This window comes from Phyllostomus discolor, chromosome 4 (assembly GCF_004126475.2).
Source record: "Phyllostomus discolor isolate MPI-MPIP mPhyDis1 chromosome 4, mPhyDis1.pri.v3, whole genome shotgun sequence".
Taxonomy (NCBI): Eukaryota; Metazoa; Chordata; class Mammalia; order Chiroptera; family Phyllostomidae; genus Phyllostomus; species Phyllostomus discolor.
The window spans coordinates 14,060,094-14,303,886 of NC_040906.2; the positions used below are offsets into that span (position 1 = coordinate 14,060,094).

A 243,793-nucleotide genomic window follows, 5' to 3' on the forward strand; every position below is an offset into this window, starting at 1 on the left:
TGAAATATAAGCTGGTTTGATTTTGATTCCTGAAAGGTGCTTGAGTGATTAAAAAAAAAAAAAAACAACTAAAGGGGCCCTGGTTGGCGTAGCTCAGTGGATTGAGTGCGGGCTGTGAACCAAAGCATCGCAGGTTCGATTCCCAGTCAGGGCACATGCCTGGATTGCAGACCACGGCCCCCAGCAACCATACATTGATGTTCCTCTCTCTCTTTCTCCCTCCCTTCCTTCTCTAAAAATAAATAAATAAAATCTTAAAAAAAACTAAAAGGAAAATATACTTAGAAATACATTCATCATATGCTTCCCTAACGACACAATCCATTGAAATAATGCAAGTTTTGTAACCGTTTCTTTTATTGTTCCTTCCCCCTAAAGTTACTTGCAAAGCTTCTGAGAATAGAAGTCGAGGGAGAGGAGGTTCCAAGAAGTTGGGTAGGTTAAGTAGTTCATCAGCCTGGTGTGTTCCACGCACTGAGAGCCCCCAACCCCCTAGGACCCCTGACTCTCTCTTCTCCAACCAGCAAGAGCCCAGAGTGCAGGTCAGAACTTCGGCTCCGGGTCCTGAATCACAGGTGCAATCGGAGGCAGAATGCTCAAGGAAAACCCACTGAAAAGCTGAGCTCGCAGGGGAAGGATGCCCGCTCTCACACTGTAACGTAACAGTGATGTAGGAGAATGAAACTCACAAACACAAATCAGAAAAATGACCATTCTGCGTGGCTGGTTTTGACTCTTCCCCTGGAAAATCAAAGAGAACCAAGTTGCTTTTTTTAAAAAAGAGCTGTTAAAATTAATAGGAGAATCCAATAAGGTGGATTAAAATTTATATATGAAAATCAATAGTTGGCTACATATACAACTAATATGAAAATAGAATGAAAGAAAGAAATCCTAGTTTAAAAGAAGCAACCAAAAAAGTTCAAACAAAACAAAAATTGCTAAGGATAAACCTCCTAAGGAATGTGAAAATTTATATGAAAAAACTGTAAGATTCTAATGAAGTTCTTCCATAAATTTTTAAAAGCTGTGAAGATGATAAGTCCGAGTGGAAGAACACATGTATGGTGCCGGAGAACAGAGACCTCGGAGACACCAGATCAAAGAGACAATGGAAGCAGGGGTGGGAAGGCAGAGCCTGGACTTGTTCTTGGCCAGTGACAATAGGGTTGCTGGTGCTTTACTGGGGTGCCCGTGGCTCTGGGGAAGAGCCAATCTGCATGCCCACCACCTGTCTCCAAGTCACCACTCCTTTCCTGGGTACATGCTGCAGTCCAGGCCCCCAAGATTTAGGGGCAGACCTGGGGACAGAACAAGCTAGCAAAGGTGGACATTGAGTAGCAGAAGCACTGCCACTAGCAAAAGTGATATCATATCCCAGCTGAATGAAAATAAGGCCTTCTGTTTCACAATATAGATTTTATTGTCATTCAGGAATGGTGAGGCTAACAGATCAGGAGTCGGCCAGCATCATTTCAACAAACAGTCCTGGAAGAACTTAACATCCACACGCAAAAAAATCTTTTTAAAAATGAATCTAGGCACAGAGCTTACACCCCTCACAAAACAATTAACTCAAAATGGATCACAAAACTATAAAACTGTTATCCAAGAAGATAGCATAGAAGAAAATCTAGATGACCTTGAATATGGTGATAACTTTTTAGCAACACCAAAAGCATGATCCATGCTTTTGGTGTTGCTAAACACCAAAAGATCAATAAGCTGGACTTCATTAAAATTATAAACTTCTACCCTTAGAAACAAAATGTCAAGAAAATGAGAAGATAAGCTACATAGTGGGAAAAACTATTTGCAAAAAAAACACACCTGATAAAGGACGGTTACTCCAAATACACAAAGAACTCTTAAAACTCAACAATGTAAGAAATAGCCTAATTTTTTTAATGGGCCAAAGACCTTAACAGATACCTCCCCAAAGGAGATATATGCAAATAAGCATATGAAAAGTTGCTCCACATCATGTCATCAGGGACATGTAAATTAAAACAATGAGATACTACTACACACCAATTAGAATGACCAAAACCCAGAATGCTGACAACACCAAAAGCTGGCGAGCATGTGGAGCAACTGAAACTCTCATTCACTGCTCTTGGGAATGCCAAAGGACACAGCAACTTCAGAAGATAGTTTGGTGTTTCTTACAAAACTAAACATACTTTTACTGTATGATCCAGAAATCACTATCCTTGGCATTTACCCAAAGGAGCTGAAAACTTATGTCCACACAAAAACCTGCACACGGATTTCTATAGTAGCTTTTTTTTTCAGAGACTTCTATTTTCATTTATTTTCAGAGAGGGAAGGGAGGGAGACAGAGAGAGAGAGAAAGAGAGAGAGAGAGAGAGAGAGAGAGAAACATCAATGTGCGGTTGCTGGGGGCTCTGGCCCGCAACCCAGCAACGTACCCTGGCTGGGAATCGAACCTGGGACACTTTGGTTCCCAGCCCGAGCTCAATCCACTGAGTTACGCCAGCCAGGGCGGATTTCTATAGTAGCTTTACTCTCAATTGCCAAAACTTGGAAGTGACCGAGATGTTCATTCCAAGATGTTCATTCAGTAGGTGGATGGAGAAATACACTGGACTACATCTAGACAATGGAGTATTATTTTGTACTAAGAAGAACTGATCAATCAAGCCATGAAAAGACAGGAAAGAACCTTTAATGCATATCACCAAGTGAAAGGAGCCGATCTGAAAAGGCTACATACTATACAATTTCAACCCTATGACATTCTGGAAAAGGTAAAACTACTAGGACAACAAAAAGAGCATGGTCACCAAGAGTTGGCAGTGAGTGCACAGACTGAGCACAGGGCATTTTTAGTGAAAACAGTCTGTATGATACCGTAATGATGGATGCATTTGTCCAAACCCATAGAATGCACAATGCCAAGGGTGAACAGTGACGTGAACGGTAAACTTGGACTGATCATGATGTGTCCATGTAGGTTTGGCAACTGGAAAACGTTTACCTCTCTGGGGGGCTTGTTGACAATGAGGGGGGCTATGAATGTTGGGGGAAAGAGGGACACAGAAAATCTCTGTACCTTCCCCTCTATTTTGCTGTGGACTTTAAACCCCTCTTTTAAAAAGCCTTAATTTTTAAATATGATTAATTAATTAATTATTTAATTAATTTTTTTAAGATAGCTTGTACTAATAAGTGCCAAGGGGGCGTGGCATGCCACTGAGGGCCATCCAGGGAAGCACCCGGGTCAGCCAGGAGGCAGAGGGCGAGAGGGCAGAATGGGAGCAAGAGCCTTCACCGTGGTTTCTGCATGAAGAAACAGGTGAGGCAGGGTCAGGTCTAGCATTAGCTAATCCGAATCATTTCACTGGGCCTACGGGACACAGGGCCTGTCCCCAGTAGTCTGGTCCCTGGCCCTGGAGTGGTTAGGGCAGAAGAACAGTGGTCCAGGGTATAAGAATTGACAAAGGAGGTGGGGGGCAGGTATGGACTCTGGGTTGGTGGGTTTGCAGGCAAGTTGTTTACTGTCCGCAGGGATTAGCTAAACCTGGAAGGGGCAGTGTCTCCAGGGTCAACAAGTCCCCAAGGTTTCAAAGCACCAAAAGTACAGAATAAGAAGACACCGTAAGTGTACCTTCCACTTCACATCTCCAAGTCTGCAGAGTATTTTCACTTTTTTAAAAATATTTTATTTATTTATTTTTGAGAGGGAAGGGGAGAGAGAGAGACATCAATGTGCGGTTGCTGGGGGTCATGGCCTGCAACCCAGGCATGTACCCTGGCTGGGAATCGAACCTACGACACTTTGGTTCACAGCCCGAGCTCAATCCACTGAGCTACGCCAGCCAGGGTCATATTTTCACTTTTATGAGCCCACATCTTCTTCACTGCTTCCTGAAGCTCAACTTAGATAAGCCAACTACCCAAGGGTCACCCATGGCTCTGTAGTGGCAGGTTTGGGACAAGAATTTGGCTCTTCCAACCACCAGACCCAGGCAGTTAATGTTTCCTCTACAGCATGCAGTAGACAACTTCACAGATACACACCTACTTGTTGATAGAAAAGATGGGGAGAGGGTACAAGGAACCCCCTCCCATCCTCATCCAGTTGCCTGAAAACCCCTGCCTTAGCAACGAACTAAGGGTTAAAGGCATTAAAGCTCTCTTTTCAAATGCACATATTATCTAGGAAAGTTGACACAAAAGCGACTGCCTTTCATTAATCCCCCAGCCCGGAGCAGTTCATCAGCCACTAATGTTTGTCCACGCCCCTCGAGGAACACACCTTGGGGTGTGGCTGGACCACACACTGAACTGGGTGGGGACAACATCTGGCAGGGCACCTATGCTCTGGCCTCTGTGTGTCCACCCATCAAAACAAGGTGGGCTGGATTCGATTCTAAAATCCTGAGGTCAAGGCCACATTTTCATCAGAAAGTCAACTCTGCCCACATCTTGGGAATCCTGGCCCGACCCACAGTGTCTCCCCCGCCAGCTTCGTCTCTGTGTGGCTTTTTAATCTCAATCTCTCTGTTCTGTTAGGCAGCTGTTTCAGGCATTTTATTCATTTAATAAGTAGATCTTTTTGAAGTTCTCGTTTAAAATAATTTGATATTCCAGTAGTATGTGTGTGGTTGAAAGTCATAAAATTATTCATTTGAAAGACTTCTCCTTTTCTCTCGGATACCAATTGAAGTGTGCTGTACTTCCCCCAAGCAAAGCTCGCTGCCTGGAGAGCCTTTAGCACAATGCTTTGCCACCGTCGCTAAATTGAGTTATTTCAACAGCCTTTGATGCGCTGGGGTTTTTTTTTTTTTCCTAAGTGTGTCTATGAAACCTGAACAGCAACATAATTTAATTCTCCAAGATTTATTTTTTAATCACCGGGATGGTTCTTCTGGGGGACAGAGAGTTGACCCCATTTTCTCAAGTTGAAATTGATTTAGGTCACACAATTCTTGGAATCACAATGAGATATTTTTCTCCTTATCAGCATGAACGTCAAGCTTCATTTTCCAGCGGCTGGGAACATCTCTGCCACCTGTGAATCACAGGCGATTGGAGGGAACCGAAGGTGGGCAAAGAAGGTATTCACAACCCACCGAATTCTCTCAGCAAAATTCTTCCTGACGATCTGAATTGGTGTCAAGGAACAATTGTGCTAGGTGTCTGAATTCCTTTTACAAGGGAAAATGAGACAATTACCAGGGACTCAGAATATAATCAAAATAACACGACCATTTTTACTGGTGAATAAGAAACCTTTCTATAAACACTGTGGCATATGGTTCTGGAATAACAAATATGCGCCATGAGAGAATTCTATTGAAAAGCGTGTCGTGGAAAGGTAAGGGCTGTCTTTCTCTAAACGCTAATGGGCACCTTCGGTATTAAGGTCTGATTATGTATTCAGTGAGCAAGAGGCAGATTTATCTGTGTATAATAAAGCACCCCCTTGCATCAACAAGCTGTTCCTCCACACTGGGCTTGAGTTTGACTCCATATTATTTCTATACCGTCTGTCAATTGCCCTTAGTAATAAAAATAGTAACTAGGTTCCCCCAGCGAAAAAGGATTCTCTGAAACCGAGTAAAGGATGCAAGCAGGCGGTAGCTTAACTGAAAGATCAAGGACCTAGGGCACAGCACGTCTGGTGACGCCCCGCATGGCTACAATGGCCCTTGGCTGCCTGCACATTCATAAGTTCATTTCGTTGACTGGGCACCCACTGAATTAGACTCCGTGGTGTCCAGCCGTCTTCCCATACTCCCAGGTTAGGCTTTTGTAGGGGTACAGAGAAGTGCAGGATCCCCAGAGCTGATCGCTAGGAGTGTGGCAGGAATAGTGAGAAGCTAGGACAATTCTTGGGCCAGGGGAACAAGGAAACTGAGACAAGAAAATTAAACAAGGCCAAACAATCTGAACAACGTATAGCCAGCCAGTGAATTTCAAGACCTTATCAACCCTAACCAAGGACACTTAAGAGCAAATGGTTTATACCTCTCCTCCTTTGCCAGAGAATACATAGCTTAAATCACCCTGGTCTGGGGAAATAGAAACTAGGGAACCAATTAATGCCATCAGTGCCAGCCAAACCCAAGGGACAGATGAAGTCAGAGGAGCAAATAACAGAAACCTCATGAGAGCCAGACAGTAGAGAAGTCAAACGGTAGAGAAGCCCAAGGGTCATCCCAAACCACCCCCACATGCTCATTTTGATGCATCAGCACATTAAAAACACACCTGGAAAGCTAATGAATATCTGCCAAGACCCTCCCTGAAGATTCTCACCCGCAGAAGGGAGATAAAAACCCTCAGGACAAAGACTGGGTGTGAGCTCGCCCATGTCCCTTCTCGGGGCATAAACTTTTCACTTCCTCCTAAACTCTAAGGGTCCCCACAAGACCTGCACCAGAGGACCAGCAGGCAGCAGCAGCTCTCCCAGCTTCCCCCCACCACCCTGTCTCCAAGGCCCCCTGCACCTCTGACTTCCCAGTGAGCCAGCCAAAAGCAGCCCGCTTTGGCTCGCTTCTCTCACTGTGACCATCGCTTCCCAGGACGCTGACAGCAGCCCCACCCCGGCACACTTTTTTCCTGTAACGTTTCCAGGGGGCCAGAGCAAGGCACAGCCGAGGCTCTCTCCTGTGGCTTCTTCAACCCTAAGTTCTTTCTTTGTTTCTCTGTCCCCAGCCTTCATAAGTGTGCTCTCCAAGTCACCTGGACTTGTGCTGTGGAATCCTTCCTACACGAAGTCAAGAACACACACACATCACTGGCGGGCTCAAGGCAGACCCCATCCAGTAACAGGAGCATGTCAGCTTCAGAGACATCTTAAGGATTCAGACTGGCCCAGGGTCTCATGAGAGTTTTCTCTCCCCACAGCAGAATGCAACAGAAACATCCCCAGCAGGAGAGAAAAGACTGAGACATTCTTAGATCAACTCAAAGTACCTCTTGAGCCCCAATCATGTGCCAGGCATTGTGACCAGGGAGTCAGACATAAGATGACACAGGTCATATTCCAGCACACTTGGTATTTATTAAATCAAGAATCAGCCTGGCTGGTGTAGTTCAGTGGATTGAGCGCAGGCCACAAACCAAAGAATCGCTTGTTCGATTCCCAGTCAGGGCACATGCCTGGGTTGCAGGCCAGGTCCCCAATAGGGGATGTATGAGAGGCAACCACACATTGATGTTTGTCTTCCTCTCCTTCCCTTCTCCTTTCTCTAAAAAATAAATAAATAAAGTCTTTTTTTTAAATCTTCATTAAAAAAAAGAATCAGCTGAAGAAGATGGCAGTGTGAACAGGAAGAATGAACAGAAAGACACTGCGCTTGTATAATTGGTTGGAAAAGTTTGAGGAGCTAATGACTAGGTAGACGGAGAAGTGAACAAGAAGGGAAATTGAACTATGACCACAGAGGTTTCAAACCTTGGGCCCCATACAATAGGAATACCATGGAGGCGAACAGGAGCTCTGGAAGAAAGAAGACAAGGAGAATTTAGCTTACAGCAATAGCAGGACATTCTGGTAGAACAGGCACCCGGCCTCTGTTCGTGCAGGACGGGTCCAGAGCAGGCACAGGCTGCCCTAGGATGAGTCCCCAAGGCAGCCCAAGGGGAGGATTCTGCAAGTCCAAGGCACAGCGTTATGGAAACAGAAATTCTCACCGTGGGAAGTTTCATTAAAGCCCTTTATTTCAACCACCCCTATCATCTATTAATTATGACATAAGTTACCCAGATTGTCTTTATATGATCTCCAGATCTGCCTGTCTATAATGACTCAGTTAGGTGATGTCATTTCCTGAATTTTGTGTTGCCATCTTTTTTAACCTAGTTTTGTCGAAAAACACATGCTCTTCAGTTCTTGCTGCCTTGACCCATTTTTGCCCGGCCTCCTCCTCCAGTGGTAACAGCTGCAGGTCACTGCTCATTCCCTTTGCTTTCCCGAGACCTGGACACGCTGCCCTTCCTCATTCAGGAGCAAGGAGTCTGATGTCTGGAAAGGGAAGCCGTGGGCCCAGGCTTAACCAAACCGTATCAGTTGTTCACAATTCCACTCCCCAGTATAGTTGCACACGTGCACACAGACAGTGTGCCCTGCACTGATGACCAGTCTGCCCGTTTTCCCTGGGAGCCTCCCTCCCCGTGGCCAGAGGGGGCAGAACTCTGGGGCGTGAGTGGGCACAGGATGGGGCAGTCCCTGGACTGGCCCAGGGACTCATCTCTGTCACCGTTCACAAACGGAAGGGCAAAAGGAAGCCGGAAAGAAGCTAGGAGGAAGCCAGAGGAAGCTTCCTGCTGAAGCACCCTCTCCTAAATGTAAAAATGCCCAAATGTGTCATCGATATCGACGTTTTCGTGCTAGAATTCTTTCAGACAGGATTGCCCGGTCTACTGCTCCTTGTGGTCATGGCCCGCCCTTGTTGCTTTTGTCTTCTTCACTTTCGTCTTGCATCGGCTATTTTCTAAACATTTTTGTTTACATCAACTTGCATTTGTTGTAAAGGAAGTTACTCTTTTAAAAATGCATGCCGCTGTTATAAAGAGAAAATCAGTTTCACTTGCCATGAAAAATGCAGCAACCATAAGAATATGAAAACCAGTGTGATTCTACCCAGGCTAACCCTGAACCTGAGCCCTGCTCTGCTGCAGGGAGATTAGCGAGTGCGAGTGCCGAGAGCGGCTGTGAAAGACCTATCAGCACCACACTGAGACCTTCCGGGACCTAATCAGAGGTATTGGGAACGAATTCATCATCACAGCAGTGAACGCTTCCACAGCATTCTGCGCCGGGCACAGTTCCCCTGGCAGCCCCAAAAGGCAGGCGTCCGCCTTACTCCTGGAGAAATGTGGAAACTGAGGCAGAGAGATTAAGTAACTTGCCCGAGGTCGTTCACCTAGTGAATGGTAAAGTCAAGGTGTGGCTCTAACCAGCAGCGCTCTCTCTGAGGTTGTTAATGTTGCACACGCAGCACCTGAAATCCCCACCCTGTAGCAACCACGGATCGAGACCAGCTGGAAGCAGAACGGGGAACATGCCAGCCCAAGTTCACACATTTAGAGTCAGTATTAGTCTTCACTACGTGGTGACCTTGATAAAAACACATCCTGCTTTCAAGGTCAACCTGCCTTACTTACTTGTTACCTTCAGCAAGAGTTTCGGTTACAACACACTCAACCGCTCGCTTTCCAGGTGAATCTGCCTGTTGCTCTGCTTCTTGCTCAGATAACATAGCCCTTGAACGGAATGGCACGTTTGAAGACGCTCAGACATTTAGCACGTAATTCTCAGTTTCACCACCTGCAGGCTTTGACATTTAACACACGATTCCTGGAGGGAAAAGAACAGGAGAAACACCCCACCCAGGCCCCTACAGTCCTTTCAGGGGCAACACGAAGGAGGCAGGAAAAAGGGAGACACCCAGCCTCCCCCAGCTTGGAACCTGATTAAAGGGGCAGCAGCAATGCCAACGATTTTAGAATTAGTGACTGACCGGTGCCTTTGGTAGTGGCTAACGCCGCTGCTGGCAACTTAATAAACTTGTGTGTGGATTAGTTAATAGTTCGGTTCCGAGAGGTTACAATTGTAAATCCCAGGACTGCTGGCTTAGCTCTAACTCACAGCTCAGCACTGTCTGCGAAGTTGCCATTTACAGCCAGTTTTCTCAGACGGAGAAGAAAATGAAAAGAGAGAATGTTTGAATATCAAGTGGGTGCTTCCCGTGGCCTAGATTAGTCCCCGGAGAACCGCAGTGCAGTCGGCGGGGCACACGCTGAGAGCACACGTCACCCCCTTTGGAGCGGCGCGTTTGTTCTTTTGAACCTAGCGGGTCACGATTATGGAAAACACACGAGCTCGATCCCCGCTCCCAACGCACGACTCCCCCGCCTCGTCCCTCATCCTTCACCTCCCGGCCCTTTCCCCAGCCCCAGCTTCTCTCTGCCTCTCCTGTCTTGAAACCTGTTCAGAGCTCTCCATCAGCGCTCCTAAGGCCACCACGGTCATGTCCCTGTTTTAAGACCAGGCCAGAACCGGTTTCTGGCATGGCCTTTCCTGCCCAAATGGGGCCTGGAAAAAGAGCTGTTTATAGAAGCTGCAAATCTAGCTTTGCTACCTACTCTATTACTTAAATATAAGTCGTATCTAGGGGCTTGCTGACGCTACAGCCTGCCTAGACTGAATTTACAAAACGCATGCCGAAATAGGCTAAAATAAGAGCGAAGCCAGCAGAAAGGAAGGGTTTGGGGGTCATTTGCTGCATCCATGGGGGCCTGTGCCGGGGAACCTCGCCAGGACCTTGCCAGCTCCTTTTCTGGCAAGCAGTCCACAGGGAAAAGTTTACAGTAGTGGGGTCCTGACTTCACTGCAGAACCCTCTACCTGCTGCCTTATGCTGTAATAAACCCCTGTTCTCCTAAATAAGCCCCTAAACTCCCAATCAGAGTGGAGTTGTCTTGCTCTTTCCTAAGCTGGGATGATAAAGCGTTGCCCCAAGACTTCGGGAAGGTGAGAAAAAAAGATTCCTGGAGAATGTTCACGCACCTGACTTTGCTCTAAGAGCAGCTCAGTATTAGCAAGAGAAAGGTGCTCGTCTTGTAGACCTTCCAGTTGGGGGGGCGGGGGGCCCTCAGAGCCCGTCCTGGACCCAGAGGCAAATCTTCTAAGAAGCTGATCCGGCCGCATCGGAGGCCGAGCGAGAGGCGAGGGCTGGCCATGGACAAACAAGGTCCATGGTTTTGTGAAATTCATGAAAGGCAAACATTTTTGTATTATCTCTTTTTTAAAAGAAGGCCCCCAAAATACTGTAAACTTCAAGCCTCATACAGTCCAATGCTACTCCTGCGCAGACCTGGGGACATGCCCACAGCTTCCACCTTCTTCTTGCAGAACGTGAAGCTAATGCACTGGCACGTGGGCCACGGAAACCGGAGCCTGGAGGAGGAAAGACTGGGACCCACGGACAGGGCTGGGGGTGGGGGGAGGAGAAAGGAGCCAGGAAGGAGGGACATCCGGAAGAGCTCGCCCTCCCCGTAAGAGGGCCTCCAAGAGGACCAGTGAGCAGTAGGGCAGAGAAGGTGCCCCCACATTCCTTTGGACTCCAGAGATAGTCAAGGCAAGACAGTGTGGTGGAACCAGAATGGCGTGGTTCAGTAACAGGCTCCACCTCTTACTGGCTGGGTGATCTGGGGCACGTGATTCGACTTCTCTGTGTCCCAGCCCCCTCATTGGTTGAATAATACGAGTGGCTGCCTCCTTGAACTGGGAGGATCGAAGGGGCGTATGCCTGTACAATGCTGAGAACAGTGTGTGGCACCTGGAAAACACTAGATGGTGACGGTACCTTCCAGCTTTTCGAAACGTTCAATGTATGGCTCAGGAATTCTGCAAGTCAGCCCAGTGCCACTGCACATTCTGTCACTCTAATCACTTTGCAAATGGCAACATGGCCTTCCTAAAAGCATCCAAAGACCAGCTTCCCTCTCTACACCAGCCGGAGAGACCTGTCACCCTTCCAGCGTCGTCTCCGCCTCCTCGAATACAATCTGCCCCTTCGATTGGGGGCCCCCACTCTCTGCAGTGATCAAGCCTTGCTCCTCTCGGCCTCCAACCTCTGCTTTCTACCATGCCCCCACCCAGGAATGCCTTTCACCCAGCTCCCTCAGTCTAAATCTCTGAATTCCTATGACACTCAGGTATTTTCCTCTCTTTCATTCTTCCCCTTAATGAGTGCCCTCTGGCTCAGTAAATAAGAAAGCCTCACTGTATATTCCATGCTAATCACCATCTGAGCTTCTGTCAAAGAAGGAGAACAGGCACAGTGGTAATTGTTACACTTATTGCCCCATTCATTCACTCATTCATTCATTCATTCATTCATTCTTGCATTCATTCAGATGACGCTTATCAGGTACCCACCTATGCTTAGATTCTACAGAGGGCACAATGTTGCAGAACAGTGAGCGTCAGTATTGCCTGAAAAACTTGTTAAAACACAAATTCCCAAGTCTGGGGTTGACCCCACGCATTTGCATTTCTAACTTGTCAGTTTAAGACCATACTTTGAGTAGCACACCCAGAGAGGCAGCCCTCACTCAGCAGCCGATCTGTGCTGGTTCATAACTCACACTCATCTCCCGGGCACTATGCACTCACGCGTGTTTGCATCCCTGCCCTCGTCAGGGCCCCTGCACATGCTCTTCCCTCTGACATACTCTTCAACCCTGCCCTGCAACCCCTCTCTCCCTCCACCCTTCCTCACATAGCTGGTGTGACCTCATGGAAAAGCGTCCCCACCCCAACACACACATAGACACACATGATATTCTCTGTTTCTGCTCCTTATTTGTCTCTTTCGTAGAACTTTCAGAATTTGCATTGGCATCGGTTTGCTTGTGTCTCTCACTAGAACAGAAACTCCAGGGCTGCAGGAACAGTGTCTATTTGATTGTTCTGCGTCACCCCAGTGCCTAGCACAGGGCCTGGAACACAGCAGGCGCTCTGCAAACACGTCAATCCATCAGCTGATTCCTTTGACAAATAGTTCCTGAGTCCTAGCTCTGTGCCAAACACTGTCCTAAACGCTAGGGATACAACAGCAGACAAAACTAGCCAAAACTCCTGTCCTTGGAGTGTACTGTCCTTGGAGGGAAACTGTCTATAATCAATGAGCAAAATAAATAACTAACTTAATAACCTATAAGCTGTTAAGTGCTATAGAAAGTGGAGAAGACTGAGGGGAGCAGGACCAACCAGAGGGGGGGCTGAGTTGTAAGCTGAGATTTTTAAATCAGGTTGGGCTTCTTGGAGAAGGTGACATTTGAGTCAAGACTTGGGGTCTGAGAGTTTGCCACGTGGCTACGTGTGGACAGAGCTTTCCAGCCCGTGTCAAGTCCCGAAAGCAGCACTGCCCAGGAGAACTCTCGATGATGACGGGAATGTCCTCTGTGTGCCCTATCCAATACGACAGTCACTGACTGCATGGGCCAGTGGGAGCGGAACCAGCAGCACAGCCCTCAAGCATGAACGTGTGGAGTGCCCGTACGGTGGGAGGGGTGGGGGGCAAGGAGGAGCAGGTGAGCTCAGAAAGGTAGGGCAGGATCAGGTAGGACCTTGCCGGTCAGCGCTGTGACTCCAGCTTTACTCCAACCGAGAGAAAGCCATCGAGGGTTCTAAGAAGAGCAGTGATATGATTATAAATCATGTTTTAAAAGACTCCTCTGGCTGCTTTGCCGAGAACAAATGGCAGGGAGACAGACAACTGAGGGAGGGAGGCTGCTGGAAGCGGGGAGGTCAAAGATGGTGGCGGATCAGAGCAGGACCGTGGCGCTCAAGAAGGTGCTAAGTGTCAGGATCTAGATATATTCTGAAGACGGAGCCCAAAGGATTTCCTGACAGGTGCTGATTAAAACATATATTAAGCTTCTAATATATGCCAGGCACTAGCTCTGAACTCCATCTAAGCCAGATTTGCCAAAGAAATGTCAGCCAGGCTCTGACCGCTCCCAGCTTTCCCTAAGACAGATAGCACTGTGGGGCATTGCTCATGTCCCGTGCCCCACAGTTTGATCTTTGAACATTGCGTCTTCAGATCAGAGCCCACACAGCCTGCTGGCACCGTGAAATGTGTTGTTATTATTCACCCCGCGCCACTCAATGGTATGTACATTAAGAGAATCGATGACTCAAGTCCTACATAAATCCTTCATTCTCCTATTTTATTCCCCTGTCCATCACCTCCTCATTTATTCTTAATATTCAGGCTTGGCATTCAAGGCCAGGTCAGGTCCCTGGAGGACTTCCATCTTCCTCCTCTCGCCTCCGCCCGGTTCTCCTCCAAAGACTCCCACAGCCTGAGGATGGGAGATTGAGTCATTGGTCTCCTGTAACCATATGGATAAGATGCAGTCATTACCATTGTTGGCATTGTTGTGCTTCGGAAGCTAATTAAGACAATTAGCTATTAAACAGCAAAAACAGCTAAGCTCATCGAAATCAACCATATGCGGCTTACATCCTTGCGCGCACACGTGGCTAGACAGTGGTGCTGTGGCCAAGCCGGTGCCCAGATAAATCAGGGAGTGCGGGGCCAGAGACAGAGGTGTGTCTTGGCACCCAGTCAGCTTCGACCATAAAATCTTTCTCAGAAACATTTGGCTTCATCTGGGGTGGTTTCTTCTATATTGAAAAAAGAAGTGCATTCCTGCCCATATGTGTCTTTCAGGCCATCACACAGCAGAAGCACGCAGTCCTGCCGCCTCTGCCTCAACTCCACGGCTGGCTGCAGTATCCGAAGAACTCCAAGGGCAGAAGCAGCCTGCTCAGGGGACCTCTGAAGATGACCTGTCGGTTAACCAGATCTGTGGGCTGGAAGGGGGTTCCCTTGGGTTTAGGCTGTGTTGGGCAGTTTTAGACAGCACATGTAAACTCCAAATAGAGGGGCGAAGGATCGAGAGCCAGAGGATGGAAGAGAAGCAAGCCGTGGAGACCACGGGAGACTCTATATGGGATGTGTGTTTATCTGGAAATTTTTTGCTACATGTGCCAAAAAAAAAAAAACCAGCTAGAATGTGCTCAAGCCAAAAATGGAATTTTGCTGGGAAGGACAAGCTACGGGGAACGGGGCCTCAGGGGTTCCCAGGGACTCGGCCCAGACGAGACTCGAGACTTGTATCTGTCTGCCGGTTTCTCTCATCCCTGCCCAGCTCTGTGTGGGCCACATTCTGGCTGCACAGAGGTCTCCTCTTTGTGGGAGGGAGCGTGGATGCTACCCGTCCCAATTTAGCATAATGAAGAGCACTCCTTATACCCACTGTCTGTGCACGGCAGCGGACCAATCTCCATAGCTGTTACATGGGATAGGATGGTTGACCAGGCCCCCGCCCAGCTCACCCCACTCCCATCCCCACTATGGCCAAACAGAGAAGCATGGGAGGAAAAGTTGCTGGAGAAGCAAAACCAATGGTTTTTACACCAGGGCCCTGAAGAAAGCACCAGAATTGAAGGGAGAGAGAGTAGAGAGGACATGGCTTAGGGGGAAAAACACAGAAATCTGAGCATTCATAAGGCCCTATTTCTTGTAGTGCCACCATTCTGCCATTTGTCTGCTGGATATTCAACAACCGAGATTATCAGCAGCCAGGATTCCTTTTCCCAGCATCCACTTGACCCACAGTGCACAGTGGCCAGGTGTAAGATTAGAACAGTGATCAAGTAAAGCGGAAACAGCCTGAAGAAGAGCCCAGCCTCTCCCTCTTCTCAGAACTGATCTGCATCACTATCTGTTTTGTAATGGACACTTGTTATTTGGTTGGGTGTGAGGACCTACTTCTAAACCTACTTCTTATGTTTGGGAAATCCCTTATCTTATGAGCAGTCGTGTCCTGGTGAAGGTTTAACCTGCTGTGAAGGGAAGGCAGACCTCATTTGCAGTGTTTGCTCATTTCTGTGGCATAGATACTCCCACGGTGGCCGATTTCCAGCTATCGGCTTGATGCCACTAAATGTGTTGTTGGGGAGAGAGGCACAGTAGCCCATCATTCTAGAACATGTCCACTGTACAGAGAGAGCTGGCATAAATAACTTGAAGAGCACAGGTAATAGTAAAAGTATTACAATAATAGGAAATGATACATTTTGAGTATGGAACGCTGCTGTTTTTAATAGACTATATTTAACTGAGTTTATATAACTTACTTCTTTAAATTAAGCTTTCTCTTCTGAGATCAATATCACAACAAGAGTGTTGACCTTGACCCAGCCAAGACACAGAGCATTGGCATCACATCACTGACCCTTTGTGCCACTTTTCCAGGGCCACCCACGTCCCTCCTGCCCACGTCCCCTCCTTAACTCCTGGAAACGACCAACCTGTTCTCCAGTTCTACAATTTGCCACTTTAAAAACGTTATATATATAAATGGACTCATACGGTGTGTGACCTTTGGGAACTGGCTTTTCTCGCTCCGCATTATTTTCTGGAGATCCACCCAGCTTGTTGCATGTACCAAAAGTCCGTTCCTTTTCATGGCTGATATTCCAGTTTGTTTATTATTCACCCACTGAAGGACACCTGGGTTGTTTCCAGCTTGGGGCCATTGTGAAGAAAGCTGCTGTATGCATTTGTGTACACGTTTTTGTGGGATCGTAAGTCTTCGTTTCTCTGGAAGAAATGCCCAGGAGAGCAACTGCTGGGTCGTATCGCACTTGCATGTTGAGGTTTTTAAGAAGCTGCCAAACTGTCTTGCAGAGTGGCTGTCCCATTGTACTTCCCACCAGAAAGGTGTGAGTGATCCCGTTTCTCCATTCCCTCCTCAGCCTTCGGTGCTGTCTCTATTTTTTATTTAGCTGTCTCTATTTTTCTCTATTAATAGCTGTCTCTATTTTTCTGATAAGAGTGTAGTGATATCTCTTTCCAATTTAAATGTGCATTTCCCTAATGGCTAATAAGGTTGAACAGCTTTTCCTGTGCTTATTGCCTTCTGCCTATCCTCTCCAGTGAAATGTTTCTTTGAGTGTTTTGCCTATTTTTATAACTGGATCGTATTTTTTGCTATTAAGTTTTGGGAATTCTCTATAGAGCCTGGATGCTAGTTCTTTGTTAGATATGTGGTTTGCTAATATTTTCGCCTCCCCTGTAACTTATTTTTATCCTTTTGACAGGTCTTTTGCAGAGCAAAATTTTTTAATTTTGATGAAGTCTAACTTATCAGTTTTTCCTATTATGAGTCATGCTTTTGTTTTCAAGTCTAAGAACTCCGCCTAGCCTTAGAGCCCAAAGATTTTCTCCTACTTTTTTCTAAAATTTTTATAGTATTAAGTTTTACATTTAAATCTGTGGTCTATTTTGAGTTAATTTGCATATAAGACTTAAGTCTGGGTTCATCTCTTTACCTATGAATGTCCAATTACTCCAGCACCATTTGTTGGAAAGACTATCTTTCCTTCATTGATTTATTTTTTGCATTTGCATTGATTTGCACTTTTTGTCAAAAATCCATCAGGCATATTTGTGTGGATCTGTATCTGAGGTCTCTATTTTGTTCCATTAACCCATGCATCTCTTCTCCACCAATATCACATAGTCTTTATTACTATAGCTATATTATAAGTCTTTAAATCAGGTAAATTAATTCATGCCACTTTATTCTTCTTTTCCAAAGTTGTTTTAGCTATTAGCTACTAGGCCTTTCCGTATAAATTTTAGAAAGACAACCTTGCCTGTATTTACAAAAAAAAACCTTGCTCAGATTTTAATTAAAACTACATTAAAGTCATCTATCATTTTAGGAGGAATCGATATATTTATGATGTTGAGTTTTCCAATGCGTGAATACAGTATGTCTTTCCATTTACGTGGATATTCCTCGATTTCATTCATCAGCTATACACAGATTTCAGTATACAGACCCTCTACATTTTTGTTCAATTTATATCTAAGTATTTCTCTCTTTTTTAGTACCTATAGATGGTACTGTATTTTTAATTTTGGTGTCCACTTGTTTATTGCTAGTATATACAAATGCAACTGATTTCTGTCTGTTTACCTTGTATCCTGTGGCCTTGTCAGACTCACTTATTATTTCTAGTTTTGTTTTGTTTTGTTCTGTTTCTATAGATTCCTTAAGGTTTTCTATGTAGACAGCTATGTCATCTGCAAAGGGGACAATTACATTTCTTCCTTTCTGCTCTCCTGCCTTTTCTTTTTTTCTTCTTGTCCACTGCACTAGCTAGACCCCCAGCACTGTGTTGAATAAGAGCGGTGAGAGAGGACATCCTTCCCTTGTTCCCGATCTCAGTGGGAGCACAGTCAGTCTCTCCCTGGTAAGTATAATGTTAGCTGTAGGTTTTTTTATAGGTGCCCTTTATTGCATTGAGGAAATTCCCCTCTGTTTCTCTTTTTATGAGAGTTTTGATCATGAATGGACCTTGATATAGTCCAATGCTTTTTTTCTTTTTATTATTTTTTTAATATTTTACTTATTTATTTTTAGAGAGAGGGGAAGGGAGAGAAAAACATCAATCAGTTGCTTCTTGCACACCCCCAACTGGGTACCCAGCCCACAACCCAGGCATGTTCCCTGACCAGGGGTCGAACCTGTGACCTTTCAGTTTGCAGGATGACACCCAACCCGCTTAGCCACACCAGTCAGGGCTCAAATGCTTTTTTCTGTATCCATTGATATGAGATACAGTGTTAACATGGTGATTTCACTGACTGATTTTTGAATATTGAAATAAACGCGCATCTCTGGAATGAACGCCCCACAGGTCATGATATATACTTCTTTTTATATATTGCTGAGTTACATTTGCTAATAAAAAAGATTTCTAGCATCTTTATTCATGAGAGATACTGGTCTTTAGATTTCCTTTTTCATATTATCTTTTTTTGGTCTTGGTATCAGGGTAATACTAGCTTCATAAGAGGAATTTTTAAATGTTTTATCCTCTTCTGTTTTCTAGAAGAGATTGTATAAAAATAGTATAATTGGGGTTTTTTTCATATTTATTAGAATTTTCCAGTAAAACTATCTGGGTCTGGAGATTTCTTTTATGAAAATTTTAAAATTAAGAATTCTATTTCCTTAATTGCCATAAGGCTATTCCAAATAGCTCTTTTCTATTGAGTTGGGATAGTTTGTGTTTTTTGAGGAATGATCCATTTCATCTAAGTTGGCAAGTTTATATGCACAGACTCGCTCATACTAGTCCCTTCTTAGTCTTTTGCTGTCTGCAGGGTAGGCAGCGATATCGCACTCCATTCCTAATGGTGGCAATTTGTGTCTTCTCTCTCTTTTTCCTTTGTCAGTCTTACTAGGAGTTTGTTGTGTTGACTTTTTCAAGAACCAGCTCTTTGTTTCATTGATTTGCCATACCATTTGTCCATTTTCAGTCACTGGTTTCTGCACTTTACTACTGGTATCTTTACTACTTCCTTCCTTCCACTTGCTTTGGGTCGAGTTTGCCCAGCTTAACTCTAGATACTTGAGAGACAAGCGAAGCTTATTGATTTGAGACATCCCCTCTTTTCTAGTGTATGCATGTAGTACTGTTTCCCTCTCTGCACTGCTTTAACTGTGTCCCTCAAATTTCGATACTGTATTTTAATTTTACTCAATTCAATAATTTTGTTTATTTCCCTTAAGACTACTTTTTTGATTCATGGATTATATAAAAGTGTATTATTTAGTTTCTGAATGTTTGGAGGTTTTCCTGGTATTGATATTCCAGTTTGATTCCATTGTGGTCAGAAAACAGACTGTATAAATTTGATTTTTAAAAATTTCAATTTATTGCCCAGAATATGGTCTATCTTGGTATATGTTCCATGAGCAATAGACAAGAATGTGTATTCTGACATTAAGTTATTCTTTTATAAATGGCTATTTGATCCTATTGGTTAATGATGATGTTGGGTTCTTCTATATCCTTGCTGACTTTCTCTCAATTGTGCTATCAGTTGTGGAGAGAGGGATGTTGATGTCCCCAGCTGTAATTGTGATTTTTGTGTTTCTCCTTTCAATTCAGTCTTTGCTTGGTCTGTGTTACTGCCCTGTTGTTCGGCATGTACGCATTTAGTACTCCTAAGTCTTCTTGGTGAGTTGACCCTTTTAACATTATATAATATTCCTCTCTGTCTCCGATTGCTGGGCAATGGTGAAAGTTTAAACTTTGCACGAGGCCTCCTCTGAGGCCATGCAGGAGGGAGGGGGAGGGCTGCCTCATCACTGCTACATGAGTGTATAAGTCCAGGCCTCCTGCTTGGTCTTCTGTGACACCACTGCCACCCAAATGTTGAGGTACCTCGTCACAGTCTCTCAAGGTTAGCAGTCTAACTTAGACTTAGCCACTGAATTGTCTGCCTTTGGCACAAGGGCCGGAGGGGAAGCCATTGTTCCTTCACTGAGCCCCCACCCTCAGGCACAGGCAGGTGCCTCATCTGAGTCTCCATCAACCTGGCTAACCCTGTTTAACCTGCCCTGGTGACTCCCTGAGACCCTGTCCCACCCAACTCAAGGGCCTATCCAAGCCATTTCCAGATAGAGTTCAGAACGATGGTTATAAGGGTACTAAAGGAACTTAGTGAGAACTTGAACAGTGTAAAAAATGACATAGAAGCCATAAAAAATAGCTAATCAGAAATAAATAATACAATAAATGAAATGAAGAACATACTAGAAGGAATCAATAGCAGATTAGATGAAGCAGAAGATCAAACTGGCAATCTGTCAGACAAGGTAGCAGAAAACACCCAAGCAGAGCAGCAAGGAGACAAAAAGAATTTTAAAATGAGGATAGCTGAAGGGACCTCTGGGACACCGAGTGTAACAACATTCTTATCACTGGAGTACCAGAAGGAAGAGAGAGAGCAAAGGATTGAGAACCTATCTGAAGAAATAATAACTGTGAATTTCCCTAACCTGGTGAAGAAAAAAAGATATGCAAGCCCAGGAAGCAACAGAGATGGCCAAGGTTAAAGACAAAGAGAGAATCTTAAAAGCAGCAAAAGAAAAGCAGTTAGTTACCTACAATGGAGCCGTCATAATACTGTCAGTTGATTTCTCAACAAAAACTTTGCAGACCAGAAGGAATTGACAAGAAATATTCAAAGTGATGGAAAGCAAGAACCTACAACAAAGATTACTCTACCCAACAAAGCTATCATTTAGAATTGAAGGATAAAGAGCTTCCCAAACAAGAAAAAACTGGAGGTCATTAACACCAAACCAGTATTACAAAAAGTATTAAAGAATCTTTAAAAAGAAGAAGGAAAAAAGATCAATATATGACTAACAAAGTGACAATAAATATATATCTATCGACAATTACTCTAAATTCAAATAGATTAAATGTTCCAATCAAAAGACATAGGGTGACTGAATGCATAAGAAAACAAATCCCTTATATATGCTGTTTGCATGAGACTCACTTCAGATTGAAATACACTAACTGAAAGTAAAGGAATGGAAAAAGATATGTCAGGAAAACAGGAAAATAAAAGTTAGGGTAACAATACTTATACTAGATGAAATAGACTTTAAAACAAAGGCTATATAACAAGAGACAAAGACGGACCCAGCAATTCCGCTCCTGGGTATTTACCCAAAGAAACCCAAAACACTAATTTGAAAAGACATATGCATCCATATGTTTGCTGCAGCATTATTTACAACAGCCAAGATGTGGAAGCAACTTAAGTGCCCATCAATAGATGAGTAGGTGAAGAAGAAATGGTGCATATATTCAATGGAATACGTCTCAGTCATTAAAAAAAGGAAGAAATCTTACCATCTGTAACCACATGGATGGCCCTAGAGGGTGTTGTGCTGAGTGAAATAAGTCAGACAGAAAAATAAATGCTATATGATTTAGATTCACTTACATGTGAAATCTAAAAAATAAATGCTATATGATTTAGATTCACTTACATGTGAAATCTAAAAAACAAAATAAATGTACAAGTAAAATAGAAACAGACTCATAGATACGAGAACATTTTGATGGTTGCCAGATGGAAAGATGGAGCAAAAAAGGTGAAGGGATTCAGAAGTACAAATTGGTAGTTACAGAATAGTCACCGGGATATATAGTACAACATAAGGAATACAGTTAGTAATATTGTAATAACTACAGTTGGTGTCAAATGGGTACTAGATTTATCACAGTGATCACTTTATACATAAGTTATATAAATGTCTAATCATAGGGTTGTATACCTGTATAAATGTAATACTGTATGTCAACTATAATTAAAAAATAAAAAATTGCCCTGGCTGGTGTAGCTCAGTGGATTGAGTGCGGGCTGTGAACCAAAGGGTCGCAGGTTCGATTCCCAGTCAGGGCACATGCCTGGGTCGCAGGCCATGACCCCCAGCAACCTTACATTGATGTTTCTCTCTCTCTTTCTCCCTCCCTTCCCTCTCTAAAAATAAATAAATAAAATCTTTTTTAAAAAATAAATAAAAATTATTTTAAAAAAGAAAGAAAGAAATCTCAAAGAACTCATGATGCATTATTCTTCAGGTCCCAAGGTCCCAAGGTCCCTAGCTGGTCTGCCTTCTTCTCTCCCTATTTCAGAGTCTTCTTGTGTTTCTTATGTAACGTCCAGGGCTTTTGGTTGTACTTTGTAGGAGGTAGGGGAGAAAGTACGCCTAGTATAAGTTGCAGTTTAATAATGGTTGACCCGAGTCTCTGAAATTTTAACAACAGGCTCTCATAAGCTGGCTCCAATACACCGTTGCTATGAGTCTCAAAACGAGTCAAAGCCCAGCTCCCATCACAGAAGCTTAAATGCCACATACTCTCTCCCAGCCTTCCCTGCACCTTGGGCACAGGTGCATGAGATACCCCATCAGGCACATGCATCTGAGGTCTGGACCAGGTGCTAGCAATGCTGAGAAGCAGGATAGTGGGGAGCCTTTCTGGTGGCCATCTCAGGGGCAGCATAGCAGCACAACTCACATGAGCACCCACCACCAGGGGACCAAACTGTGTCATCTCACGTTCTGGGTGGGAGCAGTGTTCTCTCCAGACGTTTTCTGTGCCATGACTCTGTGCTTCTGCCCAGTATCACTCCTGAACTGGATTTCCCCACTGGTTCTGTGAGTGGCTCTTCAACAGCTGTTTCTGCTTAAATTGGCCAGAGCTGCCTTCTGTTGGATGCAAGTAAGAAGTCTGGCTCTCGGATCCCTCAGGGAGACAAAAACCTCAGGCTATATGTACCACAGAACGTCCTTATTTTTGCCCAGGTGAAACGATTTGAGGAATAACTTACAGAAGACAGAAGAGTGGAATTCCAACTAGAAGGGCTTGCTAAGAGGGGCTGCTGGAAGCCCGAAACCATCACAGCGCAACCTGCTATCTCAGTTGCCAAATGCCCTGGAATCAGCTACTCTGAACCACCCCACCCCCAACCCTGTGAGCATAGGCTTAATTACAGCCTCTCCCCATGACATGAGCAGTTTTGCACTGGGCAGAATACACTACTGGCCTGACACTGGGAAGGACACAATCCCAATGACACTGAAATCGTATTTTCCCCTCTCAGTTCCCCGCCCCCACGCCCTCCTCCCTCCTGCACCACTGGAGGCCCACTCACTGATTGGAGGGAAAGTTCTTATGTCCTCAAGGGTGGCTTTTGTGTGCAGAAGAGACCACTCGTGGCTTTATTTGGGTCTTGAAAATTAGTATTTGATTTATTAAATGTAGAGTTTCGGAAATTCATGGCTCTTCCTTAAGCTCTTAAAATCAGCTTAGGAGTCTTATTATCCTACGTATAGGCCTAGAAAATATTAACAATCACTTTGAGAGGGCTTTTGATTAATGTTCAGTCTCATTTAAACACTTAGTTAATTAAACCTTTTCAACATTTTAAGCAGCATTTATAAATTTAATATATTCAATTCCTTTGGAAGTACTTCATCTAACTAAGAAACTTTCCCAAGTCGTAAAGTGACTCTTGTAGATTTAAAAAAAATTAACCACACAGAAAAAAAAATAGTGAAGCTTAAATTCTGTTAAATTTCCAACCTGTATGCAAACTTAGAAAGATTTCAACTTAAAAATCACAAATCTCAATCAATTATTCAAGTACAAACATAAAAGTATGGTGTTAAGCGTGGTCTATTATTCTAATAGCCAAATTTGGTTTAATATTGCATGTATATATAATGCATCATTGGCACGTACTAAATATTTGTCCCTACCCACACACATACACACTGTAACCCCCCAATGCGTTGGTAATTAAGAGCTGGAGCCTTTGGAAGGTAATTAGGTCAGGAGGGTGGAAACCCCATGAATACAATTAGTGCCCTTATGAAAGAGGCCCCAGAGAGCTCCCTTGTCCCTTTCACCATGAGGACACAGTGAGTAGACAGATGGCTGTCTATGAATGAGGACAAGGTCCTCAGCAGACACCGAATCTGCAGCGCTTCGATCCTGGACTTCTCGGCTTCAGGAACTTTGAGAAACAGTCTTCTGTTGTTTCTAAGGCACCCGGTCTGTGGCATTTTGTCACAGCAACCCAAACAGGCTAAGACAATAGTATGTGCACAGATTCTTTTAACTTGAAAATGCAGATGCCCCTCGACTTACCACGCGGTCAAATCCCTATAAACCCGATGCAAGTTGAAAATGTTGCAAGTCAAAGTGCATTGGATGCTACACTGTAGACTCCCAGTCGTTCGCCCTTGTGATGCCTGCCTGACTGGGGGCTGCGGCTCGCTGCCTCCACCCAGCATCGCGAGAATATCATACCACACACCCACTAGCCCAGGAACAGATCAAAATCCAGAGTATGGTTCCCACTGAGTGCATATCACTTTTGTACCATTGTAAAGTCAAGAAACTTGAAGTTGAACTACAGTAAGTTGGGGACTGTCGGTTCACCATAAAACATTTGTGATTGAAAAAAGCTAGCCCTGGCTGGTGTAGCTCAGTGGATTGAGTGTGGGCTGTGAACCAAAGTGTCGCAGGTTCGATTCCCAGTCAGGGTACATGCCTGGGTTGCAGGCTATGACCCCCAGCAGCCACACATTGCTGTTTCTCTCTCTCTCTCTCTTTCTCCCTTCCTTCCCTGTCTAAAAAATAAATAAATAAAATCTTAAAAAAAAAAAAGAAAAAAGCTAAAGTTAGGATTCTCTTAAACATCTGTATGCTCAATTTTAAATTTTCCCTGCGCCACTAAAATGTCTACCCACAAGGGAGATAATGTTTTTCTCTCTAACTGAGGCTGCTAATCAATGAGAAATTTCACAGGGGGTCGACTAGATCCTCATTTGTGACTCTGTAGACCAGCCAGCCTCTAGCTCTTGTCTCCAACATCCTAACGTAAAGGTGGAGGTGGCCAAGGAGATTGATTACTAGTCATTGATGACTAGTTTTCGAATCAGGAGTCCATAACTCCTGCCCAGGCCCCAACCATGATTTTGCATTTACTTGACCCTTAAGCTATATAATTACATATTTTTCCACCTAATTCTAAAGAATCTTGCATTCTTTTTATACGCTCCTTATTTCTTGGGGCTGCACAGTTCTCATGGACACTAAACTTCTATCTAACTGAATTCTGGTGATCTCTCAGAGCTTTGTCTGATCATTCAGTCAAGCCTCCCAGAGTCATCCTCCAAGGTCACTGCCCAGCTCCACCCCCTCACCCTGCTTCACGCGCAGTGGTCCCTGAGCTCCCAGTTTTCCTGGGAAAGGAAAAGTAGCCTCCCCCAAGGTCTATGCACCTAAGGAAGAAGCTCTAAAGCCTAGTAACTGCCCCCAGGGGGTGTTTGGCACCACGGCTTCCTGCTTTCCGCCCTTTCAGGGGCAGCTGCTGCCGTGGTCAGGTCTGTTGGAAGGGCAGGTTCCAGGTAAGAGGTACTGGAGCCGAACCCCTAATCTCCCAGAGGTTGAGGAGTCATAGCCAAAGTCACCAGCTAGAGCTGGAACCCAGGACTCCAACCCCCAGGCTGTGTTCTGACCACTCAACCATAAGGCCCTCGATGAGGGACCAATCAGCAGAGCCAGAAAGCAGCTCACCGGTCACAGCCCCAACCAACCAGTCCACACAGCAGAACAGGCTGTGCACAGCCCCTCAGTTGCTTGGGAAACAGAACGGAAACAGGCCTAGGTCCTGGCCTTTCTAAAATAAATATACATACCCTGTGTTTGTATTTCCATGCTCAGGAGGAGTGATCGTGATAAATAACTGTCAGCTACAGTGGGAATGGGGGGGAGCGGGACTGGGTCCCAAACATCAGAGGCTGGAGGAGAGAAAATGGGGACGAAGGGAGGCCTCAGGAGTCCTGTCTTAGGGGAAAGTTCTTACCAAAAAAAGCCCTGCACACACCGGGCCCTCCAAAAGCCAGGAGGAAGAAGCTGCTCTGGTCCCTCTGTCACCAGCACGGGGAAGAACACTGGTGGAACGGGGATGGACGGCCACGATGCAGCACGAGGCTCCCTGCTGGCTCGAGTCCCAGCGCCCTCTCTCGGGCTCCCATCGATCCCCATCTCGCCTCCTGCGGCTCCCGAGACCTCTGACAGCACCTCGTTTTCCCCACCTGCCATGGTCCACCCAGCAGCCCAGTACGCAGGATCGCCGACACCGCTCCCCCCAGCTGGCCCAGAAGGAAACACACAATGCCTGTTTGGGTTTGGGGGTGTTCTTACTAGCAGACACGGGGAGGGGGGCAGTTGTAATGGAAACTACCAAACATGACCGTCAAAACATTTCCAGAATTCTGTAAAAGTCCTACTGGGGTCACCCTTGGCTGCGGCTGGGTCCTAAATGGGGCAGCATCCTGGACCTATCGGCCCTTCCTTCTCTGCCACCGGCTCACCCCTATGCCCTCCGTGCCCTGCTCTGGCCAAGCCCTGGTGGTTTGGGTTAGGGATGCAAAAGAGGCTCAGGCTGGGTCTCTGCCCATCCTATGGCCTAGAAGGAGGACGAACACGCACAAGTCACGGGAGTGTGGGGCCAGAGGGGCCCAGGCCAGCTCGCTGAAGGATCCCCAAACCCAAGTCTTGCCTTGCATGCTCCTCGGTGCCCTCTCTCCCCCCCACCCCAACCCTGTCCTCCCAGCAGCTCTAGCCCCTGTGCAAACCTGCCCACCCCCTCTTGTCCCTCAGCTCCCAAGGTCCTGGGGGGCCTGCCACAGGAGCTCCCTGCTCCCCCTCCAGGCGCCGAGCTCCAAGCCGGCCTCACCCACCCCCCAGAGGACACCTCGACGGCCGCGTGTTCAGTCAGCACTTGATAAAGAAGTTGTTCAACGAAAAGAAGTATTTCCTACGAAAGGAAAAATCATCCCATCAGAGGTCTCCAAGATTAAATCTTCCTTCAGGAGCAGAAACCCTACCAACACTGCGTTAGCGTCTGCGCTCTGTGCAGGGTGGAGTCACAGGAGCCCTCAGCCTCTCTCTCAGTCGGATAATTGATCTGGGAACCAGGGGCCTCCCACTTGCCACACTGGGTTCAGTCCCCCGTTCAGTGTTTGCCCAGAACCCGTGTTATTGCTGTTTTCAAATCGGCCTCAGCGCCAGCTGCAAGGGCAGCGCTTGGAGCGAGTGCCCTTGAGCTCCGTGGCCCTGCTGCTGCTGCTGCTGCTGCTGCTCCGAACTCCCTCTGAGAGCACTAGGTGTCAACAGGCATGATCATTATTGGAGTCACCTGATATCATACAAGAAGCGATGTCACACAGGCTGCCCAACGGGACACATCGCTGCCAGGGTCTGTGCCCTAACGGAGGGGCCCAGGGCAACCCCAGCAGATGGTCTGTGAGCGTGACCACCAGGAGCTTTCAGGAGGGCATCGGACATCTCAGGTGAGCTAAATGCTCAGCGTGGAACAAGGAATGCCAGCCGCCCACTTCGCTCAAAGTGGAAGAAAGAATTAGCACTTCTTGGGGCCTGGAATGGGCTTGAACTTGTCCAAGGATAATGAAAGCTGTGGGCAGCAGCCCAAGATGTGGCCTTGACCCCACTCAGAAAGCCGCAAGGGGAGGGGTAAGGTGGCAATGGACCCGCTGTCGTCCTCACTGGAAGGGGGCCGTGCCACCTTGCACATGCTCGCTTCTTGAGTTGCTCCCAGTCTAAAGGAGACTGCCATGGGGCCTGACAGCCAAAACCCCCCTGGCCTCTAACCCACCGCCTGGCACACCAGGGCCAGACGAGGTTTCTCTCTGATGATCCCCCTCTACACCTGGAATAAGACGACCAGCCCCCCAGGAGGAGAGGGCTGGAAGGTGAGTGAAGAGCAAGTCAGAGGAAGCACAGGGGCTACAATGACTCTAGGACAAAATCCGAATGTCCCCAAATAAAATGACCTCTCACTGCTCAGGCCTAGGCCAGGCCAGCCGGTCACCTGTCTGTGGGTCCATCACAGTCTCATTACCCCTTGTCTTTCTCCCTCAGATGCCCAGCCTGGCCCCGCTGACACCCTCCCACACACACACACACCTCAAGGCACCCATCCCCTGTAAGCTTTGGGGTTGCTGCAGCTTCCTGAGTGCTGGAGGGCCTCCCCAGGCCCCGGCCCTGGAGGAGGAAGCATCCCCCCAAGCAGGCCCCCCAAGCAACACGGGATGTGCTTCCGCCAAATCTGGCCTCAGGCACTTAACTATGCTGCAGCTGCTTCCCCTTGCGGTTGGGGGGGTCCAGGCAAGTGGGAATGGTGGTGACCTTCAAAGCTCCAGACTCCCAGGCCTTATCCACATACTTCATACTGGGGAGATATTCACAAGACAGAGGTTATGCCTGGTTCCACCCTTCACAGAAAATGTTTCACATATGGTTCTGAGGCCTCAGGGCCTCGTTATAATAGAGGCCACCCTGACGGAGGCTCATGCTCTCTTTCAAAAGCCTCCCCCTTCTTACTTATTTTCCTGTTGAGGAACGCCCGCAGTTCTCAGCTGTTTGCCAAGCAGAGATGACTGACACAACCCGTGTCCAATAAAGAGCCAAGCCTTCCTGGTGCACGTCTCTTGGTCTCAGAGGCACAGGAAGAAATGTCTCCTTCCTGGGGGGGGGCAGGTCTTGGCATTCCCCAGAACAAACAGGGGAGCCCGGGGCCCACCGAGGCCCCCAGGGGAACCAGGCAGCCTAAGATAGGGCTGGAGAAAGGCACGAAGCCCTGCATGCAAAGCCACTCGGCCGTGCCTCTGAGCGTGGCCCCTGCCACCGATGTTTGGGTCCTGCTGTGTACCCATGTGCGTTGTAGGCTCTTTGTGTTTGCCTTTGCTTTGCTCCCTAGCAAAGTTCCTCTGAAACCCCACCTGGTCCTGGCCGATCTCAGGGAAAAGGGGTTTTGCCCTTAGGCCCCTAGGCGAGGGGAGCCTGTCAGAGGCCAGATGCTCTTAGTTAGAAGCCGTCACAGGGCCAGGGACCAGGGGAGCCAGGGCGACTAGAATGAAATGCTTAAGCCTGAGTGACAATCCCAGACCCCTGGAAGGGCACGGCGTTCCCTCACGAAGACAACAAACAGCCTCGCAGGAGTCTGTCCCTTCCGACCAGCTCCAGGACGCCGCTGTTGGCCTGAACACCTGGAAGGAAGCTGGGAGGAGGATAAGGAAGAAGCAGGGCCGGCTCCAGCGGAACGGGCTGATGGGGATGCGGGATCCTGGCCTCGGGCTGGGGAACCCCACGAACGTCTCTGCCCGCGCCCCCTCATCTCCCAAGGAGGAACTGAAGGTGCTCGCTCGTCTGGGATCTTGGACCACAACGGGTTCACCAGGTAACAGGGCAACTCCTGCCTGACGGAGCAGTCTGCAGTGTGAGAGAGCGGCCACCAGATGGCGACGCAGAGACAAGCGACTCCACCACGCTGCCGGTTGCCAAGCAACTGTGACGCAAAGGGCTCTGAGTTCACACCCGCAGGGCCCCCAGGTTATTTCTAGCGTAACAGACTGTGGCACAGGGAGTGGCCTCAGGAATCCCAGAACTGCCTCTCTTTTAAACCTGGAGAATCCAAAACGGTCCAGGGATCCCAAATCCACCACCACCACCCTGGCGTCTAGGGGATTGGGCTACCTTCCCTGCTCTTCTGAAGGCCGAGCATCAGGAAGAGAAGATGAACGTTTACATTCCCCTCTGCAGTTCCACAGCCACTGGGCAAGCAGGGAGTTCCCTGGAGGCTAAAGTGAGCAACCACCTCCTTCTCCCCTCCCCCACTCACCCTCCTAAACAAGGGCTGGATTAAAGGCATGCGACCTTGAGCCAGACCCTGAGTCGGTCCTCGAGCCCCCAGCTCCTCTGCTGCACTTGAGGGGCTCCAGGGGGTGACAAGGCCTAGCTCTGACCTTCTGTGGTCTTGACTCTCCCTTTCCCCCAAGAGTTCTGTCCTTGCCTCCACCCTCTCCTCGGGTTCTGATGACCCTGAAAATAGAATTCTTGCAATTCCAGATAGATAAACACGGCCTAAGAAACCAGACAAGGAACCAAGCAAGTGAGGCAGACACAAGACAAGGGGTGTGGTTATAATGAGCTCAAAGCCTGTGTCAGTCTGGTCTGAGAAAGGACCTGGACGAGACAGGGTCAGAGCCTCGGACACAGTCCGAGGGCCCGAGGGCCTGAGGGCCGCGGCATCATTGCGGTCCCAGGCACGCCTTTGGGTCACGAGGGGCCCACTGGCCCTGGAGCTGGGCTCCAATGGGGCCCGGGCATCAGTCACTAAGGGGCTGGGGCCTCCGAGGGGCACCATGCCGGAGGATCACACAGGCATGTGCAGCTCGTTGTACTCGTCCCGGCCATCCTCGTCGAAGTTTGGTTCGGAGTCTTCCGAGTCCAGCTGCCGGAGGAGCACAGGGTCAGCAGGGGCAGGGACGCCGACGCAGCCCCGCCGTTCCCCAGCTCCTCCCCTGGCCGGCAGCCCTCCCGGCTCCCAGACCTTCCCAGGCCTCGCTGTCTGAAGGCACTGCCACCCCAGACTGAAGCACTTCCCTTGGGCCAAAACCTCACCCTCCCCACCACCTGCAGTGGCAGCGCCTTCGTAACAAGACTAATGATACCACATGACCAGTGCTTTCTTGGGGCCACCCCTAGCTCTTGTGGTAACCTCTGCAGGCCACGTTTGGGTGGGTGATTTGCCGAGAGACGTCCCTTCCTCTAGATGACAACGATATACCTCAGATGGGTTTCAGCACCGCCCCACCACACCTGCCCCTCAGCTGTGCGCTTCTGCTCGACGTGCAGCCTGCACGGACGTCTGCAGCAGCCTCTGCTCACTCACACCGGACCCATCACGCTCGGGGCTCTACCCGGATTAGTGTCTGAGTCTCACAGCAACCCCACTTGCCCCACTACACAGAGCAAGTAAGATTTCAGAAGGTCAGGTGACGTGTGGACCGTCAGACAACCAGCAGGCGGCGCAGCAGAGGCCGGAACCCAGGGCTCCCTGACTCCAGGCCCCAACCACCCTGACGCTGCCCCTAGCTCAACCCCGTACCGCCTGCAGCTCTCTGTTCTGGAAAAGCCGGGGCAGAAGGCAACGCCTCAGAGGCACCGTGAGCAGCAACACGAAGGGAAAGGCGAGCGAAGCCACTGTGGACTTGACCACCCAGAGCAGTGCGATGCATCCCACCTGGATGCAGGTGAACAGGTGCATCCGCCACGTCTTCACCTGGGAACAGGCATCAGGTCTCACCACGCCGCCACTCACACCTCTGGGGACTGGGCTCCCCGAGTCCCAACTCATCTTCATCATCACCCTGTCCGGGGCTGGCCCAGGGACGCCTCGGACCCTCTCCCCGCCGCCCATCTCCTCACCTCCACGCTTCCGGGCTATACCTTGGTCACATAGGGCTCCTCGGGATGGTGTTTTGCTGGCATGAGGATGAGCAACAGACGCCGGGACAGCTGGATGCCAGACAGCGACGTGACTCCCATGTACAGGAAAATCCCGAAGAGCACGGCTAACGGGATCTGGCGCAGCACGGCCCCCATGACGATGGACAGGCCTGCAGGAGGTGACACAGACCTACCTGACCCCTCGGACAGTCCTGTGCGGACAGACAGGCCCAGTGGGGAGGGGATGTGGACCAGCTAACTGATGAGCCGGGCGGGCCTCATCACCATTGACAAGAGCAGATGGAGCAGGACAGGACAGAGAACCGGGGGAGGATCTGGGAAAAGGGAGCTCATGGAAGCTGGAGGAGCAGGGCTGGTGGACAGGGCAGGGGCCGGGCGGGCCCCACGTGGAGATTCAGAGGGACCTGGGCCAAGCCTGGAACAGAAAGTTGATTTTAGGCCTTGGGGGTCCCAGAAGGCGAGTCTGTGGGGCGGGGGCCAGGGCCCTGCAAGATGGACGCGCTCACCCACGAGGCAGGAGATGAGCACGCCGGTGACCCTCTGCTCCCGCACCTCCTGGATCTGGGGCTTGTCTCCGGGCGCGATGGCGGTGCGCATGACGGTCAGGGCATTGACGTGGGTGACCGAGCGGACGGTGGTGGCGCTGAGCCAGGGCAACCCAAACAGCCCGCAGAGCCCCCCCAGGGAGCCAATCAGGAGCAGGTCCAGGTGGAAGCCGGAGCCTTTGCGCAGCCTCCGAGCCTTCTGGCTGACAATGAGCCTACGGGGAGAGGGAGCTCGAGGTGGGGGCGCGTGGGGCCCGGCAGCCTGCCTGGCTCGCACAGCATGCCCGGGGCCGGCGGGGAGCACAGGCGGAGAAGAGCTCTGCCCGGGACCTGCCAGCTTCCTCTCTCAAGTTCCCAAATTAAAGTTCTCACATGTAAGCAAATCTGAGCCAAATTCCTACACTGTGGATGTCTGAAATGCCACAACAGCCGGATGCCAGGTCTCACTACGTTATCGTGGTTCGACCAAAACGAGAGAATGTGAGCATCGCTGGGCGACAGGACGGACCGCCCGAGTGTTCTGAGGACTGTCGCGTGCCACCCACCCTGCCCGTGACCCATGCCAAAGCACCCCGGGGAGACTGTCCCCCTTGCCGCCAGCCCCGCCACTCTCCGCTCGTCGCCCGGGGTCCCCCAGCCCTCTCACGCGGTGATCTGGGTCTCCATGAAGATCAGGATGAGGACCAGGAGGGCGGGCACAGCAGCTGCCACCATCATCCAGGACGGGAACGGTCGGGCACTGCCCAGGGGCGGGATGAACCACGTGCGCTTGTTCGGGGAGGTCACCGAGAGCCCCGTGGGCACTGTCAGCTTCTGCGTGGCCGGAAGGAAGGCAGGGTTCAAAGACCCCGCCCCCCATGCTAGGAGCCCGTGCAGCAGCTGCTGCCGCCAAGCTGTGTGTCCCCAGCACCAGGGCTCCAGGGAATTGGGATGTGAACAGGTTTGGGGGGGAATCAGTTCTGCAGCCTCCCTTGAAGCCGCTGTCCCTTTAAGGCTGTGGTGTAGGGCAGAGACGCGGCACACCTTCTCCCAGATCCCCAGAACTGCCGGGAAACCCACTGTGGGGGCACCTGCCGTGCTGCCCCCAGCCCCGTACCCGCTCCTCCAGGACTCTTGCCTAAGGGGTCACACACAGCCTCAGACCCCCTGGGTGGCCTGCTCGGCGGGACCACACGCCTGCTTCTGAAACCCCCAGCCCGTCCATGCCAGCGCAGCCCCAGGAGGTCACTGCCACTCCACTAGGAAAGCTGGGCTCCAGCCCTGGTCTCGGCTGCTGGGGCTGCAGTGGGGGCGTGTCACAGCCTGCCTCTCGAGGCCCCGGGGCGAGAACCAGCCAGCAGAGGGGGCCGGGGCTTGCTCACCTGCATGTAGGTGTCTGTGATGGAAGAGTTCACCAGGACCATGACCAGGATGGAGATGGGGATGCCGAAGTCCCCGATGATGCGGCGGGCCTTAGGAGAAGGGGAGCAGAGGCAGGGGCGAGGGTCAGGAGACCAACAGGGACTCATTACCCCCGAGTTCTCTTGGGCCTGAGCTGGTTCAGGAAGTTCCCCAACCTGTCCCTTCGAACCCCATGGGTGCCAGCCAGCTCAGGCTGGCATTCCTCTTCGGATTAGACTTCTCGAGGCTTCTGACGGGGATGGGGCTGCTCAGACTGCTTTGAGGTCCATGCGTCGGCCGGGAGAAGGGACGGCCCCTCTCTGGAGCAGAGCCCCGCAGTGGCAGTGGGAACCGAGGAAGTCCCACACTCCTGCCAGCCACACACCTTGCCTCCCAGGAAGCGGCTGTTCCTGAACTTGCGCAGGAAGAAGGCGATGAAGAAGGTCCCGAGCATGAGGATGAGCGACAGCAGGGCTGTGTTGGGCTGGTTCCTCGGGCCCGGCAGCCCCTCGGTGGGTGGCAGAGCACTCCCGTTCAGGTCCATCTCAGCCTCCGGCACCCCCTCAGGGGGGTAGAATGGCAGCAGTGGGTGCTCCATGAACACCTGGGTGGGTTACAGGGGTGTCTTAGTGCTCACCTGGGCAGGTGAGCCTGGTTTCGTCACCATCAGTACACCTGCAAGAGAGAAGGCTGACCCCTCGCCGACTGACCAGGCAACAGTAATACAGAGGACACCCAGCTCCAACACTCACACCCCTCTACAAAAGGGGACCGAGGCCCGCAGCCCCACGGTGCTGACACTGACCACGTCTTCACGTGCTTATGCAGATGAACCCTGGAGTTCTGACCAACACCTGCGGGTCTGACTCCTTCCCCTGCAGCTCACATCTAACCCAGCTGTCCCCGCCCCCCACCCCCGTATCCAACAGAGCCCCCCTCTTTGGGCCCTCCGCCTCTAAGGCTCCGTCCATGCTGCCCCCTCCCATGCTCTTCTCCCCAGGGTGCTGCCCACCTGCATCTACACCTGCCCTGCCCCCAAGACCTCTCTGGACCTCCACCTGGTAGATCTTGTAGAAGGTCTCGTAGATGAAAATGAGAGAGATGAGGAAGGCGAAGATCTCCTGGGTGAAAGGCGAGATGTAGCGGACCAGGAAGCTGCCCTCCGCGGCCACCAGAGCAACGACGAAGACCACCAGCCAGAGGCCGACCCACACCCGGCCGGTGAGGTACTCCAGGTCCTGGGACTGGCAGAACTGGCAGCCAGGAGGGTGGGGCGGTCACCCACAGCAGTCTGCCCTCGACATCGGGGCCCCATGGGGTGGGAGGGGAGGGAATGTCAACTCCAAGGGGGAGTGCAGGAGACAGCAGGGACCTGGACTGGGAAAGGAGGGGGAGACACAGGGGAGGGGCGGGTGGTCCCTGGGGAGGAGCAGGGCAGGGCTGTCACCTTGAAGAAGGCTTCTTCAAAGACCAGCAGTGGCCCTGAGAAGCCAACCACCAGCAGCGGCTGGGCCCCCAGCAGGGAGAAGAGGATGCCCAGCACAGCCGTGGACACGATCAGCTCGGACACGCCCATCAGCCCTTCGGTCTTCTCCCCTGGGGAAGGCAGGGGTCAGCAAGCGGCAGGGCCCTGGCCTGGCTTCTACCTGGCCTCTCTTCCTCACCTAGCCTACCCTAACCCGGGGACCCAGAAGGGAGCAGTCCCCCAGAGCAGTGCACAGGGCCCTCACCCCTGCCCCCCACCAAGGTGACCATGGCATCCTCCACCTCTTCTCACTCGACAGCCCCCAAAAGTGACCCTGGACTCCCCTGCCCCAGCAGCTCAGGGCGGTCACACTGGACACTATATCCCCTCGCACCCATAAGCCCGTAAAGCGAGCTCTGGGACACCCGGACCCAGGAGCCTGCAGGTGACACCGAGCCCTTGACCTCTCGGCCCCTCCCCTCACCTAGCAGCCCCCCGAAGGTGATGGCAGGGCTGAGGGCAGCGAAGTAGATAAAGAGCACAGCGGCCACGCACTGGGAGTGCAGGGCATCCCGCAGGTCACTGGGGTAGTGCGGGTACCGGCGCATCACGTCCCGGATGAGCCCCCCAAACACCACGCCAGTCCGTCGCAGGGGGTCGTCTTCAGGGATCACCTCGGGGCCCCCCAGTTCCACCGACAGCTCTGGGAAACAAGGGGCTGCTGCAACACAGACCACCTTCTCCCACTTGGAGGCCCCGATCCTCCCCAGCCAGGCCCAGGGGGCAGGGGTCTGGGGTCAGGGACGTAGGGTCAGGGACCGGACACAGAACTCTGGGAGCCCAGATGGGGCTGAAGTCATGGCCTCAGGAGCTGTGTCCGGGAGCCGGGCGGGGGTGGGGGCGGGGGTGGGGGCATGGCTCTGGGCCCCAAAGGGTCTAACCTTTCCCAGGGGCCACGTAGCCTCCCAGGGAGCTCATCCGCTTCTTCAGCAGCTCACGCTGGTAGGCAGCCACGGAGTGCAGCAGCTCACGGCGGCCCTCCACCTCGGACGGCGGGATCACGATGCTGCCGTCCAGGAACTCGCTGATGGCGCTCAGGAGGTCCTGCCGGTCGTCGGCCTGGTAGGCCGCCTCGTGAAACAGCTGGGGGCGGGGAAGCAGGGGCTGAGCCCACCCAGGGAGCCCCGGAGAGGGGGCTTCTGGGAAGGGGGTGTGAGGACCTTCAGCCACACACACACACAGGTCAAGTCCAATGTCAAAATCCTGACTCAGGGGCCCTCCTTGTGGGCTGGCAGCTACAGCCTGAGCACTGCTCCTCCGAGCGCCTGCCCTCTATTCCCCCGGGAGCCCCCAGACTTTCCCACAACACCACCACGGCAGGGCTCAGCCCCGGCCGCGCAGAGGCCTCCAAGGGCCTCGCGGAACGGAGAGCAGCCACCTCCTGCTGGCTGGCGAGCACAGGGTCCGGCAGAAGTAACGCCTGCTTGAGTGTGGTTGGTGGGGTAACACCGTGGGTGTAATCATCTTAAGGTTTTCATTTGAACATCTCACCTAAAATGTCATGTGCTGTGCCTGGGTGGGATAGTGTTACGTTACAGAAGTACTGGCTTATGATTGCATAATAAACCAGGGGCGTTGTCTGTGCCGGTCCCCGTGTTCCAAACAGCACACTCCTGTCCGAGCCCAGGAGAAGCCACAGCAGAGACCCGCGCATCAGCCGGTTCGAGTCTCACATCACACCCAAATCCTGGAGGTCCGGGCTGCGTCTCCCCTGCTGCCACCTCCCTCCCCCACAGCCCCAGCCTCCCCGCACCCCAAAGCACTGCCTCCACCCAGGAGGGCCTCCAGCAGCCTGGCACCCATGGGCGCCCTGGGCACAGTGAGAGAGACAGGGAGTGAGGGGGACCCCGGGGGGGGGGGGGCAAGCCTCAAGCGCCCGGCCCAGGGGCTGCAGGACCAACCTTATCAGACATGAGGGTGGCGATGGAGCGCCCGAGCTCGTGGTAGTCGGTGGTGGTGTGGCTGGGCCCCAGCATCACGAAGAGGAAGCGAACCGGCACGGGGACCTCGAGCACGGACTCCAGGAGTACGGCCTCGTGCAGCCGCACAAAGGCCGCCGCTGGCTGCTCCAAGAAGGGCACACAGCCTGGGGGAGAGCAAGGCACAGGGTGCTGGGCGCAGGGGAGCGGCCCGGAGGGGAGGGGGCCCCCAGAGGGGAAGTCTTAGCCAGCGCGTACAAACATACAAACAGCGGGGCAGGGTGCGCTCTGCACAAAGACACCCCATCCGAAAGGAGACCTGTTCTCCCCATTTATACGTTCGTGTGCCTACCACAACGATCAACAGACGGAAGTGAAGGGTCGTCGGGAAGGGGTGCTGGTTTCTGATTCTCACAAAGGCACTGCGTGGATTAGCAGCTGCCCCAGAGAGCCGACAGGGGGCAGGGAAGCAGGCAGAGGACCGGGGGGGGGGGGGGGGGGGGGGGGGGGGTTGTGCAGGGGGCAGGGAGGAAGAGGCAGCCTTGCAGGCCCGAGCTCAAGACCAGCAGACCCCAGCGGAGGCTGCGGAGACCCCCGTGCCCCTGCCCCCCCCCCCCCCGGGCGCCCACCCATCCTTACCCACGAGCACCACAGTAGCCTCGGCATCTTCGGGGATCTTCTCCAGCAGCTTCAGGCTTTTCCCCCGGTAGCCGTCTCCCCCGGACAGGTGGAGGGGCTTCTGAGGACGCAGAACTGGAATAGGGCTGGGACCCAGACCGGAGGCCGTGGCAGGCCCTCGCTTCCCTCGCCCCAGCCCTGGACTCAGCCCTGGACTCAGCCCTGGACTCTGCCCTCCCACCCCTGGGTCCAGGCCCTGCTTTCCCCCGCCCCCGTCAAGGCAGGGACAGCTGGTGATGGGCCCCACGTCAGGAGGGAGCCCCTTCCCCGAGCCCCCCCACAACCACCTCGGACTTATCTTGTTTCAATGGCTCCCCTGGGCCTGCTACCTCCTCCCACTTAGTCCCCTCTGTTGCTCCAGACTCAGGGCCCTTGCACATCCCCTGAAGATGCCCCCACAGGCCTAGTACGGGGCCAGGCCTCCCACCTTCCCGACCCCCTCCAGGAAGCATCAGTGGCCTCCGCTGAAACTGGAAGCCCTCCCACCCCACGCCCACCTCAGGTCAGAAAAAGGCAACTGACCTCCTTGGCATCGGAGTCGTGAGACCAGAGTACAGCCGGCTCCCCCAGGCTATCGGCCATGGTAGGCACTGCGCCGTCGGGGCCGTGACTGGGAGTGGGGTGGTGGTTCCCCAGGATCGAGTTCATGCTGGAGCTGGACATGTTTCGGGGAAAGAAGCCACCGTCCTTGTCATCGTTGGGGTGGCTGCGGAAAGGGCAAAGGTGAAGAGGCAGGTTAGGAGGAGAGGCCCTCGGTGGACTGAGGTCGTGAGGAAGTGAGACACGGAGGGTCAGGGCCTCTACCCCTCGGCCTCAGGGGAAGAAAGAACTTTCTAATGGTTGGTGCGGTCCAAAGGGGAGTCAGGAATGAGCTCCCCGTCACGTGGGGTACTCAAGCAGAGGCTGCAAAGTCACACAGGAAAGTCTGTGCTCCTGGAGGGACAGGTGAACCAGGAGACCCACCCCCCCCGCCCCCGCTGGGCACCCCGCCCGGGCACCTGTGCTTCAGCAGGAGGGTGCGCAGGACGCTGGCCCTATCCTCCGGCCGGATCTGGTCAGACACAATCATGGTCTCCACCATGAGGTGTGCGATGCCTGGCAGAGTGGTCTGCTCCAGGTCCAGGAGGGCAGCTCCTAGGGGCACAGTCAGAGGAGGGGACAGGGTCCCATCAGATAGGAAAAAAAACCAGCCCCCAGCTGCCATGCTCGCCCAGGCAGACCAACATGCACCCAGGCAGACACGCAACCCCACGTGGCCCCAGCCCAGCCAGGTTGTGAAAAGCACAGCAAGGAACGAGGGCGTGGCCTCTCTCCACCCCGGGAAGGGAGGCATCTGTTGGTTTCAGCCACACGGACTACCTGCCGTCTCCTGTGCCCCGGGTTCAGGGCCAGGTCCCGGGGCACAGCCCTGCCCCTCAGAGCTCACTGCTGGGCAGGCAGCCGGATTCCACGTCCCCCAGGCAGCAGCCAGACCTCGTCTGGGCCCCAGGACTCCAGGGAGTAGTCCCCGGGAGCCGGGCAGCCTGGCACGGGCTCGGCAGTCTGGGCAGAGGGTGTGCAGCCCCAGGGCCAGGCCCACAGGGCCCCTACCGTGGGCGATGGTCCTCCGGAGCTCCAGGAGGCTGCGGAAGGAGAGCGAGGCCACGTGCGGCTTCCCCCAGCGCTCCGTCTCTTCCTCCACGTCCTCCTCGAACTTGATCCAGCGCGCCGTCTCCCGCCAGTGGGGCTCCTGGCCACTGCGGTCCAGCATCAACTCATTCAGCTCCACAAACACCTGGGGTGGGCACCAAGGGGGAGGGCCAGGTGGGCCGTGGAGACCGGGCAAGGTGGAAAGGAAGGGAAAAGGAGGCTCTGGGGAGCAGAGGTGAGAGGAGCCACCACCCCGCCTCCCCCGGGGGCCTGCACCTCATGAGACTTCCGGTCCAGCTGCTTCTTCTTCTTCTTCTTGCGCAGGATGGGGGCCAGGCCACCGGGGCTGCCCCTCACGGCCTGCGTTCGAGACGGCTTCTTCACTAAGTGCCGCCTCATGCCAGGGTTGTCCTCCAGCCTGTGACCTGCAGAGGAGGTGGGCTTGGCAGTCCCAGGGGTCTATGTCGGGGTCTCTGGGTCATGGCCAGGCCCTCCAGCACCCCGCTCTGCCCAGCCAGTCCACAGTGACCCAGGGGCTACACCAATAGACTGCCTCCTCCCCCGATGTGGCTGTTTCACAGATAAGGAAACTGAGGCCCAGGGAGGAGGGAAGGACTAGCTCACAATCACACAGGGAACCACTAGCCAAGCCACAGTAAAAAGGCAGACCCCAACTCGGCCCACAACCCCGGCCACGGCCATTGCCTCTCACTCTGGAGTGTCATGACCCACGGCAAGTCACCAGGCCCCCAGCACTATCCCTGAGCCCTCTCTCAGCACCCATGTCCCACCCCACAGGTACAGGCTAATGCAGGCAGCTCCTCCCTGCCCACCTCCCTGCCTGCTCCTGCTCGGCCAGCAGCTGGGGAAAGGCCATCAGCCCCTTTACTCACCCGCTGGTTCCCCTGCCATGGGGCTCAGCGGGTCCCTGGCGGACTCCCACAGGTCACAGTATTCAAGGGCCAGCACAAACATCTCTAAGTCCTCTGAGGCCAGTGAGTCTCGAAGGCCGAGAGCTGGAGCCCTCCCCGGGCCCTGGCCCTCACCCTCAGCATCCGGGGGGGGCCCAGGGCTCAGGGCCCCATCGGCCATGGTGACCTCCTCCGGCGGGCTCGTCATTCCCGGACGGCAGCCAGGGCCCCAGCCCCTGCTCCCTCCCAGAGCCCCAGCTCTCCTAAGAGACGGCAGCCTGGACAGGGAAGGGGCCCTTGTCCAGCCAGAGCTGGGGGTGGCTGGGCCTCTCAACCCCGATTCCCCGAGTCCCCAGGACGGCTCCCGGCTGCTGCCAGCCCTCCCCCAGGATCTGTAAACACACCCTCCCCCGACCCCCCCCCATCCTGCCACCACCACTGCTGCCGCCATCGGATTGTTCCTGTCCCTGTCCTCAGGCCCTGGCAACTTTCCATGACGTATTGAGCTCAAGCCCTCCTTCCCACCCCCGCCCACACACTGGTTCAAGGGGGGAGGGAGGCGGGGTCGGTGATGCCTCTGGCCTGGGCACAGAGCCCCACGGGCGATGACAGGTGGCACAGAAACCAGGGCCTGATAAGATGGAAAGAATGTGCCGAGATCACAGCCAGGGCCGGCCCAGAGTGGTGGGTCAGGAGGGAGGGGGCAGGCTCCGCCGACACAGGGAGAGGCAGGGCCCGGCACGGTGGCCCGGACTCAGGGGGCTGGTTTGAAAAGAGTCCGCCCCAAGAAGACGATGGAGATATAATGGTATCTCCAAACATCAGGTGGAAGGGGGGCTCCCTTATTCCAGGGGTGGCTCAGGGGACAGAATCAGGACAGAAGGGCAGAGGTGTCGTGAAGGAAAATCTCAGCCCTGGAAACCAGAGCTGAGAGGTAGTGAGCTCCCCATCACTAGCCACATTCTAGCAGGCAGGGATACTGCAGAGGGTGGCTCAGCCCTGGGCTGGGGAGAGCACAGAGCCTCTCCAAGGTCCCTCACAGGCTCGGTGCTCCCGGGAGTGGGCCACGGGGGCTGCCCCAGGGTGTCACTCACTTTTCATGTCATCCAGGTCCGCGGAGCCCAACATCTGGGCCTCCGCCTCGTCAGTGGGCACCTGCTGCTCCGGGCCTCCCAGGCTGCCCAGGGCACTGCCTGGGCAGAGCCGCTCCCGAAGGTCATAGCTGGCCGATGGGCTCCAAGGCCGGCTCTTCTCCCCAGCGACTCGGGAGGTCCAGGCCCGGGGGCTGAGGGAGCTGAGGGAGCTGAGGAGGCAACAGACAGCCTTGGACTTGACAGGAAGCCACGGTGGAGATGGACCAGGTTAGGGAGCTCCTCTGCCTCCAGCTCAGGGCAAGGCCCCTTCCTCCCGGGGAAGAGGAGAGAGCCCACCGCCACCCTCCTGCCCCCGTCGAACTGGACCCCCTTCCTCTCCATCTCCACCCTCCTCTTCACTCCGACACCCTCTCTCCTGGAGGAGTCTTCCCCTCTTGGCCCTCTGATTCCTCCTTGCCAATCATGTGGACAGAGAGGGCCGCCGCTCCCCACCTCCTCTGCCCCCTCTCCTCGCCTCTCCTCGCCTCTCCTCTCCCCTTCTCTGGGGTCAAAGGAGGACACGTTCTCCGGGATCAGGCAGAAGCCCGGGACCTCCTCTGAGCTGGGCTGGAGGCCAGTACCTGACCGAGTGCTGGGGACTCTTGTCGGAGCGAGGAGCCCCTGAAGACAGGGGCTTGGTGAAGGCAGCCCTTCCAGAGGGGCCGGGACTGTCATCCTCGTCACTTCCAATGGAGAACTGCGGACAGACCAGATGTGTCCTGGGCTCCTGCCCCAACCCAGCCACCCGCCCTCACTGAACAGCCAGCCTGCCCTCGGGGGCAGACACACCTACCTTGGCTTTCTGGGGGGACCCTGAGGGTGGGGGCTCCACAGGCTCTGCCTCAGATTCCCCTGCCTCTTCCTCTTCCTCCTCCTCCTCCTCTTCCTCCTCCATCCCCATTCCCCCCTCCTCCTGGATGGGAGGGGTCCCCTCGGAGGGGGCCACGGAGGTCCTCTCCTTCTTCTTCCTCCTGGTCTTCCGGGCAGAGGCGGGGGGCAGTCGCCGCAGCTTGTGGGGTGGAGGCAGGTGCACCGAGAGCGGATGGTGAGTGTGGTGGGATGTGTGCCGGTGAACTGGGGGTACAGGAGGGTCAGTTGGGGCCCCCACAGCAGATGGGGACCCCTCACCACCCTAGGGACACACACCTTATTCTAGCTCAAGGCCTCCAACAAGGGCGCCCTAGCCCTTCCTCCAGAGCCAGGCTCCCCCTAACACATGTGTACATGGCCTGGTAGAGTGGGGGGACGGGAATGATGCAAAGGGGGTTCATGAAAGACGGGTGGTGGGAATGGGAAGACATGACACAGCAAAGTCGGGTCAGATTGCTCAGGAGGGGAGACAAGGAGGCAGAGAGAGGCGGGCCAGGGGCACGGCAGCCTTGGGGAAGGTGAAGGTCACGCACGGAGCGAGGCCTGGGGCCCAGGTCCCTATGTCCCCCCTGCGATGGGCGAGGGAGGCAGGATGACTTAACATGGCATGGTGGCCCCACGCAACATCCAGCACAGCGTCCAGCACAAGATGACACTGGGTGACCCAGCCAGTGGTGAGCGCGGTGATGGTGGCAATGAAGGTGATGGTGGTGAGGGTGGCCGCGCCAGGGGTCCCCAGACTACCCACACTCGAAGTCCCGCTCGCTGTAGTTGCGGCTGGGCTTCTCAGGGTCCCAGGCCGGGGGCTTGCTGATGAGGTCCCCAAACCTGCTCACAGCCAAGGTCTTGCCCAAGTCATCGTCCTCCTCCTCCATGTCAGGGCTCAGAGGGGGCTCCTCCAAGGGCACCCGGACCTGCAGGCTCAGACAGCTCTCCTAAGGACCCCTGAACGCCCCACACCCACCCCAATGCCAAGCCCTGGGGGGAAGCAGGGGAGACCAGCGGGCTCCATCTTCCACAACCCCCGTTCTTCCAGGGCCTCAGGCTGGGGTCAGCTCCCCAGGCTTGGGAAGACGGGACAACGGAACTGAAAAATACCACAAGACCCCTCTTTCTCCATACCGCCTAGCCCAGCTCCATCTTGGAGCTTGGGGGTCCCAGGGTCAGCCAGAGGACACCCCAATCCTGTTTGGGATCTCCCCCCCTCCTCATTCCCCATCCCCACTCGTCAGTCACCTGGGGTAAGGGGGAGGCGCCCCCGGGCGGCGGGGTCACTCCGTTGGCCATGACCAGTGAGGCGGCTTGGGAGGTTCTCGCTCACTGAGGGACCCGTGACCCGGGCGAGACGAAGGGGGCGCTGCGGGGACCTAGTGGGGGGTACTGGGGGAGGAAGGGAGGGTCTGGATCCTCGCAAAGCCCTCCGCTCCCCTCTCTGGAGCCCTATCCCCCGCCCGCCCAAGCGCCCAACCAAGGCCCGGCCACACCCGGGCGCCCTGGGGCCCGGCCCCGGCCCCAGCCCGCCGCGCCCCGCCCCACCCTGCCCTGCGGTACCTCGGGGCTCCGGGACTTGCGGCGCCCGGGCCGGCCTCTGTGCCCCATCTCCCTCCGACTCTCGCTCCGAAGCCTGTCGCCGGGTAGGGCCCCGAGCAGCTGGGGGGCGCCCGCGGCGGAGGGAAGCCGAGCCGGCCTGGCGGACGCAGGCGCCGGAGTCCGCAGCTCGCGGCTCCACCTCCTCGCGCTCCACTCCGCAGCTCCGCGCCGCCGCCGCTGCCGCCGCCGCCGGGCAGCAAGCACAATGGGAGCGGGCGTGCGGTGACTCACCTCGCCCCGGCCCACCCGGCCCCACGCACGGCCCCCACGCGCGGCCTCCGCAGCACCCCACCAGCCCTTTCTCTGGACGTCCCACACTTCGCTGGAGCAGATCCCTCCCTCTTCTTGCTTTTAGCCTCCCTCCCCTCAAGGGGCGCGGGGGCGACCCCTCTACAAACAGAAGCCCCTCCGACCTGAGTTCACAGCATGGGGAAGCACCCGCCAGCTCTCCCTTCAGTCCCAGCATAGCCCCAAATGCTGGGCTTCTGCCACCACCGCACCACCCAGTATTTGACCTTGGCCTCTGTTCCCCCACCTGTAGCCAACAGGGCCTGGAATAGGAGTGTTCCAAAGTTTCAGGGGGCTCTGAGGTTCTGTGGCTGTTTCCATTCCTCTCTCCCTGGTCCCCCACTCCCTGAGGTTACATCTCCTTTTCCAAGGGCAAAGGTCTTCGGACCAAACTAATGGGTTTGACCCTTTGGGGGGGGTCTCACTGAAACCGAGCACAAGGCCATGTGCATTAACCCCACAACCACATGTGTGAAGACATCCCTGAGTCCTTAGGAGGACATACAAGGAGGTCAGGGGAGAGCGGGAGATGGAGCTGATGGGCAGGGGAAGGTGGAACTGGCCAGGCCCAGGAGAGGAAACCAGCCCCTGGGAGGAGCGGGAAGGGTGCTAGCCCCGATGGAGCTCCATGAGGGGTCAAGTTCAACCCTGTGGCCTTGAACGTGTAATCTGCCGTCTCCAACCCCGGCCTTCATGTGGTTCCCAGCCCAGCCCAAAAGAAGATTGTTCTCCATTCAGAGCCACACAAGGGGCAGAGGGGACAGATGGCGAGAGTCTGTCCAGCACCCACTTCTGCTCTGGGCAGCAGCGGGGTGCCAGGCCCTCTCAGGCTCGTCTCAGCCTTCCCGCAGCGGAGGTCCGTGCAGTGGAGGCTTGTTAACCGACTGTGGGCACAGCTGGGAAGCAGGTGGCCACCAGGGCATCACTGGTGTATAGGTGACCGCCTGAGCCACTACCCCCCTCACTGACAGGGTGCTTGACCACCTCGTGTCACAGGGTCTTGAGAGGGTGAAACAAGGCAGCAGTGCGGGAGCCAGCTGGGCGCGAGCAGAGCACGCGAACTGTGCCCCAGGTCTCAGGATGTGAGACCCATCTGTTATCGGTTGAAGTGCGATCCCCCAAAACTCGTATGTTGAAGCCCTTTTATCCCGAGTACCTCCGAACGTGACCTTATTTGGAAATAGCAGAGTTGACAGACGTTAAAATAAGGGCAGGCTGGGACAGGGTGGCTCTTTGGCCAGTGTGACTGGTGCCCTTATAAAAAGGAGAGTTCGGACACAGACGCACTCAGGGAGAACGCCGGGTGATAACTGCAGCTATGCTTCCCCGAGCCAAGCACCGCCAGAGGCTGGAGGCCTGGAACAGGTCCTTCCCTGGCCTTGTGGTGGCGGCTTTGCACTCCCATACGACACCCTGACCCTTTCTCCCTCCCCCAGGCAATTGGGTTCCAAGTCTCCACCCTGAGGGTTGTTTGGGTGGAGCCTCCACTTGCTCTGGTCTTCAGTCTACCTCCTACACCTGGACATGGCCCCAGTCCGTCTCCTACCCAATCAATTCAGACAGCAGCAACTTGAACACCAGGACAGCCTGAGGTGGGTCTTGCCAGCCTGGGGCCTCATGAACTGGGCCCGGGACACCACTGCCCATGGACACCACTCGGCTGGTCCTCTGAGGCCCTGCCGCAGGTCCCGCTCTTCCTGAGACCCTCAGACTCCCCCCATGCTCCTCCCAGCTGGGGACTCCCCCAGGCCTCCTGCGGTCAGCAGCTTCAGCCTCACGCCTTGCAAGCCCTTTCCTGCATCTCCTAGCCTGTGGGATGGCGACACGCAATCTCCCGTGAAAAGATCCTATGAACTTAGGCCCCCAAGTTCATCTGTCCTTCAGGGTGGGGGTGCCGCCAGCCGCCAGGTGTGTCAGACCAGCTCCTCTGATGAGACATCAGTGTTTGCAGTGTCAGCACTGCTGGTCCCAGTGGGGTCTTCGTCCCTGAGACGAGAATGCTCCTTGTGTGCACAAAGGATGGCCGCTGTGTGCGTGTGTGTGTGTGTGTATGTGTATGCGTGTGAGAGAGAGAGAGTGTGGGCGAGCGGCTGCCCTGTCAGCTGCCAGCTCAGAGCCTGGAGATATTCAGCAGTGACAGGAAAGGTGACAGCAAAGGCAGAAGCACAGAGCATCCCTGTCGCACCGCCCTCCACTGCCCAGTCCGACTTGAACATCCTCACCGCAAGCTTCCCAGATGAGTTTCTTAAAGAGACGACACCTTTGCCGCCAAGGAGCCACAGAGGGAGGGGATTTAAGCGTGATGCCCGGAGCCAAGCCGTCTGAGTGCACAGCCTGGCTCTGCCACTCGACAACCGCATGACCTTTCCGGGCCTCACCTTCCCCATCTGCGTGAGGGGGTGACAACGGGGTTGTGGAGAGAGTGAAGTACATTCCACCCTGTAAAAAGCACCAGGACAGTGCCTGGCACACAGTAAGTGCTCAGTCAGTGCTGGCTAGCTTCACTACTACAAATCGAAGATCCGCAAGTACAGGGCTGGGGAGCCCTCGGGTACCTGGCGATGTGGAACACGATGAACACACATGCAGGAAAGAAGTGGGAGCTGACTTGCACTTACAAGGGTGCTGAGTCCTCCAGATGCCACCCATGCAAAGCCACAGTTGACACAGAAGAAGGCAGAGAGGTCAGAACCACGTTTACCTCCCCCAGGGTGGAGTCTGACGCTCCTTGGCCGACGGGCCTGCCTGCACCTTTGCAGCCCTGATGTAGCAGGCCAGAGAGCTCCTGCACGAGAGTGAGACGTGGGTTCCAGTAGCCTCAGGCTGCCACTTAGACTGACCTGGAACACCCTCGTGTCAAGAACACCTCCTCCCTCCTCTCCAGAGAGCAAGGGCCCGGTGTTGTTCGCTCTTAACCGGCCTCACGGCGAGCCCTTATTTTTACGAGAGGTAACACGGCGTTGGGAAGGAGCCCGGGCTCTGGAGTTGGAGACGCTCTACATAAAATACCAGTTCGATGCTTGGCATGCACTGAGCACTCAATAAATGCCATTCTTATGATTTACTGTTGTTGTTACTCCGCTGTGGTCAATCCTGTCGTAATCCTTGTGTCCCTCGGTATCCTTGGACCCATCTCAGGTCAGCGCCACCTGTCCCTGGAGGCTCTCACCCTGCAGAGCCCGCCTTTTAGCTCCAGAGGCACAGATCTATCTGCACTAGGGTGGCATGTTAACATATGAGGCTATGTCCTTTCTCCTCCCCCAACCCCACCCAAGCAAGTAGCCTGCTTTGAATTGTGCTGTTTTGGGGAGCGGGGAGGGAGGTTTGCAGAGGAGGAAAGAAAAAGCATTAGCAAGAGTGGATACAGTGGTCAAAGGAGCGAGCCTTTGCCATCCCCCGTGAGCAAAGCAAAGGAGGTTTCCCCGAGAAGGGGGGGATCAGAGAGGGAGTGAGTGGGGGGAGTCCTGCCAACAATCCCCCGGGATGAGGGGTTCAAATAAAAGGTTGTTTTGAAAATGTTGCAAAGTAGTATTTCATGCACGCCCAAGAGCATGAACGGAAACCTGCTCGTGCACTGCACACCAGGCATCGGGTGCACACGCATCCGTGAGAAAGCCTGACCCGGTCCCGGCCCTTGGGGAGCTTGCAGGCAACAAGCAAGCAAACTACAGAATGCGGCAAGTGCCGTGGCGGGAAATCCCAGTCACAGAGAACATGCGGGTGGCACCGTCACGGACACGTTCTCTAAGAATCGCTGTGTGATGTGGGGTGGGCTCGAGCCATGTGGGAGAGGAGGGCATCCCGGGCAGAAGGAAGGGCCTGGGAAGGGCCCCATGACGGAGGAGAACAGATCTGCACGATCCTTGGGCACTGAGGATCTGGACAGTTTTTCTGGTCGACCGGGGTACCCCTGAAACCTGGCACCACAGGGAGACAGACCGAAAAGGACTACAGGGTCAACCAGTGTGGACTACACAACAAAGTCTAGTTTCAGGGAAAACCAGAAAGGGCCCGAGTTAGAGACGCCGCATCCCCTGGGTGAGAACCACCTTTCTTAAGCCCAGGTTCAGCTTCCTCCCCTGTGAGAGATCACACTTCTCCTCCAGGGTTGTATTGGGCACGATCACGTCAGTACCATGACTAGTACGAAGACCAGCACGGGGCCGGTGCTCCAGAACAGCCATCATCATGAGATCTGCCTACTGTAACCTTCCGTGTCCTTCACGGCCCAGCCCCAAGGTGACTCGCTCCTCTCCCTCAAAGGGACCGTAAGCTCCATGAAAGCAGGAGCACGTCTGTCCGATTTGTCCTTACACACCACCCCCCACCCCGTTCCTCTCACACTGAGCCTGGCACACTTTAAGAGCTCAGCGAGCATCTGTGGAATGGAAGGCAAGTGCACAAGTAATTATAGTAACTAATAAACTGAAGAATGTTTCTGTGGAGGACAGAGAAGTCGCTCGGTCCAAGATGATCAAATGACAGGATGAGCCAAGGAAAAGCACGCCACGGCCTGCTCGCGTTCCCGGCAGCATGTGAGGCGCAGTGGAGAAACCGCCACTTGTTGACACGTGGGCGGCAAAATGCAGCTTTTCCCTCTTCTGAGAGCAAACGGCACTTCCAGGCAACAGAGCAGGTTGTAGTAACTAGCAGGCAAGCCTTTTTATTTTTAAGATTTTATTTATTTTTAGAGAGCGGGAAAGGGAGGGAGAGAAACATCAATCAGCTGGCTCACGCACGCCCCCAGCTGGGGACCTAGCCCACAACCCAAGCACGTGTCTCAGCTGGGAATCAAACCGGTGACCTTTCAGTTTGCAGGCTGGTGCTCAACCCACTGATCCCCACCAGCCAGGGCAACAGGCAGGTTTTTAAGCCAGCATTTATTTAATGCTTCAAGGTCCACATAGCATTTCCATGTACATCACCGCCCTCCACCATTCTGTGAACTGGGCAAGTTATTGATTAGCCAGCCTCGGGCCCTCACGGTGGATGCAGGCACCACGGACCAGGAGGGGCAAGTTACTCACTCGTGGTCAAACAGTGAGCTGCAAAACGAAGGCATAATCCTGAATCGTCTGCATCTAAATTCACTGCGGTTCTCCTGAATGGCCATCAGGCCCCACTGGATTCCAGGGGGAGGATGCAAACACCGCACGCACCTGGAGCCAGCAGAGCGTCACACACGCAGAGCCGTGGCTGAATTTCCAGCCGCAGCACACAGTCTGGGCAGGGCGTTCTCAGAAGCTACTGCAGGCAGCATCTGGACGAAGGGGGAGGCAGCAGGGCCTCTCTCTCACTCCACGTGAAGTGAATGACTCATCAGCAAAGAGGAACCCTCTCCCACTGCGACAGAGAGATGGGTCCTTCAGGCTGACCTGCTTGCGCCCTGCCCCCCAAATCTTAGGAATCAGTGTCAATGCCACTCAAGTTGGTATTAACTACTACTGACGCCCTAGGGGCTGACAGATATTTTTAAATATAATTTTGAATCATAATACAGTGAGTTTTAACACCTTTTAGATAACATGTAAAAACAACTCCAGATCACCCTATTCCCGCCTGCCTTGTTTTCATGGTCACCCCCCACCACCCCTTTCTGTCCATCGCTCTAGAATTTACACAAACAGAAGCAAGCGTGAATATGTATGTTATCCCCTCCCACCTTTTTTTTCCACGGAAAATACAGCATCTTGTTGTTACACACAGTTTTGGGGAGCAAATCCTTTTCCTCCACGGCCACTGCCAGCAAGCCCAAGGCCAGAGGCAGGCAACCAACGAGCACCTGTCGGAGGGGACAGCCAGCCCGGACGGACAAATCGGTCTCGGGGGACAGCCCGGGGTGTGTGAGGCAAGTCCTGCTGACCGGCACCTGTTCACACGTGTCTGTGGCGGAGCTGTCCCATCTGCTCAGAGCGCGGCGGGGCCTGAGAAAGTGCATCCTGGCACTTGTCCTAGAGGGGCGCAGGGTGCAAGGCCGCACACACCACCAGCACCTTTGTCTTCTGGGTCACCCACAAAACAGCACCCACGGGACAAAGGATGCAGAGGATACCGTTGAATGGTTAGAACAAAAACAGTCTCGGAGACCTTCAGCACAAAGAAATGGAAGAAGCAGCTCCTCTTTCAAGGAGCCCCAGCCTCACACCGCTTTGCAAATTGCCCGAAAATGGCTGGAGATCATGCGGCCCCATCTGGACCCTGACCTGAAGGGGCTTCTGGGAAATTGCTTGTAAAGGGGCCCTGCCTTCACGAAAGGCCGCCGTGGCCTGGGGGGGGGGGGGGGGGGGCAAGGCCTTCCTCAGGACCCGAGCGAGCGGGCTCTCGTCCGCAGAGGTGCAAAACCTCGGACGGGGAAGGGGGCTGTGCACGCTGCCAGGAAAGTGGACTAGTATTTTTGGGAAGTTTTAATTTGCTTCAATTAAAAATCCAGGCCAGCCCTGAGCAACACAGAAGTAGGTGAACTTCTTTTCTGAACCTCTGCAGTGCCTTTTCTGGGTGCCAGTCTGCGGGTCAGTCTCGGAGGGACCTGCACCCCAGCCGGCACCTCCCACCTGGCTGGTCTGGGGGTCACACCACTTCCTCCTCACTCTCCCGCCAGCCCAGACCAGGGCCCTGCAGGGGAGGGAGGGAGGACCAGTGGGCTCCACGGGACAGCAGAAACCCTGCGTCGGGGGTCTCTGCACTGCCTTCCCGGTCTGGGTTACGTCCATCCACGGACGGCCGTTTTCTTGAGAACACAGGCTCTGTGTCTCGTGATCAAAGGAGAGTGAGAAACGCTGGGGAAAATCAGCTGCTTTAAACAATGCTCAGCGCGTGGTAAGGGCTCCCTGAGCCCTAGCTGTTCGGCTGTGACCATCGCAGTTATTTGCAGGTGTCCCTCTCCATCTTCCCTTTCCATCTGGCCCCCAGCCGCCCTCCTGGCCGTCGTGGCCCAGGGAAGGCAGCTGCTGTTGGGGAGGTAGTCCATGAGCTGCCGGGGAGCCCCTCCTGTTCCGACACACGCTTTAATGGGCTCTGCGGCAGGACCCGTGTCCTACTGGTCTCTGTCTAGGGACGGTACAAAGAAATTCACCCATTCGGGGCACTTACGAAAGACTATGGAATGCCCACGTTCCAGGACAGGGACAATGCTGGCCCACACTGCGGGTCAGAAAAGGCAGAACTGGCCAGAGTGGGCCTAACCACCCTGGCGGCCGTCTCCCACCTGGGGCCCAGCAGCCGTTTCCCTGGGAACCCAGGGACTTCCAGTCCTTCGTGAGCCAGGCCCGAGTCTGAGCGACTGGCCGGCAGGACGCCGCCTCCTTCCCACAGGACTCCACCCTCCAGGGCTCCAGGGTTTGAGGAGAGCGGGCTGGGTCAAGGGTGGAACGGGGGGCACCAGGGGGGTTTAGGTCTTCTCCAGCCTATTGCAACCCCCCACTCTCCTCCCCGCCCCCACGCTGGGAGGCCCCAACTTGGACTTCCCCAAAACAAAGTTTGCACCGAACTAACAGAACACGTGCCGCCCCCTGGGAACCTTCAGTTGAGGGCCCGCTGAGGGGAAAATAAAAAGTGGCGGCAAAGCCCTGGCTGGTGTCGCTCAGTGGATTGAGCTCGGGCTGTGAACCAAAGTGTCGCAGGTTCGATTCCCAGTCAGGGCACATGCCTGGGTTGCAGGCCACAGCCCCCAGCAACCGCACACTGATGTTTCTCTCTCTTTCTCCCTCCTTTCCCTCTCTAAAAATAAGTAAATAAAATCTTTTAAAAAAAATCATTCCTTTAAAAAAAAAAGAGTGAGAATCTAACGGGCCCTGCTGTTCTCAAGGTGGTGAGTTCCGTGCTGCGCCACGTGGCGGGCGCTGCTGGCTGAGGTCGGTCTCGTGCCCATGGGTCAGGAGTCCTACTCCTGATCCCGTCAGTGGGGGCGAAGGAGGCCAGGACAGGGTCTCACGGTACACACAAGGCTGCCTGGGCTCCTCGCGGGGCAGGGCAGCTCCTGTTAGAAGAGGCAGAAGGACCACAGGCCCCACGAGTGACACATGTAAATACACCCGTGACATCTGGAATAGAAACAGCTTTATTGATACCTGAGAAAAAGTGCAGGGAAACATTTCCCGCTGACCACTGAGCCTGTCCCCTCAGGCCAGATCGCCCAGAGGCCTGACCACGTCTCTCCCTTCCCTTGAGCCGTGGGTCACTTGGGGCCTCACTGGCCAGCACCCGAAGGCTGGAGAGTCCACAGCCAGGGTCTGGAGACAGGGGGTCTGCAGCCACGACCCCCGAGGCCAGGGCAGGGTCAGCAGGGAGGCTGCACAGGGGGGCTTCACCGGTCAAGGTCTAGAGCCTCCTGGGTCACGGTCCGGAGTCCAATGGAAAACAGCTGCTCCCAGGGCTCCCGGATCCAGGCCAGCAGGGCCGTCAGCTGCTCCGGGCACACGACGCGCACGGCCCAGAAACTCTCCAGCCGGGACACCTGGCAGACCGAGAGTGGCCAGGTGAGCTCACGGAGGGCCCCCTGGGAGGCGGGGAGGGGAGGTCTCTCGGGGCAGGGGTGGACCCGCTGCCCCTCCTTGCACACAGCCTCTTCCCTTCCGCCAGCCTGTCAGCCCCCGCAGAAGGTGCCGACTTTTTAAACAGAACCCCACTGACACCTACGGAAGGCCCCAAGGGCTTTCACAGTTCCTGCCTTGTTTCTTCAGTCTTTCCTGTTCGTTCTGGAGTCAAGGCCAAGGGACTGCTCGGGGTTCAGCTCCTGGCGGTACCACCTGCCACCCGGGCAGGGTGGCTAAGGGAGCAAACCTCCACTTCCTGGCCTGCGGCAGGACTCATGACGGCGCCTCCTCACGCGCAGGCCGGGCAGAGCCAAGGGCCGGCGGAGGGGCCAGCGAATGCGAACCCGAGGCGGGAGCAGCAGCAGCAGCAGGGCGCTTCACTCAAGGTCACCCAGCTAACGCAAGGCTGGGCTTCAAGTTCAGGGTGTTTCCACTGCCTACAGCAGCCCGCCCCCCCCCGCTTGCTCCTGCCCAAACCGGTGAGCCTCCCAGGTCCTTGCACCCGACTTCCCTGTCCCCTCCGCTGCGACTGTCCATGGCACACGCTCCCCCATTCCTAGCCTTCTAGACCCATTTCCCACCCACGAGCCACCTCTGCCCCCATCTCTGTCTGCCTCTCTCACGCTCATGCGTGCACACACACACACCTCCTCATAGAACACCAGCCGCAGGTCCTCCGGCGCCGTGCGGTAGAGCACCACCGAGCTCAGGCTGCTGAGTGGCTGCTGCTCCCTGACTCGGAAGGAAGGGCCTGGCCCCCCCGAGAGCGGGGCCTTCTCAGAGCCTTCGGCAGACGCTGCTGCAAGAGGGGGCTCTGCCCGGGACCCCACAAGGTCCTCCTCTAACAGGTACAAGGTGGACAGAGTCAGCAACAGGGACACGGGGCACTCGGCGGGGCCTGGAGGAAAAGAGGCAGGGTGAGCCGCAGGGTGGAGGCTGAGGAGAAGCCGGGGCCCCACAGCCGAGCCCCAGCCGCTCAGGAGGAGGGGAGCGGGCCTCGCTGAGACGGCCACGGAGTGGCCGGGCCTCCGGGGCTGGGGCCCCCAGCTCCAGGGACCTCTAGCCCCCGAGACCTCTGAGACAAAGGAAGCCTGCCCTGCCACCTCACCGACTCAGAAAGGAGGGTCCACTCTCGCCTTCTCCAAAAGGCCGAGGCAGAGCAGACCCAGCCGCCCTGCTCCCCTCACAGAAGGCCCGGGCCCGAAACCAAGGGGCCTCCCGCCCTACCCAGAGAGACCAGGAACACTGAGGCAGTCGTGTGGGTGTGCCCATGAGCGACAGGAAGTCCAGATCCCCAGAACTGAGAACTGAGGACGGACAGGGCACAGAGGCCTCACCTTCAACCAGGAACACCTGCAGGTAGAAGAACCGGGGAGGCTCCAAGGAAGAGGCTCCTTCCAGCAGAGGCCTGGGGGGAAGGCGGCAGCCCCAGGAGGGAGTGGTCAGCCAGGGGTGGGTAGCACCAGGACAGGGCAGAGCGGGGAGGAAGGACCAAGCCCGTGGGCCTGAGGACAGGGACCGGGGGCTTGTGGACCGAGGGCCTGGGCTGCAGCCCTGGCCTCACCCTCCCACCGACTCACCACAACCGGTGCTCCGGGGTCACCTCCTCCTCTGTGGCACTGACGCCGCCCCGCCAGGCTGGGGGCAGGGCCTGCAGGACATCTGGGCAGAACCAACCAGAGATGGGGAGCCCTCGCGACTCCACCTCGTCTACCCCAACCTCCCTGCCTCTCAGCACCTGCCCGTTCTCCAAGCTTCTTCTAGACTGCAGGAACTTTTCTGAGGACTGAGTTTCATTACCTGTCTGTCTCAGTTGTGGGCACCAGACCCGGAATCCATGACCACATCCCCCGGCGGCCTGCCCTCCCTTGTCTCCCCCTTTCCTCTCTCACCAGTGAGCTCCTCTAGGAAGGCTCGGGAGCGCCTGGCGTCTCGGGGCAGCAGGACACAACGGCCCACCCCAGCGGCCCACTCCAGTCGCAGGCTCTGTCCCGCCAGGCCCAGCTGTAGGCGACTCAGGTCCTGCAGGGGAATGGCCAGGACCGGCTGCAGCCAGCCCACCGGAGGCCCGCTGTGGAGAGAGGAGGGCCAGAGTGGTGGGAGAGAAGAAAAAGGGTCGAGTGAAACCTCCCGGGCCACGGTCCCACTCACTCACCAGATCTCCCCTGTCACCTCCAACACGTAAAGCCTCTGGTCGGACACAACCACAAGACCAAGACACTCCCCAGGGTGGCCTGCCAGCACCACTGGCACCTGAGGGGAAGAGGAAGTTGATGAGAAACACGGAGGACTAGGGAGGCGGCGGCGGCCAGACTGAGGGCCGAGTTACTGCGACAGCACCTTCTGCCTACGCCCCCCCCCGCCCCCACCCCCACCGTGCATCCACCCCAGCTCCCCACCCACCACAGTCTCCACCCGCCTGCTCTCCACCCCACGCCCCCTGCTTGCACTGTGGTCGCAGCACGTTCTTTGCAGGCCTCCCCGCCTGCCACCTCGTCCCTCCAGTGCACCCCCCGCACTCTGCCAGCCGGATTGTTCTAAAGCACAGAACCAATCGCCACTCCCCTGCTTCCAGCCCTTCGGTGGCTCCCTGGCCCTTGGGATCCAGCCCAGACCCCGTGGCAGACACACGAGGTGTCTCCTGAACCAGCCCCTGCCTGCCCTGCTCCTCTCGGGACACTCCCCCCCAACATGCTGGCTGCCCCCCTCATGGCCGGTCTCCCCACCAGCCACCCTCTGACGCCTCCACACACACACGTGGCTTTGCTCCCCGGAACACCCCTTCCCTCCCCCTCTGTACCTCATCCTGCAGGGCCTGGCTGGGCCATCGCCTCCCCAGGAAGGGGCGGCCTCCCTGGCCCACTCGGGCTGGGCCAGATGCCCCTCCAGGGCCCTGGCCTGACTGCAGCCCTTCCACATCACAGGATCGTTGTCCGTCCCTCACACCAGAGGGTAAGACAGAGAGCGGGACTGGCTCGGTCCAGCTGCTTAGTGTCTAGCACATGCCAGGTACTCGACACCCTGCATTTACAGTAACGACAGGAGGTGCCACTGAGGCCAGGGACTGTGCCCCGCTGTTTGCAGGCACAAGCTCCCACTGACACTGCTGCACTCGGACGGGAAGTGGGACTCCCCTCACAGAGGACCAGTGACGGAGGCTCACACGTCAAGGCACCCAGCGAGTGACAACTGCCGGAGCTGACACTGGAGGCCGGGCCCGGCGGTTCAGGGCACCAGCTCTGACACCATCAGCCATGACGGACACAGGCAGGCGCCCCGTCAGGTCAGCGAGGGGCACGGACCTTGAGGCAGCACTGGAACTCCTCCTGGGCGTCAGCGAACACCTCGACATCCAGGAAGAGCCGGAGGCGGTGGTCCACGGAGCGGAGGCCACGGCGCTCAGGGGCTGGGGACAGGCGGTGGGCCATCAGTCTGCCCTGGCCGCCCGGTCCCACCCCGCCTGCCCCCATCAGCACCCCTTCCCGCCCCCAGACACCGGCCCCGCCTTGTCTGGCCCACACTCACGGGGACTGAGGCTCCACCCGTGGCGGTCGTGGGAGGCCAGTGCCTGAGATGGGGTGCTGTCAGCCCTGGCGCCGTGGTCCCCGTCGCCGGGAGGGTCACGGACGGTGCTGGGAGACTGCGAGGAAGCTGGCAGCTGCTCTTCTGGCCTCCGCTCCCCGCTGGGGACCCCCACGGACACAGCCAGGAGCACCACGTGGTCACTGCCACAGTTGGGACACACAGCGGGAGGCTCTGGAGAGAGGGAGGGGGCGCATCCCTGTAACCACTCCCCCCACACACACACAGCACCACAACCCCCAGCCCTGCTCACGGGCTCCCCGCCCACTCTCAGACCCGCCTCGGCCCACACCTCCAGCCGCACACACTCCCCACCTTTCCCTGGCCACCCGCCTCCCTCCGTGGGCCCAGCTGCTGACTGATCGCTCCTGGACCCGGGGCCCACAACTCTTCAAAATACACCCCACCGCCTCCCTCCGGGCCTTCTCAGAAAGAGCCAGGCTCCACCAGGCCCTGTGTGGTTCCCCTCCCACTGCCTAGGTCTGATCACGCACTTCGAGGCTCTACCAGCAATGCCTAAAGCCCCAGCTCGACAGAGCGGGAAGGCAAGGTGCCAGACGGGTCTGATTCCAGGCTCCAGCACTTGAAGGCTATCATCTCAGCAATGAGGACAAGTCATCCGAGCCCCCCGTGCCCAGTGCCTCGTCCATCAGAGGGATGACGCCAGTCCAATCTCACAGGGCCGTCAGGACGAGTGAACGTGATGGGGCAAGGGAGCCAGGACAGGGCCCAGCCACGGGAGGAGAAACATTCCTTGAGCAGCTCCAACAGCTGGGCTCGTGCCACAGCCTCTGACCAGAGCATCGGAACTGTCCCCCTCCCACTGGCCAACGGGGAAAGTGAAGGGCCCCAGCGACCACTGGCCGAAGTCCTCGGTTTGGAGCCCAGCCCTGTGCTTGTTGCCTCTCTGCCCCATGCAGACCTCCTACCCACACCCGGGGGCAAGTTCATTCTCCTCTCCATTTGAGCAAGGTGACCAAGGCTCACGCAGGCAGGTTCATCACCGACGCCTCCACGGAAGGGACCCCAGGGGCCACACGAACAAACCCCCCACCGTGGAGCAGAAGACAGAGTCTAGGAGGAGCTGGGGCTCTTTCTGCCACACGCACGGCCCTTCCAGGCCCCTGGGGCCCCCCGCCTCCTGGGCAGGCTCGGGGAGCGCGCTGGACAGGGGCCCGCTTTCTGAACAGAGTGTAAACCCCTGCTCTAGCTGCTGCCGAAAAGAGGAGAGTCCTAAAGATCATGCGTTTCAACCCAGGAGTTACCAATATCCGTCTTTCGGACTGGTCTGCAAGGGAAATTGTTTTTGTCTTAAAGAACAGGACGCGGAGAGATGCCACGGGGCACGACTCGACACCCAGAGGCTCCAAGGTCAGACGGACGGACAGTCGGAGCCAGCCCCGCACCCCCAGCATCCAGCCCAACAGCCGCAGTGCGCGGGCGGCCGTGCTGCACCCCGACAGTGGGCGCTGAGGGCGCATTAGGTTTTACATAGTTTCTGGAACATGAGCCCGAAAAGGGGGGAAAGCCCTCCAAGTTATGAAAAAATAATGAGTGTGTTTAAACAGTTACAGAGATTGTATTTCTGGACTTCTAGAGGGGGGAAAAAGGATGTACTTTCTGCTTTTACTTTTTTTTATACGCGTAGCGGGCAGACGGTTTTACTTCTCCTCCAAACAGAAAGTGGGCCCCCACCCCTTTCTTCCCTGCGGGTCCCCCTCCACACTCCCACCCTCAAAGCCATTTCCCCTGAAGTGGCAGGAGGTCCGTGGGCCAGGAGGTCAAGGGCAGGGCTTGTACCTGTACTCTGGAGCAGAGGCCTCGCGCCTTCCACACCGTCCAGGCCCGACCTGGTCTCCCCTGGCTTGAAATCGTGGCCACAGCGCAGACACTGGAGCCTGCCCGCCAGCTGGTCCCTCACTTCCCCACACTGATGCTGAGCCTTGGTGGCCTCTGGGGTCAACACAGCAAGCAGCTCCTGAAACAGGGCGGGCCGGAGGCGGCTGTGAGCAGGGGGACCCTGGCCCTCCACCCCCCCCCCCCGCCTTCCGCTCTCCTGGGGGCCGCCAGAACCCCACCCATCACCTGGACGACGGCGTGGGCGTCGGGCTCCAGCACCACATAGCGACGCAGGTGCCGGTTCGGGCAAATGTAGGAGAAGCGCAGAACGAGGACAGGGGCCGAGGGTGGTGGCTCTGAGCCCTGCACGGGGAGAGGGGACCAGGAAAAAACAGCAGAGGGATGGGGGTTATAGTGAGAGCACGGAGGGGGACGAGAGCTCTGGACCCCATTAAAACACTGTTGTTCCCTGTCTGGCGTAGCTCAGTGGATTGAGTGCGGGCTGCGAACCAAAGTGTCACAGGTTCGATTCCCAGTCAGGGTACATGCCTGGGTTGCAGGCCACGGCCCCCAGCAACCGCACACTGATGTTTCTCTCTCTTTCTCCCTCCCTTCCCTCTCTAAAAATAAATAAATAAAATCTTTAAAAAAAAACAAAAACAAAACACTGTTGCTAACACCCCGGCGCTGGCCCAGAAGCTCTACCCCTGGGCCCGCCTCCCAAGCGGCCTGGGGTCGCCTGTGCTCCCCCAGCCCCCTCCTCGGCGCCAGTGAGAGACCACGAGGACCCAGAGCCCGGGGCTGGGCACCCGAGATCCCGGGTCAGAGCCCCTGGGTCAGAGCCGGCTGCTGAGAAACACCCCGCGCCTTGCCCAGAAGCCACGCTCACCTCGGGCAGCAGTTCCCTCTGGGCTGGGGCCTCGAACTCGACTTCAGCTGCCTCCAGACTCTGGAGCTCCAGCCGCTCCAGGGTACGAGCTGCTTGGAGCTCCACCTCCCACAGGTGGCCCGAGGTCACCCGGAGAAAGCGCTCCTTGCCCCGCACACCCTGAGGCCCCTCCAGGGGACACACCAACAAGGGGCGATAGAGCTCCGCTGAGGAGAAAGCGAGAGAGCGACCCTGTGAGCAGCGACAAGTACCAAGACTCCGCCCTCCCATGCGCTGGCCCTTCCCCACACCCAGGTTTTCCTCCCTCTCCCAACACCCCACCATCAATCACAGCCACCAGGAGCTCACCTTCTACTTCATCCTGCTCCTGCTCCTGCTCTTCCTGCTCTTCCTCCTCTTCTCCCTGCTCCTCCGTCTCCTCTTCCTCCCGTGGCTCCAGCCCCACGTTGACCTCTTCTGTCACTTCCTGTGGGGACTCCTTCTCTGGGGGTGCTGGGCTGGGCACAGTCTCGGGGCTCAGGGTGTCCGGGTGCAGGGTGCTGAGGGCAGGGGTCTTCGAGGAAGCCAGGACAGGGATCCCGGAGGTCTCCAGGTGATTCCTATACTGTAGCCAGTCACAGCCAAACTGCTCCCGGAAGCTGTTCATAAGTTCAAGTTCCCGGTGCTGCTGCACAAACCGTCCTACACAGGTGCGAATGGGATGGGGGGGACGGCAGTATTACAGAGCTTGGCCAGCCCGTGTCCCCACCCCCCCCCCCCCCCCCCCCCCCCCGGCCCCAACCGTCCCAGCCTCTCCTGTGAACGCCCCTGGGGGCAAGGTGGGAGTCTGTGCAGCGGGGCAGAGGTGGGGGTGGGGTCAGAGACAGGCTCAAGGCTTCCCCTCAGCAGCCCCCCCCCGCCCCCGCCCCGGGGGGTGTGTTCCACACACACTCCGGGCTCACGCAGCTCACAACTGTGCGTCGTGCGCCGCTCTGGGAGACTCACAGCACACAGCAGCCCCGTTAAGGTCCTGTGGCATCCCGGGGGGGGGGGGGGGGGCAGCTGCCTGTTTAACCTCGCATCTCCCAACCCTGTCTGGCCACGGAATCCCTGTGACGCCCCACAAAACTAAGGTTCCTTGTAAAAAAAAAACCCTTTGGGAAGTGCTGCCCAGGAGCAGTCTCTCCTGCTCCCTCCAGACGGATGGGGAGAGGAACGAGGAGGAGGAGGCCCTCCACAGTGCTCCGCTCCCCCAAAACTAAAGCCCCTCCCTCCTCACTAGAGGACTGGGGAGCGCCGGAGGCTGGGGGCAGGGCTTACCGGCCGGGGAGGGGTCCTGGGTCCGGGGCTCTGGGTCCGTATCGCTGGGCTCCGAGATGCTGGCCCGCCTCACCCGAACTCGGCTCTGCGTTTGGGCAGAGGGATGATGTTCCACGCAGCCGGGCCTCCCGTCCAAGCTGCCGAAGGCATCCCACCCACAAACAAGGGCAAAGCCTTACTATTCTCGGCCCCTCGACAGCCCAGAGCCGCGGTACAGGGACCCGACCCCAGGTCCAAGGCCGCCTAGGACACTGTTTACCTTAAACTTACGAACTGGGGGTGGGGCCACAACGCCCCCGGAGGAGAGGCTGTCACTCAAGTCAGCGCCACCTGAGGTTTCCGTGGTACTCCCCACTGGCCAGGACGGAGGCGGGGCCTCTGAGGACGTGGAGGTCTGGCGTGTGAGTGTGACGACAGGAAGGAGAGAGAGGTCGGCACCTCCAGAGGAGCACCCCCACCCCCGCCCCCAAGCTCGCCGAGAGAGCCGGGACCTCCTCGCCAGCCAACCAGGCAGAGCCGAGCCCTGGGAACCCAGTTTCCCTCAGCGAGTGTCCTCCCTTCCCATCCTCCCACACCAGTCCTCGCTGCCCCAGTCCTGGCCCTCCCGCCACACCAACCTGAAAATCAGTCAGCGACAAGACTTTTCCATCCAGAAGGAACTGAACAGAGACAAGAGAGGAGGAGGGGGCAGTGTTGGGGGGGGGCACACACCCTGGGGGCTCCGAGCCGGGCTGTGAGCCCTCCAAGACCTATAAGGACCTCTGGGCTTAGCAGGAGGTACCAACATAATAAGCGAGAACAAGCAAGGGGTCCAGGGCCTGGGCCCTGCGTCTAGGGGGTGAAAATGGCAAGAAGTGCAGCGGTGGGCGTGGGACTGGGCGGGAAAGGCAAAGGAGAGCGAATGTGGGGAGTCACTCACGCCGGAAGCAGCATCCCTGGCTCGGGGGGACAAGTACTGGGCGGTGGCCACGCGGTGCGCAGGGTGGAACCACAAGGGGTTTCCCTCCAGGTAGAGCTGAGGGGCAAGGAGGAAACGAGAATGGGCCTTGAGCCTCCCTGGGGGAACACAGGCACTGACCACATCCACGTGGGGGGGGGCGGGGACAGGGGGCGGAGCTGGCTTCCAGGGCTCTGGAGCACCCCAGTCCCACCTTGCGGAGCTCAGCCAGCAGCCACAGCGGCGACAGCGCCCTGTGTTCTTCCAACAGGTTGTACGCCACGTCTAGGTGCTGCAGCTTCCTCAGCTGCTCCAGGCCTGGGGCAGAGGTGAGAGAAGAGGAAAGGCACGTGAGTGAGGAGAGGGTGGAGGGGTGGGAGCATGCCGGGGGAGGGTGCTGTGAGAAGGCAACCCTGGGCCCTCAGACCCGCCTGTGAGCACGCGTGGGGCTCTGGAGGCACGTGGTTCCCAGGCCCCTCGCCACCCTTCATCTCACCCCGCCCGACCCCTCCTACTGGCCCTCCCCTCCCCGCACTCCCCCACTCACCATGCAGACCCTGGAGCTCATTGCCTCGCAGTATCAGGGTCCCCAGAGCAGCCCCGGAGGGCCCCATTCTCGGCACGGAACACAGGTGGTTGTAGGAGATGTCCAGATGGCAGAGCTCAGACAAGTCCTGGGAGGAAGTGGGAGGTGCCCAAGATTCTGTCCTTGACAAACTCTAGCCAGGCTCCTCGGAGCCCCCCTCCCCACTGGGCCTCATCCTCGGTCTGCAGAACTGCAGCCTCTCCGCACAAACGACTGAATCTACCCCCCCACTCCCCCGCATTAAAAGACTTGAACTCGCATAGTTTCTGATGGCTCAAGCCCACGTCCTTAAGATGACAACTCCGGCCCCCTTACGTCCCTGCCTAGAAAGACACAAGGCTGCCAGAAGAACTGAGTTCGTTCTGGCCAACACCTAGAGACCAGGCCCCCCGGCGCCCATGGGAGGGCAGGAGCCTCACTCCGGCAAGAGCCGGTCAGCAAACCCAGACAGGTGGGTTTCACACAGACCAGTGTGCCCTCCCTGCTTTCTGCACGTCCCCACTTCCCTGACGGCAGGGGACCCTGACGACAGCCTGGTCAGGCGGAAAAGCTGCTCGAGCCCCGGCCGGTCCCCTCCCCACTCCCTCACTCTCACTTCAACACGACCAGCTACCTCTGTACAAACTGAACGTGAGCTCAGTTCAGTTCATGCTGATTGCGTTATTACTGAATGAAACAGTTTCACTACTGGCCCTGGCCAAGTAGTTCAGCTGATTAGAGCGTCATCCCAATACACCAAGGTTGTGCGTTCGATCCCCCGTCGGGGCAGATGCAAGCATCAATCGATGGAATGCATAAATCAGTGGAACAACAACTCCGATGTTTTTCTCTCTCTCCCTTCCTCCCCCATCTCTCTAAATATCAATAAATTTTTTTAAAAGTTTCACTGATTAAACATCACACAGTTTATTACTCAATAAGCTACAACAGTCCATTATTAAAATCTGTTCTCCCACTTTAACTAGTGTCCAGCTTTGTTCATCTCTGACAGGGAGACACGGGCGAAGGGTGCTTCCCCTGCATCGTAAGAGCTGCCCTTCTCTGGGCCAGGCACTGGGCTAAGCAGCACCACATACTCCTCATAATCACCTTAATACTATAAAAGTGAGCGCTCCTATTATTCCCACTCTACAGGTGAAGAAACCAAGAGGCTAACTAATTTGTCCCAAGTCACACAGGGGTCAGCAGCTGAGGTTTGAAAACTGGTTTGTCTTATGCTGAGCCAGAGCCCCCAAACAGCACTGCCTGCGGGGACATGGCTCCGCCCAGTGCGCAAGAGCACCCGGGAGCAAAACCGGGTCCAGAGAGGGGGTCAGAGAGGAACGATCAGAGGCCCGAGGGGCGCCGGCCCCAAGCAAGACGCTCGCACTCACCATCAGGAAGCCCTTGCAGTCCTGGAGTTGATTGCGGCTCAGGTTCAAGAAGCGCAGAGCGGACAGGAGACGCTGTGCAGGGACGGGAGGAGGAAACAGAGGATCAGACACCCCCAGGCAGCCAGCTGGCCCCCCTCCCTTGGGCCCACGCCTGTCCTTCCCCAGGCCCCGCTCCCTCCGAGGCACTCACCAGGGAGCTGTCTAAGGCGGTCAGTGCATTGCAGCTGAAGTCGGCAGAGAGAAGGGCCAGCCAGGGCAGGGCAGAGCAGAGGTCGCCACCACAGGCTGAGAGGAGCTCCTGAGACGAGGTGCTCGGTGAGCTCCACTCTCCCCTCCTCCCCACACCAAGGCCTCGCTCCATGGCCCAGCCATTCACTCGCTCTTTAAATGCTGAGCTCGGTCTGAATATGGACCTACAGAGAGCTGAGGGCCCTATCCCCAAAGCCAGGTGATCAAGAGACTACTTAATACAATGCAGCAGGTGTGGTATAAAACATGGACAGGTACAGGGTGTTGTGGGGGCACAGCAGAGGGAGCCGGGAGGCAGGGAAGGCCGCAGGGAAGGGGGAGTGTCCGAGTTTGGTCATCCACGTCCCTCAGGACAAAGCATCTGGGCCCCCACCGCCCATCCTCCTCACCTCTAACGTCCGGATGCTCCTGCTGCAAACCAGGGTCTCCAGCTGGGAATAGATGCCACGGAGGCCATGAAGGCGGTGGACGGGGACACCTCGGAGCTGTGGCAAAGGAAGGGGAGAAGAGGGAAGATGACAAGATGACGAAACCACCTGTGCTTCCAGGAAGTGTTAAATGGAAAAGAGAGTAGATGCCACATTACTGCAGAGCAATGGAGGCCCCCAAAAGAGGCCACCTCTTTTTTTCATACTCAAAAGGCTCCTCGAGCTGGGTTTTGTGCAGCAATGTGCCCCAATGCGCCATACCTCCAGCTGCCGGAGGGACTTGAAGGGAAACATCTTGATGGGCCCTGGAAGGCCAGGACCAGGGACATGAATCAGCTAAAAGAAAAGACATTCGGGTCAGTGAGGCGGGGCACACCTTTTCCCGGCATCTCTTTCTTGGCACAGCCACCCATAGCTCTCACAGCTTCTGGACCTGAGCCGTGCAGACTTCCTGCATCCATGCTACAGCCCCAGCCCCCCTCCCCACTGTTCTCCTGGGCTTCCCCGACAGCCTACCCCACTCCCACCCCAGAACCTTGAGTGAGAGCGTTTTCTGCAGCACATCGAAGAGGAACTGAAGCTGGAGGATGACAGGAGAGTCGGTGGGGTGGGAGGGCAGAGCCACAAAGCCTGTCTGGCCAGGGCCCCATGGCCCCAGGTACAGCTCAAACACGTGGTTCAGCTGCTGCAGTGTGGCGGTCAGCAGGCTCAGTGTGCTGCAGCCAGACAGGACCACATCCCCTGCAGGGAGAGGGGCAGACAGGAAGGGGGGCATCAGGAAGGGCTCTTTGCCCTTACTCTGAGACTTTGTGATCCCAGGATACACCCGCGCCGATCTCTATCGCACATCCTGCACTGCGGGTCAACCTCTGTATCTTCTCCTTACTTAACGGCCCTTAGCAGCTCCTCTATCTTCAAAAAGCGTCCTAACTCTTCAGTCTGGCATATGGACGGCTTTACTACGTGCCTCCCACTTTTCTAAATTTCCTTTTCCCTTCTGCTCAAAAGATCCTAGTCTACTCACACTGCTGGAAATCGGGTCAACTTTGTTCTCAGCTGCCTCACTTTCCGACACAGCCCCTTCCACTCTGCCCAGCTTGACAGTTCCAGACGCTTCCTCAATACACGACAACACTGCTCAATTTTTCACCGTAATCACTCATTTTATGTAAAAGTTGACTGGATGTTTCATCTTTTGTTTTTTTCAGGTTGCAAAAGCATCAAGCGCACTTACAGAAACTCTCAAACAATACTAAAACGTATGTCATAGAATAACCACTCAGGATCGCACTAAGGTGTCACTCTCTACATTAAAAGTGCTCTCTCGCCCTGGCTGGTGTAGCTCAGTGGATTGAGCGTAGGCTGTGAACCAAAGTGTCGCAGGTTCGATTCCCAGTCAGGGCACATGCCTGGGTTGCAGGCCATAACCCCCAGCAATGGCACATTGATGTTTGTTTCTCTCTCTCTTTCTCCCTCCCTTCCCTCTCTAAAAATAAATAAATAAAATCTTTTTTTAAAAAAAGTGATCTCTCTTATGAGACTGTCACCCTTCAGGGTGCCCTTTGTATTCACCACAGCACCCAAAAAAAGTGCAACTACAAGGCAGGCATGGAGAATTTTGTAACGTTTTTGAAAAACCAAGGATAAAGTCAAAGGATGTTGTAGCAGCGGTTCAAAGAGGTCCCTCTATACCCTTCACCCAGTTTCCCCCAATGGTCACATTTTATATACAATATCAAAACCAGGAAGTTGGCATTGGTGCAATGTGTATTTATAGTCCTGTGCCATTCTGTCATACGTGTAGATTCCCAAAACCAACACCACAATCAAGAAATCAAACTATTCCATTACCAAAGATCTCCTTCTTGCTACCTCTTCAGCCACCCACCCACACAAATACCATCATCCCTAACCCCTGGAGCCAAGTCAGATTTTTGCTGAATAAATTAACAAATCCCCTAGCCTTGCGTGAAGGATTTTCTATGTACCATACGCTGAGGACAGACACAGGCATGGTGACTCCTCCCACCCTGAAAGAGCCTCCCAGTCTAGAAGATGAGGTAAGCCAAGTGCACATTCATAGCACACGCCAGTTTCAAATGCTATAGAGATTTCAGATACCACCGATGGGAATGCAGTGATGGAAGGCACCTGACGTTAACTGGGTAATATGTCCCAGACAACTCTGTTACTTCATTTAAACTGTAGCAGAGTCTCCTAACGAGCACTATTAACCACCTCTGACAGATACAGAAACTGGTGCTCAGAAAAGTTAAGAATGTTGATTGAGATCATATGGCTGGTAGCGAGTTGCTACTTCTGCGAGATCTCAAAACCAAAGCTTGTCTAACACATCCAATGCCAACTGCATACTGAACAGCTACTGTGGCTCCATGTGCCCAGGCACTGAGAGAAGTTACAATGCTTCGTGTGAATGAGAATTAATCTCCACAACAAACTTGAGTTAAGTACAATCATTATGCCATTTTGCTGGTAAGAAAAACTGGCTAAAAAAAAAAGTTTGAAAATTTGGCCAAGTATAAGGGAGAGTTGGGATTCCAGCTCAGGTGGAGTCTGACTTCAAATCTCGTGCTTTTAACTTATGCTGGATTTTAGGTCCTTGCTACACCGCGATTATGACCAGTCCCTGGTCTCGAGGGGCGTATAGCCAAGTAACGATCACTTTCCGGTGAGAGTATCAGAGAACGCATGGAGGAAGCGGCAGTGAAGTTTGGCCTCGAAGGATGGGTCACGTTTACACTGTCAAAGATAAAGGACACTGTAGGCAATGGCATCAGAGAGAACAAGCCCCGGAGGAATAAAGAAATGAAATGACACTCACACCCTCGTGACCCTGAACAGCAGTGACTGCGTGACTCTTAAGGGGGCGTGCCTCTGCAAAGCAGAAAACACCCCACCTCTACCCCGCGCCAGCTAAACCGGAAGTCCACTCACCGGACTCCCGCAGCAGCCCCGCGAGCTTCCACAACAGGGAGTCCCGCGGGGCGGTCGTCATGGCCACGGGGCGCTGGGGGCGGAGCCTGTGGAAAGAGGAAGCGGAAGAGCCTCAGGTGGGTGGTAGTGCCAAAAGGCTAGGGTGTCCGTGCAAACCGAGACCTCGCGGGGACTAAAAAAGCAAGGAAGAGAGGAAGCGAATCCTCCATGGTGCCCTCTGAGGAGCATAAAGCCTGATCAGCCAGACTCACCCTCCTGTGAGATTCGCTCATCAGCTCTGCTGGCCGGCTCTTTTCAATAACAAACAGGAAGTCCCACCCCGGAAGAAAGCGAACAGAAGAGAAAAATCTGTAAGCACGCCTCCTCTGCCGGAAGCCACGCCCTAAATCGTGCAAACACGTCGGTTGGGGGCGCTGCCCGCTGGTTTGGTGGAAGCTGTCCTTCAGTCGGAACCCCAGACCCCATCCCAGAGCTTGGCCCCCTCATCACTTCCCTGCTGTGGGCCCCTCACAGCCTGGGACCCCCGCTGGGCTACCCTCAGCCCCTCCGAGCCAGTGGGGAAAAGCTGATTGGTTGTTTGCAGACAGGGCGGCGAAGCAAAGTTTGGAGAAATGGAATCGCTGTTAGTAAAAGATTCGTACAAAGCGAACAATAGTTTTCCAGTTAAAGGAGAGTGTGTTCTCCATAGCAAGGAGCTCTTTGATATGTGTGAAAAAGCTGGGGCTGGCGGAGGTGCCATTTCTGGGGTTCCTTTGCCACCTTTTCCTAAATCTCCCTCCAAACTCCGGTGTTTTTTTTTCCCTTTCAGCATTATCAGGCTCTCATTAGTGATTGGTGACTCTCCATAGGTACCGAGTCCTTTGTTTTTACTGTGCTTTGCCTCATAACACCTGCTTCTAAAAACTGCTTCACACAGGCTAGGCTACTTGTGAAGAAAGTCGCTCAATTAGTAACTGATTGCACCAAGACTGCCCAAGTTTCTTCATCCCAAAGATACTACTGCAGCTTTCACTTGGCTCCCAGTCAAACACTACCTAACCACAGTTAAAAAATAAAATAAGTCTTAAGAGAATTTCTAGTGTTCAAGGGGGTGGGAGTTGTTTGGGGTTTGTTTTGGTTTTGTTATTTGATTTTTAATGAAGTGCCCCATTTCTGATTCATTTTCAAAATGAATCATAAGCTAGTTGAGAATAGCAATAGGTTCATAATCATCTTTATACCAAGTTGCAAAATTTGAAACAGGCTATTTCTTAAAATATTTAAAACGGTAATTTATGCTCCTAAACCACCGGAATTTAGCATTTATGGCTTACTATGTGTGACCTGACTCAAAAGCCTAAAAGGTGGTTAAATGGAGTAAGTAGAAGCACATCAGTATCGAAGGCAAAACAGCAAAGCAGGATACAAAGCTAAGGTAAGAATAGGGGCTTGGTATATTTTTGTTGCATTGTTAATCCCATACCTGGTGATGATTGTCAGTCCCTGTTTATCCCATCACCTGGAGCTAGGGAGAGAAGGTTGACCCAAACTGTAACTGCCAACACTAACCCCCTTAGGCAAGAAGAGACCTATTCGTGAAGTTCCTGACATTTCAATGCTCTGAACCAGCTCCGGAGCATTCGGAGCACTCTCAAACCAGTTTCAGAGGTGCCTCCCCAGCCCACAGACTTTTTCTGAGAATCGCTCCATTCATATGGGTAACCCCTGCAGTCAGGTTTGTTCTATACCCCCTTCGCGCCCAGGAGAGTGAACGTGGGACAAAGAGCAGCAAGGAAAGTGGAACTACAGAGAGAGAAAAACAGCTCCTGAGAGAAGCAGCAACAGAAGGCCAAGCAGTGCTTTTGCCCAGCACCCCCCCACCCCCACCCGTGAGGCCCGCTCCTCTTTCTGCCCTTGACCTGCACCAAAGGCCTTGGCCATCTTCCAAAGAATCCTCCCTTTTCTTTTTCTGCCAAAGTTTAGGAATATTTCTGTAAATTGCTACCATACGAACCTTGACTAAGACAAAATCTTTTCAAAAAGTTGAAGTCTAAAATGAAAACAATTATCTCCTTCACCACAACAGGGGAAAAAAAAGTATACACCTAGAACATTTTGAGAACAGTGCCAGATCTATGAGAAAACAACCAGAGAACTTGAAGGACATTAAAAATGACTTAAGTAAATGCAAAGATAACATGATCCTGATGAGAAGATTATTCAATTTAATTCGATATTATAACGATGTCAATTTAAGGCAATTTTCGTTACGATTCCAAAAGGTAGATTTTGCAACTTGATTCTAAAATTCCTCTGGAAGACTAAACACTGGAGCACTGCCAAGAAATGTTGAAGAAGAAAAGAACAAGAAGCACTAACGGGGGCCTTGCCCTACCAGACAGCGAAGTGTCCTAGTAAGCCGCAGTAACCAAAGCAGCATGATACTGACACAAAGACAGACAAATATTGATAAAAACACAGAAAAAGCCATGATTACTTGGGATTTCTTACTATACACAATAACACTTGTTTTAATGGTATGAATAATGAGCACTTCAGTAGTTTTGGTACAAATAGCTTTCCATCTGAAAAAAACTAAGTTCTATCTCTCATACCATGCACTTTCAATTCCAGAAGGATTAAAGAGGTAACCATTGTTTCAAAATTAAACCTAAGGATTCCTTAAACTTTGAGGTTCAAATTCACTTCTTAAAGAATGATCTCAGCCCTGGCTGGTGTAGCTCAGTGGATTGAGCGCGGGCTGCGAAACAAAGTGTCGCAGGGTCGATTCCCAATCAGGGCACATGGTCCCCAGCAACCACACATTGATGTTTCTCTCTCTCTCTCTCTCTCTCTCTCTCTCTCTCTCTCTCTCCCCCTTCCCTCTCTAAAAATAAATAAAATCTTTAAAAAAAAAAAAAAAGAATGATCTCTATTTAAAAGGCATGCAATGTTGCCCTGCCCAAGTAGCTCAGTTGCTTAGAGCATTGTCCTGATATGCCAAGTTTGTGGGTTCGATCCTGGGTTGGGGCACATAGAAAAAGCAACCAATGAATGCATAAATAAGTGGAACAACAAAATAATGTTTCTCTCTTACTCACTCCCTTCTCTGCCCTCTCTCTCTATAAATGAATCAATAAATTTTTTTGAAAATTTGTCCTTGCTCTAGCTGGTGCAACTCAATGGATTGAGTGCCAGCCTGTGAACTAAAAGGTCACTGGTCCCATTCCCTGGTAGGGCACACACTGGGTTGTAGGCCAGGTCTCCAGTTGGGGGTATTCAAGAAGCAACCAATTAATGTTTCACACATCAATGTTTCTCTCCTTCTCATTCTCCCTCCCTTTCCCGCTCTCTGAAAATGAATAAATAATATCTTTTTTAAAATGTGTCCTTAGAAAGTAATGTATTGTGTATGGCCTGCTGCTGCATAATTTCATATTACCACGAATGAAATTGTGTTTCTCAGAGAACTGCTATGATAGCATGCCCTTAACATACAAACACTCTGAGTTTTATTTCCCAAGAATAACACCCCACCTAAATGTGCACCTGGACCCTTCTAAGCACAAGACTTAGACCTCCCAACAGCTCTTGTTCTCCAGAAGCTGGCAGTGTGGTGGAAGAGACAGGCACCAGCCATCACATTTCAGCATTGTATTTGTTTTCTATTGCTGCTGCAAGAATTTGCATTAAATTTAGTTGTTTAAAAAAAAACACATTTATTATCTCATCGTTCTCAAGGCCAGGAGTCCAAAATGTATCTCACTAGGCTAAAACTAAGGTGTCAGCAGGGTCACATTCTTTTCTGGAGGCTCCGGGATAGAACCTGTTCTTGTCTTTCCCAGCTGAGAGTCTGCCCACTCCCCTGACTTGTGGCACCCTTCCATCTCTACAGCCAACAATGGCCACTTGATTATGTGAACCCTAGGAAAGACACCTACTGAGCAAGGCTCCTGGTGGCTTACTGGGGTCAAATTTTAAAAGCAAAGCCTAGCAGTCATTTACACACTAGGAGCCTCTCATACAAACTGCACTTCAGGAAGAAACCTGCACTGAACTGCCAGCCTGAGCCAGCCCTTATGAAGAAGTTCCTGGAATTTTATTTTAACCAATAGGACTGAGGCTTTCCCCACCCAATCAAAACTACACTACTCTGACCAATCAGAGCAGCCCTATTCTGACCAATCAGGGCAGTACCTTTTGGACCAATCAAACTGAGATGATTTAGAGCCTTCATTTGCACGAGGACAGGTCACTCAAGGACTGGGGTGGGGATTTATGTCTATATAGGCCAGTTTCCCTCTGACTGTGAGAACACCCTTCTTTCCAGGGAAAGATAGTGTCTCCCTGGCTGAGGTGAAATGCCAGAGCTACCTGCAGGGGGTAGAGCACAGCTGTCTAGCTGGAGAGGGGCCTGGCCTCAGGGCTGCCTCATAGCCATGCTGTTTTCACAGCCATGCTGTACCACAACAATGCTGCACCAGAACTGGGCTGTTCACACCATGCTGTTTTTATAGCTGTGCTGTATTACAATTGAGCTAATTTGCACTGGATAACGTTTCCTTTTTTTTAACCATATTCTAAATTGGGGAATCCTGTTGGCATTGAATTGGCATCAACCACCATCAGCTGACCAGCCTTTTTCACGTTATACCCTCTGACAGTAGCTCTTCCGCCTCCCTCTTCCACATTTAAGGACACTTGTGATTAATGGGGCCCACCCAGATAATCCGTGATAGTCTCCCTATTTTAGGGTCCTCAGGTCAGCAACCTTAATTCCATCTGCAATCTTAGTTCTCCCCTGTGATGTAACATGACATTTTCACAGGTTCCGGGGGTTAGGAGGCAGACATCTTTGGGGAGGGGGGCCGTTATTCTGCCTAAGACAGACATAATGCATGTGATGATGGAGACAGTGCTATGAAAGGGGATTCTTGTCCAAGTGTTACCAGTAGAAATGGGGTTCTTGGAGTGTCATGAGAAAAGCATTTGGGGGACCACGCATAGGAGGATGAGGTGTAGTGGTAAGACTTACTGAAGCTGGGCCACAAAAGAAAAAAAAAAGACTGCCCCCAGGTTCCCACAGTCTGTGCCTCATGCACCATCAGGTGGTTCGGCTCTCCTGCTGTGGAAGGAGTCCAGCCTTGTCTTCATCGAGCCTAGTAGAAAGGCCAGGGTCCAGAAATTCTGTGCCGTTAGTTCAGTGCATGCCAAAGGTTAGTCCAGTTCAGTCTCTGCCCCCATCTGGCTAGCTTAGTCTCTGCTCCCTGCTATGCTCCAGCCAGTGCTGCATTTTGCCCCCGGTTCACGCTTGGAACCCGCGCTTGGACACCCGCAGCTTCTAGGCTCACGTGGCAGCTACAGAGAATGCACGTGTGCTAACTAAGAGAGACCTTTGTTAAGCTTTGATTATAGTACCTGAGGCTTTAAAAGTGACCAATCTCTTTCCCAATCCTTTGTGGGCTTGTGCTGGACCCTCCCCCAAAACAATCCATTTCCTAGATTTTCAGGGGTTCTCTGTCCCTTATGCAATCCAATCCATTTCCCTTTATGTTTGCCACCTAGGCTCCCACTGTGCAAGCCGCAGGGTAGAAGGACCTCCCTCTGTGCCATCTTGGCTTGGAGTGCGCATGCTCCCAGAAGAGGAATTTCCCCCTTTATTGTTTATTCCTACCCCCCCCCCCCATGGTTCAGGTAAATGGACTGGTTGTACCCTGGGAGGACTGGAAAGCTGGTTCCCTAAACAGGGGACAATGGAAGGGTGTTAATCCTCTTGTCAGGGATTCAACTCCCCTGGAGTGCATGAAGCTGGAGCTGTGGACCTAATTAAGTGTAGCCAGTTTTGCTCCCTTCTTTTTCAATACCTAGGAGGAAAGGAAAGCACCAACTTGCAGAAGACAAGCTGCCAAAATAGCACCTACTGGACAGTTACAATAAATGTTGACATACACCCTGACATTATCCTGAAGGGACCAAAATTCTGCCACCTTGAAGCTGCTTTGGGGGATATTCATTTTAAGCTTGTTTATTAAGAAACAAGGACTCAGAATCTTTGATCCTCCCCCACTTTGCTGCCCAAGAGATTCAAGCAGAGAAACCTACTTCAGGGAGGAGATTTTAGGATGCTACCCTCCACCCAGACTGAATTCGGTATGATAAACAGAAGGGCTTCAGGCAGGTGCCTGTTAGCTAGACATGTGCTCTGTCCGGTTGTCTCTGAGTCACCTGGCGAGGCTTTTCTTCCCCTGTGTGCTCCCTCTCACTCAACTACCTGCCAATCGCCCATTCTCACTTCTGGAATTCAATACCCCGTTCCCCTCCCCTTTTCCCTTTGTTCAAATGTCTTGTATACCCAACGTCATTTTGCTGCAGTGGGAATTTTCATGGGATTTATTGTGCCTGTGTGAATTCCCTAGGTTCATGCATTAAACTTTCGTTTTTCTCCTGTTATCCTGTCTCTGCTAATTTGGCTATTAGCCAAGCCAGGAGAATTTAGAAAGTAGGAGGGAAAGAATATTTTTCTAGGCCACACTGTTTTACACCCACCCCTTTTGCTAAAGAGTACACAGTCAGAGACGGCAAACAGTCTACAGGGAATCTCAGACAAAGACGGGCTTCCAAGCAATAATTACCAAACACTGTCAGCAAGTCAGCATCTTGAGATATTAAATCAACTAAAACTTTCATCCTGTGAAATAGCTTATATAAAACAAGAGCAGGGTGTTCGAATAATTATAACATTCTTGGATGCAAAAGGATTTCACATTTGTCTTTTTAAATCAACTAAAAACCAAAAGATGATTATGAAACAACAAAAATCCCTCCAAAAGAATGATCAAAATGTGCGCAGTAATGGATACCAAGTGACCTGAAGGACTGAGCAAATAATGTTTTTCTATCACATCGTACAAGACAAAATATAAAAAGTATTTATTAAAAGGAAAAGCTAAAATATACAGAGGACGGATCTAAAACTTTCAATATATAAATATATATTAGATGAAACACATATATGTCAGATGAAAATTTTCAATGTATATATATTAGATGAAATGTATATTTCATCTAATAAAAGTTCACAGTAGAAATTAGAAAGAATGTGAGAGGAAGTTATATTCAAATAAATAAAAGAAGAAAATGTCCCAGAATTGAAGAAAACTATGTATATTCAGTTCAAAAGTGTCCACCAAATGCCAAGGATCTCTTAGACATCAAAGGTTAGTTTCAAAACTAACGTGTAGATCTACTGTAATGGAATTTCAAGTGCCGTGGTAAGGAAGAAATCTTGAAAACTTCCAATGAGGGAAAAACAAAACAGATGAACTGCAAAGGTATGAGGACCATGTTGCCGTTCAGTCTCTCACTGAAAAACAGGATGCAAGAAGAAAAGGAGGAGACTCTCAAAATTTGGAAGAAAACCATCTTTGGATCTAGAACCACATAAACAGCCCAACTATCATTCAAGACTTTCAGCTGGAAGAGGGGTTCGGAAAGTCTATCACCTACCAACTTACTCTGAGATAAATAATAAAAGAGGATAGGTCAACACTAAGAAAAATGAATCTAGCCCTGGCTGGCGTAGCTCAGTGGATTGAGCGCGGGCTGGAACCAAAGTGTCCCAGGTTCGATTCCCAGCCAGGGTACATGCCTGGGTTGCAGACCATAACCCCCAGCAACCGCACATTGATGTTTTTCTCTCTCTCTCTCTATCTCCCTCCCTTCCCTCTCTAAAAATAAATAAATAAAATCTTAAAAAAAAGAAAAATGAATCTAAGAGGAAGATGTGAGAGACAAAAATGACGGTAAACAAAGATAGTAAATGTGTTCAAACTACAGGGTGGGACAGAATGTCCCCCCCCCACCCACCCTCCAAAAAAGGAGGAAAGAAGAAACACTCAAAGGATAAGCCCGGGGAGCTGGCAGAAGGTGGCAAGGGCGGCACCACCCCACGGAGCAGGAGAGGCCGTCAGGGCTGTGGCCCCCAAAAGCACTGGATTTGCAGAATTTAATAAGAGAGTGAAGAGCTCTCATAGAAACCTCAAAACAACCACAGTGGTGGCATAACAAGAAATAAATTGGCCTTTGCAGAATTATAGGGAGACGAAGGGAAATGAAAATCTTCCACATCCGGTAGACCTGAAGTCACAGTCTTTAAAACTTCATGAACACCAGCCACCTCAAAGTTTTCCCACTACTGGGGATATGCCCACTCCCACTCGGTTGAGGGACTGACCACCGCGTCCCCTCACTGCAAGGTGCTATTCAAGGGGACGTGAATACAGTGGACCCCATATAATTTGACTTCAAGCAATAATTGCTTGAAGTCAAGCAATTGATAATCACTTCAAAGAGGCACAGGAATATGGGACAGTCCCTGTGAACAAAGCCTCAAGACGTTCAAGTGATGACAAATCTGAGTCATTTGCAGGTAACAATACAGATCGGGCCATTCCTCTCATACGTGGTTTGAATACATTTACAGAGAAATCACCTGCGAGATGTTCATTCAGATTTTGCTTAAACTGTAGAGCAACGGTTTCCATTTGTTTTTTCCTGTCTCTGGAATTTATTGAGGTGACACTGGTTGACAAACTTATACAGGTTTCAGGTGCTCAGTCCCACAACGCATCATCTGGAGAGTTTTGTGTGTTCACCACCCCCAGCAACAGTTCCCATTTAGATGATAGATAATTGAGACCTTGCAATAACCCCATGAATACTTAATTCCTAGAGTCTGATGAGAGAAGGGTGACTGTCTTTGCATGCATGCTTCTGAAATTCAGTGACTTATAATAACAGAAAGTCTTTAAAGTGGCATTACTGCTGGGAGAAGATTTCAAAAGAGACCCCCTCTGGAGCTTTTGTGACTGCTTCACAGTGGCCAGGTGAGCATGCCCTGGAAGGGAAGGGAATGACTGCTTAGAGACTGGTGAAGGAGGCTGCTGAATTGCCCAACCAGGAATTGCTCCCTAGCCCTGACGGGTGTGTCCCAGTTGGCTGGGCATCGTCCTGCAACGTGAAAGGTCACTGGTTCGATTCCTGGTGAGGGCACATGCCTGGGGTGTGGGTTTGGTTCTGGTAAGACAATTGATCGATGTTTCTCTCTCCCTGTCTTTCTCCCTCCTGCTCCTCTCTCTAAAAATAAATACATAAAATTAAAAAAAATGAATTGCCGCCTAAAGGGCAAAATAGTGCCTATGTAGGGAGAGAGAAAGGGTTTAATGTGAGAGACAATAAGGAGAAGGAAACAACAGTGCTTTTCTCTAGCCTCTGCCCCACCTTTGTGGGGTAACTATACCCTGCTTTGGGGATGTCACCTTTTTTCACCTTTAGCCCTTGTGCTTTAGGCTCTGGGCTGCAGGGCTGGGACACATAATGTAAGTTACTAACTCATTCTGTTCCCTTGGGCACCCTTCCTGGAGAAGCACGTGACCTTAATCAGGACAAGGGAGCCACCAAGACTCTTTCCAGGTCTTCTGCACGCAAACTCCCCCCATGCTGGGTAAAACAGTGTGATGAAGGCAGCTCGGACCCGGCACGGACGGAGCTGACCCAGGAGGGCATGTTGACCCTGTAGCTGGATCCGCGCAGCATCTTCGCATCCCAGCGTCAGCCTTGCCTCGGCCAGCTGTGCTCCTGGACTTGATATAAGCCCGTGATTTTTTTTTTTTTTAGATTTTTAAAAAAGATTTTATTTGTTTACTTTTTTAGAGAGAGGGGCAGGGAAGGAGAAAAGAGAGGGAGAAAAACATCCATGTGTGCTTGCCCCTCACGTGCCCCCAAACTGGAGACCTGGCCCACAACCCAGGCCTGTGCCCTGACTGGGAATGGAACCAGGGACCCTTTGGTTCACGGGCCAGTGCTCAATCCACTGAGCTACACCAGCCAGGGCTTTTTTAGATTTTTTTTATTGTTGTTTTATTACAATGGTCCCAGTTTCCCCCACCCCCCGTGCTCTTCCCAGTCCTGTCCCTCGCCCCCACCAGTGATTTTTTTTTTTTAATCTAAGCTTGTTTGAGTTGGGTTTGCTATTCAGACTAACTCTGAGTGAAGAGCATGCACAGGGTTCCTGAGGATTATTAGCCCTGGGATCAGGGAGGATCACCGAAGTGTGCGGCTCTTAGTCTCCTGGCCGGCTCTGAGGACGAAAGTCGTCTTTAGTCATGTCTGCGTCTGCCTCTCTTAGGGCGGGGCAGCTGTACCTCCTGGATCTGCTCAGTTAGCAGAGTCTAAGGCCTAGAGACCCTGGAAGGCGTGGCCCAGACCAGTGACTCCCAGACTTCAGGATTTCACGGATTTCACAGATACGGAAATTCCATCAGCAAAATTACAAAGAAAAATCTTAGGGTCCAAATAAGAACTTCCAAGGTTTAATTTTGTCATTTATAAAAACCTTAAAACAAACAAACAAACAAAAAACCACTACCTTCTCCCATCACCTCAATACCATAAAAGAAACAACAGTTCCGCACACACGCACATGGAAATGATAACTTGAGAAGAAGGGATAGCCCTTGAAGATGAAAATGAATACCTCTGGCTTGGTTGAAAGATACCACATTGTACTCACTTTCCTCCCTTCGTCTCTGACACATGAAAACTTTTCTCCAGCAGCACCACCCTGCTAAGCGACCCAGTGCAGAACGCTGTGCCCCTCAGTACTGTCCTCAACCTTTGGACCCCATTCACGTTCCGGGGACAGGGAAAGTCTGCACAACGCAGGGTCGCAGGGTCGTAGGTGGTCCTCGTGGGAGAAAGGAGAACCCTGAGGCCGCTAGGAGGATTGAAGATCCCAGGGAAAGGCCCCACACAGGCAGGGAGGATCTGACAAGGGTAGGGGGGTAGAGTGATGTTCAAGCAGGCTTGAAGCAAATCTCCCATTCCCCCACTCTGCATGGCCGGCGGAGCTGGTGGTCTCCGCGGTCCACTGCCAGCGTAGCAATCCCTGCAACCCCGAGCACGGCCTTGCTGCTACGCTGGGTGTAGGTGAAGGTGCTGGGAGAGACTCAGAGCTACCACAGGCAGATCTCCTCTCCAGGGCAGCAGCAGCCTTCTCTTGGATTCAGTGTCCACTGAGGCTACGGCGGGACCACCGCTGAGGGCTGTTCTGGTGGACTCCTGTGCTTGGAGAAACCATGTTTCATTCAGCTCAGCTCAGCTCCGCTCAGCTCAGGTAGGGGAGGTGTTAGCCCAAGGGTGCTGGGTGGGATTCTCTCCCCTCCACATCCCCTTCCGGGTCGTGCTCACCAGCCCACCCCATCCAGCTGGGTTAGGAGGAGGGAGTCTCTGATGAGTCAGTCTGTGAGCAGAAACACACTCCGCAGTTGTGCAGTATTAGACAGTGCTCTGGAATTTCAGTCCCAGGGACCTGAGCATCCCCAACCCTCCCCTCCACCCACAGCTGCGTTAAAGGGAGACGGGGTGGAACCAGACCAGCTGGTTGAGAGCCAGAGCGGGGGTGGGGCAGGAGTATAGCAAGACCCTGAGGAGGAGAGTGAACAAAGCAGGGAGGAAGGTGTGGCGGGGGTTCCCAATGGCCAATTACCGCAGGCAGAACAAACCCAATGGGAAAAGAAAGGGGCTCTTTGCACCGTGCTCTGGACGCGGCATGTACACAAAGTGTGTACAAAGGCTCACACAAGAGCACGCGTTTTTCCAGCACAGGATCTGGCCTTCCTTGCATCCAACATTAAGGACTGAGTGGGGTAACGGAAAGGTACACAGGGTGCATCAGGGAGCTGAATGTTTCAAGAACCCAGGTCCCAGCACAACTAGGCTCACGGAGGGCTACGTCATGAGCCAGTGACAGATTCGAGGGAGTTCGAGGGCCCTCAGCAAATTAAAACCCTCAGGTCTTCGTTCTTCCACCTCCTCTCCATCCTGGCCAACTTGTGGACACTGCTTTATGTCCCACCCAAGCTCCTGAGAAATCCAAGATCTTTCCAGCTCTGAACCTCTGCCTTAGTGGGGCCCCAAGGCACGATCTCTGACCGGTCTTTCAATCACCTGACCTCCAGCTAGGTGCCCATTCGCTCGGGCAGAGAATGGCAGGGGAAGGGCCTCTGGCTCTCTCAGATGCAGGTGCTCTGCGAGCTTCGGCTGCTTTTAGGTGTGGCGGCGCAGACAACCTGACCCATGTATCAGGTCCAGCCCACACGAGGGCCAGTTCTGTCTCCAGCGTGGCTGTCAGGAGCTTCAACCAGCTTTTTGTCACCCCCAGATGTGGTAGCCTCCCACCAGACATGCATCCAAATCCAGCTCCCGAACCCCAGATCTCCAAGGTCAGGTGAGGCTAAGCGACCTGAGATCTCCCAACCCCATTCTGCCAGGGCTCAGACCTCCCCGCCCCCAACACCGCGACCGTGTCATAGAAGCCCGAGAATGCAATGCCAAGTCATATGCACCGGGTTGTTTATTGCCACGTTACCCACGGGGCAGGGGAGGAGGGGGAGGGCAGCCCTCAGGCAGAGAAGTGGAGGGAGGAGGGAAATGGAAAACACCTATTTTCCAAATTCTGCCATTGCCCCCACCAGGTGATGGCGCGGGCTCCACCGCCAGCAGGACGCCCTCAGACACAGACGCAGTGCTGCGTGAGCAGGTTGGGCACTGTCTCATACTTGAACGAGTAGCCCCCATCAGAGGTGGTGCGGACATGCAGGGACCTCATGGTCCCGGGGAGAGCGGCACAGCAGGGCTGGGCCCCTGGCACCAGAGAAGGAGGCTGAACAGGGGTTGGGGGAGGTCCCGGGACCGGCAGGGACAGGTCTGGCTGGGTGGGCAGCCCGCAGCCACCGTGGCAGTAGTAGAAGATGAAACTGGGAGGGTGTACGATCCACCGATCCCAGCCCAGCTCCTGGAAGGATATGTTGAGGGCTGCTCTGTGGCAGTGCGCATGCGCAGCGGGTTCCTCCGGCAGCCTCTGCAGCAAACGCAGGGCAGCGGGAGACCAAGGCCAAGGCAGCGGGGGAGTCGAACGTCGGGCTCTTTCCCCTCCACTTGGTGGCTTGGCCCGCGTGTGAACCACCAAGAAGGGCGTGGTCTCAGGCCGGGCTGAGCAGGAACAGAGAGGACATCGCAGCAGGAGCCCGAGGATGGGATGGGTCAGCAGGGGGAGTGCGGAGGCGGCCAGACGCAGCACAGCCCAGCGAGGGGGTGCCTCGCCCAAGGACACGGGCACGGTCATGGGACCTCCAGACGACAGGGCCAGGAGGCTTAGCAGGGGCCCAGAACTGTTGGAGGCTGCTGTGCCCTGACTGTCCAGGCCTGTGTGGAACCACAACTGGGCCAAAGTCACCTGGCGGCTGCGTGTGTGCTGGGACGGCCGGAACAGATACGTGAAGAGGCCCTCCTCGGCCTGCGGACGCGCTCTGGCAGCCGGCTGGCTCTCACAGCTGGAACCTGCAGCGGACAGAGGGTAGGAAGAGGACAGCCCTGACTGAGAACCTGGGACCCCTCCTCCTCGACAGGAGGTAAGGGGCTGCCATTCAGGAGCCTGCCAAGCTGGCCACTGAATGCTCTGCCAGACTCAGGGACGGTCCAGTCTTGGGAGAACAGACAGAGGCTCCGCATTTGTTATTTCATCATTAAAGGATGGTAAAAACACAAGACATTGCCAACTTCTCTCTCCAGTCACTTTACCACTTAATTAATATTCCCATCAGCAATGTGCAAGGGTCCCTGCCCCTTTTCCCAAAACAACTCTTGGAATTGTCACTTAGACTTAAATTTTTGTTCATCTGATGGTGTAAGAGGGCAGTTGAATGGTGTGTACACAAGCATTTGTTATATTACTCTTTACGTCTTTTTACATGTCAGAAATATTGCAGGATAAATTCTCTAAAATAAGTCCACTTTAGCCCCGGCTGGTGTAGCTCAGTGGATTGAGCTCAGGCTGCAAACCAAATGGTTGCCGGTTTGATTCCCAGTCAGGGCACATGCCTGGGTTGCAGGCTAGGTCCCCAGTAGGGGGCCACATGAGAGGCAACCACACATTGCTGTTTCTCTCCCTCTGTTTCTCCCTCCCTTCCCCCTCTCTAAAAATAAATAAATAAAATCTTTAAAAAAAAAGTAACCATAAATCCCTATTGGAAAAAAAATAAAAAATAAAATAAGTCCACTTTATAAAGGCAAGTTAACACCAAAAAGGAGGGAGAGGAAGAGCAGGAAGAGGAGAAAGGATACAGCTAAGAATAAAAGACAGTGCTTTCTAAGAAAGTGCAGTTGGCATCCTTACCCTGACAGGTACACAGGCTACACTAGACAAGCATGAACCAGGACTGGTTGAGAAAGTGGATTCTCACATTATAAACCTCACAGTTGACCCATTTTACAGATAAAGAAACTGAAGATGAGAAAGGTAAAGTAGCTTGTAGCCACTAAGTGGCCAGGCTAGGATTCTGTGCTGCATTGGGTCCTCTCTAGAAGAAAGGTGGGCCGGATTACCAGAAAGCCCACCTAGAGGAGACCCTTACGCACTGAGTTAGAGGAACATGGGGAGGTGAGAAGAGAACTCAAGAGATGGTGAACTGAGTATCCCAGAAGGGTTTCCCAGCCAATCCTTCTCCTGCATGCCTGACGTCTGCCCAAGTCTCAGCTACTTAGGGCTAAAGAAACAAGGTGGAGCGTGGAGTAAAGACAGAGAGAGGAGAAAAAGCAGCAGAAGGGGGTCCACACCCACATATCTCTGTCTCTACAGACCCTGGCCTCCCAGGCAAAAATCCCCCTAATGCCTCCTAAGGAGCCGTGCCCTCTGACATACCACCTCCCTGAATTCTGAGAGGCAGGCATTACTGCCCATTTTGTGGACGAGGAGACAGAGACTCAGGGAGGTTTAGTAACCGGCCCACTGTGGCAAAGCCAGCTGAGTGGCAGGTCTGGGATTCGAACTGAGACCTGCCTGCCTTCCAATCCCAGGCTACGGACCACACCGCTTTTCAGAGTCGCCGTTCCCCACCCTCATTACCTGGAGCTGGGAAAAGGATGGCCTGGGAGGCATCCTCCTCCTCAGCCTCAGAGCCCCTCTGCATGATGCCCCCCGCAGCATGTCTTCGGGGCAGCCGCCTGACTCCAGGGTCCCCGCCTTCACCGGTCACTGCCGGGGGCCCCAAGGCATCCAGGAACAGGGCCTTCACCTTGGCCAGGACAAGTTCCCTGTCCAGCTCCGGCCCATGGCAGCCATGGCCCCCTTGTGGGGCCCCCAGCACGAGGAGCAGCAGTGGCAGCTGGGGCAACATAGCTCACCTGTCCCCGCCAGAGGGAAGCCCACACCCTGCCCTGTGCCCTTTTGTCAGGGTCTGCCCCAGGCCTCCCCTCTGTCCCCTCCCCATCCCACCACCCGCCCTCTTCTGCCCTTCTCACCCCAGACTTCCCCGGGCCTTCCCACGCCCTGCAGTCTGAGCTGCCCCTGCCTATGGCATTGAGACCTCATCTCTGACGCAGATGTCTGTGGCCCTGAGCCTTATCTCCCACTCCCGCTAGGAATGCGGGGAGGGTGCTGGCGGAGGGTTTTCACCGCAAGTGACCTGACCCATGCCTACAACCCCTTCCCCCCACCCCTGGCGTACACACACACACACACACACACACACCGTGACTCGCACCCCAGACCCAACACAGAGGTGACATCAGGTGGGACAAGAGGCTGGGAGCGGGGTCTGCCAGCTCCTAAAAGTGTTATTTGTCAGGGAGACAATGCACCAGCCCCTAAGACCCTCTGGAGCCCCTTTCAAACAAGCAGCTGCCGGCCAGTCACAGGAGGACAGGCTGAGGCTGGAGCTCGAACTGGGGCTGGGGGGGTGGGGGGGCAGGTGGTCCCGCCTGCTCTAAACTTAGCCTCGAGGAGCCGGTCTGGGCTCTTATCCTCCAGCTGTGTCATCAGAGAATATTTTTGGGATTGGCAGCTGCAGGCGCCTCTGCCACTCAGGCCCAAGCCTGGCGGGTGGCTGGGGACCTGGCGGCTGGAGGTGGGAGGGAGGAGGGGAAGAGGCCCAGGCTGTGGGAGGGGGCTGGGAAGAGAGGAGCAGGAAGCCAGGCCGCTGGCTGGGGAGGCTGCCGGGCCCCTCGCTGTGAAGGCAAACAGGAAGGACTGCCCCCAGATCTCTGGAGTCCCGTCCCGGGAATCGCCGCCACCTCAGAGCTGCAGGTCCGGGCCGAGGGTAAGGAGGCAGGCAGGAGCGGGCGGCTCGGGGAGAGCTCCACAACCCCCACGCCGGACCCCCAGACGCACCCCGCCTCCCAGGTTCCCGCCGCTGCTCCGGGCCTCTGAGCGTCCACCGCCCGCCCTTCCTTCGAGCGCTGCAGGTCGTCTGCGGCCGCCGCGATGAAGGCGAGCGCGGGCGATCAGGGGAGCCCCCCGTGCTTTCTGCGCTTCCCGCGGCCGGTGCGGGTGGTAAGTGGCGCCGAGGCCGAGCTCAAGTGTGTGGTCCTGGGGGAACCGCCACCCAATGTCGTATGGGAGAAGGGCGGGCAGCAGCTGGCGGCCTCGGAGCGCTTTAGCTTCCCCACCGACGGTGCTGAGCACGGCCTGCTGCTGACTGGCGCGCTGCCCACCGACGCGGGGGTCTATGTGTGTCGCGCCCGCAACGCGGCGGGGGAGGCCTACGCGGCGGCCGCGATCACGGTGCTGGAGCCGCCGACCCCCGAGCCCGATCCCCAGTCCACCGAGCCCTCGCTGCTGCCGCCCGGGACCGGGGAGGGAGCCCCGGTGTTCCTAACGGGGCCCCGGTCGCAATGGGTGCTTCGGGGGACAGAGGTGGTGCTGACATGCCAGGTGGGGGGCCTCCCCGCGCCCACGCTCTACTGGGAGAAGGACGGGATGGCCCTGGACGAAGTGTGGGACAGCAGTCACTTCGTGCTGGAGCCTGGACGCGCGGAGGGGACCGCGGGCGCCAGCCTGGCGCTGCGCATCCGGGCGGCGAGGCTGCCGGATTCCGGCGTCTATGTATGCCACGCCCGCAACGCGCACGGCCACGCGCAGGCCGGCGCGCTGCTCCAGGTGCAACAGCCCCCAGAGAGCCCCCCGGAGGACTCCGACGAGGCCCCCAGGCCGGTGGTGGAGCCACTCAAGTGCGCGCCCAAGACCTTCTGGGTGAACGAGGGCAAGCACGCCAAGTTCCGCTGCTACGTGATGGGCAAGCCCGAGCCTGAGATCGAATGGCACTGGGAGGGCCGCCCGCTGCTCCCGGACCGTCGCCGCCTCATGTACCGCGACCGCGACGGCGGCTTCGTGCTCAAAGTGCTCTACTGCCAGGCCAAGGACCGCGGGCTCTACGTGTGCGCCGCGCGCAACTCGGCGGGCCAGACGCTCAGCGCCGTGCAGCTGCACGTCAAAGGTACGGCGGCGCCCCTCCCAGACCCTCCTACCTCGGACCACCCCTCGTGCCCGGCGCCGCCCTGAAGAGGTGGAGGGGAGGCGCCAAGCATTGAAATCCTGTTTCCTGACGGCCTCCCATCCCCCAGGGACTCGAATTCAGTAGGTCTCCATGGTACCCGGGAACTTATTAGCAAACTCAGGTGATTCTGAAGCAGATGGTGAAAACACCTCCCTTTCCTGTGCAAACTGAGAGGCCCCTAGAATTTTTCTTCTAGTCCACTGGCTTTTCAACCTCCCGTTATTTTACTCCTCCCCCGCCCCCACCATGGAAATCCCATTTAAAGCCCCAACATATTAGAGAGAAAAGGATCATTTGATGGCTGGAAATTGTTTGATTTTTTTTTTTTAATTTCTTGATTTGAGAGAGAGAGAATCATGGATTTGTTCCACTTGCACATGCATTGGTTGACTCTTGTCTGTGCCCCGACCGGAGATGGAGCCCGCCGCCTGGGCACACTCACACTGTGCTCCAACCGACTGAGCTACCCGGCCAGGGCTATCTATGGCTGTCAATGTTTAGGTCCAGATTTGTAACATATGCTGAGAAAGCCAATCAGTGAGAACGAGCGGGCTCTTGTATTGAATACACACATTTTTTAAAAGATTTTATTTATTTATTTTTAGAGAGGGAAGGGAGGGAGATAGAGAGAGAGAGAAAGAGAAACATCAATGTGTGGTTGCTGGGGGTCATGGCCTGCAACCCAGGCATGTGCCCTGACTGGGAATCGAACCTGCAACACTTTGGTTCGCAGCCTGTGCTCAATCCACTGAGCTACGCCAGCCAGGGCGGCTGAATACACACATTTTAAGTGGAGGTTGCATTCGTCCCGGGGTCTGGTCTGTGAGCCCTGCGGCGAAGGCTGGCGGCAGCCCTCCCCCTGGGAAACTCCCAGCTCACACGGAAGCAAATGTGGGAGAAAAACTGCCCTGTGATTTTTGAGCATCCTTTCATTCGATGGCTCTCCCCAGGTCTGCAAGAGGAGGGAGGTGAAGGAGAGGAAGTTTGTATTGCAAAGTCGAGTCACCAACAATGTTTAGTAAATGCTCAGAAAACAGAAAACAGGGGAACACCCTGTCTCACACTGGAAGTTAAAGCTCTCCATGCAAGGAATTCATCACAACTTGCAGGATTTTACCTTTATCGGTTATTTCCCAACTTTTTCCCCCCCAGAAGAAAAAAAATTGGCAAATCTCTGAGCCTGGCCTGGCACGTGTTGTAACACCTATGCCACAGCGGCGACCTCGTGGGTACACCGCCACACGCTGGCCAGGGGATGCTCAACTCTATGAATACAAAACACCCAGCAGGAAGGCAGAGCTTCCCAGAGCTGTAGGACATAAGCGTTTCTCCAGCATCCTCACCCAGGTGAACCCACCGGCTGGTGTCCAGCATCACGCTTTCTCTTTGCAAAATGCAGTTTTGAAAATGCTTAAAGTGCTTTAAAAAGGAAACTCAACTCAGACCCCAGCAGAGTCTGTGTCATGCCCCCGAGGGGCCCCAAGTGACAGTTTGAAAATCACTGATGTGGTCCAAGCCCTTCCGTCCCCTTCCCCACTTAATAGGTAAGGAAACTGAGGCCCAGGATCCCTAACATGGCCTTGCTCAAGGTGACGGGCCAGTGTCGGGGTCAGATGAGAATTTAGGCCATCCGACTTCCCTTCTGAAGCTTTCCCTTGTGCATCCACAGTGCCCGCCGGCTCTGGGAGAAGAGCAAACGGCATGGCTCATGCGGGGTTTGGCTGTGGACGATGCCAGGAGGAGTCCCTCTCCCGGTTGGACCCTCTGCAGAGCCTTCTCTGGTCTCACTCCTCTCCACAGAGCCCCGCCTCCGCTTTTCCAGGCCCCTGCAGGACGTGGAGGGCCACGAGCAGGGGATTGCCGTGCTGGAGTGCAGAGTGCCCAACTCCCGCATTCCCACGGCCTGGTTCCGCGAGGACCAGCGGCTGCTGCCCTGCCGCAAATACGAGCAGATCGAGGAGGGCACCGTCAGGCGCCTCGTCATCCACAGGCTGAAGGCGGACGACGACGGTGTCTACCTGTGCGAGATGCGGGGCCGGGTGCGCACTGTGGCCAGTGTGACAGTCAAAGGTCAGCCGGCCAGTGGGAGGAGGCCGAGGCTGAGGGGGACGGCGCCCTGACCCTGGGCTAATTAATGGGCTCTGTCCGCATCCCAGGGCCTATCCTGAAGCGGCTGCCCCGCAAGCTTGACGTCCTAGAGGGCGAGAACGCGGTGCTGCTGGTAGAGACTCGAGAGGCCGGGGTCGAGGGGCGCTGGAGCCGCAATGGGGAGGACATGCCGGCCACCTGCCAGAGCAGCTCGGGCCACATGCACGCCCTGGTCCTCCCAGGCGTCACTCGAGAAGATGCCGGCGAAGTCACCTTCAGCCTGGGCAGCTCCCGCACCACCACTCTTCTCAGAGTCAAATGTGAGGGCGCAGGAGCCTTCGGTCGGGCTCCCGAAGGGCCGGGCAGGCAGGAGGGGGCCAGAGGCCAGTGTCTGGGTTGGCAGAGTGGACCTGCAGTGGGCAGGTGGTGGGTGGCCAGAGCAGGGCCCCAGGACGAACTGTGCCTTTGTCTCAGGCATCAAGCACAAACCCCCAGGACCCCCGGTGTTGGCAGAGATGTTCAAGAGCCGAAAGAACATGGTCTTGCTGACCTGGAAGCCTCCCGAGCCGGCTCCCGAGACCCCCTTCGTCTACCGGCTGGAGCGGCAGAAGGCGGGCTCGGAAGACTGGGTCCAGTGCTTCAGCATGGAGAACTCGGGGGCCGTGGAGGTGTCGGGAGACTGCGTGCCCTCCGAGGGCGACTACCGCTTCCGCATCTGCACCGTCAGCGAGCACGGCCGCAGCCCCCACGTCGTGTTCCACGGGTCTGCTCGCCTTGGTGAGTGGGCGCCGTGCCGGGCCGGGCCTGTCAGCAGCACCGCCCCCGTCACACCCTGCAGCTCCTGGTCCCCTGGCTCCTTAACTGTCCTTCCTCCTGCAGCTCCTGGTCCCTGGCTCCTTAACTGTCCTTCCCTGCGAGCAGCTGCCCTCCGTCGGTCGCCCCTCTGGTTCTGATGGCTGCACTCTCTCCCCTTCCCAGTGCCCACAGCTCGCGTGGTGGCAGGTCTGAGGGACGTGCAGGTATACGACGGGGAGGATGCCGTCTTCTCCCTTATTCTCTCCACCGTCATCCAGGGCACCTGGTTCCTCAACGGGGTGGAACTCCGCAGCACTGAGCCGGAGGGCCAGGTGGAGCCCGGGGCTCTGCGGTACCGCATGGAGCACAACGGCCTGCAGCACCTGCTTGTCCTGCACGCCGTCACGCGCCAGGATGGCGGGGCCCTCGTTGGCTTCAGCTGCCCGGGCGTGCAGGACTCGGCTGCCCTCACCATCCAAGGTTGGTGCTGGTGGGCGCCAGGGTGGGCAGACAGGGCCGGGGCACGAGTCCCGTTGGCACAGTGGAGCCGATGCTGTTCCCACTTCTCACACCTGGGCCACGAGAGTCAGGCTTGCCGCGGTGGGCTGAGCTGGAGGACCCTGGGCCAGCAGGCAGGCTGCAGACCACGTGCCCCGTACAGGGGGCCCCTTGCTGGTTCATCAGCATCATATCCAGGCTCTCTGGGGTGCTTCGTGGTTTACGGAATTCTGTCGAGTTTGTCGTCTCAGAGACACAGGCCCTGGCCCCTAGGCCCCGAGCTTCCTGCCCTATCCTGGGATCACTGACGCTGACATAGCTACTTCCTATGTGCCAGGCACGGTCCTCATCACTTCACATGTATGAACACAAGGCTTTCAACAGCCCTGGGAGGTAGACTCTTTTGTCAACCCATTCTGCAGATGAGGAAATGGAGGCACAGAGAGGTCGAGTGGCTAGGCCAAAGAAACTCACAAAGCTAATGAGCAGTGGAGCTGGACTTCGAACCCAGGCCGTCTGGCTCCAGAGCCCCACTCTGCTGCCTGCGGAGACGGAGACAGGGAAGGAGAGGGGCCGAGGCACCCTAGGACCACAGCTGGTGGGGGTCTGAAAGTTCAGGGAGCATGCTGGCAGTTGCTGTCTCACCATTGCCGGAGATTATAAGGCCAGTCGAGAATTCCTCAGCACCCACACTCAGGGCACTGCAGTGGTCAGCTGCCAGCGTCCAGGGAAGAGGGCAAAGTAAGGATTAACTGGCAGCCACAGCCCGGGATCGCCCCCACCAGTCACCTGGAGAGCTGGGCCATCACCCAGCCTCCCCGGTCCCTGTACGACGGGGGACAGGGTGACTAGGGGTCTGCACTTGAACGGGCTCCCTAGGACTCCTGGTGCACACTGAAACCACTGCTCTTAAGAACTGGTGTGTAAGCCCAAACTTGTCTTTTTAAAACTCCAAATGCGTGAACAGCCGTTGTCTGGCCTGTTGGCCCCACACCCCGGAGTGAGCACATGCAGAGAGGTGGGGGGGGCAGTGCACACGACGGGGCCTGCGTGCGAGCGACTTGACTGTCTCCTCACAGAGAGCCCGGTGCACATCCTGAGCCCCCAGGGCAAGGTGTCCTTGACCTTCACGGCCTTGGAGCGGGCGGTGCTGACGTGTGAGCTCTCCCGGATGGACTTCCCAGCCTGCTGGTACAAGGACGGGCAGGAGGTGGAGGAGAGTGAGTCGCTGGTGGTGAAGGTGGATGGACACAAGCACTGCCTGGTCCTGCCCGCGGCCCAAGTCCGGGACAGCGGCGAGTTTGAGTGCAGAACAGAAGGGGTCTCGGCCTTCTTCAGTGTCACCGTTCAAGGTCAGGAACCATGGCGGCCCGTCTGGGGGTGGGGTCCCTTCCAGGGAGGTCCAGGTGGGCGGGGGATGTGTTTCAGATCACTGAGCACTTCTTAATCCCCCGGTGAGCAAACGCACTGGCCCACCATGCGCCCTCTGCTGCGTGAGGGTGTGGGGAACCGCGTCCCACTAGGCCGAGTGGGAGTGAATGCGTACTGGACATCTACTAGCCAGCTGCTCTGCCAGGTTCTTCGAGTACACACTGTGGTTTAATCTGCACAACTGGATGAAAGGCAGCATATCACCAGTTCACAGATGAAGACACTGAGGCTCAGAGAGGTTGTGCGATGTGCCCATTATCACACAGCTAGCAAACACCAGAGCTGGGCTTACATGCAGGACTGCCTGCCCCGCTCTCGGAGGCGGCAAGGTCAAAGGGGAGTGTTAAGTGCAGTGGTCCAGTGGTTCTCAGACGCTGGTTCGTGTCCTGGCTGACTCAGAGCTGCTGTGGGGCCTGTTATAAGTGCGGCGTATGCCCAGGCCCCCCGACTGCCGGGGCCAGAACACACAGGGCAGAGCCTGCAGAACCACTCCAGGAGGGTGGTTCGGGAACCACTCAGCCAGCTCACCTCACTCTAAGTGGAAACCTGGTTTCAACTCCATTGCCAGGAGGTCCTCTAGCCCTTGCCTGGAGGCACCCAGTGACAGGGAACTCACCGCCCGAAGGGAGCAGCTGTCCCACTGTGGCACCGCTAGGTCATTCCCACCTCCTGGTCCTGCCACAGCCCGTGACACTGACCTCCGCTCAGCCCAGACGGAGGTTCTCTGTGCCTCCCTCCTTCCATGTCCCTACCCCGTGGCCTCCGTGGGCTCCCAAAGCGTTCTTCCATCGCCAGATCTGCCAGGCCTCACGTCATTACCCCAGCGTCCCCAGCACGGCATGGCCTCCACCTTCCCAGTGTTCTCCATCATGGACTCACGTCTCCCGTGTTGGGGGGGGGGCCTGTGTGACCCCAACTCTGTTCCCCCAGAGCCCCCCGTGCACATCCTGCACCCCCGCGAGCATGTGTTTGTGCACGCCGACACCTCCGAGTGCGTCATGCTGGCCTGCGAGGTGGACCGAGAGGGCGCCCCCGTGCGGTGGTACAAGGACGGGCAGGAGGTGGAGGAGAGCGACACCACGGTGCTGGAGAAGGAAGGACCCCACCGCCGCCTGGTGCTGCCTGCGGCCCAGCCCTCCGACAGCGGCGAGTTCCAGTGCGTCGCCGGAGATGAGTGCGCCTCCTTCACCGTTACCGTCACAGGTGGGGGCCTGTGGGGTTGGGGGGGGGGGGTGCGGTGCTCCCTGCCCCGGCCTCCCTCTTCCTGCCGACCACACGCCTGCTCACGGCCTGAACCCCGAGGGTCAGTCATTGCAGGAAGTTTGTGGTCAGAAACACGCTGGTCCCCGGGAAGCCCCGCCCTCTCCGTTCGGCTGAAAGCCCTGCTAAGGCAGTGGTGCCATGAGGCAGAGTTCAGGGCAGGCCGGTGCTAGAGGGGTCAGAGTTCTGAGGCCTTTGGGAAACCCCAGCTCCATCTGGGCACCCAACCCTCCCCTTCCTCGGTCCCACCCTTCGAACCGTCCCTGTCCCAACCAGAGAATGTGGAATGTTCTATGGCTGGGGCTGGGGCGTGACCTTGATGTGCCTGGGGAGTGGTTTTGTCTGCAGCTGTCTGAGCGGCTGAGACAGGAGGCGCTCTCTGAGGGAGGGCCCGGTTCCCCGTGTGGCGCACTTTCCAGGAGTGGGGATCAGGCGCGGGTCAGGCGGGGTGGCAGGGCCCGTCGCCCTAGCCCCTGATGCCCGGCCGTGCGGTCCCCGTCCTCCAGACGTCCCCGCGTGGATTGTGTCCCCCAGTGACAAGGTGTACGTGGCCGCCGTGCACCTGGAGCGAGTGGTGCTGACCTGTGAGCTGTGCCGGCCCTGGGCCGAGGTGCGCTGGACCAAGGACGGGAAAGAGGTGGTGGAGAGCCCAGCGCTGCTCCTGCAGAAGGAGGACACCGTCCGCCGCCTGGTGCTGCCTGCCGTCCAGCTGGAGGACTCCGGCGAGTACTTGTGTGAAATCGATGATGAGTCAGCCTCCTTCACCGTCACCGTCACAGGTGTGCGCCTCCCCCAGCTGCCCGGGGTCACCAGAGGACAGTCTTGAGCCCTTGGAGGAACGGGTCACATGGCCCCTAACTAGCACACTGCGAGGGGCGAAGGCATGGTTACAGATTCCTGTATCAGGCCTCCCCGCCTGGGTGAGCAGGCGCCCAAGGCCAGGAGTAGCTACAATACACAGTCTCATTTATGGAGAACTTTCTTCGTACCGGGTGGGGCCAGGTGTGTGGGTGACTGATGCGCAAAGCAGAACCATCCCCTGTTCTCAGAGCGCTGCCAGTCTAGCTGGGGCAGCACCTGTTAACCAGGGGTCGCAAGTGGGTGGTCCCTGGGGCCCCCTGCAGCCCACACATGTGTTTTGTTTGGCCTGCAGAGTCTTACCAAACCCAGGACGGTTCAAATAACAATCCAGAGTGACGCGTCCTCTTGAAAAAGCGGGAGACCCGGCAGCTCTGGTCCCGCTTCCCCCCATGGCGTCGAACAGCTGGCGCTGAGTAGCAGCTGCCCCCATACGGGGCCGCGTGCCTGCCCCACCCGCCTGCTTCTCCCCAGATGACTTCAGCCGCTGGCCTTAAATACCTGGCCCCTGTGGGCGTCTGAGCTGGCGACCCCTGTGTTAAGTCAATGAACACAGAAATAAATGGGCAGGGACACCTCGGGGCAAGTGCTGCGGAGGATGAGCGCAATGGGGCTCAAGAGATAAGAGCAAGAGAGTCAGGCAGAAAGTCGCCACGCTTCCCCGGGCTGGGCCCCAGATACTTAATTAATCGCTGAAATGCAGACACGCCAGCTCCCCTCCAGGAGCTCGAAGGCTGGCGGGAAAGCCAGACCCTGTAGAGAGTCTTAGAGTGTGGGTTGTCAAGGGTCACCATAGGGTGTAGTGAGAGCCCAAGGCCAGGGTCTGCTAACCAGGTCAGCAGTAGGAGTTGTCTTCAAAACGGATACTTGGAGCAGGGCCGAGTTAGCTCAGTGGGGTTTGGGCTGGAGGTGGGGGAGAAAGCACAGGACAACTGTGGAAGCGGTGGTAGTTCGGTGCTGGGAGCGTTGGGGCCGCAGCCAGTCCTGGTGTGGGGGCGTGGAGGTGCTGGGGGTGCTAGGGCCTAGGCGCTGCTGGCTGCTGTGCTGGAGGGACTGTCATGCCGCCACTGGTCTTGCTGCCCCTCCCCTGCCCTGTCCTAGGAATAATGCCTCATCCTGGGCTGGGCTGCCTAGGGCCCCCCACGCCCTGGCCCCAAACAGTGCAGCTTGGCACAGACACGCCCACAAAGCTAAAGAGGCCTTTCTGTGCGTCTGTCCTGTAGTGAATCCCTTCAAGCTCTCCGGCACCTGCCCTGACCAGATACAGTGGCCTCAGCCACACCCGTGCCAGCCCACGTTGGGCCTGCACACGGAAAACCAGTTTCTTCACAGGGAAGCTCACACACCACCACCCCAGCCGTGGACCAGGGAGAATGGAGTCTGATGCCAAGCCGAGGTCCCACAGCTGTGCAGGCACCCCAGCCCCGTCACTCCACCTGGTCCTCACCCCACAGCCCCATACCCTTCCCCCACCCCCAGGCAGTCACACCGCAATCAGCCCGCCTTGCTGGGTCCCAGAGAACCAGCCCGCATCCCCTAGACTCAGAACAAGCCCAGTTAGGATGGTGGTTGGCAGAGGCAGAGGGCTGAGTGTGCTGGTGGGCAGCTCTGCCCACGCTGGGGACCCTGCACAAACTGAGACCAGGAAGCTAGCAGTTCCCCATCCCAGCCACAAGGGGGCCGAGTGTTAAAGGAGCACCAGACTGTCTCAGACAAGGTTCTGGGAGACCCCCAGGGTCCCCAGGGATGAGGACAAGCCCTGGCTCAGTGCACTGTCCCTTCCCATGGTGACAGGTTTCTTCCTATGCACTGGAGTAACTGCCATTGAGCAGCTGGAGATGAACTCCCAGAATCAGCAGTCAGTGTCCCTGGGGAGCTCTCAGACAGGTGCTGGTAACTCATACAGATGCAGCGTCCCTGAGTGCTGCTGCCCTGTGAACTGCGCCTGGCTCAGAATCCCCGCCACTGCTCCCAGAGCCTGCACCTCCCTTTAACAGGTGGCGGTTCTTCCTCCCGCCCTTCAGTAGCCGGGGCCAGCTGTGACCTTCAGGAAGTTGCTTGATCCCTCCTCGCCTCAGTTTCCTCATCTGGAAACTGGGGATAAAACAAAGCCTACCCCAGGGGCTGCTGCGGGGGCTGAATGTGTGCAGTGCTGAGGGCTGTTCCTGGAACCCGAGAAAGGGGTATACGAGTATCTGCCGTTACGGATCCGCCATCCCTCATCCACAATTCCAAAGGAGAGAAATCTCTCAAAACCAAAAGGCGTTTTTGTAAGTTAGGCATCCGCCATCGTTTCAGTAAAACCTGAGCTCAGACACGGTGAGGCTATTTGTACTCCTTAATGGCTCTGCGTGGAGTGAGTGCTCCTCTGTGTTACCCTGAGGAAATGCTACCGTGATGGATGACGCGGGTGCCCCAGTGGGCGCGGTGGGGCAGGTATGTGACATGGCAAGTGCACCGATCTGGAGCATGCTGGGTTCTGTCCGCCCTCTGGCTGCAGGGACTGGAGAGGACAGTTTGTGGGCCTACGGTCCCTTGTTATTATCCTCATCGCTCTTCTTACTGTGGGTGACAGGGGCTTGGTGCTGCCGAATGGCTCCGGGGAGGCTGGCCGTCCATCCACTTGTAACAGCCTGTGGTTGCCCCCGCTCTGCAGAGCCCCCGGTGCGCATCATCTACCCCCGGGACGAGGTGACCTTGATCGCCGTGAGCCTGGAGTGTGTGGCGCTCGTGTGTGAGCTGTCGCGGGAGGACGCGCCCGTGCGCTGGTACAAGGACGGGCTCGAGGTGGAGGAGAGCGAGTCCCTGGTGCTGGAGAGTGATGGGCCCCGCCGCTGCCTGGTGCTGCCCGCGGCCCAGCCCTCGGACGGGGGCGAGTTCGTGTGCGACGCTGGGGACGACTCCGCCTTCTTCACCGTCACCGTCACAGGCGAGCAGCCCCTGGGGCACCCTGCAGAGCGGGAAAAGCAGGGGGTTGAGGGACAGGCACCCAGATCTCCCCCTTTCTGCATCTTGGGGGCTCCCCTCCTGCCCACACAGTGCTTCCCCTCTCCACCCTCCTGTCCTCCTCCCGTCTCCTTGTTCTCAGCCACCAGAGAGCTTTGGAGATTCCAAATCAGGTCAGGACAGGGGCCAGGGGCCCGGTAAAGAAAGTGCGGCAATCGGGTGTACTCCTCCACTCATCTAGCCCACCAGTACTTACTGAGCAACCACTCCATGCTCCGCACCATTCCAGATGCTAAGGGGGATAGTAATGAACCAGTAAGAGAAACCCTCCTGTTTTCATGGAACGAGCATTCAAATGAGAGTGGACAGACAGCAAGTAAATAAAACAGATGGTTTTTTCAGGTGGTATAAGTGCACCAGAGGCCAAGCAGGGACAGGGAGTAGGAAGTGGGGGAGAGGCAGGAGGGTGTCCGCTGGGGTCAGACAGATCCGGGCCACCTCTGTCTGTCCATGTGAGCGTGGACGGGTCACCGCCCTCCAAAGAGGCCTCAGGTCCTCCTCTGTGCAGTGGAACCCGCAGCTGTACCCCTCTGGGGAGTGTCAGGAGCGGTGGAGGGAGGGGCGCTGTGTGTTTAGCACAACCCCAGGCACACAGTAGTTGCCATGGATCGTAGCTGGTGCCTTTCCCAGGAGCTGCACAGTACAGGGAGAGGGCTGAGGAGCTAGCCGGTGAGGCTGAGCCTGCCTGCACCCCTCTCTGTTCACCCACCAGCCCCTCCAGAGAGGATCGTGCGCCCCGCAGCCCGCTCCCTGGACCTGCAGTTTGGGGCTCCAGGGCGCGTGGAGCTGCGCTGCGAGGTGGCCCCTGCTGGGTCCCAGGTGCGCTGGTACAAGGATGGGCTGGAGGTGGAAGCGTCAGACACCCTGCAGCTGGGTGCTGAGGGGCCCGCCCGCACCCTGACCCTGCCCCACGCCCAGCCTGAGGATGCCGGGGAGTATGTGTGCGAGACCCGCGATGAAGCTGTCACCTTCAACGTCAGCCTGGCTGGTGGGTGCTCCCGGCCAGCCCAGGTGGGGGAGGGGGGAGCAAGCCCAAGCTGATGCCCTCCCCCCATCTCTCTCTCTCTCTCTCTCTCTCTCTCTCTCTCCAGAGCCCCCAGTCCAGTTCCTCGCCCCAGAGACAGATCCTGCCCCACTCTGTGTGGCACCCGGAGAACCGGTGATGCTGAGCTGTGAGCTGTCCCGGGCCGGGGCCCTTGTGTTCTGGAGCCACAACGGGAGGCCGGTGCGGGAGGGTGAGGGCCTGCAGCTCCGCGCTGAGGGCCCCCGCCGCATCCTCTGCATCCGGGCTGCAGAGCCGGCCCATGCAGGCCTCTACACCTGTCAGTCCGGGGAGGCCCCGGGAGCCCCCAGCCTCAGCTTCACCGTCCAGGTGGCAGGTGAGTGCAGCCTGGGCTGGAAGCCTGAGGGCTGCTCTCCGAGCTCCCCCGCCTCGCTAGCATGCCTTAGTCACTCCTCGCCCCACCCCCCTCAGAGCCTTTCCCCATCTTGCCTTCCACGGCCCTCCACGGAGCCCTCGAGCCACTTTCTCCCTGTGACCCGCAGCTCTGTCCCCACAGAGCCCCCCGTGAGGGTGGTGGCCCCCGAGGCGGCCCAGACGAGGGTCCGTGGTACCCCAGGCGGGGACCTAGAGCTGGTGGTGCACCTCTCTGGGCCCGGGGGCGCGGTGCGCTGGTACAAGGACGGGGAGCGACTGGCGAGCCAGGGGCGGGTGCAGCTGGAGCAGGCCGGGGCAAGGCAGGCGCTGCGGGTGCGGGGGGCGCAGCACGGAGACGCTGGGGAGTACCTGTGCGACGCCCCCCAGGACAGCCGCATCTTCCTCGTCCGTGTGGAAGGTAACAGCGCACCCCTCACACCCCGCGGGCCCTGGGCCCCCAAAGTCCACACGCCCCCACCACTCTGGGACCCCTTCGTTTCTCACCCCCGCCTCGCTGCCTCTAGCTACACCCAGTTCATGCACAGCCATTGCTTGGATAGGGGCCTGGGGGCCCCTTGTCCAGAAACCCTCAAATAGGAAGGGGCATCGCCCAGTGGTTAAAAGCAGGGGCTCTGGAGTGATCCCCCAGGTTCCAGTCTTGACCCCAGCAAGTTACCTAACTTCTCTTGAGTCTTTGAACGGCTCCAAGGTGGGGAGGACAGGGCTAGTTTTATCGGGCCGTTGTGACAGTTCAAGGGGGTCCATGGTAAGTGATTCATTGTCATTAGGGAGTCAGGTGGGGCGCCGGGCCAGGACGGAGAGGAGTGGGCCAGGGAAGGCAGGGAGTTGGCACCTCGTCCTCTGGGACCCCCTTGTGGCTGGCCCACAGCAGACTCAGGAAAGGCCTGTTAAATAACTGGGGGTGAGGCCTCTACCTGCTGGCAGGGGTAGAAAGGAGGGAGGGGCAGAGACCCAGGCCACCTCAGTGCCCGACCTCCCCCCACCAGAGCCGCCGCCGGCGAAGCTGGTCTCGGAGCTGACGCCGCTCACCGTGCACGAGGGCGACGATGCCACGTTCCGCTGTGAAGTCTCCCCTCCGGACGCCGACGTCACCTGGCTGCGCAACGGGGCTGCGGTGGCTCCCGGGCCCGGGCTGGAGGTGGCCCGGAATGGGCCGAGCCGAACCCTGACCGTGCGAGGGTGCCAGCTCAAGGACGCGGGGACCGTGACCGCCCAAGCAGGGGGCACAGCCACAAGCGCCCGGCTCCACGTCCGAGGTTTGATCCCCGTGGGGGTGCTGTGGTATCGTCCCCTGCACCTGTCCCCCCCAGCCCAGTCCCTCCCAGCCTCGCCCTGGTGCCCAGGGGCAGACCGATAAGGTGGAGCAGGGGGCCAGCCTCCAGGCCCCTCCAGGCTCCATGGCCCCCCTCCCGTTCCTCCCCAGAAACGGAGCTGCTGTTCCTTCGGCGGCTGCAGGACGTGCGGGTGGAGGAAGGCCAGGACGTGTGCCTGGAAGTAGAGACGGGCCGTGTGGGCACAGCGGGGGCCGTGCGCTGGGTTCGGGGCGGGGAGCCCCTGCCCCACGACGCCCGCCTGTCCGTGGCCCAGGAGGGCCACGTGCACCGCCTCCTCATCTGTGGCGTCGTGCTGGCCGATCAGGGCACCTACGGCTGTGAGAGCCACCACGACCGCACCCTGGCCAGGCTCAGCGTGAGGCGTGAGTGTCCGGTCCTCTCCTAGCACGCAGTCCACCCGTGGCACGGCCTTTCCCGGTGGCCCCGGGCCCCCAGACCCCCACCGAAGTGCCCCTTGCCGCCGAGGCAGGTCAGCCCTGGCTGACCTCCAGGAACGTGACCCAAAGTGGCCTTCCCAGAGCCAAACTTTACCTTTTTTCTAATGTTTTCTGCTCACCTTAGAAGCCCGTGTGGATGGTGCCTTCCATTTCAAATGTCCACAGTGGCTTTGCTATAAACATAAATACTACCTTCTAGAAAGACTCCTGGCATTTCTCTGTTAGTCTGATGTCCCATTTCAGGAGCAGGGAAGCCTGGCAGGTAGCACCCCGCCCCCCAGACTGGAGCCTTCTATTCCCCATGGGGCCTCCTGCAAACTACTGAACCTGTCTGGGCCAGGTCTCCTTAAAAATGTGGCTGACCCCTACTTCAAGGGTCTTGGAAGACGTTACATGAGATAACATGAAACGTGTCCACACAGAGCTTGGTAGATGGGTCTCGCTGGTGATATTTGCTCTCTTCTCATTTATTTCATTCACTTAGTCACAGTAAACCCATGTCGCACTGCTCTTTGCCTTGTGTAAGCGGGGAAACCAAGGCTCAGAGAGGTTAAGCAATTTGTCGAAGGCCTCACAGCACACAAACCCCGGGGCAGAGCTAGGGTCCAGTGTTGGCATGCCTGACTCCCAGTTCTATGCTCCTTCTGGGTGAGAGTCACAGCACCCCTCCCCCAGACTCCTCACCCTTCTAGCCACACCCCACCTCCTTTGTGTGTCCCCTCTCCTAGCCCCAATAAGCTCATCTCCCCCCCCATGTCTGGTGGGCCGTGCTCCTTTCTCCCGAACCCTGGTTCTGAGCTTCACCCAATAGGCCCTCACTAGGTTGGGTGCCAAGGGTGGGGCAGGTAGAGCCAAGGGGTGTGTGAGCCCCCCTAAATGCATGCCCAGAGCCGGAGCTCTCATCCTCCCTCTCTGCCTGTCTCCTCCCACCAGCGAGGCAGCTAAGGGTGCTGAAGCCTCTGGAGGACGTGGCCATCGTTGAGGGGGGCAGTGCTACCTTCCAGCTGGAGCTGTCCCAGGAGGGCGTGACCGGGGAATGGGCCCGGGGGGGAGTCCGGCTGCACCCGGGGCCCCAGTGCCACATCCACGCAGAGGGCCACACTCACCGCCTGGTGCTCGGTGGCTTGGGCCCGGCCGACTCAGGCTGCATCTCCTTCACCTCGGACTCCCTGCGCTGTGCGGCCAGACTCACTGTGAGAGGTGCGGCCTCGGGACCACACCGCCTGCCTGCTGACCTCCTGGGTGTGACTCCACTGACCCCTCCTCCCCGTGTGGCCCCCACTGACCATGCCTGTTCCAGTGTGCCTCTCACCGACCTCTCTGCCCAAGTGTGACTTCCCTGACCCTTGGGCCCTGAGCGGCCCCAGTGACTGCCCCACCTGCGTGTGGCTCCTCACCAGCATGATGCAGCGTGGCTCCACTGAGCCTCCCAGCCCTGCGAACCCCTGACTGTGCCACTGAGCACGCCCGCACCAGTGTGGGCCCTCCTCCTGCCTGCCTGACCATGGCCCCACTGACTGCTCTGAATGTGACCCTGCTGACCACACCTGCCTGCTGCACCCCTGTTGCCTGCCTGAGTGTGGCCTGACCACCCAAGTCCCAGTGGTCCACTGTCTGTGCCCAAGGATGAGTCCACTAGCAGCTCTGCTGGGTGTCCCCATCGCTGCTTCCAGCCCGGTGTGCTCCCCACTGGCCACACCTGTTCTAAGGTCCCCCTTGCTCCTCTGAAGCCATTGTGCCCCCTATGGTCCAAGGTCTGTCCCTCCAGCCAAATGTGGCCCCCACTGGCCATGCCTGTCTATGGGGGACTCCACTGGTATCTCTGATCTGGTCGCCGCCCTCCCCCACCGCTCCCCTCTAGCAACAGCATGTCCCACACGGGCCACCTTCAAGTGTTACTGCCAGCTGGCCACTCCTGCCCCACTGACCCCTGTACCCTCACTGACCAGCATCCCCATGGACCATTTGTCCCAGCATGTCCCCCACTCACCAGTGACCTCCACACTGATGGCCTGGCCTAAGTGTGTCTACCACTGACCCTCGTGCCCACGAGTGTTCTCGTCCCCAGGGGCCAGGTCCCCATCCTGCCCTCACCCCTGTTCCCTCTGCACTGTCTTCCTCTCTCACTCCCAGAAGCCCCAGTGACCATTGTGCAGGCACCACAGGACTTAGAGGTGACTGAGGGCGACACAGCTACGTTCGAGTGTGAGCTTTCCCAGGCCTTGGCTGACGCTACCTGGGAGAAGGTCAGAGCCCAGCCCAGCCCACCTCAGCATCCTAACAACAGGGATAGCGCCCAAACACACTAGAATACCGAGTGGGCGTGCCTGGCCCTGAGCTCAGCTTTGCTCTCCATTCAATCCTTTAAACTTTGCAACAACCCTTTGAGGTAGGTCTCCTTATCGTCATGTTACCTACAAGGAGGCTGGGGCTCTGTGGGGTGAAGTATTGCCCAGGGGGAGACAAAAGGGGCAGAGCCCATATTTGAATCCAGATTTATTTAATAAATTCCAGAATCCACCCATATGGCCAGTGTGGTTGGTACATGACCCTGGGCTTCCCGCGCCTGGGAAGACCCTTCTCAGCCCTATCTGGCTCAAAGGGTGACACCTTCCCAGTGAGGCTTTTAGCGCAGTACTCAGGCGCAGAACGGCTCCATCCCAGCCTGGGGGACACAGACAAGTTTAAACGCCCCCCGAAACCGCTTGGCATCAACAGAGGGCGCCACCGCCTCCTAGGTCTGCGGCCGCCGGCTCACCACGACCCTCTGCCACTCCCACCCCTAGGACGGGCGCCCGCTCCTCCCAAGCCCTCGGCTCAGGCTCCAGGCCCTCGGTACGCGGCGCCTTCTCCAGCTGCGGCGCTGCGGCCCCTCGGACGCCGGGACCTACAGCTGCGCGGTGGGGACGGCTCGCGCCGGCCCTGTCCGCCTGACCGTGCACGGTGGGTACTGGGTGCTTCTGGGGCCGGACACTAATGGGGGCTTGTGGGCTGCAGATCGGCCCTTCCCTGGGATGGACTCGGCAGCTTCTTGGGAGAGGGGCGGGACGGGAGTCCGCATCGGCCGTCCCGCCTCACGCCCACGGCTCCGCCCCAGAGCGGGTGGTCTCCGTGGTCTCCGAGCTCCAGTCGGTGAGAGCCCGCGAAGGCGACGGCGCCACGTTCGAGTGCACTGTGTCGGAGGTCGAGACCCCCGGGAGCTGGAAGCTCGGAGGCCGCCCCCTGAAGCCCGGAGGCCGTGTCCGCATCCGACAAGAAGGTCTGGCCGACTTTCCCCTGGTTCTGGCCCCGTGCTGCCGCGTCCGGGGTTCCCACAGACCACGCCCCACTACGACAAGTCCCACCCTCAGCCCGAATGGGCCCAGCCCCCCGGGCCAAAGAGCAGTCTCACTGTCTCTCCACTGTCCCCAGCTCTGAGCCCTCTGTCCTGGCCGGCTCCGCTTCCCCCTCGGCATCCCAATTCCGCCCTTCCAATTCTGCCCCCCTGCCCTAGCGCATAGTTAGCGCGTCCCAATCGACCCGGTAGGTGGGGACCAACTCCGGCCCCACCCGCATCTCGGATCCCGCCCCAGAGGCGGCTCCAGCCTCGCTAGCGCCCCCCTCATCCTCAGGGAAGAAACACATTCTGGTGCTGAGTGAGCTGCGCCCGGACGATGCGGGTGAGGTCCGCTTCCAGGCGGGACCCGCCCAGTCCGCAGCTGAGCTGGAGGTGGAGGGTAAGCAACTGCGGTGAGGGCTGCCTGGAGTGGGCGTCACCTTCCGTGGGGCAGGCAGGTTGGTGGCTGGTCCTAGGAAAGCTCCTTCCTCGGGGAGCTCTCTTGGGGCGGGTCACAGAGGGCAGTGCGTTTCCTGGGGAGGAGGGGACCCTGGGTTGAGGCTACAGAGTAATGGGCCTGGAGCCCAGAGATCTGAGACCAGGAGTTGAGGCCGCAGGGGGAGGGAAGATGCGTTTCTCCTTTGGGCGGGTAGGGGGTCCTGCGTCTTCTCTTCCTATTAACTTAAGACGTCGGCCTCCACCCCCAGCACTCCCTCTCCAGATGTGCCGCCGCCCGCCTCGAGAGAAGACGGTGCTGGCGGGCCGCCGGGCGGTGCTGGAGGTGACGGTGTCCCGCTCAGGGGGCCACGTGTGCTGGTTGCGGGAGGGGATCGAGCTGTGTCCGGGAGACAAGTACGAGCTGCGCAGCCATGGCCCCACCCACAGCCTGGTCATCCATGACGTGCGACCCGAGGACCAGGGCACCTATTGCTGCCAGGCTGGCGAAGACAGCGCCCACACGCGGCTGCTGGTCGAGGGTGAGTGGAGCCGACTAGGGCAGGCGGGCTGGCCAAGCAGGAGTGGTCCGAGACACGCCCACCCAGGTTTTTCAGGACTTGGGATAGCAAGATGGTTCTGGAGTGTCTTGAAGGTAGGAGGTGGGGAGGCCAGAGATCTCACCCAGGCGAAGAGAGGAGGGAGCTCTGTTCTCAGCCAGAACTACTTGGTTCAGGCAGGGCAGCTGTTCCCACCTTTCTACACCCCTTCCTGTCCAGTGTTCCCCTCACTCCCTCCCGTCCCTGGACCATGTTTGTGCTACCTGAACACCCCATTTGTACCCAAGTTCCTATCCTTCCCGATGCTTCTGCTTCATGCCCGCCACCTGTCCCTCACCCCCCCCCCCCTCCTGCTCTCTGCTGGCCTCTGCCCACCTCAGGGAGTTCAGCGTCAGCCTGGGCGGCTTCCGAGCTAGTCCCGTTTCCTTTCTTTCCCACGTAGGAGATGCCCCGCCCTCCATCCTGATCCCTGCCTGACCCTAACCAGCCCCCACTTCCCTGTCCCAAAGACAGCCTCAACACAGGCCCAGCAAGGGTGGGGCAGAGGGTGAGGGCCCCACTCTTCCCGTGTGGGTGCCCAGCCTCTGCCAGGGAGGAAGGTGGTACCCACTCTCTCCCCAGCCCCACGCGGAGTCATTCCTCTGCAGGTAGCTAGAAGGACCGAACCAGGCCAGGCGGGTGCCCTCGGACAGCTTGGAAGGCGCATGCCCTTATGCCGGGCAGGGGTGGGGAGGCAGGGGAACCAGAGGTGATGGGAGACAATAAAAGTGATGCAGCCCCTGTCCCTGGCTCTCTGTGTGACGGATGAGGGCAGAACTGGCCTGGGGACCCTGCGCAGTGAGTGACCCAGGAAAGCGAGAACTATGGTGCTTCTAGTTTGGCCCATGGACGTGCCAGCCACCAGAGACCACCACTCCCGGCAGAAGCCGCACAGTTTGGCACATTTATAAAAGATGTAAAACAGGGTGGGGCAGAGGGAGACAGAAGCATGAGGTGTCCAGGGTGGCATGACAGACACCAGACATGCATCGTGCATTTAAGCCCCCTCCCCCGAGGTCCCCTCCCCAGCCCAGCCCAAAGCAGCACCCCCCACCCCCATCCCCTGCCACTGCCCTCGGGCTAGTGGCTTTGCAGAGGACAGGGGACCAGGGTAAGGGCTGCTGCAGTGGACGAGGACAAGAAGCCTTGGATGAATCTCGTTAGGAGGCAGAGCAACGGGAGAAGAAGGCAGACCTCCTCCACTTAGACATGCGGGAGAGCGGCTCGTGGGACCCCAGCAGTGGGAGAGGAGGTGGGGCCAACCTTGCAGAAGCCCTACCAATCAGAAATCTAAGGCAAGTGTCCCAGTGTCCCCTCCAAGCCCACCCTTCCATGCACACGCACACACAGGTGACACACTCACAACCCTGAGCACACCCCAAAGGGGCTCACACCTCGAGTCCCCCAGGAGCCCCTTGGGAGCTTGGGAGGGGCCTTTCCCTCGGGCCAGGCCTGGCCTGAGACAGGTCCTCCCTTCCAGCAGCCAGGCCAGTCTTCTCCAGGGAGGGGAGAGGGACAGCCATGGGCCACAGGGCCAGGAGGGCTGGGTGGTAGACCAGCAGGCCACCCCAAGCTAACAGAGCTGGTGAGCACAGAGTCCTGGCGGGCAGGAGCAGCGGTACTGCTATACCCGCACGGGGGGCCCTACACAGGCTGTCAGTGGTCCCCGGGACCCGTATTCATAGTCCGTGTCCGTGGGCGAGGCCATGAAGGAGCTCAGTGAGCTCCCCGTCTGCCGGTCCCGGAAGCTCTGGATGTAGCTCTGTGGGAGAGGAAACAGGTGTGAGTGCAGCCGCAGACGCCTGCCCTGGGGGCCACCTCAGGCAGAATCCTCTGCCTGCAACCCACAGGCCTGTGACCCCCCCCCCAGACAGCTATAGGCCCAGGACCTCCTCACGCTCACAGTCCACAGCCCTGAGGCCCTACCCCATACCATATAGCTCATTAAAATCCTTACTCAGACACCTCTCCCCCACCCCGGAGTGGGGCCCATCAGCCTCCTGGTAGAAGGGGTTCTGATGGGTGGACAAACGCTAGGCCTTCTAAACACTGACAAGCCCCTGGGGAAAACCCAGTCCTGCTTGGACAGAGCTTACAGCACTCCCTGGTCCCCCGTTCGGACTGGAGGGGCTCGGAGTGCTCACCGGGGAGAGGACATCTCCATTGAAGCGTTTGATGGGCACTGGCCTGCGCCGATACGCAGGGTCAGGAGGTCCGGGCCTTGGAGGGGCCCGGGGGCCTCTGGAGGGAGCCCGTGGGGGTCTCTTCTTGCGCCGCTTCTCCTTGCGCTCTTCCTGCTGCCTTATCCGCATCAGCTGCACCCGGCGTCGCTGCCGGCTGATGACCACTGCGAAGGGGCGGGCAGGGAAGGGTCTCAGAGGCCCACGGGCACCATCCCCACACTTCCCAGCCCGGGGCTCCAAGCTTCCAGATTCCCCACTTTTCGCTCCTGGTCCTCACCTCCCAGATGGGACTTCCACAGATGTTCGCCTCCGAAGGTCTTTGAGGAAGACTCCTAGAGCTGTAGGTAGTCCCCCCACCCCCCCGCCCCCTGAGCTGTCGTCCCCTCCCGGACATCGCCATCTCCCGACCAGACAACCTCCTCACCGGGTTCCCTTCCACGCTTGCCTTCCCCAGTGCTTTCTACACTCAGCAGCCAGAATGAGCACCCCAAACGCTAGACTAGATCACATCCCCGCTGCTTTAAACCTCCAAGGTGCCCTATGGCCTTCCTAGTAAAATCTGGGGTCCTCACTGTGGCCCAGGGGCTGCACAATCAGCATCCCTCCCCACCAGTGCAGCCCCACTTCCTCGGCAAGACACGCCCACTTCTTCTCGCCTTGCCCCCTGCTATTCCCCCTTCTCTAGCTCTTTGCATGGCCGGTCCTTTATCCTCCAGGACTCTACCTAAATGTCACCTCTTGGACGTGCCTTCCTTGAGCACCCTGTCTGTAACAGCCTCTGGAAGGAAACTCGTATTACCCAGCGTATCTCTTGCGTATCACTCTGCACAACTGGAATTATCTTGTCTGTTTGGATGTCTATTACCTGTCTGCCTGTGCCCCCCACCCACCCCCAAACCTAACCCTGGAAGGGCCAGAGACTTTTCCTGTTTTGTCTCTGCGGTCTCTCAGGCTCTGGAACGGCTGCTGCTCCATACGGTGTTGTGGGATGAATGGCACCGCGGAGGTCCTATCTTCCCAGACCACGAGCGGGTCACCTCTCTAATCCCACTGCGGCCTTCCGCTGCTAGTGTGCACAGCTTCTTCTCCCACTCCCGAATTGCTCACCGCTGCCACCACCCCCACCCCCACCCCCATTTCTCTCATGCCCACCCGGGTCAGTGCCCTCTCACCTTCCGTGTGGGAGTCCCCCTCGGCCGTCACCCTCCACTGCACCAGAACACCCATCAGGCTGAGCAGGGGCCAAAGCGCCAGCAGGGCCCAGCTCCGCCAGCAGAGGGGAGGCACAGGGGCGGCCCGCAGCCGCTCCACGGCGTAGCGCCCCAGCAGCAGCAGCTCAGCAAAGTAGTCCGCGGCGGTGGCGATGAGCGCGGCCCCGGTCACAGCCGTGGCCAGAGTGGTGAGAGGGCGGGGCCAGCGCAGCGTGAGCAGGGCGCAGAGCAGGCCGCCCCCCAGCAGCAGCCCCAGGGGGCCCCACACGGAGCCGGGCTGGTAGTAGGGCGCGGAGCCCAGCAGGGCGGCAGCGGCGAGCAGCAGGCCGAGCAGCAGCCCCACCAGGAAGAGGCCCACGCTGCGCACCAGCATGGCCACCAGCCCGCACAGCAGCCCGATGCCCAGCGCGATGCCGGCGCTCGCCCCGGCACTCAGCTGTGTCTCCAGCACCCGCTCTCGGTAGCACAGCAGGAAGATGACCACTGAGCCAAACAGCAACCCAGTGAGGAAGAGCACTGCCTTGAAGCAGCGGTAACCTAGAGGGGAACAGGGGCTAGTGAGGGGCCAACATGAGGTCACCGGGAGGGAGGCAAGGAGTCTGAGGGGTCAGGAACACGGAATCACAGAGGAACCAGAGGCAGGGCTCTAAGATAAGAGAATCGGGGGCCACTGGGGTCCTGAGGGCACCAGTGATGGGGCTGCTGGGGTCAAGGGAAGCCAGAGAGATGGGTCACCAGGAGTCATTTGGGAAATGGAGAGACAGTCACCGAAATGAACGTCAGGTCTTTGAGGGTTAGAGGAGTCAGAGATAGGTCACTGGAGTCAAGAGTGAATCAGTGGTGGGTCACTGGGGTCTTTGGAGTCCTAGGAGTCAGACGAATGGGTCACAGGGTCAGAAGGGGAGCCGCAGTGGGGTCCTTGGGGTCTGTGAGGAGGGACTGTTCAGAGAAAGGAGGTATTTGGAAGTCAGAAAGAACTTGAGAGATGAGGGTCACAGGGGTTCAGAAAGACAAGGTCTTGGGGGGGTCACAAGGCTTCAGAGACATGACCTCATGAAAAGGTTACAAAGAGAACAGGGAATCGGGGTCATTAGGGCCTGGCTCCAAGAGATGAGGTCTTTGCCGGTTGGGGGACTGGCAGCCCGGAGTCACTGAGAGCATTAAAGGGTTTCAGAGAGAGGGTAATACTGAGACCAGAGAAATGGGATCCCTGAGATCACAGCGGGGGGAGGGCCAATCAGGCAATGAGATCCTACAAATCAGAGAGTTAGGAGAAATGGAGTCAGAAGAATAAAACTTGATGAGATAACTGGGCCGGGGGGCACTAGGGCTTACAAGGGGATCAAAGAGGATTATAGGGTGAAATAGTGGTGGTGGAGTTCCAGGAAAATGAAGTTACAGGGCCACTGGGCCCTTTAAGGGTATCTGGGAGAGTGAGGGGCTTGTAGATCCTAAACTGTTGGGAGGATGGGGGCAACGGGTCAGGGAGAGCCAAAGAGAAAGGTCAAAGGGGAGGCTCAGCTCTAAGAATGAGGGGAAGCCTCAGCATCCAGGAAGTTCTGGGGTCAGAAAGAGGAGAAGGGCATGCACCAGGGCTCAGAGTCCAAGGGCCAGGGAGCGGGAGCATTCAAGAGGGTCGAGGTGACGGGGAAGCACAGGAGAGGTAATGTCAGGATACGATGAGCAACAGCAGAGGGCGTGGGTATGGACAGGGGAGGGAGGGAGGTGACACAGCCTCTGTGGAGTCCCAGAATGCATCCTGAGCCCTTAGAGGGGCACTTTCTTCTGCCCACTCTGCAGTTGTTCCGACAAGCGTTTGGGGGTGGAAAGAAAAGGACCATCTGGCTCCCATTCCTGCCTACTACCAAGCCATTCTAGGGCGGGGTGTAGAGGCAGCAGAGCAAAAGTCTTGCCTCACCTCTGCCCAGCCTGCAACCTAGACCTGCACACTTCCTCTGCACCTCTCCCAGCCACTTACAATGTACCTCTGGAGGCTTTCCGTGGACCCCCAGCCGATGGAGCTTGCTCTCCTCTAGACCTGCACACTTCCTCTGCACCTCTCCCAGCCACTTACAATGTACCTCTGGAGGCTTTCCGTGGACCCCCAGCCGATGGAGCTTGCTCTCCTCTCTGAAGCTCTATAACTCTTGCTGTAGAGTCCCTGGGCACTTACTCCACTAGTCCACCTGGCACCTTTGTGCAAATTAGAAAAAAGTGTGCCATCCTCTAAGCAAAGCAGCCCAGTGCCAAGGCCTAGAGTTCGGCTGGATGTCAGGCCCACCTGCCCATTCAACTGAACTCCCTTGTATAGTAGCCGCCCTGTACGGCAGTTCACAGCAGCCCTGATTACTGGAGCCTCCCTTGTGGGCGACCTCCATGTGTGTGACTACCATCTAGCTGACTACTCTACAGCTGACCCTTGCACAACACAAGTTTGAACTTCACGGGGCCACTCCTGCATGGATATTTTCAGTAAATATACAGTCAGCCCTCCATATGCCCAGGTTTTAATGCACGAATTCACCTGACTGCAGGCTGAAAACTATGTGGGTCCCTGGTTGGGAATCTGCAGGTGCTGAGGACCAGCTTAAGCTATACACTGATTTTCCACTGCACCCCCAACCCTTGTGTTACTCAAGGGTCAGCTATAACATGTATCACAGGCGTGAACATTCCAGCAGTCTCTCCCCCATCTATACTTAGCATATCTAATCACCCTGCTAAATGTTTCATTTTCTAGCTAGCACCGCAACCCAAACACGTCTTCACCACAATAGCTATTATTTATTGAGTCCCTACTACTTCTCACAACAACATTATGGGAGGTAAACATTGTTGTTCCCACTGTTCAGATGAACAGACTGAGGCTCAGGCAGGTTAATATGCCCAAGACATCACGATTAGTAAGGTCAAAACCAGGTTCAGATTGAAGCATGCCTAATTCAAAAGCCTGTGTTCTCTGGGATCTAGCGTCTAAGATGATCTAGGAACATGTAGGATGAAAGAAAGTAAGAAAAGATAGTTATTCGTGCTAGCAGTGGTGGTGGTGGTGGAGGTGATGGTGGTAGTGGTGGTGGTGATGGTGGTGGTGGTGATGAAGTTCTGGAGGTTTGGGGTGCCTCAGAAAAACAACTCAGGGAAACAATGGGAAGCTCAGGTGAGGAATGAGTTAGGGGTCTCACCGAAGAAGCAGTAGACGACTCCAAACAGACAGCACATGATGCAGACGAGAGCCGGCAGTGCCTCGTACCTGCGCTCCAGGGGCTGTTCACAGGGTGCACCCCAAAAGGCATCATCTGGCTCAGGGGGCAGCAGCTGGAACCGTAGTGTCGCCACAGTGCCTGGCATAGTGCTAGGAACGAACGGGACTCACCCTCCCAGGTCAGCCTGACAGAGAGGAAGCTGGAGTCAAGGAGGAGCCCTGGGCCTCCACCAGAATGGGGCAAGAATGGGAGTGGGAGAGCTAAGCAAGGACACACCGGACAAAGGAGTGGTGCCCACAGCAGGCATCCCTAAAGTGGAGGACAAAAGACAAAGGGAACAAAAGTGCCTGGCTAGAGGGGGCCAGGATGAAGAAGTTAAAAGGGGAACTGGCTTGGGGGGAGATGAGGGCAGTGTGCTGCCAGTGAGGAGGCAGCCAGGAGACTCGTCTGTGGGCGGCTAAATCCGGGATTGTCCAAAATCTACCTGGGCTGGAGGCGACCTGAGCTTTTGAGTGAAAGAGGCTGTGCAGAGGCCGTAGGGTCCGGGGTTGAGGGGCTCCAGAGGCCCCAGATGCCTGGGGTCCGGGCAAAGTCCGTCGTGCGGGGAAGGCGGCTGCTGGGCCGAAGGGACCAGTCTCTGTGCGGCGGCGGCGCCGCCCCGCCTCCCACACCGACTGGCACTCCAGTCCCACGGCGTCCGGGGACTCGGGCTGGGCCTGGGGAAGGGGAAGGAGCGGGAGCAGGGGCTCGGGCTGCCCCAGAGCCGCGGCCCCATGCCCTGAGCCCGCCCGCGGCCTTTGGTGCTGATGGACAGCTCCGGCCTCGGCTCCTGACGTCACTCAGGCGCACTAGCCAGGCAGGGGCGGGCTGCTTCTGACGTCACCCGGGACGCACCAACCACGCCGGGGGGAGGTAGGGGACTCCGCCCCGGCGTCTCTCTCTCACTCGCTGTGGAGGGGGCACTTCCGGGGGTCCTTCCCCTTTAACCTCCCCCTACTCCTCCCTCTCCGGTAGCTGGAGTCCAAGACCCCACCCCGGGGGCGGGGCCCTCGCAGTGACACGTCGGACAGCGGCCGCAGCGGCTGAGGCTCCCGCGCCCAAAGCACGACCCTGGGCGATACAGAGCGGCGGCCGGAGGGGGTTTGGAGCGCGGAGCAGGGAATTCGGCTCGGGCCGCGGGCTCTGCTCCGCGGGGCGGGAGCGGGCCCGCCCGCTTGGCCCGGGCCCTCCGGATACGCCCCCTCCCCGGTCCCGCCCCCTCGGAGCCTCCTCTGGCTGCTCCGGGGCTGCTCCAGGGCCGGGGGCCCGCGGTCCCGGCGCCATGCGGGCATCGCTGTTGCTGTCGGTGCTGCGGCCCGCAGGGCCCGTGGCCGTGGGCATCTCCCTGGGCTTCACGCTGAGCCTGCTCAGCGTCACCTGGGTGGAGGAGCCATGCGGCCCAGGGCCACCCCAACCCGGAGATTCTGAGCTGCCGCCGCGAGGCAACACCAACGCTGCGCGCCGGCCCAACTCGGTGCAGCACGGAGCGGAGCGCGAGAGACCCGGAGCTGGCGCAGCCGCGGCGGAGAACTGGGAGCCGCGTGTCTTGCCCTACCACCCTGCACAGCCTGGCCAGGCCGCCAAAAAGGCCGTCAGGTAAGGATCAGTCCCGCCAGCTCCACCCCGTGGGCACCAACGGGGACGGGCGCTCTGGGGAGGCCGCCGGGGGCCGGGTCAAGCTCCGGAAGGAAGAGACTAGGCGGCCAGGAAGTCTTTGGGCCCAGATAACTTCCGATGGCCTTGCTTCCCGGGGAGCTGCGGAGTCCATCTGAGGCCCTGTCTGGGTCCCGTCTGGCCTGGGCCGAACTTGTCCGCCTCTGTGCTAAACCAGCTCGACTCCATGGTCCCCCAAAGATCCTCTTAGCTTCCTGACTAAGCTGCCGGGTTTAGATAAAATATTGGTATATAAAACGGGTTTAAAGAGAGAGGGAAAGAAAAAAGAGAGAACTGAGGCTTACCTGTATCTGTCGTTCCTGGGTGGGACACCCCGTGATGAGTGTGTGGGAGAGGAGTGACAGAGCCATCCCAATAATGCCACTGTCTAGTTAAAAGAATTTCTCCTAAGTAACACTGAGTTCAAATTCCAGTTCTGCAACTTACCTTCTGTGTTGTGGTCGAGAAGTTACTGGAACTCCTGAGCTCCAGTGTGTCCTTCCCCCAAACACACTCAATACACCCCCTATGTCATGTATTCCATTACATCATCTAGGTAATGTATTTGTGGTGTAATGGCATATTTACACAGAAATAAGCCCTGTATGCGTGGTGTGTAGAATACCTGTGAGCCAAGCATTTGCCCTAAGTGCTTTAGGTAAATATAATCAACCCCATTTTTCAGATGTGGCTCCTGAGGCACAGAAAGGTTACATAGTTTGCTCAAGGACACAGCTAAGTCATGAAACAGGGAATCAGACACACAATACATCTTTCATATCTGCATGAATATTGTCATCTCCCCCAAAACACTGATCTTTCACTTAATTCCGCATGACCCCTGGGAGGGAATTGTTATTCTTACCCTATTCCTGCCCACCCTGATGGTCTTTTTGATAATCTTATGCTGTCTCCTTCCCAGAACCCGCTACATCAGCACCGAGCTGGGCATCAGGCAGAGGCTGCTGGTGGCAGTGCTGACCTCACAGGCCACACTGTCCACTCTGGGCGTGGCTGTGAACCGAACGCTGGGGCACCGGCTAGAGCGTGTGGTGTTCCTGACAGGCTCTCGAGGCCGTCGGGCACCACCGGGCATGGCTGTGGTGACACTGGGCGAGGAGAGACCCATCGGCCACCTGCACCTGGCACTGCGCCACCTGCTGGACCAGCACGGGGACGACTTTGACTGGTTCTTCCTAGTCCATGATACCACCTACACCGAGGCGCACGGACTGGCGCGCCTCGTTGGCCACCTCAGCCTGGCAGCTGCTGCCCATCTGTATCTGGGCTGGCCCCAGGACTTTATCGGTGGAGATCCCGCCCCAGGCCGCTACTGCCATGGCGGCTTTGGGGTACTGTTGTCGCGTACTCTGCTGCAGCAGCTGCGCCCCCACCTGGAAGGCTGCCGCAATGACATCGTCAGTGCAAGTCCAGATGAGTGGCTGGGACGCTGCATCCTTGATGCCACAGGGGTGGGCTGCACTGGCGACCACGAGGTGAGAAGTGAAAAGATAAGCCGCCCCACGGGTGCCTCCTATCTGAGCTTGTGCACTTCCCCCGAGAAGTAAAGGGGTGGTTGGAGATAGGGGCCTGGGTTTCCATGCCAGCTCTATCCTTTTCCATCCCTATGACCTTGGGTAAATTACTGAATCTCCTGAGTGTCAGTATCTTCATGCCAATGGAAATAATTATTGCTTAGGGTTGTTACAAGGATTAGAAAAAATGAGGGAGCCTTCCACATAATGGGTGTTCAGTGTTTGGCTATTACTATTTTATTTGAGCCCCTGGACAGCTCTGAGACCGGATGCATGCCCATTTTACAGATTAGCTAGCTAGCAAAGGCTTCCCCGAGGTCACACAAGCTCATGACTGGTCAAGGTCCTTAAACTCACAGAATTCTGACTGCATGTCCACAACAGGTCCTAGGAGGGGTAGGTGAGACATGTACTATGAGGCAAGGGTAGAGGCTGTTCCATCGTTCTTCCCACTGTGGACCCTTTCCCTTCCTCTCCCTAGGGAGTCCATTATAGCTACCTGGAGCTGAGCTCTGGGGAGCCCGTGCAGGAGGGGGACCCTCGCTTCCGCAGCGCCCTGACTGCCCACCCTGTGCGTGACCCTGTGCACATGTACCAGCTGCACAAGGCTTTTGCCCGAGCTGAACTGGAACGCACGTACCAGGAGATCCAGGAGTTGCAGGTATGGTCTGGGCCGGGGTGGGGAGGCAGGTCCTGTGAGGCCTTAGAGATCCCAGGCGAGTAAACTGAGTACTAGAGCCAGAACACACCTGCCTCCTGTCCCTGTTTGTTCCTGCCCATCCTGAGAAGCCCCGCCATAAACCCCCGTGTTAACTCTCAGGCTGCCTGCATCTGGGGAAGGGATAAGTAGAGGCCCTGGGAAGGCAGAGGTTGGCAGGGGACGGGACCCATCCTGAGTGGCACCTGCCACTTGCCCCATCCCCAGGCTGTGTGCTGGCCCCTGGGGTCTGTACCTTGCTCACGGTCTGTTTCTCCAACCCAGTGGGAGATCCAGAACACCAGCCGTCTGGCAGCTGATGGGGAGCGGGCAGCCGCCTGGCCCGTGGGCATTCCAGCACCATCCCGCCCAGCCTCCCGCTTCGAGGTGCTGCGCTGGGACTATTTCACTGAGCAGCATGCTTTCTCCTGTGCTGATGGCTCACCCCGCTGCCCTCTGCGTGGGGCTGACCGGGCTGATGTGGCCGACGTTCTGGGGGCGGCCTTGGAGGAGCTCAACCGCCGCTACCACCCGGCCCTGCGGCTCCAGAAGCAGCACTTGGTTAACGGCTACCGACGCTTCGATCCCGCCCGGGGTATGGAGTACACACTGGATCTGCAGCTGGAGGCGCTGACCCCCCAGGGCGGCCGCCGGCCCCTCATTCACCGAGTGCAGCTGCTGCGGCCGCTGAGCCGCGTGGAGATCCTGCCAGTGCCCTACGTCACCGAGGCCTCACGTCTCACCGTGTTACTGCCTCTGGCTGCGGCCGAGCGTGACCTGGCCCCTGCCTTCCTGGAGGCCTTCGCCACTGCGGCTCTGGAGCCTGGCGATACCGCGGCAGCCTTGACCCTGCTGCTGCTGTATGAGCCACGGCAGGCCCAGCGGGCCGCCCACGCAGACGTCTTCGCCCCTGTCAAGGCCCACGTGGCAGAGCTAGAGCAGCGTTTCCCCGGTGCCCGGGTCCCCTGGCTCAGCGTGCAGACAGCCGCCCCCTCGCCGCTGCGCCTCATGGATCTGCTCTCCAAGAAGCACCCGCTGGACACACTGTTCTTGCTGGCCGGGCCGGACACGGTGCTCACGCCTGACTTTCTGAACCGCTGCCGCATGCACGCCATCTCTGGCTGGCAGACCTTCTTTCCCATGCACTTCCAGGCCTTCCACCCGGCGGTGGCCCCACCGCAGGGCCCAGGGCCCCCAGAGCTGGGCCGGGACACAGGCCGCTTTGACCGCCAGGCAGCCAGCGAGGCCTGCTTCTATAACTCTGACTATGTGGCAGCCCGAGGGCGGCTGGCAGCGGCCGCAGAGCAGGAGGAGGAGCTCCTGGAAAGCATGGATGTGTACGAGCTGTTCCTGCGCTTCTCCAGCCTGCACGTGCTGCGGGCGGTGGAGCCGGCGCTGCTGCAGCGCTACCGGGCCCAGACGTGCAGCGCTCGGCTCAGCGAGGACCTCTACCATCGCTGTCGCCAGAGCATGCTGGAGGGCCTGGGCTCCCGCACCCAGCTCGCCATGCTGCTCTTCGAGCAGGAGCAGGGCAACAGCACCTGACGCCACCCTGCACCCCAAAACCTTGGCCTGGCGGTGCTTCTCCCCCAGCCACCCAGGGCCACCTACCAGCCTCCCTGGACAGCCTTAGACTCCAGAACAGCCTGCTGGCCACCTCTCTCTGGCTTTGTGGGTCCTCAGGCTCAGGACAAGCCCTGTGGGAGGTGCCCTGGGAGCCACCCTTTCCCGCCCCGAATCCCGGCCCCTGACGCTGCTGATTCAAGCTGTGGCCCCAGTATTTATGTAGTGCAGTCTGTCTGACGCCAGGCCTGCCTCCGAGTCCTGGGGGCTGGGCTGTAGATGACTTGTTGGGGAAGGAGGGAGCTGAGAGAGGAGTGTGGGTGTCTCCTAGCTTCTCCCTTCTGGACCCCTGATGGAGCTCTCTGCCTTTAATAAACTGGCTGAGTGTGGACTAGTGAGTCTGAGTTTTTGAAAGCTAGGCAGGGAGCAGGGAGGGCTGGCAGTGAGGATGGAGGCCCCCTGTCCTCACTGGGCCTGGATTTCCTTTTCCCAGGGAGCACATCATGCATACACCCAGCCCTGCCCCAGCTTGGTCACACACACACACGCAGAGAATTCCTTATGCCTCTTTATTCCTAGTTTCATCAGCACTTTATAAAGCCAGACTGGAGACAGAGGCCTGAGAAGACTTTCCCACTCCCAAGCTCAGCCAGGGTCTGAAGGGCCCGCCTGCTCCCTGTGGAGGGGACTTGGGGGGGGGCAGGGATCGGGCAGGGGAACCCGAGCTGGGCCAGGCCTGCTGGGCCACCCGCTCCCCCTGCCAGATGAGGAGCTGGGCCTGCAGAGGGGCAGGGAATAGGAGAAGCCCAGCAGTCCCAGCTCCTGGGAGCCCGCCCTTCCCTGTTGACACTCTAGGGCTGGGACCCTGGCTGTCACCGAATCACCCACCCCATGGCCCCACCCACCTTCTATATCTGTACCCCCACCCCCACCCTGTCCTCCCTAAATATATACAAATGTACACAGGGTTCCACCCCTTCTGGGGCTTCTCCACCTCCCTCTCTTCTCCCCTTTCCCCTCCCTGGGGGCCCATGGCCTGCTCTCCAGCCTCCCTGGGCACCAGCCAGCCTCAGGAGGGGAGTAGGGACAAGAAGGACCCTTGTGCAAAGCAGCTGGTGCCACGGTTGGTGAGAAGAGGGGCTGAGTCTCTGTTCTCCTAGTGAGCACCACTGCCCTCTCCCCGCCACAGCCTTGGGCTGCCCCCGGGCCTTCTGTCCCAGGAGCAGGAAGATCCAGGGAGGAGTCCCAGACTCCTGAGTCCTTTCAGACACAGCATCATCCTAGCAAGCGAAGTCTTCAAAGAGGCCTCCTGGGGGGCCGTGCGGGTGGTGATGGTTGGGGAGCAGGTTGCCGGCTCCCCCACCTTCAGCCTGACCCCGGCCTGGACAGGGACTCTGCAAGGCGAAGCAGGAGACTTCAAACCACACCCCCAAGGCCCGTATAGCCAGCCTTTCCGTGTCCCTGGGGCAGAGGCTCCAAGGGGGCCAGGGACCCCCTCTCGTGGGCCAGTCCAGAAATCTCGGGAGCGCTCAGTCCTGGGAGAAGGAGCTGGCTGCTCGCCCTGCAGGCTCACCCTCACCTGCTCTTTCAGCTCCTGCAGTCCCAAGGTAGAGATGCCCCCCGTGGAGGTCCTCAGGGGGGTCTTGGGACGACGCCACACCCGCTTCAGTCGGTCCCAGGACACCTTGGGGTTCAGGGTCAGGGCATAGCTGTGGGCTCAGGAGACTTGGCAGCGGGGGGGGGCAGACTCACCAGGCTCGCGTTATAGGGCTTGCTGCCCAGCCAAGCCAACCCCCGCTAGGACCCCCGGTCCTCTCCACCCGTCCCTTTCTCCTGACTTCTCAGAGCCCTCAGGCCTCCCGGTCAGCCAGGGGAGTCGGGCAAGGGACCCAGAGCCGGACTTCCCAGCTAGACCGGCTCCACCGGGAAGCCCGCACTGCCCCTCTGCTTTTCTCAGAGCCCCTCCCGCTCCTCGCTGTGTGGGGGACCCCAAACAGGCCCCTTCCTTGCCTCATAAATGTAGTCCAGGATTTCCAACAGTGTGAGGATGCTGGCCCCGATGAAGAGGCCCATCTGTCCCCCGAGGTCTCCTGGGGAGCATGACAGCAGGGTCAGAGGGAGCAGGCCCAGCCCGCCCACACCCACAGAACCTGGGCCAGGTCTCACCCAGCAGGGCTGACAAGCCATAGGCTGCTCGCTGCTCCATGGCCTCGGAGGTCAGGGCTTCAAAAAAGACATCCAGGACGAGGAAGTTCTCCCTGCGGGGAAAGGAAGCGGGAAGTCCACGTGAGACCACCTTCCCAAGGGGGTGGCTGGCAGGCACATCCCAGGGCCAGAAGTGCCTATCTGAAGGTAACTCCCCTGCGACTCCCAAAGGCTGTGAGGGGAGTTGGTCCCAGATGCACATTAGCATCACACTCTGAAGGTTAGCAAAAAGCCTGGGAGAGAGAGAAAGAAAAAAAAAAAAAAAAAAAGCCTGGGCCTGCAGTTTCCTGCCTGCCTTCCCTAAAGCAGCAGATAGTGTTCATGTTCCTTGCCCCTGTACCTCTCTAGAACCTTCAGTGGCTCCCTATGACTAAGAGTCCACTCCAAAATTCTTCTCCCAGACTCCTGAGACTGCCCGTGATCTGTCGCATTGTTTGTGCCTTCCTATCCAAGCTGCCTTCTCATCTGCATCTCATGCCCCCCTGCCCCCCACCCCCCACTCAGGCCAGTCTCCACATCATCCCACAGCTCTCTAACTGGGATGCTTCCCCTCTCCTCCGTTCTCTTCCCCTCACAGACCTGGGGTCCTCAGAGGCTGCGCCCACACCTCCCCGGCTTCCCCTCCCCCATGCACATTCATCTCTCCCGGGGCCCGAGGAGCAGCACCGCACAGCCACAGCCACAGCCACACATGGTTTCATCCACAAACTGTGCCATGGGCTTTGTGTCGTAATCACCTCTGTCCCAACAGACAGGACCCAGCACTGGGCCTGTCGCTCGGAGGATGCCCAGCATTTGTAGATTGGCTGCAAGGTACCAGACCCAGCGCTTGGGGGGCCCCTCCTGTGGGCCACCCATTCCTCTCCCAGCCCTCCCAGTTTCTCTCCCTCACCACGGCATTCACTCAACATGCCTTCAACAGCCCAGGTTGCTGGGGCAGAAAGACACATAACAGAGGGCTCCAAAACAATAGGTACGTGCAATGACAGCGACAGGTGCAGGGTACTTAGGAGCTCAGATGAAAGGCATTTGGACCAGGGGCTTCAGTGGAGGTGGAGACAACAGATGTGACTTGGAGGATGGGTAGGGATCGATCGGAAGAAAAGGACTGTGAAAAGCATTCCTGGCAGAAGACTCCTTATTAACAAAGCTGCCCCCTGCTCCCTGTCTCCACCATGCACCAGGCCTGTTGAGGGTGGCCTCCGCCCCACACGCACGCACACGCTTACATGCACACACATACCGTATGTAGGTTTCATTGCGGTTGTACTTCCTGGCCAGGTACCGGGCTGAGCCCCTGTTGGGGATCCTGACCATGGAGATCTCTTTCCCGTAGCGGGTCAGGTTGCAAGGAGTAGGACAGAAACACGGGCCCTCGGAGCCCCCACCCAGGGAGTCTGCAACACAGAGGCACCAGCTGCAGTGGGGGCGGGCAGGGGCCTGGGTGGCCCAGAGGCCCACCAGCTGCAGAGGCTGCCCTGAGGCAGCCACTGAGGGCCTTGGCTGTCCTCTGGGCCTGGCACTGCCCAGAGGACACAGGGTGGGGGTCCCATCCTATACCAGCTCCAGACTATCCAAGACAGCAGGTGAGGCTCCCAGGCACCCTCCCGCAGGCTTGTCCCTCTGTCCCCCAGCTCCCTGGTGCAGGAGGTCCCCATGGCTCAGAGGGAGGGCCTGGCCCATCCACCAGAGCTCATCAAACACATGAGGCCTCAAACACACCAAGGGACCTGGAGTGGAGGCCAGGATGAATGGGTGAATAGGTGAGTGGTTGGATGGACGGGTAGACAGACAGACAGCCAAAAGAACAAGTGGATGGATAGGACTTGTATGCCCAGTATGCTGGGTTTTCTCTGTTGAGCCCTTCAGATCCACCCTCCATTCTCCTCCACCTTTCTCTGTGGCTAGGAGGCTGAGCTCCACCAAATATATCACCTAGACCCCCTCGTCTTCCACCTTTGGGCTGGGTTTGGCCAGTGGGAGCTCCTAGCAGGGTCAGAAGGCAAGGAGGGGAGAGATACCAGGGTGTTTCTTTTTCCCGGCTTCCTTACTGCCAGGCCGCAGCTGGCAGAGGCTTCATCCCTCCTCCCGTGCCCACAGCTCCTGTCCGTTGGCCCTCTCGGACAGCCAGTGCTCTCTCTGGGTTCCAACATGGGTCCCTTCCTGCCTGCATCCAGGCCTGGGGGAGTAAAGCCCCCCGATGTTGCTGGTTCTGAGGAGCCTCGCCACCCCTTGTGGTTCACTGGTCCCTGCTCACACATCTGTTCCTTCACTAGGCACTCTGCGATCGCCTCTTGGATTGGCACAGCTGGTTAGAACAGAAGGTCCCCATGTGAGTCCACAGCCTCGGCACCTCCTCCCACGGCTCCATCATCTGGATCATTGCACTGCTCTTCTTACCAGCCACCCTGCTTCTGGCCTCACCCCCCACCTGTCCATCCTCCACACCTAATCAGAGTCACCCTCCTAACACCAGAGAGTGCTCTTGCCATGCCTTAAACCATTGTTGGCTTCCCAGGGCCTCCTCTACTTTTCCCCTCCCCCAGGCTTCCGCTCCCCCTCCTGGGTTCCCTGCCCTCAGCACACTGATCTTGCAGTGTGCTAGACACACACTCCACCTGGCCACAGGGCCTTTAGCGTGTGCTGTTCTCACTGTCTAGAACAGGCCCCCTTTTCACCTGGGTGTCTCTGTCGCTTCTAGGAATCCTCCCTGCCAAGCCAGGTCCCCCCGCCTCGGGGCCTTGCGGGATGCCTGAGTTTCCCCTGTGCGAGGACTAACACAGTGTGTTGTCACACCTATCCACAGCCATGCCCAGCAGTGAGCTCCGCAAGAGCAGGGCTCTTGTGCCCCCTCTCACCTCCTGCACCCACACGGGCTGTAAGCGCCTGGAGAATGAATGGATGAATGGATGAATGAGTAAATGAACTGCAGGTCAGACAGGACCTGTGGACAGATGGCATCTGCCTTCCCCACACTGAGAGCCAGCAGTGCACTTTTCCTCACACCAAGAGAGCAGTCCTTTCACTTCCCCAGAAAGGCAAGCTCATTTGCTGACCCAAGACAGGAAGCCTGGATTCTCTGCAACCCCTCACCCTGCTGCCTCCACTTACCCAAATGTCCACACCCGCAAAGGTCTTCAGACCCCTGGAGGTATGGGATAAGTCTTGGCCCCCAGGAAGAGCCCCCCGGGGAAAGGCTGGGGGGAGGAGAGCCCAGGCAGTTAGGAGGAGGGCGGACAGAGAGGTGAGGAGGAGGGTGATGGAGAGGCGGAAGGGGAGCAGGCAGCACGGACCCAGGGTGTGGTCGGCACACTCAATGTAGATATTTGGTGGGCAGATGGTCTCGTTGCCTAAAAGGAGAGAAGATTATTCCTGGAGGCTAGGGTTCCATCCCCAGTCTCCACCACATTCCCAATGTGGGCACACTCGTGCTCGCACACACACATACCCCAAATGGGCATGTTTGCACATACACACGCAGGCATGGCTGTATACATGCTCATGCATGTAAACACAAAAGTGTACACCTGCAAACATATGCATATGCACGTGTTCAAACACATGCACGCAACCTCCACAAGCACACAGGTACAGAGGTACATGAGCATGTGTATGCATAAATGCATATTACTGTGCACGTGTGCATCCCACATGCACATGTTAAAGCATGCATAAAATCCCACACATATGGATGCAAACGTGCACACATGTTGCACACATGCGCATGCACATGAGCAATGCTCTGCTCCTGGAGGTTCCGGAGCCTGGCAGGGTGGCCCAGAGGGTCCGTGGGGAGGTGGGGTGCCCACCTGGCATGTGCACCATTCGGCAGTGGCAGCGCTGAAGCACGGCCTCCTTCTCACAGCGCAGCCGGCAAGCAGACACACTGTAGGCTGAGTAGCCCTGAAGCTCAGGCTCCCTGAGCCCACTCTCCGCCCGGCAGTTGCCCCAGGGCTGAGGCAGGTAGGTCAGCTGCAGAGGTGGGCATGACGGGGTAGGTCATGCCCAGGAGTCCCACCCAGCCCTCCAGTGCCCACAGCCCCAAGCAAAGTCCATGGGCAGACTGATGGGCTGTGAGCTTTGGGAAGAAGGTCTGGTCAGCATCCCCACTAAGCCCAAAGGCTCTGCCCCGTGCCCAACCCAGCGCCCAGCTGGAGGTGTTCACCCGCTGTTCCTGGCAGGACACGAAGGTCTGGAAGCCTGGGGACACGCCGAAGCCCAGCTGGTGGATGTAGGGTGGCTCCTCCTGGCTGTGGATCTGCACTCGGATGCCAGCCTCAAACGACGTCTCATCTGCACGGCAGAGATGGGGAGCTCTCAAAAGCCATCCCCGGCAGGCGGTCCAGGCCAGAGCCCCCAGGTTGGCCCTGTCCCTGCCCCACCTACGTACTTGTCTCTCTCCAGATGGGCAGGTACTCCTCCTGCTGGATGTCCAGCATGATCTCCAGGCCACTGCCCATGCCCCCCGCCCGGCTGGGAAGGGAGCTTTGTGGGTCCGCGTTGAAAGTGTAACACTTCCCATAGCGAGTATAGACCTGGCAGGGGAGGGGAGGGAGGGAGAGAGAAGAGAAGGGGAGAGGGAAGGAGAGGCTAAGACAACTCCTTATGCTTAGGGTTCCCTGTCTCCCCGCCCCCTGCCAGGGTCACCAGACCTGCCTGGGCAGCCCTGTCCCATGTTCCAGCAATCAATCTACACAGCCCAGCCTCTCACCTGAGCTCCATCTCTTCTGCTGATATCCTCCCTTAGATGATCGAAAGGCATCTCCAGCTTAACAAATCAACAGCAGACTCTGGACGTCGTCCCCAATCCCGGCCCCGCACACACACCGCTCTCCTCCTCTGCATCAGGGCCTCTGCTGTCTACGAAATCGCTCAGGCCAGAATGCCTGAAACCTCCTCTCCCTCACCAGCAGCTTTCTTGGGCAATTCTCTTCTGCAATCTGTTTAGAATTTACCCACTTTCCTTCCACATTGCGTCCCCGCTTCTGCCGTCATCTCCCACCTGGCCACGGCAGTGCGCTCCTAACCAGCTTCCCTCCCTCCACCCTCGGCTCTGCCTCCAGGCCATTCACATAGCAGCCGGGGCTCCTTCCGACCAAGCGGCTTAAAGCCCCAAAACGGCAACAACAGCTTTCCATTTCCTGCAGAATAAAGCCAGACTCCTTCCCTAGCCTGAAAGTCACCATGGAAGGCGACCCTTGCCAATCTCTCCTGCCACTCGACCCCCAGACAAATCTCTGACAAATTCAAACTCGTTCCTCGGACCTTGGCTCAGGCAGGTCCCTCTCCTGGAATGCCTCCCCTCCCGTTTTGGCGAGGCTCGCTCGCTGTTCGTCTCTCAAAGCTCAGCTGAGGTGTCCCTTCCTCATACGCACACTCATACACCACACACGTTCCCAGTTTCACCCCCCACCTGGCAATCAGCGTGTCTGTTGGCTGGCTCTAAGTGCTGGTCAAGGCCTGAGAGCAGCCCTGGCTGGTGTGGCTCAGTGGGTTGAACACCAGCCTGCAAACCCAAAGGCCACAGGTTCAATTCCCAGTCAGGGCACATGCTTGGGTTGCAGGCCACGTCCCTGGTTGGGGGCATGTGAGAGGCAGCCAACCCGTGTTTCTCTCACACATCAGTGTTTCTCTCCCTCTCTTTTTCTCCCTCCCTTCCCCTCTCTCTAAAAAATAAATACAACCTTTTAAAAATAAAAAGACCTGAAACGACATTGTTTATCTGTCTGTCTCCTAGTAGTCCAATGTTCCTCTTTCCCCCGCCAACAGAGTTTGTGCTGCACAGGACCAGTGACCCTGTGCAACTGTCTGGTGTCCCCAGCACCCGGCCCAGCGCACCGGGAACGCAAAGGACCAAATCAGCAGTTGCTGTTTCTGCCGCGCGGAACGAAGCCTGTCTTGGACCCGGCAGAGAGCTCCCCGGCATAGACACCACGAGAGGGCGCTGGCGCCTCGGGGATGGATGCCGAGGCCGGCGGGGCGCAGCTGAGGTGGGGATTTGTGGCAGCAGCTGGGTGGGAGGAGGTTGAGGGAGAGGCAGACGCCAGTGTCCCCTGCCAGGCTCGCCCCACAGAGACAAGCCCCCGTGTCAAAGCCATCACAGGCAGCACCATCCCTGGGGGCCGGGGGTCAGTGCACTCAATCACTCTCTCTCGCTCCCCCTCCCCTTTCCTTGGGAACATATTTACACTGGCAAAAACGGGGAGGAAAGGTGTGAGGCATGTTAGGGAAAAGCTACCCTAAATGCCTAGCTTCAGAGGGGCAGCGTAGAAGGCAGATGGGGCTGGACTGAGGACAGTGGGAGTGAGCCGTTCTAAGAACTGGGGGGCTGGGGGCACCCTCGTTGTAGGGTGAGGTCAGGTCCCCCGTCCTCACTAGGTTAACAACCCTGCTGAGCCTCCCCTCTCACATGGGTCTTCTAACACCCTAACACCCTGACTCGGGTTCCTAAAACGAAACACGCACCATGCGGTTTACAGAACATGGTAACATCTACCGCTGCCCCGTTTCATCCCCTCGGCAACCCTGGTGTCCGGTAGGTTGAGTTAACTGGATTATTACCCAAGGGCCACACCACTAGTCAGTGGGAGAGGCGTACATTCATCTAGACCCAAGACTCTGCTTGTTCTGGGGAGGTGCCCCCCTGCCCAAGCCCCAGCTCCTGCTCCAGCCCCACTCAGCTGTGATGTGACCCACAACCACCATCCCCTCGTCTCCTGTCCCTCCTTCCTGTCCACTCCACTCCTCTCCAGACCGTCCTCACTCTTTCTTCTCCGTGTCTGCTGCTCTCGATCCCTCACCTCCCCTCCTGTCCCTCCCTTCCTGCTTCTGCATCCTCACCCCCTTCTGGCTTCCGGTTCCTAACTCCGTTTCACCCGTGGCCAGCTCCCTGCCGTGTGTGTGTCTATGCGTGGGTCAGCAGTAGGCACCACGGACAGCCCAGCACACTCTCTCTCTGGCCCAGGCACTGCGCTAGATGCTTAACATACGCTCTCCAGTTGCACCCTCACAACCACCCCACGTCCGACTGAGGAGGAACTGAGCCTTGGGGAGGTAAGCCGATCTGCCCAGGTCTCCAAGGCCCGTGCTCTGCAGACTTTGGGTGCAGATGTGCGCACAGAGCACCTGGGGATCTTGTTAATGCAGATTCTGGGTGTGTTAAATGCACTGGGGGCGGGGGTGGGACTCAGAGTCCGCATTTCCAGCCACCTGCAGGTTGCACTTTGAGCAGAAAGGCCCTAGATGGACTGGGGAGAGTCCAGCTAGACCCGTGTTCTCCCCAGAGAGAGGGGGACCCTGAGGGAGACTGGGTGCAAGATTTCTGTGTCCCCACTGGTGCGGGAAAGGCAGAAGGGAATATGTAAGTATTTGCCTCAATTTTCAAAGCACCCACCCTCTTCCTATTCCCAGCCAAGATGTTGGAATCTGCTTTCGCTGATGCAGCCCGTTTTGAGTGAATGCTCCAGCTGAGAGGCTAAGCAAGGCATGAGCTGCAGGGGGGACCAGGGCGGTGAGCTGCTCACTCGTGTGCCCCAGCGTGCTGGATCGCGGCAGCAGAGCCCTGCCTGTCGGCAACTCCTGGCGTTTTCACAGCTCGGTCTCATCCACGGGACGGTGGACCGCCTGAGGCCAGGAGCCCCGTGTTGCCATCTCGGCACCCCCAGAGCCCAGTGCAGTTTGCAGAGGGAGGCCTGAGGCAGAGGGAAGGGGTGCAAAGTGAGCACTGCCAAACGCCCCAGCTTCGTACCAGGTCCCGCGTTACGGGCCTGTGGTCTGTGATCCCCTGTGGGCCTCTAAGACGACCACGTGAGCTAAGCAAGTAGCATGGCCTCCATCCGATGATGAAGAACCTTAGAGATGCAAAGTGACTTGGCTAAGGACACACGGCCAGTAAATGAGACTCAAACAGAATGGAGCCCGATGCCGAAACAGTGCTTCCAAGTCACCTGGCAGTGTTCCCGGAAAGAGCGGCTCGGGTGGATTCCTCACCCGCCGTGGGTTTGGGGCAGCCTCCCTGCCTGAGGTCCCCAACAGGTACATGCAGACACACACTGCACGGCACGGAGCCCAGCGCTGGGCAGGGCCCAGCCAATGGGGACGGCTTTGGCTCTCACGGCTTTGGAGGAGAGCGGTACGTGGCACCCGGGCCTTGAGGCGGCTGTGACAAAGGGGGGTGGGTGGGAGGACTTCGGGTCTGATGGGTGTAGTTGTCAGGAAATGGACAGGCCAGACTGGCGGGGCCAGGCCACCTGCACAGCCGGGGTCAGGCCCAACTGCTGGGCAGAGCAGAACGTTGCTCTGGAGACGGTCCCCGGGCCAGGCGGGCAGTGGCAGGTGGAGCCGCCAGCTCCTAAGTGGCAGAATATTTGTGGCAGCACAGCCCACAGCTTCTTCCATGGAGACGGCACGACCGCTCAGCCAGAGGGTCCCACTGGCTGGCCACTGCTCTCTCCCCATGGACTGGCCCGAAAGGAGGGTGTGTGCACAGAAGGTGAGAGTCCGAGGCTCAGCCACGCAAAGGGGCAGGTTCCGGGCCAGGATGTGCGCTGATGGGTTGAGGGGCTGTCTCCAGACCACCCACCACCAGCCCTCAGCCCCAGACCTTGTCCACACCTCAGGCCCCGCCTCCTCCTTCAGCCTGGCCCTCCCTCTTCTGTGCCCTTCCTTGCTCTCTGCCTCGGTTTCCAAGCCCACCCCCCTGGTTCCAGGCTGAGGCACATGGCCTCCCAGAGCCCTTCTGGACCTAGGCTGGACAGCTGCTTGATAAGAATCTGTCTGCGCTTCGTGAAGACCCTGGGGCCTCTCCACCGCCTTCCTTCCGGCCAGCCTCTGCCTGTCCCTCCCGGACCGGTCCCCCTTTAAGGTTAGGCTGGACCTGCTGTGGGTTGGTCTGTCTCCCAGCCTCTGTCCTCTGATCTCGGTCTCTCTCTCAAGTCCCTCATCCAGGCCTGTCTGTCCTCAGCATCCAATCAATTATCCCTCTGGTCTCTGTTTCTCTGCCTCTTGCTTTTTGTCAGCCTGTCCATTCCCCGGCCTCTGTTGTCCTGGCTCCCCACCCCACCCCATGTTCCTCTGCTGTCTGCACCCCCATCTTGTTTGCTCTCCTCTCCGTCCCTCAGTCCAGCTGTCTGGTCTCTATCTCTCGTCTTCCTCTTAGACTCTTCCCTGGCCCTGACGCTGCTCCCCCTGCCCAAGCTAGACACCCTCCCCTGGTGCCCTCCCCTCCTCGACCCTGCCGTTCCTCCAGGTCTGCCCCAGATAATGACCAGGGGGGTCGAGAGAGACCCAAACTTGTGGCTTTTCTGTCCTTTGAGTCTCATCTACCCACAGCCTCCATTTCCTCTGGCTGGCTTGCCTGCGTTGTCTCCCACCCCTCCCCGCCCCCTCCTCCTCCCTGTAGTCACAGAGCCCATGGGGTTAACAGGCAATTAGCAGGTCCAGGGCTCAAAGCTGTGAGGGAGAGGGCCCAGCCTCCAGGAGATAAGGAGCCGCCAGGAGCAGCGGAGGCTGGGCTAATCCCGGAGCTAATCTGCAGCCTGGGCTTTATCTCCACTGTGCTTCGGGCACCCTGCCTCTGCCAAGGCCCTGGCACCCCCCCCCCCTCTTCCACGGCAGCTTCATCCTCCCCTTCCAATTCCATCGGCTCTCCGCTGCTGCAGTCCAGCCACAAGCCTCCCACTTGGGCCCCGGGATCATTGCTCCGGAGCCCTGCATTCCTCCGGGGTCCAGTGGAAGGGGGTGCATCCTCGTACACCCGGGGTTGGAGCGCTCCAGGCCCAGTTCTACTCAGGGGTGGCAGAAGCATCCAGGTTCGAAGTGTCCTTCTCCGTCCTCAGGAGGGGCAGAGGCAGGAAGATGGCACCCACTCAAAAAGCCTGGGGTGTCTGAGCTGGAGGAAATTGGAAGTCACACTCAGTCCAAACCCTCACTGTACAAAAGCCAAAACAGAAGTCTGGAGATGGCAAGGTACATGTCCGAGGGTGCACCAAAAAGGGGGCCAAATTCAGAATGAGAGCCTAGTCCCCCCACCCAGTGGCCCTAGCATTCTCCACTAACCTCAGTCTCCCCCAGGGAGACCCTGGTCTCGGCTCGGGCTCCCCCACTGACAACCTATATAGACCTGGTTAGTAAAGTGATTGATTGACTTCTGGGGGCCTCAGTTTCCTCATCTGTTCAGTGAAGACAGACATTCCTGCTTGATTAATTTCATAGGGTGGTTGTCTCAAAAGAGACAACATATATGAAAGCCATTTGCAACACTGATGCCTCAGTGTGAGCAATAAGAGAGCTGTAGAGACCAGGAAGAACCACGCTGGGGCAGAGAGCACCATTGCACACGGCGCCAGAGACAGGGCCACGTAAGCTCATAATGTGGGGGGGAAGGGGCACGTATATTTCGCAGCCTGCCAAAACGGGGTTCAAATCCCGGCTTCGCCACCAACCTTGGACGAACGACCCTGGGTGCATGATTTAACCTGTCTGAGCCTCGGGCTGCGCACCTGTAGAAGAGGAATGGGGATTCCTTCTCCTGACGTTAGTCATGAGGATTAGAGATCAGCTCAAGAAAAGTGGAAGCTTATTCGAGGAACGGAGCTTCCTGCCAAGACGGTGCGGCCATTTTGGTCTTGGATTCCTACCGGGCCCGTCCTCACAGGGCCTCCCGCACCTTGGTACAGACTCTCTCTCAGGTACAGCGATCTGGGAGAGACAGTGCTTCGTGGAGGACAGAGCTCTACCAGCGAGAAATGCCCAGGCTCTGAGATGGGCCTCTCCCACCAGATGGGAAGCGGCACCCGGAGCCCAGGCCAGAAGCCCAGTGTGGCTCACCACCAGTGGGTTCAAACCCCCGTGGGCCCTGCCTACCCTTATTGTCTGTGGGATTTGGACTCCGTCATGTAACCTCTTGGATCCTCCATTTCTCACCTGTAAAATGGGAATAATAACAGGCCCCCTTCAGAGGTACCGTGACGAGAGAAACGCAGCTAATGTTTATTTGGTGCTTACGCCATGCCAAGTGCCGTCCTAAGTGCTTTATTAACTCCTTAATCCTCACGGAAATCCCAAACTGGAGGTCTCTTATCATCTCCATTCTATGGACAAGAAAGGAGGCCCAGAGAGGTAAGGAGCCTGCCAGGGCCACAGGGCGTGGTGGAGCGGGGTGGGGGGGTGGAGGGGGCCCAGGAGGTCTGATGCTGGTCTGTGCTCACAGCCACCGTGGGATGCCATGTGCCTGGCATCATGCCGGCAAACAGTAGGCGCTCAAGAAGCAGTGTGTGCTCCGACAGCGCTCATTGGCCCAACACTGTTCCTTGAGCCCGTGCAGTGTGTCAGGCGTGGCGCCTGGTGCCAGGGATGATGCAGAGAACCAAACAGTCTCAGCCCAGCCCAAAGGGGTTTGCTGTCTGGCTGCAGAGACATTTGTTCAGGCACAAAGTGTTTGTTGAGCACTTACACTCTGAGCCAGGTGCAAAGCGGCGGGCACCAGAACACAAAGCGCACGGCTACAGTCAGATCGTTGCTACTTGTGCTTGGTGCTGTGATGGGGGGCTGGGCCAGTCCTCCGGCAGTGGAACAGGGGTTCCACTGGGCTGGAGAGCGAAGCCCCTCAGAGCAAGCCCAGTCACCAGCCCGGGAAGGGCATCGGCCATGCCACTATCAGATAGAGGGAGAACATCCCCCCCAAGCAAGCCCGACCCCCTCTCTTACCACAGGGCCAACACAGTGCCCCACCCCTCACCCCTACAGCCACTCCAGTGCTGTTCAGGGTGACTTCCTCCCCGAAGTAGAAGCGCTGTAGGGCCTAGGAGGAAATGGGCGCAGGATTTGTTCAAATGCAAATGTGGGAGGGGTGGTGGGAGGAAAGTAGGGACCCGGTCTAGGTCCTGTGACTCCAGGCTGAGGCCGCGCTGGCAGCCGGGGACCCCTTGGGGCCACGCGGGGCAGAACACCGTGATTCCAGGCGAGCACCGCCTTTCCGCCGAAGAGGAGAGCTCCGGGCTCCAAGACGCAGGTACACAGCCAAACCTATTGCCAGGTAACGGCTGCCTAGGCCTCAAACCCTAGAAAGTCAATTTTCCAGGCGGGAATATTTTTAATTTGCAACTAAGTCCTTCCCTGATATTCCCGCCCCTCGATGCAAAGTTAGGCGTTCAGGAGTTTTGCTTACACTGTGGAGCACAAACCCACGGCCCGGCGGGAGCTCAGGAGCCGAGCCTGAGAAGACGGCAGTGGAAGTGGTGGAGGTGGTGGAGGTGGTGACGGCGGTGGGTGGGTGGGCGCCGCTCCAGATCCCATCCCCGCCCCCACATCTCCACCCCCGCATAGGTACCCCGGCTTACAGGCCGGGCCCACCCGCACCCAGAGGGCCACACCCAGGGGACTGCACCCAGCGCCTCGCGCTCCTCTCCGCCTTCCTCTCTCCCGCGGGGCAGGCATCCATCAAAGCGCCCGAGCGCCCTCCCTCCCGTCTCCTCTGGGCTCCTCCGCTCTCCTCCCTGGGTTTGCCTCATTTGCATTCCCTCGGCTCCCGGCTCCTCGGCAAAGTGACCTCCGCACACAGCGGCGCCAGAGGCTTCCACCGCGGAGGGAGCCACCGCCGCCCGCCCGGCCGGGGAGGGGAGAGGGGGCGAGAGGCTGGACGGCGAGGCGGGGGCCCAGAGAGAGGCCTGCAGAGCTGGGTCCGCCCAGCGGGCCTGGGAGAGGTGGGAAAGGCCTGGTGCCGGGGGAGTGGGGGGGAGCGCAGAGGGCCTCGGGTGGGATTTGAACCCTCGACCTCAGGTCCCCAGCGGGGTGGGAGTGTGACTGGGGTGGGGGGCAAGCACCTGGCCAGCGAAGCTGCGCCTCAGAAACGGAACCCCAGTTTGGAACTTGGGGTTCCCCGACAAGTCGTTTTCCTCCCTCCGCACTCCCACTCGAGAAGGGCCAGGCGTGCGGGGCAGTCGCCAGGGGTCCCCAGCCCGCCCCACCCCCGAGGCTGCCCCGCCCCCGCCCCACTTCTCCGGCCCGCCTAGCAGCCTCCCCTCCCCCGTTTGGTATTTACACCTTTCACACATTTGTAAGCTATTATCCTGTCCACGCTTAGTCACCGCTGAGCCAAGCGCCACGGATTTAGCTCCTTTAATCTTTCCTCCTAAATCAATCCTCCATTTCCCCTTAATCATCCCGTGGCTCCTCTCTGAACCCTCGCCGCTGCCTCGGCTACTGCAGCCCTTGCCTGTCTCTCTGGAACGGCTCTCCCTCCAACCCAAACCGGGTGTCCCAAGGGCATGGTGAACATTGAGGGGTGGGGGGGTAGGTTTCCGGCGCTGCCATCCTCTGGCCTGGGAGCCGGGGTAAGACGTGTAGGCACCCTCTACCCCTTCCGGAAAACAGGGCACTCCGCACCCTCACCCTCTGGGTGTCTGCCCTCCCCCTGCCTCGCACCCCCATTCATCTGGGGTGGTTCCAAGACCCTAAGTCTGCACCATGATTTGCAAAAACAATAATATAACCCAAGAAACCACCCTCGGGCCTTTGGTCCACGGCTCTGGCTGTCCCCACTCCAGCTGCTTTAAGGAGGGGGCATTGCCGGGAGGGCCTGGAAGGGCAGGGAAGCACGGGTAACCCCCAGCCTGAGGCTGCCCTCTCCTCCCCTCCTCCAGGGCTACTGACTGACTGCCCATCTCCACCTGACCACCTCAGTCTGCAGCCCACATTCACTCTCTCCCCTCCACCCAGGAGTTTCAACCTCAGCGACCCTGAGGCTCTTGTGCTCCCTAGGGTGCTCCAGCCCCCCTGCCCCCATTCCTGATCCTTCCTGCCCCCTGCCTGGGCGGAGCAGAGGCAACCCTGCCGCCAGCCACGAGAGGGAGCGGATTCCTCTGGGAAGCAGAAGGGCAGGGGTGGGAGTCCCGAAAGGAGCACGGGTAGGGGAGATCGAGGGAGGAGGGATGGGAGGGGCACGTGGGGGCCATTTCTTCAAATGCTAATCAGCATCTTCCGGCGGTGCCGTGAGAAGCTGAGCTGATAATGAGCCCAGCTCGGGGCTGATTCCTGATTAATGAAGAGGCCACTGGGCTGCTAAGTGGGGCTGGGTGGGGGCACGTCCCTCATGGCCCTCCCGCTGCCCTTGCAGACCAGCCCTCCGTAACAATAACAGCCCCTGCCCTTAGCGTCTCTGCCAACACCACTCAAATCCCCCTCTGCCAACGCCACTGGCCAATGAGTGTGAGCGCGTCTGAGAGCGCCCCCTTCAGGGCCAGCAGCCAGTGGCAGGGCGGCCGGTGAGGGCTAGTACGCTGGATTCCTGTAATTGAGTTGTAAGTAGTCCTCAGAGTTTTGTTCCTTTAATCGGAAAAAATTTTATTAAAATAGTCAAGGCTCAGGGCTTCTCTGGACAACCTGGAAGGCTTCCCCAACCCCCACCAACCTGCACCAACCCCCACCAATACCGGGCATCCCTAACCATAGGGCAAGTTAGCTGGGGCGGCTCCATTCAAGCATGAGATTTTTAGGTCTCCTCAGGGTCCACCCTTCCCTATGTGTGTGCCCTCCCAGGCTGGACCTGCCTGGCTCCTGAAAGCAGGACCAACCCTGAACTAGCTGTTGAATTAAATGTTCTCAAGTTTCATGCCTCAGGAAAAAAACGGGACCAGAGGGGACAGAGGGCTGGGCAGGGGGTGGGGATCAGAGGTAAGCTCCTTCAGTAGTAAGAGCCCTGGACTAACCTCAGCGGATGCCCCCTCCCTTCCAGAGTCAAGAAGGCAAAGGCCCTCAGGTCTCTGGTGACAGTGGCAAGGGCATGGAGTCGGGATGCGTAAAGCAGCCCCTCCCATGGCCACAGACAGGGGGCAGAGGGCTGTCAGTATGGGCCTGACCGCACCGGGGAAGGACACAGGCGCAGGAGGAAGCTTGGACAGAAGGCAGGGGTTTGCCGAGGGGCCTCCGTAGGGTGTCAGGGAAGTCAGAGAGTGATGGGGAGCTTGCACCTTGCTCCCCTTGCCTCAGCGCTGTCCTGGTGGCAGCTGGGGTGGAGCTGGGAGAGGAGGGAGGAGGACAGGGAGGGGACTGCCCAGCTGGAAGAGGCCTTGTCTAATTGTGCCTGATTAGTAGAGAGGAAGAGAACAGGGCGAGTGATTAATAGTCTCGGCAGTCACCAGCATGTGCAGAGGGAGGGCTGGGAGGGGGAGGGAAGTCAGAGCCCAGGGGAGGGGGGATGGAGACAGTGGAGTGCCCACAGGTCCTTGGTCACCTGCCCCTCCACGGAGGAGGACGGGTTTATACCCCTGTCTCCTCAAGGCTGCATTCCCCATTTCCCCTGCGCCTCGACTTTCCAGACAATAGAAGGGAGAAGACCAAGGTCATGTCCCGCACCCAGGAAGAAAGGTGTACTGCTGCTCACGTGGTGTTTCCAAATACCTCGATGTGCCCAGACACAGGCCCCATCCTCGGCTCAACCTGGGCCCTCAGCCCAGCGATGAGATGCCAGGATTCCAATCACTGCGCGCAGCTGTTGCCTTATATTCTTTGATACCAGTTGGAGTCCCTAGCCCCGCCCAGTCTGGCAGCCGGAACCTCGTTCCTAGGACCAGGGCTGCCCTGTCCAATACGGCAGCCACCAGCCACATGCGGCTACTTGAAGGGAACATTCATTTTCTCTGTCACACTAATCACGTTTCAGACGCTCAATAGCTGGGGTGGCTAGTGACTACCATGTGGGGCAGCGCGGAGACAGGACATTTCTGTCACCACAGCATGTCCTGTGGGGTAGCAGTGACCTCCAGTGCGTGCTCACGCTCCCGCACCTACGCACCTACACGTGTGCGTGTGAATATTTGGGAGGGTTGCTTAGCAGGGGAATGCTCTGAGAGGGGAGGGGGGGGAGAGCGGGGGCTTGAGGGTCTGGGAAGGGGGAAAGGCGAGGTGATGGAGAGCAGCAAAGGTGCCGGTGGATGGGTCGGAAAATGGCAGGTGGTGCTGGGCACGGTCAGGCGAGAGCGAGCCAGGAGTCGGGGCGGTGGCATTCTGACAGCTGACACTTTGCTCATGCCAGGTCCTGTGCTAAATATGCTCTCGCTCTAATCCCCACAACGACCCACATTTTTTTAGGCTCTAATATTCTATGTAATGACTACAAAAGCCGACGCTTGTGGGAGCTCTTCTGACTCCTCCAAGGGCGCACAGCTTAGAGGGGAGAGCCAAGGTTCGAATCCATGTGGCCTGGCTCCAGAGCCTGCACACTTGACTGCCATAGCGTACCGTCCCCAGCTGAGAGGAGATGCTGGATGTGAGAGTCATCCTTGCATTTTACAGCTAAAGAAATGATGCCCGGGAAGGAAGAGTGATGTCTGCCTTCTAGTAAGTGGGCAGGCTGAGAGCGAGCCGCGGTGGGGAAAGTCTGGATGGGCCTCGGAGCGTTGGAGCAAGGGAGCAGATGGCGGGAGGAATCCGGGAGGAAAGGGCGAACGTGAAGGTGGCGGTGACATGTGGAGGTGGAGGTGGGCGTGGGGTGGTATGAGCATGATGAAGTAGGGGAAAGGGAAAGAGGAGAAGAGCTGGCGGGGGGTGGGGGGGCGCGGTAGGTAGGTGGAGGGGGGCCTGGGGCGAGAGGCGAGAGCATCCTCACCCAGGAGCCATCTCTTCTCCCTCCCCGTCCTCTCTCTCTCTCTCCTCTCTCTCCAAACCTCCCCCGGCCCAGCCTGGCTCATTCCGTCAACCTTCCCGATTTCCTTCAGCCCAGAGTGGTCTCCCCTCCGAACTCAGGCTCTTACTCTCCTTGTACCTAGTTTGGCCATTCATCCTGGCACCTCGTGACACTGTTTGGCTTGCACAGCCGGGTGACTCTCACACGGTTGGTTAAGCTTTGGAGTGGCTCCGTCCCCCTTCCACCACAAGACTAGAGGCTGCTTGAGGACAGGGACCCGGGACGAGGGCTTCCCTTCTTTGTTCTCGCCCGCAGCAGCTGGCAGGGAGCCTGGTCGGTGCTGGGAACGCCACGTTGATGGATTGAGTGAGGGAGTGGTTGGGAGTCAGCGAGGGGAGATCAGGGAACGTGGGGTGGCGGGGCGAGCGATGGCAGTAGTAACAGAAGCAAGAGCGGCAGCTTAGGGGACTGGGGGAGGGTGAATTACCCGGAATAAAAATAGGCTGGAAAATGTGACATTTATTAACTTGGATTCCGGAGGAAAGGTCACGGCAGAGTGGGGAGTGGAAAGGAGGAAGCGAGGGAAGCAACAGAAAACACACAACAGCCCCTTCCCCAAAGCCTGTCCCTGTCACTGAGCATCTCACCACTCGCGCCCCGGCAGGCTCTCCACCCACTGGCCGCTGTGCCTGTCTCCCCACCACAGACCCCTGTCGTGGCTCCATGCTCTCACCACAGTGCATAGTGGACCTCACGTCCTCATCAGAGACCCCCTGTCTTCCTCTCCACACCCCTTTTCCCATCTTGCTGAAACAGTGCACCCCATCTCCCCCATTGCCATAGATCATGGGTCCCCCTGCCAACCCCTAAGCCCAGACCCTGGGAATGTACAGCAGGCTCAGCCCTAGAATGTCAAGTCCAACGGGGAGTTACACTCAGCAGATAGGAGTGGGGTGTAGGCAGAAAGATAGGGGGTCCAGGCTGGGGGGGGCAGGGGGAGCAGGACCCAAAGGGAAATTCCTGCCCCTCAGTGGCTGCTTGTCCCCTCTGCCCCCTCACTGTCCTGTCGCAGCCCCAGAGCTGAGACCCACCACTTGTATTACCCTCCACCCTCCAGCCCCAGGGCCTGGGCAGGACCCACCTTTATCCCCACTAGGGTTTCCCCAGGATTCAGAGACACTCGCCAGCCTTGATCAGGGGACTCCCTCTTCCCACACCCCCTGGCATCGGCTCCTTTCCTGATGGGGAAGCAGGGAACCCCTGCCCGCCTCACCTTGCTTCCTCGCCCCTCCATCCCTTCCGCTCCTTCCCTCCCGCTGAGGTTTCACCCTCTTCTCCTTCTTTCCACCCCCCGCCAGGGCCCGGGACACACACTCCCACTCAGGAGCACAAAGCCCCCATTGATTCCCGCCCCAGCAACACCTGCTCAGACTGGGCTCTGTCCCCCCAGCTCGGGGTGAGGGTATGGTACAGAGGAGCCCCCAGGGCCTGAAAGTCCACATTCACACCCCACACCCCAGCTCTTTTGGGGGCCTCTCCCAGCCTGGCTTTGGGAGAGGCGACTTCTACCTAGAAGAGGGGGTTTGTAGCTGGACAACAGGTCAGTGCCCCTGACTCTTCTCCCAGCACAGTCCTCTCCTCTGTCCCTTCCTCCATGTCTGCCCCACTCCTCCGTCCCTTTGACACAGGACCTGAGGACGCAGGCGTGGTGGGAGCCAGGCACTTGGTGGGAGCGTGTTTCCTGGTGAGACTGAGGCAGTGAGCCAGTGAGCAAGTGAGAACCCGGGTCGGTGGGGGGTGGCCGGGTCGTGAGGAGGGAAAGCCTCCCGCCTCTTGGGCTGGCCCTGGAGGCTGGGCTGGAGTGGGCACCATGTTGACAACATGTATGTGCATTTGCGTCTGGGCAGTGGCAACATGCGTGCAGACACACACGTACACAATACTGGGAGTCAACTGGACTGAGGGCAGTCATCTCAAGCGCCAGGAAAAATACATACCCCGTGACTGGGTGAGCGGAGCACCGACAGACAGCGTGCAAGACGCACCCCCACACTCTCACACGCGTTGTGAGGGGTGGCGGCAGCAGCCCCCACCTGGGGAACAGGGGTTCAGAGAGATGGGGGGGTTGCCACGAGAGGGCACGGCACCCACAGCCTGACCCTGTCCCTGGCAGCTAAGTAAGAGGTGGGATGTGAGCACAGAGATAAGCAGCTCCCCAGATGGGTGTGTGGGTGTGTAGGTGTGCACGTGAGTGTAGTGGCAGGGACACTGAGTGTGTGTGACACGGAGCGTGCAGGGAGCTGTGGCCCGGAGCCGTAGAGCGGGGTGTGTGTGCGCGCCCAGCAGCGGCGAGGGCGAGCCGAGCACCGAGGAGTGAACAGAGTGAATGAGTGATTCTCGGTGTCAGAGCCAGAGCCGGGCAAGGGAGCAGCAGGAACCAGGGGACGGAGGGAGGGACTGGCGAGTGGGAGAAGCCGGAGGGGCCGCATGAAAGAGGGATGTGTGAGGGAGTCTGTGAAAGGGGGTGTGTGTGGGAGACACAGACACAGAGGGACACTGGTGCCCAGTGTACGCGAAGATCGCCTCTATCCAGCCTGCCGGCCGGGCCGGCTCCCCAGAAGGCAGTGTGAGTCCTTCCCCGGCTGGAGCCTCCCCCAGACGCCCTCTCCCCACCACCCTCATTAGGTGAGGAGAAGAATGTAGGAGTCACAGAAGAAACGTGGGGTCAGTGGGTCCAGCCTTCCCTGCCAGCTGACCAGCTGCGGGGCCCCTGGGCCCACTCCAGGCCCCCGGCCCCAGCCCCGGGCGCTGCAGCAGCAGCAGCAGCAGCAGCAAAGCCAAGAAGAGGAGCAGCAGCAGCGCCAGGGTAAGCCTCTGAGTGTCCCCGGCTCCGTGGCTGTGGAGCCAGAGGGAAACACCAAGCTCGGGGGAGACTCGAGGCCAGCCTCTGGTGGCGGAAGGAAGGGAAACCCGGTTGAGGATGCCCCCGCGCGCCACCCCCCACCGGCCTCCGGCCACCCCAGGCCAGGCGGGCCAGCTGGCAGGACTCACCACGGAGAAGTTGCTGGCGGAGCAGTGATGCCCACTGAAGTTGCAGCTCTTGAGCATGTCGGCCAGCTGGTGGCCAGTGCGGTTGAGGATGTCCACCATGTCGGGCTCCGGGTAGCGCAAGCCAGCGGCACGGTGCCCGTCCCGGTCTTTGGGGGGCAGCCCTGTCAGATTGGCCAGGTGGAAGATGTCAGCGTCGCTAAGTGCCGAATGCCGGAAGCGGTTGATGTTGCAGAGGGTGACAGCTGGGAAGCCCGCCACTGGGGCAGGGGCAGCGGGGTCCATTGCCACCAGGTGAGGCCAGGTTAGGTAGCCCCGGGCCAGGCCCGCCGCCTGGTACAGGAAGGCAGCCAGCGAGGTGAGGAGAGCCAGTGCCCACAGGGTTCTACGAAGTCCGTGGGGGCCTGGGCCACAGGCCCGGCCCAGCCCGTGCAGAGTGCTCGTGCTGGCAAAGGTGGCCAGGTCCCGGGGCGCTGCTGCCCCCCGCGCAGCCCCCAGGAGGCTCTGCTCATCCCCTGCCTCCTTCTCCTTGGGTTTCGCATCCTCCTCTGCAAATTTGATTTTGCACACAATCTCGATCGGCATCTGTCCCCGGCTGCTGGGACTGGACTGGCCAGAGCCTCCTTGCCCCTGTCCCTCCCCGGCCAGCAGCCCCCGGTGCCCTCCGGAGTGTCGGTGGTGGCAGCGGCGGCTCTTCTAAACTCAGGGCAAGCTGGAGGAGGATGGGGACAGGGTGGGGGCCTGAGGTGGGGGAGTCACTCCCACTCCGAGCAGCTCCGCAGCCCTGGTGCTGCCTCTGCCGCCGCTGCCTCTGCCGCCGCTTGTCTCTCTCCTCGATCGTCTCCTTGTGGCTTCCCTTATCAGCACCAGCACAGCTGTCAGCCCCTGCGTGTGTCCCTGCGAGCGAGCGAGTGAGCTGCTCCGCCACGCCGCGCAGCCCCAGCCGCTCCGCTCAGCATGTGCTCCGGAGCCCACCCCGTGCTTAATAATTCAGGACATGTCAACAGCGTTTCACCGGCGGCACGGGCGGCAGGAGCCAGGCCAGGGGAGGGGGCGGCCCCCAGCCTAGGACGGGGATCCCTGGTCCCTGCCTGAGACCTAGCTGATCTGCTCCCCGAAGTCTGGCTAGACCTTAGCCACTCGTGGGGTGCTCTGATGGCCCCACTCCCAGGCCACCCAGGGAAGAGGGCTGCACCCAGAGCACTCAGCTCATCCTGCCACTTGTTCTGGACCACACCTCAGAAGGCGTCACAGCCAACTCCAGCTCCCTGCTGCCTGCCTCCCTGCCTCCCGACGCCCGCACCCAGCCACCACCTGACCCCCACTGCCCCACTCACAGCGGCTTCCAGAAACTCCTTGGGAGAGCCACTTGTTTGAATGGGGGGCAGAGGAGGGCAGGATAGACAGACAAGGGAATAACAGGGAGACCACCGAGATTCTTGGCTTCCTCGGGGCTTTACTCCTGACTTTTACACGTCCATACCCTGCCCCTTCTGGGCCACAGGCTGCCCCAACCCCCAGGTTCAGTCACTTGACTATCTGGGACACAGGGCGCCCGGGCTGAACTGCACATCTATGGCCACTTTGCCTCCTCAAATGTTTCCCACATTTCTAGCCACAGCCAGGCTGGGGCGGGGTGGGGTCGGGGGGACACTATTGAGTGAATGGGCCAGGGAGCAGGGAGGCCGAATGGGGGTATCGAAGGGATTGGACATGTGCAGGGCTTGCACGGCAGGGGGTGCAGCCCTAAAGGGGCAGCCCCAGGCGGTGTTCCCCGGCAGGGTGGGGCAGGGGAGCCCTGGGTGGCTGCTGTCCTTCGGGAGGGGAAAGGCGGGCATGTGGGCCTGCTGCCACAGGCAGGACACCCCGTAGGCAGGACAGGAGGAGGGGCCTGGGTGCCGCCGGGGTGGGGGTGGTCACAGTGAGCAGCTTGTGGGCTGGGGGTCCTTATGAAAACGTGAGCCCCCATGGGGGAGGAAGCACTTGTCCCCTAGAGGAAATGGGGGGCTGATTAATCGGGGCACTAATGAGCAGCAGGGAGAGGAAGCTCTGGAGGGCGGGGGAGGCGGCTCCATCGATCTGAGCCGCGGAACCAGCAGCTGAAAAAAAAGTGAGAAGGGAATCGATCTGAGGGAAACTGCAGCTGCTGGGGATTAGAGCCCGAGGTCCACCCACTGCCCGGTGGCCACCCCTCCCCTGTGTCAGGCGGCAGGCCTGCCCTTCAGGTCGCAGCCCCTGCCTAGCCTTGGAGGAGGGGCGGGGGCTGGGGGCGGCCGGCGGGCAGGGAGCCACTCTGGCCACCCTTGGCTGCAGCACCAGGTCAGCCCCTTCAGTCACCACAGGTCACCCCAGCACAGGTGTCACACGCCCCCCTCCCCCCGGGCCATGTGCGGCCCCCTGCTGGGTTGCCCCTGACCTCACCCAAGGAGCTTCCTTGGGGCTCCCACGGCTGGACTTCCCCACCAGCCAGCTTCCCCACACTGGGAAGATGAGGCTCCTGGGGCCTGGGGCTGCACCCGGTGGGGTCCCCGACGGGGGAGCGGGGCTGACACTGGAAGCAGCCGCTGAGTGGGCACCCTGCCCCCTGCTCAGGCGGCCCCCCCGCGAGGCCCCTCCCCGCTGCGCTTCCCCTCTGGACCCTTCCCGCGCTTCCTCTCCCACCGCCGTGTCCTCCCTGCGCCGCTCTCTTCTTCCCCTTTCTCCCAGTATTGATTTTTCTTTACCGAGTTTTTTAAAAAGGTGATTTAATTGCTTTTTTTTTTAAGGTTGTTTCAGTCCGGGGCTCAGCCAGAAAAGTGGGGAGCTGCCCGCCCCCCCAAGCTTTCTCCAGCGCCCGGGGCAGCCCTGGACCCCAGGCCCATCCCTAACTCGCCTTGCCGCCCATCGAGATCACAGGGTCACGCCCCCCCCCCCCCACACACTGGCCTCTGCCGGGAGCCCCAAGCACACCCTCTGTCCTCCTGAGAGCCTGGCAGGGAGCCTTCGACCTCTGGCGGGAGTGAAGTGGGGAGCTGACCTGGTGTGGGGGGAGGGCAGGCAGCTCCAGCACGTACCCCCCACCGTTGCCCCCCAGGCAGCTGTCTGCAGTTGTCCCCAGGTCCCCATCACTAGCCTCCCAGGTGCCCAGGAATCCCGGTTGGGTTTAGTGGGAGTCTCCCCAACAGCCTTTCGGGCCAACCTTTGGTCAATCCCGCCCCCCTCCGGTGTCTCCTGTTTTCTCCCTAGCCCCCCACACCCTCTTTCTCTCTGGCCCCCGGCCCTTCTCCCCTCCCTCTCCCCGCTTCCCTGCCTGCCTCCCTCTCTGCCCGGCTGCAGTTGGGTGATAATCTCCCTCATTTAGCCTCCTGGCTGCTTCCCCGGCTCATTGCCCAGCTGGTCCCTGGGGCCCGGCCCAGCTTCTTCCCCGCCCCCACCCCCAGCCCAGCGCCCAAGCTCTCCCATCGCCTCCCTGCTCCCCCCACCCACTCCCAGGGGACCAGCTGCACCCTGCAGCGCGCACCAGGGCCAGTGTTGCCGGCCAGAACCCGCACTGGGTGTGATCGAAGTGGGAAGGGCTGTTGGGGACCCGAGTTGGGAGTGTGGGTGCCCGGTGCAGGGGGCCACCGGGGTGGGGGCAGGGCGTGACTGCAGGGTCAGGCTGTGCGGCCTCAGCCAGGCGTCCTGTGTCCTCCAGTTGCCCCCATCCCTGGACTTGTTCCCAGCCCAATCCTCCACCCTCCTACCCCCCAGGGGATGAACTAGGCTTCCTGACAGCGAAGACGCTGGATGGACTCAGAGGTGACATTAGAGTGGCATCCGTACAGGGCATGGGGGGGCGGACAGAAGCATGAGGGGGGTGACAGGGAGAGCAGAAGCGTTCTGACTCAGACACCTGGGAGGGGGCAAAAGGTTTCATTTGAGCACAGTGGCCCCAAGGCGAACCCGGAGACCCTCCCAGGATGCAGCTCGGGGTGCTCCAAGGGCACCTCCAGGCCCTTCTAGCTCAGGGCCCCTGGGGCTCTGCCTCTTCTCCTGGCACAGGGAGACCCTCGGGCTGAGCCGCATTTGCCCCTTCCCGCCACCTGTGGGCCCAACTCTTCCCCTGGGTGTCCCCAATCACAAGTGACATGACCCCCAAACTCCTAGAAAGGGTTCTCCTAGGGAGAGTCCCCAGCCTCCTCCTGGTGCCAGAGGATGCCCCCGTGCCACCCCCGACACTCGAGCGCCTGTCCCGGACCCTGCTCTGGTGCGGACCGAGGGATGAGCCAGTGTGGGACAGACGTGGGTGGGGAGGAGCAGGGACGGGGGCGGAGGCCGGGACTGGGCCAGCCCTGGCTGGCGAGCGAGCGGCGGTGACAAACGGGCTGTGTGCGGGGGCCGAGAGGCGGGGGGCGGACCGCGGCTGATTTATCTGGGTTATTTATGCTGCGGACGAGGCAGGAGAAGCGGTTAATGAGAGTCCCAGAGAAGGAAGGGGGGTGGGGAGGCCCGGACGTGATCTGAGGCAACTTAGGAGGGTTAGCGCCCCACCACCAGGCCCTGCCCCCACAGCCCACCAGCACTCTGCACCCCAGACCCCCCTGTCCTAGGGCCGGCCCAGCCGTGACCCCCCTCTCCTGTGGCGCCCCCTTTTTGGATGCCCACGTGGAGACAGTGGGGTCACCGGGGACTGAAAGAGACCAGGTCCAAGACTGAGGGGGCCAGGAAAAGGGGAGCACAGGGAAAGGAGATGAAAAATCTTGGCTGCACAGAAACTGACCAAGTCTGTGGGGCCTGCAGGGGAGGGGTGGGGGAGAGGCCAGCCAAGCAGTGGGTGGGTGGCTGGCAACCTCGGAGCTGAGGCTGGAGAGAGGGCATTGGGGTGCAGATCTGGTGTCAGCCGGGAGCAGTCACGGGTCCTGAGAGGCAGAGGCAGGGTGGGGGTGGGGGGTGCGGTGCTGGTCAGAGAGAAGAAAGAGCCGGGAAGGAGGGGGGAGAAGATCCAGAAGAGGAGGGGGAGAGGGCTTTGCAGCAGCGAAAGCTGCTGGGAACAGATAAGGCAGCACAGCAGCAGCAGGGATTAAGGCTCTGAGGGGTGGGGGCGGGGGCGAGGCGTGGGACCCGGAAGGGGGGTGGGGAGGTAGGCCGGAGAGCGCTGAGGGTAAGACATCAGGCCCGAGGAGATGAGTGGGGGAGAGGAGGGCTGCCAAAGGGGCAGGCTTTAATCGGGAGCCAAGAGGTGATCGCCTAGGAAAGAGGGAGGAGGGAAGGGACCTCGACTCATCTCTTCTGCGGGGGGGGGGGGGGGGGTGTCCATCACTGGCGAGCCACACCCCCCGCCCATGCCAGGGGCAGCAGAGCTAAGCAGATGGGTGCATTGCTGAGGGTAGGGAACTGATAGATCGTTGGGTGGGAGCAAGGGGCAGAGGCCAGCGCTGGGAGCCGCTGAGCTCCTGGCAGTAGGGGGAGGGCCCACAGCGCCTCCTTGAGGTGGCCAACGAAACCCAGGGTCAATGGGAAGAGAGTCCCCAGCCAGCCGGTCCTGGGGTGGAGACCTCATCACGCCCAGGTGGCAATGACCAGCATTTCAGAGGGAGTTTGTTTGCGGGGAGGGGTATGGACATGGAGGGAGGCTTCTCCAGGCTCACGCCTTGAATTGAAAGCCCCTTACCATCATCCCCAGCCTTCCGGCCCTCCAAGGCTCCCAGAAGCATGCGCTTGGGGAGGGTGAGGCCCCGGCTCGTTCCAGACGAGAACCTGGGGCAGCTCAGAGGTGGCTGTGGTGACGGAGGGGAACCTGGAGGGAAGGAAAAGGAGGAGTAGGAGGGGGCGGGGGGAGGGGAGCGGGGGCGGCGGGTGGGGCCGAGTAATTGCGTGTTTGTCAGTTCGTTCTGCACGCAGGCGAGGGAGCGTGTGTGGTGGTGGGCGTAGCTTCACCTCCAGGGCTGTGTGTCTGCTGGCAGAGGTGTCAGTGTGTCTGTCTCAGGGCTCCGGCTCTCTTTGGCCCCCGCCCCCCTTTGTGCTGTGGGGACCGTGGCTCTGGGCACACCCAGCTGTGCTCCGTGCTGATGCGGCAGATGTGGCGGGGCCCCAGCTGTGCCTGCTTCCCAGAGAGGGGGAGGGGGCTGCAATCTGCTCCCCCGATAATGGATGCTAAATGCTGGGGGGTGGGTGTCGGGAGGATGGAGAGGGGGGTGGGACTAGGGCCCAGGGCAACCCCACCAAAGGGGCAGGAAGGAGATGAAGGCCCTGTCGCTGCCCCACTCCTGGCAATCTGTGTTCTCAGCCTGGCCCCTCCCCCTGGATGGCTCCCGAAGCCCATCCAGATCTTTCCGCTCGGCCCCCATCCCCAGCTCCCCTCCCCTGTCACCCCATCCAGCTCCGTGCCAGGGACCTACCCCCTCCCTGGCCCCCAGCTCGCTCCCCCTCGCTGATTTTACAGAATAATCTTTTTATGGAAACCGAGAAAAGCACTAATGGCAGGAGCAAACCCCTCCCCCGCATCCCTCCCCCACTTCCCACCCCGGTTCCCTCAGTTTTCCCTTCTCAGCCTCTCCAGGGGGCCAGCACCCTCCCAAGCCTACAAGGACGAGGTCCCAGACATCATGTGGGAAGGGCCCTCCCACACCCTGGGCCTGCGCGGTATCCTCAGGGATGGATGGGGGGGGGGGGGGGCTCTAGGTCCCTCCCAGGGCAGATAGGGCTGCACAGGAGGGTCGCGGGGAACTACAACTTCTTTCTCAGCCACCCCATCCACCCAAGCGTATACAAACAAACACTCTGTCAGCCTGGGGGGCATGTTACCCAGACCTCGGCGTCACTGGCCCCCTCCCGCTTGGAAGGCTGACCCCTTCCCCTCCCACTGCCGCTCCCCACCGTGTCCCCGCCCCCACTGGGCCTCAGAGGGGGGTCCCCAGGGCCTGGGCCTGACACAGACTTATTGGATTTCACGGTGTTTTGCTGAGAAAATAATTAAATTATCATATTTATGATGGAGCTGCCATGGCCTCTGCCAACCACTCAGAACAGAAGGGTCAGGACGGGGGGGGGGGGGAGGATAGGGAAGGGACCCAGACCCTTGCCCACCCCTCTGCCAGCCTCTGCCTCAGGGAGTTGACCCTGGGCCCAGAGTAGGCATCTGCAGCCTCCTCCCAACCCCGGCGGACAGGACGGGAGCCCCGGGCTGGAGGCGGGGATCTGAGGGGACAGGAAGGGGCCAAGTCACAGCAGCTTGGGGGTCAGGGCTGCTACAACCTTGGGTCACCTCACAGGTGCTCTCCCACAGCAGGCAGGGCCTGAGGGCCTGGAGGTGGCCTCTAGCCCAGTGCCCCCCATCACCCTCAGCCCAGCTCCCCAAAAAGCTCATCTTCCGAACCGCTTGGCTATGAGGCTCTGAAATCCTGGGCTCTGTCCCAGCCCCTGGTGCTGATGACGAGGCCCAGCACCCTGCTGCCTGCCACCCCTGCCTGCTGCCAGGACCCCCTCCCTCCTCCCTCCCACCCACCCCTGCCCCCCCATTCTCTCCGGGTAATTAGATTCCTCTCAATTAGCAGATTACGATCATTACCAGCTCATCTGGCAACTAAGCACCGCACCCACAGCTGGGGAAGGGGGGGGGCACCAGGAGGGGCAAGTGGGGGTCATGGGCAAACATGAGCGGAACTGGGTTCCTCTGGGGTTTCAGGAATGTGGAGTGGGACGCTGGGACCTCCTGTACTCCACTGCAGTGCCGGGGACCCTCCCATCCCAGACCAGCGCTGCCTCCTGTGATTGCAGGGGGAAGGCACCAGCTAGGGCCACCCTGCCTGCCAGGGGGGGAGAAGAGAAGACACCAGGCCTCGGGTGGGCGAGGGAGAAGCCCCCACCCTGCCGAAAGCCGGGCTCAGAGCAGATATAGCTGGCGGAGCAGGACACAGGCCCGGGCTGGGGTTTGGGCCAGGGCTGGAGACGGGATGCTCGGGCGATCCAATCTCAGCCCGTGGCTCCCAGTCCCTGTGCCTGCCGCCCGCGCCCTGCTGCCCAACTGCAAGCCTTCGTCATTCCCTCAGAAGGCCCTCCACTCCGGGGCCTGAGCCAGGCCCAGTGAAGAGGAACAGGGAGGCGGGCTGGCGGCGGCAGCAGCAGCAGGGTAGGGTTGAAGGCGGGGCCGCCAGGCTGGGAGCCTTGAGGGCCTCACTCCGGAGCCGCAGCACCGAGGCTGAGGCTGCGGGAGGGGGAGAGTTACCAGGGCTCCAGATTCATTATTCATGAGCCCGCAGCAACGACTCCAATTTAAATGCTAATGTGGGGGGGGGGCCTGACTCAGCTGCCCCCCCTTCCACCCCCAACCCAGTCCAGGCACAAGCTGAGTCCGCGCTGGCTCCAAGGTTCCTGGGGTTTATTAGGGAGCGGAGAGGGGGGCCAGCAGTTCTCGGCCCACCCACGTTGCTCCCGGCCTGTGGCGATTCTGCCTGGCTCCCCCAGGTCCTTTCTGGACAGAGGTTGGAGGGGTAAGAGTGGGGCGGGGGGCTCTGGCAGCCCCCTTCAGAGGATGATCTGGTTGGTGAAGCTTCGGCTCAGCTCCTTGTGCGGCAGAACAATCGAGTTCAGGATGAGCACCTCAGCCGGGATCCGGACGCGGCAGCCTGCAGTGCGGGCGAGGGCACCAAGAGGCGGCCGTGGGGGGAGAAGGTCAGGGCAGGGAGCCGGGGGCCACGGCCGTCAGGAGGGAGCCCTCCCTGCCCATCCGGCCCTGGCCTCCTGCCCCCAGGGACTCACGCCGGGACCGGCGCGCAGCAGGCCCTAGGTAAATGTTTGCAGAAGGAAAACACAGCCGCTCGCTCTCTCGCGCCAATTCTGCCCCCAGAGCCCACCTGTATCACCTGTGGAGGTTTCCACGGCCCGAAACCCCCCTGGGAAGCCATACCCAGGATGGTGATGGCCGGCAGCAGCTTCCCGTCCTTGAAGAGGCTCTCACTGTCCATGTGGGCTCGGGGGTCATTGGGATTGGGGTCGTTGGGGGTGCCTTCCACGCGGGCCCAGCGCCCCACGGTGCTGCCCCAGCCCACGATGCTGTGCAGAACACATGTGTGCTCCTGCCAAACAGCAGCATGTGAGCTGGGGGGGTGAGAAGGGACCAGACGAGAGCCGGGGCTCACCCCCACCCCCATCCCCACCCCCTGGGGCACTGGGCCGCTGCACATGCTGAGGCCCCTACCTGCAGCGTGGCTCCGTGGAGGACAATGCTCTCTCGGAGCCGCACACCCTCGCCTACCGTCACGCCCTCCCCGATGGAGACATTGGGGCCCAGCTGTGGGAAGGAACATGGACCGTAAGCCTTGGGGAGGCTCGAAGACCCCAAATCCAACCCCCTCTTAGCGGGGAAGGAACCCGCTGAGGCCACATGAAAGGCCGTGACAAAGCAGAGATGGTACTGCGGGCTTAGGGGATATCCAACCCCCACCACGCCCCCCACCCCGTCCCCCCAGCCCATCCTCCCCGCCACCTGCGCCCTGGCTCACCACAGCCGTGGGGGCCACCTTAGCCGTGGGGTGGATGTACACGTTTCCTAGAAGCAGAAGAGAGGACCTGGGGACAAATACCCCAAACCACACGTGGTCCAGGGAGGGCAGGGGTGGAGATTGTCCCTCTGGGTTCTGAGGTCAGGAGTCGCAGCTCCGAGGGCAGAGGGGGCTGGGCTTGGGGCAGCGGTTAAGAATGGTGGCGGGGAGGGTGGGGAGGTGGTACCTCGGATCCGTGGCCCCCCGGGGGTGTGCTTGGCCAGGCGTTCTGGGTGAGTGAGCTGGTACTGGCCCAGGTAGAGGCGGGAGGCGTAGAGAGCTGAGCTGGGGACCACAACGTGGAGCAGGGGCTCAGGGCCCGGCACCCTGAGGTCCCAACCCTCAGCCCTCCCCCCCCAGGGGCCTCCCCCGTACCCCGCAGACTTGATCTGACTCCAGATGCCGTCGTTGAGGTGCACGTAGATCTGGCCCCGCCCGGCCAGGGCGGAGAACACGTCCTGCTCCAGGCGGATGGTGCCCGCCCCCCGCCACAGGCCTGAAGAGTCCTCCCTGGCAGAGGGCGTGGGGCGCTGACATCAGTTCCCCGACAGAACCCAGCTGGGTGGCCGACACGGTCCCTTGGGGATGGGGGTCGAAGGGCACCAACCAACCCCACCACCTCGAAAGGTGTGGTCAGATCCTCTCTGAAGACATGCTCACATCCCAGGACGCTCTCCCACCACTTAGGTACATCAGCCCCCTCCTCTCCCGGCTGGGGGGCTGGTTACCCCAGGGGAGCCCCAGGCATGGACCTGCCGCCCATCCTGCCCCACATCTAGGAGGCGCTCGGCCAGACTTGGCTTCTCCCAGTCATCCCGCTCTCCTCCCGCCCCCACCTGTGACCCCCACCTCCGGTCCCTCCCTCTCGCTGGATGGAGTGAAACACAGACAGACTCACCCAAGAGGAAGGCAGCTGGTGAGGGCAGAGACAGTCACAGAAAGAGGGAGAGAGAGATGGTAGAGGTGCCAGTTCAGCAGAGACAGAGAAGCCAGGAGAGATGGAGAGAGAAGCAGAGACATGGCGGGGAGTGAAAAGATGGCCATGGACGGAGGAGGCGGGAGAGGGGAGGGAGGCAGGGGAGCCACAGAAGGGGACAGTTCCCGGGCCTAGGGGGACCTCCCTGGGACCGTGGCTGGTGGTGAGCTTCCTCAGCCTGAGCGTGTGTGTGTGTGTGTGTGTGTGTGTGTGTGTGCGCCCAAGTGTGTGCGTTGCCGTCTGTTCTGGAAGACATCTCGGGGACACTCGGGGCTTGAAAGAAATGGACCAGAAGGGGAGTGGGCAGGTGGCGACAGAGCAGCAACTGGGATGGATACAGAAGAGGGACAGAATGAGGTTAGAAGGGGAGGGACTGGGGAAGCTCAGCTGGAGATGACAAGTGGAAGAGAGAAAGGAGGAGGGAGGTGAGCAGGGTGAGAGGCAGCCCGCAGGGGGCGGGGGAAGGGGGGGAGGGTCTGTGGCCTGCAGCCCGGGGTACATGGGGTCACGGGGCCATGGGGTCTGCCTCACAGTTGCCCGTCCTGCTGGTGACGCTGGAAGACGTCCCGAAGGGGCTTCAGGGCCTCCGGGGAAAAGAGGTAGACGCCGCAGTTGATGATGTCGCTGACGAAGGTGCTGGGCTTCTCCACGTAGTGCAGGACCTGAGGAGGGGGCGGGCTGGGGTCAGGAGAGGAGGGGCCACAGCCACCACCCCCACAGACCCTCTACGTCTCCAGGTCCTCCCTGTTGCCACGGGGGTCGTCCTGAACGGCACAGCACACCTTGTCACTGCCCTTCAGCTTCACCTTCAAGGGAAAGCCAAACTACGTGCCTTCTCCCTCCCGGCCCCCCCCTCCACCACAGTGCTCCCAGAACACAGCCCCACGCCGTTGCATGCGGGTGCCTCTCGGAACGCCCTTCCCCAGCTCTCCACCTGGAAGAGTTCACTTTCGAAAACCCAGCTGACACCGTCACTCCCTCTCTAAGCCCACCCTTGTCTGTCGGCCCCAGAGTTAGTGTCTCAGCTCTGGGCACTCCTGTCCTCCGGCCACGCCTCACCAGCATCGGCACTTCCGTCATTTGCAATGGTTGGTTTCTGACTCTCCCACCAGACTGAGCATTCCTGAGAGGCAGGGATTGTGTCTTTCTGGTTCTGTTTCTCTCACACCTAGCTAGTGCCTAACAAAATTTCGTGTGTGTGTTCGCACATATTTTTAATTCTAAAACTTGAACAAACCAGAGGGGTGTATGAAAGTCAGCTAGACTCCAGGGCAGGGAGTTTCAGAGATCCCCGCCGCTCCCCAGGCCCTGCCGAGTATGCTCCCACTGCCATCCTGCTGGAGGCACTGGCCCCTGCCTCCGTGCCTTTGCACATACCGTTCCCTCTGCCTGCAACCCCTGTCTCCTTTATGTTAACAAATTTAACTCGCTTCACACCTCCCCTCCTCCAGGGAGCCCTCCCCACCCTCTCCCAGGTAGGCTGGGTTGGGCCCCCTTGTATGTTGCCATAGCACCCTGCACGTACGTCCATTGGAGCACTGTGCCGTGGCACTTAGCTGCTACCTCTGCACCAATCTTTCTTAAAGGGACAAGGAGGAACAACGGAGGGTGTGCCCCGCCTGTCTGACGAGACTGGGGCCCACCCCACAGGGCTCAGGCGCTATCTGGAGGCTGAGGAGTGGGAGAATGATGACACACAGAAGAGGCAGCCAGCCGGGCCTCCTCTCTGCTCTTACCTCGTGTGTCTGTGGGTTCTCTACAATGCAGCCATAGCTGAGGGATTGTGTCCTGTTAGCCTGAAAGACAGACACATGAGACAGGGACCAGCCTGCTCCAGGGCAGCAAGGTCTGTTTTCTCTTTCTTGTTTTCCCTCCCCTATGGCACCTGGCACGCAGCGCTGCAGCTCCGACACTGACAAGCCTTCAGCTGGGGTGAGAACGCCTGACAGCTGCCCTCCCCTCCTACTTCTGAGCAGCCGAAGGGCTCGGGGGCTCTCTCCACAGCCACCTCCACCACTGCTGGGGTTTCTAGCACCCTTCCCTCCTGACGCCCATTCCCACTGCAACTCCCTGCATTCCAGGAACCTCTCTGGCTCGCCCCCTCGACCCCCTCCAGCCATCCAGGGTCCCTCACCGTGGTCCCCAGGAGCAAGAAAGGGTGAGGCTGCTGTCTGTGGGCAGCCAACATGGCGTTCAAGGGGAAGTCGGAGCAAACGTCGGCGTTGAGCACGAAGAAGGCCTCAGGGCCCCCGGCCAGGATCTGGTCCCGGAAATGGTAGAGACCACCTCCTGTGCCCAGAGGGGCAAATTCCTGCAGGTACCTGTCCCCAGCGAACCCAGAGCCATCTCAGTGAGATAACAGGAGACAGATACCTTGAGCCTGGGAACCGACCCCTCCCATTCCTAGGATACACCTGCCCAAGGCCCATAGAGAAACTCAATATATACAGAGATTCAGGAATGCCCAAATGAGAAACCTCCTAGTGTGTGAGGGTGACTTCTGGCAAATGCTGACTCAACCCATCCCACAGGACTCAGATGCCTAGGGCGCCCCTACCCCCATGCAGCACATGCGCACAAACACCTGACCTGACTGGAAGGTTAAACTCCTGCTGGGCAGCTTCTAGGAACCGGGTAAGCGGCTCATCAGGTTGGTAGAAGCCAATGAGCAGAATCTCCTGCATCCCAGGGACCTGAGGACAAGGGAAGAGGTTAAGGGGAAAATAACATCTTATAGGAAGGAATGACAAGGGGGAGAAATCCCTGGTGCTGGCCCCAAATCCAGAAACCACAGTTTCAGTCTCAGCTGTGGCCCTGGGCACTCATTTTCCAAGCTGGCCTGATTTCTTCTCTGGAAAATGAGGAAGTTAACAAGTCTCAGTCACTGATCTTTGAATCTTTTATTATTCCATTGGGCTAGCAGAAAAGTTTGTTTAGTTTTTTTCCCCCCATAAAATAAAATACACACTTTTCATCTTCACCAGTAACTTTATTGACTTGGGTATTTTAAGTACATCGGCTATCTCCTGTGTGGTGTAATGCTGATTGTTCTCAATCAATGCCTTGGTTTGATCACTGTCTAGTTCAGCAGGTCTACCTGACCGTGCAGCAGTGTGCAGCAAGAAATCTCCAGCACGAAACTTCGCAAACCACTTTTGACACCTTTGATCAGTCACAGCACCTTCTCTATACACTGCACAAGTCTTTTTGTGTTTCAGTTGTTTTTACCTTTCTTGAAATAACACATAGTATGCCAAAAATGTGTATTTTCTTCTATCTTCAGTATTCAAATGGCTACACAAAATTTCCCCAATTTTGATAAGTTTTTTTAAATGCATGCTGAGGCCCTGGCTGGTATGGCTCAGAGGATTGAGTGCTGGTCTGCAAACCAAAGGGTCACCAGTTTGATTCTCAGTCAGGGCACATGCCTGGGTTGTGGGCCACATCCCCAGTGGGGGGTGCACAAGAGGCAACCACAGATTGATATTGCTCTCCCTCTTTTTCCCTCTCTTCCCCCTCTCTAAAAAGAAAATCTTTTTAAAAATAAAAAAAATAAATGCACACTGATATGACAGCTGTCACAATACAATCTAACAAATTTGTTTCCAATGAAATTAAAGACAACTAAGCAATACTTGAGCCATCTTATGGAAAAAACCAAATGAACTTTTTTGCCAACCCATCCCCCCACCTCCACATCTAAAGTGAAGCTCACCCTAGGAGATTTCTGTCTACCAAGCTGCATTAAAGGATAATCTATTCATTTCCTTCATATTATTATCTGTCAATTTGAGCTTAAGATCAGCATGAGGTAAGGATGCCATTTATCAAGCTCCTACCTTGTGCTACTTACTTTGCAAATATCTCTAAGCTTCACAACCCCACAAAGTAGGTCTAATCACCCCACTTTACAAATAAGGAAATCGAGGGTGAGAAATTTGCTCAATTCCTTTTAGCAGGCAGAGACTGGGCTCAAATCAAAACCTGACCAGTCCCAGCACCAACAGCAATAAAGAAATTAACTCCACAGTGAGCAAGGGTAGTGTGATTCTGTGCTTTGTTATCATGAAGGTTTCCCACGTGACTGGCTCTAAGTTGTCTCTAAGATTCCTGCCTAATCTCACATTCCACGCTTTAAATATAGGAGTGAAATCTAAGCAAGGAGGGGCCAGATGATAGACTAGATTAGGAGAAGACAACAAGACAGCTGCAGTGCACAGCCTGGGGGGAGGGGCATTCATAGTGTCACTTGTAAAAGGTGGTCCCTGGAGGTACACCTGGAGGGAAGAGGTCAAGGCTGGAAAAGGGGGAAATACGGCGTGAAGGAGATGAGAGGGAAGTGGGGTGCAAGAGGGGCGCCTATTAGGTTACCTGGGCACAGGCCTCAATGTGGTGCTGGATCATAGGGACCCCTGCCACTGGAAACAGGGGTTTGGGCACCTCAAAGGACAAAGGCCTGAAGCGGGTCCCTGAGAGAGGAAAGAGGGGCACATTTCAGCTTTCTGCCTCCGTCTGCCCCCACCCCACCGACCAGTCCGGCCCAACCTCCTCCCCGCCTTTCCCGAGCTCCTCACCCTTTTGAGGGCCTCCGATCAGGATCACAGCTTTAAGCATGACAGCGGCTGCTACCTAAACCTCAAATCCCAGAGAAGTCAGGCTCATACCCAACCCAGGGACCCCACTCATACCCAACCAAACCCTGAACCCAAAATAGCAACACCCAGTCCTCTCTCTCCCAGGATGTAAATCCAAGATTCATTCAATATAGTTCCTTGCTGGGCACAACACCACATCTCAAACCCCAAACTCATTCCAGTCGGCCTTCAAACCTACAGTGATCCCTCCCAAATTCTGAAATCCATACACTGCCATTGACCCCTAACAGACTCCCCTCTCCCCACCAACTCAGCAAGCTCAGAAACTCAGCAACAGACTTCCTTCTCACACCCCAAACCTTAAAAAACCAAAACCCCAAGCCACTGATTTCCCAGTTGGCCCATCCTCATTCTAAATATTAAGCCCTGAATCCCAACAGTGAACCCTGATACTGAACCTCAACTCCTGATGAGCATCAAATACTTAACTACAGTCTTAAGAGTGAACTTCAAGTATTAAACTAACCTTTATCTGCATTTGATAAATCCAAACCCGATAAATATGCTGAACCTAAATCCTAAAATGAACCTCTAAGTGATGAACCCCGAATCAAAAGACAGGTTCTCTTGGCATCCTGAACACAACATACCAATCCCCTGCGTCCCAACACTGTCAAGTGCTCAATCTGCGGATTCAGAGGGCTGACGGCGGACTCTATGAACCTCACAACTGACTAATAAACCCTAATGCGTATCCGGGAGGGTGTGGGACCAGCACAGCACCCGATGTGCGGAGAGCCGGCCGGGACCTCCGAGCCGCCCTCCGTCTAGGAGCCGTCCCTGCTCTGAACCCCTTTCGCCCCCCTCTCCATCAAATCCTTTTACCACTAGTCCCCTCTACTCCAGCTCTGCAGCCAGATACTGCTGGCTCCTTCCGCGCACGTGTCTTCTCGCAATACGCGAGAACTTCGCAAAGTCTGCCGGGAATTGTAGTTCTTAAGTTCCTTCCCCTTTCTACTGAGAGGTGGAATTTGTGGGAGAATGTGGGGGCGTGGCCATGGGATTAAGGGGGCGGGTCCAAATGAGAAGAAGGGTGGAGCTTAAGAAGCAGAGGCTGGAACACGAGTTAGGACCACGAGCTGTCTGGAAATGGGCCCAGCCAAAGTGGAGGACTAGGTCACAAGGAGAAACGAGGCTGGAGACAGGAGGGGTGTAGTCACCCTTGAAACGGACGTAGTCAGAGCGCAAACCCCCCACGAGAGGGCGAGGCTTGAGGTATACAGAAGGAGAGAAGGCGGAGTCATGGACACCTCTGCCCCTCCTGCTGGAACCGAAGGACCTTCCCACCGCGGCAGAAGCCTGTCTCAGACTCACTATCTGTAAAGTAAGGGGCTGGCCTAGGCGCTCTCCAAACTTCCCGCTGACCCAGCATTTTGTGACTTTGATGTGTGGATCTGGAATAAGTGTGTGTGCGGGTGCCGGGGAGTGGAAACAGCGACCCCCCAAAAAGAGAACAGACGCGAAAGGTCCGAGGGAGCAGCTTTATTAAGCAAGGTGGCAGGGGGTTGTGGGTGCCACCCACCCCTGGGCTTGGAAACGGAGCGCAAGTTCCGAGGGTCCCTTTCAGGCCACGTCCACGCGAGCGAAGCTCTGGTCCATACCCAGGCAGTTCTCCACGTACACCTCGTACTTGCCGCTGTCCTGGGGTGTGGCCCGGCGGATGGTGAGCGTGGTGGTGGTGGTGCCAATCTCGAAGAACACCCTGTGCGGGAAGGAGGGGCGGGGCGGGGCGGCAGGTCAGGTTACGTGCTCGCCGGGCCCGGCCACTTGGCCAGTTCTGCTCTTCTCTTCCCAGTGCCCCACCCTCGTCCCTACCCCGAGGGTTTTCTGAGCCACATCCGGCCCAGGCTCCTGCGCCAGGCCCTGCCCTTTCTGCAGCTGGTCCCCGCCCTTGCCTGTCATCCTCTTCGATGTCCTCGCCGTCCTTGGTCCAGCCCACGTCGGGCGCAGGCTCACCCAGGATCTCCGCAGTCAGCGTCACCGTTGCACCTTTGCGCGCCTTAGTGTTATCCGGTCCCTTCTGAATTTTCGCCGGGACTAAAGGAAGGCAAAGGGAGTGCGACCCAGTGCGGGACCTAAAGATTAGGCGGGACATCACCCTCCCAGCTAATACCCTGCCCTGAATAGGAGACGGATTTAAACTCCCACCGTTACCTCGAACAAGTCTTTAGCCTCTCAGGGGCTTCAGCTACTCGGCTGTTAACCAGACTAATCCCTTCCTCTCCTACTTTTTTAGGATTGAATGGAAGTCAAAAGAGATACGATGTCTCTTCCTGGGTAGCTCAGGTGGTTAGAACACGTCCTGATACACCAAGATTGTGGGTTTGATTTCTGGTCAGGGCACATCCAAGAATCAACCAAAGAACACATTAATAAGTGGAACAAATCAACGTCTCTCTCTCTCTCTCTCTCTCTCTCTCTCCTGCTGTCTTTAAAATCAATCAGTTTGGGGTTTTTTTTTTTTTTTTTTAAACAGAGAGAAAGATACTATGGGTGAAAGCTCTGGAATGTTCACACGTTTCAGGGTACCTTGGAGACAGTTCTGGGTAGTGGAAATTGCTTTGGAAGACCAGGGCTCTCTATAACCCAGGCTCTGTCTCTGGCTCGCTGTGACCTTGGGGCCCTAAAGTCGAGTGACTGAAATCCACAGTGGACTCCTTAGCCTGGGTGAGTGAGTGAAACCCATAGCGGACTTTTTAGCCTGGGTGGGGCGGGGTCCCGAGGTAGGGAAGGACTGCTCAGCCCCTGCCTCGCTGCACTCTGCTCTGTGCCTCAGGCTGTGCCAGGGGCTGCGGGGTGGGGTGGGGCACATCCTCCTACAGACTTGACTAGGCCCAGCGATAAACGCGCGGATGAACCCGCCTGCGGACGCCCGCCGGGTTGAGCTGCTCTGCGCGGTGGCATTGCACGCGAGGCGTGCGTACCTTCCACGAGGATGCGCGCGGAGTCGGAGCACTGGCCGAAGGGGTTGGTTACGTTGATGCTGTACTGGCCCAAGTCCGCCAGCTCGCCATCGCGCACCACCAGTGCGACTACGTCCGGGTCCTCGAAGACGTAGCGGTACTTGGGCCCGTCGCGCAGCTCCTTGCCATCCTTGCTCCAGCGGATGAATGGGTCCGGGAAAGCCGAAATGCGGCAAGTCAGCTTGGCCGCGCTGCCCTCGATCAGCACCACGTCCTTCAGCGGCTCCAGCACTCGCGGCGGCCCCTTCTCCCGCAGCTCCTTCCGGGACCTACCCGCGCGCAGGGTCAGGGCCCAGAGCTCCCTCGACACTGTTCCCACCCGCCCGCAGCCTTGTCCGCCCGCGCACCTTCCCCTGCCTGCCCCCTTGGCCCACTAGACCCTTAAACACCGAGGATGGGGAGGGAGGGGGTCGCTCCTGAGTCGTACCCTAATAAAACGATGTACTCTTGTGGGCCACCCTCCTACACCGCAGTAACTGCTCTCCCCTAAGCCCCGTGACCGAGCGGTCCGTGGCACTGTGCTCGGGACCGCCCCTCCCCAAAGCAGGAGTGCGATTCCTGCAGCTGCAGTTCCCTTCCTTCGGAGGGCTCCAGGGCCTCCCCTCACCTGTGGCCCCGGTAAGAGGCCTGGATGCGAATGGCCGCTTTCTGGACCTGGGGGTCGTTGATGTCCAGGGTACATCCCGGAGGCGGGGCCGTAGCCGCCGGCTTTTTGGCGGGAGCTGCTTTGGACATCTGGGGAGCAGAACACAAGCACGGGGGGGTGTAGGCTGACCTAGAAACTGCGACCTCCAGGCTTTGCCTCCGGATTCAAACTATGCCGGGGATGGAAGTGTCTCGGGCTGGTGTGAGGGTCGGGACTCACCGTGGGGGTAGGGGGCGTCGACTTCGGGACTCAAGTCCAACTAGCTGGGCAGCAGGCGGTACGGAGCCCTTCCGGATGGCACAGGAGGGGCGCGGGCAGGTGCTCAGCCCTGGGCCCTGGTTTTATACATCGCTCCCCTCCTTGCCTTGTTTGGCGTGATTGCCCCAAGCCCCCCGGGACCCCAGCCCCCGCCCCCTGACCCAAGCAGGCTCCTTATTTAGCCCGAGGATGCCTGGGATGCTGGCTCAGCCGCTGGGACAGGCCGGGGGGTGGGGGTGGGGGGAGGAAACTCGAGCAGCTCTGAGGTGCCCTGCGCGTCAGTGCCTGGACAGCTGGGCAGCTGGACGCGGCCCCATCTCCTCCCAAGGCAGGGGGTGTCCATCCCACCGCCGAAGGGACCAGACGAGGCCCCCAGCCGGCAGGAGATTCAGCTCCCAGCCGGGGCAGCTTGACACTCAGGTGAGTCCCTGGACAATGGGACCACGGGCCCTTCCCTAAACCCTTAGGTTAAGGGGTGAGAGTGTTTGCGGGGGTGTCCCTGAATGGAGTCAGACTATCGGAGGACTTAACTGTCCATCCAGCCAATTATAAGAGGGCCACGTGGCTGTCGGGGCCAATCCGGAAGCGCCTTAACCCCCCCCCCACGCCCCGCCCCAGAGTCTACGGTTGTCATTCCCGCACTGCGCCCCCTGGCGGTAAACTGAGATAAGCCTAGAGGGGACGGAAAAGGTTTTTGAGAACAGCGTCCCTTCCTACCACCTCCATCTCTACTCACTCTCCTCCCGCCGACACGGTAGGGTGCGGCTGGGCTGCTCTGTCCCTGCAGGTGGACACTAACGCCGACTCCGCGGCTTTAGGTCGTCCCAAGCCCACTTGAGGGCAAAGCTGACAGACGCAGCGGGGGCATCAGAGCGCCAGGGGTGAAGGGGCAGGGTTAGCTGCTCTGGGACATGCCTCGAGTCCGGCCTGCCCAGGCTAGAGACAGAATCGCTGGCGTTCACTGTGACTGTGATCGCACACCCAGGCGTGGCGCACCGTCACCTTTTGATCAGAGCAATTTTGACACAGCTCTGCTGACATAAATTACCTTCGCTCCTCCGGGTCTGGAGCGAGCAGTTCACATGCCATTTCCAATGGAGATGGGACCAGAGCTCGAGCTCAGAGGGGGGACGGGAGAGGGATATTACCATTTATCAAGATATGAGTTCAGGCACCTCATTTTTATATGAAAACACTTGCAGTGAGTAGGGAATTACCGATTCTCACAGGCACACTGTATATCTTCATCATTAAAATGACAGTTGAGCAAGGCAAGGCATCTGTCTGGTTCCTTCCAGCTGCTTTAACATCCTATTACTTCATAACATTAAAAAAATTTTTATTTATTGCTTTGAGAAAGAGAAACATCGATTTGTTGTCCCACCTGTTCATGCATTCATGGGTTGATTTTTGTGTGTGCCCTGACCAGAGAGGTCAAACCCCAAACCTTGGCCTATACAACTGAGCTACCTGCCCAAGGCAACATCCTGTTATGTTATGATGATGGGGAATGCCTCTTCCCTAAGGTCCTGGGAAGCCAGAGAGGCTGGGCTGGGCTGGGCTGGGCTGGGTGGAGAGTTGTTTGAGTTCCAGCCAAGGAGCCCTCAAACTCCATCAGCAACACAGCAGCGCCCGCCCTCCCTGCTCACGGTGGAAGCTTTATTCTTACTACTTTGTCAAGAGCAGAGTTTTCAAGGGGTGAAGGGGGGAGGGGGACGACAGTCCCTTTGGACCGAAGGAGCACTAGCTCACTCCTCTCCCTACCTCAGGGCAAGGCAGCTCAGTCCTGGAACCCCGTGACCATTCTGTAGCACTGCAGCTGGAGTCAAGGTGCCTTCCCACCCAGCAGACCCTTAGCTTGCCGTGGGAATCAGAAGGTCCGGGCTGAGTGTCCTGGCGGCCTAGGAAAATGCTTGTCCGCGGCACCATCACTGCAGACAGACCTGAGGGCTCACATCTGCCCTGTGCAGCTGGTGCCCTGGCTGGTGCCCTAACACTGGGAGCAGGGGCCTGGGCCCGGCCCAGTCTCCTCTGCAGCTCTTCACGCCACCTGCCCTCACAATCATCGTGCTAAACCCCTCTGCTCCAGGGGCCAGGACCAGAGCTGGGAAGTACTGGGGAAAGGAGGCTGAGCCAGGACTGGGGTGTGGGCCGGTCCATCGCAGAGTCTCACACCCTCCAAGGTATGTTGATGGGACAGGGAAGAAGAGGTGGGGGCCACCAGAGTCTGGTTAGAGGGTAATGGTGGGGATTCAGTGGTCCTGCTAGGACCCTAGAAACTTCAGAGGGAGAAGCAGACCGAAGTCTCTCCTCCCTTTAGGAATAAGGGAGCGGTAAGGGGTCAGGAGGGTCAGGGAGGGAGGGAGGGAGGTCTGAAGGCGCTAGCTGGTACACCTGGGCTCTCTCCGGCCCAGGTCAGGCCAAGCTGTCCCTGTCCCAGCACCCTGCACTCCCAGCCATCTCTCCACACAGACCACACGCAGGTCCTGCTGCTTGCTGTTTTTATTTCTCTTGTGACAGACAGACAGACTGGATGGCTGGGGGGATGGTCAGGACAACATGAGCAACTAGGATTGGGTCGAAGGGAAACTTCATAAAAGTCAATAAATAAATAAATATGAACGGGAAGAAGGGCGAAGGCCACGGCGGGGGCAGTGGGGACATCCTTGGGCCAGCATGGGGCCCAGAGCTGCATCCACTGGGGCACCAGGAGAGTGCTGGCTTGAGTGACCGCTGCTTCCTGCCTCCGGCCGTCCTCGCTCCTTCCTCCGGGACGCTGGCAGCGGGCCCACCCCGGCTGCACCTCCACCTGAGTCCTCTGTCCTCTCCCTACCTCGCCGCCCTCACGCACGTGCTGCCTCTGGCACCCTGACACTGTCTTCACGTCCTGTCCCTGCTTCACTGACAATCCTAGCCCATGGCCTAACACCTGGGCTCCTTCCTCTTCCACCTCTTCAGACACTCACATGCTCCTCGGTTCGCTCTCCCCGAGATACACTGTCCCCCGTCCCCGGAACCTTCCTGCGGTCTCCCATCCCTCTCTCTCACTCATCCCTCTCTCTCCCATTTCCGCTCTTGCCCCCCTTCCTGCTCCCGACTCCACCCAGCCTGGCCAAGGAGTCTCCAGCTCTGGCTCGGGCCTGGTGACGCCGGCCCAAGCCCTTGGGCCTCTGTCCCCGCAGGTCCGTGAGGTAATAGCCCGGCTGGATGTTGCTGCTGGTGGTGTCCGAAGCCCTGAGCCCGCCCAGCTCGGCGTGGGCCGTGGAATGTCCCGCCGCATCAGCGGGAGCCCCGAGTGGACGCCCGGGCCGGGCTGTGGTCTGAGCCACTAGGGGCCGCCTGGGTAGGAGCGGAGCAGCACCTTGTGGCGGGTGGCGGCCTCGGCCCTGCGTCGCCGCTGCTCGCCCAGGAACTCCTTGAGCCGGTTGGTGGTGAAGGTGAGCGTCTGGCGGCGCAGCTTCATCAGGTAGGCGTCCTGCAGCCATGGGTGAGCCAGGCAGTCCTGCAGGGAGGGCCGGCTCCTGCCAGGCCCAGCCAGATGGTGAGCCTGGAGCAGGGCGGGGCTCTGTCCGCCCACGGATCCCAGTCCCAATCTGGATTCACCCCTAGGGAGTGACTCTGGGCAACTCGGGGGCACTCTCTGGAGTGGGGACAGGGATTCTGCTCATGTTAGAGGGCTGCTGTAGGTTTTCATTGGTGGGCAGTACAACCATTTAGCAGCAGTAGTAGCAACAGTGTATTATCGGGGGCAGGGGAGGAGTTGGGGGATCTTAGGCGTGAACTGGGCCAGAGCAGCCTGAGGCCAGGGACCGGTAACACTGGGGGGGTCTCAGGTGTGGGGCCCACTCACCAGGGATGTACTGAGAGGACCTTTCGCAAGAAGAGGGTGGCGCTTTGGGAGGTGTTGGGGTACAACTGGAAGGCATCAAAGCGGCCCCCCACAATGCGAGCCTCCGTTTCCTGGGGGTCTGGCTCATAGAACGGGGAGCGTCCACTGAGCCTGTGGTAGAGACAGTTCAGTTGACCCCCGTGAACGGAGACTCGACTCACAGGTCCACGGGGACAGCAGCGTGGGGGTTCTCAGGGGCACAGCACTCGGGAACAGGGATAAGGGACCTGGGCACACACGTGTGTGTGCATGCATGCACTTGTGCACACTCACGTGTGCTGGGGAGGTGCGGAGGGGGAGAGGGTACAAGCAGAAGGTGGGTCCTAGGGGCACTCACATGATGTAAGTGAGCACACCCGCTCCCCAGATGTCTGTGGCAGAGCCAATGGGGTCTCCCTTCACCATCTCAGGAGCTGACAGAAGACAGAGCGCAAGTTGAAGCAGTTTCCTGGTGGCAGGGAGGCGGGGGAAAGGCTGGGGAGGTCCCTGGGGGCTTGAGGAGCAGAACAGTGTCCAGGTCACCAGACCATGGGCCTGACCAGAGCCGCAGGCCCTCGAGGACAGCAGCCAGGTGGGGGGCAGGGGTGGCCTCCAGGGGAGATGCGGGGCACCTGAGGGATCAGCCCAGGCGCCGAGGGGTGGGGGTCACCAGGACTGCAGGGTAGCTGAGAACCAGGGATGCTGGCCCCCGTGGGTCGGCTCCGACCCAGGATGCCCGTTCACAACGAGCGTGGCCAGCACAGAGATGAGGAGCCTTTGGAATCAGCCTGTCTGGCTCCAGTCCCAGGCCTGCCCTGCTAAGCTACCGGACCCTGGGCAATGCACTAAACCTGTCCGGCTCTCCGTCTCCTCCTTTGTAAAGTGTGGCTTTCGGACTAACTCTAAAGGATAGAGATAATGAACATAAAGTATTTAGCAGGTAGCTAAATGGTAGCTGGTTTCCCCTTTTTATATAAATTAGTCATGAAGTCTCCTATCTTTCCAGCTTTATCAAATCCTGGCTTGACCATTTAAAACTGTCTTGTATGGAACAAATAACCTCATTATGCCTCTGTTTCCTTGTCTGTAAAATGGGGGTAATGTTATGCCAGTCTCCTGGGCTACTGTGAAGATAAATTGAAAAAAAAAAAACTGTGGAAAAGATTGTTCTTTGCTTGCATACAGTGAGTGCTCAATAAGTGGCACATGTGTGGGTGAAGTGACGGGGGAGTACTGGCTGCTGCCCCTTTGGCAGTACCCTGACCCCCACCCCGCCGCCCTGGCTGGCGTGGCACCCTCACCCATGAACTCCAGGGTGCCCGTGCGGTGGCCAAGGGGCCGCAGGGCCTGGGGGTTGTAGGGCTGGGCGCTGCCGAAGTCCACAATCTTGAGGGCGTTGTCGGGGGCCAGCAGCAGGTTGTCAGGCTTGATGTCCAGGTGTAGCACGTGGTGGCCGTGGAGGTAATCCAGGCCCTGTAGCAGCTGCACCACGTAGGTGGCCACATCGTCCTCCGAGTATCGGAACCTGGGGGGCGCCGGGGAGGCAGGTGGTGTTCCAGCCCTGCACCCCCACTCTTGCCGGCTCCCCGCTCCTCCAGAGGGCCCCAGCTACCTCTCGCTGAGCCCGCAGAGGAGCTCCCGGTTGCCGCAGCTCTCAGCGATGAGCACGAGGTACCGCGGGGTGATGTAGGCCTCGTGCAGGGACATGAGCCGCTCGTGGTGCAGCGTCCGCAGCACTTCGTACTCCTGCAGGACCCGCCGCTTGCCCTCGCTCGCGTAGGGCACGATCTTGGCCACAAACGTTCGGCCGGTGGCGTTCTCCCGGCACATGCGCACTACACCAAATCGGCCCCTGTGGGTTGGGGGGACACCGCAGGCTCAGAGGGGAGAGGGGACACTACCGTGGTGGAGGCTAAGGGCACTGGGGTGGGGAGAGCAGGGACCCAAACGAGGGCCCTGGAGCTGAATCCTAGAACTCTGGGTTTGAGTCCCAGTTCTGTCTCTCAGGGGCTCTGTACCTTAGGCAAACCCCATGACCTCTCCAAATGCAGCTTTCCCATCTGTGAAATGGGTGATGATGATAGTGCAGTGGCTTCCTCTCTAAGTTAGGAGGACTAAACGGGGTCATATGGCGACAGAGCTTAGCCCCGTGCATGGCCCAGAGAAAACCTGAACTCTGTAGTGCTGAGGATGCACATCTCAGCACCTCCCCCCACGCCCAGTGGGCAGTCTGGCCTCTTCTCCCAATCCCTGTGTCCCTGACACTCCCCGCTCTGCCCTCCATCCCTTCCCATGCCCTGCTTGCCTGGCCTTCTCCTCCAGGAAGGTGTAGGGTTTCTGAGGGGGGCCCTGTCGAAGAGTGGTGACTTCCGGCCCCGGAGAGCTGGGGGGGCCACCCCCAGGGGAGCCGACCATCTCCTTGGCTGAGCTGAGGGTCCGAACAGTTATCTTGGTGGACTCGGGAGGGGGCTCAGGGGCTGGGGGCTCGGGGGCTGGGGGTGCGGACACAAAGGAGGTCACCATATACAGGGGAGTAGAGGGAGACGCTGGCTTAACCTCTTGAGGAGGGGAGGCTGGGGTTGGGGTCCCAGTGTCGGGGACGGAAGACTCGGGTTCACTGGGGGCAACCTGGGCACTGGGTAGGGAGGGCTCTGCTTTCTGGGCAGCCTGCAGGCTTCTGTGCTTTCGTGGGGGGGTTGGGGGAGGGGGACCCACAGCCTTGAGTGAGGACAAGGCCTGGCTGGGGGGCGTTGGGGGAGACAAGGGGCTGAGAGCAGCTGGCTGGGGGCTTGGGGGACCAGGAGCGGCAGAGGGGGTTGGGGTTGGGGAGGGGGCCAGTGAGGTAGGCGAGTCCGGAGGGGGGGCCCTGGCCGGCCCTGAGGTAACAGGGGTGTCTTGGTGAGCAGCAGGCAGCAGAGCTGCGGGATCTAAGTGGAGACAAGGAAAACATCACTGTGGTGCCTCTGGAGGCCCCGGGGTGGAGGCAGCACCGGGTGCTCTGAGAAGGGGGTGGATCCCGGGCTTAGGGTCCTCCTCCTTTTCTGGCCACCCCCCAGTCCATCCCACTGACCTTGTGCGCCCCTGACGAGGACCTTCTCAGAGGGGTTGCTGAAAGGCCCCTGTCCAGCACGGTTGGCACAGGCCACACGGAACCTCATGGTCACACCGATCGGCAGGTGGGTCACATTGTAGTAACAGTCGGAGATGCCTGAGCTCACTGGGTGCCAGGAAGACTCCCCTGCAGGCACCGAGGAGCAAGGGCTGAGGCCACGGAGGGGTGGCCCAGGCTCCCAGCGCCGTCTGCAAGGAGCCTCGGGAGGGAGGTCTGCCTGGCTCCTCACCTGCCACCTGCCACCCCTCCCCCCGCCCCTCTGTGCAGTAGTCCCTCACCGTCCACCCGCCGCTCCAGCGTGTACGTGCAGGGTGCCCGGCTGTCCCCTGGCTTCCAGATCACCAGCGCCGTGTCCTGGTAGGTCTGGGGTACCTCAGGGGGGGCTAGCTTCCCTGGAATACCTGGCAAGAAGAGGGGAGTCTCAGCAGGCTCCTAGACTCCGGCTTAGCCCCATCGAGCCCCGCCCAACATCCCCCATCACTGCCGCCCTTGGCCCCCGTCCCAGGCTCACGGGCCACGGCCACGGAACAGGAGCTGGTGACGCTGCCTAGGACGTTGGTGGCCGAGCACTCGTAGAGCCCAGCATGCCGTTTGCCCGCCCGAGGGATGCTCAGCAGCTGCCGTCCATCTTTGCAGGACACGATGACCACCGAGGGCTCTGACCGCAGGGACTGCTTGTCTGGGGGCAGAGAGAAGCAGAAGAGGCTGCTGAGTGGGGCGGTGCATGGGTCTTCTGGGACCCTCTGGTTGCCACTCCCCTCCCCCCCAAGCATCCCCAAGCCTGGGGCCACTTGCCTATGACCCTCTCTGGGGAGAAGGATCCCTCTTACCTTTCATCCAGGAGATGCGGGGTGCAGGGCAGGCTGCCGGCAGGCAGAGCAGGGTGGCTGCTTCTCCCTCCAGCAGCACCTGGTCCTTGAGTTTGATGTGGAAGACGGGGGGGAAGTCTGGGGGGAGAGCAGACGGCCAAGGGTGGTGGGGACTGCAGCTCGCCTGCTGCTGAGGGGGGGGAGGGCGCACAGGAGAGGCGGGCAGCGGAATGCAAGCTTGTCTCTTCCCGGCCGGATGTGGAAGGTGGAACCCCACTCCACACTTTCGAGAACTTTCTCTGGGGTGAGCATCACGGCCCCAGGCACTCACTGTGTGCACGGCTTATCTTTTCCTTTCACTGACTATTGAACTGACTATTGAAGACGCATGGTAGTGACCTCATCTGTTCGCAAGTCGCTTAGAGCAGGGCCTGGTGCTGCATTTATGTGCACATTTGTTAAATAAAATAAAGACAAACAAATATTGAAAAACTGCAGTGCTTAAGATCTGGTAATATTCACTCCCTCTGGGGCACCTCAGGGCAAGTGAGAGAGGCCGGTGGCCTCAGCCGAGAACCCTGGGGTTGAACATGAAGTTCAATCAAAATATGCAGTCTCTAGAGGTCTGAGGTCAAGGCAAATGGGGGCCGAGCCCGGAAGTGGGTCAGCCTCCCCCACCCCTTGTTCCTCCTGAGGCCTGGGATACAGTGCCAGGCTTTCTCCTGCTCCTTCAGGTCAGCTGAATGGTGAGGGCTTCTGGAAGGGCAAGAACCAGTACCTGCACGACCTTGAACCAGGTCTTGTCTACATTGAGGGAAAGAATAGCACCAAGCTCACAGGGCTACTGTGAGAATTACAAGGAACATATAAAGTGCTTAGCGCCCTGGCTGGCATAGCTCAGTGAATTGAGCACGGGCTGCGAACCAAAGTGTCTCAGGTTCGATTCCCAGTCAGGGCACGTGCCTGGGTTGCAGGCCACAGCCCCCAGCAACCGCACATTGATGTTTCTCTCTCTCTCTCTCTCTCTCTCTCTCTCGCTCTCTCTCTCTCTCTCTCCCCCTCCCTTCCCTCTCTAAAAGTAAATAAATGAAATCTTTTAAAAAATTTAAAAAAAATAAAGGGCTTAGCATGTATCTCAGACATAATAGTAAGTGCTCATAAATGTTGGCTACTATCACTGTTACAATCGTTAGCTTCTGAACATGCCCAGGGCAGAGCCAGGCACAGACCCCCAGAGAAAGGGGCCGTTCTGGCAAAGCCGGCTTCAGAGCTGACTGGAGAACGGGCCAGGGCCAGGATGCAGACGGGCCAAGGTCTCCGGTGGCCTGTGGCCCCTCAGTGCTGTGAGGACTTGCATTCCTGCTCCCTGGCATGTGTGTTTAGAAATATCCCCATGTGGTCCTGGCCACTGGGGGTGGGGGTGGACTTTTTTCACACGGGCAGAGAAAGCCGAGGGACAGATGCCCCTGGGAGCCCCAGCTGCTGCCTGTCTAAAGGACCAGGAGGGAGGAGGGGTGGGGTGAGCCGGGCAGGAGAGGAATGCTCAGCGAGAGTGGATGGGGTCAGAACAGCGGCCTGCCTGCCCTCCCTGCTGCACCCACGTTCCCCCAGGAGGGGCCCCACACTGAGGCTCCAATAACATAAAGAGAATGTATAGTTTCGTCACCGGCCGCCTTCAGAAGCAGTAAGGGTGCCGGGTAGCGGGGAGAGAGAGGGAGGCCAGGAGGAGAGGTGAAAGGTGACCCTGGCCCGGCTCTGCCAGTTCTACCTCCATCCCCCAGGGGCGAGCCCTAGTTGGTCAAGTGCACGGGAGACAAATGGGACAGGCTCCTTCTGCGAGGGGGCGGGTGGAGGATGAGGTAAGGGGACACTGCCTCAGAAGGAAATCAGCTGCACAAGCAGAACGGACCTGGGAGGGAGGCCCCAGGTGGGAAGGGATCAGCTGTCCCCAGGCCTCTGTGCTGGCTTCTGTCTCTCTCTCTGTCTCATTCCCTCTCCTTCTCCCTGCTGCCCCACCAGTTGGCCTCGCTCACTGCTCTTCCCTCCTACAGTCCCCACGGCCCATGGCCCCGAGAAGGATGCCCCAACTCCCCTGGCCAAGGCCAGGCGCCATCACCTCAAGCCCAGCTGAGACATGGCTGGGGCAGTCCTGAGGCGTTTTATGGGGAAACGAGAAGAACAGAACTAGCGACCCCTGAAGACCCTGCACACGGCCTGGCATGGCGGGCCTACTCCTTTCTGCATGCTGGCCTGGGAACCTGGCCTCCCGAGCCTTTGTGTGCAATCCCGCCTGGATAATGCCCCTTTTGGGGTGAGGGACGGGGTAACCCCAGGTGGGAAATGCCTGCCTCCCTGCAGCCCAGGACACTTGGGCAGAGAAACAGACCAGGGCATGTCCCATGCTCCCCTCCCCACAGCAAACTGCCCAGAGGGTGCTGAAGATGCTGGAGGCCCTGCAGGGGCTGGGGGCAGGGGCAGGGGGGTGTTCAGGGCTGTAGAGAAATAGAGCAGTGGGGGCACAGTCCAGACCTCGGGACTCTAGGCCAGGGTCTAGGACTCTAGGCCGGACTCTAGGCCGGGAGAGAAGGAGTGTCTTTGTGTGCACACTCAAGCAAACACACATGGGCACGGGGGCCCTGGGGGTGGGGAGCCCTGCCCCGACCTCCTTTGGAGCTACAGGCAGTTACAGGGACCTCCTAGGCTCTCCCACGAGGGAGAGGGCTAACCAGAGACAGGCACTAGTCTGGTGTCCCAAAGCCGCTTCTGGGGTCTGGCTGCACAGGGGGACACAGCCCAGCTGTCTGGCTGCTGCACCTACTACAGCTCTGTGCCTTCCACACGCTGCTGAGCCCTGCTCAGCCTCTGTTTCCTCATCTGTAAAATACGGACAGGACACACATGCCTCAGCAATGGGGGTGGGGGCGGGGGTGAGTGAGGTGGGCCTTGTGAAGTGCCTAACTGGGCACTCGGCTTTGCTAATAACGGTGCTGCAGCTGTTACTATTGCTGTTGTTTTCCTGATTCCGGGTAGGTCCCTTCCTTCACTGCCGGGGCTCCTCAGAGTGGTCCGTCTCCCACCCCACTAGGACTGCCCCCTGGGGCAGGGTGGCCTCCTCGCCCAGCAGGCCTCTCTTACCTGATTCGCTGCGCACGTACTGGTCACCCAGATCCTCCTGGACGCTGGCAGAGAGGTTTGGCTGTGATGACCCCTTGTCCTTCCTCAGTCGAGAGAAGCCCCAGCGCAGCCTGCTCCGGCTTTCCCCGGGAGCTGTGAAGACCCGGGCGCCTGAGCACCTGCGCAGCCAGGGCCGGACAGCTCCCACCTCCCTGCATCCCTGGGCCCAAGGAAGCACAGGGCACCCTGGCCCAGCCCTGGCCTGCTCCCACACGGCCTCCGCTCCTCCGCCCCCTGGCCCGCCAGCCCCTCCAGCCCCATCCTCATGGCCTCCAGCACCTGCTCCGCTTCTTTCTGGTGGGTGGCCCCGCCCTCTCCCGCTCCCAGAGCCTCTCTCCAGTGAACCCCACTCTCTTCTGCACGCTGCACCCGTCATCCCAGCCCCGCGCCCCGGCCCACCCGTACTTGTTCACATATCCGCCCTCCACTCTGCTCCTGCGCTTCCTCACCTGAGCCACCCGATGTGCCGCTGGCCTCGGAGCCCAGGGACTCCGCGGAAGGCGTGGCGGCGCCGGTTTGCGCAGCCAGCTGGTTGTGCGGGAGTCCGACGCGCCGCAGGCTCTCCCCCTCGGACGTGGCCCTGCGCAGCCGTCCAAACAGCGGCGTGCTCCTGCCAGACGTGCCCCCCGAGTCCTCGCTGCTGCCGCTGCGCTGCAACCGACTGGACAGCCGCTCCAGCGTGGAGCTGAGCCGCCTGCGCACGGTGAGCACCGGGGAGCCCCGCGCCGAACTGCCGCCCTCCGAGCTCTCCCCGTCTCCGCCGCGGGCCTCCCAGCCCGGGTGGCGCTGCGAGGGCGGGGTCCGCCGCAGCCGCTGGGACAGCGACAGCGAGAGGCGGCGGACCAGGCCGGGCTCCCCGACCGCCCGGAGGTCCTGCACGGAGCGGGAGCGCTCGGGCCGTCGCACCATCTCCAGCGGCGTTCCCGCCGGGCTGGGCCGGTACATGCCGTCCTCGTCCTCGGCTCTGCGGAAGGGGCCGCGTTCCTCCGAGCGCGAGCGGCTCAGCATTCGCAGCCCCCGAGACAGGGGCGACTCACGACTGCGCTTGAACTTGGCCTCAAACACGGCCTCGGACTCCAGGTTCTCGATGCTGCTGCTGAGACTGCTACCGGGCCTGCGGGGCACCGTGGGGACCCCGGCTTTCTCAGCTGGCCCTGGGGGAGCCGCGGGTGAAGGCACGCGCTTGTTGGAGGCTCCCGGAGGTGGGGAGGCCACCCTGGCAAACACGGCAGGGTGGGACTTGGGCTCCGTTGGCGGTGTGGCGGGGCCCTGCGGAGGACCCTGCGTGTGGCCTGCCAGCTGCAGCGACTGCATGATCTGGGCATAGGGTGTGAGGGGGGCCACTGGGGTTTGCACTGCCACGGGGGGCTGTGTAGGCTTGGGGGCTGGGCTTGGTTCTGCCTTGATCGCAGGGGCCTTCTCCTGGGCAGGCTGGGGTGTGGAGGGCTGGGGAGCATCACTGGGCGTGGTGGCAGGAGGTTCTGGAGACTTGGGAGCACTGGGTATGCGGGCAACAGGTTTGAGGGCAACAGGTTTGGGGGCACTGGGCCTCACAGGGCTGGGGGGCTGGGTCTCGCTGAGGGCAGACAAGGAGGGAGACTCCTGGAGTCTCCGGGCCCCGAGCCGGGCCACGGGGATCTCGAGGGGTGCCCCAGCGCGGCGGTGCCGCCCCCGGGGCTCTGCCTCACCCTGGGAGAAGCTGCTGCTCTTCTGCAGGCCCCGAGTCTCAGGCGGGGGCTGGTGGCGGGGTGCTGCCTCGCTGGAGGCAGCCCGTGCCAGCCGGGGATCCCGGGCACGGCCCCCCAGGCTCTCTAGCAGGGGACCCCGGAGGCCGCTGACCTTGCCATCCTCAGGGCCTCCCCGCAGCAGCCGCTGGCGCAGGGCCTGCAGCCGCTGGGCGTACTCGCCCTCACCCAGGACCCCCCGGGTCAGGCGGGTGGCCCCCGGGCTGGGGCTCCGGCGCTGCGGGAGCTCCACAGACGCCGCCTTGTGCAGGCCCCGGCCCGGCTCCCTCGGCCCGGCCCGGGGAAGGGCACTGTCAGCGGAGCTGCCCCTCCGGAGCTCTCCCCGCCGCGGGCTGGACCCGGCTGGGGGCTCCTGGCCTGGGGAGGGGAGGGCCTGAGGGCTGGGGGTCTCCTGGTCCTGGGGGGTGGCCCTTCCCTGCTCCTGCCACTCCATGGGGGCAGCAGCCCCAGCTTCTGGGGTCCCCAAGGCCTCGTCCTCCGTGGGAATGTCAGTGAGGGACACCCGGGAGCCGGAGAACTCGGGCTGCAGTGGTCGGGGCACGGATGGCAGCTCCTCCAGCTCCTCCTCTTCAGAGTCAGAAGAGGACGAGAGCCCCCCACTGGGTGGGGGTCTTCTGGGCACAGCCACCCACACTCGCTCCGGGGGTGCCCGCAGCAGCTCGGGGATGGGGCGCAGTACCAGGTGGCACTTGTAGCTGATCTGGGAGCGCTGGAGACAGAGGGCTAGAGTCAGACCTGGGGGACCCCTGGGGCCAGACTGGCCCACTTGGGCCCCCCTTAGCCCCAGAGAGAAAGCCTAAGGCAGGGAGAAGGTCAGGGGGCTGCAGGGAAGCTAGGAACTGAGAGCCTATAAAGCAGGTGAAGATAGCTACGCAAGCAGTGAGGGCACATGATTGAAGAAAAGGCAGGGTCTGCCCTGGCTGGTGTAGCTTAGTGGATTGAGCGTGCGGGCTGGGAACCAAAGCATCGCGGGTTCGATTCCCAGTCAGGGCACATGCCTGGGTTGCAGGCCAGGTCCCCAGTGGGGGCCATGTGAGAGGCAACCACACATTGATTCTCTCTCTTTCTTTCCCCCTCCCTTCCCCTCTCTAAAAATAAATAAATAAAATCTTAAAAAAAAAGAAAAAAGAAAAGGCAGGGTCAGAGGGAGAAGGCTGCCGCATGAGAAGGCGGGAGGCACAGAAGCAGGTGCGGGAGGCCGGGGCAAACCTACCTGCCACCGCCGTCGGGAGAGGAATAGCTTTAGGTGGTCCGTGCTCACCTCTGCGCCCGTCGCCTGTGTCTGCGAACCCGGGGAAATCGGGACTTAGGGAAAGTCCTCCGGCAACCGAGACCCTCAAGGTTTGGCAATGGAGAGACCAAGTCCACAGGAGGAGACAGTGGACCGAGCAGTATCAGGTCCGGACTCCTTGGGGACCCCTTCCCCGTGCATGTGTCCCAGCAATTCCCACAGCCAAGGTGCCCACGTGTAGACGGAGTCCCTGAACCTAAGTGGAGAGGCCAACCATCGGCGGCTCCCGGGACGGGCTTTAGAGCTTACACTGGGCTCGAGGCCCCATCCAGGCACACGGGCTGCCCCGGGAGGCCGTGCGTAGGGGCCTGGCCCTCCTTCCCAGCTCACTGCCTGTCTCCATGCGGAGCTCGCGCCCCAGATAACTGGAGCCTGGGTGGGCCGCACCAAGACAGAGGCATCCCTCCGCCGCCCACTCTGGCTGTCCTCGCTGGAGCTGGTTCTGATCTGGAAGACGAGGCCCATTCTCCAAGGACCGACACCAGAATTACCTCCGCCTTCCGTTGACCCAGAGCAAGGCTCAATGGCTGGTTTATTCCATGGCTCTTTCTGGGTCATGTGCTGAAACTCACCCCCCACTTGGTGCTGTGCCCTGCCGTGCTGGGGTTTGGAGGTGAATGAGAACTCTGCCCACACAGAACTCAAAACTGAGGGGCCAGGCCACGGACTAACCACAGCGGGTGGGACCGGTGCACTGCGGAGGTGGGCACACAGGGGGAGGAAGGCCGGGGCTGGTCTCAAGAGCCGGAAGAAACCCTGATGAGGGCCCCCCAGGATGGGGTGGGGAAGTCCGGACCCGCGCCTTGGAATCCACGGTGCCCCAGCGTGAGCCTCTGTTTTCTCACCAACACAGTGAGAGTCGTACCTCTCTCTCAGAGCTATTCGAAGCAGGGAGATCATAAGCGGACTAAACGCCTATCATGCTAACTGCACACAGTAGGTTCTCGATAAATGAAGGTGGTAACGTTTTCTCTCCCTCCGCTCCTCCCACCGTGACTTTGCAGAACTACACTCACTTTGAACCACGGATGGTCCAGGGTCTCCTCCGCAGTGGGCCTCCTGGGAGGGAAGAAGGAGGAAGAGGGGATTCATCAGTCATCAGTTCAGCCAGCCAATCTGTGTTTGGGGAAACGGGGCCTCCAGGGACTTGGAAGACTGGGTGTCGACGCGCAGCGGTGTGGCAGCAGTAGGGGTAGCATGAGGGGGCTCTGCAGGCCGGGGGCTCCTCGGGGCCTGGTACTCACAGCCGGTCCTGCACCAGCACTTTGATGAGGAAGCCCCGGGCCTCCCGGCTCAGGCTCAGGAACCTGGTCTCCTCGAACGCCACGTTGTAGTTCCGGATGTTCATCAGCGTCGTCCGATCGTTCTCCCCAACAAACGGGGAGATCCCCGTCAGGCTGCAGAGGGGAGACAGCTGAGTGAGGGCGGCAGGGCCCTGGGGCTCAGCCAGAGATGACAGGGTGCCAGTGGTGGGGACGTGGGGCCCCAGGGCTGTGGGGCAGACACGGGCTGGGTAGACCTTTTGGACACTTGCCTGTCCTGTTCCCGCCACCCCGGGGGACAGGCGGGGTGGCCCTACCACCTTGAGACCTGGGCAACCAGGTCCCTGCCCCGGGCCCGTGCTTTAGAGGACCTGTTCTGTCCTTCCTCCCGCCGTGGCCTGTCCTTGAGGTGAGGCGTCTGTGCTCAGGGGACGTGCCTCCCTGAGCCTGAGCCTGAGCCTGAACCTATGCCGTCCAGGCCCTGCTGGACAGTCGGGACCCTGTAGTTCCTGCCTAAGTGGCCCCAAGCCCGCACTGGCCCCTCTCCATCCAGCCTGTGTGCCCGCCCCTCACGGAGGAGTGATGGTAGGAGACTTAGACACACAGGCTGGTCGCCCAGATTCATGCACACGAGGCCCCTGGCTGTGCAGGAAGGAGCAGGGGGTGTGGAAGAGAAGGGCTGGGCTGCTCTCTAGCCCCAGGCCCTGCAAATGTCGGGGTGGGGGGCGCTGCTAACAGGCCACTGGAGACTGGGGGCCCGAGTGCAGAGGGGCTCTTACCAGAGGAAGGAAATGACGCCCACGGGCCTGTGGGAAAAGGAGAGCGGGCTGGTGAGAGGGCAGCGCACCTCCCACCGGAAGTGAGCAGAGACTCTAGTGAGAAGTGTCCTCCCTGTGAACACTGTTGTGGGAAATGGACACGGGCGCCTCCTTCAGGGGAAACTCTGAACCCGGAGGTCCAGGCGCCCCTGGAGGAGTCAAAGGTCACGGCAGGGCCAGCCCAGGAAACCACAAGGAGTCTGGGAGTCAAGGGACCGGGCCTGCCTCTCTGGGGGGAGGCAAGGTGGCTGCAGAGGGGGTGGCCGATCACCCAGGAGAGACAAGACACCAAGGACGGACAGGCCTGAGCCCTTGAGTGGCTGGGTCACCCCGACTGATAAGGGGTAGGTAGTCAGGTGGCCAAGGGACCCGTGAGCAGTGCCACCGGTCGACTGTCAGAGATGGAGTCTGGGCTTAGCAAAGCTCCCCTCTGCCAGGGAGCACCTCCCCAGCACGGGGCAGCTGCCCCGGCCCACCCCAGCAGCTGGGTGTGCCGACATTACCAGATGTCAGTGACTCCAGACACAGGGGTCTGGTTGACGATCTCGGGCGCCACGAACTCGGGTGTGCCGTACTGGCAGTACTGGGGCTCTCCCGGCGTCAGCTCCTGGGCATTCCCGAAGTCACAGATCCGCACCTGCTCTTCGCTGTCCGCACCGTCCCACACCAGCAGGTTCTCCGGCTGCCGGGCAGGAGGCAAGGTGTGCAGGTGAGTGAAGGGGGAAGGGCACCACACCCCCTGGCTTCCACAGGGGGCCACCTGGTCCCCCGCCCCTGCTGCACCTCACCTTGACGTCCAGGTGCAGCACGTGGTTCTGGTGCAGGTAGCATATTCCCTCCAGCACCTGCAGCATGTAGGCCCGGATCTGTGGGAACAGGTGACCCAGAGTCCATGGGGGAAGAGTAGGGTGTTATGCTTGACCACCACCAGGGCTGTGGCAGGTGGTCAGGCCGGGCCTGTTAAGTGGCCTTCAGATGGCTGGTGGAAGGGCTTGAAACACAGGTGTGGGCTGCAGAGACCCCAGGCCTGCGTGTACACGGGCCAGGCACACTGCAGTTACAGGAGGGAGCCATGCACATGAAAGCACACAGGACCGTGTGACACGCGGCCGGTGCAGGCCTCTACGGCAGGACCGCGATGGACTGAAGACAGTCCGGGTGGCGCTCTTATGGGAGCCGTGTGTGGGGAAGACGGGGAAACAACAGAGTGAGGGGCATGGTGGTCTGCCAAGAGTCACAGAGAACAGGGTGAGTCCCGGGGCAGGGGGGCTCCGCTACGGCCCCGGGGCCTCTTCCAGGGCACAGGGGGCGGGCCCAGGACCCACCCCTCGGTTCCCAGAGCGCAGGCGGGCGAATGCCACTGCCCAGCCTGCCCTGCCACCCACGGCCCTCACCTCAGACTCACACACGGTGGGTTTCCTGGCCATGCGCTCTAGCAGCTCCTCCGTGCAGCTGGGCCCCCGGTCAAGGACAACAGTGGCCAGAGCTGACTGCCCTGCCCTGCCCTGCCCTGCCCTCCCCACAGGCAGTGCCCCCACCCCGAGAGCTCAAGTCAGACCCAGCTCAGTGCGGATTCTCCGCTCCCTTAAAGCCCCTCTGATTCCAGTTGCAACAGGGGTGTCTCCACTCCTGCCCCCGTCACCTGGGTGCACAGGCGGGACAACCCAGCACGTACTCTCACCTGCTGGGGGACCTCAGCCAAGCCACCCAGCCTCTCCGAGCCCAGTTCCCTCGGGAGCAAAACGGGACATCTCCTCCTGCCCCCCCGGGAGGTGTGTGTAGGAGTCAATTAGAAGAGAATTCTGTTGACTGTAAATGGAACTTCTTGACTCTATCAGGGAATGACCTAGAAGGTCCGTGACACATAATAATGGGTCATTTTGCTGAGGTCCGGGTTCTGACAGTGCAGACGGGGGGCCTGGTGTGAGGACATGGTCACCCTGCCAGCAGGGGTGACGGGCCAACCCCCCGGCATCCTGACACAGCGTGCCTTTAACAACAGCTCTCATGCGCGGCTAAAACCCACTTTTTATGGAAACAGCCTACTTATAGAGCCAAGTGTTGATGCCCATCCAAAATGCGGACACTTCACATGTTCGGGTGCACTGTACTGCATTTCATGATAAAAGTCACACGCCTCTTGCTAACTGTGTGACTTCTGGTGAGTTACTTGACCTCTCTGTACATCAGCTTCATTTGTAAAATAAGGATGATAAAATCCCATGACATAGGTAGATATACATAAAGATGAAATAGATAAAGCTCTTAGAACATTGCCAGGCACACGTGAAGTGCTATGTAAATTTAAGTTGAGAAAAGGGGCGGGGCTGAAAGTGCTGGCTTTCGCAGAGGCCTCCAGACTCCCCTCTGTGACATACTAAGGTGCCTTTAGAGCTCCCAACTGCGGCCGGCACATGTTGTAAAGTCAGTCAGCCCCTCCCAACTTCGTTAAGTGTGAAACGTGTTACTAATTGGCCGTTACAAGGCCCAGTCATTCAGGCCAGGTACCCCCCAGACACCCAGCCTGCTCCAGGATACAGCTCGGTGACAATGACCAGTCCCCGACGCCTCTCGAAGGCCTCGTGGAAGTAGAGGACACAGTCATGCTGGAGCCGGGCCAGCAGCCGGGCCTCTCGCCACGCTGACGCCTTCGGCTTGGCCTGGCTGGGGATGAACTTGGCTGCGAACTCCAGGCCAGAGTTTCGCTCCACCACGCGCCGCAGGTAGGAGAAGGCGCCCCTGGGTGATGACACAGGGAGAGGATGGGTGCAGGCATTGCTGGACCCTCTTTGGACCCTTTCAGCCTCAGACCCAGCCTCTCTGGGCCCCCAGACAGCACCCCCCTTCCTCGCCCCACACCTGCCGATCTCCTGGTGGATGTCGTAGAAGTCGCTGAGCCTCTTCCCACGCTGTTCTTCGTCTTCCCCGCCCCCTTCCACCTCCATAGCTGTCTGAGCTGCGGAAGAGACGCCTCGTGTTAGACGTGGAGGACAACAGAGGAATGGGGGCAGAGCCCGAGACTGGCAGGGTGGGTGGAGGAGACAGAAGAGGAGCAAGGATGGTCAGGGCCCGAGGTGGGGTGCCGGGCTGGATGATGGCGGGCAGGGCCAAGGAGTGCAGGGCCGGAGGAGTCGCTCCTGGCCAGCGACTCCCATCGCATCCCTGGGGGTGAGCACTCCGCCCTTCTCCCCTTGGGCCCCCGCCCACCTGAACGCACAGCCAGCTCTGCCTTGCAGGAGACTTCACCGGCCAGGTTCCGGGCGATGCAGGTGTAGACGCCCCCGTCCTGGGCCCCCGTGCTGAGCACCACCAGGGAGCACTCGTTCTCCTCGTACACGAAGCTCACGTGGCTGCTCTCGGTCAGCAGCACCTCATCCTGCGGAGCTGGCCGTCACCTCCAGCCTGGCTGCACCTCCACCAGGGACCCGGTCTCACCACCCCCTGCCCTGTCTCAGGGCCAGGACCCCTCCTACCCAGGACCCTTGCTTCCCCCCAGAGCCCAGAATCAGCTCCGCCCTTGGCCTCCCACCAGTAACCCCGAGTCTCCCTGGTTCCTTAACCCCCCACCAGCGTCACTCAGCACCCCCGGGTCCCACTTCCTTCCACCTGCACTTCTGGCAGCACCTCTGCTCTTCTCTGTCCCAGCTCCCGTCTTCCTAAAGCTGCCTGCTCCCTCCCTCGGGAGAAACCCCTCCCCCTCCCTCCCAGGCAGCCCCTGGGCTAGGGCTCCCCCGAGGCCCTCATCAGCCTCTGACCTTGTACCACATGATGTCTGGCAGTGGTTTCCCCTCGACCACCACAGCGAAGCGCGCGGTCTCCCCTGCCCCCACTTCCACGTCCTCCATGATGGACTCAAACCGAGGGGCCTCTGAAACACAGCGGGCGGGGGTGGGTGAGGGAGGGGGGACAGAATGTTGGGGTCACATGGGCCTGGATCCTCAGCTCCTCTCCACGCCCTTCCTGCGCAACTGGCTCACCAGACCCACGTCCACCCCCCAGAGCCCCGGCACTCCCCCACTGGGGCTCTCAAACCGGCCCCAGAGAGGGCCAGAGTTCCTTGTCTGGACCAAGCGTCTGTCCTGTGACTCTGTGTGTGGTGTTCTCCAAACCCCCGAAAACCTCAGCCGGAGGGTGCAGGCTTGCTTTGTTTGACCCTCAGTGCCAGTTTCGAAATCAGGAGATTTTCACACACCAAAGAAACCTGGATTTCCTGTCGCTCTGGACAAAACAGGACTGGCCGCACTGAGTGAGCCTCCTCCCTCCCGGAGTTAGTGGGCTGTGTGCAGTGGCTCGATGCTGCCCCCTGTGGGTGAGGGCCCTTCTGCACAGTCCCACTGAGGGCTTCTTGGGCTTGACTGTCTGGGGCCTGCGGAAAGCTCAGCCTGTGACCCTAAATTACGCTCCTGACGGCATCGCCTCTGTCTTGAAGTTTTCTCTCTGAATCTCATTTCAATGTTTATGGGGCCCTCTACCACCTTAGAGGTGGCACAATGAACAAGCTGGCACTGACTCTCTGCTTAGTTCTCCCACGTGACTGAGATTTTATTTCCTTATAAAGTGGCTCCCAAGTTTCATGATGGAATTAAATACATATTCCAATGGGCTTTGCAGAGGAGCCTGTGACTTCCTGGTGCCGCCCCCCTGGGCATGGCTGAGGATCTCGGCTTTAAGGAGAGCGGGAGCGAGCAGGCCCTGAGGGAAGAGCAGGCCACTGGCAGGGGCCACCAGCATCACCAGGACACTGCCTGGTTTTGTACAGATAAGAGGGGAGGGCATCCTGAGAGTGGGGAAGATGGGGGTTGGGGGATGTGGAGGAAAGGGGCCCTTCCACTCATCCTGCCTGGGGGTGGGGGGGAGGGTTGGGGGGCACAACAGTAGGGAGTGTAGCGCCAAACCACCCCAGGCCTGTTCCAGCCCTGGTCAGCTGGGACGCAGTCTCCTGTCACTGCTCCAGCCAGGCCGGGCCACAGGGCTCTGGGTGGCCAGGCCTCCTCCTGTATCTGGAAACGTGAGCCCTGAGGATCGAGTAGGAAGTGATGGGGGATGGGGTGGGGGAAGCTGAGCTAGGGAGAGACACATAAAAGGGAAAGGAGGGTCCCCCAGGATCTGTAGCCCCACCCCATCCACCACGGACAGGGGGTGAGTAGGGTTTTCCCAGCTCTTCCTCACACCCCCACCTGCTGCATCTCTTCCACTTTAAAGATGCGTTCCCTCCTCTCTAGCAATCTGGCTTACAGTCTGTGTGGGGACGTGGCGGTGGGGGGGAGGGTGGGTTCTGTGAAAGTCAGAGGACTGGGGTGGTCCACCTGAACTTGAATAACTTTTTAAAAGCACCAGAAAATGCACGTGTACCCATGGCGAGCTCGCCTGTGCTAACTAACATGTCACTTCCTTTGCATTTGGTTGGAACTGTATTTACTCAGCAGGTAACACTGTTTCGATGGCGCTGGTCTGGAGTTCTGAGTGGCAGTTACGTATGTCTCGAGTTAATGAACAAACGGAAAAACAAGGCAATCACTGCCTAATGCATGCCAGAGACTGAGAGACTGCGTCTTCGATGGAGAGATTCTCACTGCAAAAAGGGTCCTCACTGCAAAGGCTGGGAGGCTCCGTCCAGCAGGTCGAGCAAAGGGCAGCCAGGGTCACAAGAGCTGAGAGTCTCATGACAAGATGTGCTCCCTTGGGCTTTTTTATTTTTTAAATCCACTAGGCCTCCCTGGACTTGTTACTTGAGGTACTATATCCTGCTGTGTTAATGTGGGAGCTAGGAGCACCCTCTAGCTTTGGAGTGGGTATCAGAGCTTGAATCTCATCCTACTAGGTTGTGTGACCTTGAACCTGTTACTTAGCACCCTCTCTGAGCCTCAGTTTCCCCACCCGTAAAATGGGAATACTAGCCCTGGCTGGTGTGTCTCAGTGGATTGAGCACCAGCCTGCAAACCAAAGGGTCGCTGGTTTGATTCCCAGTCGGGGCACATGCCTGGGTTGCAGGTCCCCAGTGGGGGGGTGCATGGGAGGCAACCATGCATTGTTGTTTCTCTCCTCTTCCTCCTCCCTTCCCCTCTCTCTAAAAATAAATAAATAAAATCTTTAAAAAAATAAAATAAAATGGGAACAATCATCGACCCCCGTCTCACAGGGTTGAAGTAAATATTAAATAAGGTGATCCATATAAGATACCTAGGCTTGGTAGAGCCTGGCACATACTAGATGCTCAATAAATAGCTTCTTAGTACTATTACTATTGCTATTAGTAGTAGTAATCCCGGTACTATTACGGCCACAAATGGAAGGCCTGAGAGAGAAGACCCAGGCCTGGCAAGTGGGTGTGTGCACCTGGGGCTGGGCAGGGAGGTCTGTGGGCCTCTGGAGAGAGGGGGAGGGGAGGGGAGAGGCGGGAAGGGGGCCCGCTATCACCTACCCGCCAGCTCCAGTGTGACCGAGCAGGCCTGTGTGCCGTGGCGGTTGCGGGCAGTGCAGGTGAGAGGCCCCAAGTCCCGGCGGCTCACCCGGCAGATCCGGAGACCGTACTGGTCCATAGTCCGGCTGGCCTCAGCTCATACACACGCGGCCCCGGGCCTCCAGGAGGGCCCCTCGGCAGCTAAGGGGCACGGGACAGGGAGGTCACCCAGGACCAGCACAAGGAGGCCAGGCTTAGGATGGCTGAACCAGGCTGCCCCTGTGGGAGTGGGGTACGCCAGGCAGGCAGGGCCCCACCTCCTCCAGACGACCTGGGCCTCACGTGGTTGAAGGTGACGGTGACACTGGCAGGCTGTCCCTCCACACATACACGACGTCCGGCTTGTCCAGCACAGCAGGCGCCTCCTCCAGGGGTGGGCCTGGGAGGAACAGAGCATAGGCTCTATGCTGGGGTGACACCCAATCCTTCATGCCCACTGCTCCTTGAACCCTCCCGGCTGCCCTGTGGGCTCCACATGTATGCACGACGAAGCTGGAGCTCAGAGAGGTTCGGCCATTTGTGCGGGGCACACAGCCCCGGAGCCCGGGGACTGGGACTGCCCTCCCAGCGCGTCTGGCTCCAGAGCCTCAGCCCCGCCCACTGTGAGTGCCGCTTTCAGGAGCCAGAGGGAAGCACCTTGAGGGTCAAGGTCTCATCCGGCCACACTGTTCCTGCTGAAGCTCTACTGTCCAGACCAGCCCGTGAGCCTCCACCATGGGGGCCCAGTTCCCCAGCCCAGCAGCCCCCACCCCGGCTCCCTCAGAGCAGCCGGGCTCACCTCGCTCCAGCAGCTGCACAGGCTCAGAGGGGGGTGATGGCTTGCTGCTGCTCTTGACAGTGGCACTGAGGACCCGGAAAACGTGCTGGGCTCCCTTGCGCAGCCCTGTGGCTGACCACCCAGGCTTCCGCAGGCCTGTGACCAGCACTGTCCACTGGTCTGAGCCCAGCACCTGGTGCTGCACAGTGTAGGTCAAGGCGTCCGGGTCTGATGGGGAGGCAGCTGCTAGAGGTGGGCATTGCTGGGGTGTCCCCTGCCCCGCCCCCACTCGTTTCCTCATGACCCAGGAACTCTTCATTCGTCTGTTCTGAGGACCTGCCTCAGTTTCCCTTGTTGCTCCTACTTGCTCCCCATCTACTCTTGCCTAACCCCTGGCCTAGCCAGGCTCAGAGCCAGCGAAGTGGAAGGCCTGGGGTCCAGGTACAGGCATGGAGGGGACTTGTCTTATATCCCAACCCCTTGTTACTATTTGAGGTGGGGACACTGAGGCACGGAGCAGGGAGACATCATGGATGGGGAGGAAGAGCATGTTCCCTAGAGCACGGCCCAAGTACCCAAACCCTCTGAGAAAGAGAAAGGAGCGTGGTGACCCTCTCTGTCCTCTCCCCTGACCCAGAGTCAGGGCTCCCTCCACCCTGGAGGGGACACAGTCAAGGCTGCTCTGGGCCACGGTCCCAACACTCCATCCACCCCCCACCCCATATGCTTCCCTGGGCCTTGCCCTCCCCGCCTGTCCCCCCGGCACTCCTGCCTGAGCCTGCCCTGTCCATGCCCTGATCCCCATCACACAGCCCTGCGTGACCCCGACCCACCGATGGCCATGTCCAGACTCCTGGGGGGGTTCCACGTGAGTGTGATCATCCTCCCAGTCACGGCGACCACCTGTGGGGCACCATCTGGGGGGCCTGGAACCACATCTGAAAGCCACAGGTCAAGCATCTCCTGGGTCCTTTAGGTCCCAATGGCTCCGTAGGGTCACCAAGCCTCAGGGTAGTGAGCTGGGGGCCAGGGGCACAGCCACAGGGGCAGGGGCAAAGCCAGATGGTTCCCCAGGGATCCGAAGGAAGGGCATTGGTGCAAAAGCCTCTCTTTCACCCAGCCCCCTGGGTAGGCCGGAGGCCAGGCTGTGCACGCAGCTGGCCAGGAAGGTGCCTGCCATACCTGTGACGTAGGAGGGGGCATAGCAGGCAGCTTTGCCCAGGCTTGTTGGCAATGACGCTCTTGTAGACGCCGGCGTGCTGAGGTCCCACAGCAGGAAACACAAATCGATGGACATCCCTGTCTGGGGGTGGGGGTGGGAAGGACAGTGGCACCGGGCCTGAGCTAGGAGGATACACCGAGGGGTGGGCCCATGTCACCCCAGACCTGGCCCTTCACCCCACCCACTCAGGGAGGAGGAGAGGCGGGAAGCACAGGCAGACAAGCAAGAAGTGTGTCCTCCATGCGGCAAACCCCAGGTCGATTGCCAGGTCCACACCTGCAGGCCCTGGCCCCTCCTCACCTGTCCTTCTTACCTTTCCCCTCTCACCTGTCCCTTGCACCTCAGGCCCTGCAACTTCTCCCCTTCCTCCCACACCATTCACCCACATTGACTACCCCTGTTCTTCACACCTCTGGGGGGGGGGCGTGGTCACAACTCTGTGTCAAAGGTCCTAAGGACCCTCCCACTGCTGGCACAGACCCGTGCAAGTCCTCCACCAGTGCCTCTCAACCTTATTATTTTTAGAGACGAGGGAAGGGAGGGAGATGGAGAGGCAGAGAAACACCTGTGTGCGAGAGAGAACACCTATGGCTGCTTCTCACACTGGTAACCTGGCCTGCAACCCAGGCATGTGCCCTGACCGGGAATCGAACCAGCGACATTTCATTTGCAGGCTGGGACTCAATCCACTGAGCTACACCAGCCAGGGCTCAACCTAGAACTTGAAAGGCACCTACTGCATACGGAGAGCAGCCAAGCCCTTGAACTAAACTGGCCATCTGGCCATGTCTCCTGCTAGTCCTCTACCATCTGACCCCGACAAGCCAGCAGGAACGGACCCTGAAACATCCATGGGAGTTCCATTTTCAGGTCTACGCTCACAAAATTCCTCCCTTCTGGAACATCCTTCTCTTATTAAGGCCTTCTTCTCCTTCAAGACACAGTTCAAGTAGCCCCAGCCCAGGAAGCTTCCTGTGCTATATCCGGGCGGCCCCACACTGGCACCGTGATCTTTGATCCCCCCCAGGACCCCCAGCAGAGCCCACTGCCCTTGCACACAGTATGTGCCAAATATATTACACATTCCAGTGAAACTGCTATGCCAGCTACTTGACATGTATTGTTTTCCTTCCATAATACCTTCCAGCACCCTGCAAAACTATCCTCATTCACCGATGAGATCAGAGACATTCATGGGCTTGTCCAAGGTCACACAGCTAATAAAGCGGTGGAGCGAGGGCTTTGAAACTCGGTCCCTGCGAATCCGAAGCTCTTCCTACCATGCTCCCAGAACGATGATAAGGGAGCCACCCCCAGCGGGGACAGGAAGGGGGAGAGGCCTACATGGCCCTCCTTCATGTAAGGGCTGCCCCCAAACACCCCTCCCCTCCCTTGGTGCTTATCTCTGCGTGGAATGGTCACCCATTCATTTATCTCTGCTGACACTATTTATAAAAGCGGTGAAACCAAGGGCTGCCACTGACCCCGCACACGGAGGAGACGCAGGCTCAGATCCTGAGTCAGACACCCCCAGGGCCTCCAGCAGAGAGAGGGAGGGAGCCTGCGGGCCGAGCGGGCTGAGCTGCAGTGGCAGGGGACTGGGAGGAAGGGTGGGAGCCACCGTGGAGGCACTGGAGACAGGGCCGGGTGATGGGGGGCATCCCGGTTAGCGGGCAGGAGCCAGTGTCACACGGTCCGCGCCCTCTGTCAGTCTCAGTGTCCCCATCTCCTGTAAACAGGAGTGACAGCCCCTGCCTCCAGGCCCCTGGTAGACAGTGAGGCCGGGCACGGCAGGGCTTTAGCCCTCTGAGCCTGGTGGGCAGGGAAGCCCTTAATAAAGAAAGTGAGCTTGGCCACGCTGCAGCTGTAAGGGGAGGTCACCCTGCGGCACAGGGGGGCGTGTCTGACAGGGGCTGGTGGGCCTTTCCCTGGGAGACTCAGATTCCTTCAACCCTGGAGCTGAGTCCCGGCTTGTGCAGCTCAGCGGATTGAGCGAGGACTGTGAACCAAAGGGTCACCGGTTCAATCCACAGTCAGGGTGCGTGCTGGGTTGTGGGCCAGGCCCTCAGGCCAGGCCCCCAGGGCAGGGTGTGTTAGAGGCAACCACACACTGTTATTTCTCTCCTTCTCTTCCCCCCTCTCTAAAAACGAATAAATAAAATCTTAAACACACACACACAACTGGAGCTGAGATCCTCCCATGAGAAGTACCCCAGGCAGAGAGGACACGGTCCCAAACACCTTCCTCCATGTTCCTCCAGTTCCTTCTGTACCTGCTGCTCAGTAATGACCTCGGTCCAGCACCCTTTCGGTGCCAGACACCGCCCACACAGCCTTTTCCCTGCACTCTCTCTGCCGTCCCGACGAGGGCCAGGATGGCGGCGGCAGCCCCAGCAGTGACTGTGAGACTGAGCAGGTACTGACTGCCCGCCTGCTGTTCGCCGGGCCCGCTCTAGTTCCTTGCACGTACTCCCCGATTCAATGCTCACGACGAGCCCATTACAGATGGGGAGGCTGAGGCACAGAGGGTCTATCTCTTGGCCGCGGGCAGTAGCGGGATGTACTGCCTGTCCTGTAAGTTCTAACAGAGCCACTGAGGCCCAGAACAGTGATCCAGCAGATGGTGCTGCAGGGGCTCCAGGAAGGAGGCAGGGACCTCAAGGCCCCTCTGGGCTCCCCTCCCCAAGGGGCCCCACAGCTGAGCAGGTTAAGAAAGGAAAGCCCAAGGCTGAGGAAAGGGGGGGGGGCGCTGCAAGCAAAGTGGGGGGGGGAGGGGAGGGGACACACACTCCCAGGGTCCCTTCTCAGACACATACACTGCATCATGCGCCGGTCATCACTGCTCTGGATACGGTGGCCGTTGTGGAACCAGCTGATGGTGGGGTAGGGCAGGCCGGTCACCTGGCACTCCAGCATGGCCTCCTTGGCCAGTCCCACCTCCAGGTCCTGCAGGGGCCTCAGGAAGTCGGGCATGGACAGCCGCTCCAGTTCACCCTGCTCCGGCTCCTCGGGGATGGACGGCATCTTCTCCAGCTTCGAGCTGTAAAAGCCACACGGCTGCCCAGAGGCCCAGAGTGCTGCCTCCTATCACAGAGGCGGCCCCAGCAGCACCGGGGGCCCCCGGATGTACCTGGGGCCAGTGGCGGCTGTCCGCGGCTCCTCCACGTAGAGCTGGGCTGAGCAGTGGGCCTGGCCATGGACGTTGGTGGCGCTGACCGCATAGAGCCCCTCATCCTCGGAGCCCACGTGGGCGATGTGCAGGGAGTGCAGCCCCCCGTCCTGCCGCAGGCGCAAGTTCTCGCTCTCCTCCACGGGGCGGCCTGCGGGGAGGGAGTTGGAATGCTGCACAGCAGGCTCGGGGAGGGGTCTTGCCCTCTCGCCCTTGGGGGGGTCCCCCAACGCAACATCTGCAGGGTGAAGGGCTGTACCAAAATGAGTCCAGGTCACGGAGGGGGGCGGGGTGCCGCTGATCTTGCAGTCGAAGCGGGCTGCGCGGCCTTCCAGCACCTCCACGTCCTCCAGCAGCCGCGTGAACAGGGGAGCCCGCGAGGGCCGCACCGTCAGCCGGGCGCTGCACGTCAGCTCGTCTGGGGGAGGGGTCGGCACTGGGGCAAGAAAGGCCTCGGAACCCCAGCCACCCCGACCCACAGGTGCTGCCCTCATGCTGGGTGGGAGAGGGGGCGGGGTCAGGAGCTGGAGCTTGGGCAGAGCCCAGCCAGCTCCCTGGGCATGGGACTGGAGCGAGGCAGTGAGCACGATCCAAAGACTGGGCCCTCTCGGTGGGCTGCAAATCCACCAGGGTGGCAGCAGGCTGCCACGGCGGCCGGGGATACGATGGGTGTCCGGGGCCCTGGCCTGGCCCTCCCCTCCTGAGCTCACCCTGCCCACCCAGGATGATGCTCAGCTCAGCCACAGCAGGAGCCTAGAAGCCAAGCCCCTTTCCTCCTCTACATCCCTTTCCCCTCCCCTTGGAATTCTCCGCACCTGGGTGGCGCCCGCACTCCCTCCCACCCACCCCAGGCCCAGAGCGAACGCCCCTCTGCCCCCCATTCCGCTGCCCCACAGAGTCTTCCCGGGGAAGGCGCAGCCCCCAACGCTGACCAGGGTCTTCCCAGCCTCCAGAGTCCCTCCAGGGTCACCTCAGGTGCTCATCACCACAGCCTGGTGAGGCATTGTCTCCGCTCTTCCAGTGAGGATGGGCACCGGGTCAGAGATGGCATTAATAATCATAATGGCTGACATTTATTAGGTGGCACCCTTCGCCAGGTGCTGTGCTTTGTTCTCTGCAGTCATTATCTCATTAATCCTGCCGATCCCCAAGCTAGACATTATCACGGTCCTTTTTTACAGATGAATAGTCTGAGCTCGGAGAGGTGGAGCGACTCGTCCACAGTCGTGCGAGTGGTGGGTATGCGGCAGGGTGAGAACGGGAGCCCACGTCCAGGTGTGCCTGCCATACCTCAGCAGAGGGGCTCCCACAGGGGGTCCTTTGTGCCGGGTGCTGCTCCAAGTGCTGGCGTTACCGAGGCAGGTGTACTGCACCACCGCCCACCCACCACTCGCCCCAGGAGACGGGGCCCACCTTACACTGCACACGGTTCCCTCCCTCCAGCTCTCGGGCGCCCAAGGCAGCCCCAGGGCCCAAGCGGGCAGTTACCTTTGGCCGTGCTGAGCTTGCAGGTGTAGACGCCGCTGTCGTCCTCGTGCACAGAGGTGAGCAGCAGCTTGCATTTCCGGCCATCGAAATGCATCTTGCATTTGAGCAGCGCGGGCTGCAGCAGGCGGCCGCGGCACAGCCAGTCCACCTCCACGTCGGCAGGACCGGCCACCAGGCACTCAAACAGCGCCATTTCCCCGGCCCCCACGTCCACGTCCTGCAGGGGGGCCAGCACGGCCAGGGACCGGCTCTCGGGGTGTGCTGGGGGGCGCGGCCGTGGGGGGCACACACGGAGCAGAGACACACACAGGGCGAGGGAGACACACACGCACAGAGAGACAGACACAGAGAGAAAGATGCATTTTGTTCCTTTGGAGACGGAGGGAAAGCCCGCCCGCCTGGCCGACCAGGGCAGCAAGGAGGTCCCGGGCCTGGCCTCAGGATGGCCACCCCAGCTGGGCTGGAGAGAGGGAGCTCAAGGGAAGCCAAAGGAGTCCAGGACGGGGCCACGGAGGGCCACGAAGGGGTCGAGACGGCGGCAGGGAAAAAAACACAGCACACCAGCTGGGTACAAACTGGACTTTATTTGAACTAAGAAACGGGTATGTCTGAGTATCTCCACACCCTCTACGGTAGGTCCCGTCCCCTGCGCCGAGTCTGACTAACCCTCTCCTGCCCAGACAGAGCCTCCCGGACCCAGGCGGTGAAGAGAGAGCCCCAGACGGCCCTGCCCCTGCCCGCAGGCAGGACCTGGCCCGGCCTCCCGATCAGCGCAGGGCCGGGGGCCTCTGGCTTTTGGTCTCTCGTGAAACGAAGCGTTGTGCCACGTGAACCCCGTTTCTGGAATGGTCAGTGCTCCGCCCCGACTCCGGGGGGGCCCCTGGTCAGCAGTCCCCGCCTCTCGGGGCCCCTCCATCTTATGGGCGCCGTGCCCTGTCTCTCCCCCTCTGCCGGACCCCACGCCAGCTCAGAGGCACCCTTCCCTGACTGTCACAGACACACAGACAGACGAACGGACGGACAGACAGGGCCCGCAGCGGTGGCAGCACATGCGCTCTCTGGGTGCTCCCCTGCGGGGGGAGACTGGGAGGGGGTGCTGATACTCCTCACGGGCACCCCTTCCTGGCACTCAGTCCATGTGGGGGCTCCCGGCCTGCCCAGCCATGTGTCCACTTGGGGGGAGGGGTCCACAGGGGCCCACGGCTATCCCAGGACGCTGCACGGGGGAGGGAGGGGGTGGGGGCTGGAACAGGGTCCAGGCAGGAGGCAGTGAAACACAGCGAGGTCCGAGAGGTGCCTGAGACAGGGGTGCGGCTCGGAGGGCAGCGGGGGGAGCGCAGGCGGCCCCCTGAGCTCACTCGCCTGTGTACAGACAAAAACCTCAGTCAGCAAGCGGCAGGTTAGTGCGGCACACGCACACACAGGCACGCACGCGGCCTGGCTAGCCCCTCCCCCACCCCGCGGACAGCCGCTTCTCAAACTGCCGGGTGGCACTGCTCGATCGGCTCCCCACAGAGCGACCCGGGGGTGCGGGGCGGGCAGCCAGCCAGAGGCCGGGTCTCTGGGTTTCCTGGGCAGGCAGAGGCCTGGGCACCCGGGGGGGAGGCATTCATTCGCAGGTGTCAGGAGCACCCCAAAAACCTGAGAGACGTGGGGAGGAATCCCAAGGCGAGAGAAGCACCAAAACATGGGTTAACACGGAGAAGCAGGGCAGAACCAGACCCTGGAGGGGAAGGAGCAGGCCGGGGACTAGGGGCCGGGCTGTGGGGATGGGGGTCAGGTGGGTGTGGACGCACTCAGAGACTGAGGAGGAGGCGGCAGCCTCGGGAGCAGGAGGCTCAGGGCCGAGGCATGGAGGCTGGCGAGGCCCAGCGGAGGCGGGTGGTCACGACTGTTAGGGGCCAGGCTCCAGCAGGGGCCTGGGGGATCCTAGGAGCTCCCAGAGTGGGCCTCTGCCAGCAAGGGCGGGAAGGTGGCGGAGGAGGGGTCCCCAGCCCTGAACTGCCCACGGGGAAGGGGGAGGCGAAAGGAGGAGTAAGCAGCCAGTCCCAGGAAGGAAGAGCACCAGCCCCGGGGGGCAGCCTGGCTAGGGCCTGCCTTCTGGATGCCGGAAAGGTCCTCTGCCCCAATGCCTGGCTCTGGGACCCAGCCCTCCTTGCACACTGCACAGCTCTGCTCACCCTGGCACCCCTGGGGTCCCCGCGATGCTCCATGCCCGCGTCACCCCAAGGGCCCCTCCGAACGGGTCCAACTATCACACACTCCCCACCGCCACTCCCAACCACCAGAGAGTCTGCACAGCGATGAGATGGGCCTGGGCGGGGGCCCAGGGGCCGTGGGAGAGAGGGGAGTGGGTGTGAGGGGGGGCCTGGGAAGGGCAGGGCAACAAAGGCTCAGGGGGGTGCAGCGAGAGGGTGGCCGGTGCGGGAAGCAGGTCCCCGGCTGGCGGCTGGCACCAGGGGCAGGCGTGACTGCGGGTGGGGGAGGGCAGTACTGTGTAGTGAGCGGAGCACTGAGCAATCTGCCGTGTGGCCTGGGCAAGTCACTTCCCCTCTCTGGACCTCAGTTGACTCAACTACCACGTGAGCAGCTAAACCTGGGGATCTCTAAGGCCCTCACCCCATGAAGCCGGCAGCTGGGCAGGAACAAGGCCGGGCCAGGTTGGGGGGGTTCACGGAGAGCGTGAGGCACTCACCTCGCACCTCCAGGCGGGCCTCGCACTGCCGCGCGCCGTACTCGTTCACGGCTTTGCAGGTGTAGAAGCCGGCGTCGCCCCGCTCCGCTGCCAGGATCCGCAGGCGGCACAGCCCGCCCTCTGCCTCCTCCGCGAAGCGCCGCTGGTCCGGGCGCACGGGCTGGCGGTTTCTCAGCCTGGCAGAGGGGTGAGCACTCAGCCCCGGGGCCCAGGGTCCTCCCCTGCACGTCCAGAGGACGTGGGGGACAGACCCAAGCAGGCCACCCCTCCTCCCTGCGAGTCATGTGTCCCCTCCCCAGGCCTGTCCCACTGCCCACGGGCACCCCTGAACTACAGGCTAGGGTTTCACTCTGACTCTGTCATCCCGCCTTCACCAGGAACTTCCAGGCCACGGCCGCCCACCGGGGTCTCCGTGCTCTAGGAACCCACATGCACTTAGAGTGGTGCCGTGTGGCTCGGCTGGCTACTGACAACTCTGAAGTTTCCTCGTGTTTTATTTTTATTTACTTAGAACGAACGGCAGCTTTCCCACTTTCTAAAAGGGACGTGGAATAACTTACAATGTGAAGAAATCACACTGGGGACGAGACAATCAATTACAAATGGAAACCAGAGCCCAAACCAATAAAAAGACCCAAGCAAACCAATCGAAGTCCCAGGCCCCCGGGATGGCAGAGGAGGCCCTCATTCGACTCCGGGCTCTGGCAGCTCAGAGGCAAATGCTCCCGTCTGGGCCGGGCCCAGGGCTGGGCGCAGGGCAGGCCTCGAAGCTCAGCCTGCCATCGAGGGGCGGGGGTTGGGGGGGGGGCAGCCTTCTCAGCGGCGAGGTGGCTCCGGGCTATTCACCCCGAGTGGACAGACAGGAGACCATTCGTTCCCCGACCCCTCCCTCAAGGAGGAAGCACGCCCTGAACCCCAAGCAAAGGCAGGGGCATGTTGCGGGGAGTGGCACCACTGCACCTGGGATGTGCCCCCCCCCCCCCCACAGATCATGGGGAGGTTGCAAAGGGCCCGCTCCCCTCCGCCCAGAGCCTGGTCTCACAGGACCCGGGCTGGAGTCAGGGCAGCTGGCAGGCGGTGGTTAGGGGCTGCTACTCACCAGGAGACGACCGGCTTGGGCTCCCCCTGCACACGAATGCTCATCGTGACGTCTTGGCCTTCTCTTACTGACTGGTCCATGAGGGAGACCTGAAGGGGACCCCAAAGTATCAGGGCTCTGCTTTAGCTCCTGGGGGTGGGGGGGTCTGGGGCAGAGGCCTCTCCCACCCCAGGCTGGCCGAAGCCAGTTCTGGGTACACAGGGTTAACGGGGCCGAGCTCCAGGCGGTACTGGAGCCCGGTGTGGCCCTGAGAACAAGGGGCCACACGGAAGAATGGAGGTAGCCAGGGGGCTGAGGCTGGGCTCAGGGGTCTGACCTTGAAGGTGGGGGGTGCCTTGGAGCCCGTGTCTGAGGAGCGGCGGTTCTGGCTGGGACTCGGCTTCATGGTGGGGCTCCGGGGCCAGGTCTCCCCAGGCTCCGGGAACTCCTCTGGGGGACTCAGGTACTCCTCGTCAGAGGTGATGGGGCTGCCGTAAGGGGATGTGGACCCACCTGCGACAGAGACGGAGGGCAGACGGGGCACTCAGAGAGACGCCAGGAGGGGAAGGGGGCAGGGGACTGAGGGAGCTGACCGGATCGGCCCGAGGGTCAAGGACCTGAGAAGGTCTGGAACGGTGGCGTCCTAGAGGTGAGACGGGCCCTGCACCTCCCTTCCCCTCGCTTGCTCTGTGACCTTGCCGGCGTTTCTGTCCCCGGCTCTCCCACCACTGAGCCTGCCGGGCCTCCTGAGTTGGGGGGACCACAGAGAAGGGGCCCGGGACTCAGGCAGCAGAGGGGCCACCCCTGGGCCTCGTGGGACACTTGGAATCCCACTGGGGCCCCGAAACCACATTCCTGGCACAGAATCACAGGCTCCTAATGCAGGCGATTCACATCTCAGGACCCCCGAGGGGCACGACCGGGACCCCCGTCTCTTGGGTGAGCTGGGTCTGGTGCAGAGGAACACACACCTCAGACGAGCCCCATCCTGACCTCAGTGCCAGGGCCAATGAGCTAACACTGTCCAGCCTGCCCTTCCCCCTCTCCCTTCTCAGCTTCCTGCCCCAGATACCCCAGGGCACCTGTTGGCTCCAGCCCTGAAGCATGGACCCCAAAACTCTTGGGGGATGGGAAAGCAGAGTCGGAGTCATCCACAGGGAAAGGTAGCTCAGCCCAGGGAAGAGGAGGGGGCACCAGCGTGTCTTTGGGGGAGGGGTGTCCCCAGGGCCCCGACGCCCTCCCCTGCAACTGGCCAGTGGCCCAGCCTCACTGAGCTGGCTCCTAGCCGACTGCCAAATACAGACATGAATCTGCCACAGCCCCCTGGCCCCTCCTCCCAGTTCCCCCACCCCAAGCCCCTGTGGTCCAGCCCCCCCACAGTGCTGCACCCCGACTCACCGCGAGACTCTGCACACGAACCCCAGCCTGTGCCTGTCCCGAAGGCTCGGCCCTGGCACTGGGCCCTTCTGCTGCCTGCCCACTCCCCACCCCACCAGGCTCCCTAGGGAGCGAAGAGCACGGCCTGCCCAGCCCCACTCACTGGCTGACCCTGCCGAGGCACCGCAGGAGGTCCTGGGGGAGGGGAGGGAGCCCGCAGAGGGGAAGGAGGCGGTGGGGGCTGGCCTGGAGGGGACAGGCCGGGTGGCAGGCAGGCAGCTGGCTGGGGAGGTGGTGCTTGCTGAGGCCACAAGCAGCCTGGGCCTGGAGTGGAGGGGGAGGAGCGGGGAGGGACGGAGGCAGCCGGGCTGTATTTAGCCACCCTGCTCATTCCCAAGCAGCAGCTCTGCCTTTTCTCTCCTTACAGCTTCTGGACCCTGACAAGCACAAAGCCCCCTCAGCGGCGCCTCAATTCAAAGCGTCAGGGCCTCGGTCCCCAGGAAACGATGGGGGTGGCGCTGCACTGCGGCATCTGAGCCACCTGCCCTGATCCATTCGTCTCCGTGTGTCCACCAGAGGAGGCAAGAAAGGCAAATAGCCTCTCTGATGTCCCTGCTCTGACCGAACCACCAAGACCCCCAATGTACAGAGCCAGGCCACACACCCCGTTGCCCCCGGTGCTGAGAATCGGGGACGGGTCAGGACCTTCGGCCTGCTTCTCAGAGACACCCCCTCTACCTGTGCAGGCCCAGAACCCTGCCCCTGCCTTGCATGCAGCAGCTACCGCACGCCCTGGGCCTGAGCCCAACGCTGCTCCTGCTGGCACCACCTGCTGGCAGTTGTGCTTCACCCTGTGAGGGGCCAGCAGTCAGGAGGCGGGGGCTGCCCGCCCCCTCCCCGTGACCCCTCACAACCAGCACCCATCTGCACTGGGCTGAGGAAGGGGCTTGGACACAGAGCAGGAGCAGAGGAGCTGTTGAGAAGTCACATGTCCTTCTCCCTCCTCCTCCTGTCACCCCTGCCCAGGGCCACATTCCCAAGCTATGACCTGTGTTTCCTATCAGCGCCAGTGAAGAAAGAGGGGGGAGCACCATTCAGGCTGGCTATCCTGAGGTGGGGGTGGGGAAGGAAGTCAGAATGACCACTTGGTAAGCATCTGCTCAGGGATTGCCCCTAGCTGATGCTGAGATCACAGCCGTGACTCCTGGTGGCGGGCACCCCCCCTACCCCCGTGGATCCTGGTGACTTCCTGAGCCACCTCCAGGTTGGACAGCGCTGACTCCTGGCGCAGGGAGGGACGGCAAAGATTAAAGCAGATGGGCAAAGCTTGTGGGGGATCCCCAGAGACCCCTGGTGGTGGCTAAGGGAATAGCACCCTGGGAGCATCCAGTAACCAAGCTAAGCAGTCCTTCGAGCCCCTCAGAAAGGGGGCTGTGAGAGCAGCCCAGGTAGGAAGGAGGCTCTGGCTACAGAGGGGGCAGAACTAGGCCTTTCTGAAACAAGGCCATGGCCCCTACCCCTATGTACCTCCCAAAACTGCGGACAAGGAGGCTGACAGGGAGCTCTGTCTCCAGGTCCCAAATCCTCTCGGGTTCCACACCGGGCTCCAGGGCCACCCACTTTTCATGGGACCCCCCCCTTGCAGCGGGTCCCTACATCCTAACCCCACTCCACCCACAAGGCCAGGCCTCACTAGAGGAAACACAGTTACACTAGCCAGGGAGGGGGGAGCAGGTATCCCCCCAACCTGAGATGTACGTACACCCACCACGCAGGTGCTGCCCTCACACAGCCACCACCGCAGACCACGCTGGCTCTGCGCAGGCGCCTGGCCTACACGGCTCCCGGGTCGGACTCACTGGATGACAGTGCTGGCAGTGCGAGCCCCTACGTGGAGGAGCCCCCTCCCCAGACCAGCACGTCCAGCTCAGTACCGCCCCAGCACCCCCTGAGGTGCTCCTGCGACAGACACGGTCACAGCCACCTGCATGAAAGGTGTTACAAAAGGCCCTCTCCATCAGGGCTTCTCAGGAAGGCCCTTGGACCACCCACATCAGGACCACCTGAGAGCCCATTTAAACTATAACTTCCTGGGCCTTATGCTGACCTGAAAAGTTAGATTTTCAGAAATGGTGGGGGGGGGGGGTCGGGAAACTGCATTTGCAAAAGCATCCAGTTGATTCTTATACTTGAAAGATTAAGGACCTATACGACCCCTCCTAAAGGGCAGGGGAAGAAGAGGTAGCCACCCAGCTTCAGGTCAGGACTCTGAACCTGGGAGGTCTGCCCCCACACCCCACATGCTTCCCACTCTACCACCGGCCTGCCACCTGCGCAAGGTCCCTAACTCTATGCCAGTGATCCTCAAATTCACCATTCACCAGAACCACCCAGAGGACAGACACAGGTTGCTGGGACCCGCCCGCCCGGAGCCTCTGATTCAGCAGGTCCCGGCTGGGCCCCAATAACGTGCATGATAACGTGCATCTCTAATGCGTTCTCAAGGTGACACCGATGCTCCTGGCCTGGGAGCCACACTTTGCGGACCAGCGCTCCGTGGCCGCCTCCGTGTCCCCACCTCCACTCTCAGGCAGAGCCTCGCTGCCCTTTGCAGGTGTGTGTGTCACCCAGCCTCTGCGCGTTACCCAGGCTGCTCCAGGGGCTTGGAAAGTCATGGAAACCTCTACACCCCCCCAGCCACTGCCAGCTCACACACAGCCCCAGACTGTCCAGGGGGGCCTCCAGGTATGGCCGCAAGGGCTAAGAGTAGCCAAAGCATGGCCATAACCTCAGGAGCCTTCTGGCTGACAGGGATGACAGCCACACACATGTACCACTATAACAGCATGCAGGAATACGGCGGCAAGAGAGGGGCAGTAAGGCCACAGGAGCACAGGGAGGAGAACATTCCTTTCGGCTTGGGGAAGAAGGGGAGACGGAAGGAAGGGGTGGTATTAAAATGAAGAGTTTAGTTTAAGCAGACAAAAGCGATCCTGGAAGAGGAAACCACATGAGCGAACGTTCAAGGGCAGAAAGCATGTGCAGAGAACTGTAGCTCAACCCTTCCAGCTACAGAAGTAGGCAAAGAAGAAAGAGATGGGACGGGACAAGGTCAGGGCAGGTCCCTCCCGCTGCCTCAGCTGCCTCCATCTGTCCTCAGGTCCTCCTCGGGCCCAGACGGAGGAGGCCAGCTTCTGCCGTGCAGCCTTTGCTCTGAGGGCTCAGGGAGCTCCTCTGGGTGTCTGAGGAAGGGCATCACGTGCTGCAGGTTAACAGCCCGGCACTCGGCTGGGCCTTGCACAGCCGCCCGTCCACCCACACTGTCATCTCAGTGGGCTCCTCCAGAGGCGGCAGCGTTCAATGCCTGAGGCGGTCGCCCCACCGTGGAAGCGAGGCACAAGGAGAAGAGTGGTGCTGAGAATGTTTCCTTTTGGGCTTTAAAAATGGACAAGGGAGCCCTGGCTGGCGTAGCTCAGTGGATGGAGCGTGGGCTGGGAACCAAAGTGTCCCAGGTTCAATTCCCAGTTAGGGTACATTCCTGGGTTGCAGGCCATAACCCCCAGCAACCGCACACTGATGTTTCTCTTTCTCTCTGTCTCTCTCTCTCTCTCTCTCCCCCCCTTCCCTCTCTAAAAATACATAAATAAAATCTTTAAAAAAAAAATGGACAAGGGAAGCCCTGGCTGGCATAGCTCAGTGGATTGAGTGTGGGCTGCCAACCAAAGTGTTGAGGGTTCGATTCCCAGTCAGGGCACATGTCTGGGTTGCAGGCCATGACCCCCAGCAACCGCATATTGATGTTTCTCTCTCTCTCTCTCTTTCTCCCTCCCTTCTCTCTCTAAAAAGAAATAAATAAAATCTTTGAAAAGATAAAATAAAAATGGACAAGGGAGCAGACGGCACTTCACGCATGTGGTCAGCCTGACCGAGGCACGCAGGTGGTTAATTCCTTACAGGGGATTATTTGGGGTCCTTGTCAGAGGAAGCACTGGCACCCACAGAAAATCAGGGCCCCACTCTTCTGACAGGCGTGCGCGACGGCCCCCACCCTGAGGCAGCAGCCCCGGGGGAACACCCGCTGGGAGGCAGACCTGCTTCCGGGGGACAGGAGTGAGGAGGGCGGGCTGAGTCTAGTGACGAGACCACCTGTTTTTCTAGATGCTGCCCAAACCCCACCAAGGAGGGATGACAGGGCCGTGCGGCATTCCAAGAGCCCCTGCACAGGCAGCTGCGGGCCTCACAGGTGAGTCTCTACCTCCGGGGCCAGGAGGAGCCGGGGGCAGGCAGCAGAGCTGTGATTTCCTCCCTTCCCTTTTACACTCCTGCCCTCCCCCAACGACCTCCTTTCTGTTGTGACAGTGCCATCATACAGACGGGACCAAAACAAGCCTTGACGAGCCCTAGCCCTGACCCACAGGTCCTTAGCTAAATCCTCAGCCCTGCAGGGCGTCACGCATTTTACCAGGAACGCAGGCCAGGAGCTACAACGATCCCTGCTGCACGGAGGACAACACGGTGGCCAGATGAAGTGAGGAGGCCAAGGTCTCTACTGGGAGATGCTAGAACCTCGAGCTCAAAGACATGAAACCTGTGCTTGGGGGGAGGACTGAAGGCAGCAGGGTGGCACAGGGAGCCACCCACGGCTCCCTCGCTCCTGACCACAGAGCCCTGGGTGGGTGAGCCAACTGTGTGCGTGCCGGGCGTGCAGGGAAGCGAAGCAGGACCACAGCCATGGTGCGGGGGGAGGGGGGAGAGGTCAAGTGAGGACAGAAAGAAAACCCCAAGTCTGACCCACCCACAGGAGGCAGCGCAGTCTCGGCCTCCACCCCTGCCCTGATGAGCTCGTGCGCACAGTTCCACCTGAACCCTGACCCTCCCTCTTCAGGGCAGAGAAGGGGGACAGCGTGGTGCAGGGGCTGGGAGTGTAGGCTTGGGAGGTCCAGGGACAGGGCTCCAAACCATCACCCAACTTCCCCCTGGCACTCGGCTCCTACTACAGCCGAGTTTATTTCAATGTATAGCCCTGGAGTCTATTCAAATGTGCATTAATTGAAGTAAAATGAAATGAAAAAGTCAGCTCTTTAGCTGCACTAGCCACATTTCAAGTGCTCGACAGCCACATGTGGCTAGTGGCTGCCACACTGGACCGTACACATACACAATATTTCTATCATCACAGAGAGTTCTGTCGGTCAGTGCTACTCCAGAGCACTTTGCTAAAGCCTTCCAGGTCTCAGTTTCCTGGTCTGTAGAATGGGCACAATCCCAGGACCTACCTTACAGGGTGGACTAAATGTGAGAACCCAGTCAGCACAGGCCCCAAGGCATACGACGCACTCCAGAAATGCTAACTGGTCCTGTCATGTTCGCCCACCATCACGCTAGGTCTGTCTGCTCCCCAGGGGGGCATCTCAGCCCCCTGCCCCCCGGTGCTTACAGCGTTCCTGGGCAGATCAGAGGTGCTAATGAGTAAAGGTGCTGGCCTTGCACTAGCTCTGTGTCCCTTCACACTCCATGTTTCCATCTTCTGGTCCGTAAATCAGGAATGTCACCACCTGTCATGACCCTCTGAGAGATACACAGCTGACCCTGAACAGCTCGGGTTTGAACTGCAATGGATTTTTTCCAATTGATCCAAGCAGTTTGAACCCGCATTGTCTGAGGGTCAACTGGCGGTTGGGTACCCGCCTGCATGTAGGGCCGACTAAGCTAAACCTGGACTTTCTACTGCAACGGCGGGAGTGACCCTGACCCCTGAATTGTTTAAGGGTCCTCTGTCCGTGGTATGATGTAGGCCAAGGAAGGGGAGAGGTGTGAAGGGGACGGGAAGGAGTGCATGGCACTCTCCAAACACAGGGCCCTGCTCCAAGAGATGGAGCCACGGTGCCCCGTTGGTACTCAATAAAGGCCTGCATGGTGGACATGGGCAGCTGCGGAATGCTTGGCTTCAGTTAAGCGCACTTTTCACACCCTCCAACCCCCTGCCCCAACACACACACACCCTTCGGGAGCTCAGCTGTGGTCTCGGTGGTCCTTCGGTGGGGCGAGGCAGGCAGGGAGGGGTCTAGGGCTGGGTGGGGCTGTCAGAGCTAGTAAGGACAGACCATCCCCGCCACCCCCCACCCCACCCCCGAACTATAGCACCAAGGTAACTACATGCTCTAGTTACTGATTCCCTGTTCGAGTGGCTCCCAACCAGGAACTGAGATCTGTGAGCCCTCAAAAGCAGGTCCTGTGTGCGCCCCAAGAGGGCACTGGGTAGCCAGTCCTGGTTACCAAAGGGGTCGATGAGGAGCCAGAAAAGGGAGTGGCTTCACAAGGCCTCTTTGCACAAGACACTACACACTCCCTCCCTCAACCCGCTCCTACCCCACCCACAGCTGCACCGCCTAACACCCTTCCCTCGCCCCACCCCCTCACTCCCTACTGACTCCAGGCCTGGGACCCTGGCTTTTGCCAAATGTCTTTGCCACCCAGTGGTTCCACCCACGCTTGCTGCTCCTCAGTCCACTGGCCTCCACCCAGCAGCTCTGGACCAGACAGAGCCTTGTAGGGTAAGAAAGCCTGCTTCCTCCACGAGAGCTGAGTCTGGACCCACGTGCCTGCCCCTCCGGCCCTGGAGCCCTGGACCAGCCTCACTTTCGGGAGCTGCTCTCTGGGTGCAAAGCCCGGCTCCCCCAGGGCGGAGGCAGCACAGAGATGCTATGGCAGGCTGGGAAACAGGAGGGGGCTGGGGTGCGGGCCTGGCCAGGGCGGGGAGGCGATCCCAAGGCACGAAGAGCATGAAGAAAGGGAAGGAGAGGAAAAGACAGCTTCCCGGAGCCTTGTGGAAACCTGAGCTCCTGCGCACACCAGTGCCACTTAATAATGCTAACAACTAACATTTGTCTACAGCTTTACAGTTCATAAAGCTTGTTCACACATTTGCTTTCTTTGCTGCGAACAGTATAATTATCTCTGGTTTACAAATGAGGAAACCGAAATGCAGGGAGGTTTAGCGGGCAAAGACAGAACTCCCAGTCAAGCGCAGACAGCCGCCTTGCCCCAAGCCACCTTCCCAACCTTAAAAGGCTCCCACGTGGCCCCAAGCCAGTCCTGGGGCACCCCCCCCCCCCACCTCAACTCCTTGCCAAATCTCCGTCCAAGCCAGGTAATGACCGGAGACCTGGAGCTGAACCTGGGCCCCCCGAGTGGTGCCAGGAGCTGAGTCAGAAGCCAGATCCCAGGGGTGATGGAAGGAGGGAAGGAGGGCAGCGGGAGGAACAGGTCTGATTCATCGAGGTGGGAGGGGAAGGGGGAGGAGAAAGCCTAGAACCTGGGCTCCCGGTGGGGGCGGGTCTGTAAGCTAAGACCTACCCTTCTGCAAAGCAAGACAAGTAAAAACAAAAGGATCTAAAGCCAAGACCCGGACTCAGGTCAGACACCAGTCAGAACTCCTTGGCCGGGAAGGTGCTGAGGCCCTGGGACCACAGCAAGACAGGCTCTGCTGTCTTGTCACCTGCAGGCAGGGCTGGGTGAAAGGAAGGGCCAGGACAGCGCCTGTCCTTCCCCCTCCTGGCATGCCCCGCCCCTCCCACTGCTGGTTGGAGCCCCAGCCTCCTTTGGGGCCCTGGTGTCTCCCAGACCAACACCCCACAACACTGACCGGCAGCCTGGCTGTCCTCGGTACAGGACTCATCTGCCCTGCACTTTCCTCTCACCTCAGTCCTCTGATCCAGGGTCATCACTAGCGGGAATCTCCTCCGGGGTTGGATCTGCATCTTTTCCTTGCATGCCCCTTCCCCAGTCTCCTCCTCCCCCACCCTCACTGCCTAGGGTCAGCACACGGTCAGGCCCAGCGACCTGAATGAGTTGAACTGGCCATGTACGTGGACACCGGTCCAGTCCTACCCTGAACCTGAAAGAAACTGGGCTTAAACCCAAAGGAAGTCATCCAACACCCAGCGAAGACTTGCACAAAAATAGAAAACGCAGCGGCCTCAGCCACCACCAGCTCCCAAGAGGTGGTCTCAGCGGCCCCCTCTTTGGAACTCTGGGTTCCTCAGAAGGAGCAGGAGAGGGAGGGGAGCACTTAAAAGCTTATCTTTTAAGGGGGCATGGGCACTGTTCTAGGGAAGAAACAACCTCGGAAGGTTCCTGATGGCTTCTAAGCCCTTTGAGCTGGGAGAGTCTTTTTCTCAGAGGCTCACGGATACTTTGCTTTCCCCACAGGACCTGTTCAGGAAAATGCCCCGAACAGACGGCATTTACATGATGCCTAAAGACAAATTTCAGTGACTTCAGGACTTGGCCGCCCTGGTGTATGCCTTAGGAATCTGGCCTTTGCCCTGAAGCCAAGGCCATTTAAAATGCTTCCGCCACAGCAGAGGCCAGGACAGGACAGGCTGTGCACACTGGCTGCAAGTCGAGCTCCGGCTGGGAGCGGGAAGGGAGGCTGGCCCCACAGGGAAGGGTCCCTGCTCGCCCCGCCCGGCCCTGGGGCCCGCGGCCTGCCTACCGGGTCTCACGGCCAGCGTGGCAGCACAGCTGGCCTGGCCCAGCTCGTTGGTAGCGGTCGCCGTGTAGTTCCCGGCATCAGCTGTCCGTGCCTCCCGGAGCAGCAGGGTGTGCCGCTCGCCCTCGGCCCGGATGAGGAGGTGGCCGTCGCTGCGCAGTGCGGACCCATCCTTCTGCCAGGACACTGTGGGAAAGCAGCAGGGTGACCGCGTCGCCATGGCCCACAGGGGCCCGCTGGGACAGATCTCCCCCCACCCCACACAGAAACCAAACCACTCCTCTCCCCACCCGAGGGAATTCGGAGGACTCCCCTCCCTCACAGGAGCCCAGGCCTGCCCTCCCCGCTCTCAGGGAATTCTGGGAAAGCTCTGACACACGCACAGGAGTCAGGCCAGCCCCAGGCAGTGGAGGATCTCCTCTCTCCCCCCACCTCTCCCCGTCTCGACCTTAGTAGCCAGGCCCCAACCCTGGAGCTCACCTTGGGGAGGGGGGTTGGCGGTGATGATACACTTGAGCAGCACGTCCCCGCCTGGGGCCACCACCGCGTCCTGCAGGGGGATCTCAAACACGGGGGCCTCCAGGGGCTCTTCTCCAGCAGACACGTACGAGTCATCCGAAGACTCTGCCAGAGACACAGCAGGCAGGGTAAAGGGACATGGTCCCTACGGGGGGGACTCCGGGGGAGAGCGTGTGATGGCAGCCCCAAATCTTGGACATCCAAGCCCAGAAAGAGGGGCTTCTAGAAGGCGGGGGGTGGGGAGCAAAAGGTCTCGCTCCTGAAGGTCCTGAGACAGGGGAGAAAGGAAGAAAGACGGGGGGTTCTCGAGCGGGACAGGGCAGCTGAGACCCCACGTCAGTTTGGCTGCTCTTCAGCCTCAGCCGCAGCGTAGTTTCTGGAGGAAGGCAGGCGCTGCGCTGGGTCTTTACACCAACCAGCAGGTGGGGATGGTAGGCCAGACCCCGTGCAAGGCACGGTGGGGGCACAAGAGGGGACAGGCTTCCACACAGAAGACAAGCTGACAGCAACCTGAGACGTAAACAATGACAGTGGAATCACAGGGCAGCACGTGGTCCAGTGTCACGTCAGTGACGCCTCCAATTCACAAGAGGGAGTAGCAGGTGGGGCCGCCAGCCAGCCCCCTGCAAGGTCTCATGGAAATCAGCTTGGATTTGGTTCCATTCATTAGACAAGAACGCTGCCCCGACTGCATACTAAGCTCTGTTTGGCACCAGGGATACAACAGGAAATAAGGTGTGGTCCCTGCTTACGGGACACTTGACCACACGAAGAGACCCCTCTGGGTATCTCTAACTCCGGCCGTCTGCACGCTAGATAATGCGCAGTGCCAAAAGAGCAGTGAGAATCGCAATCATGCTGTCTTCCAGCCACGTGAACGTTGGCAAACGAGATAACCTCTCCGCACCTCAGTTTTGTTATCTGTGAGATGGAGCTGATAAACAATACCCAGTATCTTGCAAAGCTAGCTCACAGATTCAGTTAAAATAACAGCCCTAAGTGCCCAGCTAACACCAATGCCCTGGACAGGGCTGTGAGCATGCAACAATGGTAGCTAGTAGAACGTAGGACAAGGCCTTGAGGCTATAATACTTAAACGAAAAATAAAGTAATTCTGCTGAAAAAAAAAATACAGGGTAGTAAGTGCAATGAAAAAAGCATGCACAGGGTCTCGGGAGAGCAGCCAGTAGGGGCCTCCGGCCTGAGGAAGCAGCAGGGGGTGGGAGCGAGGGACGGATGGCTTCCTCTGCCTCTGGCCGGGAGTGGGGCCCAAGCTGGTGCTCAGGACGAGCAGAGTTAAAGGCAGGGGCAGTCCGGCTATGCCCAGCACCCACAGGAAGACTGGGAGACCACACACAGGCTGGCCTGGGACCGTGGTCAGCTCAGCAATGGAGGGGCTCGAGGATGGGAGTGAGGTGGCTAGAAAGGGAGGCTGGGACGGATCTTAGGGGCCACAGATGGGTCAGGGAAGGGTACCAGGACGGCGAGGGCAGAAATGAGAGTCGGCTGGTCCGAAGCTTGCCTGTAACAGGGACCTAACCCATTATTTAGTGAGGTGGGCTTCCATCTCTTCCCCCACTGAGGGGCTCCTTCGATTTCCACCAGAGCCTTCCATCACAAGTAGGTCCCTGGCCCAGCAAACCAGCAGGCCGTTGGACCCATGGTGGCGGGCAGGGTGGCTGCCTATAGCAGACGTCTGGGCTCCAGGTTTCTGCTCACTCCCGGGCTCCACCCCACCTCCCTAACACACACACACGCTCTGCCTCACCAGCAGGCAGGTTTTATAGCACATCAACCTTCACTCAGCTTGAGCTTGGGTCCATGCCTTCCCCGGGGAAACCATACCCTTGCAACTGCCTAGCAGCCTGGCTCTCCACAGAAGCCCTCCCACCCAGGTCCCAGCACCTTCCTGGTGCTTGTGGAGGCCTTACCGAGCTCAGGCGAGGTGGGCCGGGCCCTGCGACCTCTGCCCTGGCTACGAGTCCCTCGGCGGTCCCAGGGCCCCCAGGGACCATCCTCCTCGGGCCCTCTGCGCAGCCTCTTCTCCGCCTCAGGCCCCGCCCGGTTCTTCTCCAAGATCTGGGGCACAGCAGCGCCCTCCGGGCCCGGCGTGGCCCAAGGCAGGAAGCGCACGGCTTGAGCCGGGGGCTCCCTCTTCCGACTCGGTGGGGCTTTCGTCCTGGCTTCGGGGGTATCGGCTGGGGCGGCGGGCGGCACGGGGCTCCGGCTCTCCTGGATGGTTCTGCCCCGGGTCAGCGGGAACTGGTCCCGGCGCCTAACCTCCTGCTGCGGGCCTTCCCCCAGCTCTGTCCTGCCTGTCGGCCCGCGGCTCCGGGGCCTCCCCGGCTCGTCCCCGGGCCTCCCCGCGACGCTTGAAGGGGTCGGCTGGGTGTCGGCGGGGCTCACTGCCCGTGAGGTCTTGGGGGTGGAGGGCTGGGAGAAAAGCGGGGGCTCGCCGGGCTCTCGAGGGGACGGGGCGCGCTGCAGCGTGGCGAGCAGGGACTCGTGCGAGCGCACCAGCTCCTCCCGTGACGTGGAGCGGCGGATGCGGCCCAGCTCTTGCGCGAAGCGCAGCTCCAGTTCGGAGGCCGGGCTGCGCTGCCGCGTGCGCTCGTCCAGCGAGGCAGCCTTCTGCTGGAACAGGCGGCGCCGTTCGGCCACGCTGCCCGATGGCGCCCGCAGCTCCTCTTGAGAGGCCCCGGGCGAGCCCCACGCGGCGCCATCCTGGGACTTGGGCTGCTCCAGCGAGCGGGCCTTGCGCAGGGGCACCCAGGGCCGCAGGGGCGCTGGCGGCGAATCGCTGCGCTCCAGGCTGCGCCGTCGCTCCTCAAAGAACTGCAGCTTGTCCAGGATTCGGGACCCGGCGCGCGCCAGCCGCGGCGAGCGGCCCAGCGCCGACAGGCGGCCCGACGCCTCGCTCAGAGGTGTCTGGGGCCGAGACTCGGCGGTGCCCGCTGGCGAGGGCCCCGATGATTTGGCCTTCTTCCCTCGCTTCTCTTCGGCGGTGGTGTCTTCGGGCAGCGCCGGCTCCTTAGTGCGCCGGCGGGGCGGCGTGGGGGTAGCCGGGGGCTGGGCGCTGGGTCCCGGTGGGGGCCGCTTACCCACCCGAGGGGACGGTGGGGGCAGCAGCGCGGATTTGGAGGGAGGCGGTAGGGCCGGGCGACGTGGGGCTTCGCTGGCCGGCGGAGGCTGAAGGTCGGGCTCCTCCCTGTGCAATCCGCTTTGAGGGACGCTGCTGTGGAACGGAGACGAAGAGGGGCAGAGAATTCAGGGGGCCACCTCTCCTAGACCCTCAGCTCGTGACAGGAGTTGGCAGTGGGGCATGCTAGGAAGGCTTGGGGGTGACATGGGCCAGACCTCCGCCCCCTCCCCCCAAAGAGGAAGCCACAGCCAGAGCAGGTGCTGTGCTGGGGAGAGGCGGCGGCTCTGGCACCAGAAGACTGGTTTAGGGACTGGGTCCAGGTACAGACTCAGCCCCAGGGGCTCTGACCAGCCCCCTCCCCCCAGCCCCGGAAGCTGGGAAACAGCAGAAACAAAACGGAGCGGTGGGAGAGACAAGAATGAGGCTTCGGACCCAACGGATGAGGTGGTGATGGCGGGCAGAAGGGCAGGGTGGGGGAGGGGCCCCCTCAGGAATGCAGCCTCCCACTCATTCCTGCCCCCAGCGGCCGCCCGGGCCCTGCCCCCTGCCGGTCCTCCGCAGGACATGACCCCCTTCACAGCAGAAGGGCGGGCACAAACCTGAGCCTTCCCTCCAGAGCAACGCCCCATCCCTCGGGTGGCCTAACGCCAGCTCAGACCTGAGTCCAGCACCCACAGGACACAGCAGGTGGTAGCTGGGGTCCCTAGGGTAGGAGACCGGGACACCCCGGTTCCCATTCCATGTCGTCAGACTGCCCCCAGCACAGGCCTTTAACTTTGTCCTGCCCCTGGGAAAGTTACCTGAGTCCTTGGAATTCCCTGGAGAAGCACAGAAGCTCCCCAAAGGGGTATGCTCAGAAATAACTCAGCTCAGAAATAACTACTGCGTGGGCCTGGATCGGGAGTGCGGGAGAAGCGGAGATGGGAAGGAGCTGGTCAGCCCCGAGTAGCCCGCTCACCTACAGAGCTCTGAGGTCCAAGAGCTGGGCCTCAGTCACCCCCACCTGGGCCACCGTGGGGAGCACGTCAAACAAAGATCCGCAAGAAAAGGAACCTGAGATGTCAGCAGCACACCTGACGCACGAGAGACGGCTTAATAAAAAGTTATGAAATGGCTCACTGAGGACTTACTGTATGCCGGGCATGTGCTAAATGCTTTAAAGCACTGAGTCATTTAATCCTCCCTATAGTCCTCGGAGGTAGGAACTGCCAGTAGGTCCATTTACAGCCGAAGAAACTGAGGCTTCAAGAGGTCGAGTGCCTTAGCAAGGCGGAGGGGCCAGGAAACGGTCGGTACTGGGACCGAAACCCAGGGAGTCTGACTCCTGAGCCCTGATTCCCTCCACAACGGCTGGGACCCCAGCGGCACAGAAGGGAGGGGGAACAGGGTGCCGGCCACACGCAGAAATTCTAAGGGTGCCTGACTGTGAGGCTGTCTCAGGCTGGGCCAGCCCCCTCCACTGTAGAGCCCACCTCTGACGGGCGTGAGAGGGTGGGGACCGCGACCCGCAGGACCCTGAGGGAGCGGGACCTCAGCCAGCCACCTGCAGGGAGGCAGAGCCGACTCTGGCAGGAGGGACAGCAGAGTCCCTGAGGAATGGCCTCTGGGAACTGGGTGAGGCATAGAGAGAAACTGGGACAGCAAGGGGAAGCCTCTTGCCAGCAGTTTCGAGCTCCAGGCCAGCCTCTGTACCACAGACATCACTAAGGAAATGGGTTCCTCTGAAGTTGCCATAGCAACTCCAGGCTCCGGCTGGGGCCTGGCAAAGAGAGGCAGGAAAGGAAAAGGCGAGCCCAGGGCACAGGAGCACCTGGTTAATGCCAATCAGGAAAAGCAAGGGAGCCTCCCTGGCCCCTGCCCAGGCCTCTCCTCTGCCCACCGGCAGCTACTCCCACCGCCTTCTCCACACCAGGCCCCTTCCTTCTCCATGACGGTACCTCCCCCACACACTTACACCCGTCACAAATCAGGCCCCCTGCCGGCCTCCCAGGCGCCCCCCAAAACCTCCATGATCAGCCACTCCCCTCTTCTACCACAGCACTCCTTCCTGTACGTGGCAATCCCCAAATCTCCAAAAATGGCTCTACTGCCTCACTGCAACACCTCTGCTCCTCAACACCCCTACCAGAACAACCTTCAACCCCACCCGCCGGCGTCTCCCACTCCATCATCACAGGCACCCCCCTCCAGCACTCCAAGCCCTCTGCCTCCACCCCAGCCGCCTGTCTCCATCCCTCCCTGCCCCGGCCCCTACCTCCCCCACACCCCACATCCTCCTGCTGTCCCAGGCCCCTGGCCCCATCTGCCCCCTGACCACCTCGCTCTCTTCTCTCTCCTGGCTGTGCTCTCGCTCCCTTGCTCTCTCCTGCTCTCCCGGGAGCTGCCGTGGTTCCGTTCCTCCCAGAAAAAGGCCCACATGGGAACAGGAATGTGCAGAGAGATGAAAAGGCAGCAGCTGCTGAGACAGCAGGCACGGAGGGGGCCCCAAGGGGGGGGGATCCTGGGGACAACTGGAGCCTGAATGGGCGAGGCAGGAGAGGGCCCCTGGGAAAGTGGAGATACTGGCGGAGACGAGGAAGGCACAGAGGGGTCCGAGACCACGGACGTGGCACGGTGAGCCAGAACGGGAGGTGTGGGAGGACGTGGGTAGTGATGGCACAGGAGACGGATGGAGCGGTGTGGGAAGACGGAGTGAAGAGCTGTGGCCAGGGCTGGAAGCGATGAGGGGTGGAGAAGTGCACGGAGGGCGGATGGTGCTGGGGGGGCGGGGGGCGCTGACGGAGCGTGAGGGGCAGCACAGGACAGCACGGTGAGGGAGGACCGCACAGGCCCACGGGGAGCGTTACTTACACGTGGATCGAGAGCGCCCGTCCTCTGTACAGACTGAACGCGCTGTCATACAGGTCACTGGCCACCGAAAGGCTATCCTCTGACCCCCAGCTTGCGCCCACCAGATTAGCTCGAGACGCCCGTACCAGGGGCTCCACCCCCAGGTGCCGTGGCCCGGCCCCGGCTGCCTGTGCTTGCCTTGGGCTGCCCGGGGGGCGGCGGGTGCCACCCCTGCTGCCCACTTCCTGCTCCAGGACCGTCTGCCCGCTGCCCCACCAGCTCACTTGCTCCTCGGAGGTGCCTGTCATGGAGGTCGGGGGCGTGTCCAGGGAGGTGCCCACCAGGGTATCGGAGCCCCCTAGAGAAAGGAGCATGGTGAAGCCCGGGCGTCTCCCGTGGGAGGCCCACCCACCTGCACCTGCTCTGTGAGCACCCAAAGAGCTCACCTGTGGGGGTGCTGAAGGTCCTGTCATCCCGAAGCTCCAGGCGCTGGGTCCCCTGAACATCGCTGATGTCATCCTCACCTGTCTCCGAGTCTGGGGAAACAGGGGTCTGTGTGGGCGGGGCCCTCCTCCCTCTCGCTCCAACTCTTCCCCACGTCGCTCCTGCCTCCCCCACGGCAGGCTCCGTCTTACCACCGCGGGGCCTCTGGCACCTCTCTTCCCCTCTCTTTTGCTGCCCACACGCCCTGCCCACCCTGAGCTGCTCAGGGTGACCCCTCCATGCCAGCTCCCTGGCTCCATCTCCGGGCCCCTGGCTGCTCATCCCTGCCTCCCTGGTAGTGCCCTCAACTACCCGCCACCCCCTCCCGACCACTTAGTGAATGACCCTCAGCCCCTGTCCCTCCTCCCCTGTCAGTGGTAGCTTCTGTTCCCACGCAGCCCCCAAATAACAAGGCCCTAGGTTCCAAGGCTCTGCGTCCTGGGTTCCCGCACCCCAGGAGCAAAGGGAGTCACCTCAGAGTCGTCCTGTCAGGGCACTCGGCCAGCTGCAGGACCAGCCTGTCCTCCACCCCGAGCCAGCCGGAACACGGCGGGGCGCCGCTGAGGCAGGGTGAGGAGAGGCCGGGTCGGGCGGGGAGGAAGGGGCAGTGGAGGGCTAGGGCGGGAGCCAGTGTCCTACCGTAACTTTGCTTTCTGCAGGAGCGGAAAACTTCGCTTCCATAGGAGCAGCAGAAGAGAGACAGGGACAGACTGTTATCAGAGCGTTTGTGGGGCAGGGCACGGCGGGTGGGTGGGCAGCACTGAGGGCACCAGGGTACTCAGTGCCCGGAGGTGCCCTGTGGGGCCGGGGAGGAGGGCCCCTGGGATGGGCAAAGCATCTCTAGTCCTCGACTGCCTGTAAGCTCCCAGGGAGTCCAGGGCTGGGGAGCCTGTGGGCTCTGCCTGGTTATTCCCACTACCCAGTTATTCTGTATGCTCGGCACTTTCACTGGTGTACTCGCTGCTCACACACACACGCACACATATGCACACACATGCCTGCTTGTGCTCAGCCCAGCCAACCCCCTGAGGGGTCAGGCTCACCTGCCAGCACATTGGCATTGTGCTTTGGCCCCTTCTTCCAAACCACCCTCTCTCCTCTGCTCTGTGTCCTGGTAGGACAGGCACCCTCCCCCCCACCCCTCTCTTCTGCTGATTGGTCCTCACAAATGCCCAGTGGGTAGGCCAGGAGCAAAGTTTTCTGGGCGCCTATTTAACTTTGCCAGACTCGATCAGGTTCTGAGCCTCAGTTTCTCTATGAGTGCCATGAGGCAGGAGCCCCGTGCTGGTGGCCACAGCACGGCTAGGAGCTCCTCCCCACTTGGCCCCATGGATGGAGAAAAGTGAACCCATGGTGGGGTGTATACGACTCCCCCCGCCTTTGCTAGGTCCTCTCTCAGCTGCAGGATACGGGGGCCTTCTTGGGTGGGCAGGTGAGTATGGGTGCGTGTATGTTGGGGGGTCCCCCATCTCATAGGCTGTCTTCAGGGCCTGGATGCCTCACGAAGGTACATGGACCAAGGGCAGGACAGGGCACGGGTTAGAGCAGGAAGCCCACAGTCCACGCACCATGGGTGAGGCGGCTAAAGGCCCGGCGGGAGTGGCCGGTTTTCTGAAAGAGAAAAGCCAGAATGAGTTGTTGAGGGCCAGGCTCGCCCCCGACAGCCCCATGCCTCCTGTGCAGACATCTACATCAAACAGAAATCCATCCCAGGGCCCAGAGTGTGTGTGTGAGGGGGAGGATGGACCGAAACTCAAGGTGGCCGCCCCCCCCCCCGCCCCCCCCATGGTGACTGTCCCCACTCTCCCCTGCCTGCCGGCCCTCCCAGCTGGGGCTCAGCTTGGCTCTGGGGAAGAGCAGGGGAGGAAGGAGAGAGAGAGGACAGCAAGGCTGCGGGTCAAATGCTGGGGCTCAAAATGGAGAGACTCCCAGGAGTGGGGACCTGAGCTACAACCCCCCCCCCCCCCGCCGCCCCCAGGGAGACAGAGGCCAGGAGACAGGATAGGGGACTGATTGACATGAGGGAAGAGATGTGGGGGGGGTGCTCAGATGACTGGGAGACGGAGGGAGAAGGACACCGATTCCTGCCGATAAGAAGACAGATCCTTAGAATGGGTGTCAAGAGGGTGGGGAGGGTGATGGGGGACAGAGGGCAAGGTTCCCCAGAGGGCCGGGGTCTCATGAATGCAGGAAGGAGGCCCCAGTCCGCGAGGACGGGGCAGGGCTTGGGGAATTTATTGAGCTCAGCGCGGATCCCTGTGCCTGGCTTTCAGGAGCTCCGGAAGATGGAAGGCTCCAGAGTGGGGGGCTGGGGCAAGCCGGGCAGGGGCCAGGGCCCAGCGCCCAGGTTGGCGAGAGGCTGGAGGAGACAAGGTGGCCAAGAGGCCAGTGGGCACTCCACGCCAAAGGCGGCTTGGAGACCTCCCCGGGTGGTCGCGGGTAATGCAGGCGATGGGGAGGGTGCCCTTCCGCACCGGGAAGGGAGGGGAGGGGAGGGGGGGCTGCGTGCTCAGAACCCAGAGCCAGGAGCCCCCCGGACCTCGCCAGGCCGGCAGCCTCGGCGGCCCGGGCAGGGCAGGCGCGACTCCAGCGCCCCTTCCCCAGGGCCCAGCTGCGGTGACCCGCCCTCCCTCCAGGTCGCCCAGCTCTTCCTGCCCCCTCCCGGCGCCGCCCGCCCCCGGAGCCCTCACCTGGAAACGCTTCTTCACCCACAGCTTCTTCATGGCGGGGGAGGGGGCCAGGCGGGCGGCCGGGCGAGGAGGGGACGGGCGGGGGCGGGGCGGAGCCGGAGTCGGAGGCGGGGCCGGGGGCGAGCGGGGGTGCGGACGCGAGCCAGCGCTGGTGGAGGAAGGAGCCTCGGGGCAGCGGGAACCCAGGCGGTATTGTGGGGGTAGGGAAGGCGGCGGCGGCCGCGCCCAGAGCCCGCCCCTCCCCCGCCGGCCCGTACCCCACCTGGCGCCCCTTCCCTGCGTCCCCTGGGGCGGCTATCACTTGCTTCCCTGCACCCCTACCCCTGCATCTGCCCTAGGCCCTGGACGCATGGGGAAACTGAGGCACAGAAAGCGGCTCAATGGCCCCCATGAAAGATCGGGCCACTCTCTCATTGGCAGCACTATGCGACCTCCAAGCCACCCCCTTCCGCCTCTCGCCGGACCGCTCTGGAAGGTCAGCGCATCTCGACTTGCTCACGCTACAAACATGCGCACATGGACCCTGGGCAAGGCGGTACCCAACTCGTCTGTGGCCCTAGTACGCCTTAGGCCACAGCACCGGGTGGGAGCGCCTAGGTCATTCACAAGGCAAGGTTCCTCTTGGCGGGGGCACCTGTGACATGGCCCCAGATTCTAAAAAATCCCAGGCCCCTCAGGAAAGCCAAAGAGGGCTCTTGAGTTTCTTGATAGTAGTTACTCTATCCCTGCACCCTGGCGCGTGCACGCACGAACACACACAAGCTAAGGTGCCAAGAGGTTCCCTATTATTCACAAATAGGATCTACCTTCTCACCCGTGAGCATACGCACTAAACTTTCTTTGTTCTCCCATTCAGCGTCACGCACACTTTGCCTGCCGAAAACTCTATTTCCCACCTAAGCACTGCAACTAAGTTTCTTAATCATGTACTAAGTGAGAAGAACTTTATAAATGCTACCTCATTCATGACAACTCCGTGAGCCTGAAACCTTTATGAGCATTAACTGGCTCCATTTAACCTACAAGATGAAGGCTCAGAAAAGTCCTATCACTTAGCTAAAGCCACACAAGTTGTGTGTCTCCACGTGTCCCCCAGATCCAAATTTCCATCCCAGGGTCTGTCAGTAATGCCAATCCTGGTTTCCGAGATGCCACTACACCTACAAAGTTGTTGTCATTAACACTGTTGCATGCTCAGTATGCACCTAGCATCATGATAAGAGCTTTGCATGAATAAACTCATTTAACCCTTGAAACAAGGAGGGAGACTGAGGCACAGAGAGATTCTTGTCCAAGGTCACACAGCCACCAATCAGTAGAGCCAGGATCCTAACCCGGGCACTGTGGCCGGGTTAGTGACCACTGTGCCATGAAACCTCACATGCCGATGGGTCAGTAGGTTCCCTAACTCTATTTCTCGAAAGCATGGGTCCAAAATAAATATAGAGCCAACTGATGAGTGTTGTTCAGCCTGCACAACACATATTTTAGGTGGTCAAGTTCATGCTCAAGTTCAGCCACTGACAACAGCACCTTGCTCATTATCAGTTTCTACTTGGCTCCTGAAGTTATTTGAGTTTGTGGCTCCTTTATTTTCAAGTTTAAAGTCATGTCTTATATGTTCTACATACATGCAGGTGGTCCCGTTTCCCAGACTCCTGGGGGGCAAATGTGGCACATACAGACACATGCATGGGGATGTGTGTGCAGAGGGTGCACGCGTGTCCATATCACTTCCAGCCAGAGGACCCCGAACACCCACAGGTGCTTTCCCTGCCCACCCCCAAACACACCCACTCACAGATGTGGGAGCTGAGTGAGGAGAGGGGGTAACTTGAGCCCCTGATCTCCAGGAGAATCCGAGGGGCTGGCACATTCCACAGCAAAAATAACCAATGAGCAGCGGGCGTGAGTGACGGGACAGCTGGGCCGGGGAGAGGCCAGTGGGATTCAGTGTTCCCGCTCTGGGCCTGCTCTGCCCGCCCACACAAGGCTGACCTGGGCATGCGTGCAGGTCACTGCCCGTCCTTCCTCCCTGGCTGAACTACGGGGGGGGGGGCCCTGTCATTTCCCCAAACCCAGACTTCTAATTTCTGCACGGCCAGCATTTCCCCTTCCAAAGAAAACCCAGGTCGCCGTGCCCTGCCTGATCTCCCACGCGCATGCTCCTCTGAACCAGGTACACCCACTCCTCCCCTCTTTGCTGCCACTTTTTCATGCCGAGGCTCTGTTTATGCCTTGCCTTCTTTCACTCACCCTGAGTGTGAAATCTTCACAAGCTCTCTATTTCTGACACACGACGTGATTTTTGCTTATTTACCCTGTGTATTGAATGTCGTCTGTCTCCCCCACTGGTGTGTGATCTCCAGAAGGACAGAGAGTTCGGTCCTCACCCCCAACACACACACACCATGTGTCCCAAGCACCGAGAGCAGCGCCAACACACAGTAGGCACCTGATAAACATGGTCGGGGGATGGTAGTGCTGGGAGTGGAGAGGACGAAGGGTGGTGGGGCTGGGGATAGTCAGTCTTTCAGGAGCAGCTCATTCATCCAGCCTTCCTCCCCCTCTGTCCTGACCCAGACCTTTTCCACGAAACAGCCTGAGAAGTCACCATCTTGCATTCCACTCCGGATTTGCCCGGGGGGGCCTGCCTTGCTTCGGAAAAGCTTCAAGCCAATTTCAGGGCCTCTCTGCTCCTCTCTGTCTTTCCCTCCAGAGCCCCTCACTGCTCCCTCTCTGGCCCCTCCTCCTCTTCCTCTGATTAGGACCCGGTAGGATTGGATGGGGACTCTCTCCATACCCATTCGCAACGCCACACCAGTTCCCTTCTGGCTTTTCATCCGGACATTCCAAGCTCCAAGTGAGAAAAGGACGCCTGCAGACTAGACCTCAGAGCACAGTTCTCCTGGATTCCCTGCCTCGCCTAAACTGGCCCTGTCTCCCCATCCCTAACCTCTCCTTTCCATGTTTTCAAGTGCCCCTACCCCCACACGGTTCCCTACCATCTGTTGACCTTTGACCCTTCTGATTGACGCCAGATACTTCCAGACGCTGGCTAGGAAACCTCCAGCTAAACGGTGAGCACCGTCAGCTCCTCCTTACCCCCTGTCCTTCAGTGCGGGCCTCCCCTTCCAGCCACGCGCCCTGAGCTTTGAGGGTGGCACTGACTCTGGTCACTTGGTCTGCACAGGGCTCCTCAGCCTGTGCAGGCGAAAGCCTGGTGTTTGGGAAGAGAATGACTGCCTGTTTCAGAGACAGGGCCAGAAGATGACTCTGGGGATACTGAAGAAGGGTGTTGATGATGACAGGTCTGTGCCTCAGACTTCCCGCATTTTCCTCTCTGAGGACAGGCATTGTGCACCTAGACCCAGAGACCCGGCTTTCAGATCTGGCTCTGCCCCCTCACTAGCCAACTAGCCAGGTGACCTTGGGTAAATGCCCTCTGTGAACCCTAATTTTCATTCATACACACACACACACACACACATACATGCACATATCATAACAGTAACCTGGGGCTTAGGCAATTAAGTAATGAAATGAGATAAGGCCCTTTATACATGTTAAGGCTCCTGTATTTCTGCCGTCTTCACTGTCCCTATTCTTTCCTCATTTCTATGCCCCAAACCCCACCCTCCTGCTTCTTATCTTTCAAACTTTCCAGCTTGCAGACCACCTGTCTTCCCCAGGGCCCAACCTCCCCAAGCCATGCTGATATTCCTCCATTCTGGAGCTGACATCTCAGGCTTCGAGAGTGCCAGGAACCTCAGCGTCAACTCCATCCTGCTGAGCCAGACAGCAGTCCCCGCCAGGAGACTGCCTCCTTCCCTCTGCAGCCAGGGCCTGGCTGGGCTTCCTCGAGAACCCTTGAAGTCCTCTCCCTGTTGATCCCGACCAAGAAAGTTTTCTATGAGTAAGTCTGAGTGGTGCTGAGCTGCTGGCCCAGCTGCCCCTGACCAGAACCTGTCATTGGGCGGGGACTGATGGGGGCGGGGCGAGCAACAGGAAGAGGAAGAAGCCAGGCTCACCCAGTCAGTCCCCAACAGCACCACAGCAAAGCCCCTCCCTCCCCCAGTCCTGTGGGAGGGGTGTAGTAGTCAATCACATGGTTCATTGCAGTGGAACAAACAGAGGCTTCCGTCCCTGCTCTGTCACCTCTTAGCTGTCCAACGGGACGTGTCACTCAATCCCTCTGCCCCTCAGTTTCCCCAGGGCTGCCGTGGGGCTTAAAGGATATGTCAAAGGGTATGACAGCATATTGCCTACCACACCGCTGCACAGTAGCTAGTCATGCTATTATAAGTTACTCCCAAGAATTGTTACCGATTAATAATAATTATAAGGCTGTTCTTCAAGTAAAGATTTCACAGGTAGGAAAATGTTCTTAAATGTGACTTGCTGCAGCCTGAACCTCTACCCGTTCAACATGACTGTCACAAGCCCCCAACTCCAATGCCACGGCCCCCAGCGTCCTCTCCTTTCCCACATGCTGTTCCAGCCAAATAGCCTGGAGACCATCACCCTGGCCTCCATCTAGGCAGGCCAGGCAGGGCTCACTCACTCCGTCGGCCATGCCACCCAGGTGACAAAGGGGCTGAGGGGACAGCCCTGCCCGGGAGGGGGGCTCTAGCACCCTGTCACTCTGCCCACTGTGGGGGACTAGGAGGCTCTTCAGAAAGGCCAGGCCTGGGCTGTCCTCCATACAACGGACAGCTCCCCCTCCCTTCCTCCCTCCCTTCTCTAGAGCTCGGTGAGCAGTTAGAAAGCTTCCAAAGACAAAACCAAGAGGGCAGGGTTCTTAGTTCTGGGGTGGCTATAGCTGGCTGTATGTCTGTGGGCACATCTTCCCCTGCTGCGGACCACAGAGTCACATCTGGAGCATCTGGAAGCATCTGGAGCTTCATTTGCTGAGGTCCTCTCCAACTCTACGCAAACCTCGAGACCCCCACGCTCCTCAGCGCTTCCTTTCCCTTCCCCGATCTCTCTCTCCCCCCCAAAGCTGCAGTCACATCACTCGGTCTCTCGTGCCCTTTGATTTCCGTTCTGTGTTCAGTCCCCTTAGGAGACCAGAGCTATGATCTCCGAGGCGTCCATCGGATCCTTCCCCAGCTCAGAGCTCTCCCAGGTGGTCCCCATCCTCTCACTCCAGGCTGGGAAAGCCTGTGCCTGGCCAAGTGCGAGGCCAACCAAGAGAAGCCAGCCTTGTCCCCCTCTGTCCCAGGCCTGGCCACAGACACTCCCAGGAACGAGTTGTCGAAGGCTGTAGGAGGGAGGACAGGGTGGTGCTAGGGAGAGAGGGCGGACAGAAGGAGGCTGAGCCCCTGCTCCGTCTCCTGCTGTGGCTGCACCTTGGCACCCTCCTTCCCCTCCAGCTACTGAGGTGCTTCATTCCCGTGTCTCCGCCTCAGCCCCCAAGGAGGTATCCCTATGGGACACCACCCAGCTAGAGTGAGAAATCCCTCTTGAAAATGCCCAGGACACTCTCGGTGACCCCCAAGCTCTTTACCTTCTCCCCTAACTGTAGCCTATTTCCTCAGAATCATGTTTCTCAAGGCTCAGTCGGCCTGAGGCCTTCTGCCTTTGGCCCAGCGGAGGTCCGGAAGGAAGCCCAAACGTGGACCCAAGGAGAGAGGGCCCTGGCCAGGCACACGCAGACCCTGAGCACTACGCCCAGGCTCAGACCCCTCTCCTTCTGCCTCGGACCCTGACCCTTCCCTTCACACAGGAGACTAGCCCTCCACACCTAGATAGGCAGGGCCCCAGGCATGCGCCCCGAGAGCATCCCCTCTCCACACGCTACAAACCTTAGATAGAGGTGGCCGGCCCATGGGCTTTCCACACCACTCCACCCACTCGTGTCCTTCATCTGCTTATACCTCCCGACCACTCCACAGCCTGCACACACGCATACACACGAACAATCACACGCCTCCTTACACACCTGGGAGCCCTTGCTCCAATCTACATCCTGATGCCCTGAACCCTGTTTATTCATACTTGTCCACCCACTGGCCTCTTCCAGCCAGCCTGCTGCTGACCATCCCAACCTGCCCCAGCAGCAGAGTGGGAGGAGCTCTGTCCTATCCCCTCAACAGTGCAGTGAGACCAGGGGGGCTGGCTCTGTCCTTCCAATATGCACACACCTGTCGGGGGCTGATCAGGAGTTTCAAGTCTGATACTGGAGCTGATGAAGATGATTTTCCACTGGTGGCCTCTTGTTACAGGGAAACTAGGAGGGTGTCCACCATGAAATTCCCAGAGAGATCCAGGTGTGGCTCAGGCTTTGCTTAACCAATGCTGACCCTTGACCTCTGACCTTCCTGTGGGGAGCTTCTCTACCCTGACACCCCTTTCCCTGCCCTTTCCTCTCTGTGGGCACTTCTGGGTCAGCGCAGAGGAGAAGCCAAAGCTCCTGGGAAGAAGCCTGGATGGATCCTCGTGGCCTGGGCAGCCCTCCTCTACCCCTGACCACCCCACCCAGCCCCCACCTCCCCATTACCTCCGACCTCCAGCACTGTGAGAACGGCCTCACAGCAGGCCTGGCCCCGCTCGTTCTGGGCCCTGCAGCTGTACGTGCCGGCGTCCTGCATCCCGCAGCTCCGCAGCCACAGACAGCTGGGCTCGGGGGCCGGCGGAGGCAGGAGCTGCCCATCTCGGAACCAGCTGAGGCTGGGCTGGGGCGTCCCGCTCACCACCACCCGCAGCCGCACGTCGCCGCCCACGAACACTGCGGCGTCCTTCAGGGGCCGAAGGAAGATGGGCGCCCCCGCCGCGGCCCCTCCGCTGGCCCCCACCTTGGCCCTCTTCGGGGGCACCCCGGGGCTGGGGGGTGCCCTCGTGCCCGCCTCCTCGGCTCGCGTGCCCCGGGATTTCTGCATGGCTGGGGGACGCTGGAAGGGACCGCCACAGGGGCACCGGGGGCTGGTGCCCTGGAAGATGAGTCCGGGGGGCCGGAGCCCTGCCTTTCTGCTGCCCGCCCGCCTTCAGCCTGTGCTACCCAGAAGGTCACCAGGGCGGCCTGCTGGCAATTGCTCCTCGGGGGCTATTTTTAGGCCCCCCGGCTCCAGTTTCGAGGGAGCTGTGGAGGGAGGGGGCAGCAGAGGAGGGGACTTGGACTCCACTCTGCTCCTTCCCTCCCTCCAGGAGCCCCCCTGCACCCCCTCAAGCTCAACGGATTCCCAGCCCCCTCCCTCGTGGTGTGTCTGCACCCAAACCCACTCTCGGAGGAGTCGGGTTACCCTCCCGCTCCGTCCCATTTCCTTTCCTCCCTCCCCTCAGGCCCCTGAGTCCCAGGTCCACTCAGCTAGGGAGAGGGACAGAAGGTCTTGGGTGAGGTGTCTGAGAGACAGATGGGAAGGAAGGCCCAGTGGAGGTGAGCAGACAGCCAGAGAAGAGAGGCCAGCGGCCTCCTGCAGCCTCCATGACTGTGTGGTAAACAATAAGACCAGGAGCAGGAGTCAGGTGGATTCTGGCTCCCAGCTGCTCCTGCCTGTACTTGCTGGGTGACATCAAGCCTCTCTCAACCAAGTCATCCATAAAAATGCAGAGTTGAATAGGGTTGCAGCCCTGCCCTAGAGAAGAGTGGGAAGGATGTTCTAGGCAGAAGGAACAGCATGACCGAAACTGAAACATGATAAAGCAGGTGCTGTGTTCTAGGAACCAGAGGAGTTTGGAGGGATTGAGCTGCAGTGTGGAGGAGGGGTGAGTGGAGGTGGGAAATGGGGCCTGACCCTGGGAGCTTTTCTTGCTAAAGGCGCATCCTGATGACAGTTGGGTGCCACTGCGGAGTGTTAAGCGGCAGGACACCATGGCCAGAGCTGTGTTTTAGAAGCATCCCTCTGGCAGCCACAGCGTGGAGGGTGGATTGCAGATGGGGTAGCTGGAGGTCATTTAGAGCGGTGGACCTCAACATAGGTGCCTGTAAAGAATACAGATTACCGAGCCTCACCCCTTACATGTACAGACCACCTACTGCATCCTATGCAAATTGTAGGTGGCTTTGGGTTATTGGGGTTTTTTTTAAAGATTTTATTTATTTATTTTTTAGAGAGGGAAAGGAGGGGGAGAGAGAGAGAGAGAGACAGAGTGGAGAGGGAGAGAGAGAGAGAGAGAGAGAGAGAAACATCAATGTGTGGTTGCTGGGGGTCATGGCCTGCAACCTAGGCATGTGCCCTGACCAGGAATCGAACCTGCGATGCCTGGTTCACAGCCCATGCTCAATCCACTGAGCCATGCCAACCAGGGCAGGTTATTGGTTTTTAAAAACAGTCTCTGGCCCCCTGTTCTTGATGTCCCATCTGCTTGCAATGTCTTGCCCCTACATTTTAACCTTTTTTTTTTAGAATTCAATTTATGGTTAAGAATTCAATTCACCACCAGTGGGAAGGTCCAGGAGGCTGCCCGTCTAACAAGCGTCCCGGGGGCCGGTGCGTCGAAGGGCTGCATTTGAGGGACATAAAGACAGGGCAAAACCACTTTTGAAGTCCAAGTGAGAATTCGTGACGGAACTGTTCTGTATCTTGACTGTGGCGGTGGTCACATGGATCTGCATGTGATACAACTGCACAGAACTAAATGCATGCACGTGTGTGCAAGCGAGTGCACACACACACACACACACACATGCACAAATGAGTGCATATAAACCTGGTAAAATCTGAAGAAAGTGGGTGAACTGTAGCAATGGCAATTTCCTGGTTGTGATGTTGTAGTATATATATATTTTAAAGATTTTATTTCTTTATTTTTAGAGAGAAGGGAAAGGAGGGAGAGAGGGAGAGAAACATCAATGTGTGGTTGCCCCTTGCCCATCCCCAACTGGGGACCTGGCCCACAACCCAGGCATGTGCCCTGACTGGGACTGAACCCGCCACCCTCTGGTTCACGGGCCAGTGCTCAATGCACTGAGCCATAGCAGCCAGGGCTTGATATTGTATTATATTTATGCAAGATGTTCCCACTGGGGAAAACCAGGTGAAGAGGGTATTGCTCTCTGTATCTCCATATTGTAACCACGTGTGAATCTATGATTATCTCAAAATGAAAAGTTGTTTTGGTTTTTTTAGAGCCCAGATGAGAGATCCAGGTATGACCTTGAGCCCTGAGGGATAAAGCCTGGGAAGGCAGACAGGAGCCACAGGAGGAGCCTTGGGTCCCTTGGAGATGGAGAGAAGTACTCTCAAGGTGGCTGTTACCCCCGCCTTTGTCCTGGGAGACCAGAGCCAGCACGTGCTTGTGTGTGTCCTCGGAGAGGGCGGAGAAGAAACTGTTTACACACGGAGCTGTGTCCACAGGGAGTAGAGCCTTGCGGAATGGCATTCTTTGTTGTCGTTTGCATACATCAAAGCTTCCTCTTTGTGCGGCGCGGTTCTCGAGCTTTGAAACATGCAAAGAACCCTGTATCGTGTGTCTGCTGCCCCAGGACCATACACAACAGTCTGATCATCCTAAATAGTTGCCTGTGCATCCCCCTTTGCAGGCAACCACTGATGGTGTGTTGAATTCTTAACCATAAATTGAATTCTAAAAAAAATAGGTTAAAATGTAGGGGCAAGGCATTGCAAGCAGACGGGGCATCAAGAACAGAGGGCCAGAGACTGTTTTTAAAAACCAATAACCCAAAGCTACCTACAATTTGCATAGGATGCAGTGGGTGGTCTGTACATGTTGGCAGGTTGGCGGGTTGGTTGGTTGAACCAAAAACCTGTGTGACCTTGACATCTCTAAGCCTCAGTTTCCCCATCTATAAATTGGAGGTGATCCAACTCAAGATTTATTCATTCACTGAACAAATTTTTTCTATTTAAAAAAATTTTTCGCCCTGGATGATGTAGCTCAGTGGATTGAGCGTGGGCTGTGAACCAAAGTGTCACAGGTTCGATTCCCAGTCAGGGCACATGCCTGGGTTGCAGGCCACAGCCCCCAGCAACCGCACATTGATGTTTCTCTCTCTCTCTTTCTCCCTCCCTTCCCTCTCTAAAATAAATTTTAAAAAATGTTGCTTGTAGGTGGCCTGGCAGGGGATCAAACCCACAACTTCAGCGTATTAGGATGATGCATTAGCCAGCTGAACCACCCAGCCAGGACCATTCCACAAATGTTTCTGAGTTCCTACTATGTGCCTGGTGCTGTTGTAGGCACTAGAGGTACAGCGGTGAACAAAACAGACAAGGATTCCTGCCCTTGTGTTGCTTATATTTGAGGAAGGAGACAAACAAGTATAAAGAAATAAAGAAATTATACAGATATTTAGGCCTTGACAAGTGTGGCTCAGGTGGTTGGGCCTTGTCCCATAAAGCAGAAATTTGTTGGTTCGAATCCTGGTCCAGGCACATGCCCCGGTTGTGGGTTCAGTCCCCAATCGGGGTGCACATGAGAGGCAACCAATCGATGCTTCTTTTCCTCTCCTTCTCCCTCCCTTGCCTTCTCTCTAAAAGGAAATAAAATCTTTTCAAAAAAGATATTTAGGAGGAGATGAGCACTGTGGGAAAAACAGAACCGGGTGCTGGTGGTAAGGGACAGGAATGTGGTGGGGCTGCATTTTTGAATAGGGCCGCTAGAGCCCCGCTGGGTGAGGGGGCGACTGGTGCAGAAGTCTGGGCAGGGCTGCTCCAGGCAGAGGGGGGTGCCAAGAGGAGCCAGGAGGCCAGCGGGGCAAGACGGAGTGGCAGGGACAGTGGAGGCGTGTGAGGCCAGCAGCCTAGCCTCGCACAGGCCTTGTCGGCCGCGGCACATCTAACCCTAGTGACCCCGAGAGTCGTCGCAGAGGGTTTGGAGCCGAGGAATTACATGACCTGACTGAGGTTTGTGTAATGGCTTTAAATTATTATATTAAATATTAAAATAATTATTAACTATTTAAAAAGGGCCCGGCCCAGAGCCTGGAACATGGCCTGTGGGTTTCCGCCCAGTATTTGCGACAGGGCATTCTTCACTGGGCACGCAGCGGCCGGCGGGCCTGGGAAGGGAAGGCGCGGACCTGCTCCAGGCACTGGCGCCCTCTCCTGGAGGAGCCCGCACCAGCTGTGACAGCAGGGAGCCATTCGACTGGCCCCCGCCTGTCGCCCAGGGCAGCTGTCTGCAAGGCGCTCATCGGTCCCTCAGAATGGGCCCCACAGTGCCCCGCGGCCTGGCGCCGGGCTGGGCGGGTGCTGCCAGTCTGTGCTGACTAGCGATCACAAGCCTATGGTGTCATGGAAAGAGATCTGGGCCGCGGAGGCCAAGGAGCCTGGGGCCCAGTCCTCCTCTGCCACAGACAGGCTGTGTGACCTTGGCAGTTCACCCCACCTCTCTGGGCAGTGGGGAGCTTCCTCCTCCTCACAATGTCACACCACGTGCCCAGAACATGGTAAAAGCTCAGTAAAGGTTGGTTGAATGAGTGAATGAAGTGGGGGCCATCGACTTTTCTGATAAATATTTAATTTAGAGAAAAGCAAATACGAGTACTCAGTGGGTATTCATTCAGCAGATATTTAAATATTTAATGAGCTCCTTCTCTGGACCAAGCACTGTTCTGGGCACCAGGGATACCAGAGTGAATAAAACCAATAAAAACCTTGCCCTTGGGTAGCTGGCATTTTAGGTGTGGGACCGAAGGTCGCTGATGTATTTGTATGTGCATCTGTGTCCCGGGCAAGCTCGTGGCGAGAGAAGGACGAGGAAGTGGTGCATGGATGTCCTGTATTGTCTGGAGGGGGGAGGGAGCCAGGGTGGACAGACAGACAGACAGGGTCGGAAAGTGCGCGCCGAGGCCTTAGCTCCTGACGTAGGGCCATATTTGCCTCCACAGCCCTTCCTAGTCCTCCTCACCCTCGGGTGGGGTCTGGATTGGCCTGGACTTGGCCCCATGGCTCCTGTGGGAAGCCTGTCGATCCTCTGGGAGCCCTCTCATTTCTCAGTGCTCGGAGCCTTGAAGGAGAAGATGCCAAGTGCCCCCTGCAGCAGGGAGACGCTTTGCCATGATGATGATGCGGGGTGTGTGTGTGTGTGTGTGTGACCACAGGAGACCCAGATCTCTGGTTATTTCTGTCTGTTCTCCAGGAGCACTGCACCTGTCCCTCTGCCCTGGCTTCCTTGGGTCACCGTCCAGCTCCCAAGGAGAGAGGCAAAGCCCAGGACTCGGAACCAGAGCTTCGAGGCCCAGGAGGGCCCTGCTCAGAGAATGTGTCCCTGCTGGGGGGCCTGGGAGGGTCTGGGCCTCCTCTCTCCTCTGAAGACACGTGTTTCGTCGTCACGGGACGCAGATGCGTGCTGAGAAGGGAGGGCTTTCTGACCTTCAGAGCAGTGCTCAGCTGGAAGGGGCCACCCTGGAGGTAGTGAGTTCCTTGCCACCGGAGACATTCAAGCAGAGCCCGATGGCTGCTCATCAAGGTGTCGGGGCAAGGCTGGGGAAGGGACTTTGGCATTGTGGGGATCGGTGCCTTTGAGTTCTGACTCTGAGTCTAAGATTCTTACACTCCCTCCACCTTGGCGACGACTAGTCTGCATCTAAGCTTTTCTTTGGAGGATGGGGGCTGCCTCTCAGGCCTTCCCTGACCCACGTGTCCCTTTGCCCTCTGTGGGGTAGTTGAGTGCACACACCTCATTCCGGGGAAAGAAGGAGCGGAGAGGCTCCAGAAATTACTCACAGGTACACATACCACCTCTTACCCACCGGGGCCCTGCCTTCCCCAGGTGTTTTCCTTAGAGACCAGCTCAGATTGCAGGGACCCCAGCAGGTCCAAGGGCACAGGACCCCTCACCCATCCCTCGTCCTCTAGCCCAGCGTGAAGACCCTAGAAATGCCCCTTCTCGTTTCACTTGGAGCCCTGCTCCAGGTCAATCAGGGCAGTTCGGGGCCTGCAGGGCTCACCCCATCAGAACGCTGCGGGGAAGCGATGACCATGAGTCAACAGTGGCTGAGGGCGGGGACCAGGGGTGTAGCCCCAGATGCTCCCAGGGCAACAGGGAAGAAATACCCGGGAGAAGGGGGCCTTCTTAGAGGGGGGGACTCCATAGCCCAGAGAGGAAGGGGCAACTTGTGAGTGAGGAATGCATCCAAGGAAGGGAGAAAGACAGATACCACCAAGGCTTTTTGAAGTTTGTGGGGGGAAAAACTGAGGAACATCAGTCCTAGCTGGTGTGGCTCAGTGGACTGAGTGCTGGCCTGTGAGTCAAAGGATTGCTGATTCGATTCCCAGTCAGGGCACATGCCTGGGGTTCGGGCCAGGCCCCCCAGCAGGGGGCGCACATGACACAACCACACGTGGATTTTCCTCTATTTCTCCCTCCTTTCCCTTCTCTGCTAAATTAATTAATTAAATCTTTTTTTAAAAGCAACTTAGGAACATCAGACTAAGCACTTTGACCTAAGACCCCATTATATTTATTTCACCTACAGACAGTCTGAATTTATTGTTTGTGATCTCCGCTCTCTTCCCACCTCTCAAGGGAAGTCCCTGAATCCGTGGGGCGTGGCAGGAAGCCTGAGACCTCCTCGGAGCCATCAAGCTTCCCGAGTCATTGACCCACCTGGCATGTACTTCTGGAAGGAGTGGAGAGAGACAGCCTTCACCCTGTCACCCCCAGCTACCCACCTGCCCCAGGCTGTGCACTGAATAACAAAGGTTTCCCACAGAAACCCTAACATATTGGTGTGAATGTTCTGTTCCACAGCTTCTCATTTTCTTTTCATCTGTCCTATGTTTCCCTCCAGGCTCCCCCGATTCTCCCCCAGTTTCCCTTTAGTATTTTAACTGAGACAGCATTGCATTAAAATGATAAATTAGCTCTCGCTGGTGTGGCTCAGTGGATTGAGTGCCAGCCTGCGAACCAAAGGATCACCAGTTCAATTCCCACTCAGGGCACACGCCTGCACTGCAGGCCAGGCCTCCAGTAGGTGGCGCACCAGAGGCAACCACACATTGATGTTTGCCTCCCTCCTTTACCCTCTCTAAAAGCAGATAAATACAATCTTTAAACAAAATGATAAATCAATGAAGGATGAATGAACATCTTTAGAGTATTGGGTCTTCTTCTCCAAGAACAGGATAAAGCTTTTCATTTTTCTTAACATGGTTGTTTTTCCTGAATTGGCCCTTGTGCACAAAAGGCGCTCAGGCAGGTTTAATGGGAAGGCTGCACGCTTCTTTTTTGCGGAAGGAACACGGGAGGAGCCCTACTTCACAGCCAGTCTGTAGGGAGCGGTGGCGACCTTCAAAGAGAGCCACAGGGGGTGTCCCCAGGCTTTGATGATCCGGAGGGGGTGGAAAGCCAAGGGGGGAAGTCCCAGAATTGGGGCCCAATAGGAGGTATTTGTGGTCCCCCAGCACACACCCCTTGTCCAGCTCCCTCCCCCATAAGCTACACACACTGCATGGCCGGGAGGCTCTGGGGACAGAAGAGGTGACACTCTGTGTGGGCAGGAGGGCAGCACAGGTCCATCATGGTCCATCACTCCGTTTGACAGGGCCCCAGGGGCTGCTAGAGGAGACCCGGCAGTCACCACAACAGGGGGCCGTGCTAGGCTTGTGCTTATCTTTTATTGTTTCTGCCCGAGTCCCCGCAGCGGGGCAGGGGCAGGACAGGGAGGTGGGCACCCCTGCCACCTGCCTGAGACCACTCTTGCCTCTCTCCTCTCCTCTCCTCTCCTCTCAGCATCTCGCCCACCCTCTCTCCTTCTGAATTGCATGCTCCCACATCTGGCACCTTCGGGGGTTCCCTCTTGCAGCCCCTGCTTTCTGAGCTTACCTTGGGAGTGGAAGGGACTCTGGGGTGACTGTAGTGCCCCCAGTCTCCACAGGGACTATGGGGTGAATCTGATGTCCCCTAGTCTCCATAGGGGACTAGTCCCCCAGTTACCCGCCCAGCTTGCTGAGGAGGCCCTTTCTTTTTTCTGACCCAGGCTGGGGAGTGGGGAGGTCCACCCCGTGGGTCCCAACACCCTGCTGGGATGGGGGTCCCTCTCCAAAGCCAGAGCCTGAGGCCTGAGGTCACGGAGGTGGAGGGGCAGGGTCACTGCTCTGCCAAGGCTCCACCCGGGTCCCGCCCAGCTCACCCTAGCTCTGGCCAAGAGCCAGGCCGGCTCACTTCCATCATCCAGGACTCGCACTGCTGGGGGCTCCCTGTGGGGCAGGGATGGGCCATGCGCCCTGTGGGGACCAGGAGAGGTGGCTGGTGAGCGGGGGGTCAGAGGCTGTGAGGGAGCACTGTGCTGGGGTGGGAGGAGGCTGGCTTCAGGGGGCGGTGAGTCTAGGGGCAAGGACGGTCTCTGGTGGCAGGGGGGTCTCTGGCTTTAGAGCACCTCGTGCTGCTGCTGCGTGGCCTCACTGACGACCTAGGGAGGAAGAGAAACCCAGTGCAATCCAGTGCCGGCGGGAGAACAGAGCCACAGCCGGCCGCCCCCGCTCCCAGAACAGCAGGACCCCCCTCTCCTTCAGACACGGACTCACACAAGCACAGCTGGTGGGAAACACCTGGCTGACAGCCCCCCAGACACACCCCTCGGCCTCCGCCAAGCCTAAGGGACCGGGAAGACGGCTCACCTCCCCATCCCGGGTCTCAATCGTCTTGATCATCACTGTCTTCTTGGTATGGACCTCAGAGCTCCTTTGCTCGGGGCTTGTTTCTGGAACAGACCCATCCACACGCTCAGCCCAACCAGTCCAGGCCCAGGCCGCTCCCGGGGCTGGGTGTCCAGCCCTGGTCCCCCATAGGGTGGGGCCCGGAAGACTTCCACCCCCTCCAGATGGACCTGGTGCTTTTTCAGCAGGCCTTTATCACCTGTCCGTGAGCCCAGGGGTCTGCAGACCCCAGGCCTAGTCCCACGGCTGAGACAAGATCGGGAACCAGTGGATGGGTGGTCCAGGGAGGAGGGACCCTGAAAGCCCAGGCCACCCAGCACTCCCATCCCCCACACATCTCCTTGCTCCCCCTCCCCCTCTGGGCTGCAGGAGAGCCCTGCGTGAATTTGTACCCTGACAGTGAGAACTCCAAAGCCCAGTCCCAGGACCCTGTCTTAGAGTGCCCCATGGAGCCCAGCCCCCTTTAAGACTCTGGATGAGCAACTTGATGTCTCAGCGAGAGAGAGATGGGCAGGAGTCATCGGTCGACTCAGTGTGCTGGCAGCCAGGGGCACGCCCCGCTGTGCCTCCCTTTCTTCACTGCGAGATGGTGACAATGATACTTGCCCTGTCATGGCCACGGGACCATCCATCTCAAAAAAAGCCTGAAGCAGTTTTCAAAGCAAGGCTCACCCTCGGTGCCTGCATAAACTCCTAACTAAAAAGAGAGGTTCTGGGTTTTATAGGAGGGGTCACACTTAGGTCCCTGGTGTTAAGAGTGTCTGCTCATGGATCTCCCCAGCGCGCCACCAGCCCGTGGCGAGCGCTGGGGCTCCGAGGAGCCAGCCGTGTTCTTTTCCTGATGGAAACGAACATCGAAGATGCAAATGGTTCGATCTAGGAAAGGCAAAGCTGCCAAGAATTGCAACTTCCTTTCCTAATGTATCATTACAGCGTGTTTCTCTGTTCTCCAGGGTTGGAAAGCCACACAACCTCGATGTTACTAATGGCAGAATGGCAGCGTGCCCTGGGAGCTCCTTCTCCTGATTGTTTGGCTTCACTAGGGCTTGGCTTCACTGTTCTAGAGGGGCATCCAGCAGCTCGCTCCAGCACACGGGAGGTGTTCCGCAAGCAGCTGCAAGGGGTAGGGGTAGCGGCGTGGGGTGGCATTTGGCAACTTACAAAAAAGACAGTGGGTGGTGGGCACTCTATAGCCCAGGGGGTATGGTTCTAGATGCTTCTGCTGCCAGGCCCCCAAGGACACCCCTGGCTCCCTCAGAGTTTGGGTATATCAAGAAACAGAAGTTGGCCCTGGCCAGGTAGGTCAGTTGGTCAGAGCATTGTCCTGACACACTAAGGTTGTGGGTTCGATCCCCACTCAGGGCACCAATGAGAATCAACCAATGAATGCATAAATAAGTGGAACAGCAAATTGATCTCCCTCTCTCTCCCTCTCAAATCCATTTTAAAAAGAGAGACAGAAGCTGTTTGCTGATGTTCCACACTTCCAGAAGGTGTGCGAGGCACATGGTCACCACAATACGATGAGACAATAAAATAAAACGACCTCTTTGTCAGAAGACGCCCCTACCTAAGCTCCCCCCGGCCCCGCAGCCGCCCCCTTCTCTCCCCAGACCCCAGTCCTGTCGTCATGGTTCCGTCCTCCCCTTCTGGCAGTGCCCATGCCAGGTCCCTGCCCCCAGACTCACCTCGGAAGTTGAGGGCAGAGAAGGTCTGGATAGGGAGGTTGATCCTGCAAGGGGAGAGATCGAATCCCCACAAGATTAGGACCCCCATCTCTCCCTGTGACCACCTACCGAAGCTGGCCCTGGTCCTGCCTAAACACTGTCCTCAGCGGTCCCAGCACCCTCACTGTCACGTTGCTCAGGACGTGGGGTCAGGGGTCACATTCAGCTGTCCCAGGGTCTGTCCCTCTGGCAGGATCACCCAGTCCACCTCTGACCTTCTGACGTGACCCCAACACCCCCAACCCTGCTGCACTCTCCAGTTCTCCGGGGTGTCCTTTTCACTCCTGACACCACAGGAGAGTGGACAGCAGCTCTGGGGGACACCCACGGTGTGCACCCACCCTCCAGCGGGGCTGGGAGCCCCTGGCCCACCCACCCGAGGCCACGTTCCAGGCATTGACATTGAGCCACCTCGAAGGTCATTCCGTGTGGGTGCTATTCCACGAAACCCGAATTCTGTGTGTAAATCTGCATCTACACATGCCTGCTGATTTTTGAAAACCTGCGATATTGTCATTTGTATGAGCATCCACGGGCATCGTGTCTTTGGAGTTCATGACCCGTTTTAAATTGAGGCTGAGTTCACAAACAGTGAAGTGCAGGGACCTTCAGTGTGCAGTCCGGTGGGGTTTGACCACTGTCTGCCCCGTGTGACCAGGAGTCCAAATCAGGACACACAGAGCAGCTCCTCCACCCCAGCAGGTGACCCCCTGTCCCCTTCCGATCGCATGCCGTTTTCAGTGTCTGGAGGTAGTTGACATGTCGGAGCGTGTCGTTCTGAGACTTCTGTGATCGGCACCGGTGTGTGTGTGTGTGTGTGTGTGTGCGCACGCATGTGCGGCCTCGGTGCACACGTCTGCACCCTCGCTCTTGGCCCGTATCCAAGGCTCTCTGTCACTCCCGCTGTCGCTGTCTCCATCTGCCCCTCCCTTTCCTGCCTTGTCATTCCCCACTTTGCTCTCATCTCTCCCTCGACTGGCAGTAATGTTTTATTACCGTTTGCTGAACACGGTTTTATGCTGCTGGTTCTTAATCCTGAAGGTAGATGAGGGAATAGTTATATTTCTCTTTTTGTAAAAGCTATTAATTAAATCACGAATGTTACCCAGGTGGCCTTGGTTAATTCTCTGCAATCAGTGGAGTGGTGACTTCTTGTATAAAACTGTTTCCAGATCTTGTTGGGGTGATGCTGAGCGCCCCCACCCCGGGGTAGGAACAGAGGGCCCCCCTAGCGCCCCTCAGAACCCCACCGCCAGCCAGCCCCGCCTGGGCCCTCACCGGCTCTCCTCGCCCTCCAGCAGCTTCCGGTAGGTGGCGATCTCCACATCCAGGGCCATCTTGACGTTGAGCAGGTCCTGGTACTCGCGCAGGTGGCGGGCCATCTCGTCCTTGAGGTGGCGGATCTCCTCCTCTAGGCGAGCGATGTTGTCCTGGTAGCCGCTGGCCTCACTAGCAAAGCGGTCCTCCAGCTCCCGCATCTGCCTCATCAGGGAGTCGTTCTGCAGGGGAGGGACACCCACCGGTCAAGGTCAGGCTGTGGGAAGTCGGGGGCGGGGGGGGGGTACACTGGGGGTCCAGGATGGGAGAAAGACAGCCTCAGGGCTGGGGGCAAGCCCAGATGGTCAGGTCCGGGAGCTGTGGACCCCTTCTGACCCAGGAGGGAACCCTGGCCTCAAATGAAGTGTGGTGGGGGGGGGGGGCTCAGAGAGTGGGACTGATAAAAGCCGGCACTGCTGTTCGGCCCCCATGTGGGCGCCTCATGACGTCCTGAGAGCCCAGCTGGCCGCCCACCTGTTTTGTTTTGTTTTTTTAAGAGAGCGGGAAAGAAACATCAATGTGTTGCCTCTTGCATGCCCCACCCAGTGGGGACCTGGCCCGCAACCCAGGCATGCGCCCCGACCGGGAACCGAACCTGCGACACCTTGGTTCACAGGCCAGTGCCCAGTCCACTGAGCCACACCAGTGAGGACCGCCCACCTGTTTTTACCCCCGTGGTGGACCTGAGGAGACAGAGGCCCAGAGAGGGCGTGCGCTGGGCCCGAGGTCACAGAGCGAGGGTGTGAGCCGCAGGCGGGAAGGGCTGGGCCAGGCGAGGCAGAAGCAGAGGCAGAGGCAGACAGGGGCTCACCGTGCCCTTGAGGGCGTCGATCTCGCAGGTGTAGGACTGGATCTGGTGTCGGTACTCCATCATCTCCTGCTTGGCCTGGCGCAGCGCGTCGTTGTTCTTGTTGGCTGCCTGCGTCAGGTCGGACACCTAGGGGCGGAGAGGGGCCCCGAGGTGAGGAGGACGCAGGACGCAGGTCGGGGAGGGCAAGGCAGCGTGGAGACCCAGGCTCACCCTCCTCCCCAAGGACGGAGCCCCTGGGAGCACTTCCACACCGGGCTAGGGGCCAGGCCGCCCACCTTGGACTTGTACCACTCCTCGGCTTCGGAGATGTTCTTCGCCGCAATGGACTCGTACTGGGCCCGGATGTCCCTGAGGGCGGCAGTGAGGTCTGGCTTGGTCATGTCCATCTCCACGTGGACCTGCTGTTCCTGAAGCTGGGCCTGTAGCTCTCGGATCTCCTGCAGGGTGGGGCGGCGTCTGCGCTTCAGTCCCCGACCAGGCCCCACAGAGCAAGCACCCTCACACCCCCACACCCAGCTAGAGCCCGGCACCGCCATTCTCCCTTCCCGCTGGCGTCCAAGGACCCCGAGGAGGAGTAGGAGGAGGAGGCCCGGAGCATACCTCTTCGTGCACTTTCTTAAGGAAGGCGATTTCCTCGTTGAGAGATTCGATCCTGCGCTCCAGGTCAATTCGAGCTAGAGTGGCTGCATCCACATCCTGGGAATGGTGGAGCAAGAGGGAGAGGGTGACTGACCACTGGTGGGGGGGGCCAAGGGAGACCAGGGGCCGCACAAGGGGACGGAGGGGTAAGGCTGCCGGGGGGGGGGTGTTCAAACAGGGCTCACCGATCGGAAGGCAGCCAGGTTGTTCTCTGCTTCTTCTTTCAGTTGAATCTCCTCTTGCAGCCTGGTGGGGACGGACAGACAGTTGGTGAGGATGAACCTGGCCCTGGAGCTGACTCCTGGGGGCGGGGCGTCACCCGGAGAGAGGGCTGAGAACCGGGAAAGGAGGCCTCGGTCGCCGCCAAGTGGAGCTGGAGGCCCCGCCCAACCAGGGAGGGGACCGGAAGTGGCTCCGTCTCTGCCCTGGAGCCACACCCTGGAAGTCTATGTCCCCATCAGATTGTGACCTCCCTAGGATTAGGAACCCTGTCTATTTTATGTGTCTCTGTGTTCCTGGTTCCCAGCCCCAGCTTGGCCTGTGTAGGTACCCAATTCATGTTCGTGCCCTGGGTGGCAGGGCCGTGCCCCTGCTCCCTTGGGCGGTCTGAAGCAGGGCCCGAGAGCTCCCGCTCTACGCTTGCTGCCCTCTGGTACTGGGGGCCCGGTGGAGCCCTCCCTCCGCCCGCTCAGCTTCCCCAGGGCTGCAGCCCCCACCCTCTCTCCCCTTTCCTCTAGATAAGCGAGCGGTCCCCCTGTGGAGCGGCACAGCCTCAGCCAGGCCCAGGGGCCAAGACCCCCACTCTACCCCCTCCCCAGGGTCTCATCACAGGTGAGCCCAGAGCCACTGCTTGGGTTCCCCACGCCCTGCCCTTCCAAGCTGGCCCCAGTTTCCTCATCCCCTGTCCACCTCGCCGTCCCCCCCGACTGCACCTGGGCCTCCTTCCTCCACCCATCTGACAGCCACCAACCTCACCCCATCATTGTAAGATGCTTTTAAAGCGGGCTGTCCGAAGGTCTCCCATTCCCACCCCATAGTGTCCCCAAGGAAACGCCTCTGTTGCAGAGGTGGGGGGGGGGCGCAGGAGAGAGACTTGGAGTCCGTCTCCGCTCAGGGGACACAGGTGGATGGCCTTCTCCCTGCGTGGGTCAGGAGAGGGCCCTTGGCCCGTGGAAAGGGGTTTCTGGGAGCATTAGGTTCTCACTTGGCCTTGAGCCGCTGCAGGTCGTCTATCAGGTTGTCGCGCTCGAGCTCGACGCGGGAGCGCTGGTTGGTGAGCACCTCCACCTGGCGCCGCAGCTCGCGCAGCTCCTCCTCGTAGATCTCGGCAACGCGGGTGGGCTCGCGGCCCTTGAGCCGGTTCACCTCGGCGGCAAGCGCCGCGTTCTGCTGCTCCAGGAAGCGCACCTTCTCGATGTAGTTGGCGAAGCGGTCGTTGAGCTCCTGCAGCTCCACCTTCTCGTTGGTGCGCGTGGTCAGGAACTCCTGGTTCACGGCGTCCGCCAGCGAGAAGTCCAGCAGCTCGCCCGCGCCGTAGGAGGAGGGCGCGCGGGCCGATCCCAGCCGGCTGGCCCGCAGCGATCCCAGGCCCCCTGCCCCGCCCGACGTGCGCGACACCTGGTACACGCGGGACGTCATCGAGCTCGAGGAGCCCTTGGTGCCGAAGCCAGCGCGAGGGAACACCGGCGAGCTCAGCGGGGAGCCGAACGTGAAGGCCGGGGACCCGCCGAAGGTGCGGCGGTAGGAGGACACGCGCTGGCTGGAAGAGTAGGCCTGGCTCATCGTGGCGGGGCGGGCGAGGCTGAGCGGCGCAGAGGAGGCGGCGGGCAGGCGGCCGGCCGGCTGGAAAGTGGATGCAGCAGGGGACACAGGGCCCCCAGCCGTCGGCACTATTTGTATCCCTCCTGACATCAGCCCCCTCCGCCCCTCCCCTGACAGCTGCAGGATCCGGCTGTCCTGCCAGGAAAGGGCGGCCGCTGGCGTGGGGGCGGGGAGGCCAGCTCCCCCGCAAGAGGCCTTCCTCCTCCGCAGGCTGGTGGGGGGCTCGTGAGAGGTGTAGGAGAGAGGCCCGCCAGCCTAGGAGGTCCAGAAGATGGACAGGCTGCCGGTAACTTCACCAGGGCAGCAAGCACGTCCGGAGCCCCTGGCAGGCCCCCCCCCCACACCCTTTGGGTGCCTGCCCCCTCCCGAGGGGTGGTCAGGGAGAGCCGGGCAGCGGCTTCCATTTAGTTTGTGGGCCTCCTTTTTCGCTCCAAGGTGAGACTTTGGGTCATTTCCTGATAGACAAGGCCTGCTCCCAAGAAAGCCTCCAAGTCACCTTTCTTCTGAAGATTCTCTGGTAGCAGCAGAGGCTGGGGAGGGCTCCAAGAACTGGGGTCCACCACCCAGACCTAGAGGAGGAGGAGGGTCTCCAGGCAGGCCTGATGGTATGAGTGGGCAGGCCCTGAGGGCGGAGAGCAACGCTGGCCAGAGCTGGCCTGCTCAGGTGTGTCCACTGGCACCTGGGTTCTGCCTCCGAGCCTCAACTTCCCCTTAGACTAGTAGAGGCCCTTTCCGCCCCCCTCTTGCTGATGAGGGCAGGGCCTCAAGTTTATAAACAAGAGGGTGATTTCCAGCAAGAGCCTAATGTTCTTTCAGTTTCTAGTCGCGGAGAACACTCTCTCACCCCCACACCACCACCAACTTCACCTGGCTTCTGCCCCTGTGTCCACTCCACCCCTCTCTGAATCATCCCCCCCCACGCACACCACCCACGCCCACACCCTACACCTACACACTCCAGGGGCTTGTGTTTTGTCAGGAGCCCCATGTCAACCCAGCCATCGCTCTGGCAACAACAGCTGCCAACCCAAAATACCAGAGCTGGTATTTATAGAGGAGAATGCATGGGTCCGGTAAACAAGCACACAGGAGAGACGCTGGGGTGGGGGGGTGGCAGCCGTACCTGAGGAGCAGGCCTGAGAGTCGTCAGACGGAGGCTGGGGGTGATAAGCTGCCCTCACGCCCCACCCCATAATGCTCAGGGGCTTGCCCATCCCCTCACAGCCCTGCTCCTCGGGGCAAGGCCCTGGCCGATGACCCCAAAGGACGTGCCCACTTCTCCGTGAACACTGGCTGTCCCTCCACCTCCACCTCCACCCGGCCCTCTGCAGGCCTCGCTTAGGCCTGCCCTTTTGGGAGGCCAACCTTGGAAATAAAGCGCAGGTCCTCCCTTAGCTCTTCCATCACCAGCAGGACTAATTAATTACTAGCAGACGACTCCTCGACTCCTCTGTGTCCTCCTTATAAAGTGAGAATGTTAGCCTCGCCACGTTGAACCGATAGCTGCTTGAAGAGGCTCAGGTGACAGATATAATAATGACACCTTATATGTACTGAGCACCTATTGTATACCACTCTGCGGAGCACTCGACACCCATGCTCCCCAATTCTGCAAGAACCCTATGAGGTAGGGACTCATATCAGTTAGTACTGACTCCAGCACCCCCGCTGTACCCCCGGGGTGGGTGTGAGTGTGCCAGGTGACCTGTGAAGGGCTTTGTTACTGCTGTCTTTTCAAAGCCCTTTCACATTGTCTAATTTTTACCCAAGAGACAAGCTTATGAGGTGGGTGGGGAGTTCCTGCTATTCATATCCAGGCTTCCAGTCACTGCAAGCTGTTGCGTTCTGGTTATTTTTGCATCTCATCTCCCAAACTAGATTCTAGGCTCCTGGAGAATTTTGGAGACCATGTGGGTTCTTAGCTCATCTAAGGCAGCACTGTCCTTGTTGTAGTTAAAAGTGGCCCGTGAGCTTTCCTTCCATCCCCTTATTTTGGTAACAAATGACACACACACACACACACACCAGGAGGGGATAGGTGACTTAGCTCCCAGTCATTCTTAGAACCGCATCTCTCTCACTGCAGTGATTGGCTCAAGGGGTGGGGCTGGATCTGAGCAGGGCCAATCAGAGATCTTCCCTGGGATTTATAGATGAAATTGGGATTACTGAACTGGAGCCTGTGACAACCAGGTTTCCTGCACACTGGGAAGGTCTTCCTGGAGTAGGAGGAAAGATCAGTCAACATGCAAGGAGAAGAGACACAATGGAGAGGAGGACAATGGCAGGCGGGTAATCCTAAATTCCAGCCCCTGGGGCCCTGGTTCTGCACGCAGCTCTTCCTTGATTTGGTGAGCTTTCTCAGTGTCCTGCCTGGCTTTGAGGTCAATATACTTTTCCTTTTATTTTTTACTTAAGGAACTTGGTGTTGGCTTCTGTCCCTTGTAGTCAAAACAATACTGACTAATCTGCTGTAGTAAACTCTGCACCTATTTCCATGATGCTGGACAGAACAGAACATTTGTGGAACTCTTCTCTGTAAATAGTCTCCAGACCACATAAGGAAATTGCCCTTCTTCCCAGCACTGTCCACTCCCTCCTGTTGCCCCACGCGGTGCCAGCTCCCTGAGCTGCTCAGGGTGAGCAGCTGCAGGCCAGGGGAGAGCCAACTCTACCCAGGTCCACAGGTCTGTCCCAAGCATCCTGCAAGGCTAGAAAAGGAAGAGGAACATTCCCAGAGTCCCTGCAGGACAGGAAAAGGAGGAGACATCTCAACCTGGAAAAACTCTACAATGAAAATGAAGGAAAGCTGGGAAGTGAGGGAAAGCCAGAAGATGAAGATGAAGTAGATAGAGAAGATGAAGGAAAGCCAGTTAAGGAAGAAAGCCAGGAATGGAGGGGAAGCCAGGGCATGAGGAAAAGCACCGGGGCAAGGGACCACCAGATAAGGGGAAACAAGAAAAGAACAAGTTCGAAGGTGAAGGGAAAGTAGGTGGTGAGGGCCAGCCAGAACCCCAGGCCAAGCCAGGGAGCCGGCCACGGGCTGCCGAGAGGCACCCAGCTGAAGATTCTGTGCCGCAGAAAGCAACCAAAAAATGGGGACAGACGATTCCCCCAAGGACCAGCAGGAGGACTTACAGGAAAGGCATGTAGCCATTTGGGCCTTTCCGGTAAGTGAAGAGGTGATGAGAGAGTGTAGAGTTGGGTCAAGGGCTCAGGAGGAGCTAAGATAAAGGAGAAAACGAATGGTTTTCATTGGCTGCCAAGAGATGTGCAGGCCCCATGTGTCCCAAGGGGCCAAAGGGGCTTACATGATACCCCATGTCTTTGAAAGGCCTTGGACTTCGATAACGATTTCTCTGATGAAAATATTCCAACCCTGCTTTCCCTCATGGGCATTGGCCAGGTGATGCACCCTAACCTGAAGCTGATACTTTGCTTTAGGTGTTTGCCACTCTTGTTACCAGCAGCCTTTTGATTCGCTCTACAGTGCTCTTTGCTTCCATGTGCATGGTACTTTGTAAAACAATAAAGAGCCCTGGCTGGTGTGGCTCAGTGGATTGAGCACCAGCCTGTGAACCAAAGGGTCACTGGTTCGATTCCCAGTCAGGGCACATGCCTGGTTGTGGGCCACGTCCCCAATGTGGGGTATGTGAGAGGGAACCACACATTGATGTTTCTCTCCCTCTCTTTCTCCCTCCCTTCCCCTCTCTCTAAAAATAAACAATTAAAATCTTTAAGAAGAAAAGAGTTTTCAAATGGTGCACCACATACACCATGCCCCCGCCAAGAGGAAATGGCCCTTCTGACCAGCATGAGGCAGATAACACACAAACAAACCCATCTATTCTCAGTCAAAATCCACATCTCTGGCAGACTTGGCTCGGAACCACTTGGGTCTGTTTTCAAACTTCACTTTCACCCCTTAGGATTTGCCACCACGGAGGGCAACAAAACAACAGCCCGGGGCGTGGAAGACAGTGAGCACAGAGCACCCCCGAACATGCTCTGTGTCAGCTGCCGCGCCGCCAGAGCAAGAGTGTGGCCTCCCGGGGAGACCACCTAGACTTGGGCAATCTGCACTCAAATCACAATTCCTCTGGGTGATCACTGTACTCAGCACAGAACACAGGAGGTCCCGCTCTATGGGCTGCCTTTTCATTCTGCCGATACTACCCTTTGATGAGCAAAGGTTTTTAATTTTTTTTTAAAGATTTTATTCATTTTTAGGGAGGGAGAAAGAGAGAGAGAGAGAGAGAAAGAAACATCAATGTGCGGTTTCTGGGGGTCATGGCCTGCAACCCAGGCATGTACCCTGACTGGGAATCAAACCTGCAACACTTTGGTTCACAGCCCCCGCTCAATCCACTGAGCTATGCCAGCCAGGGAAAATGATGAAGTCCAATTTACCTAGTTTTTTCTTTTATTGCCTGTGCTTCTGGTGTCATAGCCAAGAAATCATTGCTAAATCTAATGTCATGAACTTCAGCCCAGTGTTTTCTTCTAAGAGTTTTACAGTTTTACGCCTTTGATTCATTTTGAGTTGACTTTTGTAGGTGGTGTAAAGGGAAGGGCCCAACTTCATTCTTTGAGACGTGAGTATGGGAACAGCCTGTCCTTTCCCCATTGAAGGGTCTGCCCCCCCCCCCCCCCCCCCCGTTGAAAACCATTTAGCCCGATGTGTGACGAGTCACTTCAGGGCTCTCTATTCTGTCCCGCTGACCTATGTATGTATCTGTCCTTATGACAGGACCATGCTGTTTAGATGGTTGTGCATAGTTCTAGTGAGTTTTGGAATCAGGAAGTGTGAGTCCTCCAACTTTGTTCTTCTTTCTCAAGATGTTTTGGCTATTCAGGGCTCCCTGAAATTCTATATGAGTTTTAGGGTGGGTTTTCCTATGTCTTCAAAAACCATTGGCGGGCATTCAACAGCGATCACACTGACCCTGCAGATCACCTGGGTCGTACTGACAGCTGAACAACGTTGAATCTGTCCATCAGTGAACACAGGTGCCTTTCCATGTACTTCTGTCTGTCTTCAATATGTTTCAGCGGTGTTTTATAGTCACAGCGTGCGGGTCTCATGCCTCCTTGGTTATATTTATTCCAAAGTATTGTATTCTTTTTGATGCTGTTGTAAATAAAATTGATCATGTGAGGGTTCTGCTGCATTCTGCTATTGTGGTGTATTATACTCATTGATTTTTCATATCTTAAACCATCCCTGCATTGTAGGAATAAATCCAACTCGATCGTGGTATATAATTCTTTTAAAATGCTGCTGGCCCAGGCTGGGCAGCTCAGTTGGTGAGAGCATTGCTCTGATACACCCAAGTTGGGGGCTTAATCCCCAGCCAGGGCACACACAAGAAGCAACCAACGAATGCAAAAATAAGTGGAACAACAAGTTGATGTTTTTATGTCTCTGTTTCCTTCCTCTCTCTTTCTGGAAAAAAAATTAAATCAATAAAAATTTTAAAATAAAGTGCCTTATTTTTTTAAAATATGCTGCTGAATTTAGTTTGTTAGTATTTCTTTTTTAATCCTCACTCAAGGATATGTTTATTGATTTGAGAGAGAGAGAGGAAGCGGGAGAGAGCGAGACAGCAAGAGAGAGAGAGACAAACACGGTGTGAGAGGGAAACGCCCATTGGCTGCCTCCCACGCATGCCCCGACCAGGGGAGCCGCGACCAGGGGAGGACTGGTCAGATCAGAAACCTAGGTATGTGCCCTGGCTGGGGACTGAACTCTCAGCCTTTTGGTGTACGAGACGGTGCCCCAGCTGAATGAGCCACTGGGCTAGGGCCGGTGTGCTCCATTTCATTGAGAAATTTTACATCAATATCCTTGAGGCTGGTAGGTTTAGCATCTGTGTGTCTTTGTCTGGCTTTGACACCAGGGTAATGGTGGCCTCACAGAATGAGTTAGGAAGAATGTCTTCCTTTTCAAATGATTGAAAGGGTTTGAGCTCTGGCTGGTGTGTCTCAGTGGATTCAGTGCCAGCCTGTGAACCAAAGGGTCGCAGGTTCAATTTCCAGGGCACATGCCTGGGCTGCTGGCCGGGTCCCCAGTGGGGAACGTGTAAGAGGCAACCACACATTGAGGTTTCTCTCCTTCTTTCCCCCTCCCTTCCCCTCTTTCTAACAATAAATAAATAAAATCATTTTTTAAGAAAAGAAAGTTTGAGAAGAATTGATATAAATTCTGAAATGTTTGGTAGGATTCACCAGTAAAGCCATCTGGTCCAGTTTTTTCCTCTGATGGGAGGTTTTCAGTCGTTCTTCTTCAGATCCTCATTTGTATTTTTACTATATGAATTCGCCATAGATTATTTGGCCAATTTTTTATTGCTAGATATTTATATTGCTTTCAGTATTTTGCTATTATAACCAACGCGGCGGTGAACATCCTCAGGACACACTTAAAATATACAAATTCACCGGTTACATTGTTTTATGGTCACACCTTGTCCTTAAGCTAATTGATGTTAGGAATGGGAAGATCCATCAAAACACCAGTTTATTCAACGTTCCTCATAAAAGAGGACAACGTGTACATTTGTGCGTGTGAGACAGTGGGTTGTACAGTGGGTGCTCTCAGTACACTGAGTTGAATCGGTCAGAGAGGAAAGCCAGTCCTGGAGCTTGCTTGACATCTTCCAGGTCACTTTGACCTTGGAGAGTCTTGGAAACTTCAGGCGGGAGGTAGCTGCATGAATCACGAGGTTCACCAGTCCCAGGCCCCCACTTCTCAGTTAAGGCTTAAATCTTCCCTGCTGTGGCTCCAGCTAGCATCCCTCCGCTGCCTGGGAACTTGGCCTCCGCAGGCAGCCCATTCCATTCCATAAAGAGGCATCGGGTACCTAGCCCATCTCTGCCTCGGCACAGTGGACGGCTCTGCCGCTAGAAAACGTTTCCTTATTTTTGAGCCCAGGTGATGTGTCTGCTGTGCCACTTAGTTTAACCCGGCAGCCAAAGAGAGCAAGAACGCCCCTTTCACAGGGCTGCCCCTCAGTTATTTCTGGGGAGCGCTCATGCCTTTTGGAGGTTCCCTATTTCATCACTGCCAGTTTCTCCCCCTTCCTGGAGCTATGGAACCAGCAAAACCCAAACTCATGGTGGCCCCCAAGCCCCCAGAGGACTGACCCGGCCCACCTCACCAGTCTCCTTTGTGCTCACCCCACCTTGGGCACACTGCCACCTGTTCTGTTGAGCAACAGAAAGAGCTCACACAGCTGAGCTCTTTCTAGCCTCCAGGCTTCTTTGCATGGGCTGTTCCCTGCCTTCCCCTGTGCCCAGTGTGCACAGGGCTTACGGATGCCCAGGCAGATCTCCAAACCTCACTGAGGGCTCCCCGGAAGACAAGGGGCCTGCCTACTCATAGGACCTCCCAGATCCCATGAATGGCATGAATAGAGGGCAGGTGGCTGGTGTGAATGGACGGCTGGGACAGGGACACTGACCAGGACAGCACAGAGCACTTGGATTGAGAAAAACAGAAAAAGGTCCAAAAGGAAAGACACAGAGGGGACTCCTCCGCCCTGCCCTGTCTGGGGGCACCTCCCCTACCTACCCCAGGCCCACCCCAGGATCCCCGGTGTGAGACAGCGCTGGCGTCTCCTCCACCGACTCACACCCTTTGCCCCTTTCTCCAGGGCTTACCCTCCTCTTCTTTCTGTTTCCCAGCCAGGGACCTCATGCTTCTGGGGCCATGTGGGGCTCAGAGGCCACCATTGCATGAGAGCCTTGGGGACGGTGTGGCAGGTGTGAACTTGGGGAGTCCGGCTCTTGCCTCAGCTCTAGCACCTGGTGGGTAGGCGGGAGGCCCAAGCCTGGGGATGTGGGGGGTGGAGGGGCGCTGCTCATCTAGAGGCTAAAACAAGGCACTCTCCCTGGGGTTTCACCGACTCCCTTCCTGTGCCACCTGGGCAAGTCCTATCCCCCCACCCCCATCAGGTCCAGGTGTGAAAGGGGCCCAGGCCAGGTCATCTTTGAAGTCCTTTTAGCATCTGACACCCTGAGTCTCTGGACCCAGTCTCCGGATGGGGCGGTGAGTGCTCCAAGCCAAGCCCTTGCTCCCGGATGCCCCCCTGCCTCAGTGCTCCCAGAGCCCCCTCCCCTGAACAGCCCCCTCCTGAGCTGTCCCCTCTGCCCACCCTTCCTCAGCTGTAGGGCCGCTTGACCTCCGCAGGCTGCTGAGGAGCCGGAGTGACTGTAAAAGGGAAGGAATGTCCAGAGGCAATTGTTTCTTCCTGATATCACTGGGGGGAGGTTGAGTTGGGGGGCCCAGCCGGAGGCGGGTGGAGGCAGGACTCTCCCTGTAGCTCATCTCTCCCTGCGGCACCCCCTCCCCCTTCCCCAGGCTCAGGCAGCGGCCTGCCGGCTCTCATCTGCCACCCTCCACATCTCATTAGTGTAAGACCTTCAGGCCATAGCCTGCCTCTCCCCACTTTCTCCGCCAGACCCCTGACCCGCTCCTGGGCCCTCTCTTTCACTGGCACCCCCACTCTAGCTCTCACAAACCCTTCCTCCACCCCCCTCCCATCACCCCCACACCCCTGACCTAGCTCCTTCTCCGGGCTGCAACCCCCTCCTTCCCCACACTCCTTTTACAGACATGGAGCGCTGCGGGTTTTCTGCCAAAGTAGGAGAAGTCTGAAGCTAATGGCACCTCCTTCCCAGCCCCCATCTCTCCTACCAAATAGGCCGTCTGGCAGGCTGCGGGGAGGCAGAGGTGGGGGTGGGGGCGGGGGAGGAGGAGAGAAGGGAGTGGGTGCTGAGGCTGAGCCTCCAGGGGGAGGACCTAATGAGAAAGGTGGAGGTGAGAGTGCCCCATGGACTCGGAGCATCCTGTACGTCCCAGGTGTCATTTGCATCAGTAAGAGATGGGGGATGGGGAGGATGAGGACAGCGGTCCAGGCGAGGGAAAGGGAGGGGACTTTGGCGGCACCGAGGGCAGGTCCCCTGGAAGGCATCCTGGTGTGTTGGGAGAAGCATCTGGCTGGGAGTCGGGGTAAGCTGTGTGACCTTGGACTGGCCAAGGGCCCTCTCTGGGTCTCGGCTTCTCTTGCTTAAAGTGAAATATCCCTCTCTAGTGTGACCCCAAGGAAAGGAGCGAGAGAGGCCCTTTTCTAATCCAAACCGCATTGCCTCCCTGGAGATGCACCCTCAGGTGGGGCCCGGACCATCGGCACATCCCCAGGACAGCCCGAATCCCACCAATCGTCGATGAGACGGGGCTACACCTGCCAGCAGAAGGGGCGTCACCTTCCCCAGACCATGCTCTCCCTGCTCCCAGGTCCCTTGCTCCTGCCAGGCCCTCCTCTCATCCTCTCCCCAGGGTTTCTCCTTCGCCGTGTGAGCTCTGGGTCCTGCCCACCGCACCAAATGCAGCTCTCAGAGTCTCCGCTGTCCCCTCATCACATCCACTCACCTCCCACAATTCCCTGAAGTCTGCAGGGGATGCCCCTGAGCTTCTCCAAATGCCACCCAGCCCCGATCCATCCCCTGAGGAGACAGAGGCCAGAGGCAGAGGGGCCCCCTTTCCCCAGCACAGATGTGCACCCTCCCCCACATTGGAACCCCCAAGGAGACCGGGAGAAATGCCCTTTGACCTGACTCAGAGACACCTGGGCTGAAGGGGGTCGGGGTGTGTGAGAACTGGGGTGAAGGGTGTCAGGGTGAGTCAGAAACAGCTGAGACGTGCAGGATGGCACGGCACGGAGATTTCACAGGCTCTTTCACCGAAGCATGAACTGGAACCCTCGAGGACCTCTCAAGGCCCAACTCAGATCCCCCTGTGGCGCTGGAAGCCCCTTCCCTCTCTCCCTCTCCCTCCCTCTCCCTCTCTCCCCCCCCCCCGCCCCCCCCCCCCACGGTAGCCCAGATGGAGCAGAGCCACCCGCTCTTCCCTGGAATTCTCTGCCAGGTCCTTAGTGCCGTCATCCAGCCTCCCTTCTCCCTGATTCACTCATTCCTTTCATCTTCCCTCACAGGCTTTTTTGGTTTCAGCCCCTCCAGTTTGGTCATCTCCCTGCTGTCCTGGACCCCTTCCAGGTTTCCTACATCCCTTCGAGGCTGCGGGGTTCTTTAAACAGGGCCGGAGCAGGCTGACAATGACCTCACAGGGTCACTATGCACAGCTGCTATATATAGCTTTATGGGATCATCCTCCTCTTCCTCCAACCAGCTGAGTCCGCTCAGACCCCAGGGCCTTCTCTGCCACTCCAGGCCACTGTCCAGGACAGCACCCTGAGCAGCGAAAGTGAGTTGGGGGTCCATAAGACACCCCGTCTTAGCCCCTCAGAGTTTTTATAGCTCCAGTCCTTCACCCCTCTGTGTTCTCTCACCTGTGCAGATAGTCGGCCAGCGACCTAAGCCCCACCTGACTCCACAGAGGTGCAGGCAAAGCGAGAAAGTTGAGGAGCAGCTGCTGGGTCCCTCCCTGGGTTTAAATCCCGGACCTGCCACTCTGGGGTGAGTTACTTTACCCCTTGGAGCCTCAGTCTCCTTGTCTGTAAAAGGACAGCAACGGCAGAGGTGTCCTGGGAAGACTGCATGAGGAAGTGTCTGCAAAGCACCGAGCACGGTGCCTGGCACACGGTAAGCCGGCAGTGAGCGCCGGCCGTTGCAGAAATTGCATCTCCTTCACCTGAGAAAGAAACCGGTTCATGGGTGTCCGGGGACTGGCTCGAGTCCTTGCTTCGGGTCAGCAGGGGCAGGGCCTCGATTCATGGCCACAGCTGCCTGACTCTGAAGTTCTCAATCCCGAGCTTTTTATCACAGATTATGCTACCTCTGAAAATAACAGTTACAGTACTTATTGAGTGCCCACTGTATACATGGCACGATACCTGCTATGAAATATCACTGGATCTCAGCCCTGACCAGTGTGGCTCAGTTGGTTGCGCATCATCCCGCAAAGCAGAGCTGCCGATTTGGATCCCGGTCGGGGCACGTGCCTGGGCTGTGGGTTCAATCCCTGATCACAGTGGGTACGAGAGGCAACCAATCAATGTTTCTCTCTCACACTGGTGTTTCTCTCCCTCTTTTGCTTCCCTCTCTTCAATCTCTCTAAAAATAAATAAATAAAATATTTTAAAAATAACAAATACAGAAATAACAACAACAACAATACTGTATCTCTAATCCTCACAATATTGGGAAATAACGATTATCCTCATTTTACAATTATGGATACTAGGCTCAGAGAGGCTAGGTAACTTCCTTAAGGCTGCACAGCAAGCAAATGCACAGTCTGGATTTGTGACTACGGGGGTGTCCAACCTTTTGGCATCTCTGCGCCACACTGGAAGAAGAGTTGTTTCCGGCCACACATTAAATACACTGTGACATGTAATCACACACACAAAAAATCTCATAGTGTTTTAAGTAAATTGACGATTTTGTGTTGGGCCACACTCACAGTCCTCCTGGGCGGCACGTGGTTTGAGGGCTGCAGGTTGGACACCCCTGCTCGGATCGTGGCTCACAGAAGCCCCTCTCGTTTCTCTCGTGGTCTCTCAGGCCTTGCCAGGGACGGACCTGGCAGGCTCAGCTCCAGGTCCTGCCCCCTCTAACTCGGCCTTATCCGGGATCTCCAGAGCAAGGCCCATTGCCCAGCAGTGGGAAAGTCCCTCCCAGCGCCCCGCCCCGCTCCTCTCCCCAGTCCCACCGCGCTCCAGAGAGGGGCGTGTGCTTGCAGAGCGTGGGTGGTTACGCGGCTAGGCCCCATTGGTGGAGGAGCACGGCCTTTCTCACAGGACGTGGGGGGCACTGAAGATCTCCTGCGTGGGGAATAGAGAGGCCAGTGGGGCTCGCTTTGCCCTCAGGCCAGCCAGACACTGGGACTCCCCAGCAGGCTGGAGAGGCTCCCCGCAGTGCACCCTGGTCCCAGACTGCCCTCAGCTGGCCTGGGAGAGGACCTCGGGAGAAATTCTGTCTCGGGGAGGCTGCCTGGAGGACTGGGGCTGGGGGGGCCAGGCTTGCTCTTGCAGCCTTAGGGTTCAAAAGCAGCTGGAGAGTCCACTGTCAGCACCTGTGGCCTTCCATGGCCCTGGCTCCAGGCCCAAAGCCCCTTAGAACGTCCCAGACACACTCTCCTCCCCAGTTGTAAAGATCTTGAGAAACAATGTGTTGAAAACGGAGTGCTGAAGGTTTTCTCTCCACCCACGGCAGCCAGATCTTATCCCCTTGACCATTCCAAAGAGCCACCTCCCACCTCCCCACCCCACTCCGTGTCTGCTCCCCATCCAGCCTCAAAGAGGTGTACCAGGCTCGCCCCCTGTGTCTTCCCCAGGCTCCCTGGCTACGCTGCACACCAGAATAGACCACTGACCACCTGCCCCAGGGACTGGGAGGGGCCACAGCCGGCGCTGCCACTCAGGCCCCGGGAGGGGTTGGGAAGAGAGGAGAGGGGAGGCACCGCGGGAGGGCACTCCAGGGAAGTTTCCAGCTGCCACTCTGTGTTGTGCATCTCCCTGCCAACACCCTACAAACAACAGTGTCCCTGCCACCCAGCCAGGACACTCTTGGAGCTCCAGACGCTCTCTTAGGATGGGGCTCGGGCTGCGTCTGCCCCAGCTTCTCCCCTTTCTCTGGTCTCTGCCTCCCCCCTCCCTCTCCAGGTCTGGGCTCTTCCCCTCTTCCCCCAGGACACCTCCAGCTCTAGGTTTGTCTCCACCTCCCCTGTGGTGCCGGTCCCCACCACTACCCGCCTCTGGTGTCACGGTCTCTGACCCCACCCCACCCCCCAGCTCCTTCTAAGGGGATGCCCTGGCCTGATGACCCCACATTCCAGCCTTGCAGGGGTCACAAGGGCTTCCGGCCTCCAGTGAGGTCCCTGCCCCCACTCTCAGCTCGGGCTGCCTCTCCAGGCCTTCCAGCTGCCGGCCCTCCGCAGCTCCCGGCTCCAACACCTCCCCCAGCCCCAGGCCCAATTTAGCTCCTTTAATCTTCCCTGTAATCCAATCTGGCCATTTCCTACCGCACACTGCACTTCCCAAACTGCCGGTCCCTGGAGAGAGGCGGGGACAGGGTGGCCTCCACTCTCCCCAAGACTGGAACAGCCCCCTCCCCTGCCTGGGCCCTCCTGCTGCCGTACCCCTCCTCTCCTCCCCACCCCTGGGAGGCCCCGGGGGCTCTGGCTGCACAGGCTTCACGGAGCCCAGGCCTGAGACAGTCCTGCCTCCCCACCTCCTGCTTTCCCTCCTTTCCTCCAGGCAAGGACCCCCACATCCCAGAGGACGGCGACTGGAACCAGACCCACTGCCTGGGTTCCTCGGGCAGGTTGCTTCCCTCTCTGGTCTCTGTGTCTCACCCGTAAATGGGGATCCCATCAGCTCGGATGTCAGACGTGGTTGTGAGGGTTCATTGAGTTACTTTATGCGAAGTGCTTGGAACACTTCTAGGTACAAAGTAAGTGACTCACCAAGTTTTTATTGATTTATTTCTTAGAGAGAGAGCAAGGGAGAGAAAAGGTAAGGAGAGAAACATCAAGGTGTGATAGGAACATTCATCTGTCGCCTCTTGAATGATGCCCCCACTGGGGAGGGGGCCTTCAACCCAGGCATGTGCCCTGGCTGGGAATCGAACCTCTGACCTTTCAGTACGCAGGCTGGCCCTCAATCCACTGAGCCACACCAGCCAGGGAGGCCCTAAGTGCTTTTTAACTGTTAAACAAAAAATTCTTTTTTCCTGCCTTGTATTGCAATGACTTTATTTGCTCCAAGTGAAGACAGCGTGAATTGTGAAACACTTCATTTATTTAATAACACCATTTCAGGGGGAAGAGAAACATTATCATGTGAAATGCGCAAATTGTCTGTAAGCTTCACATACGTGTGAATTGTTCAGTGACCATTTTTCGGGTAGCGTACTCATTCCTTCTTCTACCCAGTCCCTTTTCGGCTTCTGTGCATTCATTGTTGAAGGTTGGCGCCCAGCAGCTTGGGTTCAAGTCCTTATTCCCAAATTGTACTTAGCTGAGCCACCTTAGGTAAGTTCTTCCGCTTCTTTAAGCCCCAGATTTTTCTCAATAGCCAAGATAGCTCACGGCAATTGTAGTGAATTTAAACAACATATGTTTAAGGCACTGAGCGTGTATTGGGTCTTCAACGCTGGAGAGCTATCAATATTGTGATGATTTTAACATGTTTGTTGAGTTGAATCACAGCTCTCCAAACACGGGGGAGATGAAGAGCTGGTATTTCATGGTCGAAGTGCCCTCCAGTGGCCATACTGGGAAACTGCAGGCCTCCTAATGTGCTTGGGGAGTCCCTTTGCTGGTCTGGGAACTAGGATAACTCAGCTCCCCCACCCCCCATGCCAGGCTTACCTAACCCAGCTGGAATTCTTCACTTTCTTTCCTTTTACAGAAGACTTAAGGGGCTTTTAAAAGTACTTAATAGGATAAGAGACGAGGGGCAGAGCTTTAGCCCAGGAAGGACTCATCCTGAACATAAACTGTCTCTCAAAGCTGTGGGCTGAGTGCCCGTGGCAGGGCAGGGCGGAAGGATGGTGGAATGCTGGGTGCCGGGCATTAGTCCTCCTCTGACCTGGGCGCTGTGCTGTCTGGCCAGCGAGAGGCCCCTCGTGCTGCCCACACCCAAATATCTAGTGTAGAACAAGTGTAGCCCATTGCGGGCATCTGCTTCTTGGCTTCAACAGATTTGTCACTTGTTCTCCTTCCCTCCCACCCTCCTTTCCCTCCTTCCTCCATCTGGCTTATGCAACACTGGCTAGGTCCCAAGCCTCAGGTCCTAGGTGCTGGGGGTTAAAGAGATCCATCTAATACAGACACAGACACTGCTGCCAAGGGCTGTTAACAATGTCCCAGACACCACACGCGGAGTTAATCCTTGCATTTGAGTGTTTACAGCTTCTCTGTGTGGCTCAGGGGGAGGATGGATGTGGGAATATCAGACCCAGGCTGCCTGTTTGCCCCTGAGGAGACGTGCCCACAGTGGAAGGAAGCTACGTCTGCTCAGGTTTGGGGGCTGACTTCCCCCTCCTGGGCCACCCTGCTCCTCTGAGAAGTGTTCCCCACCTCCAACATCGACCAAACTCCCAGCTCCACCTGCACTGGGGTCCCCGATCTCCCCTCGCCTTCTCCCTCCCGCCCTTTGCCCAGGGGGCAGGGCTGGGAGCCAGAGGGGGCGGTGTGTTTGTTAACCCACCTTGCAATGAA

At 58.1% G+C, this 243,793-nt stretch overlaps 11 protein-coding genes and 1 pseudogene across 26 annotated transcripts; 3 read left to right on the forward strand and 9 right to left on the reverse strand.

The window, feature by feature from the left end:
- Window positions 1-29,933: 29,933 nt before the first annotated feature.
- SLC4A3 (solute carrier family 4 member 3) lies at window positions 29,934-43,643 on the reverse strand. Of its 4 annotated transcripts, none has more exons than XM_028510512.2 (23): window positions 43,435-43,643; window positions 43,120-43,263; window positions 42,632-42,797; window positions 41,807-42,087; window positions 41,595-41,710; window positions 40,975-41,183; window positions 39,246-39,394; window positions 38,931-39,114; window positions 38,339-38,474; window positions 37,863-38,046; window positions 37,302-37,401; window positions 36,645-36,829; window positions 35,625-35,826; window positions 35,168-35,386; window positions 34,666-34,814; window positions 34,277-34,471; window positions 33,604-33,822; window positions 33,200-33,289; window positions 32,485-32,651; window positions 31,800-32,053; window positions 31,273-31,442; window positions 30,932-31,105; window positions 29,934-30,274 (listed from the first exon to the last, which is right to left on the reverse strand). In XM_028510512.2, exons 2-23 carry the CDS (start codon window positions 43,168-43,170, stop codon window positions 30,197-30,199), a joined length of 3,678 nt encoding a protein of 1,225 aa, XP_028366313.1. In that variant the 5' UTR covers window positions 43,171-43,263; window positions 43,435-43,643; the 3' UTR covers window positions 29,934-30,196. The 4 variants fall into 4 exon arrangements, with proteins under 4 accessions (XP_028366313.1, XP_028366314.1, XP_035878693.1 ...); XM_028510513.2 differs by having other exon boundaries at window positions 40,975-41,174; window positions 43,435-43,628; XM_036022800.1 differs by lacking the exons at window positions 43,120-43,263; window positions 43,435-43,643 and having other exon boundaries at window positions 42,720-42,797.
- An 8,158-nt stretch (window positions 43,644-51,801) lies between these two features.
- Window positions 51,802-66,787, reverse strand: LOC114494333 (serine/threonine kinase 11 interacting protein). 3 transcript variants are annotated; one of them, XM_028509362.2, is made up of 25 exons: window positions 66,681-66,787; window positions 66,430-66,515; window positions 64,010-64,215; window positions 63,736-63,810; window positions 63,436-63,531; window positions 62,988-63,095; window positions 62,798-62,869; window positions 61,386-61,512; window positions 61,053-61,156; window positions 60,821-60,916; window positions 60,519-60,560; window positions 60,161-60,295; window positions 59,902-59,986; window positions 58,951-59,283; window positions 58,603-58,808; window positions 57,960-58,076; window positions 57,675-57,852; window positions 55,818-56,048; window positions 55,595-55,698; window positions 54,448-54,545; window positions 54,185-54,363; window positions 53,873-53,954; window positions 53,630-53,700; window positions 52,940-53,190; window positions 51,802-52,213 (listed from the first exon to the last, which is right to left on the reverse strand). In XM_028509362.2, exons 2-25 carry the CDS (start codon window positions 66,488-66,490, stop codon window positions 52,064-52,066), a joined length of 3,207 nt encoding a protein of 1,068 aa, XP_028365163.1. In that variant the 5' UTR covers window positions 66,491-66,515; window positions 66,681-66,787; the 3' UTR covers window positions 51,802-52,063. The 3 variants fall into 3 exon arrangements, with proteins under 3 accessions (XP_028365163.1, XP_035878695.1, XP_035878696.1); XM_036022802.1 differs by having other exon boundaries at window positions 57,960-58,094; XM_036022803.1 differs by lacking the exons at window positions 64,010-64,215; window positions 66,681-66,787 and having other exon boundaries at window positions 57,960-58,094.
- Window positions 66,788-78,802: 12,015 nt separating this feature from the next.
- INHA (inhibin subunit alpha) lies at window positions 78,803-81,723 on the reverse strand. Its single transcript, XM_028510987.2, has 2 exons — window positions 81,371-81,723; window positions 78,803-79,806 (listed from the first exon to the last, which is right to left on the reverse strand). The coding sequence occupies exons 1-2, from the start codon at window positions 81,639-81,641 to the stop codon at window positions 78,977-78,979; spliced, it is 1,101 nt and encodes a 366-aa protein (XP_028366788.1). The 5' UTR covers window positions 81,642-81,723; the 3' UTR covers window positions 78,803-78,976.
- A 33-nt stretch (window positions 81,724-81,756) lies between these two features.
- On the forward strand, window positions 81,757-102,035 carry OBSL1 (obscurin like cytoskeletal adaptor 1). 5 transcript variants are annotated; one of them, XM_036022807.1, is made up of 21 exons: window positions 81,757-83,738; window positions 85,599-85,868; window positions 85,955-86,206; window positions 86,361-86,663; window positions 86,865-87,161; window positions 88,259-88,531; window positions 89,541-89,813; window positions 90,377-90,649; window positions 93,385-93,657; window positions 94,447-94,722; window positions 94,826-95,113; window positions 95,294-95,569; window positions 96,159-96,428; window positions 96,596-96,868; window positions 97,877-98,143; window positions 99,077-99,189; window positions 99,730-99,886; window positions 100,041-100,202; window positions 100,555-100,659; window positions 100,967-101,236; window positions 101,902-102,035. In XM_036022807.1, the coding sequence occupies exons 1-21, from the start codon at window positions 82,727-82,729 to the stop codon at window positions 101,907-101,909; spliced, it is 5,691 nt and encodes a 1,896-aa protein (XP_035878700.1). In that variant the 5' UTR covers window positions 81,757-82,726; the 3' UTR covers window positions 101,910-102,035. The 5 variants fall into 5 exon arrangements, with proteins under 5 accessions (XP_035878700.1, XP_028366481.2, XP_035878697.1 ...); XM_028510680.2 differs by having other exon boundaries at window positions 100,967-102,035; XM_036022804.1 differs by lacking the exon at window positions 97,877-98,143 and having other exon boundaries at window positions 100,967-102,035.
- Window positions 102,036-102,168: 133 nt separating this feature from the next.
- On the reverse strand, window positions 102,169-108,813 carry TMEM198 (transmembrane protein 198). Its single transcript, XM_028510683.2, has 5 exons — window positions 108,375-108,813; window positions 107,870-108,074; window positions 104,649-105,224; window positions 103,438-103,640; window positions 102,169-103,055 (listed from the first exon to the last, which is right to left on the reverse strand). Exons 2-5 carry the CDS (start codon window positions 108,033-108,035, stop codon window positions 102,918-102,920), a joined length of 1,083 nt encoding a protein of 360 aa, XP_028366484.1. The 5' UTR covers window positions 108,036-108,074; window positions 108,375-108,813; the 3' UTR covers window positions 102,169-102,917.
- A 61-nt stretch (window positions 108,814-108,874) lies between these two features.
- Window positions 108,875-113,768, forward strand: CHPF (chondroitin polymerizing factor). Its single transcript, XM_028509074.2, has 4 exons — window positions 108,875-109,525; window positions 110,505-111,078; window positions 111,599-111,778; window positions 112,100-113,768. Exons 1-4 carry the CDS (start codon window positions 109,212-109,214, stop codon window positions 113,357-113,359), a joined length of 2,328 nt encoding a protein of 775 aa, XP_028364875.1. The 5' UTR covers window positions 108,875-109,211; the 3' UTR covers window positions 113,360-113,768.
- A 164-nt stretch (window positions 113,769-113,932) lies between these two features.
- Window positions 113,933-137,025, reverse strand: ASIC4 (acid sensing ion channel subunit family member 4). Of its 2 annotated transcripts, XM_028509802.2 has the most exons (10): window positions 135,255-136,033; window positions 119,973-120,117; window positions 119,748-119,875; window positions 119,392-119,554; window positions 118,876-118,932; window positions 116,826-116,979; window positions 115,544-115,635; window positions 115,388-115,467; window positions 114,957-115,061; window positions 113,933-114,771 (listed from the first exon to the last, which is right to left on the reverse strand). In XM_028509802.2, the coding sequence occupies exons 1-10, from the start codon at window positions 135,834-135,836 to the stop codon at window positions 114,658-114,660; spliced, it is 1,620 nt and encodes a 539-aa protein (XP_028365603.2). In that variant the 5' UTR covers window positions 135,837-136,033; the 3' UTR covers window positions 113,933-114,657. The 2 variants fall into 2 exon arrangements, with proteins under 2 accessions (XP_028365603.2, XP_035878701.1); XM_036022808.1 differs by lacking the exon at window positions 118,876-118,932 and having other exon boundaries at window positions 135,255-137,025.
- Window positions 137,026-143,564: 6,539 nt separating this feature from the next.
- Window positions 143,565-151,294, reverse strand: GMPPA (GDP-mannose pyrophosphorylase A). Of its 6 annotated transcripts, none has more exons than XM_036022811.1 (14): window positions 151,205-151,294; window positions 150,299-150,359; window positions 150,096-150,193; window positions 148,314-148,417; window positions 147,859-148,045; window positions 147,461-147,520; window positions 146,256-146,386; window positions 145,647-145,661; window positions 145,124-145,258; window positions 144,936-145,033; window positions 144,710-144,756; window positions 144,406-144,498; window positions 144,115-144,283; window positions 143,565-143,833 (listed from the first exon to the last, which is right to left on the reverse strand). In XM_036022811.1, the coding sequence occupies exons 2-14, from the start codon at window positions 150,336-150,338 to the stop codon at window positions 143,733-143,735; spliced, it is 1,278 nt and encodes a 425-aa protein (XP_035878704.1). In that variant the 5' UTR covers window positions 150,339-150,359; window positions 151,205-151,294; the 3' UTR covers window positions 143,565-143,732. The 6 variants fall into 6 exon arrangements, with proteins under 6 accessions (XP_035878704.1, XP_035878707.1, XP_035878706.1 ...); XM_036022814.1 differs by having other exon boundaries at window positions 150,299-150,353; window positions 151,205-151,260; XM_036022813.1 differs by having other exon boundaries at window positions 150,299-150,355; window positions 151,078-151,253.
- Window positions 151,295-151,846: 552 nt separating this feature from the next.
- SPEGNB (SPEG neighbor) lies at window positions 151,847-154,742 on the reverse strand. Its single transcript, XM_028510784.2, has 5 exons — window positions 154,208-154,742; window positions 153,950-154,077; window positions 153,304-153,611; window positions 152,275-152,416; window positions 151,847-152,081 (listed from the first exon to the last, which is right to left on the reverse strand). The coding sequence occupies exons 2-5, from the start codon at window positions 154,075-154,077 to the stop codon at window positions 151,943-151,945; spliced, it is 717 nt and encodes a 238-aa protein (XP_028366585.1). The 5' UTR covers window positions 154,208-154,742; the 3' UTR covers window positions 151,847-151,942.
- Window positions 154,743-157,330: 2,588 nt separating this feature from the next.
- On the reverse strand, window positions 157,331-213,609 carry SPEG (striated muscle enriched protein kinase). The gene is given in 45 exon segments (XM_028509632.2): window positions 157,331-157,767; window positions 158,097-158,246; window positions 158,473-158,548; window positions 159,416-159,639; window positions 159,727-159,966; window positions 160,420-161,041; window positions 161,185-161,352; window positions 161,505-161,627; window positions 161,738-161,905; window positions 162,057-162,173; window positions 165,171-165,302; window positions 165,659-167,663; window positions 168,168-168,236; window positions 169,262-169,304; window positions 169,490-169,642; window positions 170,287-170,313; window positions 170,829-171,007; window positions 171,114-171,191; window positions 171,720-171,777; window positions 172,864-173,064; window positions 173,185-173,281; window positions 173,533-173,701; window positions 174,081-174,193; window positions 176,747-176,864; window positions 176,866-176,926; window positions 177,043-177,067; window positions 177,070-177,111; window positions 177,114-177,164; window positions 177,564-177,770; window positions 178,376-178,480; window positions 178,725-178,764; window positions 178,766-178,845; window positions 181,581-181,804; window positions 181,895-182,084; window positions 182,193-182,351; window positions 183,422-183,682; window positions 186,117-186,292; window positions 187,216-187,304; window positions 187,532-187,707; window positions 197,069-197,251; window positions 197,546-197,689; window positions 199,516-200,819; window positions 203,577-203,913; window positions 204,002-204,091; window positions 213,231-213,609. Coding segments are annotated over 45 exon segments (9,846 nt in total). The 3' UTR covers window positions 157,331-157,574.
- Window positions 213,610-221,231: 7,622 nt separating this feature from the next.
- On the reverse strand, window positions 221,232-228,658 carry DES (desmin). Its single transcript, XM_028510043.2, has 9 exons — window positions 227,990-228,658; window positions 226,971-227,031; window positions 226,747-226,842; window positions 226,422-226,583; window positions 226,147-226,272; window positions 225,297-225,517; window positions 223,980-224,023; window positions 222,253-222,335; window positions 221,232-222,044 (listed from the first exon to the last, which is right to left on the reverse strand). Exons 1-9 carry the CDS (start codon window positions 228,565-228,567, stop codon window positions 222,003-222,005), a joined length of 1,413 nt encoding a protein of 470 aa, XP_028365844.2. The 5' UTR covers window positions 228,568-228,658; the 3' UTR covers window positions 221,232-222,002.
- A 2,229-nt stretch (window positions 228,659-230,887) lies between these two features.
- Window positions 230,888-232,171, forward strand: LOC114494763 (annotated as a pseudogene).
- The last annotated feature ends 11,622 nt before the right edge of the window (window positions 232,172-243,793 follow it).

Bases quoted from the DNA above. Each gene is read 5' to 3' on its own strand.
- SLC4A3 (XM_028510512.2), bottom strand. From the start codon at position 43,170: ATGGCCAACGGAGTGACCCCGCCGCCCGGGGGCGCCTCCCCCTTACCC. The intron at 36,830-37,301 runs GTAAGGATGGGT...GCTCTCCCCCAG, and splicing joins GGCTACTGTGGTGCTCGTGG to GCTGTGTGCCCTTCTTGGAG. The intron at 32,054-32,484 runs GTGAGAGGGCTG...CTCTCCCCGTAG, and splicing joins ATGGAGACCCAGATCACCGC to GCTCATTGTCAGCCAGAAGG.
- LOC114494333 (XM_036022802.1), bottom strand. From the start codon at position 66,490: ATGACGACCGCCCCGCGGGACTCCCTGTTGTGGAAGCTCGCGGGGCTG. The intron at 60,561-60,820 runs GTGAGTGACTCC...GTCTCTGTTCAG, and splicing joins CCAGGGATGCTGCTTCCGGC to TTCCTTCTGGATGGAAAAGT. The intron at 58,095-58,602 runs GTGAGCGTGGCT...GTTTTTTCCTGG, and splicing joins AGAGGGAACTGCTGCCCGAG to TCCCCTCTCCCCGTGCAGGG.
- INHA (XM_028510987.2), bottom strand. From the start codon at position 81,641: ATGTTGCCCCAGCTGCCACTGCTGCTCCTCGTGCTGGGGGCCCCACAA. The intron at 79,807-81,370 runs GTAATGAGGGTG...TGTCCGCTGCAG, and splicing joins CATCCTTTTCCCAGCTCCAG to GTTCCAGCTGTGAGAGCCAG.
- OBSL1 (XM_028510680.2), top strand. From the start codon at position 82,727: ATGAAGGCGAGCGCGGGCGATCAGGGGAGCCCCCCGTGCTTTCTGCGC. The intron at 96,869-97,876 runs GTGAGTGTCCGG...TCCTCCCACCAG, and splicing joins GGCCAGGCTCAGCGTGAGGC to CGAGGCAGCTAAGGGTGCTG. The intron at 100,203-100,554 runs GTCTGGCCGACT...CCTCATCCTCAG, and splicing joins TGTCCGCATCCGACAAGAAG to GGAAGAAACACATTCTGGTG.
- TMEM198 (XM_028510683.2), bottom strand. From the start codon at position 108,035: ATGCCAGGCACTGTGGCGACACTACGGTTCCAGCTGCTGCCCCCTGAG. The intron at 105,225-107,869 runs GTGAGACCCCTA...GTTCCCCTCTAG, and splicing joins AGTCGTCTACTGCTTCTTCG to GTTACCGCTGCTTCAAGGCA. The intron at 103,641-104,648 runs GTGAGAGGGCAC...GCCCCTTCGCAG, and splicing joins GGGGGACTCCCACACGGAAG to TGGTCATCAGCCGGCAGCGA.
- CHPF (XM_028509074.2), top strand. From the start codon at position 109,212: ATGCGGGCATCGCTGTTGCTGTCGGTGCTGCGGCCCGCAGGGCCCGTG. The intron at 109,526-110,504 runs GTAAGGATCAGT...TCTCCTTCCCAG, and splicing joins GCCGCCAAAAAGGCCGTCAG to AACCCGCTACATCAGCACCG. The intron at 111,779-112,099 runs GTATGGTCTGGG...TCTCCAACCCAG, and splicing joins AGGAGATCCAGGAGTTGCAG to TGGGAGATCCAGAACACCAG.
- ASIC4 (XM_028509802.2), bottom strand. From the start codon at position 135,836: ATGCCGATCGAGATTGTGTGCAAAATCAAATTTGCAGAGGAGGATGCG. The intron at 115,468-115,543 runs GTGAGACCTGGC...CATGCTCCCCAG, and splicing joins TGGCTTGTCAGCCCTGCTGG to GAGACCTCGGGGGACAGATG. The intron at 114,772-114,956 runs GTGAGGGTGAGC...TTCGCCTTGCAG, and splicing joins TGCAGGAGCTGAAAGAGCAG to AGTCCCTGTCCAGGCCGGGG.
- GMPPA (XM_036022809.1), bottom strand. The intron at 150,194-150,298 runs GTGAGGAGCTCG...TTCCTCTCTCAG, and splicing joins GATCGGAGGCCCTCAAAAGG to GGACCCGCTTCAGGCCTTTG. The intron at 148,418-150,095 runs GTAACCTAATAG...CCTTGTCCTCAG, and splicing joins ACATTGAGGCCTGTGCCCAG to GTCCCTGGGATGCAGGAGAT.
- SPEGNB (XM_028510784.2), bottom strand. From the start codon at position 154,077: ATGTCCAAAGCAGCTCCCGCCAAAAAGCCGGCGGCTACGGCCCCGCCT. The intron at 152,417-153,303 runs GTACGCACGCCT...GCCTTCCTTTAG, and splicing joins CGCGCGCATCCTCGTGGAAG to TCCCGGCGAAAATTCAGAAG. The intron at 152,082-152,274 runs GCAAGGGCGGGG...CTTCCCGCACAG, and splicing joins GACATCGAAGAGGATGACAG to GGTGTTCTTCGAGATTGGCA.
- DES (XM_028510043.2), bottom strand. From the start codon at position 228,567: ATGAGCCAGGCCTACTCTTCCAGCCAGCGCGTGTCCTCCTACCGCCGC. The intron at 226,273-226,421 runs GTGGGCGGCCTG...CTCCGCCCCTAG, and splicing joins AGGAGTGGTACAAGTCCAAG to GTGTCCGACCTGACGCAGGC. The intron at 224,024-225,296 runs GTGAGGGCCCAG...CTCCCCTTGCAG, and splicing joins CTGGAGGGCGAGGAGAGCCG to GATCAACCTCCCTATCCAGA.